This window comes from Neoarius graeffei, chromosome 22 (genome assembly GCF_027579695.1).
Source record: "Neoarius graeffei isolate fNeoGra1 chromosome 22, fNeoGra1.pri, whole genome shotgun sequence".
Taxonomy (NCBI): domain Eukaryota; kingdom Metazoa; phylum Chordata; class Actinopteri; order Siluriformes; family Ariidae; genus Neoarius; species Neoarius graeffei.
In genome coordinates this window covers 36,205,526-36,493,883 of record NC_083590.1, presented here as the reverse complement: position 1 = coordinate 36,493,883, position 288,358 = coordinate 36,205,526, and the positions used below count along the sequence as shown (strand labels likewise).

At 42.8% G+C, this 288,358-nt stretch overlaps 3 protein-coding genes across 6 annotated transcripts; all 3 read right to left on the bottom strand.

The window, feature by feature from the left end:
- Positions 1-43,304: 43,304 nt before the first annotated feature.
- ppp1r8a (protein phosphatase 1, regulatory subunit 8a) lies at positions 43,305-95,920 on the bottom strand. Of its 2 annotated transcripts, XM_060904061.1 has the most exons (7): positions 95,862-95,920; positions 76,245-76,305; positions 62,824-62,977; positions 52,254-52,468; positions 51,977-52,121; positions 46,187-46,251; positions 43,305-44,006 (listed from the first exon to the last, which is right to left on the bottom strand). In XM_060904061.1, the coding sequence occupies exons 1-7, from the start codon at positions 95,909-95,911 to the stop codon at positions 43,647-43,649; spliced, it is 1,050 nt and encodes a 349-aa protein (XP_060760044.1). In that variant the 5' UTR covers positions 95,912-95,920; the 3' UTR covers positions 43,305-43,646. The 2 variants fall into 2 exon arrangements, with proteins under 2 accessions (XP_060760044.1, XP_060760045.1); XM_060904062.1 differs by lacking the exon at positions 76,245-76,305 and having other exon boundaries at positions 95,862-95,919.
- A 9,216-nt stretch (positions 95,921-105,136) lies between these two features.
- LOC132870863 (replication protein A 32 kDa subunit-like) lies at positions 105,137-150,388 on the bottom strand. The gene is made up of 9 exons (XM_060904777.1): positions 150,308-150,388; positions 150,061-150,122; positions 145,400-145,504; positions 123,272-123,385; positions 110,795-110,872; positions 110,528-110,647; positions 107,577-107,666; positions 107,277-107,371; positions 105,137-105,292 (listed from the first exon to the last, which is right to left on the bottom strand). Exons 1-9 carry the CDS (start codon positions 150,318-150,320, stop codon positions 105,211-105,213), a joined length of 759 nt encoding a protein of 252 aa, XP_060760760.1. The 5' UTR covers positions 150,321-150,388; the 3' UTR covers positions 105,137-105,210.
- Positions 150,389-162,087: 11,699 nt separating this feature from the next.
- pdik1l (PDLIM1 interacting kinase 1 like) lies at positions 162,088-255,824 on the bottom strand. Of its 3 annotated transcripts, none has more exons than XM_060904774.1 (5): positions 255,681-255,824; positions 207,829-208,125; positions 178,614-178,898; positions 176,723-177,181; positions 162,088-166,406 (listed from the first exon to the last, which is right to left on the bottom strand). In XM_060904774.1, the coding sequence occupies exons 2-4, from the start codon at positions 208,111-208,113 to the stop codon at positions 176,741-176,743; spliced, it is 1,011 nt and encodes a 336-aa protein (XP_060760757.1). In that variant the 5' UTR covers positions 208,114-208,125; positions 255,681-255,824; the 3' UTR covers positions 162,088-166,406; positions 176,723-176,740. The 3 variants fall into 3 exon arrangements, with proteins under 3 accessions (XP_060760757.1, XP_060760758.1, XP_060760759.1); XM_060904775.1 differs by having other exon boundaries at positions 162,088-162,665; XM_060904776.1 differs by lacking the exon at positions 162,088-166,406 and adding an exon at positions 168,085-170,781.
- Positions 255,825-288,358: the final 32,534 nt, after the last annotated feature.

Genomic DNA, 288,358 nt, shown 5'->3' with positions numbered 1-288,358 from the left:
TAAGCTAGCTAGTCAGTGAAACTCCACCTGACATGCTAGCAAACTCTTTTCAAACTCGAAATCATATTGGGTAGCTAAAGCTACTAGAAAAGAAATATTTCTACATTCTGTTTATTTGGCAAGATTATGCTAAAACATACTTCTGAAAGGACTTCAGATAAGTTAACGTTATTCATGTTAGCGTAACTCCGTTTTTACATGCTAACTAACAGTGTCCAAGTTAACTAGCTTTGTGTTAACGTTAGCCGTGGACAAGGCTACGGCAACTTGGCGGTCAAATCCATAGAAAGTCACTTGACAAACCAGACTGCATAGCTATTGCAACATTATCGCTAGCTCTAAAAGCACAGACAACTTCATTGCAAGCTTTCTCTTGGAATAAAACATTTATATCCCTCAATATGTTTCCGCAGGTTGGACGGCAAGTTTTTGTAGGCCGTGATGTGGTTTGTTTTCGGCAAACAAAGCAAACATTTAAAATGAAATTAATCTTTAATCCTTTCAGAAAACTGAAACATGGGTTCATGGGCTATGAGTGCGTGCATTCTCCAGAAGAACCGCCTCCTTCCATTCTGCCATCAACTGATCGTGTTAAATAACGCTGCTGAGAAATCACTGAACTTGATTTTATACAGTCTATGGACGTGACGTGACCCTAGTGATTACTGATAGACTGTCTCAGTGTCACCTGCGAAAAAACCATCACATTTTAGAAAAGAAAAGAAAACTGTGGGTGGTAGAAATGGGCAACTGGACTTGCTTGAAAATTCTTGAAAACGTTTCATCTCTCGTCCAAAAGGCTTCCTCAGTTCTGTCTGACTAATAGGGAGTATCAGATATTTATCTTCTCCTGGATCAGAATCAGAATCAGAATTCTGATGACCAGCTCATCTAATGTGTCATTGAGGCATCATGTAGGTGTGGGTCACTGGAGGCTGGGTGTGAACGGCGAGTCATTAGGGTGATACAGGCGCTTGGCCCAACACAGGAGAGCCAGCTCCTCAGGCCAGGACTCGGCTGTCTACGATTCATCTTAACAACAAAGGACACTCATTTCAGGATTGTAACGTATGCATTTTAGCCAGAGAGGATCGTTGGTATGAGCGAGGAGTTAAAGAAGCCATTTTTGTCAATCTGGAATGGCCATCACTGAACAGAGGTGGGGGTCTAAGACATCATTTGTCAAACATCTACAAGGTGGTCTTGGACACTCTTCCCAGACGGCTGGGTGTACGCCAGGACCCAGCTGTTTTCGGTGACTCACAGGAGTCAGATTGCCATTGATCACCCTAACGGGCAATCCTTTGATCACCCTGTGGCAGCGGGGGTGTGGTCAAGCACCAGTCTGTGACAGGAGGGCGGAGTCAGGGAAGGTAAGTGGCAGAATCACTACACCTGATGGCAATTAACCTGTGTTTGTGTGTCTTCCCAGTAACCGCGCCCTATTTAAGGAGCCAGAGGGAGAGCAGAGGGAGAGCTTCTCGAGACAAGACGACAGTGTGTGTGTGTCTTGAAAATACATTTTGAAATTGTCAAACTGAAAAAGTACGGCAATAAAGCCCTCCGATTACCTTGATCTCTGTCCTGCCGTCCTCTGTGCTCCACCCACACATAGGGAACATACCACAGTGGTTCCGAAACCCGGGAAAAAGTGGAGCACCAACCAAGCAGCCCCATGGAATCCTCCCCGTTCGCCGACCTGGTCCACGCCCTCGCCACGGCTCAGCAAAGCCAGCACCAGGCGCTCGTCACACTCCGAAAGGAACAATAGCAGCGCTTCGAAGCCCTGGTGCTGGCCCAACAGGAAGATCGCGAGGCGTTCCGGCATCTCTTCGGGTCGGTGGGGTCCACCAGCGCTCCGGCCGTGGGCCCGTCCCCCCTCACTGTCACCAAGATAGGCCCGCAGGACGACCCCAAGGCGTTCCTCATGTTGTTTGAACAGGTCACCGAAGCCTCGGGGTGGCCGATGGAGCAGCGCGCGGCGCACCTCCTTCCCCTGCTAACGGGAGAGGCACAGCTGGCCGCGCTACAGCTCCCCGCCGACCGCCGGCTGGCCTACGTGGACCTCCGCCGGGCCGTCCTCCAGCGCGTGGGGTGCACACCGGAACAACAGTGCCAGCGCTTCCGCGCGCTGCAATTGGAGGAAGTCGGCCGGCCGTTCGCGTTCGGCCAGCAGCTCCGGGACACCTGCTGGCGGTGGTTGAGGGCCAACGATCGCAACGCCAAGGGAATCGTCGACCAGGTGGTACTGGATCAGTTCATCACCCACTTACCAGCTGGAACCGCGGAGTGGGTCCAGTGCCACCACCCAGCGTTGCTGGATCAGGCAGTCGGGCTGGCGGAGGATCATTTGGCGGCTGTTCTGGCGGCAGGACAACCGACGACGTCAACCCTTCTCTCCTCTTCTCTCTCTCTATCTCTCCCCTTCCTTCTGTGTCCCGTCCTCGCCCCATTCCCCCACCGCGGAGATGGGGGCCGGCTCCACCCCAGCCGACCCGCCGCACCCGTGGTGCCCTCCTGTCTCTCCTCCCCCTCAGGTGAGTGAGCCCCAGAGCACCGGTGCAGAGGGAAAGCCCGGGCCGGTTTGCTGGCACTGCGGGGAGCCGGGCCACCTGCAACAACAATGCACAGCAATGGAAGTGGGCGGCGATGGTACGGATCCCCGACGTGCCAGAGGCCGCCCTCGATCGGGCCGGAGCGTATCGCATACCGGTGAGTGTCCAAGGGGCTACATATCAGGCGTTGTTGGATTCTGGTTGCAATCAGACCTCGATCTGCCAAAACCTGGTTCAAGACGAGGCATTGGGGGGAGCACAGGGGGTGAAGTAGAGCCGTGCACTCCCGCGGGAGTCCCGCGGGACCCGCCGCAAAGCAGTGCGGCGCGGGACAAATTTTGAAAGCTCATTGCGGGCGCGGGCGGGACCGGAAGTGCACATATGCGCGCGCTGGCGGGAGCGCACATATGCGGTGCGGGTGGGAGCGGTGATAAGCTGCAGTCCCGCTAACTGAAAATGTGTTTGAAATAAAATTTATAAATTATTAATTTATGTCTATCATATGTAATTTGTGCTGGATATTTTATTTGGCATAAATAAAAACATTTCAAGATGCCTAAACTTGCAGAGAAAGTCAGATTACGCGAGTGAGTGAAAAATAGCATCTTAAACTTGCCATTGATCACCCTAAGGGGAAATTCTTTGATAATTCTAATGACTCACAGTTCACACCCAGTTAGCAAGAGAACTATGAGTGAATTGATTTACTTGTTGCGTTAGTCTACAACTTTAATCATAGAGACAGGTTACACAGTGACGGTAGGCTTGACTCAATGCTATCCCAGAAATCCTTCTGTAATATGCAAATTTGGCTGTCCAATCAGAGGCGGCCAAATTTGCATATTACAGGAAGGATTTCTGGGATAGCATTGAGTCAAGCCTACCGGCACTGTGTAACCTGTCTCTCTGATTAAAGTTGTAGACTAACACAACAAGTAAATCACTTCACTCATGGTTCTCTTGCTAACTGGGTGTGAACTGTGAGAAACTGTGGGTTTTTGTGAACACAAAAAACTATTGGTTCAAAGCAAGCTCATTCACTTTTTTATGCTGATCAGAGAATTACAATGGTTTCTCATATGATAAGAATTTGCAATTAAATATTTTAATCATTACACAGCACTTATTATTATTAGAGATACTACATGCTGAATTCAGAAACAAGGTAAACAGTAACAAACGTGAGCTGTAGATATTTATGCTCAAATCCACTCAAAGTAGCGGGCAGGGCACTATCACGCTGTGTCAAGACAAGAACTTTCCTTTCCTGAGAAATAACGCGAACGTCTGCATCATGCGGGATTTGCGGGCGGGGGCAGGAGCGGGACTGAAAATCATAATTTTTTTGTGGGCGCGGGAGAGAGCGGGACTGAAAAATCTGACCCGCGCAGACCTCTAGGGTGAAGGTGTTGTGTGTGCACGGGGATGTTCACAGCTACCCTTTGGTGTTGGTCCACATATTTTTCAGAGGGAAAAAATCTATAGTGAAGGCGGCGGTTAATCCTCGCCTTACCCACTCTTTAATTTTGGGGACTGATTGGCCGGGATTTCGGGGTTTAATGACACGCCTAGTCAAGAGTGGGTCCTGCCATTTGACAGGGGGAGGTCCCGGTGTCGCTTTGGCGGGAGCAGCTGTCGCAGAGCCATCTACGTCATCTCCGCGTCAGAGTGAGGAGCCATCTCCGCGTCAGAGTGAGGAGCCACCGGCTCCTCCTCTCTCTATTGGGGAATCCCTCGCGGATTTCCCATTAGAACAATCACGAGACGAGACTCTACGGCATGCGTTTGACCAAGTGAGAGTAATCGATGGTCAAACGCTCCAGCCGAACGCCACCCCGTCCTTCCCCTACTTAGCAGTTATGAAGGATAGATTATACCGAGTGACGCAGGACACTCAAACTAAAGAGCGAGTCACACAGTTGTTAATTCCGAAGAGCCGCCGGGAATTGGTATTCCAGGCGGCTCACTTTAATCCCATGGCTGGACACTTAGGGCAGGATAAAACACTAGCCCGAATAATGGCCCGATTCTATTGGCCGGGGATTCGCGGCGATGTTCGTAGGTGGTGTATGGCATGCCGCGAATGCCAGTTAGTAAATCCAGCGGCCATTCCAAAAGCGCCTTTGCGCCCTCTTCCGTTAATCGAGACCCCGTTCGAGAGAATTGGGATGGATCTCGTCGGGCCATTAGATCAGTCAGCACGAGGGTACCGCTTTATATTAGTTCTGGTGGACTATGCAACGCGATACCCGGAAGCAGTGCCTCTGCGCAATATCTCAGCACGCAGTATTGCGGAGGCACTCTTCCGCGTCATCTCCTGAGTTGGAATCCCGAAAGAGATTCTGACTGATCAAGGCACCTCGTTTATGTCACGGACACTGAACGAACTGTATGGGTTGTTGGGGATTAAGCCGATCCGCACCAGTGTGTATCACCCACAAACGGACGGTTTAGTAGAACGGTTCAACCACACCCTCAAAAATATTATTAAAAAATTTGTGAGTGAGGACGCACGTAATTGGGATAAGTGGCTCGAGCCCTTGCTGTTCTCAGTGCGAGAGGTCCCCCAAGCCTCCACGGGGTTCTCCCCGTTCTAATTATTATATGGGCGCAAGCCGCGCGGCATCCTAGATGTGCTGCGGGAAAATTGGGAGGAGGGACCTTCACAAAGCAAAAACGAAATTCAGTACGTTATGGACCTGCGCACAAAACTCCACACGCTCACCCACCTAACTCAGGAGAATTTGCGGCAGGCCCAGGAACGGCAAGCCCGCCTGTACAACAAGGGTACGCGCCTTAGAGAGTTCACTCCGGGAGATAAGGTACTCTCGTACTGTTGCCCACGTCGAGCTCCAAATTGATTGCCAAGTGGCAAGGACCCTTTGAGGTCACACGGCGAGTCGGGGACGTCGACTATGAGGTGAGGCGAACGGACAGGGGTGGGGCGCTACAGATTTACCACCTCAATCTGCTTAAACTCTGGAACGAGGAGGTCCCCGTGGCGTTGGTGTCGGTAGTTCCGGAGAAGGCGGAGCTGGGGCCGGAGGTTCAAAAAGGGACATTGGCATCACGTACCTCTCCGGTCCCCTGTGGAGACCACCTCTCCCCAACCCAACTCACGGAGGTCGCCCAGTTGCAGACTGAGTTTTCGGATGTGTTCTCGCCCCTGCCCGGTCGCACTAACCTCATAGAGCACCACATAGAGACGCCCCAGGGGGTGGTAGTGCGTAGCCGCCCTTACAGGCTACCCGAACACAAAAAAAGGTGGTTCGGGAAGAACTTCAGACCATGCTCGAAATGAGCATCGTCGAGGAGTCCCACAGTGACTGGAGCAGCCCGGTGGTCTTGGTACCCAAGGCCGACGGGTCGGTCCGGTTCTGTGTGGACTATAGAAAAGTCAACGCGGTGTCTAAATTCGACGCATACCCAATGCCTCGTATTGACGAGCTACTCGATCGACTAGGCACGGCTCGCTTTTATTCGACACTGGATTTGACAAAGGGATATTGGCAGATCCCCTTGACTCCATTATCCCGGGAAAAAACGGCCTTTTCCACACTGTTCGGCTTGCACCAATTCGTCACACTTCCTTTTGGGCTGTTTGGGGTGCCTGCTACGTTTCAGCGGCTGATGGACAGGGTCCTCCGCCCCCACGCCACCTATGCGGCCGCATACCTTGATGATATAATCATTTATAGTAATGACTGGCAGCGGCACTTACAACACCTGAGGGCCATCCTTAGGTCGCTGAGGCAAGTGGGTCTCACTGCCAACCCGAAGAAGTGTGCGATTGGGCGGGTGGAAGTACGGTATCTGGGCTTCCACTTGGGCAACGGGCAGGTGCGTCCCCAAATTAACAAGACAGCAGCAATTGCGGCCTGCCCGAGGCCCAAAACCAAAAAGGGGGTGAGACAGTTCCTGGGGCTGGCTGGCTACTATCGTAGGTTTATACCTAATTATTCGGACATCACCAGCCCGCTGACTGATCTCACCAAAAAGGGGGCACCAGATCCGGTCCAGTGGACGGAGCAGTGCCAGCGGGCTTTCTCTGAGGTAAAGGCTGCACTGTGTGGGGGGCCACTATTACACTCCCCTGACTTTTCTCTCCCTTTTGTGTTGCAGACCGACGCGTCGGACAGAGGGCTGGGGGCAGTGTTGTCCCAGGAGGTGGAGGGGGAGGACCGCCCCATCCTGTAAATTAGCAGGAAGCTGTCGGTGCGTGAGGGGCGCTACAGCACAATCGAAAAAGAATGTCTAGCGATCAAGTGGGCGGTCCTCGCCCTCCGTTACTACCTGCTGGGGCGCCCTTTCACCCTCTGTTCGGACCACGCGCCCCTCCAGTGGCTCCACCGCATGAAAGATGCCAATGCGCGGATCACCCGTTGGTATCTGGCACTCCAACCCTTCAATTTCAAGGTGGTCCACAGGCCGGGGGCGCAGATGGTCGTGGCGGACTTCCTCTCCCGTCAAGGGGGGGGGGGGGGGGGGAGTCAGCTGCAGGCCGGACGGCCACCCGGCCTGAGTCGGGCGGTGGGGGTATGTGGCAGCGGGGGCATGGTCAAGCGCCGGTCTGTGACAGGAGGGCGGAGTCAGGGAAGGTAAGTGGCAGAATCACTACACCTGATGGCAATTAACCTGTGTTTGTGTGTCTTCCCAGTAACCGCGCCCTATTTAAGGAGCCAGAGGGAGAGCAGAGGGAGAGCTTCCCGAGACAAGACGACAGTGTGTGTGTGTGTGTGTGTGTGTGTCTCGAAAATACGTTTTGAAATTGTCAAACTGAAAAGTACGGCAATAAAGCCCTCTGATTACCTTGATCTCTGTCCTGCCATCCTCTGTGCTCCACCCACACATAGGGAACATACCACACACCCTAATGACTCGCCATTCACACCCAGCCTCCAGTGACCCACACCAACATGATGCCTCAATGACACATTAGATGAGCTGGTCATCAGAATTCTGATTCTGATCCAGGAGAAGATAAATATCTGATACTCCCTATTAGTCAGACAGAACTGAGGAAGCCTTTTGGACGAGAGGTGAAATGTTTTCAAGAATTTTCAAGCAAGTCCAGTTGCCCATTTCTACCATCCACAGTTTACTATGACCTGGATGATTGAGAATCTTCACAGACAAAAGAAAAGAAAAAACATCCACTTTCAAAGCTGTTTCATAGTAATGAGTAACGAGGAGGTTGATAGAAATGTAGTGGAGTGAAAAGTACAATATTTTGTCTTTCAAACGTAGTGAAGTTAAAGTCATAAGTTTCCAAAAAAAATACTCAAGTAAAGTACAGATACTCAAAAAGTGTACTTAAGTACAGTACTCAAGTAAATGTACTTCGTTACTGTTCACCTCTGCAACCAACAGAAGAAGAACATTCAGGACTGAAGACGACTTCAAAAAAACAGCCCACTATTGTTGGACTTTTCAAGATAAAAGCAGACAGTAACTCCTCAGCCGTGGGTGTGTACACTCGTAGACTGTATCAACAGTGTAGCCCAGGGCTTTTCAAAGTGTGGGGCGCGCCCCCCCTGGGGGGCGCCAGAGTTCTTCAGGGGGGGCGCAACGTGAGGATCCTTTACCAGAGACAAAATGGATCGATTTTTAGTACCTAAAGCTACAATGAGTGAGGAGACAGAGTTTGGGCCAAGCAAAAAAAACCAAAGCCTCCAGGATGTTGCGATTTGCAACTTCAGCGCAAATTCAACCAATCCCCGCGAATTCAGGGCGGTGTTACAATTATATCCAATCACCGCAACTTTCCCGCAAATTTGACCAATCGTTGGTGTCGTCTTGAAGTGACGTCGACAAACTACCTTCCACCTTACTTCTGTGTATACGTTCAAGAGAAGCAGCATGCGCGCAGTGTTGCCAGATTGGTTTTAAGTGCATTTTGGCGGGTTTTGAACATATTTTGGGCAAGGCAAGTTTATTTATATAGCACATTTCATACACAATGGCAGTTCAATGTGCTTTACAGAAGTAAAAACAAAAACAGTAAACAATAGAGAAATAAAATTACATAAAATAATTTTATTTTTATTCTAAAACAATTAATTTAAAAGAATTAAAAGAAAATAATAAGAATTAAACAATAGTAGAAATAAAACAATAAAATAAAGTAGAAATAGGATGAGTAAAAAAGAAACCAGCAGAATAGAATAAAGAATAAAATAGAATAAAGTTAAAATTAAAGTAAATTTAAAACATGCAGAGAAAGTAAAAATTATTAAAAAAAAAAAAGAAGACAATATTAATTATTTAACAGAAAGCATCTGAAAACAGCTTGGTCTTTAACCTAGATTTAAAACTGCCAACAGCAGGAGCATTTTTGATGTCCTCTGGCAGTTGGTTCCATAGCTGTACTGCATAAGGTTTGGGCTGGAAAACGTCAGCAGTATCTGGCAACATTGCATGATGTGCGAGTCAGTGTTTATGTCGGCTTAAATTCTGTTACTGAAAGTGTGTGATGTTTACAGTGAAGAACTGTGTGCACTTTATTTTTTTTTTTACTTAATACAAGAAAGTAATGGATGCCAACATTTTTGCCAAAATGGTATTTTATTTTCCATTGTTTAGGCAGCTTCAGCATCATACTGTGAGATTCTGTTCAAATTGTTTTTTTCTTCTATGAAGCCTGAGCCATTTATTTTATTAGTTTATAATTATTGTTTAATTTAGTCTTCAGGAGAGACTGCCTGCACACAGTACTAGTATTAATAGTTTTTTTTTTCTTACATGAAAGCTGAGGCATTTATATTATATTTGAAGGTAACTTCATGTTGTGCTGTGAGGTTCTCTGCACTTTAACTTTTGAACCAACAGGTGCATTTGGATAAGTAAAGCCTATTTTTCTGCATTTTTGTAGTCCTGGGAATCTTTTATATTGGTAAAGTTGTTTATAGGACCATTTCTCAGTGTCTTTGTTTTTTAATCAATAGTTTTTCAGTAATAACTTAATATTTAACATATCACTCAATTTTAATCACAAAAAGAGAAAATCGCAACAATTTCTCGCAGCTTTCACTTCCTCCCACAATGTAATCGCAACAAAAACCTAAAAAACACCGCAACTTTCATCACAATTTTTTTTGGAAAACCCCCGCAACATCAGACATTTTAGCCCGCAACAATCACAAAAAAGGCCTGCAGAATCCTGGGGGACTGGAAAAAGAAGGAAGTATGACCACGATTATTTAAAGTTTGGATTTTCATGGACTGGATCTGAAGATGCTCCACTGCCACAGTGTGTTGTCTGCCAAGAGGTGCTCGCTAACGATGCTATGAGATGTTTAAAATGTGTAAAACAAGATGTTTTAAAAAGCACAGATGTTTAAAATGTGAAAAAGAAAAGAAAAATGTGTACAACAACCATTTTTTAAAAATACGAATGGAACATTAAGTATAGCAACAACAAAAATTGGGGGGAGGCGCTGTTGTTTATTTGCTCTCCGAGGGGGGGCTCACTCTCCCACACTTTGAAAACCCCTGGTGTAGCCTATCGAATTATGTTGATGCACAGAAACCTCTCCGTGTAGCTGGTGATGTTGAATTTACAGCGTAGGGTCTGTATGATTAGTGAGCCAGGCGAGATCAAAAGTTCGAGTGGTTTAATGACTATCTACAGTGGGGGTCTATTTGCCCCGACTAAGTTTATTTAACAGGTCAACAACAAGTTGTGTTCATGTAGACACTGATAGTTGCCCTGACATCATTTAATCATTTGTTTGAATGCTGCATGTAGCCTACGCAGAACCAGCCAGCTGACCGACCCACAGCCAGAGTTTGGCATATTAGTCATGTACAGGGATAAAATAGTTTTTTGTTGTTGTTGTTCGGCCATATAATATTAACGTCGACATAAATTTGTGTTGTCCAGACACCACAAATGAGCTGCTGCAGTCAGCTGAGCCTGGATGCACTGGAGAAAATGGTATTTGTTTGTGTGTGTGTGAGAGAGAGAAACCTGGAAGACATCTTTATACGATCATAGTCTGGTGAGATGGGATGTCATCTGGGATGTAGCTTAGAATCTTTATGGTCCTAAAGGAGAGATATGTGAGTGAGAAATTATACAGTTGTGGTCAGAAGTTTACATACAGTGACATGAATGTCATCTTGGATATGAATGTCATGGCAATATTTGGGCTTTCAGTAATTTCTCTGAACTGTTCTTTTTCTGTGGAAGAATGATCGTACAGCATACATCTTTAATTAAAAAAACTAGAATTTGTGCACAAGTTTTAATTTTCTTTGGGTTTTCTGAAATCAGCACAGGGTAAAAATTATACATACAGGTTCAAAAATATAAATACAGCACACCTAATATTTGGGTAAAATGTCTCTTTGTAAGATTCACCTTGACCAAACATTTTTGTTTACCATGAACAAGCTTCTAGCAGAATTCTGGTTGGATATTTCACAACTCTTCAATTAAAAATTTTTTTAATTTAATTTTTTTTTCTTGGCACGGTCCATATATTTTCAATAGGGTTGAAGTCAGGACTTGTTTTAAGCTTAATGTTAGCCTGCTTTATCCTCCACAACCAGCTCTGATGCGTGTTTGGGTTCATTGTCCTGTTATAACTCTCAAGTCATGTTCAAGTTTCTGATGGTTTATGCTGAAGAATTCTGAGGTAGTCCTCCTTCTTCATTATTCCATCTACTTTGTGCAATGAACCAGTTCCACTGGCAGCAAAACAGCCCCAGAGCATGATGATCCTACCACCACCAGCAGCTGGTACAGTGTCCTTCTGTACATGGTGGTCATTGTGGCCAAACAGCTCAATCTTTGTCTCATCTGACCATACAGCTTTCCTCCAGAAGGCTTTTTTTGTCCGTGTGGTCAGCTTCAAACTTTAGTTAAGCTTGAAGGTGTCAGTTTTGGAGCAGGGGGTTATTTCTTGGATAGCAGCCTCTGAGTCCATGGTGATCTGAACTGTAGACAGTGATCCATCAGCTTCCAGTTCATGGCAGGGCTGTGTCATGGTGGTTCCCAGGTTGTTCCTGACGATCCAAACCAATTTCCTTTCAGCTGAGGGTGACAGTTTGGGTTTCTTGAAGCAAAATGGCTTGGCAAAATGACTACACCTCACAATAACTTGGATACAGTTGTTTGAACTGATCTTGGAATTTGCAGTTGTTTAGAAATGGCTCCAAGAGACATTCCGGAGTTGTGTATATCTGCGATCCTCTTTCTCAGATCTGCACTGAGCTCCTTGGACTTTCCCATTTTACTGTGTGTTGGTCAATCCAATGAGTGCTGTAAACAAATCATTTTTATGAAGGCACAGAGAAGCTACCAGCTGTACTCAATCATGATCACTAACAGGAAGTTAAGAGACCTCGGCCTTGGCAAGATAAGAGACATTTTGGAAGTTTCAGCACCTCTGAATTAATAATCTAAGTGAGCGTATGTAAATTTTGACCCTGCATGTATAATTTTGACCTTGTGTTGATTTCAGAAAACCCAAAGAAAATTAAAATTTGTGCAGCAAATTCTTCGTGTTTTTTTTTTTAAATTAAAGATGTACACTGTACAATCATTCTGTCATGGAAAAAGAACAGTTGAAAGAAATTACTGAAAGCCCAAATATTGCCATGACATTCATATCCAAGATGATATTCATGTCACTGTATGTAAACTTCTGACCACAACTGTATCTTTTTATTAAACTGATGATAAATTTTACTAGTGATATTTAATAGTCAATTGACCTATGTGTCAGTTTCCTGAGACATTATGGGTGTTGATAATAACTTAATAATGAGACAGAAACTGAAGTGAACGACATAAAAAGACTAATAAAGATTTCATAACCTTTGAAAGTGTGTGGGGGATCATATTATCTTGTAAAGTTAGATATAACCTCCCCAACCTACCTATGCATTATGCTACATTACATTAATGGCATTTAGCAGATGCTCTTACCCAGAGCGATGTATAATGTACCCAGAGCAGCCTGGGGAGTAGTTGGGGTTAGGTGCCTTGCTCAAGGGCACTTCAGCCATTCCTGCTGGTCCAGGGAATCAAACCAGCAAACTTTTGGTCCCAAAGCTGCTTCTCTAACCATTAGGCCATGGCTTCCCCATATGCCAAGCTCCCTTAAAATATACAAGATCCAGGAAAACTTAACTTCACCCCTGGTCTTTTCAATAGCTAGAAATGCCCTTGATCATCACGATGATCTATTTGAGGAAATCTTTCATCACAGCACCATAAATGATTTACTTACAAAATACTATAATTTCTTTCAAGAATACAGCCAAAATGCAGCAGTAGTAGTATGTCGTCTCAAATCAGAAGAAAAATCCAGAAGAAAATGAGCTGCAAGAGCGACCAATCAAAAGTGTGAAGACATTCGTCTTATCACCACATCAAAATCTCAAAAAACTCAACTTGGGAGCAAAGTGTAGACCCTGCCGAGCAAGAGGAAAATGAAGCTCACATGTCTCAGTGCACCTTGCACCTCTTTGTTAATTACAACACTCGCTGATAATGTTCTGTGCACTTAGGTCAGCCTTCCTCGTGCTCTCTATTAAAGATATTATCTACATCACATTGAAAATTCACTGCTGTAGAAAGTGTCAGTCGCTCATTTACGGTAATTACCTCCATTAATCATGTCTAGCTGTGTTTAGAAAATGGTAAAAATGGCAAATGTCCAATAAATATCCAACATTGCGTCACATTTGCATATTTATTTTAAACTTATTCATTAATTACTGCATAATTTGTATAAAATGGAACAAAATGGAACCTCTTCATAAATTCACCTCGTTCCTTTGGAATAGCTGTATGACCTCAATATAGAATTTTCTTTCATTGAATGATAGGAAAGCATAAGAAACATTACTCATTCATTTTCTATATCTGTTATCCAAACTCTCGTGGTTACCAGAGGACTAGCCCCCCACTGTAACCCTAGCTATGTAATAGGCGAGAGGCCGAGGGCTACGGAAACTGAGATCGGCACTGCCCTATGCGCCACATGGTGTGGGAAGGACTTTATCCATAGGGGTTGCGGGTGAGTTGGAGCCAATCCCAGCTGACACTGGGTGAGAGGTGGGGTACAATCTGGACGAGTCACCAATCTATCACAGACAGCTATTGTAAAATATGTGTAGGTAAAATGAATGCTGGCTACTAATCCGTTAGCAAGCTCTACAGGTTGTCCGATCAGAACAATGATGAGGAAGAAGTATTTCCAAGCAAAGGTCTTCTTTATTAATCCTTACACCCACAACACACATGAATAAATTCTTCTTTATATCAAAATAAACATTGTCTCTGTGCATGTATGTGTGGTTCAGTAGATGCACGCACACAAAACTATGAAACATCTGTGAAAGACTACAGATATGATCCAACTGCTGTTACCACCTTGACCTTGCCTTCTGCTACTAACAAATACAAAAGGGGGCCTAAAGGGGTCCTAAAGTCTAAAGGGTGGCCAATTAACTGCCTGACTAAAATAGGAAACTGAATAATTGGCATAACATAAAAGGATATCAGATGGGCTTTTGTACAGCCGCCCCCAAATCTGCTATGCAGATTTGCTTCTGGAAGGCCATCTATCCTGGGTCTTCTGGGAGTGCAGGAAGTCGGATGAGTCTTGCCACTGGTCGCAAGTAGGTCCGGTCCTTCACCAATACTTCAGCTGTCCTTACTCTCCCATCTGAACCAGGATGAACTGTCTTAACTGTACCGACAAGCCAGAGGGCCCTTGGGGCTTGAGGATCCACAATCATCACCACTGTGCCAACAGTCAGATCTTCCTTTTCCTTTTGCCACTTCTGACGAATCTGTTGACTTGGTAGGTAATGACGGATATACCTGGCCCAAAACTGATCAGCCAGTACTTGACTGTGTCTCCATCTCCTGCGGCTTAGCAACTCTGATTCTGGGTAGATCACCTGGGGTAGAGAAGCATCAGTCCTCCCCATCAGAAGAGAATTTGGAGTCACAGGGTCAGGATCTGAGATATCCAAGGACACATAACCCAAAGGTTTGGAATTGAGTATTCCTTCAATCTCTACCAGGACTGTCCGTAGTACCTCTTCTGGGACAGTTTGTGCTCCAAGAACTGTAGCCAGTGCTGCCTTGATAGACCGTATCTGTCTCTCCCAGGAGCCACCAAAGTGCGGTGCACTAGGTGGGTTATAACAGAAGTAAATCTGCTGGGCAGCAAGCTTCTCTTTCAAGGCAGGTTGGAGGGCCTGAAATGCCTCCTTCAGTTCAGCATCACCACCTCTGAAATTTGTCCCTCTGTCACATAAAATCTCGTGTGGCTTACCTCTTCTGGACACAAAACGACGTAGTGACATAAGGAATGAATCAGAGTCTATGCTTGACAGGAGATCTATATAGACGGCCTTGGTGGTAAGACACTTGTACAAGATACCCCAGCGCTTGTCATTACGCCTTCCCATTCGGATCTGGAAAGGGCCAAAGCAATCTATTCCAGTTGAATGAAAGGCGGGCTTGTAAAGCCTTAGGCTGGAGGGAGGCAAATCGGCCATCCGTGGAATGTCTGGTGTGCCACGCCACTTACGGCATTCAGGGCATTTGTACTGGAACTTACGGATTGCTTGTCTACCTCTCAGGATCCAAAAGCGTCGCCTAACTTCAGCGAAGACTCGCTCTGGCCCAGGATGATGCAGCTCCTCGTCATACCGTTGGATGATCAGCCTTGTGATATTATGAGTGGGGTCAAGGACAACTGGATGTTGAGTGTCTTGACTTATATCATCACATCTACGTAGGCGGCCTCCAACGCGTATTAACCGGGTGCTGGAATCGAACTCGGGGGCCAGTGTAGCTAATCTACTGGTTGACGCTACTGGTTTTCCAGATTGAAGCTGAATCAGATCGTCTTCAAAGCACTCTGCCTGGGCTTGGCGAAGAATATCCAGCTCAGCATTCCTGAAGTCGTCGGCTGACAAGCTGCTGGAATCTGAAGCCGCCCCGTGTGCTAAACGGGCTACAGCCTCCAGAAATTCCTGAAATGTACTGTATTGACTCGCATCAATCCGCAGTGAACCACTATGGACTGTTGTAACTCCACAAAAGGCTTGCTTCCGCAGCTCCTCTGGAATGTTCGATATGCACTCAGGTGGTCGCTCAGGCCAGGAAGTCTCCGGTTGCCAAAGGAAAGCTGGGCCTTGAAGCCATCGACTGTCATCAATCAGCTGAGACAGGGTCTTTCCCCTTGTGATGTAATCCGCAGGATTTCTTTGTGAGTCTACGTAGCGCCATGTCCCTGAGTCGGTTAGCTCCTGAATTTCGGCGATCCGAGTTCCCACAAAAACTTTGAACTTGCAGGATTCTGATTGCAGCCAGGTCAGTACTGTCATAGAATCTGTCCAGTAGATGTAATGGTGGGCATTCAGAGTTAACTCTCTCTTCAGAACTGATGCCAGTTGGGCACCTGTTAAGGCAGCAGACAGCTCCAGTCTTGGGATTGACAATTGCCGTTTGGGGGCCACTCTTGAGCGGGCAGCAACAAAGGCAACTTGAGCACATCCACTGGTGTCTTCTGTGCGAAGATATGCTACCGAGCCATATGCCCTTTCAGAAGCATCGCAAAATATGTGGACACTATATCTGCAGGTGTTGATGTCCAGCTCAGGGGTGGTGTAGCACCTTGGCACAGTAAGACGCAATAACTGGGGAAGTTCCTCCACCCAGGAATGCCATTCTTGTAAAAGATCAGAAGGTAGGTTGGGATCATCCCATTCGTGCTTCCGATCCCAGAGCTTCTGCACTATGACCTTGGCTCTGGTGGTAAAAGGCACAATGAATCCGAGTGGATCGTACTGCCTGGCAAGGATGCTATAGATACTACGCATTGTAGGCTGTGCATCAAGCTCAAGCTGCCCATGCTTAAAGCCTAAGGTGTCTGATTGGCAGTGCCAAATCAAGCCGAGGGTGCTTTCTTCTGGGTCGCTTGCATTCTGGGTGAGCCAGAGTTCAGCACTTTCAGACCTACTCTCTGATGGCAAATGGCTGATGATACTTGGGCAGTTACTGCTCCATTGTCTCAGGTCAAATCCACCTTCGGCCAGGAGATGGCGCAGTTTATCGACAAGATCTCTACCCTCATGAGCTGACTGCAGACTCTGTAGACAATTGTCTACGTAAAAACACTGTTCCACTGATGTGCGCAGTTTGTCTCCATCTTCAGTGTGGTCCACCACATGCTTTTGAAGAGCAAAAGTGGCACAGCAAGGGCTTGAAGTTGTTCCAAATGGCAGAACTTGCCACTGGTAAACATCTGGGGGGTCATTCCTTCGCATTTCTCTCCACAGGAACCTCAACAGTGGCTGGTCCTCTGGGAGGAGGCGGACTTGGTGAAACATGCCCTTTATATCAGAACTGATTGCAAAGGCATGTTCTCGGAAGCGGAGGAGAACCCCAAGCAGAGTGGCACCCAGCACAGGTCCAGGGAGAAGATAATCGTTCAAACTAATGCCTCTATGAACAAAGGAGCAATTAAAGACGATTCTGTTCTTCCCATTATGGTGGACCATATGATGGGGGATATACCACCCAAGACTGTTGGTTGCTTCCTCTAGTGGGATCTTGCTCACATAGCCTGCCTCGACTAGCTTGCTGATCTCTTGATTGTAGGTGGCAGCCTTGTCCGGATCAGCAGCAAGCCTCTTCTCTGTACCACACAGGTGGGCCATCACAGCTTCCTTTGGAGCAACCAACGGAGGTAGATCAGTTTTCCACAACAGCGGTGTGGCATATCGCAAAACTCCGTCCACCTCCACTCTGATGGTCTTCTCCTCGAGGATTTGGATGGCCTTTACATCCTGTCTTGAGCGCGTCACGAATTTCTCACTACGATAGGGCAAAGTATCCAATTGCCACAGCTTCTCGACATGTTGTAGTAACTCAGAGTTGCTCAAGGTGATAGATGTTAAAAGGCATTGCTGAGTGGTGAGGCTATGCTTCACGAACTTAGAAGGCCCCTGGAGTGACCATCCCAGCTGGGTCTTAATGGCAGCAGGCCCTCCCGGCGGACCAAGACGCACAGGTTCCGTTGGTATGATGAGATGCGGATAGTCTGATCCTATAAGGAGTAAGGGCTGCGCACAGTCAATAGGCTGTAGAGGTACATTCTTCAAGTGCCGATATGACTTCTTGAGTGCAGCAATTGGGTAAGTATGGGATGTCAAACCAAGCTCTTTAGCTGTAAATGCCCTTTGAATGAGGAACATCTTCCCAGGTTGGTGAGCAGATGACACTGAAAACGACACTGTGGCTCCCTTGATGACGTGCATCTCTTGGCGTACTGTGCGTAAAGACAGTTCTTCAGACGTACCTTGAAGACCAAGTTGCTGTGCTGCCTCATCCAGCAAAATAGTATGCTCAGAGCCGTCATCTAGCAGTGCATATGTGTCTAGTGAGTTGTCACCATTCCTCAAGATGACTCGGCTAATCTTCAGTAGCACCTTACTACTACCAGCAGGTCTGTCCACATAGAGGGTTTGAGCAGTAGAGCTAGTTGGTTTGGAATTCTCCATTAACCCAATCATGTTCTTCACAGAAGTAGTCGTCTTACTATTACTCCCCGCGTTCACTTCATGAAGGATCTCTAGATGCCGCTTGTCACATTTCTTACACTTAGCCTTAAGAGTACACTCTGCACTTAAGTGTTCACGCCCACACTTCCAGCACCTCTGATTGCACCGGATCCACTTCTCAATTTGTTCCTTAGTAAGGATTTGGAAGTTTGCACACTGGTTCAGATAGTGCTTTGTGGTGTTACAAAAGGGACAGAATTTCTTTGGCTTTTCCCTAAGCTGGTCTGAACTACCCAACTGTGGTTCAGACAGGGAACTGTCCTGCTCTGTGCTGTGAAGAACGGTCGTGGACTTAAGCTGTGACTTGCGGTCCTTGCGTTGCTCCTTGGGGCCCTGACGTTCCTTACTAGGCTCAACAATTGGCTGTGAATTATCCACTTGAATCATCACTTCATATTCCAGCCATTTCGCCAGGTCAAGTAGAGTGGGAATGGGAGTCCTCTTGGGATCCACAAACCTCCTGAAGTTCGCTCTTAAATCATAAGGCAACTTTCCTATGATACGGGAAACATGAGATCCACATCGTAGCTCTGTATCCCCAGCATAGCCAAGCTGGTCTAACATGCCTACTAATGCTCGCACTTTGAGCGCAAATCGCTTGAATGCCTTGGTGTCGCCCATCTTAACATTTGGCTCCTCCATTAACTTTGAGATACGCTGAAGTGCAAGTTGATGTGGTTGCCCATATAACTCAATCAGAGCATCCATCGTATCAGAGTAGGGATAACGGCTATTACTGTAAGAATCAGCAACTAGCAACGCGTCCTCCAACTTCAGATGATCCGTTAAAATGTGAAATTTAAATTGCTCCGTTGCATTTGGGGGAAGGAGGTTGTCTAGAGCAACTTTGAGCCTGTTGAACTCACGTGGATCTTCACGCTGGAAGTCAGGGATCTTTGCCTTTGGACCTCGATAGAAAAACTCTGTCTCTACAGGACGCGGTGGTGAGGAGCATCGAGATAAGCGAGAGCTCGAATGCTGAGGTGAGTAGGATGGTTCAATACATCGAGAACCATAATGCCAACCTGGGTCATAGCCCCTCTCAGAGTTATATCTATACTGCCTGGTATAGCCCTCAGCAGGTGGGCTACGATGATAATGCACATAGAATGATCTACGGAAACGTTGTGACATACCCCAGGTTGAATCATGACGGGAGCCTGTAGGTGAGTAATGGCTACGGTGAGGAGGTGACTGAGGATAGCAGCTTGGGTTTCGGCTTGAGTGGTCTCTAGTTGATGGCCCATGATGGCATAGTAACCCATCAAACCACTAGTGAGCTCATCAATATCCTCTCCTTTTAGTGCATGCGGTTGCTTGCTCTCAGTGGCTGCCAATTCAGCTACAGGTTGTGGAGGACGTGGATCCTGATGATATCTTTGAAGCGTCTCCCCTTCCTGTGACAGCGATGAGCTTGATCTAGAGCGTGAAGCTCGATGCCTTGGGAGTGAGTGATATTCATGTCTCATACACCGAGACCTCTGTTGCTCCTCCATCTCCTCTATATAGCGTCTCAGCCTAGCATTCTCTTCAGCAAGTTGATATGCATGCATCCTCAGCTCTGGAGTATGTGCGCTCTCAGCTTGAGGTGCTTCTTGTGTTGTGGGTGACTGATGGGTGTCACCTTCTGCTTGCTTCAACATTGGTTAGCTATAGAACTTGCTGTATCCGGCTCGAAGGACCATGTAAAATATGTGTAGGTAAAATGAATGCTGGCTACTAATCCGTTAGCAAGCTCTACAGGTTGTCCGATCAGAACAATGATGAGGAAGAAGTATTTCCAAGCAAAGGTCTTCTTTATTAATCCTTACACCCACAACACACATGAATAAATTCTTCTTTATATCAAAATAAACATTGTCTCTGTGCATGTATGTGTGGTTCAGTAGATGCACGCACACAAAACTATGAAACATCTGTGAAAGACTACAGATATGATCCAACTGCTGTTACCACCTTGACCTTGCCTTCTGCTACTAACAAATACAAAAGGGGGCCTAAAGGGGTCCTAAAGTCTAAAGGGTGGCCAATTAACTGCCTGACTAAAATAGGAAACTGAATAATTGGCATAACATAAAAGGATATCAGATGGGCTTTTGTACAGCTATTCACACTCACGTTCACACCTCTGGGTGATAGTCCCCAAGCATAACTATGTCATCACTTGTTTACCGCAATGCACTGTGGGGGATAGCCGGGATCGGTAGTTGAGTGATATGACGGATGTCAAATTAATTTTACGTGAGTGCGATGTGAGAGGAGCGATTTTGCCGTGCTCTGTCATGGAAGACAATGAAATTGGTGATTTAAAGAGGTGGATAACATGTTGAGGGTTTACAGCAAGAAAATCTGAATCCAAATCAAGCTTGGTGAGAAGGGTTTGTATGTTTATTTTACGCACCCCCGCCTGGACTACTTGCCCCAGAATCATGAAGCGATCTTAGACTTAAGTCTAAATTTGTTTCTTTTAATCTTCAGTTATTCCTTACCATTTTCTAAGAAGCTTTGTTCTAATGAAATCTTCGCCTTGTACTTAATCTTGATCCAGCACAATGAAAGTTACAGACGCAATCAGGGAAACTATTATGAAAAATCAACTTTTGACTTAAGTCGAAGATTGCTTCGTGATCCCAAGCCCAGATGAACAGCATCAAAACATTTATAAATAAATGAGTTAAATAAAACTTGATATCAGGAAACATTAAAAAATAAAAATCTTTGGAAACCCGCTGATCTGCTGTGTCATGTTCAGTATAAATGCATTTACTTCAATAAACGCCACTAGTGAGGTACACTGAACGTTATACATACCTGAAAGAGAACCCTTGGTGGTTTGGGAGTTTTATTGGTCTGACAGGCTCGTTCGGCTGCCAAGTGCTTTGGTACGTCGAGAGGCAAAGGCCGAAGAACGCTTCTGTGTTTTACAGGCTTTAGAATATCGCTAGTTTCAGACGATGAACAGTGTCGATTATTGTTATCTTCTATAACCAAAGGTCATTCCTCAGACCATGGAAATATTGCTGGGTGATAGTTTAAGTACGTCTTTTTCCCACCAGAGAAATGTTAACTACAAACACTTGTCCATTTCAATTCAGTTCAAAGGTTTTCATTGTGGATTAAACTTATCCATTTCTTTCTTCTCTTCTTTTCGACTGGCAGCTGATAAAAGCTCAAATTAGGTGTTCTCTTGTTGTGGAGACACAGTAAGGCACACAGCAATTCACTTTAGGCATGGTTAAAACCGGTTACACAGAATAATGCAGTGTTTAACAAAGGCGATACGGCGGAGCTGGCCCCGGGTATCGCCCATAATGCATTGCGGTAAACAAGCAATGACATAGTTATGGGTTTGGTCTATTTAGAGTAGCCAGTTGGCCTAATCTGCACATCTTTGGACTGTGCGAGGAAACCAGAGCACCCGGAGGAAACTCAGGTACAGGGAGAACATGCAAATTCCATATAGAAAGATAATCAATCAACAGATTCAAACCCAGAACCTGCTTGCTTTGTGACAATGGTGTGAACCACTGCACCACTGTGATGCCCCATGTTACCACTGTACATGTCACTTAATAGTTAATTTTGTCTGCATTTCTGGATGTGAAGGGGTTGTTCCACAGCAGGCACATGTCCATTTTTTTTCTGCAACAATGGTATTTTTAACTTAAGCTTGAGGTTCAATTCTGAGTCCAGGTGACTATTTTGCACCAGGAGTTCCTCAGATGGGCTCGATGACCCTGACAGGGATAAAGTGGTTACTGAAGAAGATGAATGAATAAATGAATATGGCAGTTGTTATTTTCTAGAATGTCAACCTGCAAAACCCATTACTATAAATTGTATGTTTGAGTTCGCTGCTGTGCAGTATGCAGTCCAGGGCTAGAGTTCAATAAGGACAGAGATTTCATGCATTCTTGCTGAGGAACAAGCAGGAAAATTCATAAATCGCACAACATTTATTAGGCTTCCTGCACTTTATTTCTTTGTACTGCAAAATCCATGATGTACAGTTATACCTTGAAAAAGAAAATCTCCACACAGTGAAATCCCAAGTGTAGAATTAAGTCACTGTGTTTAATTTACACATACAATGTTTATGCAATACAAGCTTTATTCAAATGAACACTGTAACAGTTAATTCAACACCTGGGACTTTGCTTTGTAAGAAGATATTTTAAGACATTGGGTTGCAACTTATTGGAGCGGTTATGTTGATTCTAAGTCTCAAAAACTGTGATGAACATGAAGTTTTAAAATTAATTACTGATTAAAGCTATCCTGCCTTTCAGATTTTTCAAGTGTAGGTCATAAAAAAATTTTTCCCCAACACCCAGTTATTTTTGTTCAGTGGACCAAAAGCAACTAAATTCAAATCACAGACTTCCAATTTTATTCGTTTTTTTTAAACAGAAAAATTAATGAATTTATCTCCACGTGGCCCGAAATTCTCCGCTATTTTTTCCTGCTTCACCATGGCGCAATACAAGATACTATGTCATGCATCACGTGGTGGGCTTTCCCTGTTCACACAAGGCGTTGTGGGATACAAATTTGAAACAGGAGAGAAAAATGGAGGACATGAGTGTGTAAATGAAATGTGAAAGACCGACTACAGTAACGGAAAGTGAGAAGAAAAGACGTTATGCTATATACGAAGGAAAGGAAATGCAGGACCAAACTAATAAATATCGGTGGTCAGCGAGCACCTCGGTGTGATCAGCTGTTCGTTTAGCGACAGAGTGGTGGAACTGTCAGTGCACAGTCAAAGGTAAACCTGTAGATGGCAGTAATGCAACACTGTGGATGTCAACTGATGTAAAACCCAAAAGAAGAAGAAAAAAAGAGGAAGACGGTAAACCTGCACATGCGCACACAGACTTCCTCTGTCTGCTTGACTGCGCGAAGAAACGAGCGATTTCATGCACATTATTTGCTTTAATCCCCTCAAATTAAATAACTTCCCAGCCACAGAATGGCCTGATATTTTTAGATATTACAGAAATAAACATATATCACAATGACCACATTTCAGAGGGAACTAAATTTCACTGATTTTATGAAATCGAAAGGCCATCTAGCTTTAAATAATATCTTACTGCCTATGACTTTAAATACTTGTGTATTGCAGGAACACTGAGAATGGAGACCTCTTACTGCACAGTAAAAAGTCACTGGAATTTAAAGAATGCACAGTATGGAAGAGAGCAAGATGAAACATTAGAAAGTCAGAAAACACATTAGTCCATATCAGATTGGAAGCTGATTCTTTTTTCATGGTGAAACATAGATTAGATTAGATTCACTTTATTCATCTCACATCGGGGAAATTTACGTGTTACACTAGCAAGAAAATGTCAAACAGATAACAAATAAAACTGAAATAAAAAATTAGACAAACGAAGGATTAAATACAGAGGACTATTTGCATTATCTACCGTGAAAAAGTATAGAAAAATTGCCTTATGGAGAGGCTCGGAAAAATTGCACATTACAGGTAGACTCTGTATATATACATACATATGACACACATATATATATATGCATAAAAATACAACCCCGATTCCAAAAAAGTTGGGACAAAGTACAAATTGTAAATAAAAACGGAATGCAATAATTTACAAATCTCAAAAACTGATATTGTATTCACAATAGAACGTAGACAACATATCAAATGTTGAAAGTGAGACATTTTGAAATTTCATGCCAAATATTGGCTCATTTGAAATTTCATGACAGCAACACATCTCAAAAAAGTTGGGACAGGGGCAATAAGAGGCTGGAAAAGTTAAAGGTACAAAAAAGGAACAGCTGGAGGACCAAATTGCAACTCATTAGGTCAATTGGCAATAGGTCATTAACATGACTGGGTCATACCTGTCAACTTTGAGGTTTGAAAAAAAGGGATATTTCCCAGATTTTTAACTCAAAATAAGGGAAAATTTCGGAAAGTCATACCCTTCACCAAAAGTGGGTGTGTAGTTGAATGGGGGGCAATTTTCTATCTAGTATTTGTGATTTCCTGTACTCTGGTGCATGTTGGTGATAGCCAAGACCCAAACTCAATATGCTTATGGTTTATAGAGTGCATTTGTGAATAAACTATACATTTATTTTTATTTGCTTTCAGTGGTACCAGTTATTTCCCAAATTAAGGGCTAAAATACGTATCTTATGTTAAAATAAGAAAGGTCATTATATAACCAGTCAATAGATTAAATTCCATTGCAATTTATTATGGTTTTACCATTGTCATGGCCTCGGAACACTAGATAGATAGATAGATAGATAGATAGATAGATAGATAGATAGATAGATAGATAGATAGATAGATAGATAGAGTGCTCAGCGTAAATGAGTACACCCCCTTTGAAAAGTAACATTTTAAACAATATCTCAATGAACACAAACAATTTCCAAAATGTTGATAAGACAAAGTTTAATATAACATCTGTTTAACTTATAACGTGAACGTGAGGTTAATAATATAACTTAGATTACACATTTTTAAGTTTTACTCAAATTAGGGTGGTGCAAAAATGAGTACACCCCACAACAAAAACTACTACATCTAGTACTTTGTATGGCCTCCATGATTTTTAATGACAGCACCAAGTCTTCTAGGCATGGAATGAACAAGTTGGTGACATTTTGCAACAACAATCTTTTTCCGTTCTTCAACAATGACCTCTTTTAGTGACTGGATGCTGAATGGAGAGTGATGCTCAACTTGTCTCTTCAGAATTCCCCATAGGTGTTCGATTGGGTTCAGATCAACTTGGCCACTGAATCACTTTCACCCTGTTCTTCTTCAGAAATCCAACAGTGGCCTTAGATGTGTGTTTAGGATCATTGTCATGTTGGAAAAGTGCACAACCAAGGGCACAGAGTGATGGTAGCATCTTTTCTTTCAGTATAGAGCAATACATTTGTGAATTCATGATGCCATCAATGAAATGCAGCTCCCCGACACCAGCAGCACTCATGCAGCCCCACATAAGGACACTGCCACCACCATGTTTCGCTGTAGGCACCATGCATTTTTCTTTGTATTCCTCACCTTTGAGGCACCCTACAGTTTTGAAGCCATCAGTTCCAAAAACATTTATCTTGGTCTCATCACTCCAGAATATAGAGTCCCAGTAGTTTTCATCTTTGTCAGCATGGGCCCTGGCAAACTCTAGGCGAGCTTTTTTGTGCCTGAGCTTTAGGAGAAGCTTCTTTCGTGGAAGGCATCCATGCATGCCATTCCTCTGCAGTGTATGCTGTATTGTGTCACGGGAAATAGTCACCCCAGTTTGGCTTTCTACTTCTTTAGATAACTGCAGTGAACTTGCATACCGATTTTCTTCAACCCTTCTCATCAGAAGACGCTCCTGTCAAGATGTTAACTTCCGTGGATGACCTGGACGTCTCTGTGAGATGGTTGCAGTTCCATCTTTCTTAAATTTTTGTACCACTTTTGCTACATTATTCTGACTGATAAGTAAAGCTTTGCTGATCTTCTTGTAGCCTTCACCTTTGTGGTGGAAAGAAATTATTTTCTTTGGGGAATTCTGAAGAGACAAGTTGAGCATCACTCTCCATCCAGCATCCAGTCACTAAAAGAGGTCATTGTTGAAGAATGGACAAAGATTGATGTAGCAAAATGTCGCCAACTTGTTCATTCCATGCCTAGAAGCCTTGGTGCTGTCATTAAAAATCATGGAGGCCATACAAAGTACTAGATGTAGTAGTTTTTGTTGTGGGGTGTACTCATTTTTGCACCACCCTAATTTGAGTAAAACTGAAAAATGTGTAATCTAAGTTATATTATTAACCTTACTTTCATGTTATAAGTTAAACAGATGTTATATTAAACTTTGTCTTGTCAACATTTTGGAAATTGTTTGTGTTCATTGAGATATTGTTTAAAACGTTACTTTTCAAAGGGGGTGTACTCATTTATGCTGAGCACTGTAGATAGAGTAATAAAGAGATAAAGAGTAATATAAGATATTAAACCAAGAGTGATTTAAAATGGGTAAGTTTCAGATAGAAAATAAAATAGACAATGAGTGGATAAAACAGTTAATACACCAATTAGTTTACACTAGGCTATTTATGAGGTCTTAGCCAGGACATACTTAATGTAAACATGTGTAGCTTACCTTTGATTATTTGGGAGGCTTTCATTTTCCCCATGGAAAATTTCTTTGCGATGGAAGAGTCTGGGAACATTCCAGCCACGCACTTGTTGAAATCATCAAAGAAAGAGAGGCTAATGTTTTTCTTAGCTATTAGCATCGCCATCTTCACCTCAGACCTAATCAGTGTTGCCAGATACTGCTGACGTTTTCCAGCCCAAAATATGTTCAAAACCCGCCAAAATGCACTTGAAACCACCTAACTTGGGCGGGAAACCGCTCAATCTGGCAACACTGGACCTAATCACTTGTTCAGCCTCGCCTCCGGACGTAGTTATGTAATTACTGATGCCTGAGAGGGCGGGGACGTGAATTCATGGCCCGACTTCCTGCTGTAAACTCCTGTCAGAGGCACGTCATGAATTCTGGACCTACCGACTTTTTTATATTGTGAAAATACGGGACTTTTATATAATGTGAAAATACGGGATATTTTCGGGAAAATAAACAAAACGGGAAGACAGCAGGAAATAAGTCAAAATAAGGGATTTCCCGGGAAAAACCGGAGGGTTGACAGGTATGGACTGGGTATAAAAAGAGCATCTTGGAGTGGCAGCGGCTCTTCAGAAGTAAAGATGGGAAGAGGATCACCAGTCCCCCTAATTCTGCGCCGACACATAGTGGTGCAATATCAGAAAGGAGTTTGACAATGTAAAATTGCAAAGAGTTTGAACATATCATCATCTACAGTGCATAATATCATCAAAAGATTCAGAGAATCTGGAAGAATCTCTGTGCGTAAGGGTCAAGGCCGGAAAACCATACTGGGTGCCCGTGATCTTCGGGCCCTTAGACGGCACTGCATCATATACAAGCATGTTTCTGTATTGGAAATCACAAAATGGGCTCAGGAATATTTCCAGAGAACATTATCTGTGAACACAATTCACCGTGCCATCCGCCGTTGCCAGCTAAAACTCTATAGTTCAAAGAAGAAGCCGTATCTAAACATGATCCAGAAGTGCAGACGTCTTCTAAAATGGACTGTGGCAAAGTGGAAAACTGTTCTGTGGTCAGACGAATCAAAATTTGAAGTTCTTTATGGAAATCAGGGACGCCGTGTCATTTAGACTAAAAAGGAGAAGGACGACCCAAGTTGTTATCAGCGCTCAGTTCAGAAGCCTGCATCTCTGATGGTATGGGGTTGCATTAGTGCGTGTGGCATGGGCAGCTTACACATCTGGAAAGACACCATCAATGCTGAAAGGTATATCCAGGTTCTAGAGCAACATATGCTCCCATCCAGACGACGTCTCTTTCAGGGAAGACCTTGCATTTTCCAACATGACACTGCCAAACCACATACTTCATCAATTACAGCATCATGGCTGCATAGAAGAAGTGTCCGGGTACTGAACTGGCCAGCCTGCAGTCCAGATCTTTCACCCATAGAAAACATTTGGCGCATCATAAAACGGAAGATATGACAAAAAAGACCTAAGACAGTTGAGCAACTAGAATCCTACATTAGACAAGAATGGGTTAACATTCCTATCCCTAAACTTGAGCAACTTGTCTCCTCAGTCCCCAGACGTTTACAGACTGTTGTAAAGAGAAAAGGGGATGTCTCACAGTGGTAAACATGGCCTTGTCCCAACTTTTTTGAGATGTGTTGTTGTCATGAAATTTAAAATCACCTCATTTTTCTCTTTAAATGATACATTTTCTCAGTTTAAACATTTGATGTCATCTATATTCTATTCTGAATAAAATATGGAATTTTGAAACTTCCACATCATTGCATTGCGTTTTTATTTACAATTTGTACTTTGTCCCAACTTTTTGGGAATCGGGGTTGTATTTTGTTGATTTGTTGAAGTGAAAAGAAATAACACAATCTCTGCAGCAAACTATCTTTAAAAATGCACTGATACTTTATATTTGGTGAATTAATTTTTTTTAAAGTTATTGTGCATCTGCAAAAGTTTGGACACCGTAATAACTCAGTCCAGCACTGTTGCCAGGTCGGGGTCCATATGGACCCAACTGATCCACATGTCAGATTAATTGGAGCATAGTTTTATGCCGGATGTCCTTCCTGCCACAACTCTCCCATTTCTGGGCTTGGGAAACAACCATTCGCACCTACGGACAATTTGGAGTAGCCAATTCGCCGAACTGCATATCTGTGGGGGAAACTGGAGCACCCAGAGGAAACCCACGCAGACACGGGGAGAACATGCAAACTCCACAAAGAAAGGCCCCTGTCGGTCACTGGGCTCAAACCGAGAACCTTCTTGCTGTGAGTCGACTCAACAGTGTGAACCACGACACCACCGTGCCACCCGACTTAACAACACCTCCATTGGCAAATGTTAAAGCTTGTGAATTTTTGTAACCAGCTAGCATATTTTTGTTTTAAGAATTTTCAACCAGTATTCCTTGTACAATTTTTAAGTTCTGAGATATTCTTGGGTAATCTTGCATGCACACTATGCTCACAGTAAACTCTACCCACAGATTTTCAATGATGTTCAAGTCAGGACTGCGAGACACATTCCAAAAGTTTCAGCTTGATTCTTTTTTAAGTAGTTCCTGGTGGATTTTGAGGTTTATTTTAGATCATTGCCCTGTTGTAGACACCAGCCTCGTTTCAGTTTCAGCTTTCTGATGGCTGTCACAGTTACTTCCAGAATTTGCTGAATTTATTCGTCCATTTTCCCCTTGCAGCCCAAAAGTATAATAACTGATCTACAAAAACCTACCTTTGATGATTGAGGGATGATGATCAGTTCCAATTTTATTCATCACTCAAAATGCTTCTGGCTATCTAGGTTTTTTATTATTATTTTTTGCATCCTTCATATGCTGACGTTTGTGATGAGGTCACAGGTAAGGTTTCCTTTTGATGACTCTTCCATGCAGATCATGTTTGTGCTGCACAGTAGAGCACTGCACCACCGCTCACTTCATCCATCCATCCATTATCTGTAACCACTTATCCTGTGCAGGGTCGCGGGCAAGCTGGAGCCTACCCCAGCTGACTATGGGTGAGAGGCGAGGTACACTCTGGACAAGTCGCCAGGTCATCGCAGAGCTGACATATAGAGACAAACAACCATTTACACTCACATCTACAGTCAATTTAGAGCCACCAATTAGCCTAACCTGCATGTCTTTGGACTGTGGGGGAAACCGGAGCACCCGGAGGAAATCCACACAGACATGGGGAGTACATGCAAACTCCACACAGAAAAGCCCCCATTGGCCACCAGGCTTGAACTCAGATTCTTCTTGATGTGAGGCGACAGTGCTAACCACTACGCCACCATGCAGCCCCTGCTCACTTCAGCTAAACCTAAATCCTGCAGGTCTTTGCAGTAATTTGAGAATTTTGCTTTGCATTTCAGCCCAGCATATGGTCACTTTTGTCTGAGAGTTTACTTGATCTTCCAGATCTTGACTTCCACAGTTCCAATCATTTACATGGATGTATGGTAAAACCTTCACAGACCTTCCATTCCATTCCCATTCCACATCATCCAAGACCTGTTAGTGACACTATGAAGTCTTTCCAGATAGTTCGGTCAAGCATGGCAGACAGGAGATCTTCATTTTGCAGGCCAACATTTTCCTCGCTCAGTTTCTTAAGGGTCAGCGATGGTCATCCACTTCTTCGTTTGTTATCTGGTTGCCATAGAAGGACCTTGGCAGCCATCTCATCATGGCACATCACATGGCCAACAAGGGCCAGGCGGCGGTTACGAATGACCAATGAGATCTGTAGTAGGCCACCACAGATCTTCATTATCTCATATCTTTAAAACCATTGGTCATCAGTGGATTTTGGTAAGGGTTTTGCCAGACTTGTGGCCATGCATTACTGATACAGCTATTCCAAACAGCTGAGTTTTACATTTGTTACATTTGTCAGAGATATTAATGTACTTATGCAGTACTAGTGTAGATATCTTAGGGGTTTTTAATATACCAAATAACCTCTCCATGTTCTTAATTTGGGTGGCATAGTGGTGCAGCAAGTAGCATTGCCACCTGACAACCCCAGGGTCCTGGCTCGGGTTACTCTCTGTGTGTTGTTTAGCATGTTCACCCTATAGGTTTCCCATGGGTTCTCAGGTTCTCACCACCTCCCAAAACCATGCCAGGATATTGCTGATATTAAAATTTCCCCTAGGTGTGAATGAATGTTTGGGTGAACAGTGGTCTGGGATGAACTGGCATCCCATTCAGGATGTATTCCCGCCTAACAACACAACCAGGTCCCCGGGTTAGGCTCCAGATCCACCGCACACCCTTAGTCAGATCAAGTGGTTGCTTAAAGATGAATGATGAATGAATGTTCTTAATTCACTGTGCTGTTCTATCTCTGTCTACATTTAACTCTCATTTCCATTTAATTGATGAGCTTGTTGACCCTTCCCCCCCCCCGCATCATATTTTTCACATTGTTGAATCTTGACTGCCTGAATCTGACTTTTGATCTCGATAATATTTCTATGTAGTGTCCTAGCTTCCCCTCTTTTGACAAACCTACCCTAGCTCCCTCTTTCTGCATGTTCCGTAGCACTGCGTAAGTCATGCATCTGGGTGTTTCTGCGTCAATGGCCATCCCAGGAATGAGCCTCCTCCACAAGCCTGGGCCTCTGCCAACCATGTGGTCTTCCAATGTCACAGAGAAAGAGTTAGAGCAGGAGAAAAGGAGAGACGTGTTTGGCAAGTAACTATAGCAGTCCGGCCAAAGCCACAGTGCTGGGACTCTGTCCCTCTACACTGACTGTGCATAACACTGACTAATACATCCTGCCTGGCTGTGTGCATTGTGTTATGTTGCATTTGCCCTTTTCTTCCTCTCTGAGGTTAAGTGATGCTGACCATGTCTCAGCAGGGCACCCTTACATCCTCTTGCCATGAAAACTACTTTTTGAAATCTCGCTCAATTTAGGAGAAAACTTACTCATAGAAACACAAGATATTTGTAACGGATTGCAAGGGATCTCTCTCTCTCTCTCTCTCTCTCTCTCTTTCAGGGAACAGAATGCTGAAGGTTTATCCAACACAAATCAACACTTAATCTCATCTGAGATCTCCCACTCCACTAAAGCAGCAACTCAAACAGTGGGAAGAGAATGCAGGTGCATGTCTCCAATCTTTCCAAGATGTATTATTATAATGATTATGTTCTTCATCTTGCTTGAATTCATATAATCTAAACAGCTAAAACAAAATGCATCAAGACTGTCAGACACTAATTTTTAAAAGATTCAGGGGCCTGTAGTTAATATAAAAGGCCAAATTCTCTTATAAAAGCCAGGATGTTGTGTGTCACGGAAAGACAAAGAAGGAAGAAGAAAGAGAGATGGTATAGTAGACGAAGAGACAGGTAGAGTGACTGTGAAAAGTGTTGGATTCATGATAATTATGTGTGAACACACGCACATGCACTGCAAGTGTTGAGAGAGCGAAAAGATAATTCTTTTGTGTGGGTGGGTGGGCAACAGGGGGTTAATAGATTTCCAACTCTCACTAACAAGCACAGGGTTAGCAAGTAAAATGTGCTGTGCACACACAGATCTGTGGAGACTGTGTGAGTGGAGTGAAGCCTGTACGTGAGGAGTGAGTTATACGACTGTACAGAGTGTCATGTGGAGGCAGACGGGCAGGCAAAGTGTCAGTAGGTGTTCTGGCAAGTTCCGCCTGGCTGGCTGGCTCACAACACAGGCAATGACAGTACTTTCACTCAGCCTGTCAGACAAGGTCACCTAACATTAGCCCTGTCACTTTCCACACACAGCATCTTCTTTACCAACCTAAGCACACTTTTTATACTTTCTTTCCCCCAACTTCTCACTCCTAACACTTGGTCTTCTCACCATATGATACCTGCACTTACTCTGTATTTACTACTCCCCATAAAACAAATTCATCTAATTCAACACTATCTTGATCCATCAGACCCTTAGATAGCTTCTCCTCTTCTACCAACCCAACTACTTTTCCTTCACCTGTCCGTTCATATCCCTCCAGGAATATTCCACAGATCTGACCATGCTTTCTCCAGAACAACGTACAACATACCCAGAGTAGCCTGAGGAGCAGTTGAGGGTTAGGGGCCTTGCTCAAGGGCACTTCACCCATTCCTGCTGGTTCAGGGAATCGAATCAGCAACGTTTTGGTCCCAAAGGTCCAATCATATATCATACAAGGTCAAAGGTCCATCATACAAATGATGTTCGTTTTATACCCAGTCATGTTATTGACCTGTTGCCAATTAACCAATTTTTTTTGTTGTTGTTTTTTAGCATTACACAATTTTTTCAGTCTTTTGTTGGCTCTTCCCAACTTTTCTGAAATGTGTTGCTGACATCAAATTCAAAACGAGCACATATTTAAAAAAAATAATAATAATAACATCTCACTTTCAACATTTGATATGTTGTCTTTGTACTATTTTCAATGAAATATTGGGTTTCCATGATTTGCAAATTATCACATTCTGTTTTTATTTAGTCTACACAGCGTCCCAACTTTTTTGGAATCGGGGTTGTAGAACGCCGCTTCCTTCCAACAATTAGACAATCTCACACATTTTTTTATTTTACATTTCTCTAAAACTAACTTGTTTCCCCATTCATTCAAACCAACCCCACCCATAATCCCAGTCTTTCCATCCAAAACTGCAGAGCCACTTGTGTTTATATATTTACTCTCCTTGAATGTTTCCACATTTTGTCATGTTACAACTGCAAGTCACAATCTGTGAAATCCCTAAATTAGTTCTGGTGCCAACCAGTTACCATCAGAGGTCACATAACTTGCTGAATGGAGTTCAACTGCATCGTATCATTTGTGTGGCAGTTTTATTTGATTTCGGCCATCAATGGAAGGGTAACAACTTCCTGCCTATGCTACATGTTTTTGAAGTGAGAGTCAGCGCATGTAAGCCAACCCCAGTCTTTCGGCCCAGGGGCCTGTCCAAAGTGGGTCAGCGAGCTGAGTCGACTGAGGTGACCACCCAGGCTGAACCATTCATGCACACATTCACACCTATGAGCAATTTAGAGTCACCAATTAGCCTAACCTGCATGTCTTTGGACTGTGAGGGAAACCGGAGCACTCGGAGGAAACCCATGCAGACATGGGGAGAACATGCAAACTCCACACAGAAAGGCCCCCATTGGCAATGAGGTTTGAACCTGGAAACTTCTTGCTGTGAGGTGACAGTGCTAACCACTACACCACTGTGCCGCCCATCGTGTCATTTAAATAGTGTATAAATACACCTGTTCCTGGAAGGCCCCAGAGTATGTTAGAGAACAGAAATAAACAAACACCTACCATGAAGACCAAGTAAAAAAAAAATCAAAGTCCCTCTCATGCCAGAATCTGGTCTTCCCAGGCAGTCTTCTGTCCCAGTACTAACCAACTCTTTAAGGCATATGGGTGCAGCGCCGATCTTCGTTTTGACAGCCCTTGGCCTCTCGCCTATACAGCTAGGGTTACAGTGGGGGGCTGGTCCTCTGGTAATTGCGAGAGTTTGACTTCCCCACTCGCATCTGTATTGCAGTGTGCTTTGCCAGATGGCAGTAGGTACCATTTTTATGATAGTCTTTGGTATGACCTGACCACAAGTAGAACTCACGATCTCCTGGTAGAGAGGTGGACACGCTAACCACTAGGCTAATTCGCGGTACCATGAAGACCAAAGCTATCAAAACATGTTCAGGATAAGGTTCTATAAAGGTATCTAGCGAGGTTTGGTTATTTAAAAAAAAATCCAATAATTTGATTACCCTGTAATTAAATCTATTATTTTAAAATCGAAACAATATGGCACAAGTGCAACCTAGAGAGGCCTTCCCATCAAATGTCAGTGACCAGTTTAGGAGGGCATTAATCACAGAAGAAACCAAGGAACCAAGGGGAATTCAGAAGGACCTGGAGAGATCCACAGCTCAAGTCATATAGAGTTTTACAAAACGCATGTAGATATTCTCTGGTCTGAGAAGACCAAAATTTTTGCCTCAGCGCAAGACTGGTTATCACCATGATAACTCCATTGCCACAGTGAAGCATGGTGGTGGTGGTAGCCAAATACATGTCAATGATAGAAGAAAACCTGTGAGACTGGGGCAAGGACTCACCTTCCAACAGCAGATAGTCAGTGTTACACTGGAGTGGTTCAAAATCAAGAATCCAAATCTGATAGATTGGTCCAGTCAAAGATCAGACCTCAGTCCGATTGAGAATCTGTGGCAAGACTTAAACACTATTGTTCACCAATTTTCTCCATCCAATCTGACAGAGCATAAGCAATTTTGGCAAGAAGAATGGGCAAAAATATCCAGATACAGATGTGCAAAGCTGAAAAAAAAAATTCATGTTCTAGGAGACTTGCAGCTGTAATCACAATCAAAAGGTGCTTCTAAGTCCTGACCAAGAAGGACACTTATACAACCAACAAATATATTTTTGGTTTAACTTTGTGTGTATTTTATTTGTTGTAAGCATATAATATAGCTACTGCATCTTGACCCAGATTGTCTCTTTAATCAAGACACCTTCTTTCTTTCTTTTTTAATGAGGACGCTTCCATTTAAAAAGGTATAAGCCTGAAGAGATGGCAAAGACGGTTTATTTTTGAAGTCCATCTTTCCACTTTTCATTGGTAAAAAGAAAGAAAGGTTAAGACAAGAGCCAGGATGCAAATCTGCCTGCTATCTCCATGACTGACAATCTTTTCTTTAATAAAACAGTGGTCACAGGTTAATTCAGAGACTGGGGGAGGGAGGGGAAAAAAGAAGTGTGCTCGAATTAGAGAGAGAGAAGAAATGAGGGAGTTCATAGGGTCGTATATCATTAAGCAATTGAGAAAGTTAATTAGGCAGCTCTGATAATTATTGCCATGGCAACCTGAGCGCATTCATGCAGATTTGATTAATGAGGTGTCATTTATCTGAGGTGGAGAGTAGGTACAGGCAATAAGGTACATGGGAGCCCCCTGCTGGACGACTAAGGAAGTACAACTGAAAATTCACAAGAGATGACAAAAAAAATGCACTGGCTATCTACCTTTTTGGGGAGGTGGCAAGACTACTGAATGTTGCCATCTCATCTCATCTCATCTCATTATCTCCAGCCGCTTTATCCTGTTCTACAGGGTCGCAAGCAAGCTGGAGCCTATCCCAGCTGACTACGGGCGAAAGGCGGGGTACACCCTGGACAAGTCGCCAGGTCATCACAGGGCTGACACATAGACACAGACAACCATTCACACTCACATTCACACCTACGGTCAATTTAGAGTCACCAGTTAACCTAACCTGCATGTCTTTGGACTGTGGGGGAAACCGGAGCACCCGGAGGAAACCCATGGGGAGAACATGCAAACTCCACACAGAAAGGCCCTCGCCGGCCCATGGGGCTCGAACCCAGAACCTTCTTGCTGTGAGGCGACAGCGCTAACCACTACACCACCGTGCCACCCTGAATGTTGCCATTATCAGAAAAATAAAAATCAAATATAAAACACAACTCAACCATTTTTATACTCTTTGCAAAACACAAGAGACCCTAAACCCCTAAATTTATTGCAATTGTACGCTGAGAAACATTGCTCTTAAACCATTGGACTACTTGCCCATGCAGTTTTTTTTTTTTTTACAAAAAGTAGTGAACCTCCATACATATGGCCATGTCACATGTGCGGCCGGTCTAACAAATACTATACTACAAGGGACAGTGCCTGGGGCCCGAAGACGTGGTAGAGAACAGAAGAGATGGCAAGATAACATACAAGAATGGACACACATGAACTTCACAGTAATGCTAAGAAGAGCGGAGGACAGAGAGGGTTGGAGGAGGGTTGTAGCCCAAGCATTCATGATGCCCCAACAACCCCATAGGTGAGGTGTGGTGAGGTGAACCTCGCCCCATCCTTGCTTGTGAACGGCTGAGTATTTCCAATTACCAATTAACCTGTTTACCTGTAGAAAGTTTTTTGTGCATTCCCGGGCTTTTGTTGCCCCGTCCCAACGTTTTTGGAACGTATTGCAGGCATCATATTCAGAATGTGTGTATATTTAAAAAAAAAAAAAAAACACAATAAAGTTGATTATTTTGAACATTAAATATCTTATCTTTAGATTGTATTGAACTGAATATTGGCCGAAAGGGATTCACAAATCATTGCATTCTGTTTTAATTTACATTTTACTCAGCATACCAACTTTTCTGGAATCAGGGTTGTAGTTGCTATGATTTCGGCAGGGTGGCACGGTGGTGCAGTGGTTAGCACTGTCGCCTTACAGCAAGATTTACAGGGTGTCTGTGGGGTCTTAAAAATGTTTAAAAGGTCTTAAATGCCATTTTACAAGGTATTACATTTTGTAGTTACTTTTTCCCGTTTGAAACATTTATTTGTCCAAAGAGGTTGTATGCTCAAGGTTTACACAAATTTATTTATATTGCGTACCTGCGTAGTGCTTGTAGGATTCTTCCATGTAGGCTAGTTAGGGTACGCTGAAAACATATGAAGCAAAGCGAAGTTCGGTGTTCCATTCATTTTCTTTTGGAGGCAGGTGACGGTAACATAGACAAGTGAATTGGGTTGTCAAAGATAAGCAAGCAAAAAAAGTTGGGAAACGTTTAATTCGATGGATTTGAGGAGCAACTTTCGCTAGCAGCAGCCAATCAGATTGTTTATCATATTTGATGGTTTGAAAATTGTGGGACGATGACATTGTTTGGTCATTTAATTTGCTAATAAGCAGCATAACAGCTTGGAGAGCCTTGTAAAGGGTTGTTGTTGTTGTTCCTGATATATTAGATATTTAATCCTGGGCCTACACTAATGGAATGTCTTTAATGGGTATTGATTTACAGACAAATGACTGGATAGCCTATTAACTGGCTAGCTAGCTAATTAGCTTGCGAGTTCAGTTTGTTACACCATCGCCACACGCTATGGCACGCCCACACAGAGCGAAGTGAGCGTTTTGCTTCACTTGCATCTATTTTCCACATTAGAATCCTGCTAAATTTTACATCATAGGAAAATGTCAAACATTTCACACGCTCAGGGAACCACTGACTGCTTTCATTTAGACAATGCTATGTGAAGGTCCCTTTACGGGTTATAAACAAACAACCTTAATGGGAGAAATGCCATTTCGCAGACAAGTGGCTGGAAGACACTGAATTTCCATCCATCCGTTATCTGCAGCCGCTTATCCTGTTCTACAGGGTCGCAAGCAAGCTGGAGCCTATCCCAGCTGACTACGGGCGAAAGGTGGGGTACACCCTGGACAAGTCGCCAGGTCATCACAGGGCTGACACACAGACACAGACAACCATTCACACTCACATTCACACCTACGGTCAATTTAGAGTCACCAGTTAACCTAACCTGCATGTCTTTGGACTGTGGGGGAAACCGGAGCACCCGGAGGAAACCCACGCGGACACGGGGAGAACATGCAAACTCCACACAGAAAGGTCCTCGTTGGCCACTGGGCTCGAACCTGGACCTTCTTGCTGTGAGGCGACAGCGCTAACCACTACACCACCGTGCCGCCTGACACTGAATTTTAGTTAATCAATTGAGATTCGTTCCCTCCTGGCTGATCTGAATTCTGTTGCGTTGATACAGTAGTCCATAGACATTAACTAAGATTGTTTAGTTTTGCAATCTCAGAATCAATGTACTGTATAGTAAAGGTAAGTTAAAGGTGTGTCGCTGATGTAACCGTTTACAGCTCAAAGTGGCGATGAAGACTTAAAATATATTGAAAAGGTCTTGAAAGGTATTGAATTTAACTTCAGGATTCCTGTATATACACTAAAGAAAGTTCCAGGTTTGAATCTTGCAGCCAACCGGGCTTTCTGTTACCCCCTTTCTCAACCAACAGGAAATGGGTTCTTAAAGCACTTCTGTTCAGGATTGTTTGAACCTTGGTGCCTAGCAAACCAGTCCATGTTTTCACCAGTTTTGAGCAGAACCGCTGTAATCAAGCATGTGTAATGAACATTGCACAATTCACAACTGGAGTAAACAGTGGTAGCAAGATGGCAGTGTGCATTGATGATAGAACAAAAGCTTGCAGGTAATCATCTCGCCTGGGACGGAGTCCACTTCATGAAACTTTCAGGATAGATGGTCATTGGTCTCAAATAGAACCTCCAACATTTTGAGGGTCATCCGGTCAAGGTCACCAAAAAGGTCAAAATCGTTTTTGTTGTGTCTACTGCCTCATATAGAGGCGCTAGCCACTACGTCATCATGCTGTAAGAGTGTAATGATCACGCACTGTGCATGCACATACAGTTAGGTCCATATATATTTGGACACTGACACAAATTTTGTTTTTTTACCTGTTTACTGAAACATATTCAGATTATAGTTATATAATGGACATGGACAAAGTCCAGACTTTCAGCTTTCATTTGAGGGTATCCACATTAAAATTGGATGAAGGGTTTAGGAGTTTCAGCTCCTTAACATGTGCCACCCTGTTTTTAAAGGGACCAAAAGTAATTGGACAATTGACTCAAAGGCTATTTCATGGGCAGGTGCGGGAAATTCCTTCGTTATGTCATTCTCAATTAAGCAGATAAAAGGCCTAGAGTTGATTTGAGGTGTGGTGCTTGCATTTGGAAGATTTTGCTGTGAAGAAAACATGCGGTCAAAGGAGCTCTCCATGCAGGTGAAACAAGCCATCCTTAAAGGAACAGTCCACCGTACTTCCATAATGAAATATGCTCTTATCTGAATTGAGACGAGCTGCTCCGTACCTCTCCGAGCTTTGCGCGACCTCCCAGTCAGTCAGACGCAGCCAGACACGCTGTCACTCCTGTTAGCAATGTAGCTAGGCTCAGCATGGCCAATGGTATTTTTTGGGGCTGTAGTTAGATGCGACCAAACTCTTCCGCATTTTTCCTGTTTACATAGGTTTATATGACCAGTGACATGAAACAAGTTCAGTTACACAAATTGAAACGTGGCGATTTTCTATGCTATGGAAAGTCCGCACTATAATGACAGGCGTACTAACACCTTCTGCGCGCTTCGGCAGTGCATTGATATCTGAGCTCCGTATCAATGCGCTGCCGAAGCGCACAGAAGGTGTTAGTACGCCTGTCATTATAGTGCGGACTTTCCATAGCATAGAAAATCGCCACGTTTCAATTTGTGTAACTGAACTTGTTTCATATCACTGGTCATATAAACCTATGTAAACAGGAAAAATGCGGAAGAGTTTGGTCGCATCTAACTACAGCCCCAAAAAATACCATTGGCCATGCTGAGCCTAGCTACATTGCTAACAGGAGTGACAGAGCGTCTGACTGCGTCTGACTGACTGGGAGGTCGCGCAAAGCTCGGAGAGGTACGGAGCAGCTCGTCTCAATTCAGATAAGAGCATATTTCATTATGGAAGTACGGTGGACTGTTCCTTAAGCTGCGAAAACAGAAAAAGCCCATCCGAGAAATTGCTACAATATTAGGAGTGGCAAAATCTACAGTTTGGTACATCCTGAGAAAGAAAGAAAGTACTGGTGAACTCATCAATGCAAAAAGACCTGGACGCCCACAGAAGACAACAGTGGTGGATGATCGCAGAATAATTTCCATGGTGAAGAGAAACCCCTTCACAACAGCCAACCAAGTGAACAACACTCTCCAGGAGGTAGGCGTATCAATATCCAAATCTACCATAAAGAGAAGACTGCATGAAAGTAAATACAGAGGGTTCACTGCACGGTGCAAGCCACTCATAAGCCTCAAGAATAAAAAGGCTAGATTGGACTTTGCTAAAAAACATCTAAAAAAAGCCAGCACAGTTCTGGAAGAACATTCTTTGGACAGATGAAACCAAGATCAACCTCTACCAGAATGATGGCAAGAAAAAAGTATGGCGAAGGTGTGGTACAGCTCATGATCCAAAGCGTACCACATCATCTGTAAAACACGGCAGAGGCAGTGTGACAGCTTGGGCATGCATGGCTGCCAGTGGCACTGGGTCACTAGTGTTTATTGATGATGTGACACAGGACAGAAGCAGCCGGATGAATTCTGAGGTATTCAGAGACATACTGTGTGCTCAAATCCAGCCAAACTGATTGGTCGGCGTTTCATAATACAGATGGACAATGACCCAAAACATAAAGCCAAAGCAACCCAGGAGTTTATTAAAGCAAAGAAGTGGAATATTCTTGAATGGCCAAGTCAGTCACCTGATCTCAACCCAATTGAGCATGCATTTCACTTGTTAAAGACTAAACTTCAGACAGAAAGGCCCACAAACAAACAGCAACTGAAAACCGCTGCAGTAAAGGCCTGGCAGAGCATTAAAAAGGAGGAAACACAGCGTCTGGTGATGTCCATGAGTTCAAGACTTCAGGCAGTCATTGCCAACAAAGGGTTTTCAACCAAGTATTAGAAATGAACATTTTATTTACAATTATTTAATTTGTCCAATTACTTTTGAGTCCCTGAAATGAAGGGATTGTGTTTAAAAATGCTTTAGTTCCTCACATTTTTATGCAATCATTTTGTTCAACCCACTGAATTAAAGCTGAAAGTCTGAACTTCAACTGCATCTGAATTGTTTTGTTCAAAATTCATTGTGGTAATGTACAGAACCAAAATTAGAAAAATGTTGTCTCTGTCCAAATATTTATGGACCTAACTGTACACGTGTTCCGATTAAAATGGATGGTGAGTGTATACAATTTGGTTCACCATTCGAAATAAATGGACTAAAGAAATCGCTTTCAGACGTTTATGCCTATTACAGAAGGAAAGCACCTTCCACTAAGCTCTAGCGCCAGGCCTTTTCCGAGAAATAAGAGTTTGGGTCATGGCGTGTGTACGTCAGCCTCAGTTCGGAGGTTTCAGTTTTGAAAACTGTAAGAGGTAAGAGTAGAATAATATAAAGTACAGACACTTGGTATATTTTAGTTCTGTGATTTTTAAATTGTTCATTTTTGTGGCTACTGCCTCAGAGTAAATATATATGCTATATTTACTGTATGGACATGGGATCAGAAAACTATTTTATTTATAAGCAGTAGCCACATGGACCCATAGGGTACTTATTTTTTTCACGATACCTTTCTTCATATTTATCATAAGTGCTACTGGGCGAGGTTTGTTTTGCCTGGCAACACTTGCTGCAAATATTCGTTTTCGGTCCTTTTTTTTTTTTTTTGAAGATGTATCCATTTCCGTTGTGCTTTCCATTGCTATGCTCCACTTCCTCTCCAAACTAATGACACGCCCACTGATTTCAGTTCCAGCTGGGAAACAACTTTTCAGGTTTTCAAAACACTCTGAAAATTGGTTCAAAATTTGATGCATGAACAAGAACAGAACCTGTTCCCGGTTGGTCGAAAAGGGGTACGGGTGGAGTTTGAATATGTCCTCCTTGTGCCTGCATGAGTTTCCTCTGGGTGCTCCGGTTTCTTCCAACAATCCAAAAACATGTGGATGAGGTAAACTTTGCCCATAGGTGTGAGTGTGAATGGTTGTTTGTCTCAGTGTTCGCCCTGCAATACTTTGACCCAGGGTGTATCCTGCCTCTTGCCTGAAGCTCCAGCTAATCCAGAGTCCCCACAACCCTGACGTTGCCCTCATAATGGATTGAAAACAGTGCTTATCAGTTGACAAGAGGTACAGTAACTCTCCAATACTGATAAGAAGTAAATTTCCAAAAGGTAAAACAAATGGGAGTTATGCAAATACAGCATAGTGACAACGCTCTACTGGAGGTATCTACTGAGGGGGGAAAAAACACGCCAATAGGTGGACTGGCAACTCTAATTTTGTCCTAGGTATGAATGTGCATTGTGTGCTGCCCTGTGATTAACTGAAGTCCCAATCAAGGTGACAGGGTCTAGATTCACGACAACCCTGAACAAAATAATGCAGTTTCCCCCAAGATAAACGAATGAACTAGAAGAGCACCTTCACCAAGCCGCATAATTCAGATTTGCATCAAGATCTAATCACTTGTTCCGTGGCCCATGGTCCACCTTTCCTCCAAATTTCACCAAAACATGTTCACTACATTTTAAGTTACATTGGGAACAGGCAAACAAACGGAGGAGTAAACATGACCTCCTTCAACCAAGCTGGTAGAGGTAGTGAATGTTATGTGAATAATCTGAAGTGGATTCCGAAGTAATCTCCCAACCTCCCCACCTCAGCCAAGCATATATTTAAGCATTTCCTTTTCCTTCTGCTTCACATATTCAATTCACATTAAAACAGGAGGACTGGTAACTACTACACCCCTTCCTCCCTCTAGTGAATTGACAGCTTTCACAATAGCATGGCACAAAGCGCAATTTCAACACTAGCCCAGAATGCTGTATTTTTGAACCTCCTCAATGATATAAACCAGAAGGAAAAACTCCTACTCATCGACAATATGATGTCCACGGGGAATTCTTAAAGCCTGGGACACTTTCATTTGCCTCATTACCTCAGGATAAATTATAACTAGTCCATTTTCAAAATGGCACACAGAGAAACCCATTAGAGAAGCGAGATGCCTCAAGGGAATGAACGTCCAGCTCGACTTCCAGGAACCATCTCCATTACAACCCACACATCCGGCATTATAGAAAGGAATCCTTTTATTAGATAAATAAACAAAGTTAGGGATTCCTACAATCATTTTCTCTGCTCTTTTCACGCACCATTTTATAACATATACTTGGATATAAAAATATAAAAACGCACTAAACAAACTCAGGTCTATACACTCTGATACTGGAACCGTTTAATAAACGGCGAAAGAAGGATTTGTCCTGTTCTTGCATTACAGAAACTGTCATGTTGACATTTAGATTCACGAAGGTAAAATGTTACAACTCAGGTAAGTAGTTAGTGTACCATACTTGATGACTGAGCGTTAAAATTTAATCTACTGATTGTAGCCTTACACAGTCCCCTCCAAAAGTATTGGAACGGCAAGGTCAAGGCCGTTCCAATACTTTTGGAGGGGACTGTAGTCATCTGCTATTTCAATGGTATGCTGTGATCTGCATTGGGTAACAAACAGAAAACGTGTTGTAACACATCCATAACAGTATTAAAACACCTCAGTAAAGAACCTACAATACCAAAGGAGTTGTTTATGTAAGTCTCTAGGAAACATTGTTACTCTGCTATGACATTAACTATAATTTATAATGAATTACGCTCTCTTTTAGAAGATTCTGATACTGAGACATGACTGAGGTGTTTTCTTTGTTTGTTTTTTTTAAGAAAAATACAATTTTGGAACTTTTACAAGCGTTTAGTTTGTAAAAGTCAAGTACAGGTCATCACACCATCCAACAACACGGATTAGATGAGTAGTGAAGGTGTGGGTTTCTTTCCAGGCCATGCCTCCTTGGCATACTTCTTCTTGCGTGGCTCGTTCATAGATTCGGCTGTGTACGGTCCAGGGGCGGGGCTTGGTTTCAACATGGCTGCCGGCTGTGCTGTAGGGGTGAAGACGTCCACCTCTGGAGCTGGGTTGGGGTAGGGTAGAGGGACGCCGCTCAAGATGGCCGACCCTGTTTGGTGCTCGTTGTTCTGGGTGCTTGCCTCATGACTAGCAGGGGGTAGGTCACCGTAAAGGCCTGAGCTGAGGGGGAAGTTCTGGAAACGACGTACCGTATTGTCCTCCACACCAAGGGTGCCATGTCCCTCGGATTTCTTCTTCTATAATGACAATGGGGACAACAAAATGACAGAAGAGTGACTGTTGGGAAATAGCTTACACAGAACCAACCATCCATCCATCTATTATCCGTATCTACTTATCCTGTGCAGGGTCGCGGGCAAGCTGGAGCCTATCCCAGCTAACTATGGGTGAGAGGTGGGGTTCAACCTGGACAAGTCGCCAGGTCATCGCAGGGCTGACACAGAGACAAACAACCATTCACACTCACATTCACACCTACGGTCAATTTAGAGCCACCAGTTAACCTAACCTGCATGTTTTTGGACTGTGGGGGAAACCGGAGCACCCGGAGGAAACCCACACAGACACGGGGAGAACATGTAAACTCCACACAGAAAGGCCCCCGTCGGCCACTGGGCTCGAACCCAGAACCTTCTTGCTGTGAGGCAAGACCAAGCAAAGGAGAGTAAATAAGTTTAATATTGTGACTACAGCATGAGTAATGGGATCTAATAACTTCACAGGTCTCCAAAATAATTATAATTACACGTTTAAAAGGTGCATTCATTTTTGTATTTACTGTCTTACCATTACTACACAGTAACACTACACAATGTAAAATACTGTTCATGTTTTGTGGTCAAACCAAGCCACAGTAAATAATAAGATTCTGTGACAGACTGTGCTTGCATTTATATTCCTTCGGTCTCATAACAGACTCAGCCCCAAGGGTCCTTCACTTCACCAGCAGCATGCAATCTGATCCTAGACCTGAACTCAAATCCAAATCTGAAGAGCTCGTTTCCAAAAACATAATAAAGGACAAATTCTTACCTTCGATTTTTTTTTTTAAATCAGTGGAACTGAATACTTAGAGGTCACGGTTACTGAGCTCTATATAAAATCTGGAGAGCTCAGAGCCTATTCGCCGCTGTAGAGATGAGTGAAGCCATCTGGCCACCATCTTACCACTCACATCGCGTGTATCTGGCTTGTGTGTTAAACTGTCATAGTTGATCAAATCTGCCCCAACAAAAATATCTCCTGACTTTTTTCCTCCCTTTCATTACCTCCTCTTATTTTTTTCCACCTTTACCCTCATTCCTTACATATCTTTATAGCACTCCGCTTCACTGTTATTTTTTTTCCTTTTCCAGTCCAGTCTCTAATCGTTTTTTTTTAACGTCTCTTTTACTACTAGAATTATTTCAACGGAGATTATTCCAGTTTTTCTCTTAAACAGTGCATCTTTCATACATTTCTTCTTCCTTTCTATCTATTTATTTATTTTACTAACACAAAGGGGCGGCACGGTGGTGTACTGGTTAGCGCTGTCGCCTCACAGCAAGAAGGTCCAGGTTCGAGCCCCGTGGCCGGCGAGGGCCTTTCTGTACGGAGTTTGCATGTTCTCCCCGTGTCCGCGTGGGTTTCCTCCGGGTGCTCCGGTTTCCCCCACAGTCCAAAGACATGCATGTTAGGTTAACTGGTGACTCTAAATTGACCGTAGGTGTGAATCTGAGTGTGAATGGTTGTCTGTGTCTACAGTATGTGTCAGCCCTGTGATGACCTGGCAACTTGTCCAGGGTGTACCCCGCCTTTCGTCCGTAGTCAGCTGGGATAGGCTCCAGCTTGCCTGCGACCCTGTAGAACAGGATAAAGCGGCTACAGATAATGAGATGAGATGAGACTAACACAAAGGCTGTACAGTACTTCCTTTCTGTTGAGGACAATTGTTGAAACAGGATTATTTTCTCATGTTATTTGCCATTTTCACTTCATTCTCACAGTCATGTCTTAACAGTATTTATTGGTCACATAATTCACTGTCACAATATTCATGCAGTTTGTGATAATAGTGATTACAGTGCATAATAGTGAGTGTATTTTCTTGGTAAGAGCATACACTTTAAGAATAAATTTAAACAATATGAGATGAAATACTTGTCTGGGCTGCCGAATCTAAAATCCTTCATTGCACAGATTTCTAAAAAATGGATATAATGTGTTTGGAATGTATACAAGGAAAGGGTATGAAATGAGTCATTAATTTGCTGACGAAGTTGATTAGCTAATCATTACAGAATGCATTGTTCTACTTTGTTTAAACTTTTGAAGTGCTGTGGCCTTCGAAGAAACATCTCTGATCCAGGAACTATAACCAGGCTGTGAACATTTCTTTTAGTTTCAGATAATACACTGAACACAGGACTTTATTTACCTTTAAGGGTACAACTGCGGTCTGCACCATGTTTCTGAAACGACCAACCGATGGGTCAATATCCTCTGTGAACACAAAAACAGACAGGACAGTCAACAAACTATTACATATTTCTCATTTTATCAGACTAATAATAAAAATGGATGAAAAATTATGAATAAAATACTTCATGCTCATGTGTGTGCGCGCGCGAGTGTGTGTTAGTGTGTATTATGATGCAATATATCTAAAACACAGCTAGAGCATATTTGCCAGGTTGTCTAAATGCCAATTAGGATCAAATTAAACACTTTATTAACTGCCTAAGGATCAATAGTGTGTACTGTTATACTTAATTATCCCACGAAATCGAGTCGTACATGAGCTGATAGCCGACGAGGCGCGTAGCACCAAGTTGGCTATAAGCCATGTACGACGAGATTGAGTGGAATAACTCTTATTCTATCCACATTCACTGGATTTTGAGAAACAGAGCATTTTTATTTTTTGCAAATTAAATAAATAAAAACTTTATACAAAACGTCCGACAAAATCATTTCCGCTTAGAATGTAAACAAACCAGTGAAATGACAGGAGCAATTTGTGAAAAATGCTATAATAATTCTTGAAAAAAAAAATTGTAATGTTCTTTCGATCAAATACTTTTATTCCATATTTTGTTGCTTTTTTTGTATTTTGGGGGGTTTTGTTTTCGAGCAGCGTTTTTTAAAGCTAGACTACTACTTCTTTTGGCTGCTCCCGATTAGGGGTCGCCACAGCGGATCTTTAGTCTCCATTGCTCCCTGTCTTCCGCATCCTTCTCTACCACACCTGTCACTTTTATGTCCTCTCTCACCACATCCATGTATCTCCTCATTTTCGTGTGCCTGGCAGCTCCATCCTCAACATTCTCCTTCCAACATGCTCTGCATCTCTTCTCAGGATGTGCCCATACCATCTCAGTCTCATCTCTCTTAGCTTAATTCCCACGCTCTCCACATGTGCTGTTCCTCTGATGTGCTCGTTCCTTATCCTGTCCAACCTCGTCACTCCCATCGCAAACCTTAACATCCTCAACTCCGCCACCTCCAACTTTGCCTCCTGTCTCTTCGTTAAGGGTACAGTCTCCAATCCGCACATCACAGCTGGTCTCACTACCGTCTTATACATCTTACCTTTCACTTGTGCTGGGACTTTCCTATCACAAATGACTCCCGAAATCCTTCTCCAACTGCTCCACCCTGCCTGCACTCTCTTTCTCACCTCACTATCGCAGCCCCCATTTTCCTGCACAGTTGACCCCAGGTACATGAATTCACCAACTTTCTTTACGTCTACTCCTTGCATCTTCACTACACTCTCATCCCCATTCTCATTGATGCACATGTATTCTGTTTTGCTCCTGCTCACCTTCATTCCTCTTTGTTCCAATGCCTCCCTCCATCTCTCCAAACCCAACTCAACCTCCTTTCTACTTTCACCACATATCACAATATCATCCACAAACATCATGTTCCATGGTGACTCTTGCCTCACTTCGTCTGTCAAGCTATCCATCACTATGGCAAACAAGAAAGGACTCAAAGCAGATACTTGATGAAGTCGCACCTTCACCTTGAACCATTCAGTCGTTCCAACTGCACACCTCGCTGCTGTTTCACTGTTCTCATACATGTCTTGCACCACTCTGATATACTTCTCATTCACCCCACACTTTCTCATACAATACCATAACTCATCTCTCGGCACTCTATCGTATGCCTTCTCCAGGTCTACAAACACACAATGTAGCTTTCTCTGGCCTTCTCTATACTTCTCCATTAACATTCTTAAAGCAAAAATTGCATCCGACGTGCTCTTCCTTGGCATAAACCCGTACTGCTGTTCACAGATTGCTACTTCTCTTCTCAATCTCGCCTCCAATACCCTTTCCCATAGCTTCATGGTGTGGCTCATCAATTTTATCCCTCTGTAATTACTGCAGCTCTGTACAGCTCCCTTATTCTTGTATATTGGGACTAGCACACTCTTTCTCCATTCATTTGGCATTTTCTCATTCTCTAGGATCTTTTTAAAGCTAGACTGCTTGTCAGATTTTTCAAGTTTAAGTCATAAAAACAATTTTCCCCGACACCCAATTATTTTTGTTTAGTGAACAAAAGCTACTGAATTCGAATCACAGACTTCCAATTTGATTAGTTTTTTTTAAATAGAACAATTAATGAATTTAAGGCCACATGGCTCTAAATTCTCTGCTATTTTTTCCTGCTTCACCATGACGCAATACAAGATACTGCGTCATACATCACGTAGTGGGTTTTCCCAGTTCATGCAAGGCATTGTGGGATACAAATTTGAAACAGGACAGAAAAATGGAGGACGTGAGTGTGCGAATGAAACGTGAAAGACCGACTACAGTAACAGAAAGCGAGAAGAAAAGACGTTATGTTATATACGAAGGAAAGGAAATGCAGGACCGAACTAAAAAATAATCGGCGCTCAGCGAGCACCTCGGTGTGATCAGCTGTTCGTTTAGTGACAGAATGTGTGCACTGTGTGCACTGTCAGTGCACAGTCAAAGGTAAACCTGCGCATACACGCACACACTTCCTCTGTCTGCTTGACTGCGCGAAGAAGCGAGTGATTTCATGCACATTATTTGCTTTAATCCCCTCAAATTAAATAACTTCCCAGCCACAGAATGGCCTGATATTTTGTGAGATATTACAGAAATAAACATATATCACAATGACCACATTTCAGAGGGAACTAAATTTCACTGATTTTATGAAATCGAAAAGCCAATTCACTTTAATTAGTCCTCGGTTAGTTCAGCAACACACGCCGCCATTTTGTTTTTACCTACTCATGGTATAGGAGCTGATATCCTAGTAGTAGCGTAGCCAATCAGAGCGTGCCATTGCTCATATCCAGTGAATGTGGATCGAATAATATCTAACATACCGTGCCATGCAGAAACTACATGTACTGTTCAAGAATACAGTGGTGCTTGAAAGTTTGTGAACCCTTTAGAATTTTCTATATTTCTGCATAAATATGACCTAAAACATCATCAGACTTTCACACAAGTCCTAAAAGTAGATAAAGAGAATCCAGTTAAACAAATGAGACAAAAATATTATAATTGGTCATTTATTTATTGAGGAAAATGATCCAATATTACATATCTGTGAGTGGCAAAAGTATGTGAACCTTTGCTTTCAGTATCTGGCGTGACCCCCTTGTGCAGCAATAACTGCAACTAAACGTTTCCGGTAACTGTTGATCAGTCCTGCACACCGGCTTGGAGGAATTTTAGCCCATTCCTCCGTACAGAACAGCTTCAACTCTGGGATGTTGGTGGGTTTCCTCACATGAACTGCTTGCTTCAGGTCCTTCCACAACATTTCGATTGGATTAAGGTCAGGACTTTGACTTGGCCATTCCAAAACATTAACTGTATTCTTCTTTAACCATTCTTTGGTAGAGTGACTTGTGTGCTTAGGGTCGTTGTATTGCTGCATGACCCACCTTCTCTTGAGATTCAGTTCATGGACAGATGTTCTGACATTTTCCTTTAGAATTCGCTGGTATAATTCAGAATTCATTGTTCCGTCAATGATGGCAAGCTGTCCTGGCCCAGATGCAGCAAAACAGGCCCAAATCATGATACTACCACCACCATGTTTTACAGATGGGATAAGGTTCTTATGCTGGAATGCACTGTTTTCCTTTCTTTAAACATAAAGCTTCTCATTTAAACCAAAAAGTTCGATTTTGGTCTCATCCATCCACAAAACATTTTTCCAATAGCCTTCTGGCTTGTCCACGTGATCTTTAGCAAACTGCAGACGAGCAGCAATGTTCTTTTTGGAGAGCAGTGGCTTTCTCCTTGCAATCCTGCCATGCACACCATTGTTGTTCAGTGTTCTCCTGATGGTGGACTCATGAACATTAGCCAATGTGAGAGAGGCCTTCAGTTGCTTAGAAGTCACCCTGGGGTCCTTTGTGACCTCTCCGACTATTGCACGCCTTGCTCTTGGAGTGATCTTTGTTGGTCGACCACTCCTGGGGAGGGTAACGATGGTCTTGAATTTCCTCCATTTGTACACAATCTGTCTGACTGTGGATTGGTGGAGTCCAAACTCTTTAGAGATGGTTTTGTAACCTTTTCCAGCCTGATGAGCATCAACAACGCTTTTTCTGAGGTCCTCAGAAATCTCCTTTGTTCGTGCCATGATACACTTCCACAAACATGTGTTGTGAAGATCAGACTTTGATAGATCCCTGTTCTTTAAATAAAACAGGGTGCCCACTCACACCTGATTGTCATCCCATTAATTGAAAACACCTGACTCTAATTTCACCTTCAAATTAACCGCTAATCCTAGAGGTTCACATACTTTTGCCACTCACAGATATGTAATATTGGATCGTTTTCCTCAATAAATAAATGACCAAGTATAATATTTTTGTCTCATTTGTTTAACTGGGTTCTCTTTATCTACTTCTAGGACTTGTGTGAAAGTCTGATGATGTTTTTGGTCATATTTATGCAGAAATATAGAAAATTCTAAAGGGTTCACAAACTTTCAAGCACCACTGTAGCTTTGAAACAAGAAATAACGAGTGAAAGTCCAGAAATTCCAGGGGGAGGGGTGGAAAGAATGGCACATTAATCACGGTTAGCACCTTAAAGTTGAATATTTTCCTATGACATCACATGTCCAAGTCTTTTATTCTTCTTATACCACAACAATTTGCCAAGACTAGAAAATGTCTATTTTCTAAAAGATTAAACATACATTTGATCTATTTCTAGTTGCATTTAATGTTATGGACCATCACTTGAGCCTATTAATACGAATGTACGTTTCTGATTAAAGTACTGTGAAAAAGTCTTAACCCCCCTTATTTTTTTCATACAAACTTTGCTATAGATTTAGACTTTTTCATTGAGTCAAAACATTACAACAACATTTTAGAGTCCAAACGTTTGCTTTTTTCCAGCACATAATTAAATGTTACAGAAATAGAAAAGTTTGTATCCGAGCAGCATATTACATAAGAGAGCACTTTTCAGATTAAAAAAGAAAAACCATAATGAAGGCTGCTGGGTTTTGGTGCAAAATGAAGACGCGAGTGTGACAGTCAAAGTGTCCAGAAGAACTGGGGCTGGTTCTGTAGGACGCTCAGTAAAACCTACAGCTCATTTCCGCAGAAAACTGCACTCACTGTACCTCAGACTACGATTTCTTATTTTTTAAACCAAAGGATCGACTCATCTCGCACCAAATATTGACTTTGTTTCATTTATTATGGCTTGCTAATTATTGTTTATCGTATTTTTTTAAACGTTTAAAAATGTCATTATTTTTGAAGCCATTTTTTCTTGACAGCATTTCTGTACATGTGCCTCAGACTTTTGCACAGTACTGTATATTACAATCATTTATTCCTTAGATAAATCATGAGTCCCCAGATGATGCAGCTGATTAAATCAATAACTGAGAAGAAAGACCCAGTCAATTAATTAAAAAGAAAAAAATATAGCAGCTCATATTCAATCTGACATTAACCAGATAATTCTACCAAGCTCACCAATATCATATTCAATTATGTTTAATTAATTAAGAAAGGCCGAAATCATGAACATGACTAAAAATAATTATACAGCTTTAGTATTATTAAGCAAGCAGGCCTGAGTTTTGTGGTTTAGAAAAACTTTTTCTGCATCTGCGGATTATAATATAACTAAAAATACTGGAGCAACGTCACCATTAAGTTTGTGTTTATGTACTCCATATATACCAGGGTTAATGATCTCTTCTTCCTCGCTGAAGGACACTCGCGAGCTTCTCCTCTTCCTCTTGGGCCTCTGGATGTCCAGGTTGCCCTCCTCGATGGTGAGAGTAGATATGCGCTTGTTGTGTGCCGTGTTGAACTCTGTCAGGTTCTGCATGAGAATATCAGCATTAAAAGGAGAACGAGCACTTCCATTCGTTTATCTCCGAGAAGAAACCTCTCTTTTCTCTGTGGGACGTTAAATATATCTCTGTCTGCCTACACACCAAGATAAATAACATACATCTAGCTCGGTCTCTTCTTCCGGCAAGCCGAGCAGTCCTTTCAGCTCTTCGTCCTCTATACCGCTGTCACCTGCTGTAGTGCTGGGCTGCGCCTGAGGCTTCTCTCTCAGTGTGTACACTCGCGTGGACGCCCCAAACGACATAGTCGAGTCGATGGGAACCTGCTGAGGTTTCTGGGGCTCCAGACGAATTCTGCCCAAAAAAGTGCCATGGGCTGGAAAAGGAAAAAACATGACGGCAGTTACAGCAGTGGCTTGTGAGCGTAGATGTTGGTAGAGCATTACAGCATCAATAATCACATCAAAAAAAAAAATTATTAACTCAACAGGCTATATCATAGCTTACCATTACGCAACTATCTAGTGACTATTTTGAGAAGGGTGGTTCTCCACTATAGTTGCAAATTGGTGTCACCTCACTTAACCTGGCCTTCTGAGACCAGGCCTTTAAATAAAATCAGGGTGTCTGTGTTCATATGCTTTCCTATTGATTATAAAAATTAATTGATATTAAATTTTATCCACTCAAATATAATAGTGTTGGTAGAATTTTTCATTGGAAGTACCCAAGGGGGTCCAAAATGCGTGTCTCATACATCCCAGAAGGAAAATAAACCCTTGCTGAAAAATATTTATTGGTATTATTATTTTGTGTCACCCATTTAAATATGATCAATATTGTCCATGCAGCATGAAGAAAAGCACATTTTGAAAATATTTCCAATACTAGTCAGAAATTTTCCCGCCAAGAAATTGATTTTTGGTGTCCCAAGTAATTAAGTCAGTACGCTAACAGTACTAACTACTAGAGACACCTGGGGAAAATGGACAGAACTATTCTAATGAGATGACTGCAGTGCATTGTGGGAGTCCCACAAGTTCAAGGGAGGAAAACATTGAATTTCATATTGTGGTAGTTTTCCAGCATTGTTCAGGTTTGTATGGCAATTTTTAACAGAATTTATAATAGCAGTCAATACACTAACACTTCTAGAATGATGTAGGCCCAGCTTTGTCATGAAAACATGTTTGTGTCATGAATGTGAGTTAGAAGACCTTTCAACTAGACTACAATGCACAGGCATCATATACACATCTGCACCCTGGTGACCAGATGATGAACTATTTGTCCATACACTAACAGTCCATACACTAAGGCCAAGTTTATATTAGACCGTATCTGTCTCGTTTTCTTCGCGGATGCACTGTCCGTTTACATTAAAACGCCTGGAAACGGGAATCTGCCAGGGTCCACGTATTCAATCTAGATCGTGTCTGGTCTGGTGCTGTGTAAACATTGAGAATACGTGGATACGCGGATACGCTGTGCTGAGCTCTAGCTGGCGTCGTCATTGGACAACGTCACTGTGACATCCACCTTCCTGATTCGCTGGCGTTGGTCATGTGACGCGACTGCTGAAAAACGGCGCGGACTTCCGCCTTGTATCACCTTTCATTAAAGAGTATAAAAGTATGAAAATACTGCAAATACTGATGCAAATACTGCCCATTGTGTAGTTATGATTGTCTTTAGGCTTGCCATCCTTCCACTTGCAAGTGGTAAGTGATATGCGCTGGGATCACACACACAGCGGCTCAGTCCTGAATCACTGCTTGTGCGCTATACTCGCGCGCTGTGTGAGCTGCGCAGGGCCGGAGTGCGCACCCTCCAGAGGGCACTCACTGTTCAGGGCGGAGTGATTTGGAGCACAGGATGCCTGCGGAGCCGAGCGTATCCGTGTATTGGTGTTGCTGTGTGCACGCTAATCGTGTATTGGTGTTGCTGTGTGCACGCTAATCGTTTTAAAAACGTTAATCTGATGATCTGCTGATACGGTCTAATGTAAACCCCACCTAACACCGGGGTCTGTTTGTGTACTGACTATTGTGTTAGTGTATTGACCAATTTGATAGGATGACAGTTTGATGTCTCTCGATCCCTTTTGTCAACCTACTAGTATATAGGCCTATACCTAGTACATGTATCCTACCAGGATATCTTTAAAGGTTTTCTGATCAGGCCTAGTCAATTTCTGAGAGTGTCTGTGTACTGACTTAAAAATTTGAATTTGCCCCTCTCCCCCCCGTACTCACCTTTTACAAACTGCTAATTTTACTTCCAGCTTCCCCTACTTACTACCTGGTTGAATGATTGATCTTTGGTTGAAAATGGCTAGGTGAATCCCAAGGAAGGTATGTACTAGTACACCAGGAAGAGTTGATCATGTCTAAAAACTCAATTGTCAATAATAAAGGGGGCCAATATTAAGAAAATCTATTGAGTTGGTGGTCACTGTTCTAATATTTTTTCACACCACCTGTACTTGTTGAGGGTTTTCTAATTTGATGGTGATCCATAGAGTAAATATAAATAGATAATAAAATATAAATATAAATATATATGAGTGATTCCACGCTTATGGGTACTGAAATGGGGACATGAACTTATTTTTAAAAATTCACCTAAAACCATTTCTTTTTTTTACCATCAGGTCACAAAACATGCAATCTTTAATGAATGATATGTTAAAAGATAACTTTAATTTTCTGAGATGTAATAAAAACATATTTATATGCCAAAGTCAGAACGTAACAGAAGTGTTGTGGACATATATATTCTCAATTTTAACAATGTAGAATTACTTTTTGAAACATAGGAAGGTGATGTTTTAGCAAATATAATTAATAAACATGTGTAGTAGAATAAACATACACATTCTTTCAATAAGATTAACATGGTATATAGCTAGATTGTAATTAATTTGTAACAGACGCGAGATGGACAATCGTAACAGAAGTAATGTAACAGACATCATTTTGGAACTCATAGGCTTGACTTTGGCATATAAATATGTTTTTATTACATCTCAGAAAATTAAAGTTATCTTTTAACATATCATTCATTAAAGGTTACATGTTTTGTGACCTGATGGTAAAAAAAGAAATGGTTTTAGGTGAATTTTTAAAAATAAGTTCATGCCCCCATTTCAGTACCCATAAGCGTGGAATCACTCATATATATAAATAATAAAATATATATGAATAAGAAATATACATAATATACTGTATATAAATATCATTATGCAAATATAAATACATTTTAAGTTTTATTTTATTTATTGTTCTATTGTGATAAATATACATTTTCAAATAGAATTATTTATAGTAAGGCCCAGATTTGTAATTGGGGTCAATTACATTTTGATTTTGGTCAGAGATTATGGATTTATTAGGCATTTCAGAGACCTGTTTGTGTACTGACAGAGACAAGGGCAACCTTGACCTTGAAATGACCTTGACCTTTGACCTTGAATTTTGCCATATCGAGCAATAAGAAGATACTTTGATAAAACTCCAAAATTGGCTACCAGAATTCTGCCTTATGAACTTATCAGTTTGCTCAAGGTCCATATCCCAATTTGCAACTATAGTGGAGAACCACCCAGAAACCCCTTGAAGAGAACTGAAACTAGCCAAAAAAAAAGCATTGGAAATAGGAGATCCACTTGAGCCGGTGTCCATGACAGCCTCAGATTCCTGTTTTTGGCTGTGAGGATTGAAACCTAAATGTAGCCTTGTGCTGTTATAGCTTCTCCACCTAGAGGTCTGGCGTGCTGTGTGATCCGAGATGCTTTTCTTTTCACCACGGTTGTAACAAGTGGCTATTTCAGTTGCCATAACCTTCCTGAACCAGTTCCCTGATTTTCCCCAATTTGAATGATCGCACAAATAAGCAGGTGTTCCTAATAAAGTGGCCAGCGAGTGGATAATGGAGGTCCATGGACAGGGCTTTGTGTCAATAAACTGCATATGTAACAGTGGCGGCTGGTAGTCTTTCAAACAGGGGAGGCTGGTCGGTTACGATATTTCCAGATTTTAAAAGAAAAACACATCAATTTTGCCCATACTCTTGCCTCTGATCTGGCTGATTGTTGGCAGGGTCACAAACTGTGAAATAACAGGTTCTTTTGGCCCATTAGCCTACTGTCCAATATACATGATGGTGGTGTTGGGGGGTATATTTTAACATTTTATATTTTAAAATTGTGGCATGTTGTTTAAAAATTGACCTCGGCTGTGTTTTTGTTTAAAAATGTTTTCCAAATTGTAGCTGTGTTTAATTCATATCCAGAAAAACAGATATTCCAATATAATATACTCAGCATAAACATTTTAAATAGATTCTATATTTTTGGTCCATCCATGACATATTACTAAAGTAGCCTATTTACTGTTGTTGATGTGGGTCACTTGCTGTTAGCCAATTCACTTTCTCGTACCAGGAGAGCTGAAAGGAACGAGTATTATTCCCTACCTTTTTCACCAAGTCAATTTGAGGCGTTGGTCTACCCTGCTCTTTAATTTTAATTTTTTCCTCGAAAGGAAGACTGGCAAATGGCTTCGCCAAAATTAAATCAGCAATGCTTGGCATCCGTGTGCAGCTTTCTTGCTAGCTGACTAGCCCCCTCAAGTTCAAGTTCAGTCGCTCAAATAAACGAAATTTCTGGAACTAAGATAGCAAACTTGACAACACCATATTTACACTTTATTTACAATGAAAATATATACAAACTAAAAAAGCTGGTAGAAACCGTATGTAATGAATGAAATTGAAATGTAAGCCGATCTCTTACAATACACCACAGCACTTGCGAATCCGCATGGGACTGAACTGATGTCGCCAGATACTGCTGACGTTATCCAGCTCAAAATATGTTCAAAACCCGCCAAAATGCAGTTAAAACCGCCCAATCTGGCAACACTGTACCTGTCTATAGTTGAAACGAGCTGTCAATCAAAGAAAATATCCGGCCGCTTTCACCAATCACCAGTCTCCTCGCGGAACTGCCATGTCCCTCCCATGTGAGGCTGGGAGTCCGTGGGGTGGGCATTTTCGCAGTATTTGTCCAATAACCGTCTTGCATTTTGAGATTGAAAAGCGCATAGCTCCCAAATGCCGTTGAAGTCCATTGAGGCTGGGAGTCCGTGAGACTCCGTGGGCGGGCATTTTCGCAGTATTTGTCCAATAATCGTCTTGCATTTTGAGATTGACAAGCACATAGCTCCCAATCCACTGAGGCTGGGCTGCATCGCGCTGTCACGAGGGGGAAAAACTCACGCGCACATTAGGCGAACTGGGGAAAGTTATAACGGAATGATTTCGCACTGTAGTTGGGTTGAGCACATATATTTCTATGATTCTGGATCTGAAATAGCAATGTTATAAGGTCGGCTATAACATAAGCCTAGCGCAATTCATCCTACACGATGTTCGTCATTTTTAGAGGAGGCTGAGCCTCCCTCGTTGTCTTAGAGCAATCGCCCGTGATATGTAAATGTTTCCATTAGGCTTGTAGTACTTAAGTCTGACTCATGCCCCAATTTTAAGGACTCGTGACTTGACTTGGACTCGTAAATTGGAGATGAGGACTTGGATTTTTTCTTAATTTTTTGTAACATGCCATCATAATTTGGCCTAAGATATTTATATTTATATCTACATTAACTTTTAGACTAATTTTGTCCAAGAGAATCCACATTCACCTGTTCAGGAACAAACTAACGTTAATGGTGCATGGAGAGAACGCCGCTAGGATTGTCCGCTTTGCTTCTCGTGCAGTGGGAAAAAACGCCCTGCTGTGTGTTCCATATGTAGAAGAACTATCGAGGAGACGACGGGGACAACCTCGAACTTCAATCGCCATTTGGCAAGACTCCACCCAGAGAAGGAAGTGGCATGCTATGTTCATTGCTCTGTTGATAGTGGGCGGGGCTTGCTGAGCAATGAACTAGCTAGTGTTAACCCTCTCTCATGTTATTTGGCCTGCTGATTGTGGGCGGGGCTTGCTGAGCGATGAACAAGCTTTTTATCTGTAGCCTGTTAACTAAAATGGGGCGGTCGAGCAGGAACGTTAGTCCAACACAGTAGCAGAGACGCTTTCATATAAACGCAGGAACAGCCACCGTCAAGTGGTGCGGGTGGAGTCTTGTTCTCGGACTCGACTCAACTCAAAATTTTCTTTTATGACTTGGACTTGAACACTGGGGACTCGAGACTGGACTTGGACTCGAGCTTTAGTGACTCGACTACAATACTGGACAGAAAAATGCACTGAAATTGTGTTTAAGGGAAAAAAAAAAACACTGATTATTTCCTGTAACTAATTTCTGCTGTATTTGTAATTCTAATTGGACTGTAATGAGTAGTGATAAACGAGAAATTTCAAAGTTGGTAATGGACCTGAAGGAACAGAAAGGTGAGAACGAGGAAAATTTTTTTTATTTAATGCTTTCTAACTGTTTACACACATTTTCTTATCGTCTCACAGGTAAATAAACCTTAATATATTACTCGAAGGGCACTCGGTAGAGTGTATACCTCCGCCAAGCCACATATCCGGATTTGCATCAAAATCTAATCTATTGTTCCTTGGCCCATGACTCACCTTTCCTCAAAATTTCATCAAAATCCGTTCACTAGTTTGACAAGTCCGTCATTTCTGTTTCCGGTTGAGAGTACGCTGTGCACGTTTTGGCTGCCGCTTCTCACCGGAGCTTTTTACTTTTCTTCCCTTTGTTTTTCTTTTTTGTGTTTGTATAGTTTAAATGTTTTGTCCGCCAGTTGTGGCATAGCTCCGGATCCAGTTTTGGGCATCGGTTCCCTTCAGGCCTTGGTGCGCCGTGGGTGATGCCTGTGCTCCTCACTATGGACTGCAGTGAGCTCGTTGCTCTTTTTAACATCAGGGTTGTCCAGCGCTCTGTGTGGGGGTGCTTCTGTGCTTGGCACAGTGTTCTGAATGATGTTGCCCAGTAGTGTTACAGAATTTACAGTCGTGGTCAGAAGTTTACATACAGTGACATGAATGTCATCTTGGATATGAATGTCATGGCAATATTTGGGCTTTCAGTAATTTCTTTGAACTGTTCTTTTTCTGTGGCAGAATGTACAGCATACAGCTTTAATTAAAAAAACACTAGAATTTGGTACACAAGTTTTAATTTTCTTTGGGTTTTCTGAAATCAACACAGGGTCAAAAATATACATACAGCACACCTAATATTTGGGTAAAATGTCTCTTTGCAAGATTCACCTTGACCAAACATTTTTGTTTACCATGAACAAGCTTCTAGCAGAATTCTGGTTGGATATTTCACAACTCTTCATGGTAGAATTCAATTAATTTTTTTTTCTTGGCATGGACTCGACTTATAAGCATGTTCCATATATTTTCAATAGGGTTGAAGTCAGGACTTGTTTTAAGCTTAATGTTAGCCTGCTTTATCCTCCACAACCAGCTCTGATGCGTGTTTGGGTTCATTGTCCTGTTGGAACTCCCAAGTCGTGTTCAAGTTTCTGATGGTTTATGCTGAAGAATTCTGAGGTAGTCCTCCTCCTTCATTATTCCATCCAGTTTGTGCAATGAACCAGTTCCACTGGCAGCAAAACAGCCCCAGAGCATGATGATCCTACCACACCACCAGCTGGTACAGTGTCCCTCTGTACATGGTGGTCATTGTGGCCAAACAACTCAATCTTTGTCTCATCTGACCATACAGCTTTCCTCCAGAAGGCTTTTTCTTTGTCCGTGTGGTCAACTTCAAACTGTAGTTAAGCTTGAAGGTGCCAATTTTGGAGCAGGGGGTTATTTCTTGGATAGCAGCCTCTTAGTCCATGGTGATCTGAACTGTAGATAGTGATCCATCAGCTTCCAGTTCATGGCAGGGCTGTGCCATGGTGGTTCCCAGGTTGCTCCTGACCATCCAAACCAACTTCCTTTCAGCTGAGGGTGACCGTTTGGGTTTTCTTGAAGCAAAGTGGCTTGGCAAAATGACTACACCTCACAATAACTTGGATACAGTTGTTTGAACTGATCTTGGAATTTGCAGTTGTTTAGAAATGGCTCCAAGAGACATTCCAGAGTTGTGTATATCTGCGATCCTCTTTCTCAGATCTGCACTGAGCTCCTTGGACTTTCCCATTTTACTGTGTGTTGGTCAATCCAATGAGTGCTGTAAACAAACCTTTTTTATGAAGGCACAGAGAAGCTACCAGCTGTACTCAATCATGATCACTAAGAGGAAGTTAAGAGACCTCGGCCTTGGCAAGATAAGAGACATTTTGGAAGTTTCAGCACCTCTGAATTAATAATCTAAGTGAGCGTATGTACATTTTTGACCGTGTTGATTTCAGAAAAGCCAAAGAAAATTAAAACTTGTGCACCAAATTCTATTTTTTTTGATTAAAGATGTACGCTGTACATTCTGCCACAGAAAAAGAAAAGTTGAAAGAAATTACTGAAAGCCCAAATATTGCCATGACATTCATATCCAAGATGACATTCATGTTACTGTACGTGAACTTTTGACCACAACTGTATCTTCTTGCACATTTTGGTGGGACTGTGGGTAGCTACGCCATTGGAATTACATCCTGACCCTCTTTTGGTGGACTCCTCCCCCCCAATTGCGACCTTGGGTGTGAGAAAGGCGCAATATAAATTTAACTAATTATTTACTTTTTGAGTTACATTGGGAAAAGTCAAACAAAACAAACAAGCAAACAGAGGCAAAAACATAAACATAACCTCCTCCAACAATGTTGGCATAGGTAACAAAGTGATCATTATGATTGAAAATGTTGGAAATAACTTTGCTTTTATATGAATTATTCTCAAGGACATTCACACACAGTTAGGTCCATAAATATTTGGACAGAGACAACATGTTTCTAATTTTGGTTCTGTACATTACCACAATGAATTTTGAACAAAACAATTCAGATGCAGTTGAAGTTCAGACTTTCAGCTTTAATTCAGTGGGTTGAACAAAATGATTGCATAAAAATGTGAGGAACTAAAGCATTTTTTAAACACAATCCCTTCATTTCAGGGGCTCAAAAGTAACTGGACAAATTAAATAATTGTAAATAAAATGTTCATTTCTAATACTTGGTTGAAAACCCTTTGTTGGCAATGACTGCCTGAAGTCTTGAACTCATGGACATCACCAGACGCTGTGTTTCCTCCTTTTTAATGCTCTGCCAGGCCTTTACTGCAGCGGTTTTCAGTTGCTGTTTGTTTGTGGGCCTTTCTGTCTGAAGTTTAGTCTTTAACAAGTGAAATGCATGCTCAATTGGGTTGAGATCAGGTGACTGACTTGGCCATTCAAGAATATTCCACTTCTTTGCTTTAATAAACTCCTGGGTTGCTTTGGCTTTATGTTTTTTTGGGTCATTGTCCATCTGTATTATGAAACGCCGACCAATCAGTTTGGCTGGATTTGAGCACACAGTATGTCTCTGAATACCTCAGAATTCATCCGGCTGCTTCTGTCCTGTGTCACATCATCAATAAACACTAGTGACCCAGTGCCACTGGCAGCCATGCATGCCCAAGCCGTCACACTGCCTCTGCCGTGTTTTACAGATGATGTGGTACACTTTGGATCATGAGCTGTACCACACCTTCACCATACTTTTTTCTTGCCATCATTCTGGTAGAGGTTGATCTTGGTTTCATCTGTCCAAAGAATGTTCTTCCAGAACTGTGCTGGCTTTTTTTAGATGTTTTTTAGCAAAGTCCAATCTAGCCTTTTTATTCTTGAGGCTTATGAGTGGCTTGCACCGTGCAGTGAACCCTCTGTATTTACTTTCATGCAGTCTTCTCTTTATGGTAGATTTGGATATTGATACACCTACCTCCTGGAGAGTGTTGTTCACTTGGTTGGCTGTTGTGAAGGGGTTTCTCTTCACCATGGAAATTATTCTGCGATCATCCACCACTGTTGTCTTCTGTGGGTGTCCAGGTCTTTTTGCACTGATGAGTTCACCAGTGCTTTCTTTTTTTCTCAGGATGTACCAAACTGTAGATTTTGCCACTCCTAATAGTGTAGCAATTTCTCGGATGTTTTTTCTCTGTTTTCGCAGCTTAAGGATGGCTTGTTTCACCTGCATGGAGAGCTCCTTTGAACGCATGTTTTATTCACAGCAAAATCTTCCAAATGCAAGCACCGCACCTTAAATCAACTCCAGGCCTTTTATCTGCTTAATTGAGAATGACATAACGAAGGAATTGCCCACACCTGCCCATGAAATAGCCTTCGAGTCAATTGTCCAATTACTTTTGGTCCCTTTAAAAACAGCGTGGCACATGTTAAGGAGCTGAAACTCCTAAACCCTTCATCCAATTTTAATGTGGATACCCTCAAATGAAAGCTGAAAGTCTGGACTTTATGTCCATGTCCATTATATAACTATAACTTGAATATGTTTCAGTAAACAGGTAAAAAAACAAAATTTGTGTCAGTTTCCAAATATATATGGACCTAACTGTACCTGCTCATCTCTTATCTTCAAAAGCTGAGCAGCAGCACAGTAAACTTCCCATCCATCCATGATTCAAAGAATATTTCTAAAACTAGAACTTGTGAAACTACACATGTTGCCTGTCAGGGGGGAAAAAAATGTGGCTGCACTGCAAACAAATGAGTTTTCAAAACCTAATTTTAGCCTTCAGTGAAGAAACTGAGACCTGTTGTGTTTCTCGTTGCTCGTGTCAGTATGAACACTTACTGCTGTTGAGGTCGATGAGGAAGACCCTCTTGAGGTGCCGGTGATAGACGAGTGCTGCATGGACACGTGAGCATGACTGATGGTCTATCGTGAAGTCACAGTGGTCTGGGTTCCTCCCAAACAAGTAGAACTTTTTCTCATCGATGATTAGTTTCTAAAAACAGAAACCTGTGTCTTAGATACAAGTAGCAAAAGTAGACTAGCAACTGGCACGACGATCTTTAAAACACATCATCTTACTTCACTACATCCTGAGCGAATGATACTAACAATGCAACAATCGCTTAATAAGTATTAGTACTGGACTGTTATTGACCTTAAAGGAGATACACAGAACCATGGCCTCACTTTTGTTTATAAATGCCTTGAGACCTCAAGAATGGCACAGGAATAGTTTTAAGCGTTAACAATAAATCTAATAGTAATTTTTACAATTAAAGTGATTTATATAGGTAGCGGTCTGAGTGAATGACCTTGACGTCCGTAACAGCAGGAAGTCTATCGGTCTCATTGCCATTTCCGCTATACTAAAACACAGAGCTGACTGCAACTCCGATCCTCCATTTTGAGCTAATTTATCGCCATGCCACGTAGATGTGTTGCTGGTGGGTGCAGCAACATGACAGAAGGTGGATTTACGTTGCATTCATGGCCCAAGAATGTTCAAACTGCAAAGATTTGGACGCGTTTTGCGAGAAGTTCACGGGCACATTGGGCGCCTACGAAGTGGTTTCTCCTCTGCTCTGCACATTTTACTGAGAACTCGTACGAGACCTCTGATCTGTTGAGGAGCGTTGGCTATAAGCCCGTATTGGAAGAGGGTGCAGTACCAACAATTAAAGAAAAAGAAAACAAGAAAAGGAAAGTATTTTTTTTTTTTAAAAAAAAGGAAAGCAAGTTCAGTTGCACCAGTTCTCCCGGAGTGAGCCGAGGGTTGTTGCTAAAACCCGGGATGGAACGGGACGTAACGTATCGCTCGGGCAGTGACCTCCCTGCAGTTGTTGCTAAAACCGGTGACGTCCCGTTCCGTCCCGGGTTTTGACCAATCCGAAACGCGATTTTCTTAGGGGATACCCATCGGCGCTCCTCAGAACGCGGTCACACTGGGAATGGAACAAAATGGCGGCCGCTAGATCGGAGATGTGCGCGTACCTAGAGGAAGGTGACAAACGGAGAACATACAAGAAAAAGGAGCGAGATGCAGAAAATACCTTCACTATCCAGCGACGTAGGGCATTTACAGGGCGAGCAGAGGGAGGGGTATTTGCAAAAATTGAGGTTAGCAGGCTTAGAGAACGACGTTTACCTGCTTCCACCAGGATTGTTCACTGACGTACGGAAGTACACGAAACCCTCGTCTTTACCTGACTTCGGCCCACATGATCTGTATACCTATGTCGTTAAAAACCCATCGCCATACACATACACGCCAACGTCCGAGGTTCCGGAGCGCGCTCCGGCTTGCTCCCGGAGTGCTCTGGCCGAGGTTCCCCTCAAATTAAGCAGCGCGCGCCGACTTGCTCCCGGAGTGCTCCGGCCGAGGTTCCCCTCAAATTAAGCAGCGCGCGCCGGCTTGCTCCAGGAGTGCTCCGGCCGAGGTCACGGAGCGCGCTCCGGCTTGCTCTGGAGCAAGCCAGAGCGCGCTGCTTAATTTGAGGGGAACTTCGGCCGGAGTGTGCTCCGGAACCTCGGCCGGAGCACTCCGGGAGCAAGCCGGCGCGCGCTGCTTAATTTGAGGGGAACCTCGGCCGGAGCACTCCGGGAGCAAGCCGGCGCGCGCTGCTTAATTTGAGGGGAACCTCGGCCGGAGCACTCCGGGAGCAAGCCGGCGCGCGCTGCTTAATTTGAGGGGAACCTCGGCCGGAGCACTCCGGGAGCAAGCCGGATCGCGCTCCGGAACCTCGGACGTTGGCTCCGGCAGCTATTTATACTGGATCCGGTGTAAATAGCTGCCGGATCATAATTACAGTAAACTAGTAAATACAGTAAAGGAAAAACTTGAGACTGAAAGGTTTTAACAGTCATCCAAATGACTGAACGCAAACATTGCTACAGTAACATACCAGCTACTTGTTGACATTAGCTAGTCAACAATAGCTACTACAGAAGAACAAAGAGGTTACAATGGGTTATTTTAACCTATTTGGTTACACACTCGCCGCCACAGAATGTTAACAGCAATGTAATGCCTTTTCTGGCTAATTTTATTCATCTTACCTCCAACAAAGTGGTCACTACACAAGCGTTTGTATGCCACTATCCATCTTCTCCGTCGGTCAGCATCTACCGGGATCCGATAAAATGATAACCCTTGCCTTGTTTGTTGATGGTTACTACATCCAGGTGCACAACAATATAGTGGCATGATGGAAGTCTTGCTGAAAGTAAAAACTTTCTTTGCTGCCGTTCCTCAATGTTGGCTGTGGTAAACTACTGGTAGTACACGTCCAAAATGGCGGCCGCGTTTGTCGTGACGTCACGTGAAAAGGGTCTATAGCTGTAAAAGGCCTCGGCCTTAAAACCGGTTACTGCTGTGACGTCACGCACTCAGGACTGGCTGGCTCAGCGGGGCAGCTCCAATGCCAACTTTGCGGTCGATTTTAACTCTAAAAATATATATATATATATATATATATATATATATATATATATATTCCCATTTATGCAGCATACAAGAGTCAAGGATGGAGATACTATCCACTCAGAAATTTATTTAAAAATAAAGGTTCTGCGTATCTCCTTTAAGTGTTGGATCGTCATCAGAGCAGATTTCATCTACTATTCAAACCTATTCTAATAACACGTTTATACATAATATACGGTCCCAGTCCAAAAGTTTGTACACCCCTACTCATTCAAAGATTTTTCTGTATTTTCTACATTGTAGAACAATACTGAAGACATCAACACTATGAAATAACATCTGGAACGATGTGGTAAACAAAAAAGTTTCATATTTTAGCTTCTTCAAAGTATCCAGCGTTTACCTTGATGACACTTTGTACACTATCCTTGACTTGCAAGTGACATCAAAGCAAAATAGAAACCCAGATGTCGGCCATGTTGGTGGATATACAAGTGTGGGGCCAAGTGATATTCCATAAAAAAAACAAACACGCGTGCGCAACTCTGTTTTTCCACTGCTTTAAGCGTTCTTTTAGCTCTGCCATATCTTTGTGCTGTATATGGTTGTGGTCGCAACAGTACTCGTGACTGTGGCACGTTCCGATTTTTTAGAATTCCGTCCGTGATTCGGAAAGAGGGCGAGGAAACTCTGAGGCTTAGTACGGAGAGGAGACGAGCACGGCTGATCTAACAGAGGCTAAACCCAAAACAGCTCGTGTTTGCAGTAATCACTTTATCTTAGATGAGAGTCAAAAGCTTTCTCGATAGTATCATGGAAGAATTTTATTTCGCGTTGATAGAATTTTGCGATAAAATGAGCATTCTCTCTCGTCGTGGTTCAATCGGTTGTTGTTATAATTTTAACACGTGTATTATCATTTCGCTTCTAGGAGCGCCAGCAAAATTATACGATAGAAACAATCCAGACTGGGCACCCACTCAGAAAACGGGCTACATTTCGTCCAAGGTCGGACTTGATTCTTCGACAGCCAAACCAGATAGAACGTGATATCTGGGTACTCGATGGTCAGTAGAAGCGTCTTATCTTCAGAAAAGTCTGACTTTTTTAAATAATATGGGTCAAAACCACACATATCTATCATCTTTGTATCAAATCTTCACTCGAGCGTTCAAATCGTGATAATAGTGAGAAAATTCAGCACTGTTTACAGACACATTTTCAGAGGCTGCCATCCTAGTTGCTTTGTAAATCCACCATCATGGCGGACGCTCATGATGTATCACATTTGGATCATGTGGTTACAAGTCATCTATTGGCATCATCTTAACCAGCTTCATGACGTAGTCACCTGGAATGCTTTTCAGTTAACAGGTGCCTCGTCAAAAGTTAATTAGTGCAATTTCTTGCTTTCTTAATGTGTTTGAGCTCAAACAGTAAATAGTGAACAATAAACATACAGTAAATAGCCGCATGTCTGCGAATATTCTCATTCATCCAGATCAAGAAAACTGAATCGAACGCAACTGGACTTGGTTTTAAGTCTTTGAAGATGCTTCATCCCTCATCCAAGAAACTTCATCAGTCCACTTCATCAGCTTGTCTGACGCAACTGGGCTAGTCTGAGCAGCTGGTGTGAGTACCCAGGTATTTCACATCTGTGGAGTCGTTCTCAAAGCCACTGATGTCACTGTTTCTTTAGTGCTCCAGGGTGTGATAAAGGCCCTGTCCACACGGCAACGGATTCAGGTGAATCTGATAAAATTTATCGTTTCGGCCTGGCGTCCACACGGCACCGGCGTTTTGGGGCACCCAAAACGATATTTTTTGAGAACGGGTTCCAGAGTGGAAAAATCTGGCAACTGCGCCGTTGCGAAATCGTCTGGATGAGTAGAACGGATTTGTTTACGATGACATCACAACCACATGACTAGAACAAGCAGCACTCTCGCGCGCATCATTCGTAACAACAAGAGCAACAATGGATAAGAATCTTTATTATTGGATAAGAATCTTTTGAAATTGTTTACACATTAACCTGACTGGGCGGCACGGTGGTGTAGTGGTTAGCGCTGTCGCCTCACAGCAAGAAGGTCCGGGTTCGAGCCCCGTGGCCGGCGAGGGCCTTTCTGTGCGGAGTTTGCATGTTCTCCCCGTGTCCGCGTGGGTTTCCTCCGGGTGCTCCGGTTTCCCCCACAGTCCAAAGACATGCAGGTTAGGTTAACTGGTGACTCTAAATTGGCCGTAGGTGTGAATGTGAGTGTGAATGGTTGTCTGTGTCTATGTGTCAGCCCTGTGATGACCTGGCGACTTGTCCAGGGTGTACCCTGCCTTTCGCCCGTAGTCAGCTGGGATAGGCTCCAGCTTGCCTGCGACCCTGTAGAACAGGATAAAGCGGCTAGAGATAATGAGATGAGATTAACCTGACTGACCTGCCAGACAGACAATTTACACCTGCTTTGATGAACAGAAAGTACAGCCTTCCACACAAAGCAACAGTTACCTGACTGTAATGGAGGCAGAGGGGAAAAGGTTCAGAAGACCCTTCAACAGACTGTTTTGTATGAACCACTGCATTGCATTCACTTTTGTATACAGCATTTATTTTAAATAAACAAGTAACTGAACCATTTCTTGAATTTCTTTTTTTTACTGGATAAGACTGCTTTTCAAAATGTTCACACACAATATAAAAAGTTATATAAATTATATAAAAGTGCTTTCCAAAATGTTCACACACAATAAGAAAATTAAGTTATATAAAACTATGCACACTAATAAAACTAATTTGTACACACAGAAGGCACGATTTCCTCGCGTAGTCGCAGCCATCTTCTTCTTGTTGTTGTGTGTTTGTTCCTGTGAGTGCTTCACGCCAGGTAGAAGAAGGGGTTTATGCGCATGTGTCCCACTTCTTCTATTGTTCTGGTGTCTCCAATGGGACCGTCTTACAGCGCACATAGAGGTGTGGCATGTGTATTGCATCGTTTTCAGCAAGCGTTGCGTTGCCATATGCACCTGATGTTTTACTGATCCATTGCCCATGCGGACGCGATATTTTTTTTACCCGCTAAAAAAAAAAAAAAATCTCGTTGCCGTTGTCGTGTGGATGTAGCCAAAGTCTTTGGGGTCAACTTCATTAGTGCTCCGTTCTGTTGTAACGACAGTCCTTTGGGGTCGTTAGAGTTGCTGGAGTCACATGAGGCCATTTGTGAATGACCGTTGTCCTTGGAGGCTAAGGTAACAACATTATAACAACTGTCCTTGTATGCAATTTGTATTTTGACTGGACGATGTGTGCTTCAGTCTATCTGCTCCTAGGTTCCCCGCCAAAGGGGGGAAAAAAAGCATCGAGTAAATAATTCAGCATATTCACATTCACTACATCTTCGAATGTATTTCCATTACTGCCGATGACGTGTCAGAGATGTGTCAGCGATGTGGATTGAAAAATACCAGCCCCAGTGCACACAAATGAGTGGAAACAACTGATCGTCACCGATACAGTGTCTTGCAAAAATATTCATCCCCCTTGGCGTTTGTCCTGTTTTGTTGCATTATAAGCTGGAATTAAAATGGATTTTTGGAGGGTTAGCACCATTTGATTTACACAACATGCCAACCACTTTAAAGGTGCACATTGTTGTTTTATTGTGACACAAACAATAATTAAGATGAGAAAACAGAACTCTGGAGTGTGCATAGGTATTCACCCCCTTTCATATGAAACCCCTAAATAAGAGCTGGTCCAACCGATTCACTTCATAAGTCACATAATTAGTTGATTAAGATCCACCTGAGTGCAATCAAAGTGTCACATGATCTGTCACATGATGTCTGTATAAATCAACCTGTTCTGGAAGGACCCTGACTCTGCAACACTACTAAGCAAGCAACATGAAAACCAAGGAGCCTCCAAACAGGTCAGAGACAAAGTTGTGGAGAAGTATAGATCAGGGTTGGGTTATAAACAAATATCCCAAACTTTGAATATCCCACAGAGCTCCATTAAATCCATTATAGCAAAATGGAAAGAATATGGCACCACTACAAACCTGACAAGAGAAGGCCCCGCCCACCAAAACTCACAGACCGGGCAAGGAGAGCATTAATCAGAGATGCAACAAAGACACCAAAGATAACACTGAAGGAGCTGCAAAGATCCACAGCAGAGATGGGAGGATCTGTCCATAGGACCACTTTAAGCCGTACACTCCACAGAGTGGGTGGGGCTTTATGGAAGAGTGGCCAGAAAAAAAACATTGTTTAAGAAAACACGTTTGGAATTTGCCCAACAGCATGTGGCAGACTCCCCAAACACATGGAAGAAGATTCTCTGGTCAAATGAGACTAAAATTGATCTTTTTGTCCATCATGGGAAACGCCATGTGTGGCACAAACCCAACACCCTGAGAACACCATTCCTACAGTGAAGCATGGTGGTGGCAGCATCATGCTGTGGGGATGTTTGTCATCTGCAGGGACAGGAAAGCTGGTTAGGACTGAAGGAAAGATAGATGGCACTAAATACAGGAGGAAAACCTGTTTGAGTCAGCCAGAGGTTTGAGACTGGGATGAAGGTTCACGCTCCAGCAGGACAATGACCCTAAACTTACTGCTAAAGCTACACTGGAGTGGTTTAAAGGGAAACATTTAAATGTCTTGGAATGGCCTAATCAAAGCCCAGACCTCAATCCAGTTGAGAATCTGTGGCATAACTTGAAGATTGCTGTATACCAACGCAACCCATCTAACTTGAAGGAGTTGGAGCAGTTTTGCCTTGAGGAATGGGCAAAAATCCCAGTGGCTAGATGTGCTAAGCTAATAGAGACATACTCCAAGAGACTTGCAGTTGTAATTGCAGCAACAAGTGGCTCTACAAAATATTGACTTTGGGAGGGGGTGAATACCTATGCACGGTCCAGACTTCTGTTTTCTCATCTTATTATTTGTGTCACAATAAAACAACAATTTGCACCTTTAAAGTTGTCGGCATGTTGTGTAAATCAAATGGTGCTAACTCTCCAAAAATCCATTTTAATTCCAGCTTGTAATGCAACAAAACACCAAGGCGGATAAATACTTTTGCAAGACAATGTAGGCTGCATGGATCTACAGTCTGGGATAGAAAGAAATCAGCCCCCGTCTTGCTTCTTCATAATACTCTGTATTTTTCTGTATACTGATGTTGCACCTGGTTTCAAATAATCTGCTTTAAGACATTTGTTACCAGCAAATTATCTGATGTGGATGTCAAAAATCTCTCTTAAAAAAAAAAAACAGACAGGCGCAGCTAGGCCATTTATACCAGCTTATCAACTCGTTATCAGCCATCTGTCATTGTGTCAGTACTCGGAGCTCTAGATCAGTGATATGCAGACTTCACGAGCACAGTCTCAGGAGACAATAACAACAGGTGCATCTCAGAAGCAGCGTTTGTTACTTAACCAACGGCTGTCCAAATTCTACACCTGTCTCACCTCATCTCATCTCATCATCTCTAGCCGCTTTATCCTGTTCTACAGGGTCGCAGGCAAGCTGGAGCCTATCCCAGCTGACTACAGGCGAAAGGCGGGGTACACCCTGGACAAGTCGCCAGGTCATCACAGGGCTGACACATAGACACAGACAACCATTCACACTCACATTCACACCTACGGCCAATTTAGAGTCACCAGTTAACCTAACCTGCATGTCTTTGGACTGTGGGGGAAACCGGAGCACCCGGAGGAAACCCACGCGGACACGGGGAGAACATGCAAACTCCGCACAGAAAGGCCCTCGCCGGCCACGGGGCTCGAACCCGGACCTTCTTGCTGTGAGGCGACAGCGCTAACCACTACACCACCGTGCCGCCCCCCTGTCTCACCTTTTATATGGAATTCATATGAAATGTCAAGACGCAAAAACACACAATATTCTTGTAAACAGTAGCGAAAACACCGACACACAGTCCTGTGCAAAAGTCTTCGGCACCCTATTTTATTTTTCATCCAAAAGTTGTTATAGGTTCCTATTTTATAACTTCTACATTGAGTCAAAACATTACAAAAACATTTTAGAGTCCAAACGTTTGTTTTTTTTCCAGCACAAAATTAAATGTTACAGAAATCGAAAAGTTTGTATCTGAGCAGCATATTCCATAAGAGAGCACTTTTCAGATTACAAAAAAAAGAAAGCATAATGAAGGCTGCTGGGTTTCGGTGCAAAATGAAGAAGCGAGTGTGACAGTCAAAGTGTCCAGAAGAACCTGGTTCTGTAGGATGCTCAGTAAAACCTACAGCTCATTTCCGCAGAAAACTGCACTCACTGTACCTCAGACTACGATTTTTTTTTTTAAACCAAAGTGTCGGCTCGTCTCGCACCAAATATTGACTTTGTTTCATTTATTATGGCTTGCTAATTACTGTTTATAGTGCTGTTGCGGGTTGAGAGTACGCTGTGCACATTTTGGCTGCCGCTTCTCACCGGAGCTTTTTATTTTTCTTTTTTTTCCTCTCCCTTTATTACCTCACCCGTGAGTCAGCAGGGTGAGGTATTGTAATCGGTTTGTTTGTTTGTCTGTCTTTTAACAATCTATGGAATCAATTTGGAATCAATGCCAAAATGTTCATACAATACTTTTGAAATATCAAACAAAAACGACAAATCAAAATACAAAAAAACAACAAAAAAAATTTTTTTAGACTGGCAAACAAACTATTCGTGTAATCGTGCAAAATATCAGTCTATTACTCTTCAGAAACCTTTTATTTTTGTTCCGCGTCTTTCTTGGTTTTGTTTGGCGTAATTTATTTTGGTTGCGATTCCAGCTTTCTCGTTTGCGCTCCCTGACTTTTTGCTTGCAGTTTTGGCACAAACTTCACATGTGGGTGGGCTGTCCAGGAATGCATTCCCATTGGCTAACAGCTACGTTCAGCCATTCCCTACTCGGATTCTGGCGGACTGTTTGCCGAGTGACCGATCCACTGACGGTAAACAAGGATCGAGTGGACTTCAGTGGCGACTATGATATTGAATTTACACTTTGTTGAATTAATTCAGTATCATAGTCGCCACTGAAGTCCACTCGATCCTTGTTTACCGTCAATGGATCGGTCACTCGTCAAACAGTCCGCCAGAATCCGAGTAGGGAATGGCTGAGCGTAGCTGTCAGTCAAACACAAGTTAGCCAATGGGAATGCATTCCTGGACAGCCCACCCACATGTGAAGTTTGTGCCAAAACTGCAAGCAAAAAGTCAGGGAGCGCAAACGAGAAAGCTGGAATCGCAACCAAAATAAATTACGTCAAACAAAACCGAGAAAGACGCGGAACAAAAATAAAAGGTTTCTGAAGAGTAATAGACTGATATTTTGCACGATTACATGAATAATTTGTTTGCCAGTCTAAAAAAATTGACCTTTTTTTTGTATTTTGATTTGTCGTTTTTGTTTGATATTTCAAAAGTATTGTATGAACATTTTGGCACAAAATTGATTCCATAACAATCGAGCATCTAGATTGACTTCAAATTTCCAGGGTAGGTGAGCAATGGTCTGTAGATTACCTGATTAAATTTTGGGGGTAATCGGGTCAAGACAAAGGTCAAGGTCACCGGAAAGGTCAACCTTTCGGTCAAAATAACATTTTCCATTATAACTCAAAAACGGTTGCTGATAGACAGATGTTTACTATTATGAGCATATAGGAACTCCCATATGGCCTTTCATTTGGCACCATCATCTTTGACCTTAAGTGACCCTGAAAGGTCAAACTCAAGCTCACAGATTTTCAGAGGGCTGTAACTTGAAAACAGTTGATGGTAGACAGATATTTACCCTTATCAACTTATAGGAAGTGCCATAAGGGCTTTCATTTGGCACTATGATCTTTGACCTCGAGTGACCTTGAAAGGTCAAGCTGAACATCATGGGTTTTCAAAGGGCTATAACTTTAAAATGGTTCATGATAGCCAGATGTTTACCATTATCAACATATAAGAACTCCTATATGGGCTTTCAGTTGCCGCCATGATCTTTGACCTTGAATGACTTTGAAAATGTCAAATTCAAGGTCATGGATTTTCATAGGTCTGTAACCTGACAGCTGATGATTGAGAAATATTACCATTATCAACATATAGGTATAAAATAAGTGCTGGCAGGCAAGGTTTGTTTTGCCTGGCAACACTTGTTTTTCTTTTTGTGTTTGTATAGTTTGAACATTTTGTCCGCCGGTTGTGGTGTAGCTCCAGACCCAGTTTTGGGCGTCGGTTCCCTTCAGGCCTTGGTGCGCCGTGGGTGGTGACTGCAGTGAGCTCGTTGCTCTTTTAACATCAGGGTCGTCCAGTGCGGCAGTGCTTCTGTGCCCACTTTGTGGATCCATGGCACAGTGTTCCAAGCAATGTTGCCCGGCGGCGGCACAGCGGCTGTGCAGGATTTATATATCTTTGTGCACCTTTTGGTGGGACTGTTGGTAGCTACGCCATTGGAATTACATCCTGAACCTCTTTTGGTGGACTTCCCCCCCCCCTTCCCTAATTGTAACGCGACCTTGGGTGTGAGAAAGGCGCTATATAAATTTAAATTATTATTATTATTTATAGTATTTTTTAATGTTGAATTATTTAATTTCATTATTTTAAAGCCATTTTTGCTCTACAGCATTCCTTTACATTAGAGGCTTAGCTAGTGAGCTGTGCAGCTGTGTTTTACACAGCCAATTCTCAAAAAACACGGCCATAAATCCCCAAACATGGCCTATTAATTTTATACTGACCCGTGCTAACCAAAATTTTGTGAAATTGTCGTTGTGTGAAGTAATTTTGTGCATTTCTGTGGACGTTTTTGTCGACGGTCGGCGGTTTCCCAGGCCTTGCCCGGCGCACGTGCTTTCCATATATGGACGTTAAATCGAGAAAATCAAATTTACCGCCAATAATGTAGCGTTCTTATTGGTCAGACTTCGAAACGAGGTTTGAATGGAAGCAAAATACTACGAGTACTGACAGCTTCACTGGCGAAGCTCGGCAGGTTTAGAATGAGTAGGTCATGCATTTAGATAAATATCTTTGTGAGTTTATCATCATACAAGCCTGATAAACATCCTGACAGAAACTTTATACTTTACACTTTTCTCTGTGCCCACTGACAAATAATATTATAGTTTTTAGATTACCTAAATTAGATGAAACATAAAACTCATCCCCTTCCTCAGTCCCACCGGACTCGGCGCTGAGAGCTCAGTTCCGCGTTCATAAAAGACTGTTCCCATGGTAACGCCATGATCATCACTTTCACTCTTTTGATTTGTTTCTCTTTCGCCAAGATTTACATCATCTTAAATAGTACTTTCATAAACTACCGTTATTACTGAATTTTTTGCTTTGTTTACAGTATTTACATTTCAAGTAGCTACAGGAAAATTTCCTTTCATTTCTAACTTAATTCCACTTATTTTAACTCCACTTTTTAACCGAATCAAAATGATTCCTAACATTTTGTGATGTAACGTTTGCATTATGTAGATTTCGTAAAATCAAAACTTCTCAAAGGTATTTATTATCTCATTTGTTATCTTTGTTGTATTTAGTAAAGGTGTATTCTGTGTAATACGACTCGACTGCAGCAATTTACATTTTGTTTTTTGTCTTAAGTGCACTAGAAATTATCATTTAAGGTTTCTGCTTTTATTGCAGGAATTTGTAGAAGATTTTATTGATAATTACAGTGATTTGTGAAGTTCTGGTTAATGAATAAGAAACTAAATTTAAATTTTGCTGTAAGTTAGTAAATTACATTTGTGTTAAATGCCTAATAAAATATCATATCATTCACACTTAAAGTTAATGCTTTCTTTCATTTCTTTTTAAGGCTCAGTTGCAGCTCCAGATTGCACCAAAAAAAGATGAAATTTTCAAAATTTGCCTCCCTGGTCGCGACCAAGTTACCCTCCCTCCTACTTTCAGAAACACATTCCCAACCTTCCCAATCCTGGCTAAGCCCCTGCTTTACAGGTGCCTAAGACTTTTGCACAGTACTGTCGTATACAGACTGCTGATGAGAAGAAAACGTAGGATAAATGTTCAACAGCTCTTTTTCTCAGGCTACATCCACACGACAACGGCAACGAGATTTTTTTTTTAGCGGGTAAAAAAAAATCACGTCCACATGGGCAACAGATCAGTAAAATATCAGGTACATATGGCAACGCAACGCTTGCTGAAAACGATGCAATACACATGCCACACCTCTACGTGCGCTGTAAGACGGTCCCAACGGAGACACCAGAACAATAGAAGAAGTAGGACACATGCGCATAAACCCCTTCTTCTACCCGGCGTGAAGCACTCACAGGAACAAACAACAACAAGAAGAAGATGGCTGCGACTACGCGAGGAAAAACCGACTCTTTTGTCTGGACCGATGACGAGGTGGAGTTACTCCTGCAAGTGACTCTGAACTATAAAACCTCTACTCTGGGGTCTGCCATTGTTGCTGTTGTTGTTACGAATGATGCACGCGAGAGTGCTGCTTGTTCTAGTCATGTGGTTGTGACGTCATCGTAAACAAATCCGTTCTACTCATCCAGACGACTTCGCAACGGCGCCGTTGCCAGATTTTTCCACTCGTTCTCAAAAAATATCGTTTTGGGGCACCCAAAACGCCGGTGCCATGTGGACGCCAGGCTGAAACGATAAAAAAATTTATCGGATTCACCTGAATCTGTTGCCGTGTGGACAGGGCCTCAGTTTCAGTACTTGCATGTTCAAAGTGCTTTCGGCCAACTCTCAGCAAGTGACCCAACGCAGTGTAGCGAATGAACAATCAATTATCTTTTTGGTAAAGCGGACTTACCTCGATCAACTTGTCTCCTTTAACCACATCCAAATGGAGTCCAGGTGGTGGTTTTCCTGCCCTGAGGTCAAGCAGGAAATTATTAATGAGGAAAGAAGTAAAAAGGTGACATAATAAATCAATGACAAATACATTGGCAGTGTTTGGGTTTTCACTCCTGTTGTTCAGATAGTCATTTATTTCGCATCTCCCATAACCTGGTACAGAACGGAACAGTACCGTCACGTATTTTAACATGGTGTCACGTATTTTCTTATATTTGCCTTCCGGGTTTTTATATGCTGTTCCGTCCCATGTATAACAAGTGTTCCATCCCACAATACCATTTTTTGTGACATTTATTTACATCATGTATAATCTTACCTTTTTTGTTCCGGTTTCACAGAGACATTCGTCACGTCCACCATTTTATTAATCGGTACTTACATTAGTCATCCCGCCTTTATAGATGAACCTGTCCCGTCATGTATGATAAATAAAATTAGAAGAAAAACAAAATATATTGTTTGTTTTATTGTCAAAATATATAACTTAGGGGCAGCACGGTGGTGTAGTGGTTAGCGCTGTCGCCTCACAGCAAGAAGGTCCGGGTTCGAACCCCGTGGCCGGCGAGGGCCTTTCTGTGAGGAGCTTGCATGTTCTCCCCGTGTCCGTGTGGGTTTCCTCCAGGTGCTCCGGTTTCCCCCACAGTCCAAAGACATGCAGGTTAGGTTAACTGGTGACTCTAAATTGACTGTAGGTGTGAATGTGAGTGTGAATGGTTGTCTGTGTCTATGTGTCAGCCCTGTGATGACCTGGCGACTTGTCCAGGGTGTACCCCGCCTTTCGCCCGTAGTCAGCTGGGATAGGCTCCAGCTTGCCTGCGACCCTGTAGAACAGGATAAAGCGGCTACAGATAATGAGCTGAGATGAGACATATAACTTGGCGACTATTTATTCATCTATTTTACAATTTCTTGCCTCTTCCCCGACCTCTACCTTTTCATTTCTTCAGCTGATATTGTATACATTTCAAGTTCTTATCTTTATTTTTATCTGTGCTTCTGTTTTATGACCCACATTTTCACAATCAGTGTGAAACCATATTTTACTCAAGATGGCGCTTGTTCCGCCACACGGGATTTCTTTGTGATGTTACGCCGGGGTATATTCCGTAATTAGAGTTCCGGGCTTTTAGATTAATTTCGATTGAGGATATTGTGAATATAACGTTAATACAATGTGACGGGATATAATAATACTGGACAGTCAGAGAATACATGACTGTGATACGTGTGAGTACAAGATGTTAAGCATGAAACCCCTGAATGTTCAGAAAACATAACGCTATTTTATTTTTTTCACGGTGCGGTTTCCATCAAATCCTGCACTCTGACTGGCTGATGAGCAGGTCCGTATCCTACGATATGCACCCCAGTTACGGACCTCTGGCGACTCTCTGGTTCACAACAACTACAAACTTAATAGAATTTTTTGTCAACATTTATCTTTTTTTTTTTTAAAGATTTATTTCTAAGATTATCAAATATCTTATAAATTTTTGCCAGCATTTCTCAGGAGAATAGCATTAATTTTACAGCATGGATAGCGATAACGACAGTGTTCACAGCGAAAGCGAGTTTTACTACCCTGAGGAAGAAGAAATAAAAGAAAACATTTCAGGAGAAAGCTAAAAACCTCTAACTTGCTAACGCCGAGCAAAAACATGGCTGAATCCTGAAGACTCCTATTTGTATAAATAGGGGACTACATAGGCGGCAAAATGTAGTTTTTTTCCTGCCATGGAAGTGCACTTGTATACCGAGGAGGAAGCCATTTGCATTACAGCCATGAACGGCTTGGTTTTCCCTTTCGGGCACTCTCGTTTTCTGTTAGAATTTGGTAAAGAAAAAATAAAGGTCGGTCCGTATGGTGAAATACCGTGACCTCGGCCTTGAATACTGACCTCGGCCCAGAGGGCCTCGCTCAGTACTTTCAAGACCTCGTGCACGGTATTTCACCATACGGACCTCCCAGCTGGTAAATAACATAATATGTAACGTACCGTCCCGTTCCAGTTCATACTTTCCATACCGGGTTATGGGAGACACCTTTTATTTTGCTCAGTTACTTAGCAAGCAGAACATTTAAGGTGCAGAAGCATGTATGTACACTAAACCAGACTATTATTATTATTATTATTTTAATATTCAAGATCTGGCACTGTTTCTAGGTCCCTATTTAAATGTAAGCAAATCTGTGATAGTAATATCTGATATTGTCTTCACTGCTTTGTCCAAAAGGTCAGATTTTCCTCATGTCTAATCTCTTCTACTGAAGAGCGTTCAGACAACGATCTGGTAGATTCAATCGAAAATGGATCATAAGGTTTTGACAAACTTGTGGAGTCCGTGTAGTTCATCATTAAAGCAAAAAGAGGACGAACTCATCTCATCTCATTATCTCTAGCCGCTTTATCCTGTTCTACAGGGTCGCAGGCGAGCTGGAGCCTATCCCAGCTGACTATGGGCGAAAGGTGGGGTACACCCTGGACAAGTCGCCAGGTCATCACAGGGCTGACACATAGACACAGACAACCATTCACACTCACATTCACACCTACGCTCAATTTAGAGTCACCAGTTAACCTAACCTGCATGTCTTTGGACTGTGGGGGAAACCGGAGCACCCGGAGGAAACCCACGCGGACACGGGGAGAACATGCAAACTCCACACAGAAAAGCCCTTGTTGGCCACGGGGCTCAAACCTGGACCTTCTTGCTGTGAGGCGACAGCGCTAACCACTACACCACCATGCTGCCCCTAAGAGGATGAACTGAATGCTTATAAAAAAAAAACCTCTGAAATTCATGTAAATATTTCAAAGATTCTACTTTTCACTCAAGTTGTTGTCAAGAATATAATTTGTAATGAAAACTGTCATATTAAATTAGAAAGAACAGGGGCTTCCGGGTGACGCTATGGACAGACAGACCCGTTAATAAATAGCCAATAAAGTAACAAAAAACAATAAATGAGTACCAGACTGCAGAAAAAGGTTGCTAAAGGAATGAGTTCCAGTCAGAAAACAGGCAAGAAAGGCTTGAAAGTTGGTAAAAATGACGACGTTATAACAGCTTCCAAGCAGCTAACGTTAGCCAAAGCTACACCACTGAAATCAGCCAGCGATGCTGGCAGGGAATCAGCAATGCTAGCAGAGCTGAGGAAACTTCGACAGGAGAACAGTGACTCCTTTTGGGATTTGAAAACTTCTCTCTACCGAGTAAAGTCATCCATGGAGGAATTAAAACAACGAACTGAGAGGCTAGACAGTAGATTGACCGACGCCGAGAGCAGAGTGAGTACAACGGAAGACAGAAGTATACGGCAGGAGAGGGCACTGGGCTACCTGTTGCAAAGAGAGGCTAATCTCACTGCCAAATGTGATGACATGGAAAACAGACTCCACCGCAACATCCATCAGGCTGTATGGAGTTCCAGAGGGCGCAGAGAAGGATGACAGACTTTCTGAGAACTTCGTTAGAGTTTCAAGGAGAAGTCGACATTAAACTACAGAGAGCGCACAGAGCGCTCGGTCCGAAGCCCAAAGCCGCAGCTGCACCACTGAGATCCATTATAGCTCGGTTTCTGGACTTTAATGTGAAACAAAAGGTGCTGCTGCAGGCTTGGAAGCAGAGAAATGTTCAGTTCCAAGAGCATATGACTTATTTTGACCATGACTACTCGCCCGACCTGCAGAGGAAAAGGAAGAAAGTCAGAGAGGTTATTAAAAAGTTAAAAGAAAAGAACAATCAGAGCTCAGTCTCCATACCCAGCCCAGCTAAGACTCTTCTTGGATGGTGGCACAAAACTGTTCCCCTCACTCCTGGAGGCACAGTCAACATTGAAAGAACTTGGCATCGAAACAGCAATGGAGGACCGAGAAATATTGGAAAGGGAGCTGACACGAGAGGGATGGACAATATAGCAGAACCGGAGGAAGAACCAACAGCTGAATCCAGCAGAGATCAGAGCCATCATTCAGGGTGACATCAGAGAGGCGAGAGTCGCTGGTCGTGAGTAAAGATGAAAACACCATAAGATTAGACCGGTGACGAATGATGACAGAAAACACTTGGAGACTCGACTGGTGATGATCAAAAATAATAATAATAAATAATAGCAACAGAAAGAAAGTGTCACTATGAGACTGGACTTGTGAGGAAGAAGAAAAGGAAAGACACTCTAAGAGATTGGTCCTGCTGGGAATAAGGTTAAAACAGGGGCACGCTGAGATGAAACAGGACCATCATTTATCGTAAATTACTGATTGGAAATAATTGATTCAGGCTATATGTGGACGTGCAAAGACTGCGTCTGGAAAGACCAAACAATTCACATCTTATCGACATTCGGCGCCCTGAGACAGCACCGGCCTTGGTTCAGGCCGTTGCTGAGGCAACATTTCCCCCTGAAGGTCACTGCTGGGAGACACTCTCGCATTCCTTCTCTAACTCTCCGCGGTCGCCATTTTTACCCCCAGTGTGACAAGCGGGTGCGTGACCAGCGCCTTCATGGCTGCAGGAGCGGACGGCTGCTTGCTTGCGCTGGATTACCTCCTCCCCTCCCCCCCTTACCCCTTATTCCCCCCCTCAAGTCCCGTGTTTAAAGTGTACTTGTGTTGTTGTGTGCTTATGTGCAAAGGTTTTTAAATGTTCCCACACTGTACTCCTGACAGGAGCATAGTGGGGGGGTGTTCTTTTTTCCTTATCTCTCCTCATGTTGTGTTTCCTTTTTATCTTTATCCCTGTCTTCCTGTCCTGTCTACCCTATGTCAATTGTATGTTGTATATGTACAGACAGGTTGACGGCTAATTTCACTGGTACATGTGACTAGTGACAATAAAGGGCATCATCATCATCTATAGTATTATTACAAGAAAATAAGCTGAATATTAGGGTTGGGAGGGGGATATGATCATCTAATATGAGGCAAACTTTGCTATCGAGGCGACGTGAGGGCATCTCTGGGACAACCTGGTGGACCGTCGCTATCACACTTTGTGCACTCTACCCAGAGAGACCTTTCTCTCTGCCCAGTGAAGATCGGGAGTGGAGATCCCCGGAGTCTGTTTGTAAGCTTAAGACTCTGTTTATTTCATTTCAGGGGCAATCCACGGGAGTACTGGAAGTTCACAGTTGTTTTTCATGTTCAAAAAAATCATTCTCTCTCTTTGTTATGAATGTTCTGTGTCTCTTGGCAAACAATATCATCAAGGTAGCTACGGCTTATGATTTTATCTTGATCTCAGTTATTATGGTACGGTTGAATGAAAAAATACTATCAGAGTATTAAAACAACAGGTTTCTATAAAAATACTTTAAGTTACAAAAATGGACAAGTTGATGGTAGTGAGTTACAATATAAATGGAGTTAATCATCCCATAAAGAGAAAGAAAATTATGAACCAGTTGAAAAGATTGAACTGTTCAATCGCGTTACTTCAGAAGACCCACCTTCATGATATAGAACACAACTAGATAGAACTCGATGGGGATGCCTCCGCCCGGTAGACTACACGCCTTATTAAGTTGTGATTTGGGGATGGACATTTGACCTCACAGTAATCGTGACCTGGTGAAATTACTTGTATTAGCCTTGGAGATATTGTGTTCAGAAGGTTCTCGGACAGACATTTGACCTCACAGTGACCTTGACCTTCGACCTTTTGATCTCAAAATCTAATCAGTTTATCTTTGTCCCCAAATGCACAAATGGTGAAAGTTTGGTGAAATTCCTTTCATCTGCCTTGGAGATATTGTGTTCACAAGGTTTCGGGACAGACATTAGACCTCACAGTGACCTTGACCTTAGACCTTTTGATCTCAAAATCTAATGAGTTCATGTTTGTCCCAAACCGCACAAATGGTGAAAGTTTGGTGAAATTCCTTTCATTCGCCTTCGAGATATTGCGTTCACAAGGTTTCGGGACGAACGGACGCACGCACGGACGCACGAACGGAGGTTTCGGGACGGACGCACGCACGGACGCATGGACAACCCGAAAGCATAATGCCTCCTGCACCTTACAGTGGCGGAGGCATAAAAAGCTTAGGAGGGAATGTGTAGGGCAGATTTTCAGTGCTTCATGTGAAAAGGGTTAAAAAAAAAAAAAAGAGTTGCAATTCCGTGTCATAGATCACTAGGTTTTACTTCAGAGAACACGTACGAAGACAAGAAGGGGCGCTACATTTTGGTTACGGGTGCAATCAGAGGGGTTAAGATGTCCTTTATAAACATCTCATCTCATTATCTGTAGCCGCTTTATCCTGTTCTACAGGGTCGCAGGCAAGCTGGAGCCTATCCCAGCTGACTACGGGCGAAAGGCGGGGTACACCCTGGACAAGTCACCAGGTCATCACAGGGCTGACACATAGACACAGACAACCATTCACACTCACATTCACACCTACAGTCAACTTAGAGTCACCAGTTAACCTAACCTGCATGTCTTTGGACTGTGGGGGAAACCGGAGCACCCAGAGGAAACCCACGCAGACACGGGGAGAACATGCAAACTCCGCACAGAAAGGCCCTCACCGGCCACGGGGCTCGAACCCGGACCTTCTTGCTGTGAGGCAACAGCACTAACCACTAGACCACTGTGCTGCCCTGCTTTTAACCTGTTTAGGGGAATTTGGGGAAATATCAGGTTACAAAATTAATGAAACAAAATCAGAGGCCATGATGTTAGTAGGCAAGTGGCCTACAGAGTTAGATAAAAAATTTACATTTAATTTTTCTGAAAAGGGATTCAGATATTTAGGCATAATGATTACAACACAAACCTCACAGCTATTTAATGAAAATTATGGCAGATTAATCACACAAATAAAATCAGACTTGACTCGATGGGAGATTCTCCCTCTGTCTCTCTTAGGTAGAATTGAAACAGTCAGGATGAATATACTTCCTCGATTGACATATCTCTTCCAGTCGCTGCCTATTTGGATACCAGCTTCTAATCTCAAAACATGGGATAAAATGATTTCTGCTTTTATTTGGCAAAAGCGAAAGCCTAGAATTAGACAGAAGTTGCTATTTAGCCCAAAGGGAAAAGGCGGTCTTAGCTTGCCTAATTTGAAGTTATACTATTGGGCAGCGCAACTATATAGTACGGTTGAATGGGTTGTTCATGACGAGGAAATGAACTGGATTGGTTTAGAGAGCCATGCGTGCCCGCTAGTACCTCTTGAGACGATGCCATTTATGGAACAAAAAAAATGGAGAGATTTAAAGATTGATAATGAATGGATTATTTGTACCCACAGGGTTTGGTCTCTGGTGAGGAAAAAAAAAATAGGTGCACCTTTAACAATATCACGTGCAGTAAGAATAGCTAAGATTGTTGATTTTTTGCCAAATAAGTTGGATGCTGGGTTCCAGATCTGGGCAGGGAAAGGACTAATAACCATAAACCAGATGTTTGAGGGAGAAACACTTAAATCATTTAAGCAACTACAAGATAAATATGGATTGTGTTTGAAGAATTTCTATAGGTATTTACAATTAAGGGATTATTTTTTGTCGCACACTGAATGGAACGCTTTGAAACAACAACCATCACCTTTAGAACATCTCATCTCATTATCTCTAGCCGCTTTATCCTGTTCTACAGGGTCGCAGGCAAGCTGGAGCCTATCCCAGTTGACTACGGGTGAAAGGCGGGGTACACCCTGGACAAGTCGCCAGGTCATCACAGGGCTGACACATAGACACAGACAACCATTCACACTCACATTCACACCTACGGTCAATTTAGAGTCACCAGTTAACCTAACCTGCATGTCTTTGGACTGTGGGGGAAACCGGAGCACCCGGAGGAAACCCACGCGGACACGGGGAGAACATGCAAACTCCGCACAGAAAAGCCCTTGTTGGCCACGAGGCTCAAACCTGGACCTTCTTGCTGTGAGGCGACAGCGCTAACCACTACACCACCATGCTGCCCCTAAGAGGATGAACTGAATGCTTAAAAAAAAAAAAACCTCTGAAATTCATGTAAATATTTCAAAGATTCTACTTTTCACTCAAGTTGTTGTCAAGAATATCATTTGTAATGAAAACTGTCATATTAAATTAGAAAGAACGGGGGCTTCCGGGTGACGCTATGGACAGACAGATGCGTAGACTCACAGCTCCACCACGCGGACACGGGGAGAACATGCAAACTCCGCACAGAAAGGCCCTCGCCGGCCCCAGGGCTCGAACCCAGGACCTTTTTGCTGTGAGGCGACAGCACTAACCACTACACCACCGTGCCGCCCACCTTTAGAAAATTTTCTGGTAAAATGTATAGAGGAGAATAGTAAGAGGAAGATAGTATCAAACATTTACAAACACATTTTGAAGCGTAGAGGGCATCGTGGCTCAGGTGGATAAGGCGCCATACCATAAATCCGGGGACCCAGGTTCGATTCTGACCCGAGGTCGTTTCCCGATCCCTTCCTGTCTCTCTCCCGCTCGTTTCCTGTCTCTACACTGTCCTATCCAATGGAGGTGGAAAAAGCCCAAAAAAATCTTAAAAAGATGATGAAGAGTAGGTGGTGGTGTGTGGACAGGGTCATAGTCCAGTGTGGAAGGAATTCAATTGGAAATTAAGAATGAGATACTTCAAGACACCTTCCACTACATCAAAATATGACAAAAATAATTCAAATTTATGTTGGAGGAAATGTAAACAGATCGGGGACCGCGCTCACATTTTCTGGGCTTGCCCGATATTGATTCCATTTTGGCAAGGGATCCAAGCAGAAATTCAAAACATTCTGAAAATAAATTTACCACTGAATCCATTACAGTATATACTGGGTTTGACTCCAGGGAAAGATATACCATAGGGAAGAGGAAAGTCCAACTATTACAGATTCTCTTACTTGTGGCTAGGAAAATGATAACCCCGTCCTGGCTCAAGCCTCTGCCTCCCACCCTTCAATAATGGCGAGAGAGACTAAAGAATGTTTATTTAATGGAGAAGATAACCGCAAAACTTCATGTAAAAATGGATTTGTTTTTGGTTTTGTGGGCTTGTCATTTCTCATTTTGGATGGACAGATAGATGAATTGGTAACAGCCGGTTGTGAGAAATAAGGTGTTTTTTGTTGTTGTTCTGTGGAGGTCTCCTGTCGGGTGTACTTTCTCCCTCCTATCCGGGGCAGTGAACCCTCTGTATTTACTTTCACACAGTCTTCTCTTTATGGTAGATTTGGATATTGATATGCCTACCTCCTGGAGAGTGTTGTTCACTTGGTTGGCTGTTGTGAAGGGGTTTCTCTTCACCATGGAAATTATTCTGCGATCATCCACTACTGTTGTCTTCTGTGGGCGTCCAGGTCTTTTTGCATTGATGAGTTCACCAGTGCTTTCTTTCTTTCTCAGGATGTACCAAACTGTAGATTTTGCCACTCCTAATATTGTAGCAATTTCTCGGATGGGTTTTTTCTGTTTTCGCAGCTTAAGGATGGCTTGTTTCACCTGCATGGAGAGCTCCTTTGACCGCATGTTTTCTTCACAGCAAAATCTTCCAAATGCAAGCACCACACCTCAAATCAACTCCAGGCCTTTTATCTGCTTAATTGAGAATGACATAACGAAGGAATTTCCCGCACCTGCCCATGAAATAGCCTTTGAGTCAATTGTCCAATTACTTTTGGTCCCTTTAAAAACAGGGTGGCACATGTTAAGGAGCTGAAACTCCTAAACCCTTCATCCAATTTTAATGTGGATACCCTCAAATGAAAGCTGAAAGTCTGGACTTTATGTCCATGTCCATTAGATAACTATAACCTGAATATGTTTCAGTAAACAGGTAAAAAAAACAAAATTTGTGTCAGTGTCCAAATATATATGGACCTAACTGTATATATTTACTCTATGAGGCAGTAGAAACAAAAATGAAGCGTAATCCAAAAATGAACCATTTAAAATAAATAAATAAATAAGTCACAGAAGTAAAATATACCAAGTGTCTGTACTTTATATTATTCTACTCTTACCTCTTACAGTTTTCGAAACTGAAACCTCCGAACCGAGGCTGACATACACACGCTGTCGCCATGACCCAAACTCTTATTTCCCTGAAATGGCCCGGCGATAGAGCTCAGTGGAACGCACTTTCCCTCTGTAATAAGCATAAACATGTCTGAAAGCGATTTCTTTAGTCTAGTCCAGGGCTTTTCAAAGTGTGGGGCGCGCCCCCCCTGGGGGGCGCCAGAGTTCTTCAGGGGGCCGCAATGTGAGGAGCCTTTACCAGAGACAAAATGGATCGATTTTTAGTACCTAAAGCTACAGTAAGTGAGGAGACAGAGTTTGGGCCAAGCAAAAAAACCCAGAGCCTCCAGGATGTTGCGATTTGCAACTTCAGCGCAAATTCAACCAATCCCCGCGAATTCAGGGCGGTGTTACAATTATATCCAATCACCGCAACTTTCCCGCAAATTTGACCAATCTTTGGCGTCGTCTTGAGGTGACGTCGACAAACTACCTTCCGCCTTACTTCCGTGTTTACGTTCAAGAGAAGCAGCATGCGCACAGTGTTGCCAGATTGGTTTTAAGTGCATTTTGGCGGGTTTTGAACATATTTTGGGCTGGAAAACGTCAGCAGTATCTGGCAACATTGCATGTGCGAGTCAGTGTTTATGTAGGCTTAAATACTGTTACTGAAAGTGTGTTATGTTTACAGTGAAGGACTGTGTGCACTTTATTTTTTTTTTACTTAATACAAGAAATTAATGGATGCCAACATTTTTGCCAAAATGGTATTTTATTTTCCATTGTTTAGGCAGCTTCAGCATCATACTGTGAGATTCTGTTCAAATTGTTTTTTTTCTTCTATGAAGCCTGAGCCATTTATTTTATTAGTTTATAATTATTGTTTAATTTAGTCTTCAGGAGAGACTGCCTGCACACAGTACTAGTATTAATAGTTTTTTTCTTACATGAAAGCTGAGGCATTTATATTATATTTTAAGGTAACTTCATGTTGTGCTGTGAGGTTCTCTGCACTTTAACTTTTGAACCAACAGGTGCATTTGGATAAGTAAAGCCTATTTTTCTGCATTTTTGTAGTCCTGCTAATCTTTTATATTGGTAAAGTTGTTTATAGGACCATTTCTCAGTGTCTGTTTTTTAATCAATAGTTTTTCAGTAATAACTTAATATTTAACATATCACTCAATTTTAATCACAAAAAGAGAAAATCGCAACAATTTCTTGCAACTTTCACTTCCTCCCGCAATGTAATCACAACAAAAACCTAAAAAACACCGCAACTTTCATCGCAATTTTTTTGGAAAACCCCCCGCAACATCAGACATTTTAGCCCGCAACAATCACAAAAAAGGCCCGCGGAATCCTGGGGGACTGGAAAAAGAAGGAAGTATGACCACGATTATTGAAAGTTTGGATTTTCATGGACTGGATCTGAAGATGCTCCACTGCCACCGTGTGTGTCTGCCAAGAGGTGCTAGCTAACGATGCTATGAGATGTTTAAAACGTGTAAAACAAGATGTTTTAAAAAGCACAGATGTTTAAAATGTGAAAAAGAAAAAAATAAAAATGTGTACAACAAACATTTTTTAAAAATACGAATGGAACATTAAGTATAGCAACAACAAAAATTGTAGGAGGGGGGCGCTGTTGTTTATTTGCTCTCCGAGGGGGGGCTCACTCTCCCACACTTTGAAAACCCCTGGTCTAGTCCATTTATTTTGAACGGTGAACCGAATTGTATACACTCACCGGCCATTTTAATCGGAACACGTGTATGTGCATGTGCAGTGCATGATTGTTACACTCTTACAGCACGATGACATAGGGGCTAGCGCCTCTATATGAGGCAGTAGATACAACAAAAACAATTTTAACCTTTTTGGTGATCTTGACCGGATGACCGTCAAAATGTTGGAGGTTCTATTTGAGACCAATGCCCATCTATCCTGAAAGTTTCATGAAGACTGATCAAGCCATTTTCCCGTAATATCGTTAACAAAGAAACCCGACCGAAAACAATACCTCGCCCCCTGGGGGATTCTATCCCGGGCGAGGTAATGAAAAGTCCAAAAACTTAAGTTGACCTAATTAGCAGTTTGTTAGCAAAAAATTGACAATACAATGACCATGTTTTGCGCGGAGTGATTAATTCTTTCAAATGAAATTATCAGAACGCAAATCTGTGGAGAACTGATGGAGGAGATACGATTTAACTGAAAATAAAAAGTTGGAAACAAATTGTTTACAACAGGAAAAATCAAGAAACAAATGACCAGGTTTTGTTCCTCAAGAGAAGATCTACCCAAAACATCGATTAGAACTGGAATCTGATGAGAAATCAGAGAGGAGATACAAGTCTAGTGAGAGGCCTGGAAAATTTGTTAATTTGGCGCAATTACAAACTTGCTAGCAAAAAACAAGTTGACAAAAAACAATGAGCAAGTTTTGTGCGGAGTGAGGAGTTCTTTCAAATAAAACAAACAATCGGAATGGAAATCCGTAGAGGTCTGATGGCGATACGATTTAACTGAATTGTGGACGACGGACAGACGGACGACGGATGCCACGGCGATAGATTATCAGCCTTATGGCCAGAAGAGCTAATTATTTGCACTTGTGCTCTCAGTGTCTTGAGGCCCAAGCAAGAGAATTCCTGTTTGCTGATGATTGTGCTTTCGGTGCACACTTTCAACAAGACCATCCGCTGATTATTGACCACTCCTCTGAGCCCTGCAGATGTTTTGTTCTCAAGAGTAGTTTCAAAAAGACCAAGATGATGTTCCAGCCAAAGCCTGGTGGATCCCTATCTACCCCCAGTTACCAGCATCAAAGGACATGCATTCAAACTGGTTGAGTAGTTCATACATCTTGGGAGTACTTTATCCCGTGACACCCAGCTCAATCGAGGTGGCCCTGAGCTGATCGTTTAGCAGGCTTCACAAGAGCCCATGGAAGAAGGAAGGTATTAAAAAGAAGGGGTACCACGGTGGTGTAGTGGTTAGCACTGTCGCCTCACAGCAAGAAGGTTCTGGGTTCGAACCCAGTGATTGACGGGGGCCTTTCTGTGTGGAGTTTGCATGCTCTCCCTGTGTCAGTGTGGGTTTCCTCTGGGTGCTCCGGTTTCCCCAACAGTCCAAAGACATGCAGGTTAAGCTAATAGGTGGCTCTAAATTGAGCGTAGGTGCAAATGTGAGTGTGAATGGTTGTTTGTCTCTATGTGTCAGCCCTGCGATGACCTGGCGACTTGTCCAGGGTGTACCCCACCTCTCACCCATAGTCAGCTGGGATAGGCTCCAGCTTGCCTGCGACCCTGTAGGACAGGATAAGCGGCTTCAGATAATGGATGGATGGATGGGTGGATGGAGTGGCCTTGGGCTGAAGTGCCCTTGAGCAAGGTACTTAACCCCTGACTGCTCCCCGGGTGCTGTAGTATGGCTGCCCACTGCTCTGGGTGTGTGCGCGCGTGTCACTGCTTCAGAAGAGTTAAATGCAGAGGATGAATCTCACTGTGCTTGAAGTGTGCATGTGACAAATAAAGGCTTCTTCTTCTTTATTTGTCACATGTACACTCAAGCACAGTGAAATTCGTTCTCTGCATTTAACCCATCTGAAGCACACACAAGTGAGCAATGAGCACACACACACCCAGAGCAGTGGGCAGCTATGCTACAGCGCCCAAGGAACAGTCAGGGGTTAAGTACCTTGCTCAAGGGCACTTCAGCCCAAGGCCACCCCATGTTAACCTAACTGCATGTCTTTGGACTGTGGGGGAAACCAAAGCACCCAGAGGAGAACATGCAAACTCCACACAGAAAGGCCCCCGTCGGCCACTGGGCTTGAACCCAGAACCTTCTTGCTGTGAGGCAACAGTGCTAACCATTACACCACCATGCTGCCATGACAACAGAGATGAAGCTGTGTGTGTTTGTGTGTAGGGCTGTTATTTCAGCCCTATTGTATATGCCTGTGAAACCTGGACGCCCTACAGCCAACATCTGAAAATGCTGAAGCACTTTCACCTGACCTGTCTGAGGAAGATTCTGCATATAAGATGGGAAGATAAAGTCCCTGACACCGAAGTTCTGGTATCGAAGCACGGCTCCTCCATGTGTAGCTTAGATAGGCTGGTCACCTTGTCCGGATGCCTGACAACAGGCTCCCAAACAGGATGTTGTTTGGCGAACTGGTGCAAGGCAAGAGATCGCCCAGCAGGCAGTATGAGGTTTAAGGACGTGTTAAAACAGTCCCTTAAGAAGTGCAACATCCCTCTAAATTCATGAAAAGAGAAAACCAAAAGACAGAGTTGCTGCTGAAAAACTAACAGCAGATGGAACACAGTTCTCTGAAGAGCAACGGATCAAGATGGAGATAAAATGTGCTGAGCACAAGGCACGTCCAGCAGAACCATCATCCTCAAATGCTCAGTTTGCGGCTGCTTTTTTCAAGCTAAAATTGGGCTTATTAGCCATCAGAGAATCCACGCCGCCATCAGGAACTAAATGTGATGACGCTGACTGTCATCATCAACTACGATGGATGATATATGGTATAAATACACAGGCGATGACAAAGTCTTGTGTGCCAATTGGTCGAGAAATTCGGATTATTTTTCGATAATCACCTCAAGCGACTCAGCAAAATGGCGGCCGATCGCTTCGTCACCGTAAGCGAGGAAGAATTAGAAATGATGAAAGAAAATGCTGTTCCTAAATGCACTAAAGATGCTACGAACTTTGTTCTAAAACTATTCAAAGGTAGGAGGTGGGATTGTGATTTATTTTACTGGTTTCAAAACAAAGTATTTTATGCGATTCGGAATAGATCAGGGACAAGTCCGCACCACGCCATAATTACATTTGCATGCCTCTTTTGAAGTTTGAAAATTTTAATGTTTTTTTTTTAATAATCACCTGTGTATTTCTACAAAAACAATTATCCGCCTCAGGCTCAGTGAATATCGTTGAATAATAACCTCGACTTCACCTCAGTTATTTTTCACAGATATTCAGTTCACCTTCCACGAATAATTTTAATATATATATTACACACACAGAGTACTGTGAAAAAGTCTTAGGCCCCGTATTTATTTTTCATACAAACGTTGTTATAGATTTCTATTTTATAACTTCTACATTGAGTCAAAGCATTACAAAAACATTGTAAAGTCCAAACGTTCATTTTTTTTCCAGCACAAACTTAAATATATGTCACAGAAATAGAAAAGTTTGTATCTGGGGGCGTCGTGGCTAAGGTGGATAAGGCGCCATGCCATAAATCCGGGGACCCGGGTTTGATTCCGACCCGAGGTCATTTCCCGATCCCTCCCCGTCTCTCTCTCCCACTCATTTCCTGTCTCTACACTGTCCTATCCAATAAAGGTGGAAAAAGCCCCAAAAGAAAAGAAAAGTTTGTATCTGAGCAGCATATTCCATAAGAGAGCACTTTTCAGATTAAAAAAGAAAACATAATGAAGGCTGCTGGGTTTTGGTGCAAAATGAAGAAGCGATTGCGTCAGTCAAAGTGTCCAGAAGAACTGTGGCTGGTTCTGGAAGACGCTCAGTAAAACCTACAGCTCATTTCCTCATCAAAGGTGTCTCCCATAACCCGGTACAGAAAGCATGAACCGGAACGGTACGTTACATTTTCTAAATATTCAGAGGTTTCATACTTAACATCTTGTACTCACACGTATCACTGTCACGTATTCTTTGATTGTCCAGTATTATTATATCCCATCACACTGTATTAGCATTATATTCACGTTATTCTCAAAATTGATCTAAAAGCCCGGAATCTAAAAGCCAATTACGGAATATACCTCGGCGGAATATCATAAAGAAATCCCGAGAGACAGAACAAGCGCCATCTTGAGTAAAATGTGGTTTCACGCTGATTGTGAAAACGTGGGTCATAAAACAGAATCACAGATGAAAAAAAAAGATAAGAACTTGAAATGTTCTTATTGTTCAAGTTCAGTGTTTATTCTCCCTGTGTCCGCGTGGGTTTCCTCCGGGTGCTCCGGTTTCCCCCACAGTCCAAAGACATGCAGGTTAGGTTAACTGGTGACTCTAAATTGACCGTAGGTGTGAATGTGAGTGTGAATGGTTGTCTGTGTCTATGTGTCAGCCCTGTGATGACCTGGCGACTTGTCCAGGGTGGACCCCGCCTTTCGCCCGTAGTCAGCTGGGATAGGCTCCAGCTTGCCTGCGACCCTGTAGAACAGGATAAAGCAGCTACAGATGATGAGATGAGATGAGCATTTCTTGACATGTGCCCAAGACTTCTACACAGGACTGAGTGAGATTATTTTTATATATTATATATCCAGCGCCCTCCACAATTATTGGCACCCCTGGTTAAGATGTGTTAAAAACCTTAAAATAAATTCAATTTTTATTGCAGAAGCATAATCTCACACTGAAAATTGTAGAAAAATGTAACCCTTAACTCAAGTGAATTAAAAAAAAATCCCTGATGAAGAAATAATTATTTTTCATAAAATCACCTGTTCCACAATTATTGGCACCCATAATTCCTAGAAAATAAATGTAATTGAAGCATTTCTGTCATTTCTACTGTAGTTTATAAAGTTGATCAGAGTATCTAGAAACCTTTAATTAGTAATTCATCACATCCTGTTTCCCTGGGGTATAAATATGATGTGACACAGAGGCCTGTTTCTCTTATCCACGCTTCAACATGGGAAAGACAAGAGAACACACCATTCAAGTAAGGCAGATGTGTGTCGACCTTCATAAGTCAGGCAATGGCTACAAGAAAATAGCCACTCGCCTACACCGGCCCATATCTACAGTCAGAGGAATCATCAAGAAGTTTAAAACAACTGGAACAGTGGCAAACAAGCCTGGACGAGGATGCAAGTTTATCTTGCCGCCACGCACAGTGAGGAGGATGGTAAGAGAACTAAAAAGTTCTCCAAATCTCACTGTTAGAGAATTGCATCAAAGAGTAGCATCTTGGGGTCACAGAGTCTCCATAACGACCATCAGGCGCTATCTACATGCCAACAAGCTGTTTGGGAGGCATGCACGGAAAAAGCCTTTTCTCACTTACAAGCATAAACGTAAACGTCTGGAGTTCGCTAAGCAGTACTGGGACTTCAACTGGGACCGTGTGCTTTGGTCAGATGAGACCAAGATAGAGCTTTTTGGCAACAAACACTCTAATACATCACAAAAGATGAGTATGCGGAAAAGCACCTCATGCCCACTGTGAAGTATGGGGGAGGATCGGTGATGCTGTGGGCCTGTTTCTCTTCCAAAGGCCCCGGGAACCTTGTTAGGGTGCATGGCATCATGAACTCTTTGAAATACCAGGACATTTTAAATCAAAATCTGGTGGCCTCTGCCCGAAAGCTGAAGATGGATCGTCACTGGGTCTTTCAGCAAGATAATGACCCTAAACATGTGGCCAAATCTACACAAAAATGGTTCACCAGACACAAAATCAAGCTCCTCCCATGGCCATCTCAGTCCCCAGACCTCAACCCAATTGAAAACCTGTGGGGTGTGCTGAAGAGGAGAGTGCATAGGAGAGGACCCAGGACTCTGGATGATTTAGAGAGATTGTGCAAAGAGGAATGGTCGAAGATCCCTCTCTCTGTATTCTCCCATCTTGTGAAATGTTATAGGAGAAGATTAAGTGCTGTCTTGTTGGCAAAAGGGGGCTGTACAAAGTATTAACATCAGGGGTGCCAATAATTGTGCCACACATGATTTCATGTAAAAGAATTATTCCTTAATGTGGGAGTTTTTTTTCCCACTGAATAAATGCACTTGAATTAAAGGTTGGATTTTTCTTAGCCTGGCAAGCAGAGGCGTTGCCAGGATGTCATGCTTGGGTGGGCATTTGGTTTATTTGGGGGGGCAACAAATTACATTTCTTATTGTAGTGTGTATGTGTATGTATGTGTGTATAAGTCCCCCATTTTCGTGATCAGACGTGTTTCCCATGATTAATAGCGCATTCAGACGGGTATGAGCAAATTAATAGGACAAAGATTTCCTAAATGATAGTTGCTGGTGATTGGTTGAAGCAAAGTGGATAAAATAACATTCTCATTCTCATTATCTCTAGCCGCTTTATCCTTCTACAGGGTCGCAGGCAAGCTGGAGCCTATCCCAGCTGACTACGGGCGAAAGGCGGGGTACACCCTGGACAAGTCGCCAGGTCATCACAGGGCTGACACATAGACACAGACAACCATTCACACTCACATTCACACCTACGGTCAATTTAGAGTCACCAGTTAACCTAACCTGCATGTCTTTGGACTGTGGGGGAAACCGGAGCACCCGGAGGAAACCCATGCGGACACGGGGAGAACATGCAAACTCCGCACAGAAAGACCCTCGCCGGCCACGGGGCTCGAACCCGGACCTTCTTGCTGTGAGGCGACAGCGCTAACCACTACAATCACCGTGCCGCCAAATGTTTCAATATTTAAAAAAAAAATACAGTAACGAGTAGTAAACAGTATTAAGTCATACAAAGACAATATGTGATGTGACGACCATTTACTTAAAATATATATATATATATATATATATATATTTTTTTTTTTTCCTTTGTAGTGTCAGGTACAATGTCCATCCATCCATCCATCATCCATAACCGCTTATCCTGTGCAGGGTCGCAGGCAAACTGGAGCCAATCCCAGCTGACTATGGGTGAGAGGCGGGGTACACCCTGGATAAGCTCAAGTTCAGTGTTTATTGCACAATGAAATTCTTCGTTTGCTGTCCACCGTGAATGCCAATTACAAGCAAACAGGCGGAAGAAACAATGCAAACTAAAGGCAATATAGTGCAAAATAAAAGCAGAAAAAAGCAAAACGTGCCTCTTTTTTTGCTGTGAAACTGGAACAAAAAAGGAAAGATTATACTGTGCATGATGTAAGTAAATGTCACAAAAATGGTATTGCGGGATGGAACAGCATATAAAAACCCGGAAGGCAAATATAAAATCATTCATTCATCGCAGGGCTGACACACAACCATTCACACACACCTTCACTCAATTTAGAGCCACCAGTTAGCCTAACCTGCATGTCTCTGGACTGTAAGGGAAACCGGCTGTGGGGCTCGAACCCAGAACCTTCTCATCTCACCACTCCACTCCACTACAGTGCCACCCAGGTACAATGTGTGCAGATTTTTAGGAAATGAGCTGCAAGTTTTACATACAGTCTGTGTGTGTATGATATTATACAGTATATTCTATTGTTGTGCTGTTTGCAGTTTGTCTGTATTTATTTCTCAGCCCAGTGCAATGCTTCCAGATGAAGAAAGCCCTAAGAGCTGTAGATCCCCTTCCCCCAGCTCTCTATCCGTGTGTGTGTGTGTGTGTGTGTGTGTGTTGAAGCTCCTCTCCAGTATGAAGAGCAGCTCACTGCACTGACACTCCACAACATGCACAGCATTACAGATCAGTGATAAAGTTCCCCAGCTCTCATCTGCGCCATAAACTGCCCTCATGCTGTTTCTGCACAAACAACATATAAACCATTAAACACAGCGTCTTTGCCATCTGCGTTTTGTTTTCTTTTGGGAATCGCAAGCCTTACCATGACGGACAGTCAAAACTGGGGGCGTTTGTGCTCGAGTTCGCCGCCATCTTGCTGAGGCAGTGGTGCATTCTGGGTAATGGTGTTTACTCCTGCAGCTCTACTGATGGGAATCGTAGTTTGTACGGTACATCATTCTGTTTAAAGTGCAGATCCTGGACCAATTTAGTGTTTTTTTTTTTTATATGAAAGTATGTCCCTTTACACACTCATCCAGAAGGGTAATTTTGCACAAGGCCATCTGTCTACAGCAGAAAAAAATAAAATAAAATAAAATAACGCGTCTGGAGCCAGATTCGTGACGTCATGTGCGGATCCGCCAGCAGGCTGAGGGCCCTGCATGGATTCAGTGAAGATCAGACTTCGATAGATCCCTGTTCTTTAAATAAAACAGGGTGCCCACTCAGGTGGCACGGTGGTGTAGTGGTTAGCGCTGTCGCCTCACAGCAAGAAGGTCCGGGTTCGAGCCCCGGGGCCAGCGAGGGCCTTTCTGTGTGGAGTTTGCATGTTCTCCCCGTGCCCGCGTGGGTTTCCTCCGGGTGCTCCGGTTTCCCCCACAGTCCAAAGACATGCAGGTTAGGTTAACTGGTGGCTCTAAATTGACCGTAGGTGTGAATGTGAGTGTGAATGGTTGTCTGTGTCTATGTGTCAGCCCTGTGATGACCTGGCGACTTGTCCAGGGTGTACCCCGCCTTTCGCCCGTAGTCAGCTGGGATAGGCTCCAGCTTCCCCACTCACACCTGACTGTCATCACATTGATTGACTAATCCTAGAGGTTCACATACTTTTGCCACTCACAGATATGTAATATTGGATCATTTTCCTCAATAAATAAATGACCAAAGTACAACCCCGATTCCAAAAAAGTTGGGACAAAGTACAAATTGTAAATAAAAACGGAATGCAATGATGTGGAAGTTTCAAAATTCCATATTTTATTCAGAATAGAACATAGATGACATATCAAATGTTTAAACTGAGAAAATGTAACATTTAAAGAGAAAAATTAGGTGATTTTAAATTTCATGACAACAACACATCTCAAAAAAGTTGGGACAAGGCCATGTTTACCGCTGTGAGACATCCCCTTTTCTCTTTACAACAGTCTGTAAACGTCTGGGGACTGAGGAGACAAGTTGCTCAAGTTTAGGGATAGGAACGTTAACCCATTCTTGTCTAATGTAGGATTCTAGTTGCTCAACTGTCTTAGGTCTTTTTTGTCGTATCTTCCGTTTTATGATGCGCCAAATGTTTTCTATGAGTGAAAGATCTGGACTGCAGGCTGGCCAGTTCAGTACCCGGACCCTTCTTCTACGCAGCCATGATGCTGTAATTGATGCAGTATGTGGTTTGGCATTGTCATGTTGGAAAACGCAAGGTCTTCCCTGAAAGAGACGTCGTCTGGATGGGAGCATATGTTGCTCTAGAACCTGGATATACCTTTCAGCATTGATGGTGTCTTTCCAGATGTGTAAGCTGCCCATGCCACACGCACTAATGCAACCCCATACCATCAGAGATGCAGGCTTCTGAACTGAGCGCTGATAACAACTCGGGTCGTCCTTCTCCTCTCTTCTTTAGTCCGAATGACACGGCGTCCCTGATTTCCATAAAGAACTTCAAATTTTGATTCGTCTGACCACAGAACAGTTTTCCACTTTGCCACAGTCCATTTTAAATGAGCCTTGGCCCAGAGAAGACTTCTGCGCTTCTGGATCGTGTTTAGATACGGCTGCTTCTTTGAACTATAGAGTTTTAGCTGGCAACGGCGGATGGCACGGTGAATTGTGTTCACAGATAATGTTCTCTGGAAATATTCCTGAGCCCATTTTATGATTTCCAATACAGAAGCATGCCTGTATGTGATGCAGTGCCGTCTAAGGGCCCGAAGATCACGGGCACCCAGTATGGTTTTCCGGCCTTGACCCTTACGCACAGAGATTCTTCCAGATTCTCTGAATCTTTTGATGATATTATGCACTGTAGATGATGATATGTTCAAACTCTTTGCAATTTTACGCCGTCGAACTCCTTTCTGATATTGCTCCACTATTTGTCGGTGCAGAATTAGGGGGATTGGTGATCCTCTTCCCATCTTTACTTCTGAGAGCCGCTGCCACTCCAAGATGCTCTTTTTATACCCAGTCATGTTAATGACCTATTGCCAATTGACCTAATGAGTTGCAATTTGGTCCTCCAGCTGTTCCTTTTTTGTACCTTTAACTTTTCCAGCCTCTTATTGCCCCGTCCCAACTTTTTTGAGATGTGTTGCTGTCATGAAATTTCAAATGAGCCAATATTTGGCATGAAATTTCAAAATGTCTCACTTTCAACATTTGATATGTTGTCTATGTTCTATTGTGAATACAATATCAGTTTTTGAGATTTGTAAATTATTGCATTCCATTTTTATTTACAATTTGTACTTTGTCCCAACTTTTTTGGAATCGGGGTTGTAGAATATTTTTGTCTCATTTGTTTAACTGGGTTCTCTTTATCTACTTTAGAACTTGTGTGAAAATCTGATGTTTTGGGTCATATTTATGCAGAAATACAGAAAATTCTAAAGGGTTCACAAACTTTCAAGCACCACTGTATACTCATATTTGGTCTTTCAATAAACTGAGAAACATCCCTGCACAGCTACGTCCAATTCGGTGACTGTCGCTCCTCGATCCATGACGCAGAATCTCCTCGGCAGCAGAGGACTTATATTTCTAGATCACTCATACTTTGTTAATTCAACTTTATTCAGTACAGACCACTTGAAAGCTGTCAACCGGAATGAAATTGAGAATTTAATTAGATTGAAACAGGTAATAATAGAGATGAAGCTGAGGTTATTTCACTGAGCCTGAGATGAATAATGGTTTTGGGGTTGTTTTACAATCAGGGTACAAAGTTTGTGTCACAGGGGCCCAAAATTCAAATGGATTCAAACTGGTTCTTGTACCAGTTTTTAAGTGAAGGACGAGTTAAAAACAGATTTCAGGTAATTTTTTGACGTGTGTGTATGGTAGTTTTGTGTAATCTGCTATAAGATAAAGAGGATTAAGTGTAGCTTTAAGCAGGGCTGGGAGAAACAAATGAAGTGATTCTCGGAGAGGACATTTTTTTTTTTTGACAATTCAGAATCCACTACTTCCATAGTGCTTTTAAATATAAGGCTGTAAGCTTTGTGTTAGTTGTCTCTAATATTTATGTCCCAATATCTTGACCACATTTTAGGATGAAAATAATCATTTTAGATATGTTATTTTATATTGAAAAATTAGCTGTCTCGGAGAGGACATTTTTTTTGACACTAATTTGATCAAAAATAGTCTGAAAACTTACTGGCATTCAACATTAAAACTTAACTACATTTCCAATGATATGGAACCAAATATGTGTTTTATGGTATAAAGAATGATTTAAGTGCATCCCTTTTGGAGCTACCTGTGGTCAAAAAAGCACTTTTTCTATGTGACACGAGTAATTTTGCTAAATATGACATATTGCCATACATTCACCAAAAATAACGTCATCACCAAATTTTTTTTTTGCATGGTAAATAGAGCGATCACAGGGCTACAATAAACAACCAAGTTTATTTAGTCAAGCCTTTTGATATTGAAGATAATAAGTGTTAAATGTGATTTTAGCTTGCAGACCCTGATTGTAAAACAACCCTTTAGTATAAACAGGTGATTATTTAAAAGAAAAAAATCGTATTAAAAAAAATAAATTTTGAACTTCAGAAGTGGCATGCAAATGTAATAACGGCGCAGCACAGACTTGTCACTTATCTACACCCAGTTACATAAAATACTTTGTTTTGAAATCGCTAAAATAAAATCACAAGTCCACCTTACCTTTGAATAGTTCTAGACCAAACTTAGTAGCATCCTTAGTGCTTTTAGGAACAGCAATTCCTTTCATCATTTGTAATTCCTCACGTATGGTGACGAAGCGATCAGCCACCGTTTTGCCGAGTCGCTCGAGGCGATTATCGAGAAATATTCTGAATTTCTCGACCAATCAGCACGCAAGATTTTCTGTCGTCACCTGCATACTTATACTAATCTCTGACAAGCCATTTAATTAAAAAGAAATTAGCCATGTACAGTAAACACACAATCAGATTTCCCTCTGCATGTTCAGCATACCTTTGTGCAGCGATAACGTCAAATTTTTTTTTTAATAGTACGGACGAGAAACGTAGCATGTGATGATAATTAGTCGACAGCAGAGACAAATTTTCCTTTAAAATCTATTTAAACACTTAATAGCTTAACGGTTTGATAAGTGCAAATTGTGCAACACGATCCTGTTTAACCAAGTGTGGGAAAAGGTTAACGAAGCAGGACTGTTGAACAAATGATGCTCGCCTTCTCATATTCATATTCAGCACTTCTACAAGGAACAGGTTTATTTCCAATTGTTGCTTAAATGATCATTTAAAGAGAGTAAGCCAGATATGCTGCCCTGTACGCATGTCAGAAATCCTATTTCAGTTGTGCGCTTGGGAATCACTTCTATCTGATCACTTTCATGTCAGCTGTACACTACCGTTCAAAAGTTTGGGGTCACTTTGAAATGTCCTTATTTTTGAAAGAAAAGCACTGTTCTTTTCAATGAAGATCACTTTAAACTAATCAGAAATCCACTCTATACATTGCTAATGTGCTAAATGACTATTCTAGCTGCAAATGTCTGGTTTTTGGTGCAATATCTCCATAGGTGTATAGAGGCCCATTTCCAGCAACTCTCACTCCAGTGTTCTAATGGTACAATGTGTTTGCTCATTGCCTCAGAAGGCTAATGGATGATTAGAAAACCCTTGTACAATCATGTTAGCACAGCTGAAAACAGTTGAGCTCTTTAGAGAAGCTATAAAACTGACCTTCCTTTGAGCAGATTGAGTTTCTGGAGCATCACATTTGTGGGGTCGATTAAATGCTCAAAATGGCCAGAAAAATGTCTCGACTATATTTTCTATTCATTTTACAACTTATGATGGGAAATAAAAGTGTGACTTTTCATGGAAAACACAAAATTGTCTGGGTGACCCCAAACTTTTGAACGGTTGTGTACATTCGGGATTCACTGATCGGAAAGGATTCATTCTGAATGTTAAAAGAAGAAAAAAAAAGTGCCTGGAAACATTCAGTAACTAGAAAAGCACTCGATGAGCGCAGACCTCTGCCAAGAATCCTTTAAAAAATTCCGGGATCCAGACGGTGATCAGGATCACTGCCAAAATTTAATGGATTGTTACTTGTGCCCAGTCACACCTCTGGAAAAAATTTCAGAGCAATCCGTTCATAACTTTTTCCATAATGTTGCTAACAGACAAACCAACGCTACTGAAAACCTCCTTGGCGAAGGTAACACGAAGATATGGTCATCACCATCCCCCATATGAGTATTTTAATGAAGACCTCTTAACACTTACGACCTTATAAACCCATCGCTTTAATATTGACTTCTGTCCTAAGTGCTATGATACCTTCGTAAAACGCTACCCAGCTTTTCTCAGTAGTATGAGCAGGCAAAGTTTCACTGATGTAGCTTATACTGTATAGTTTGAGAAAACTCGTCCAGATTAAGTCCACTTGTACAAAATCCAATAACGAAAATCAAAAGGCCACAAGGTCCGTGTACTTTTTCGTTCATTCATTATTCCATTTTGGAAGTCACATGAGAAATGAAAAAGGACTCGTTTATGAATTTTTACACTTGTCTATGACTTGCAGGGCTTTGAACCGGTTCAAGGAACGAAAATGAAAACCGGGAACTTTTTCTATTTCACACGGAACAGAAATGAAACCAGAAACTTTATTATTTTTTATGTTCCGAAACAGAAACGCTTATTAAAAATAATGGTAACCGGTTAATACCGGTTTTTATTTCGTTCCTCAAAGTTTCCGTAGCCTACAAATAAAAAAGTCATTCTTCTCCTGCCCAAGTTTCTATGACCCGCTGGGGTTCACTTCCTGTGTGACACTCACTGACTGAATGGAGAGAGCGGGAGGGTGGACTACTATCACGTCTCCACATCTTAAATAAGAGGTAAATATTGCAGTCTATCGTTATTCAAAAACGTCAATTTCAAACACGATATCAATATATTTGTCCACGTTAATGAGAGGCTCGCGAACATTAAATGACGTTAACCTCTGTTAGCCTATCAATGCATAGGGCCTGACTAGCCTTTGGTAACACACTAAACGAATTATCTTTCATTTTTGGCACTTTTTCTGTTTGTGTGGATGGGAAGACATACTGAGAATCCAAAGTGCCAACAGTTGAAATAATAATTGTTTTGAATTATTTCTTGTCTTATGTAATGAAGGTTGTAATAGAATTAGCCTACATTTGGCTTAAGCTGGATGAGACAGAGACATAATTTTATAGCCATTTGTTAAACAGCTGACAGGGAACGTAATTAACCGTTCCGGGAACGAAATGTTTTTGTTCTAACCGGTTCGGGAACGTCTATTTAATGGTGGAACCCAAAACCGGAAACGTTAAAATTCCGTTTCTGTTCAGAACGAACCAATAGGAAAAAAATTCTGGTTCAAAGCCCTGATGACTTGTGAAATGGAATCCAGAGCCATGTTTTGATGTATTTTTAGTTCTTGAAAAGGAGTCATTGAACAGCAGAAAAAGGGAAAAAGCAATTTTGAAAAATGCCGTTCTGAATTGCGTTTTAGTTTATTTAGAACTTAGGTTTTGGGTGACCTGGAAGCCTAAGCTTGTGGGCGGGTTGGGAGCGTTATGGTTTGTTTATGCAATTTTGTGTGTTGACATGTCTTCTTCACGTAGATTCACCCGTTTACGGCCTTTGAAGAGCATGTACTGCATAGCATCCATGATCCATGAACTCGCTGGAGGTCGATCTATCGTCGTCGTCGTGTGTTGTAAGTGAGACATAAGTGAGCGCGAGCCAGGCAGTGTAATTTACTTCCAGGTGAAATATAGGATCAGTCAGATGAAATTCAATAAAGGAATAAATGAATATTACAAAATAAGAAAACAAATCAGAAATGTTGTCCACTTTTCTAATACTACTATTTGATGATGGCAATACATTTCGAAAACAAAATAGAGCCATTTCTGCTTGTATTGTTTTAAATAAAACACCAAGCTGCACCCTTTTTTAAATTTCATCTTTCATTCCAAAATAGAATAATGAATGAACGAAAAAGTACACAGACCCCGCAACTCTGACAATAATAATTAATCATAAAAGACTTTCCAACTCAACTTGGATCATGAATAGTAGCAAGAGCACGCAAAGTTTCATTGATGCGGCTTCTGAGAAAACTTGTCCGGATTGAAAACGGACAGATGGATGGACTCCATTCCTACATCCCCCTGCGCACTTCATGGCAGGAAAGAATTAGTAACTTGGTCCATGCGATGATTGTTGGTGCCAGATGGGCTGGTCGGAGTATTTAAGAATATGCTGATCGGCAAGAAATATATGTTTCCCCTCACACACACACACACAGGTCTAGAGTTTACACAGAACGGTGTGTGTATGTGTGTGTGTGTGGGGGGGGGGGGGGGGGGGGGAATTCTGGGTGAAAAAGGCTAGAGCAACTGAAATAGCCAATATTTTACAACTACAGTTAGGTCCATTAATACTTGGACAGAGGCAACATTTTTCTAATTTTGGTTCTGTACATTACCACAATGAATTGTGAACAAAACAATTCAGATGCAGTTGAAGTTGAAGTTTAGTCTTTAACAAGTGAAATGCATGCTCAATTGGGTTGAGATCAGGTGACTGACTTGGCCATTCAAGAATATTCCACTTCTTTGCTTTAATAAACTCCTGGGTTGCTTTGGCTTTATGTTTTGGGTCATTGTCCATCTGTATTATGAAACGCCGACCAATCAGTTTGGCTGGATTTGAGCACACAGTATGTCTCTGAATACCTCAGAATTCATCCGGCTGCTTCTGTCCTATGTTACATCATCAATAAACACTAGTGACCCAGTGCCACTGGCAGCCATGCATGCCCAAGCCATCACACTGCCTCCGCCGTGTTTTACAGATGATGTGGTATGCTTTGGATCATGAGCTGTACCACGCCTTCGCCATATTTTTTTCTTGCCATCATTCTGGTAGAGGTTGATCTTGGTTTCATCTGTCCAAAGAATGTTCTTCCAGAACTGTGCTGGCTTTTTTAGATGTTTTTTAGCAAAGTCCAATCTAGCCTTTTTATTCTTGAGGTTTATGAGTGGCTTGCACCGTGCAGTGAACCCTCTGTATTTACTTGCATGCAGTCTTCTCTTTATGGTAGATTTGGATATCGATACGCCTACCTCCTGGAGAGGTGTTGTTCACTTGGTTGGCTGTTGTGAAGGGGTTTCTCTTCACCATGGAAATTATTCTGCGATCATCCACCACTGTTGTCTTCTGTGGGCGTCCAGGTCTTTTTGCATTGATGAGTTCACCAGTGCTTTCTTTCTTTCTCAGGATGTACCAAACTGTAGATTTTGCCACTCCTAATATTGTAGCAATTTCTCGGATGGGTTTTTTCTGTTTTCGCAGCTTAAGGATGGCTTGTTTCACCTGCATGGAGAGCTCCTTTGACCGCATGTTTCCTTCACAGCAAAATCTTCCAAATGCAAGCACCACACCTCAAATCAACTCCAGGCCTTTTATCTGCTTAATTGAGAATGACATAACTAAGGAATTGCCCACACCTGCCCATGAAATAGCCTTTGAGTCAATTGTCCAATTACTTTTGGTCCCTTTAAAAACAGGGTGGCACATGTTAAGGAGCTGAAACTCCTAAACCCTTCATCCAATTTTAATGTGGATACCCTCAAATGAAAGCTGAAAGTCTGGACTTTATGTCCATTATATAACTATAACCTGAATGTTTCAGTAAACAGGTAAAAAAACAATTTGTGTCAGTGTCCAAATATATACGGACCTAACCGTATGGTGAGCAGAAAAGCACAATATTTGAAGATTGGAAAAAGCGTCACCTGGCCTGGTTTTGTCAATCAACGGTCACTTTAAAAATAAAAGTTGCAAAACCAATTTACACACACGCCAAAAACAACTGCAAGTTTATTACCTCAACTATTCATCCAGGCAACACAAATTGTGAGCAAGAACAACAAAAGTTTATTATGAAAAGGTTTGTACCGGTACATTTAAGCACAATTCCCAACATCTACAACAACAAAAGGCAAAACACCACAAAACAACTGCATTATAATTTACAAGTCACTTGTAAATAATTGAAATATACAAGGGCAGATTTTTTTTTTTTTACATTTACATCGCCATTAAAGTCGCTCACTTAAAAAAAAAAAAAACTTGGATTGTGCTTAAATCATTTTAGTCGTAAGTACACTTGAAATGGCAGTCATCAACTGTGGAGAAAATGTGTCCTTCATTTATAAGAAACTGCAGGCAAGCCCTACAACACAGACATTTATTTGATTCATATAAAATGTATTAAACAAGTTTAATCAAACTGGGTGCACTAATTTTATGTACCGTATTTTTCGGGCGATAAGGCGCACTGGATTATATGGCGCACTGTGAATTAACGTGTCTATGTTCACACATAAGGCGCACCGGATTGTAAGGCGCATTAAGCAAAACAACACAGTCCGGTAAATCAAACTTTATTCCACTCAGTTGTAGCAACAAATACCGGTAGATGGTAGACTGTAGAGACGCTTCTTCCTGCTGTTCTCTGTTCAATAACCCACTGTTCAATAACCCACTGTTCAATTTTGTCCTCTAACTGTGGCCATCTCGCTCTGTTTGGTCTTCTTTACTTGGCGCAATTCATCTTCTTGCTTCCTCCACTTCCGTACCATTGATTCATTGATGTTGAATTCTTTCGCGGCTGCTCTATTTCCATGTTCTGCTGCGTGGCTGATAGCTTGGAGTTTGAAACCCGCTTCGTAAGCATGCCTCTTAACAGGTGCCATTTTGGGGGTCCTTTTACGTACACACAAATGTACTGTAATATAATGTTGAAGCACAGTACGCATTACGTATAAAAAGTGGCGGGGGTAAGCGTACTAAATACTGTTCTCTGATTGGTTTATTGTTGCTAGCGTGTACTCCGGGCCCGGGCTGCCTTACATGAAATGCACTTCTAGTTTAGACATTACAGTCAGGCAGTCTTGTAGACTGCTCAGGGGTCCTGTTACGGGGCCGATCAGGTAGTGACACAGCATACCGTAATGCTCCGAATATCCATCGAGCGGAGCGGCTTCGTTGCTTACCAAAGTCGTACTTGCGCATTTCGACAAATTTTTGAGCGCATTGTACCACATAAATTCGGTCAGTAAGTACAACAAGTAATCATACATAAGGCGCACTGGATTATAAGGCACACTGTTAATTTTTGAGAAAATTTAAGTGCGCCTTATAGACTACGTTCAGACTGCACCCTGAAACGACCCATATCTGATTTTTTTGCCCAGATGCGACCTGTATCCGATTTGTTATTGACAATCTGAACGACACAGATCCGATTTTTTTCACATGCGACCCAGGCCGCTTGGATATGTGGTCCTAATTCTGATGCATATCCGTTATTTTCACATGCGACTGCAGTCTGACCGGACAGGTCGCATTCATGCGACCTACACGTCATCAACAAGAGACAAACGTCACTATTCTGCGTTGGCTAATCCCGCCTCTTTGGTGGAAAACAACAACAACAACAACAACATTTGTACAGTTTTCAGAATTTAAATAGACTTTTATAGAATTGATCAAGCTAATGGTGGATTTGGTAGAGACCTGGATGTTGATCTGTTAGCCTGATTAAATAAAACAGTTTCTATAACTGATTTATAACTTAAACCATCCTGGATTACAAGATTATAAGATTGTTCTGGAAATTTCCAGTAATTTCACACCTTCGGTCTCATTAGTCTGCTGCCCACATTAATCAGATTACTGTGCGAGTTCCGCCGCCGCCACAAAAACCACATCGCCAGGTCTCGCCTCATCTCCATGCTTTACTTGCAAACTTGAAGAGTGCGCTTTTTTTTGTTTACGTATTACGTAGATGTGCTTATTACGTGTCAATTTGCGCATGCGGGACACTTTTGGGTCGTTTTCTGTTCATATTGGAGATCGCATACAAGTCTCATATAATTGGTAATGTGAACGGCCTAACAAAAAAAAAAAAATCGGATTTCACAACAAATCGGATATGGGTCGTTTCAGGTTGCAGTCTGAATGTAGTGATAGTCCCAAAAATACGGTATACACCTTTATAACCAGTAACCAGGTTAAATCTGTTCCTAAAGCAGGGAGTTTTAGTAAGCAAGTACAAAATCTATTTACAGGTAACATTAAAAGAAATTCCAATACAAATAACTTCATAACCAAAAAAAATAAAAAAATTTACATGGGATAAATTAAGCCTCTACCTGACGTCATGGAAGGAGAGGTATTTGAGTGAACTCATCAGGCGCTGCACACTGATGCCCTCGGCCAAAGCGCAGCTCTTAATCAAAGTAAATACCTACACAACATTCCACAGTAATACAATACGGAGCACTTTTAATACCACGCACACTGCTAGACTAAATATGTCAAATAAACCTCAAAAACAAAATCAGCTGCCTGCATTAGCCATCTTAAATTCTGAAACTTAAAATGCACCAGACTGCTTAAGTGGTGACAAAGACGACGTGGAATTAAATCAGAAAGGACGTCCGTCCACCCACCTGCCTCTGATTGGCTGTAAACCCAATGGTGGCTGGGTCACTTGCATTTGATGTGTTTATTATAGCTGAGGTCATTGTCTCGTTCTTCATCTGGAACAAGAAATTGGACATGCGAGTCAAATCAAAGTCAGTTTTAAAATTGCTACCGTTACCGTGAAACCCACTTTAAATAAAAAACACACAGTTGTGGTCAGAAGTTTACATACCCTCATCACGGGCGTGAACGTCATGGTGATTTTGGGCTGTTAATGATTTTCCTTGAACTGCTCTTTTTCTAGGGTGGAATGATTGTACCGCGTACATCTTTAATCACTTCAAAAAACAAGAATTGAGTGCACAAGTTTGAATTTATCTTGGATTTTCTCTAATCTACACAAGATCAAAATTATACATACACATGTACTGTATACCCCCACTAATATTTGGTTAAACGTCCCTGAGCAAGTTGCACCCCGACCAGATGCTTTTGGTCACCAACAAGCTTCTGGCATAATTCTGGCTGGATATTTGACCACTCTTCTTGGCAGAATTGGTAGAGTTCATTTAGGCTACGTTCACACTGCAGGCTGAAGTGACTCAAATCCGATCTTTTCGCCCATATGTGACCTGTATCTGATCTTTTATTGACAATATGAACGACACAGATCCGATTTTTTCAAATCCGACCCAGGCCGTTTGGATATGTGGTCCTAATTCCGATTCCTATCCGCTCTTTTCATATGCGACTTCAGTCTGAACCGCCAGGTCGCATTCATCCGACTTACACGTCATCAACAAGCCACAAACGTCACTATTCTGCGCTGAAGTAGGCGGCGGGTCTCTCAAAAAAAGTTACAACAACATGGCGCATAATCACGGGTGCAGATAGAGGGGGGGACGGGTGGGATTCGTCCCACCCAGATTTAAATTCACTTCGTTCGGTCCCCCCCACTTATAGGGAGGAAAAAACGTCTATGCTGTCTTTCTTTGCATAAGGCAAACCTCACGGAAAAATCAAAAGACTAATTACCATTCAGTTTATTGAGGTGCACAGCAGTGTATACATAGTTGCAACAACTCACATAAAACAAAACAAAGACTGATATTCGGTTGGCTGAGCTGCGCAGACTGCACAGGTTGCGAGCTCGAGCTTGGTTGCTATGGTAACCCACAGCAAGTTTGACAGGCATATCGGGGTTGGGGTTGGTTTGCTGGCAGCTTTGTCCCCCCCAGTTCAAAAAATGTATCTGCGCCCCTGCGCATGACATCAATGTGAGGGACGCTTCGGGCTGTGAAGGTTCTGAATCTTCTCAATGGAAGGACGCAGAGGTTAGGGAGCTGATTTCCATTTGGGGAGATGCAGCTATTCAAGCTAAATTGGATGGGTCATACCGCAACCGGGCGGTTTTACTTCCGTAAACACTGGCCATGCTCACTGCGTGTGACGTCGTCGTATCCTGCAATGCGCATGCGGAACACTTTTAGGTCGCTTTTCGTTCATACTGAGGATCACATACAAGTCGCATATATTTGTTAATGTGAACGACCTCACAAAAAAATCGGAATTGAGCATTAAGCCTTGCAGTGTGAACGTAGCGTTAAATTGGTTGGTTTCCTGGCATGGACCCAGCTTTTAAGAGTAGTCCACAAATTTTCAATAGGGTTGAGGTCAGGCTGTTCCAGAAGCTTAAATGTTCGCCTGCTTTATCCATTCCAAAACCAGTTTTGATGCGTGTTTGGGATTGTTGTCCTGTTGGAACACCCAATTGTGTCCAAGTTTCAATCATCTAGCTGTTGATTTGAGGTGAAGTTGAAGAATTTAGAGGTAGTGCTCCTTCTTCATTATTCCATCCACTTTGTGCAATGCACCAGTACCACTGGCAGCAAAACAGCCCCAGAGCATGATGCTACTACCACCATGCTTGACAGTTGGTACAGTGTTCTTGGGTTTGAAAGCCTCACCTTTACTCCTCCAAACATACCTCTTGTCATTGTGGCCAAATAGCTCAATCTTTGTCTTGTCTGACCATAAAACTTTTCTCCAGAAGGCATTTGGCTTGTCCATGTGGGCAGCTGCAAATTTCAGTCGAGCGTGAGGTTGTCGATTTTGGAGCAGGGGCTTCTTTCTTGGTCAGCACCCTCTCAGTTCACGGCGATGTAAAACTCACTTCACTGTGGACAGTGACGCTGGTGTTCCAGCAGTTTCCAGTTCATGGCAGGCTTGAGCCTTGGTGGTTCCTGGGTTGTTCCTGAACATTCTAACCAACTTCCTCTCATCGGAGGGTGACAGTTTGGGTCTTCTTCCAGACCTTGCCAAAGTGAGGACACATCCAAATAACTTGTACTTGCGTACAATTGTTTGAACTGATGAGCTTAGAAATGGCTCAAAGAGACCTTCCCAACTTGTGTAAATCTACCGTACAATTCTCCTTCTTAGATCTTCACAGAGTTCCTTGGACTTTCCCATGGTTCTGAGTATTGGTCAATCCAAGCAAATCCTTTTCATGCTGGCAAAGAGAAACTACCAGTTGTAGTCAATCATGATCACGAACGAGAAGTTTTATGTATGTATAATTTTGACCCTGTGTGGATTAGAGAAAATCTAAAATAAATTCAAACTTGTGCACTCAATTCTTGTTTTTTGAAGTGATTAAAGACGTACGCTGTACAATCATTCCACCCTGGAAAAAGAACAGTTCAAGGAAAATCATTAACAGCCCAAAATTACCATGACGTTCACACCCGTGATGAGGGTATGTAAACTTCTGACCACAACTGTAGATACAGTGAACATGAAAAGCAGTGCAATTTGGTTTGATTTTTTTTTTTATTCTTATTATTTGCCATGTTGAACACAAGGAATTCTATTTGAACTCACAACCTTCCAACCCAATGCCGCTACCACCCATTAGTTAGCACAATTTAAAAAAAAACTGCCATACAGTAACAGTGCATCATGAAGCCAGTCTCACCCTACTGCATGAGCTTCGATCATTATGCAGATGGGCCTGAATCACCTCCAACATGTGTGACGTTATCTCATTATAGTTGTCCAGTTGGTGGATCTTGAACGCTACCACGAACCTGTGGCGCTGACGAGAAAAACTCTAGAAGTCAAATAAGGTGCATGACTGGATAGAACACAGCTTTATAGAGGATAACCTGCAACTGTCTTACAACATCTATGTACTATATTAGGTGAAGTATAGCACTAAAAACATCATGAGCAACAAAGACACCTGAAAAGACCGGAGACTTCCCACTACTTTGACATATGTCCCAGGAGGAATAACAAAATGGTTCATATTGACATCCTGCTGAAAAAAAAAAAATAATAATAATGTTAAAACAATTAACAGCAAAGTGATTATTTCACAATTGTCACTTGATTGGTAGAATCATCTGATATTCATTAACACAGTACATCCTATACATTTAATGAACATGTTTTTGAGGCTTAAAGGAGATACGCAGAACCTTTATTTTTAAATACATTTCTGAGTGGATAGCATCTCCATCCTTGACTCTTGTATGCTGGATAAATGAAAATTTAAAAAAATATTTTATTTAATTTATTTATATATAAAATAAAAGTGCTGTCAAAAAATGTCGCGTTATTAACGCGTTAACTTGACTCAATTTTAACGGCGATAATTTTTTTATCGCGAGATTAACGCTCTGTGACATGATGCCACGCCCCGCACAGCCAGAGTCCTCTGCCCTCCCCCGAAGAGCCACGGTGCTCGGCTTAGGTTTCGTTTTCCCATCGGCGGCTCCAGCCCCACTTTGCAGTGGCTGTGACAAGACGCGTTATGCTCTGCAATAATAATAATAATAAAAAAAAAAAACCCTCATTGGTACAACCAGTGTTCGAACTATGCCGATCTTTTCGGGGGGTCCCTTTTTTTCCCCTGGGGGGGGGGGGTGGTGGTGGTGTGTGCTTGCACTTGTCTCAGAGCGCGGGTCTCCATCGCGCGCTCACTTCGGATATGCAAATGCTTCCCGTTACACACGATTGCTATGTCAATAAACATCATTTTGCCAATATTTTAGAGACCCCCCAACATTTCCCAAATCATGTTTTCAAGGGATCTCATGTCCGTTTCAGGGGATCTCGGATCCCCCAAGTACCCCCGTAGTTCGAATGGTGAGCAAGCCCATTCACTTTATGCTGATAAGAGAATTACAATGGTTTTTCATGTGACAAAAATGTGCGATTAAATTGCGATTAATCGCGAGTTAACTATGACAGTCGCGACATTAATCGCGATTAAATATTTTAATCGCTTGACAGCACTAATATACATTTCTGAGAGTTAAAATCAACCGCCAAGTTGGCATTGGAGCTGCCCCGCTGAGCCAGCCAGCCCCGAGTGCGTGACGTCACAGCGGGAACCGGTTTTAAGGCCGAGGGCTTTGACAGCTATAGACCAAAGTCGTATAAATAAAAATTTACGGTAAAAGTAAGAAATACCGTTACTGACTTGCTCAACTAAGACTGATTTGACTTCACTGATTGCGGGTTGACTCTCATTAAAACAGGATAGGTGTTATAACTTATGCAGCATACATGTACCCGTACATGCATGCATTTTCACTGATAAAATGTAAAAGGCTTATTAAATAATCAGATGAACTGAGACAATCACATTCTGAAGCAAATTAAATCTCATACTGCTAACTTAAACACACAATACAAGTTACATGTATTAATCTAAATGCAGGTAAACAATGTGTTCTTTCTTATCCAAATGAGAGTCGGAGCTTACCCGTCTGTGTTCTTGCTCCTTGAAGGCCGAGCTTGTGGCCAGTTGTTTTGAAACAATCAGACTTTCAGTTGTTCGCTCAGTTCTAAGTTCATTCGCTTCTTCCACGTAAGGGCGAGATATTGCTGCTGAGGCGAGCATATCCAGCAGAGAAATCAGACGGCTGCTCCACTCATTCTCCATACTGAGTACTCCGCCATTACTGCTCGGCTCAGGCGATTACTAAAACCCGGGATGGGACGTCACTGGTTTTAGCAACAACTGTGGGGAGGTCACTGCCCGAGCGATAATGTGTCGCATCCTATTCCGTCCCGGGTTTTACCAACAACCCTCGGCTCACACCCCAGGAGAACTGGTGCAACTGAGCTTACGTTCCTTTCTTAAAAAAATAAATACTTTCCTTTTCTTGTAGGTTTATTTAATTCATACTGCACCCTCTTTCAATACAGGCTTATAGCCAACGCTCCTCAACAGATCAGAGGTATCATACGAGTCTTCAGAGCAGAGGAGAGACCACTTCGTAGGCGCCCAATGTGCCCGTGAACTTCTCGCAAAATGCGTCCAAATCTTTGCAGTTTGAACATTCTTGAAGCATGAATGCAACGTAAATCCACCTTCTGTCGTGTTGCTGCACCCGCCAGCAACACATCTACGTGGCATGGCGATAAATTAGCTCAAAATGGAGGATCGGAGTTGCAGTCAGCTCTGTGTTTTAGTATAGCGGAAATGGTGATGAGACCGATAGACTTCCTGCTGTGACGTTACGGACATCAAGGTCATTCACTCAGACCGCTACCTATATGAAATCACTTTAATCGTAAAAATGACTATTAGATTTATTGTTAACGCTTAAAACTATTCCGGTGCCATTCTTGAGGTCTCAAGGCATTTATAAACAAAAAAGTGAGGCCGTGGTTCTGCGTATTTCCTTTAAAAACGTAGTAAATATTACATTGCACGAGACGGATTAACTCAAGCTACATATGCAAAAATGGTTTTAAGAACTCCAGGTTAATGCATACATGCCAGGTCTTTCCTGCATAGTTATGTACGACAGTAACTGCAATTAATACTGCTGTCATGCAAGTCATCTATTCCTGGAACCAGCTCAGAGTTCTTGTTGGAATGGCGCCAGTTCCAAACAAAATTCTGGCATTCAACTTCCTCCTAACCACAGAGAGTCACCTGTATGCCAATGGGGTCATGAAGACACAATTTAGGAAGAACCTGAAAGGTGCTCACCAAATACGTACCAGAAATGGACCAGATCTGATTAATATGGTGCACGCCGTTCCTAGAACAGCTTCCACACAACAGCATATAAAACTCGTGCTAGAACCTCTTTCATTCATCAGTCTTTTCTGTACTACTACGTCACAGTCCTTAGCTGCCAATTCATTCTGAAACCTGCCTGTGTTACCCAAATCGTTGCTGAGGAGAACGCCAACACTATAAAAAAAAAATCCGACAACCAAGTCTTGCCAGCCAAGTCAGGACCATAAGCAGGACTATCGCCTTATTGCTGAATTCTGGGTAATGTCGAAAGAATCAGCAGTAAAAGCAGGAAAGGTGTATTACAACCCCGATTCCAAAAAAGTTGGGACAAAGTACAAATTGTAAATAAAAATGGAATGCAATGATGTGGAAGTTTCAAAATTCCATATTTTATTCAGAATAGAACATAGATGACATATCAAATGTTTAAACTGAGAAAATGCATCATTTAAAGAGAAAAATTAGGTGATTTTAAATTTCATGACAACAACAAATCTAAAAAAAGTTGGGACAAGGCCATGTTTCCCACTGTGAGACATCCCCTTTTCTCTTTACAACAGTCTGTAAACGTCTGGGGACTGAGGAGACAAGTTGCTCAAGTTTAGGGATAGGAATGTTAACCCATTCTTGTCTAATGTAGGATTCTAGTTGCTCAACTGTCTTAGGTCTTTTTTGTCGTATCTTCCGTTTTATGATGCGCCAAATGTTTTCTATGGGTGAAAGATCTGGACTGCAGGCTGGCCAGTTCAGTACCCGGACCCTTCTTCTACGCAGCCATGATGCTGTAATTGATGCAGTATGTGGTTTGGCATTGTCATGTTGGAAAATGCAAGGTCTTCCCTGAAAGAGACGTCGGCTGGATGGGAGCATATGTTGCTCTAGAACCTGGATATACCTTTCAGCATTGATGGTGTCTTTCCAGATGTGTAAGCTGCCCATGCCACACGCACTAATGCAACCCCATACCATCAGAGATGCAGGCTTCTGAACTGAGCGCTGATAACAACTCGGGTCGTCCTTCTCCTCTTTAGTCCGAATGACACGGCGTCCCTGATTTCCATAAAGAACTTCAAATTTTGATTCGTCTGACCACAGAACAGTTTTCCACTTTGCCACAGTCCATTTTAAATGAGCCTTGGCCCAGAGAAGACTTCTGCGCTTCTGGATCATGTTTAGATACGGCTTCTTCTTTGAACTATAGCGTTTTAGCTGGCAACGGCGGACGGCACGGTGAATTGTGTTCACAGATAATGTTCTCTGGAAATATTCCTGAGCCCATTTTGTGATTTCCAATACAGAAGCATGCCTGTATGTGATGCAGTGCCGTCTAAGGGCCCGAAGATCACAGGCACCCAGTATGGTTTTCTGGCCTTGACCCTTACGCACAGAGATTCTTCCAGATTCTCTGAATCTTTTGATGATATTATGCACTGTAGAAGATGTGTTCAAACTCTTTGCAATTTTACACTGTCGAACTCCTTTCTGATATTGCTCCACTATTTGTCGGCGCAGAATTAGGGGGATTGGTGATTCTCTTCCCATCTTTACTTCTGAGAGCTGCTGCCACTCCAAGATGCTCTTTTTATACCCAGTCATGTTAATGACCTATTGCCAATTGACCTAATGAGTTGCAATTTGGTCCTCCAGCTGTTCCTTTTTTGTACCTTTAACTTTTCCAGCCTCTTATTGCCCCTGTCCCAACTTTTTTGAGATGTGTTGCTGTCATGAAATTTCAAATGAGCCAATATTTGGCATGAAATTTCAAAATGTCTCACTTTCGACATTTGATATGTTGTCTATGTTCTATTGTGAATACAATAATCAGTTTTTGAGATTTGTAAATTATTTCATTCCGTTTTTATTTACAATTTGTACTTTGTCCCAACTTTTTTGGAATCGGGGTTGTAGATGGTGAAGTCAGTCATGCACCAGCGCACCCTGTCCCACGTGGTTGTTTGAGGCATGAAATCCATAACCAATAACATGTTGACTTTGGCAAAGTGGTCTACCTTTGCTTCAACAAACCTTTCTCCAGATATGGTGTACCACTTCTGAATGCAGAAGTCACTCCCCTGGATATACAAAGCTTCTTGACTGTGTGTCTACAGCACCATTGGACAGTTCGAAAAGATCAAGCAAACCTAGAAGTCTTACTGCTGAGGCTGCTGCCATTAGTCCTGCCATTATGATGTAAATACTGTAACTGTTTGCCTGCTAATGAATTATGTTGCTGCTCATTATAAGGCCAAGTACTATATTGGGTGTGAAGAGGGTGGATGTAGCCTGAATGATCTGCTTCTTGGTTGGGTCATATACCGGTAAGAGCTAGTAATCCAAATGTGCCCCTTTTCCACCAAAGCAGTTCCAGGGCTGGTTCGGGGCCAGTGTTTAGTTTGGAACCGGGTTTTCTGTTTCCACTGACAAAGAACTGGCTCTGGGACCAGAAAAACCGGTTCCAGGCTAGCACCAACTCTCTGCTGGGCCAGAGGAAAGAACCGCTTACGTCAGTGGGGGGGTGGGGGGGGGGCGGAGTTGTTAAGACCAACAACAATAACAAGACCGCGAAAGGTCGCCATTTTTAAGTGACAAGACGCAGCAGCTGTACAAACGCGAAGTCATCCATTATTATTATTATTATTGTTGTTGTTGCTGCTGCTTCTTCCGTGTTGTTTTTGCTTCGATATTCACGCCAAGGTTTATGCAAACGTAGCGACGTAACTGACGTATACAGCGACGTAATGACGTGTCTTCTCTTAGCACTATGGAAAAGCAAACTGATTCTCAGCTGGCTCGCAAGTTGAACGAGTTGTGAACCAGCACCAGCCCTGAACCAGCCCTGGAACTGATTTGGTGGAAAAGGGGTAATAGAGTAGGATCCTGAGGCGACCAGCCATATAGACAAATATAGATCCACAGAAAGCACCCATGGCACTAGGAAAGACTGGGAATTTGAATTGGAACATCCATCCTTTGAGGGCAAAGCTTAAAAAGCATCATTATTGTGGGGCAATGGGAACAAGGAAATAAGGCTCTTACAAATCCTTGTGACATGAACCAGCCCTATGGCTGCACAGCTTGACAGTACAGACAATCTTGGCATAAGAAAATGGAAACTCTTTTAAAAACCATTTCTACCACTGGATGAAAACTGCTGTCCTTATTGTGAACAATTGAGCAACTTGAATAGAATCCCTCGTTTGAACTGTAAGGTCACCTTTTGGATGGCCCGTCTGTTCAAGATAGTTCAAACCAGTGCTGTAGTCGAGTCACTAAACCTCCAGTCCGAGTCCAGTCTCGAGTCCCCAGCTTTCAAGTCATTAAAAAAAAAAAATTTAAGTCGAGTCCACTATTGATTCGAGTTGAGTCCAAGACTCCAACCACACCATTTGACGGTGGCTGTTTTAGCGCCATTAACATTAGTTTGTTCCTGAACACGACGCATGAACAGGTGAATGTGCTTCTCTTTGTCAGGGAGTGCAAAGTATTCCATCAGAGGTGGTTGGGAGACGGATGCAAGTGCAGAAGGTGTGTTTATTATATAAATAGATTGTTCTCCCCTCTGGCCTCTGGAAAGAGGTTCCACAGCATTAGGTGCAGGACCACCAGGTTCTGTAACAGATTTTTCCCACAGGCCACCAGACTGCTGAACTCCAAACCCAAACTCTAAACTTCTATTTATAACTTGAACATTCCAAATTCCACAGATCACTTTATAATAATATTTCTTTTTTTTTTAAAGATTTTTTTGGGGCTTTTTTCACCTTTATTTGGATAAGACGGTGTAAAGACAGGAAATGAGCGGGAGAGAGAGAGAGAGAGAGACGGGGAGGGATCGGGAAATAACCTCGGGTCGGAATCGAACCCGGGTCCCCGGATTTTATGGTATGGTGCCTTAGTCGACTGAGCCATGACGCCCCCACACTTTATAATATTTCTGCTGCTGCATAATTTAATTTAATACTCTTCATATTTATTTCTGTGCTGAGCCAATTTGCAACAAAATTTCGTTTGGTGTACACTTGTTGCATACTGAATGATGATAAAGGTTGTCCAAGTCTATTAATACAAGTGAAGACGGTAAACAATCCAGAACGGCAGGCAAAATCGTAAAACAGGCGATAGGTCGAGCAAGGCACAAACAGGCTATCATACAGTGCGTTTACATGCACATAGAGAAAATCGAATTTCTGCCGTTGCTCGACTGAAATCGAAGTTCTAAATGCCATGGAAACACCTTAGCTCGGCTGAAATCGAACCGAACTTGATTTCTCGTAATCGAGCTACGCGACCTAGATTATACGATTGTAGCCGAGCTACTTAGTGCATGTAAACCCTATCGAGCTACGTAGTCGAGCTACTTACTTCAGCACTGCCCCTTCCGGAAGTGACGAGTGACGAGACCACAAGCGGGAAACACGACAGCCTTGGTCGGCATGACAACGGCATGAATCTTTTCTTTTTGTGGCATTATTTGCACTGTTAAAATTTAGCTCACTTACTGTATCACCAAATACATCTGTACAGCTGTTGCATAGCTGTGAATTGTGTACATAAACAAGTCATTGTATTTGTGTATGTGTATATATATCTCCAACATCTGAAGAATGTCAATAAAAAAACAAAACAACTGAACTTTTTGTGTTTATTAAGACATAAGTTAAATTGTAAGCAAAAAATGGACTTTAGAAAAATATACAATTGTGCAAAATAAGTTGTCTTACAAAACAGTGGTCTGCACAGGACAGTTTGTAGCCATACAGTCTGTTGGAGCAAGCCTAACAGCTTGAGCACGGAACTTGTGAACACGGAACTGCCAGTGTTGCCAGATTGGGCGGTTTTAAGTGCATTTTGGCGGATTTGAACATGTTTTGGGCTGGAAAACATCAGCAGTATCTGGCAACACTGCTGATAACTTTGTTTATACTCTTGAATAGCTCTTCTTCATGATGACAACCGGAAGTGTACCAACACGATGGGGCGTGTAGCGCCACCTGTGGCTCGGGTGCACAATGTACCTCACACAATAGCTCGATTTCCTTGTGTGCATGTAGGATTGGATTTCTCTGGCACCCCTGCTGGGACCCTTAGCTCGATTACCGACAGTAGCTTGATTTGGATGTGCATGTAAACGCACTGATAGACTCGGCAGAATCAAAGACGAGAAACAGGAAATCAGGAACCCAAACAAGGAAATAAGGCTCGGTAATGCATCAGCAACGCAACTCAATACTTCGCAAAGCAAGTGTGCTTTCACATTTTTTTTTCCAGGTGCGTTGATTGCGCCTTAATCCTGTGCAGGTGCGAGTCGTTTATCTGATGCACGCGCCAAGGCACGCAGGTGTGACACTCTTGCATGAAATTAGTACAAAAATTAATGTAGATATAAATATTTTATGCCAAATTACGGCATGTTACAAAAATAGAGTCCTTGTCTCCAACTTACGAGTCCGAATGCAGTTAATGCAGGAGTCCAAGTCAAGTCACAAGTCCTTAAAATTAGGCCACGAGTCAAATTCGAGTCCGAGTCCTGGACTCAAGTACTACAAACCTGGTTCAAACAATGTTAAGGTCTGATATTGAGGAGTCCCTGAGCTAGCAGCAGAACGGTCATTCGATCCTAATGGAGTTACTACCCAGTGAGTAATGTTTTCAGTTGAGCAGTGCCTTGTTGCCAACCCATGCCTGTCAGGGGCTTGCTCAGCAGGACACTAATGACCGGAGGCCCTGTCTAGGCCCCGACATTAGAATGGGGGAATTGGTTGCAATGAATTCAAGGTGCCACATGATGGGTCCATTTGGACAAACTGGCTTTTTAGGGGTGTTCACACGGCAACTTTTACTCCGGTGTAGCACCGGGGCTGCCCCGGTAGAGCGTTCACACGGTACAAAGTTATACCGGTGTAGCCCCTGAAAGCTGCTTAAACCGGTGCAAATCTAACCCTGCTCGGGAGGTGGTTTAAGAAACTTACTCCGGAGTAAATGCTAGTTTGCGGGGCAGCACCGATATAAAATGGGACGTCTGAACGCTACAGGGGTAGACTCGCTACGCGTGAGGAGAGTTGATTACATACGGGCATTGCATAATTTGCATCCTGGTATTTCGTGCTTCCAAAATGGCAAATATCAACAACAGTCTTCCAGTGTTGCCAGATTGGGCGGTTTTAAGTGCATCTTGGCGGATTTGAACATATTTTGGGCTGGAAAACGTCAGCAGAATCTGGCAACACTGGTGTCTTCATCCACGTTGTTTTCCTGGCGCTTGGTGATGCCATGACAACCGGGAAAAGGAAGTACATTTTCACCATCGTATAGCACGGTCGCAAAAACTGCCGTGTGAACGCAAGTGGGGCTGCACCGGTGCTAACATGCTTCTCTCTAGTAAGCAGGTTTGTGACGTGTGAACGCTCCACAAAATTTACACCGGTGTAAGATATATCGCAACAAAATACATCGATGCAAATATGTGCCGTGTGAACACCCCTTTTGATTCCAAAAAAAAAACTGCAATGTTCTATCTAGGGCAACCCTGGCAAATTCCATGTTCCTTTAACGAGCAAGGCTCTGTTGAAAGGTACAAGCCTGCAAGTTGTCGAACCTCAGCTCCTGAATCATCGATTTCAGCTGAGCAATGACTGGAGCCAGGTTGTTCAACCGCCTAGAAAGCAACCAGACTGGTTTCTTGTTATGCTTATCAGTCATCACTGAATATGGGAGTTTACCACTTGCAAGCTGTTTAGGCCTCAGGGGTTTGGTCAGATTCGACTTCAAACCAGGATCTTAATCCGCCAACAGTGACCACATATCTTCAGATCCCAAGCTGCATGAACACAAATCTTGCAGTGTGGCTTTTCTGGCTAACCACTTGTGGTGTAGTGTGATAAATTTAGGGAAATCCAACCCATGTGAGCAAAAACAAGGGATCTGTCTTTGGAGGAAAATGGATTTCAGCCTCAGTGCTGTGTATTAATGGAAATCCAGCTAACTCAGCAATAAACAGCATGTGGTATGAGGAGGAATAAAACCAACCAACCAACCAAACACTCACTCATGCTAGCGGCACACAGCCAAGGCCCTGCTAGTTGGTTTGATGGCAGATGTGAAGACTCGTAGGAGACAATGCAGAGGGATTGTAATGAAAAACAAAGTGCTACCTACCATGCAGAGAGGAAAAAAACTACACAGTGCAAATTCCGTGAGCCTAATACCAGTTAACAATGCTAAAGAAAGAAACAATTCAAAGCTAAGACACACCATGTCAGAAGCAGCAGTTTATGTGGGTAAACAGATCAGTGCTCCCAAATACCTGGACTCAAGGCGAAAACAGATGTAGCAATATGATGCTCAATTTGTGGTTTTGTTTTGAAGTGAGAAGGCCTTTCGATTTCATAAAATCGGTGAAATTTAGTTCCCTCTGAAATGTGGTCATGATGATATGTTTATTTCTGTAATATCTCACAAAAAACCAGGCCATTCTGTTCTGTAGCTGGGAAGTTATTTAATTTGAAGGGATTAAAGCAAATAACATGCATGAAATCACTCGCTTCTTCGCGCAGTCAAGCAGACAGAGGAAGTCCGTGTGTGTGGTTTACCTTTGAGCGTGCACTGACCATTCCATCATTCTGTCGCTAAACGAACAGCTGATCACACAGAGGTGCTTGCTGAGCGCCGATATTTTCTGCGTTTCCTTTCCTTCATATACAACATAACGTCTTTTCTTCTCGCTTTCTTTCCGTTACTGTAGTCGGTCTTTCACGTTTTATTCGCACGCTCACGTCTTCCATTTTTCTCTCCGGTTTCAAATTTGCATCCCACAATGCCTTGCGCAAACGGGGAAAGCCCACCACGTGATACATAGCATAGTATCTTGTATTGGGTCATGGTGAAGCCTGAAAAAATAGCAGAGAATTTAAGGCTATGTGGAGATAAATTCATTAATTGTTCGGTTTAAAAAAAAAAAACCTAATAAAATTGGAAGTCTGTGATTCAAATTTAGTAGCTTTCGGTCCACTGAACAAAATTAATTAGATGTCGGGGAAAATTCTTTTCATGACCTACACTTGAAAAGTCTGAAAGGCGGTCTAGCTTTAAATGGACGCTTCATCATCAAGAAATTATTAACCTGAACATTACCTGAATTTATTTTTGTACATCCATAAAACATTTTATTTTTTCACGGTGCGGTTTCCATCAAATCCTGCGCTCTGATTGGCTGGCGAGCGGGTACATATCCTACGATACGGACCCCAGTTACGGACCTCTGGCGACTCGCTTGTTCACAACAACATTTATCTTTTTTTTTTTAAAAGATTTATTTATAAGATTATTAAAAATTGTATAAATTTTTGCCAGCATTTCTCAGGAGAAGAGCATTAATTTTACAGCATGGATAGCGATAACGACAGTGTTCACAGCGAAAGCGAGTTTTACTACCCTGAGGAAGAAGAAATAAAAGAAAACATTTCAGGAGAAAGCTAAAAACCTCTAACTGTTGCTAACGCTGAGCAAAAACATGGCTGAATCCTGAATGACTCAATTTTGTATAAATAGGGGACTACATAGGCGGCAAAATGTAGTTTTTTTCCTGCCATGGAAGTGCACTTGTATACCGAGGAGGAATCCATTTGCATTACAGCTGTGAATAAGGATTAAAAATGGCGGCTCGGTTTTCCCTTTCGGGCGCTCTCATTTTCTGTTAGAATTTGGTAAAGAAAAAATAAATATATTATTTACCAGCTTAAGGTCGGGCCGTATGGTGAAATACCGTGACCTCGGCCTTGAATACTGACCTCGGCCCAGAGGGCCTCGCTCAGTACTTTCAAGACCTCGGGCACGGTATTTCACCATACGGACCTCCCAACTGGTAAATAACATAATATGTAACGTACCGTCCCGTTCCAGTTCATACTTTCCATACCGGGTTATGGGAGACACCTTTTATTTCGATCAGTTACTTAGCAAGCAGAACATTTAAGGTGCAGAAGCATGTATGTGCCCTAAACCAGACTATTATTATTATTATTATTATTATTCCCTTTCGGGCGCTCTCATTTTCTGTTAGAATTTGGTAAAGAAAAAATAAATATATTATTTACCAGCTTAAGGTCGGTCCGTATGGTGAAATACTGTGACCTCAGCCTTGAATACTGACCTCGGCCCAGAGAGCCTCGGTTAGTACTTTCAAGACCTCGGTCACGGTATTTCACCATACGGACCTCCCAGCTGGTAAATAACATACATGTATTTTATTTTGATACAACTTTGCAGTCCGATTTGAACGACTGGCATTTCAAGTACATAATTTCCACCCGTTTCCAAAAAAAAAAAAAACACAATTGTTTGATGTTTTTGTGCAACACGCATCTAGTAGTTTTCAGCACTATAAACCCCTAAAGGGGAATTGCTTGATGATCATGATTAAGCTTAAATGCATGCTACAAAAAATATCCACCGAGTCGTTTTATAACTGGTGCTGTATTAAAAGCTGCAAAATGAGAAAAAGCAATTTCTTGGATATAGACTCCAGCTAAACCATACACATTCTGTAAACTAGATTCGCCACTCGACACCATCAAGTATGCAAACTGCACATAACACCACATGATGTAACAAAACTACAGGCAATACAAAAATAAAACGTGCATCAAATGTCAGTTAAGGTTGTGCGTGTGGTCGTACCTCAGGAGTCAGCCACTGTTTGACATCGAGAAAGGGGCCAGTCATATCATCCAGAGAATACATAAGATGTGTTAGCATCGGTTTGGTTTTTCTGATCAAACCCACCACAGTCACCTATGCGAAGAGATTGTTACGGTATGTACCGGTTTTTAATCTGCATGAAAAGAGGCAACACTTCATTTCTTTCAGAGTTTTGGATAGAAATGTTAGAAATTTTGGATGTGAAAATTCATCCATAACCCACAATCAACTCATTTATCAATAAGTGGACCAATAAGAAATGGAGTAATGCAGTGATACAGTTTTATCTAGCAATTTAATGCTCATAAGTTTTCGTTGCTGGACTTCAATTTGAACATACAGTTAACAAAAAAAAAAAGTATATTCTTGTTGTGTCATCTGACTGGAGTAAAATTCATAACATACAGTAGCTATTTACACTTACCTGGCATTTTATCAGGAACACTGTACTAATACCGCGATCCTTTGCACTCAAACCAGCCTCAATTCTTCATGGCATGGATTCCCTCAGATGTTGGAAACATCCCTTTGAGATTCTGGTCCATGTTGATAAAACTGCATCATGTAACTCCCAGGTGTATTTTCAAGCTGCCCAAATTCTACTGGATTCAGATCAGGTGACTGGGAAAGCCACTGGACTCATTGGTATGTTTTTGAAACCAGTTTGAGATATATATGTGCTGTCAAGCGATTAAAATATTTAATCGCGATTAATGTCGCGACTGTCATAGTTAACTCGCGATTAATCGCAATTTAATCGCACATTTTTGTCACATGAAAAACCATTGTAATTCTCTTATCAGCATAAAAAAAGTGAATGGGCTTGCTCACCATTCGAACTACGGAGGTACTCGGGGGATCCGAGATCCCCTGAAACAGACATGAGATCCCTTGAAAACATGATTTGGGAAATGTTGGGGGGTCTCTAAAATATTGGCAAAATGATGTTTATTGACATAGCAATCGTGTGTAACGGGAAGCATTTGCATATCCGAAGTGAGCGCGCGATGGAGAGGCGTGCTCTGAGACAAGTGCAAGCACCCCCCCCCAAGGGAAAAAAAGGGACCCCCCGAAAATATCGGCATAGTTCGAACACTGGTTGTACCAATGTTTTTTTTTTATTGCAGAGCATAACACGTCTTGTCACAGCCACTGCAAAGTGGGGCTGGAGCCGCCGATGGGAAAACGAAACCTAAGCCGAGCACCGTGGCTCTTCGGGGGAGGGCAGAGGACTCTGGCTGTGCGGGGCGTGGCATTACAGTCTAGCTGCTATCGTTTTTTGAAGCAAAGTCTCTGTTCCAAGTTCCTGGCAGTTTCAAAAGCTTATGAAAAACCTACATCATGTCACAGAGCGTTAATCTCACGATAAAAAAAAATTATCGCCGTTAAAATTGAGTCAAGTTAACGCGTTAATAACGCGACATTTTTGACAGCACTTATATTATATATATATATATATATATATATATATATATATATATATATATATATATATATACACCTCCTGTGGGTTCACCACCCACAGAGGTAGCAGTAGGGGACTGGTGCAATGTGGATTGGGTGGCAGTCGAAGGCAGGGGCCTCGACGACCTGATCCCCGGACACAGCGGCTGGCTGTTGGGACATGGAATGTCACTTCGCTGGGGGGGAAAGAGCCTGAGCTTGTGCGGGAGGTTGAGAGGTACCGGCTAGAGATAGTCGGGCTCACCTCCACGCACAGCTTGGGCTCTGGAACCCAGCTCCTCGAGAGGGGCTGGACTCTCCACTTCTCTGGAGTCGCCCGTGGTGAGCGGCGGCGGGCTGGTGTGGGCTTGCTTATAGCTCCCCAGCTCAGCCGCCATGTGTTGGAGTTTACCCCAGTGAACGAGAGGGTCGCCTCGCTGCGCCTTCGGATTGGGGAGAGGGCTCTTGCTGTTGTTTGTGCCTATGGCCCAAATAGCAGTATAGAGTATCCGGCCTTCTTGGAGTCCCTGGGAGAGGTACTGAGGAGTGCTCAGACTGGGGACTCCATTGTGTTACTGGGGGACTTCAATGCTCACGTGGGAGATGACAGTGACACCTGGAGGGGCGTGGTTGGGAGGAACGGCCTCCCCGATCTGAACCCGAGTGGTGTTTTGTTATTGGACTTCTGTGCTAGTCACGGTTTGTCCATAACGAACACCATGTTCGAGCATAGGGGTGTCCATAAGTGCACGTGGCACCAGGACACCTTAGGTCGGAGGTCAATGATAGACTTTGTAGTCGTTTCATCTGATCTCCGGCCCTATGTCTTGGACACTCGGGTGAAGAGAGGGGCTGAGCTGTCAACTGATCACCACCTGGTGGTGAGTTGGATCCGCTGGCGGAGGAGGAAGCTGGACAGACCTGGCAGGCCCAAACGTATGGTGAGGGTCTGCTGGGAACGTCTGGCCGAGCACTCTGTCGGGGAGGTCTTTAACTCCCACCTCCGGGAGAGCTTTTCCCAGCTTCCGAGGGAGGCGGGGGACATTGAGTCTGAGTGGACCATGTTCTCTACCTCCATTGTGGACGCAGCTGTTCGGAGCTGTGGCCGCAAGGTCTCCGGTGCCTGTCGTGGCGGCAATCCCCGAACCCGGTGGTGGACACCAGAAGTAAGGGATGCCGTCAAGCTGAAGAAGGAGTCCTATCGGGCCATGTTAACCTCCAGGACTCCCGAGGCAGCTGACGGGTATCGGCAGGCCAGGCGTGCTGCAGCTCGGGCAGTTGCGGAAGCAAAAACTCGGAACTGGGAGGAGTTCGGGGAGGCCATGGAGAAGGACTATCGGTCGGCCTCGAAGAAATTCTGGCAAACCGTCCGGCGCCTCAGGAGGGGGAAGCAGTACTCTGCCAACACTGTTTACAGTGCGGGTGGGGAGCTGTTGGCCTCGACTGGGGACATTGTCGGGCGGTGGAAGGAATACTTTGAGGATCTCCTCAATCCCACCGTCATGTCTTCCACTGAGGAGACTGAGGCTGATGACTCAGAGGTGGACTCGTCCATTACCCAAGCCGAAGTCACTGAGGTGGTTTGCAAGCTCCTCGGTGGCAAGGCACCGGGGGTGGATGAGATCCGCCCTGAGTATCTCAAGTCTCTGGATGTTGTGGGGCTGTCTTGGTTGACACGCCTCTGCAACATCGCGTGGCGGTCAGGGACAGTGCCTCTGGAGTGGCAGACTGGGGTGGTGGTCCCTCTTTTTAAGAAAGGGGACCGGAGAGTGTGCCCCAATTATAGGGGAATCACACTTCTCAGCCTCCCAGGGAAGGTTTACTCCAGGGTACTGGAGAGGAGAATTCGACCAATAGTCGAACCTCGGATCCAGGAGGAACAATGCGGTTTTCGTCCTGGTCGCGGAACACTGGACCAGCTCTATACCCTTCATAGGGTGCTCGAGGGTTCATGGGAGTTTGCCCAACCAGTCCACATGTGCTTTGTGGATCTGGAGAAGGCATTCGACCGTGTCCCCCGTAGTATTCTGTGGGGGGTGCTTCGGGAGTATGGGGTTCGGGGCTCTTTGCTAAGGGCTGTCCGGTCCCTGTACGAACGGAGCAGGAGTCTGGTTCGCATTGCCGGCAGTAAGTCAGACCTGTTCCCAGTGCATGTTGGACTCCGTCAGGGCTGCCCTTTGTCACCGGTTCTGTTCATAATTTTTATGGACAGAATTTCTAGGCGCAGCCAGGGGCCAGAAGGAATCCTGTTTGGGAACCACAGGATTTCATCTCTGCTTTTTGCGGATGATGTTGTCCTGTTGGCTTCTTCAAGCCAGGACCTTCAGCATGCACTGGGGCGGTTTGCAGTCGAGTGTGAAGCGGCTGGGACGAGAATCAGCACCTCCAAGTCCGAGGCCATGGTTCTCGACCGGAAAAGGGTGGCTTGCCCTCTCCAGGTTGGTGGAGAAGTTCTGCCTCAAGTGGAGGAGTTTAAGTATCTCGGGATCTTGTTCACGAGTGAGGGAAGGATGGAGCGTGAGATCGACAGGCGGATCGGTGCAGCCTCCGCAGTGATGCGGTCGCTTTACCGGTCCGTTGTGGTGAAGAAGGAGCTGAGCCAAAAGGCGAAGCTCTCAATTTACCGGTCGATCTACGTTCCGACTCTCACCTATGGTCATGAGCTTTGGGTAATGACCGAAAGGACAAGATCGCGGATACAAGCGGCCGAAATGAGTTTCCTTCGCAGGGTGGCTGGGCGCTCCCTTAGAGATAGGGTGAGAAGCACAGTCACTCGGGAGGAGCTCGGAGTAGAGCCGCTGCTGCTCCACATCGAGAGGAATCAGCTGAGGTGGCTCGGGCATCTTTTTCGGATGCCTCCTGGACGCCTCCCTGGGGAGGTGTTCCAGGCATGTCCCCCCAGGAGGAGGCCCCGGGGAAGACCCAGGACACGCTGGAGGGACTATGTCTCTCGGCTGGCCTGGGAACGCCTCGGTGTTCTTCCCGAGGAGCTGGCCGAGGTGTCTGGGGAAAGGGAAGTTTGGGCTTCCCTGCTTAGACTGCTGCCTCCGCGACCCGGTCCCGGATAAAGCGGAAGAAGACGAGACGATATATATATATATATATATATATATATATATATATATATATATATCTCTTTGTGACATGTTGGAAGTAGCCATTAGAACAGGGGTGGGCAATTATTTTTTCCATAGGGCCACATGAGAAACAGAAAATTTTGTGGAGGGCCGGACCATAAGGCTGAACTAAATTCTGCATAATATTAATTGTATTTCTTTATATAAAGCAATAAATATCGTTGTTTTTACAAGCTGCTAAGACTGGTAAGAGTATGGAAAAAACGAGTTTGCCTTACAAAAAATGTCATTTATTCAATCAAATTTCCCAAAACAATGGTTAACAAAATGTGAACGCTTGTACCATTTTTTTTTCAGTCACATTCACCCCAAAACACAATAAAGACATCACAATATTGTCTTTCTACTCCAAATATCAAGCAAGATACATCATATTATAATAATAATAATGATGCCCACATTTGTAGTCTAATCACCTCATTTGGTGTTTTTTATTTGTTCAGTGAGAGAAATCTAGTCTCTGTTGGTCTTTAACGAGTGCATCAGAGTCAGGTTGAATGTCTGAGGTGGAGATGCGAAGCACAGCTGACAGATGATCATCAGTCGATTCGGTGTAGGTATCAGAGCTACAGATCGGCTCGGGCTCCGGCGCCTGCTGGTGACGTCACACTATGTGATTGGCTGGACTGTTTGAAGGATGACGTACAAGTTTGTGGTTGGTCTGGACAAATTACGGAAGTAGTTATCGCGGGATTTCATGTCATGTTCATGTCGCGCGCATTGCGTTTTTGTTGAACACAACTTCAAAATAAAAGCAATGCACATTCAGTCCATGCATGAGGTAAAATTAGAAAATACGTTTATTTTGTAATTTCTAATTAACCTTACGCGGGCCGGTCAGAATGAACCAAAGGGCCGGATGCGGCCCGCAGGCCGGAAAATGCCCAGGTCTGCATTAGAAGATGGTAAACCGTGGCCAGAAGGGATGCACATGATCAACAATAATACTCAAATCAGCATTGGTACACTATGAGCAGGGCCCAAGTGTGCCAAGAAAACATTCCCCACACCATTACACCACCTCCACCAGCCTTGGCTATTGACACAGGGCAGGTTGGGTCCATGGACTCATGCAATTCTGATCCTACCATCTGCCTCAGCTGAAATCAAGATTCATCAGACCAGGCTACGTTTTTCCAAGTCTTCAAACTGTTCAGTTTCGGTGATCAGCTTTCCGTACTTGGCTGACAGAAACGGACCCCGACATGGTCTTCCACTCTTGTAGCTCATCCACCTCAAGGTTCAATATGTCGTGCATTCGGAGAGGTTTTCTGCTCAATACAATTGTACAGAGCGGTTATCAGAGTTACTGGAACCTTCCTGCCTTCTCAAACCAGTCTGGCCATTCTCTGTTGGCCTCCCTCATCAACAAGGCATTTCCGTCCACATAAGTCCTGCTTACTGGAGGATTTTTTTCTTTACTTCACCATTCTCAGTAAACTCTAGAGACTGTTGTGCTTGAAAATCAGAGATGATCAGCTGTTCCTGAAATACTCAAACCCAGAGGTGGACAGTAACGAAGTACATTTACTTGAGTACTGTACTTCAGAACACTTTGATTATCTGTACTTTATTTTTTTTTTGGAAACTTATGACTTTAACTTCACTACATTTGAAAGGCAAATATCGTACTTTTCACTCCACTACATTTCTATCAAGCTCCTCGTTACTATGAAGCAGCTTTGAAAGTGGATGTTTTTTCTTTTCTTTTCTAAAACGTGATGGTTTTTTCGCAGGTGACACTGAGACAGTCTATCAGTAATCACTAGGGTCACGTCACATCCATAGACTGTATAAAATCAAGTTCAGTGATTTCTCAGCAGCGTTATTTAACACGATCAGTTGATGACAGAATGGAAGGAGGCGGTTCTTCTGGAGAATGCACGCACTCATGGACCATGAACCCATGTTTCAGTTTTCTGAAAGGATTAAAGATTTGTTTCGTTTTAAATGTTGGCTGAAACCGAGCCACATCACGGCCTACAAAAACTCGCCGTCCAACCTGCGGAAGCATATTGAGGGATATAAACGTTTTATTCCAAAGAGAAAGCTTGCAGTGAAGTTGTCTGTGCTTTTAGAGCTAGCGATAACGTTGCAATAGCTATGCAGTCTGGTTAGTCAAATGACTTTCTATGGATTTGCCCGCCAAGTTGCCGTAGCCTTGTCCACGGCTCACGTTAACACATAGCTAGTTAACTTGGACACTGTTAGTTAGCATGTAAAAACGGAGTTACGCTAACATGAACAGCGTTAACTTATCTGAAGTGCTTTCAGAAATATGTTTTAGCATAATCTTGCCAAATAAACAGAATGTAGAAATCTTTCTTTTCTAGTAGCGTTAGCTACCCAATATGATTGAGTTTGAAAAGTGTTTGCTAGCATGTCAGGTGGAGTTTCACTGACTAGCTAGCTTAACGTTAAACCACCATGATGCACAGCATGCGTTCATTTTGTGAATTCACATTTGTCTTTAGTAACGGCGTTAGGTTTTGTAAGCGTTGTGGCAAGAATACAATGATGCGTTGACAGAAAATGTACTTTTAATACTTAATTAAAAATTTGACTGGACAACTTTCACTTGTATCGGAATAACATGTGACCAGCGGGATCTGTACTTTGACTTAAGTAATGAAGTTGGGTACTTTGCCCACCTCTGGTCAAACCAGCCCATTCGGCCCCAACAATCATGCCACGGTCAAAATCGCAGAGATCACACTTTTTCTTTGATGTGAAACATTACCTGAAGCTACTGGCCCGTATCTGAGGGATTTTGTGCACTGCACTGTTGTCACACAATTGACTGATTAAATAATTACATGAATGAGGTGGTGTACAAGTGTTCCTCATAAAGTGCTTAGTGAGTATTTCTTCTGTTCAGATGCATCTTTTTGGATTATTAAAGTGAATTCAGGTATATTGGGACAGTAGTTAAGTCAAAACTTTTGTTTTACGAAGCCTAGCAGTGGAACTGCTTGATAAAATTATTTAATTCGTGTGACTGAATACAATATCAGGGTATCTGCACATTTTTCAAGTACAAATTTAAAAGACTTTTAAGACCTTTTCAAGACCTCTAAATGGAAAAATTAAGACTGTACCTTGACAAAGAAAAATGATAAATACGACAACTTAAAACTTTTCTGCAATAGGTTTTTTACGAACTTTAAGAAGAATGCACACAATTGGTGAACAACAGGGTGCATCAATGGCAACTGTTAGACATGCAAACAGCTGAAGCAAAGTCGTGTGTTCTGGGCCTGCAGAACTACTGTAGCAGCGAGGAGAAGACTGGTGTTTACTGGAGAAAACACCATGAATCATTTCAAAAATAAAAACAATAAACGGCAAGTAGAACCAGCTGAACGACCTTAGCCGGCATTATTTCAATCCCCAAAGATTATCTTTGATGTGTGATTTTGTGTCTGACAGCAAAATCAGTCTGAGTGTCGTACAGTATACAGCTGGCTGAGGAAGTTCTCGAGTATCTTCTGCATTATAGCAGGTAACAGCATAAACCTGTTTATGCAGTTATACAATCATCAGAGCGTTACATTCAACACAGAAAAACAACTGTCACCTTTCATAACCATTATCATCAATATCAATCAATGTGTTGTAATAACTGCAAACTAATTATCATCAGTGCAATTGTTATATCAATGTTCATTATTCAAAAATAGTCATTAATTATTATCTATAATCCATGAATAATTGTTTGTATTACTACTACTAATACTACTACTACCAATAATTACTTTTTTAATAATAAAAAAATTAACTCAATTTTATAACATTTTAATAATCACTACTTATTAGCTATATTAATTAATAGAGTAGCAATTATTATAATTCAGTATTATTAATTACCACTTAATTAATAAGCAGTGATTATCAAAATGTAATAATTAATAAGTAGGAATTATTATCAACTACTAAATTATACTAATAATTAATAAGCTGTGATTATTAAAATGTTATAAAATTGAATTATAAGATTAGTTAAAATTATTATTAAAAAGTAGTAATTATTATTATTATTATTATTATTAAAGTAGTAGTAGTAGTAGTAGTAGTAGTAGTAGTGATGATACAAACATTCATGGATTATAGATAATTTGTTTTTAATAGTGAACATTGATATAACAATTGTACTGATAATAATAATAATAATAATAATAATAATAATAACAACAACAAGTATTACTAGTAGTGTTGTTTATTATTATGATTATTATTATTAGTAGTAGTAGTAGTAGTAGTACAGTTATATCAATGTTCACTAATTTGTTTGTATTCTACCAATTACTACTTTTTAATAATTATTTGTAATAATTTTAATAACTTAATTTTATAACATTTCATAATCCCTAGTATTTATTAATCACTAATTCATAAGTAGTAATGATTAATAATCAATAAGAATTACTACTACTACTACTACTACTAATTATTATTATTAGTGGTTGTTAATATTATTCTTATTATATTAAAAACACTGTTGTAGACGATAGGTAATAAAACAAACTTTTTGTACAAATTATTTATATTGTACTATATTTAGAATTATTGTATTTTCTGGAGTTCTTTTTAATTGAGTTTTGAAATAAAGGTTGCTTATATATTTATATTAAACTTAGTACAATAAACAATGTTAATTATGTAAAAAATGATGCTAATCATTATTATTAGTAGTATTTCCTTTTAGCCCCATTTTCCACCTGACTCTTGTGCGCATGCGCGAACCCCCCTGCGTTTCACTCCGGAGTGCTTGACCTCTAACACGCGCGCCTCGTGTCCGTGAAAAGCCAGTTTCCCAGTGGGCGTGTCCCCAGCGCTGCGCTACCGGCTTTAAACACATTTGTGCGATCCAGCGCTTTTTATCGCAAACGATTCTCCTCCTTATTTAGGGGGCGCTTTCTAGCGCCCGCGTAAGCTACCCGCGCATCTCTCACTCTTCACAACCACCGCACCACACCACACCGCCTCCAGCAGCCTCCTAACGTTAGCTCTTGATCTACGGAACACACAGAACCAATGCTGCCGCCAAAAGGTGCGCGGGTCACTTTTAAAATTACGGTTAAAAAAAATACCCCAAACCGGATGGAGACATTTCACTCGTTCGGTCCAATATTAAATTTAATACCTCCCTTTCGAAAATTCCAGTCATTCCAAACAATTTAAGACAGGGGTTTTCAAAGTGTGGGAGAGTCGGCCCCCCCTCGGAGAGCAAATAAACAACAGCGCCCCACCTTTACAGTTTTTGTTGTTGCTATACTTAATGTTCCATTCGTATTTTTAAAAAAAAATGGTTGTTGTACACATTATTTTTTTCTTTTTCACATTTTAAACATCTGTGCTTTTTAAAACATCTTGTTTTACACACTTTAAACATCCCATAGCATCGTTAGCTAGCACCTCTTGGCAGACAACACACTGTGGCAGTGGAGCATCTTCAGATCCAGTCCATGAAAATCCAAACTTTAAATAATCGTGGTCATACTTCCTTCTTTTTTCAGTCCCCCCAGGATTCCGCGGGCCTTTTTTGTGATTGTTGCGGCTAAAATGTCTGATGTTGCGGGGGTTTTCCAAAAAATTGCGATGAAAGTTGCGGTGTTTTTTAGGTTTTTGTTGCGATTACATTGCGGGAGGAAGTGAAAGTTGCGAGAAATTGTTGCGATTTTCTCTTTTTGTGATTAAAACTGAGTGATATGTTAAATATTAAGTTATTACTGAAAAACTATTGATTAAAAAAACAAAGAGAAATGGTCCTATAAACAACTTTACCAATATAAAAGATTACCAGGACTACAAAAATGCAGAAAAATAGGCTTTACTTATCCAAATGCACCTGTTGGTTCAAAAGTTAAAGTGCAGAGAACCTCACAGCACAACATGAAGTTACCTTCAAATATAATATAAATGCCTCAACTGTGTACAGTCAGTCTCTCCTGAAGACTAAATTAAACAATTATAAACTAATAAAATAAATGGCTCAGGCTTCATAGAAGAAAAAAACAATTTGAACAGAATCTCACAGTATGATGCTGAAACTACCTAAACAATGGAAAATAAAATACCATTCTGGCAAAAATGTTGGCATCCATTAACTTCTTGTATTAAGTAAAAAAAAAATAAAGTGCACACAGTCCTTCACTGTAAACATAACACACTCAGTGTTGCCAGATACTGCTGACGTTTTCCAGTCCAAAATATGTTCAAAACCCGCCAAAATGCACTTGAAATCGTCCAATCTGGCAACACGACGCGCATGCTGCTTCTCTTGAACACACGGAAGTAAGGCGGAAGGTAGTTTGTCGACGTCACCCCAAGACGACGCCAACGATCGGTCAAATTTGCGGGAAAGTTGCGGTGATTGGATATAATTGCAACACCGCCCTGAATTCGCGGGGATTGGTTGAATTTGCGCTGAAGTTGCAAATTGCAACATCCTGGAGGCTCTGTTTTTTTGCTTGGCCCAGACTTTGTCTCCTCACTCACTGTAGCTTTAGGTACTAAAAACCGATCCATTTAGTCTCTCACGTTGCGCCCCCCCTGAAGAACTCTGGCGCCCCCCAGGGGGGGCGCGCCCCACACTTTGAAAAGCCCTGATTTAAGACATTTTAAGGCCTTAAAAACCAAAAGTTGTATTTAAGACTTTTTAAGGACCCGCGGGAACCCTGAATATAAGACCAAAGTTTTGTGAACACCTGGTCATCACACCCACATGTGGCTCTTTCCTGAAAACTGGTGCCATAAAATTAAAAGCACAATTGCCCAAACCGGATTCAGCATGGCAATGCCTCTGCACAAAGCAAGCTCCATGAAAACATGGTTTGCAAAGGCTGGAGCATAAGAACTCAAGTGTCCTGCACAGAAACCCGACCTTAACCCCACTGGATACCTTTAGTATGAAGAGTGGAGGTTATTATAACAGCAAAGAGGGACTAAGGTGGATAAAAAGTGTACACGCCCTGTTAGGGTTTTCTAATGTAAAGAAATGAGACCAAGAGAAATCATTTCAAAACTTTTCCCACCTTTAATACAACCTATAACTTGTACAATTCAATTGAAAAACAAAAATCTGTTAGGCGGAAAAAAAAAAAAAAAAAAAAGTACAATAAGCTGGTTGCGCAAGTGTGCGCACCCTTAAACTAATACTTTGTTGAAGCACCTTTTGATTTAATTACAGCAATCAGTCTTTTTGGGTCGGAGTCTATCAGCCTGCCACATCTAGACTTGGCGGTATTTGCCCACTCTTCCTTGTAAAAGTGCTCCAAATCTGTCAGATTGAGAGGGTGTGTCTTGTGCACAGCCCTCTTCAGGTCACCCCACAGATTTTCAATTGGATTTAGGTCTGGGCTCTGGCTGGGCCGTTCCAAAACTGCTTTGGAAAATTTCATTGTCGTGCTGAAAGATGAAATTCCTCTTCATCTTCCTAGCAGACACCTGAAGGTTTTGGGCCAAAATTGACTGGTATTTACGGTAGAACTGTTCATAATTCCCTCCACCTTGACTAAAGCCCCTGTTCCAGCTGAAGAAAAACAACCCCACAGCATGATGCTGCCACCACCATGCTTCACCGTGGGGATGGTGTTCTTTTGGTGATGCGCAGTGGTGTTTTTGCACCAAACGTACCTTCTGGAATTGTGGCCAAAAAGTTCAACCTTGGTTTCATCAGACCATAACACATTTTCCCACATGCTTTTGGGAGAGTTGATTTTTTTTTTTGCAAAATTTAGCCAGGCCTGGATGGTTTTCTTTGACATACGGAGAATACAGGAGGTCACATGTAGTACACAACCAGTACTTGGCAGAAATTCCTGCAGCTCCTTCAGTGTTGCTGTCGGCCTCTCGGCAGCCTCCCTGACCAGTTTTCGTCTTGTCTTTTCATTAATTTTGGAGGGACGTCCAGTTCTCGGTAATGTCCCTGTCGTCCCATATTTTCGCCACTTCTTGATGACGGTCTTCACTGTGCTCCATGGTGTCTCTAATGCCGTGGAAATGTTTTTGCACCCTTCTCCTGACTTTCAACAATGAGATCCTTTTGATGCTTTGTAAGCTCACGTGGCTTTTGCTGGAGGAGGCAACTGAGTAAATGTCTGAACTTTATTTGGGGTTAATCAGTCATTTTAATTGATGGCAGGTGTGAACCCAAAAAGACCAAATGCTGTAATTAAATCAAAAGGTGCTTCAACAAAGAATTAGTTTAAGGGTGTGCACCAGTGCTTAATTTGTGAAGTGGGAGGTCCTGGAACGCAGGAGGTGGGTGGGTCCGGCAACTCAAAAAAAAAAAAAAGGCGGGGGGCGGTTTACTATAACTTTACGCACACACGCCTATTGCATGACATGTATTGCAACAGCACCAGTTATCAAATCCTGGACAACAATGGACAACGCTCAGAATGTTCTCCAAACAGGCACTCAAGTTCACTCTCGCTCTCCACACGTACGTTAAGGCAGGGGTCGGGAACCTTTTTGGCTGAGAGAGCCATGAAAGCCACATTTTCAAATACATTTTCATGAGAGCCATATATATTAAATTATATATTAAATTTATCTTCTAAAATAACAGACTGTACTCATATCACAACCGGTTTATTTTACCATTGGAGATCAAATCACACAAGACATGAGTTAAATGACTCATTTTAAGGATTTAAGTAGGGTATTTAAAAGCATAGCCTAGGATTTCAAGCATATTTCAAGTTTAAAAGCAGTGCCAGCAAACATAAGTGCAATCAATTCAAGTAATAGTTAAGAAATAAAGGGTTTACAAAACAAGTTGGAGACTGGTACACTTGCAGCTGGTGCTGGTGCAGCGTCACTGTGTCCAACGTCGTCCATTTTAGGTCGTTTAGGATCCGGCTGTCCTGGGACTTTGAAAAATTTTAGTAAGCTTTCTTGTTTTTTTGCCATTTTTTCCACAGCACAAGCTAACGGCAACAAAAAACCCGGTGTTCTATTGAGCGGAAGTATACCCCCCCCTTCCGCATAGATTTTGTGGATATCATAGGAGAGAAATCAACAACAGATATCAAAATCAAAACTGAACACTAAACAAATTTTATCTCATCTCATCTCATTATCTGTAGCCGCTTTATCCTTCTACAGGGTCGCAGGCAAGCTGGAGCCTATCCCAGCTGACTACGGGTGAAAGGCGGGGTACACCCTGGACAAGTCGCCAGGTCATCACAGGGCTGACACATAGACACAGACAACCATTCACACTCACATTCACACCTACGCTCAATTTAGAGTCACCAGTTAACCTAACCTGCATGTCTTTGGACTGTGGGGGAAACCGGAGCACCCGGAGGAAACCCACGCGGACACGGGGAGAACATGCAAACTCCACACAGAAAGGCCCTCGCCGGCCCTGGGGCTCGAACCCAGGACCTTCTTGCTGTGAGGCGACAGCGCTAACCACTACACCACCGTGCCGCCGCAAATTTTATTTACTTATTTATTTAATTTATTGTTTGATTTTTTTCCCTTTGTGATGGTCACGGAGGTGATCTGATCCATTTAAATAGCTGCCGGAACACTGAATGAAATGAAAATAGCTGCCGGATCCAACGACAGAAGTTCCGGATCTTGTTCCGGCTCAAATTAAGCCCTGGTATGCACACTTATGCAACCTATCATTTTAACAGGGTGTGTACATGTGGCAGCGGGGGCGTGGTCAAGCGCCGGTCTGTGACAGGAGGGCGGAGTCAGGGAAGGTAAGTGGCAGAATCACTACACCTGACGGCAATTAACCTGTGTTTGTGTGGGTCTTCCCAGTGACCGCGCCCTATTTAAAGAGGGAGAGCAGAGATGCTTTCCCCCCGAACCAGACGCCGGTTGTGTGTGTGGCTGTCTATGCTGTTGAACTAAGTTAGACTGAAAAGTGTGACAATAAAACGGTTTATCAACCTGAGCTCTGTCCTGCCGTCTTCTGTGCTCCGCCCATACACAAGAACTGCCACAGTACACTTTACAGTATATCCATTGTAAATCTGGAGTTTAAAAAAAAAAAAAGCAAATAATGGGTGTGACGGTCAGGTGTTCGCAAACTTTTGGCCATATCGTGTATAATGTGGTGTGGTCAACAAGAAAGAGGAAGTTAATCCTAAAATCCTTATTGAAACTTTATTTGAAGCATACTTATCTATGGCTGTTTCAAACTTACCCAATTGTGTTTGAAATGCATCAGTGACGATGAAAAAGTATAGTCCAAAACTAATCCGTCCCCAATGAAATGGTAAGCCACGCTTTCTCAGAATACGCTAAACGTTTTTCTCGCTCATATACAGTACAGTGCAAAAGTCTTAAAGAGGCAACTTGTAGCAATGAAAGGTGAAATAACCGTCAGCAACAGGAAATTAGTCTCATCTCATCTCATTATCTGTAGCCGCTTTATCCTGTTCTACAGGGTCGCAGGCAAGCTGGAGCCTATCCCAGCTGACTACGGGCGAAAGGCGGGGTACACCCTGGACAAGTCGCCAGGTCATCACAGGGCTGACACATAGACACAGACAACCATTCACACTCACATTCACACCTACGGTCAATTTAGAGTCACCAGTTAACCTAACCTGCATGTCTTTGGACTGTGGGGGAAACCGGAGCACCCGGAGGAAACCCACGCGGACACAGGGAGAACATGCAAACTCCGCACAGAAAGGCCCTCGCCGGCCACAGGGTTCGAACCCAGACCTTGCTGTGAGGCGACAGCGCTAACCACTACACCACCGTGCCACCCCAGGAAATTAGTATCGAGTTAAACTAATTTCAACTTTGAAGCAAATAATCAACAGGAGCGAAGGATACCTTTGACTGACAGACATCGCCAACACGGAGTTCCTCAAAAACATATACCACAAGGAGACATGGGCAACGAGCCAATCATTTTATACACGGACAGCCGCTACTGACCAACTGTCAGAGCCAAACGATGGGCGACAAGCGAATCCTTGACATGCAAGTGATGTCGAAGCAAAATAGAAACCCGGACGTCAGCCATGTTGGTGGATATACAGTACAAATGCGGGGTCAAGCGACATTCTGTACAAAACAAACAGTCACGCGGGCGCAACTCTTTGTTTTTCCGCTGCTTTAAGCATTCTTTTAGCTCTGCCATATCTTTGTGCTGTACACTACCGTTCAAAAGTTTGGGGTCACTTTGAAATGTCCTTATTTTTGAAAGAAAAGCACTGTTCTTTTTAATGAAGATCACTTTAAACTAATCAGAAATCCACTCTATACATTGCTAATGTGCTAAATGACTATTCTAGCTGCAAATGTCTGGTTTTTGGTGCAATATCTCCATAGGTGTATAGAGGCCCATTTCCAGCAACTCTCACTCCAGTGTTCTAATGGTACAATGTGTTTGCTCATTGCCTCAGAAGGCTAATGGATGATTAGAAAACCCTTGTACAATCATGTTAGCACAGCTGAAAACAGTTGAGCTCTTTAGAGAAGCTATAAAACTGACCTTCCTTTGAGCAGATTGAGTTTCTGGAGCATCACATTTGTGGGGTCGATTAAATGCTCAAAATGGCCAGAAAAATGTCTTGACTATATTTTCTATTCATTTTACAACTTATGGTGGGAAATAAAAGTGTGACTTTTCATGGAAAACACAAAATTGTCCGGGTGACCCCAAACTTTTGAACAGTAGTGTACATGCTTGTGGTCACGACAGTACTTGTGACCATGGCATGTTCAGATTTTTTCGAATTCCGTCCGTGATTTGGAAAAAGGGCGAGGAAACTCTGAGGCTTAGTACGGAGAGGAGACGAGGGGATTAGGACACTTCGTCCAAAGCCTTTTTTAAACGTGCTATCAATTATTTGATATTTCAGGTGTTCCTGTGTTCACGAACGAAGCCCCCGTGAGAGCACTGCTCCGTGCCTAAAGATTTAACAATTAATAACTCTGCCAACGGAGCTCACAGCAAAGCCAAATTTTACAGGCGTCTCTCTCCAAGCCTCCCCCTTGGAAAGAGCACGGTCTCGGGTCGGTAGGACCACATCTCGGCCCGGGATTCACAAACGAAGCCCGCACGAGAGCACTGCTCGGCGCCTAAAGATGGAATATGATCCGTACTACGGCACTCATTTGCTTCAATAAAATTCCACTGAGAATTCCTCCTTTTTTCAAACAAACACACCTGAAACATAAAATAACTGATCGTGCGTATAAAAAAAGGCTCTGGACGAAATGACCGGTATTCGTACTCGGGTCAGTAAAAGCGTCTTATCTTCAGAAAAGTCTGATTTTTTAAAAAATAATACGGGTCAAAACCACACACATCAATCTTTTCTCTGGATCGAATCTTCGCTTGAGCGTTCAAATCATGGTAACGGTGAGAAAATTCAGCACTGTTTACAGACACGCTTTCAGCGGCTGCCGTCCGAGTCGCTTTGTAAATCCGCCATCATGGCGGACGCTCATGCATTTTGATCACGTGGTTGCACGTCATCTATAGCTTTGCTGACGCCACCCTATTTTAAGTATAAAAACTTTGCTATATTTTTATCTTAGGACTTCTACATGGGAGTCAGAACATTCTTGAGTTCCAAACAGATTTCCAGCACAAAATTAAATGCTACTGAACAAGGTTTATACGTCAGTAAAGAAAAGTAGTACATTATCTAAAGGCCTCTGCATGCTCTTGCGACAAGGCTTTCGCAGATAGCTTTTCGCAGACAGTTGTAATTTATCGTTGAGCGGGGAGTAATAGGCGTGCGCGATGTTATTCACCGCCACAACGCAAGGGGGCGCGAAGTCGCTAGGAGTAGTTGGTGGGTGTGGTTAGTGGAGTGTTTATCCTCCGGTTACTTATAATGACTAGAACTTTTTTTTTTTTATAATGACTAGAACTGGAGTCGTATAGATGTACGTACTTCCTCGATCAACCGCTCTTCATGCTGCTCCATCTTCGCTCGTGTTTTTAAAAATGCCGGTCGTGAAAACAAACCAAACCGGGAAAGTAGGGAAGCGGAAGTGCGTGTACAGCGGATGTAGAGTGGACCAATCAGAGCCCTCTTGTCTGCGACGCTGTCTGCGAGGCTTCTGCGGTGGTCACAATTTTTGGGAGGTGCACGCAGAGCGTCTGCGAAGGTGGGGGGGCTACGCAGACGCTATCTGCGAGGACTGGGTTGCCAGCATAAATTGGCCTTAAGAGGCCACTTTTCAGACAGACAGAAAAAAGAAAAGAAAACCACACCCCATAATGAAGGCTACTGGGTTTTGCTGCAAAAATAAGAAGCGAGTGTGACAAAGTGTCCAGAAGAACTGTGGCTGGTTCTGTAAGATGCTCAATAAAACCTGCAGCCCATCTCCTTATAAAACCACACTCATTACCTCTGCCAACTTTGTTGGAGGAGGTTATAGTTTCGCTTGTTTTTTTGAGTAGTGAATGGATTTTAATGAAACTTGGAGGAAAACTGATTAGATTTTGATGCAAATCCAAACACGTGGCTTGGTGGAGGTAAACACTCTACAGACTGCCCTTCTAGTTGTATCTGTGACTACTAGAGCGGCGGCTACAATTATCAACACCTTTTCAGATTTACCAATAAAAGAAATTTTACAAAAGGTGAGTTTCAACCGGAAGACGCGCCCCGTCACACTTTGATCTTGTCGTCTGATGACGCAGCTCGTTACCAGAGATGGAATGTTTTTAGCACGATCAGCAATTTTTCAGAAAACCTGGACGCAGGTAAGCATGGCGGAAAGATCATGGACATGTTTTTACTGATCAAGTTCACCGATATTTCATGATCTCCTCGTCGAAACCTACTTTGTTTCTCACTCTTTCATTTGACAGTCACGTTTAGATTTTGTATCGAAACGCACGTTTGAGAGTCACGTGAGGTGTCGATAATCACTTTCACCGGTGTCCACCATTATCGACACCCTGTGGAATTAAGGGACATTTACAACTGTTATGGATCGATCTTGGTGTAACGTTGTTGAAGTAGATGAAGTACTTTAAAAAATTAAAAGTGCTGTGATTTATAATAATTTTTTTTTCTGATCCATAACAATGGAATGTTTATAGAGTATTTGGAATCCGATTGCAGGAAATAGAATTAGACTAGAGTTAAATTCCTCACATATAAAAAAATTACATGCTTGAAATATTCAGATGTTTCTATTCCATTCAGAAATTTTTTGTTGCAGTTTGTTGTAAATCTCTACCACATATTACAATATCAGTAACATTTTATATTTTGGTTCGAGGAATGACATGCGACCTTTGACCTGGATTTCCATGTGGTTACAGTGTCAATTCCCTGTTGACATTTATTGGTAAACGACAAAACTAGAAATTAATACAAACAACAAATGAACAAAATGTGATCTACGAAAATAGTTAGAAAGCAGGTAGAAAGTGGAACAAAAAGATTTTCTGACAGGTTAAACATTATCAGCTCATTTGTTTACAAACAGAATTACTTCCTCATTTACATAAGCAGTGGCTGATATCTCATCTCATCTCATTATCTCTAGCCGCTTTATCCTGTTCTACAGGGTCGCAGGCAAGCTGGAGCCTATCCCAGCTGACTACGGGCGAAAGGCGGGGTACACCCTGGACAAGTCGCCAGGTCATCACAGGGCTGACACACAGACTCAGACAACCATTCACACTCACATTCACACCTACGGTCAATTTAGAGTCACCAGTTAACCTAACCTGCATGTCTTTGGACTGTGGGGGAAACCGGAGCACCCGGAGGAAACCCACGCGGACACGGGGAGAACATGCAAACTCCACACAGAAAAGCCCTCGCCGGCCCCGGGGCTCGAACCCAGGACCTTCTTGCTGTGAGGCGACAGCGCTAACCACTACACCACCGTGCCGCCCAGTGGCTGATATATTTATATAAAAAATTTTGTACTAAATATCAGTCTATGGAAAACAAATTTTATATAAAAACTGTTTTGTTAACTTAATACCACATGCTGATTATTTTTTATAAATAATCATCTGGATGTCGATAACTGCGGACAAACTGTGTCGAAAATTGTGGAACAGTACCAATAACTGCGGACAAACGGCGTCAAATTGTAGAACGTTGCCAATAACTGCGAACAAACTGTGTTGAAAATTGTGGAATGGTGCAGATAACTGCGAACAAACGGTGTCAAAAATTGTGGAACGGTGCCGATAACTGCGGACAAACGGTGTCGAAAATTGTGGAACGGTGCCGATAACTGCGGACAAACGGTGCCGATAACTGCAGACAAACGGTGTCGAAAATTGTGAAACGGTGCCGATAACTGCGGACAAACGGTGCCGATAACTGCAGCCAACGGTGTCGAAAATTGTGGAACGGTGCAGATAACTGTGAACGGTGTCAAAAATTGTGGAACAGTGCCGATAACTGCAGACAAACGGTGTCGAAAATTGTGGAATGGTGCCGATAACTGCAGGCAAATGGGTCGAAAATTGTGGAACAGTGCCAATAACTGTGGACAAACGGGTCGAAAATTGTGGAACAGTGCCGATAACTGCGGACAAACGGTGTTGAAAATTGTGGAACAGTGCCGATAACTGCGGACAAACGGTGTTGAAAATTGTGGAACAGTGCCGATAACTGCGGACAAACGGGTCTGAAAATTGTGGAACAGTGCCGATAACTGCGGACAAACGGGTCGAAAATTGTGGAACAGTGCCAATAACTGCGGACAAACGGGTCGAAAATTGTGGAACAGTGCCAATAACTGCGGACAAACGGGTCGAAAATTGTGGAACAGTGCCGATAACTGCGGACAAACGGTGTCGAAAATTGTGGAACAGTGCCGATAACTGCGGACAAACGGTGTCGAAAATTGTGGAACAGTGCCGATAACTGCGGACAAACGGTGTTGAAAATTGTGGAACAGTGCCGATAACTGCGGACAAACGGTGTTGAAAATTGTGGAACAGTGCCGATAACTGCGGACAAACGGTGTTGAAAATTGTGGAACAGTGCCGATAACTGCGGACAAACGGTGTTGAAAATTGTGGAACAGTGCCGATAACTGCGGACAAACGGTGTTGAAAACTGTGGAACAGTGCCGATAACTGCGGACAAACGGTGTTGAAAATTGTGGAACAGTGCCGATAACTGCGGACAAACGGTGTTGAAAATTGTGGAACAGTGCCGATAACTGCGGACAAACGGTGTTGAAAATTGTGGAACAGTGCCGATAACTGCGGACAAACGGTGTTGAAAATTGTGGAATGGTGCCGATAACTGCAGACAAACAGTGCCGATAACTGCGGACAAACGGTGTTGAAAATTGTGGAACAGTGCCGATAACTGCGGACAAACGGTGTTGAAAATTGTGGAACAGTGCCGATAACTGCGGACAAACGGTGTTGAAAATTGTGGAACAGTGCCGATAACTGCGGACAAACGGTGTTGAAAATTGTGGAATGGTGCCGATAACTGCAGACAAACAGTGCCGATAACTGCGGACAAACGGTGTTGAAAATTGTGGAACAGTGCCGATAACTGCGGACAAACGGTGTTGAAAATTGTAGAACAGTGCCGATAACTGCGGACAAACGGTGTCGAAAATTGTGGAACAGTGCCGATAACTGCGGACAAACGGTGTTGAAAATTGTGGAACAGTGCCGATAACTGCGGACAAACGGTGTTGAAAATTGTGGAACAGTGCCGATAACTGCGGACAAACGGTGTTGAAAATTGTGGAATGGTGCCGATAACTGCAGACAAACAGTGCCGATAACTGCGGACAAACGGTGTTGAAAATTGTGGAACAGTGCCGATAACTGCGGACAAACGGTGTCGAAAATTGTAGAACAGTGCCAATAACTGCGGATAAACGGTGTCGAAAATTGTGGAACAGTGCCGATAACTGCGGATAAACGGTGTCGAAAATTGTGGAACAATGCCAATAACTGCGGACAAACGGGTCGAAAATTGTGGAACGGTGCCAATAACTGCGGACAAACGGTGTCGAAAATTGTGGAACAGTGCCAATAACTGTGGACAAACGGGTCGAAAATTGTGGAACAGTGCCGATAACTGTGGACAAAGGTGTCAAATTGTGGACTGGTATCAATAACTGTGGACAAATGTGCTGATAACTGTGGACAAAGGTGTCTATAATTGTGGAACGGCATTACGTGATCTGATACGCCAAGTAATCAGGAACTCATTTTTCCCCCCAGTGTTTGAGCAATTATTCATGCACAATTTACGTATTGAAAAAAAAAAAAAAAAAAAGTCTCTTCTACTTTTGCAACAGCCAAAAGATGGTTAAGGTGTCGATAACTGTAGTCGCCGCTCGAGCCGGTTAATTTTAAAGCAAAGTCTCATGTGTTACTCTTTACCACTTATGGTATTTTGTAACTACAGAAACATTTAAATTTCATTATTAGTCCTAAGACTTTTGCACAGTGCAGTGGAGAGACGCTACTCAACAGCTTGAGGGTTTCAATAATGTGTTTAATCCCAGCAGGTGGAAATTCAAACACTGTCCAAATATTTTTGCCCCCCACCCTGAGGAGGCTGAGACTGACCTGGTTCAGTTCTGTGTTCCGGATAAAGAAGGAGTCGGTGGCGTGTTCTGTGGCTGACAGGAGTTGAGACACAGTGCATGGCATTACATGGAGTATTCCTGCGGCCTGTAAACAAACAAACTTCACACTGCTGATACAGACACATATGATTTATAGATACTGTATAACTGAGGATGGTTTTAGTCGATTAATTCGATATCATGATGATGATGATGGTTTATTTCAAACATGTATACAAACAATGAATAAATAAGCAGAAAACAAGAAAAGCAAAACAGCATTTGCACAAGAATACGTAAAAAGCCACTAAATTAGAAAATAAACCATAAATTATATAGGTAATATCAAAACAAAAGAAAACAAAAATACAAACAAGGACGCATTAAGCAGTTTTGAGTTTACATGTCTGAAAAGGAGTGGGCTGAAGTAAAAACTTATTTAATCCCACCCCTCTTCTTTAGTCAATATAAAATGTATAATCACTTACACACACACACACACACACACACACACAGAGAGAGTATATTACTTCAACTATTCAGATATCAATTCTCTATGACTATATCATATAATTAATTATATATGCATATCCATTATGTCCACACAAAGTTTACTACTAATACCACACTCACAATGGAGACGAACAAGATAAAAACAAAAACAGACCATGACTCAAAAAAGAACAAAATAAAAAACACACAGTAAACAGACAGTTATGATTAATCCCCTTCATCCTTATACCTTGTGAAAATCAAATTTTTGTACATCTTTTTAAACCGTTTCATGTCTGGACATCCCTTGAGCTCCTCATTTAAACTGTTCCACCGCTTCACCCCACAAACAGAAATACACAAACTTTTCTTGGTTGTGCGCACTCTATAATTTTTAAATTTAAATAAACCCCTTAAATTATAACTCCCTTCTCTTTCAGCAAACAGTTTTTGAATATTATGTGGTAGTTGATTGTTTGCTTTGAATAATATTTGTGCCGTTTGATAATCCACCAAATCTGCAAATTTCAGTATTTCTGACTGTAAGAATAATGTATTTGTACAATCCCGATAACCAGCCTTGTGTATAATCCTTATTGCGCTTTTTTGGAGAATGAATAGTGAACGTATTGTATTTTTGTAATTATTGCCCCATACCTCCGCACAGTAACTTAAATAAGGTGAAACCAGGGAACAGTAAAGAATCCGGAGTGAATTGTGATCTAGAAACTGTCTGACTTTGTTTAATATTGCAATAATTCTTGATACTTTGGATTGTATGTTGATGTGGTTTCCAGCCAAGTTTTTTTATCAATAGTTGCTCCAAGAAATTTCTCATCTCATTATCTCTAGCCGCTTTATCCTGTTCTACAGGGTCGCAGGCAAGCTGGAGCCTATCCCAGCTGACTACGGGTGAAAGGCGGGGTACACCCTGGACAAGTCGCCAGGTCATCACAGGGCTGACACATAGACACAGACAACCATTCACACTCACATTCACACCTACGGCCAATTTAGAGTCACCAGTTAACCTAACCTGCATGTCTTTGGACTGTGGGGGAAACCAGAGCACCCGGAGGAAACCCACGCGGACACGGGGAGAACATGCAAACTCCGCACAGAAAGGCCCTCGCCGGCCACGGGGCTCGAACCCAGACCTTCTTGCTGTGAGGCGACAGCGCTAACCACTACACCACCGTGCCACCTCCAAGAAATTTGATTTCCTTAACTCTTTCTATAATAACCCCGTCTATTTGAATATTTGTGTTTGTTTTGTTGTTCCCAAATAATATTACTTTGGATTTGTTCAAGTTTAATGATAATTTGTTCCTGTTGAACCAGATTATTAATTGACTTATTTCTGTTGTGATCTCCTGCAAATAGTTCCATTAAATTATCACCAGAAAAGAGGATATTTGTATCGTCAGCAAAAAAGACAAGCTTCATTACTGTAGATACACTACATACAGTACCAGTCAAAAGTCTGGAAACACCTTCAAATTCGATGTTTTTTTTTTCCTACATTGTAGAATAATACTGAACTTATCAAAACTATGAAATAATACATGGAACATATGGAATTATACGGTAAACAAACAAACAAACAAAAAAAGTGTTAAAAAACAACATTTCATCTTTTAGATTCTTCAAAGTTGTCACCATTTACCTTAGTAACAGCTTTGCACACTGTTAGCGTTATCTGAACCAGCTTCATGAGGTCGTCACCTAGAATGCTTCTCAATGAACAGGCGTGTCTTGTCAAAAATGGAATTTCTTGCCTTCTTAATGCATTTGACACCATCAACCAGTAAAGAGTAAATAATAAAAATACAGTAAATAGCTCTGTTCGACAACTGTAGTAATCCATATTATGTCAAGAACCGCTCAACTAAGTAAAGAGAAATAACATCCATCATTACTTTAAGCCACGAAGTGTCTTTTAGTTAATTAAAATAAAGAAAAAACATCAAATTTGAAGGGGTTTCAAACTTTTGACTGGTACTGTATGTCGCTGATATATAGTATAAAAAAAACCTTGGTCCTAACACTGACCCCTGGGGAACAACACAAGCTACATCCAAACACGAGGAAGAACAGTCTCGTTGCTTTTAACCCAGTTTAAAACGATACCCCTGATGCAATATCGTTCAAGTTTTTTTATTAATATATCGTGATTTATTGTATCAAATGATTTCTTTAAAATCAATGAATATTCCAACTGCATGTTTTTTCTGCTCTATAGAATTGGTGATTTCTTCAACTAATTCTATTAAAGCCAGTGATGTTGATCTATATGCTCTAAGGCCCAATCCCAATTCTAATTTCTACCCCTACCCCTCCCCCTTCCCCTACCCCTTCCCCTACCCCTTCCCCTACCCCTTCCCCTTGGCCCTTCCCCTTGAAACTGAGCTACAAGGGATAGGGCTTGAAATTCAACCCTTACGTATTGGGATAGCCCTTCAATCCATATTGACCGTCACTAAGCAGTTTGTCAATGAATTTATCCAAACGGTTATTGAAAAGTTTTTCGAGAATTTTGGAAGTAGTGAGACAGGCCTGTAGTTTGTGAAGTGGTGTTTGCTCCCAGATTTGTACAGAGGAATGACTTTTGCATGTTGAATTTAGTGCTGTCAAGCGATTAAAATATTTAGTCGCGATTAATGTCGCGACTGTCATAGTTAACTCGCGATTAATCGCAATTTAATCGCACATTTTTGACACATGAAAAACCATTGTAATTCTCTTATCAGCATAAAAACGTGAATGGGCTTGCTCACCGTTGGAACTACGGGGGTACTCGGGGGATCCGAGATCCCCTGAAACAGACATGAGATCCCTTGAAAACATGATTTGGGAAATGTTGGGGGGTCTCTAAAATATTGGCAAAATGATGTTTATTGACATAGCAATCGTGTGTAACGGGAAGCATTTGCATATCCGAAGTGAGCGCGCGATGGAGAGCCGCGCTCTGAGACAAGCGCAAGCACCCCCCCCCCGGGAAAAAAAAAGGGACCCCCCCGAAAATATCGGCATAGTTCGAACACTGGTTGCACCAATGTTTTTTTTTATTGCAGAGCATAACACGTCTTGTCACAGCCACTGCAAAGTCGGGCTGGAGCAGCCGATGGGAAAACGAAACCTAAGCCGAGCACCGTGGCTCTTCGGGGGAAGGCAGAGGACTCTGGCTGTGCGGGGCGTGGCATTACAGTCTAGCTGCTATCGTTTTTCTAAGCAAAGTCTCTGTTCCAAGTTCCTGGCAGTTTCAAAAGCTTATGAAAAACCTACATCATGTCACAGAGCGTTAATCTCGCGATAAAAAAATTATCGCCGTTAAAATTGAGTCAAGTTAACGCATTAATAACGCGACATTTTTGAGAGCACTAGTTGAATTACTTCCCAGAAACTCGATAACTGGGTTGACAAAGTGGAGCTAATAAGCAAGCAAGCTAGCTAGCGAGCTGCTAATTAAGCTAGCTAGCTAGTTGCTAATTAAGCTAGCTAGCGAGCTGCTAATTACGCAAGCTAGCTAGCGAGCTGCTAATTACGCAAGCTAGCTAGCGAGCTGCTAATTACGCAAGCTAGCTAGCGAGCTGCTAATTACGCAAGCTAGCTAGTTGCTAATTACGCAAGCTAGCTAGCGAGCTGCTAATTACGCAAGCTAGCTAGCGAGCTGCTAATTACGCAAGCTAGCTAGCGAGCTGCTAATTACGCAAGCTAGCTAGCGAGCTGCTAATTACGCAAGCTAGCTAGCGAGCTGCTAATTACGCAAGCTAGCTAGCGAGCTGCTAATTACGCAAGCTGCAAATTAAGCAAGCTAGCTAGTGAGTTGCTAATTAAGCAAGCTAGCTAGCGAGTTGCTAATTAAGCAAGCTAGCTAGCGAGTTGCTAATTAAGCAAGCTAGCTAGCAAGCCGCTAATTAAGCTAGCGAGCTGCTAATTAAGCTAGCTAGCTAGCGAGCTGCTAATTAAGCTAGCTAGCGAGCTGCTAATTAAGCTAGCTAGCGAGCTGCTAATTAAGCTAGCGAGGTGCTAATTAAGCTAGCTAGCGAGCTGCTAATTAAGCTAGCTAGCGAGCTGCTAATTAAGCTAGCTGCTAAATGAATCACTGACCAAAAGAAGCATCTAGAACTCCAGGAATCAGACTAGCAGTAGAGTGATTAATACCCTTACCTTAGGCTTTCTTTCATTATTTGAAGATGAAAATCCTCTTGAAGAAGAGCTATACCCGTAACCTGAATGAAATTAAATTAAAATTAAGAGGTTTTTTAATTATTATTTTTTTAAGTCCTCCCAAACAACAGGATGAAGTCAGTAAACAGTATATACATCTATATAACACAGGCCTAATAACAAAAACCCTTTGAAAACTACAATATTAACTACATTTAAACAAATATAGAGACAAAATCTAACCAACTTTGGTTCTCCATGATGTATAAATCACCGAAGAACAAAAATAACCCAAACTGTTTAGTCTGGAGTCGGTGCTAATTCCCAGTAAAGGTCGAGTCGATTCACCTTAAATGACTCTTTTAAGCGAACCGATTCACAAGTTCGAATCCAAATCATTTTCTCCTCCTGTCCTCTCAGGTCTGTCCAAAACTCTGGTGGTGGATCTGTGGATCTGGAGCTACATCTGATTAGATTCACATTTATTCAGTTATAAAAGCATGGCCAAAAAGTGCCTTTTTTTAAATTATTTGTAGTCTATGATATCTTTTATAAAGCAGCAATCAGTCCAATCACACAAACTACCTGAAATAATTACCACAATACTCATGATGCATGGAGGTCTACAGTAGACCTCCATGCATCATGAGTATTGTGGTAATTATCAAAATGATCAAGTATAATATTTTTGTCTCATTTGTTTAACTGGGTTCTCTTTATCTACTTTTAGGACTTGGGTGAAAATCTGATGATGTTTTTGGTCATATTATGCAGAAATATAGAAAATTCTAAAGGGTTCACAAACTTTCAAGCACCACTGGAGACGACAGTGGTGCTTGAAAGTTTGTGAACCCTTTAGAATTTTCTATATTTCTGCATAAATATGACCAAAAACATCATCAGATTTTCATCCAAGTCCTAAAAGTAGATAAAGAGAACCCAGTTAAACAAATGAGACAAAAATATTAAACTTGATCATTTATTTATTGAGGAAAATGATCCAATATTACAACCCCGATTCCAAAAAAGTTGGGACAAAGTACAAATCTCATTTCATTATCTCTAGCCGCTTTATCCTTCTACAGGGTTGCAGGCAAGCTGGAACCTATCCCAGCTGACTACGGGCGAACGGCGGGGTACACCCTGGACAAGTCGCCAGGTCATCACAGGGCTGACACATAGACACAGACAACCATTCACACTCACATTCACACCTACGGTCAATTTAGAGTCACCAGTTAACCTAACCTGCATGTCTTTGGACTGTGGGGGAAACCGGAGCACCCGGAGGAAACCCACGCGGACACGGGGAGAACATGCAAACTCCGCACAGAAAGGCCCTCGCCGGCCACGGGGCTCGAACCCGGACCTTCTTGCTGTGGGGCGACAGCGCTAACCACTACACCACCGTGCCGCCCCACAAAGTACAAATTGTAAATAAAAACGAAATGCAATGAAGTGGAAGTTTCAAAATTCCATATTTTATTCAGAATAGAACATAGATGACATATCAAATGTTTAAACTGAAAAAATGCATCATTTAAAGAGAAAAATTAGGTGATTTTAAATTTCATGACAACAACACATCTCAAAAAAGTTGGGACAAGGCCATGTTTCCCACTGTGAGACATCCCCTTTTCTCTTTACAACAGTCTGTAAACGTCTGGGGACTGAGGAGACAAGTTGCTCAAGTTTAGGGATAGGAATGTTAACCCATTCTTGTCTAATGTAGGATTCTAGTTGCTCAACTGTCTTAGGTCTTTTTTGTCGTATCTTCCGTTTTATGATGCACCAAATGTTTTCTATGGGTGAAAGATCTGGACTGCAGGCTGACCAGTTCAGTATCCGGACCCTTCTTCTACGCAGCCATGATGCTGTAATTGATGCAGTATGTGGTTTGGCATTGTCATGTTGGAAAATGCAAGGTCTTCCCTGAAAGAGACGTCGTCTGGATGGGAGCATATGTTGCTCTAGAACCTGGATATACCTTTCAGCATTGATGGTGTCTTTCCAGATGTGTAAGCTGCCCATGCCACACGCACTAATGCAACCCCATACCATCAGAGATGCAGGTTTCTGAACTGAGCGCTGATAACAACTTGGGTCGTCCTTCTCCTCTTTAGTCCGAATGACACGGCATCCCTGATTTCCATAAAGGACTTCACATTTTGATTCGTCTGACCACAGAACAGTTTTCCACTTTGCCACAGTCCATTTTAAATGAGCCTTGGCCCAGAGAAGACGTCTGCGCTTCTGGATCATGTTTAGATACGGCTTCTTCTTTGAACTATAGAGTTTTAGCTGGCAACGGCGGATGGCACGGTGAATTGTGTTCACAGATAATGTTCTCTGGAAATATTCCTGAGCCCATTTTGTGATTTCCAATACAGAAGCATGCCTGTATGCGATGCAGTGCCGTCTAAGGGCCCGAAGATCACGGGCACCCAGTATGGTTTTCCGGCCTTGACCCTTACGCACAGAGATTCTTCCAGATTCTCTGAATCTTTTGATGATATTATGCACTGTAGATGATGATATGTTCAAACTCTTTGCAATTTTACAATGTCGAACTCCTTTCTGAGTGCTCCACTATTTGTCGGCGCAGAATTAGGGGGATTGGTGATCCTCTTCCCATCTTTACTTCTGAGAGCCACTGCCACTCCAAGATGCTCTTTTTATACCCAGTCATGTTAATGACCTATTGCCAATTGACCTAATGAGTTGCAATTTGGTCCTCCAGCTGTTCCTTTTTTGTACCTTTAACTTTTCCAGCCTCTTATTGCCCTGTCCCAACTTTTTTGAGATGTGTTGCTGTCATGAAATTTCAAAATGTCTCACTTTCGACATTTGATATGTTGTCTATGTTCTATTGTGAATACAATATCAGTTTTGAGATTTGTAAATTATTGCATTCCGTTTTTATTTACAATTTGTACTTTGTCCCAACTTTTTTGCAATCGGGGTTGTACATATCTGTGAGTGGCAAAAGTATGTGACCCCTTTGTGCAGCAATAACTGCAACTAAACATTTGCGGTAACTGTTGATCAGTCCTGCACACTGGCTTGGAGGAATTTTAGCCCATTCCTCCGTACAGAACAGCTTCAGCTCTGGGATGTTGGTGGGTTTCCTCGCATGAACTGCTCACTTCAGGTCCTTCCACAGCATTTCGATTGGATTAAGGTCAGGACTTTGACTTGGCCATTCCAAAACATTAACTTTATTCTTCTTTAACCATTCTTTGGTAGAGTGACTTATGTGCTTAGGGTCGTTGTCTTGCTGCATGACCCACCTTCTCTTGAGATTCAGTTCATGGACAGATGTCCTGACATTTTCCTTTAGAATTCGCTGGTATAATTCAGAATTCATTGTTCCATCAATGATGGCAAGCCGTCCTGGCCCAGATGCAGCAAAAAAGGCCCAAACCATGATACTACCACCACCATGTTTCACAGATGGGATAAGCTTCTTATGCTGGAATGCACTGTTTTCCTTTCTCCAAACATAACGCTTCTCATTTAAACCAAAAAGTTCGATTTTGGTCTCATCTGTCCACAAAACATTTTCCCAATAGTCTTCTGGCTTGTCCATGTGATCTTCAGCAAACTGCAGATGAGCAGCAATGTTCTTTTTGGAGAGCAGTGGCTTTCTCCTTGCAATCCTGCCATGCACACCATTGCTGTTCATTGTTCTCCTGATGGTGGACTCATGAACATTAACATTAGCCAATGTAAGAGAGACCTTCAGTTGCTTAGATGTTACCCTGGAGTCCTTTGTGACCTCGCCGACTATTACACGGCTTGCTCTTGGAGTGATCTTTGTTGGTCGACCACTCCTGGGGAGGGGAACAATGGTCTTGAATTTCCTCCATTTGTACACAATCTGTCTGACTGTGGATTGGTGGAGTCCAAACTCTTTAGAGATGGTTTTGTGACCTTTTCCAGCCTAATGAGCATCAACAATGCTTTTTCTGAGGTCCTCAGAAATCTCCTTTGTTCGTGCCATGATACACTTCCACAAACATGTGTTGTGAAGATCAGACTTTGATAGATCCCTGTTCTTTAAATAAAACAGGGTGCCCACTCACACCTGATTGTCATCCCATTGATTGAAAACACCTGACTCTAATTTCACCTTCAAATTAACTGCTAATCCTAGAGGTTCACATACTTTTGCCACTCACAGATATGTAATACTGGATCATTTTCCTCAATAAATAAATCTCATCTCATTAACTCTAGCCGCTTTATCCTGTTCTACAGGGTCGCAGGCAAGCTGGAGCCTATCCCAGCTGACTACGGGCGAAAGGCGGGGTACACCCTGGACAAGCCGCCAGGTCATCACAGGGCTGACACATAGACACAGACAACCATTCACACCTACAGTCAATTTAGAGTCACCAGTTAACCTAACCTGCATGTCTTTGGACTGTGGGGGAAACCGGAGCACCCGGAGGAAACCCACGCGGACAAGGGGAGAACATGCAAACTCCACACAGAAAGGCCCTCACCGGCCACGGGGCTCGAACCCAGGACCTTCTTGCTGTGAGGCGACAGCGCTAACCACTACACCACCATGCCGCCTCAATAAATAAATGACCAAGTATAATATTTTTGTCTCATTTGTTTAACTGGGTTCTCTTTATCTACTTTTAGGACTTGTGTGAAAATCTGATGATGTTTTAGGTCATATTTATGCAGAAATATAGAAAATTCTAAAGGGTTCACAAACTTTCAAGCATCACTGTAGTGGTTAGCACTGTCGCCTTACAGCAAGAAGGTTCTGGGTTCGAGCCCAGGGGCCTTCCAGTTTATTTATTTTACCAGTGAGTACATATCGCCTATAGGCATTTTTCAATGAGCCCTGGGGGGGCGACCAGTAAGAAATCAGAAAATATACAACAGTAAATAAAAATATGAAGTCATAACATGAAACATACTGCGTACATAAAATAAATGGCAGCTGATAATAACATAATATAACGTTACAATAAGTAAATCATCAATAACTAAACAGGTAAACAACACAAAGTGAAGCAATCCCAAAGAATATGAGCAAAGCTTGGAGTTTGCATATTGTTATTTACAATATTTACATCAGAACTCTTGTTTATATATGCGTTTAAAGGCTGAAACGGAGCTGGCGGATGTTAACTGGGACGGCAGTGTGTTCCAGAGAAAGAGGAAGCTCTCTGTGTCTGCTGCAGGCGAGCTTTGGGCAATTGAAGACCTCCTTGTGTTCTGAGGCGAGTGTTGTGTTAGCTAGCTGGGTGAACAGATCTGAAATGTGTGGAGGGGACAAACCGTTAAGGGCCTTGTATACTCGTGTTACCTTATTCCTTTTTTGTATATCAGCTACAGATGCCCAGCCTAAAATGCAGAGAACAGTGGCAGAGGGGGTGTACGTAGTAATCACTCTGCTAGCTCTGTTTTGCCACCCCTTACATTGTGACAGTTTCTTGGTAACATGGAGATAGCGATAGGTCCACCGCAGACCACTGTCCAGAACAACTCCTAAGTACTTAAAAGTGTCCACTTGCTCAAGTTCAGTGTCTGCTAGCGTGAGGTATAAGTGGCTTTTTACGGCCTTGGCCCTGGGTGACCCTACTAGCATGGCTTTACACTTAGACGGATTCAATGAAAGCTTGTTTGCAAGACGACGTCTCTTTCAGGGAAGACCTTGCATTTTCCAACATGACAATGCCAAACCACATACTGCATCAATTACAGCATCATGGCTGCGTAGAAGAAGGGTCCGGGTACTGAACTGGCCAGCCTGCAGTCCAGATCTTTCACCCATAGAAAACATTTGGCGCATCATAAAACGGAAGCTACGACAAAAAAGACCTAAGACAGTTGAGCAACTAGAATCCTACATTAGACAAGAATGGGTTAACATTCCTATCCCTAAACTTGAGCAACTTGTCTCCTCAGTCCCCAGACGTTTACAGACTGTTGTAAAGAGAAAAGGGGATGTCTCACAGTGGTAAACATGGCCTTGTCCCAACTTTTTTGAGATGTGTTGTTGTCATGAAATTTAAAATCACCTCATTTTTCTCTTTAAATGATACATTTTCTCAGTTTAAACATTTGATATGTCATCTATGTTCTATTCTGAATAAAATATGGAATTTTGAAACTTCCACATCATTGCATTCCGTTTTTATTTACAATTTATACTTTGTCCCAACTTTTTTGGAATCGGGGTTGTATTTGGTAAGATTATGCTAAAACATATTTCTGAAAGCACTTCAGATAAGTTAACGTTATTCATGTTAGCGTAACTCCGGTTTTACATGCTAACTAACAGTGTCCAAGTTAACTAGCTATGTGTTAACGTTAGCCATGGACAAGGCTACGGCAACTTGGCGGGAAAATCCGTAGAAAGTCATTTGACGAACCAGACTGCATAGCTATTGTAGCGTTATCGCTAGCTCTAAAAGCACAGACAACTTCACTGCAAGCTTTCTCTTGGAATAAAACATTTATATCCCTCAATATGCTTCCGCAGGTCAGACGGTGAGTTTTTGTAGGCCGTGATGTGGTTCATTTTCGGCAAACAAAGCAAACATTTCAAATGAAACAAATCTTTAATCCTTTCAGAAAACTGAAACATGGGTTCATGGGCCATGAGTGCATGCATTCTCCAGAAGAACCGCCTCCTTCCATTCTGCCATCAACTGATCGTGTTAAATAACGCTGCTGAGAAATCACTGAACTTGATTTTATACAGTCTATGGACGTGACGTGACCCTAGTGATTACTGATAGACTGTCTCAGTGTCACCTACGAAAAAAACATCACGTTTTAGAAAAGAAAAGAAAAAACATCCACTTTCAAATCTGCTTCATAGTTACGAGTAACGAGGAGCTTGATAGAAATGTAGTGGAGTGAAAAGTACGATATTTGCCTTTCAAATGTAGTGAAGTTAAAGTCATAAGTTTCCAAAAAAAAAATACTCAAGTAAAGTACAGATACTCAAAAAGTGTACTTAAGTACAGTACTCAAGTAAACGTACTTTGTTACTGTCCACCTCGGCCTGTGACCCGGCTCAGGATAAGCGGTTACGGATAATGTATGGACTCATAATGAAATAATGCAAACTGGTTGTGCAGTGGTAGCCCTGTCGTCTCACAGCAAGCAGATTCAGGGTTCAAACCTGCCGTTCGACGGTGTGGATTTCCTCCCACAGTCCAAAGAAATGCCGATAAGGTCAACCGGCTACTCAAAATTGTCCATACGTGTGAATCAGGGCTTCACATTAACTTTTTTGCTCACCAGCCACTGTGGCTAGTGGTTTTCCTGAGTCACTAGCCACAATTTTGTTGCCAGGAAATCGCAGTTTTTTCTTCACCATGATACGTTAAAGTTTGGAAGATCTAGATTTAATTATGAATGGCAGCGTATAATGTATCTCTACAGTAGCACTCAAGTATTCAGTGCTGTTAAGGTAGCTCCCTATATGAAAACATGCAACCAATTCAGACAAAAAATATAAAGAGTATTCTGTTTATTGAACTCAAATTCAAGCCCCTTACAATATGAAATATCGTATAATATGAAAAATAACATTCAGTACAACTGAACTGATTCTAATATTAAAAGTCCAATTCAAAACATTTATTATTGAAAAACATTTGATGTTTTTATATGCAAGTATTATGTGTATTATCAAGTATTATGATGTATAATCTATTAATAGTGTGCGTGTGTGAACATGTGTAGAGAGAGACATTAAATGTCCTCATGACATTCATCATCAGATGAGTCTGAATGGTCCATGAAAAATGGTCTTCGTGACCTGAGGCTTCCAGCAGGCCATAAGTTGATAGCTGGGGTGGGATCAACTTCTTTCCAATCGCGTGAACGTTTCTAAACAGCAGCTCTATCCTCTCCAGCTCAGCCGACTTCATCACAACCAGGGACTGAAAGCAATGCTGTCCTGTAGTGAACCAGCCGTCTTCGCCGGTTTTGATGTTATAGTACCGATGTGTGCATTTGACTTTTCGTGGTCCTTTATAGTTTCGAGTTTAAAATTACTGGTGCCTGTCTTTGCTGGACTTTCTACAGTCTTCGCAGTACAGGGTATTTTCGGTTTTGCTATGAACTAGCCAATCTCACCCGAACTTCCATTTCTCATTGAACTGTCTTATCTTCCTATTAGCATCTTGTTCATCTCCATGGCTGTAGCCAGCTATGAGGCCCCCGTGGTCCGGACCTCAGTCATTTTTAAGAGCTGAAAATACATTTGTAGGCTAAATATTCAACTGGATAAAAAAAATAAAGAACATTAAAATGTCTCCGTAAAAAGTGCATTGTTAATTATGTTAAACGTTGATTCTGTCTTCTGTGTCTGTTTGGTGTGTGCAGCTCTGAGACCAAGAACACAAAAGCGAATGAGCGCGCGACTCGGGGGAGGAATGCAGGGCAGGAGACACGGGGTTTCCATGGTAATCATCAGTGCACTTTCATCTCATCTCATCTCATCATCTGTAGCCGCTTTATCCTGTTCTACAGGGTTGCAGGCAAGCTGGAGCCTATCCCAGCTGACTATGGGCGAAAGGCGGGGTACACCCTGGACAAGTCGCCAGGTCATCACAGGGCCCGCACTTTCATGAAGCTGTTAAATTTACATTTTCGAAGCAGCGCAGTTGTAGCCTGCCTTGTTTGTGATTTTAAAAATAAATCATTCGATAAGCCAAAGCAATAGAGTGGAAAGTTTCAACTTATGTTTGGCTTGGATAACTTTGCCTAAAACATGGCGGTGTATACTGATTTTTTTCCCAGAATGTTTTGTGTGTAGGTGTAACGGATGCTACATTGTTCATGTATCTTAGTTACATAGGCTACATGGTGAGGGTATTTTTTGTCCTCATTGCTTGGGCCAGATCAAACCATTAAATAAGCTTAAATTATTCTTACTCTTGCCACATAGATCTCTTGTGTGGCGTGTAATTCACCCCTCTCATTTAAATATGGCGAACATTTTTCGGCGCGTGCTTTGCTCATCACGGACCTCGGTGATTTTAAAATGCTGCTCCGGCCCTGCTCATCTCTGCCCCTTTTTCCCTGAGCAGCAGGGTTTGAAATTCCAGCTATGTGTCGCCACATAGTGCGCTTGTCAGTCGTCAGCAACTTTGTTGCTTCGTTCATTAACCGCAGGTTACCGTATCATTGATTTTATCTGAGACGTTAACGAACGTTCTAAACAATTGTAACGTTGCCAGAATGTTTATGCAGGTGCTCATGGGAGTTGTAGGCGCGTAATATTACATTGCAATGCGTTCATTATATCAGATGCCTTCAGAGAAAACTACAATTAAAATATATTGTCATACCACAGAATAAACCACCCACCAAAGTGGTTAGTGGGACTAAAGTTATTACCCGCCAAAGCCGAATTTTACCCGCATTTGGCGGGTGTTAATGTAAAGCCCTGGTGTGAATGTGAGTGTAAATGTCCGTCTTCTATGTTCACCCTTGTGACAGATGGACAACCTTTCCAGGATGAACCCCCTCTCTTGGCCAACGTCATCTGGGATTGACTCCAGCTCACATGCAACCCATAATGGATAAGCGGTATAGAATAAATGAAAGGTGATACAGTGGTTTGGGAATCCTGGATCAATTCTGAGCTTGGGATAACTAACATCTGTGAGGAGTTCCATGGTTTTCTACAGTACATCCAGTGTTCCCTGGATAGTCTTCACCTCCAACTGAGACCCTGAGAATTAAATAATGAATTATGCAAATACAATAAATAAATAAATAAATAAATAAATAAAAATGAACGACAGCAGCATAGTTGCCATCTTACAAGGTTGTGGTTAGATCCTGAGCTCATTTCATCTATGCTGGAGTTCTCCGGTTTCCTCCCAAAACATGCCAGTAAGTAGGGTTTGGTGGAGATAAAGTTCCCCTAGATGTGAATGTGTGTGAACGGTGCCCTATCGAGAATGTAATCCTGCCTCACACTCAGTGCTCCATGTCTACTGTGACCTTGAGCTGAATAAAGCAGTTACTGAAAGTGAATGAAAAATGCATTAAGAAGCTCTTCATCTTTTTAATAGTCAGTGGTAGTTAATTTTTTATTTAATAAATAACACAAATAGGCCTATCGACCATTTTAAAGGTGTCTTTCAGTTTCCATTATTAATTAAGGGGTTTTGTACATATAGCTAACCTTTCATGAAGCTGTAATTGTGAAGAAAAAAAATTAAGTGAAATAAAACGAATAGGCCTATTCAGTTGATTTTATTATCGCCAAAAATATGAGCATTTAGACATGGAGTTCTCAATAAAGATCTTTGAAGTGCATATCACGGGTAAATTCAGGAGCAAGATCAATGTAATTCTCCTATTTTATATTAAACTTTGGTCAAATATCCGTCGCATTTTGTGCAATTTTTTTACCTTGCGCAATACCAGAAAAATTCAGTTGAAATCAAGCCATTTGAGGCGAATTGGTCCGCCTCTGAAAAAACTTGCCATTTGGATTTCCTGGAAAACATTGATTTTCGTGACGTCGCGTGCGGGACGCCTCCTTCTGAATCCTACGTCAGCGCTGGTTTGTTTATGAGAAAACGACCTGGTGGTTTTCTGCAAATTTCTTCAACGTTATCACGTAATTATGAAAATGGTTAACAGATGTATCGTAGGAGGGTGTAGCAACACCAATCTTGATGGGATTAGTACTCATCGTTTTCCAAAAGACCGGACAATGAGAGAGAAATGGGAGCGCTTGGTCTACACAGGCTGTGCACTGAAACTACGCAAAGCTCGCGCAGCCTGCTGGCGCTTCCGCAGGTGACGTCACGAATCTGGCTCCAGACTCCCTTGGGATTTTTCCAGATGCGTTTTATTTTTTTCTGCTGTAGACAGATGGCCTTGTGCAAAACTACCCTTCTGGATGAGTGTGTAAAGGGACATACTTTCATATAAAAAAAAACACGAAATTGGTCCACAATATGCACTTTAAGTTCCAATAAAACCATCTGAATGCGCTACTGCAACACGGTTACTTTGGTATACACATTTTGGTTGAAGAAAATCCAGCAAAACATGCGCACACAGTTTGTTGTCAGGTGACATTGGGCATACCTAACAACCGAGTCACATGTCAATCCTGAGACCGAGATCCTGACCTCTTCTGCTCCTCGGACCTGCCTGATCCATCCTGATGCCCTACGTCTGGTTGGAATCTCATCCCATAGCTCCTGCGAAGGCCGGTCCCGTATGGACAGTCGAAAGTCACACTTGGAGGACGCTCTGGACTCTTACAGTAATGCTTTTGTGGCTGAGGACTACAGTTGTCTTGCTAACTTTAGGACTGCAGTCGTCATGAACAGTTTTGCACTCAAGTTTCCATCAATGAAGAGTTTATAACATCAAAACTGACTTCATGTTAAAACTGATAATGTTATAATCAGGGGTGGCACGGTGGTGTAGTGGTTAGCGCTGTTGCCTCATAGCAAGAAGGTCCTGGGTTTGAGCCCCGGGGCCGGCGAGGGCCTTTCTGTGCGGAGTTTGCATGTTCTCCCCGTGTCCGCGTGGGTTTCCTCCGGGTGCTCCGGTTTCCCCCACAGTCCAAAGACATGCAGGTTAGGTTAACTGGTGACTCTAAATTGAGCGTAGGTGTGAATGTGAGTGTGAATGGTTGTCTGTGTCTATGTGTCAGCCCTGTGATGACCTGGCGACTTGTCCAGGGTGTACCCCACCTTTCGCCCGTAGTCAGCTGGGATAGGCTCCAGCTTGCCTGCGACCCTGTAGAACAGGATAAAGCGGCTACAGACAATGAGATGAGATGTTATAATCATATCGCCCAAATGAGGATGGGTTCCCTTTTGAGTCCGGCTCCTCTCGCCGTTTCTTTCTCCTTGCCAACGTCGCCACAGGCTTGCTCATTAGGGATAAAATGAGGTCATGTTTAAAAAGTCATTAAAATTCTGTAAAGCTGCTTTGCGACAGTTTACTGTTAAAAGCGCTATAGAAATAAACTCGACTTGTACAGCCAAAGAAAATACTGCACACTTGTCTCCATTTTTTTTATTTATAAAGCCAGTCCCAACAATAAATTACACATTTACAGCCTCTTGTAAATCTCAAAAATCGCATAAAAATACTGTACAACAACAAAAGGTTAGTTAAAAACAAGCCACAAAGTACATCAGTTTATTGATGTTAAGCAAACAAAACAATTAGACGAGACGTGTCGGGTGTGATTGTGTGAGCAGGACACAGTGAAGGAAGGGACTCGCTCCTGTACATCAGCCAGTTGAGCCGTTCTCTTCGGAATAACAATTTACAAGCCTTCGGCATCATTCTTTATATACGAGTTACTTCAAATCATACAAATCCTGAAGGTTATATGTTTATGCCCGAACAGGAAAACTACCAAAGTGTGTTGCATTGTGGTCTGCTTTCACTTTACACTCATTTCCTGTCCATTTCACTCATTTCTACACGGTAGAGGACGATGCAAATATGAAGACGGATGGCGAGAGCTTGAGCCGCTTCTTGCACAGCATTGATGGTGCTTTTCCTGATATTGCAGTTGTTTTGGCATAATATGGAGGGCGACCTGGGCCAGTGTCTCAGACCATTAGCACCTAAAGTTGGTCAAAAAAGGCAGCTTGAATGAATGAATGAATGAATGAATGAATGAATGATGTTTACCCACCAAATGGTTGTAATCTAGTATTAGGCTTAACCTTGTTAGTGATGAGCCTTTAGATCAGGGGTGTCGAACATACCGCCTGCAAGCTGACAAGCCCGATACCAGTACAAACTTTCATTTTAGTCTACCAGAAAATCAGTTGGAAAGTTTATTTTTATGAAGAAAGAGATAAACTCAGCCATAAACCTGGCTCCTGAGAAAACGTATCATTTTCCAAATCAAGCTAAAATTGACACTGCAGCTAATTATTTTTTTAACTTGTTAATTTTCATATCAAATTTCCCTCATACTACTGTATGTATAGATGTGACATAACATCTAAACAAGGCCATTATTAAAAAATGTTCTGTTTCCGGTCCACCGGCTGGGTGAGTGCCATTTGTGCGGTTGAAATTTGTTTTTTTTAAACGCCGGTTTTTCGACGTTTTTTTCGGGTTTGTAAATCTAAAATCGAACTTGACATTTACGCATTCCGCACAGAATATAGAACTGAATCGGCTCTGCGCATGCGCCGTGCGGCACAAAAAAAAATGGCAGCCACCATGAAGGAAGGAGATCCGGAGTTTTCAAACATTTGCTGAAGTGTGAAATCGCAAAATGGTATTCTAGCGAACAACAAAATAGTAAAGATTCAGAAAAACAAATCATTCAGTGATCATTTTAATAGTGTAATTTCATCCGAACTAGGCCTAACGCTCGATTTAGAACTACAAAAAGTCCGTGTGTCGGACATTTTAAGCACCTTTGTAAAAGTTTTGCAAATGTTGCAGTCAGCATTTAAAATGCTAACTTAGTTTTTGTACAAGTTTCAGTTGATTAAACTGTCATATATTTTATTAAATGTGTCTGCTTTTGTAATAAAAAAGTACTGAAAGAAAAAGCAAACACAGCATTGCGATTTCTTATCCATCCATATAAAAATTATATATATATAAAAAATCCCTCCCTCCCTACTGAAAATTTTTTTGCTCACCCGGTGAACAGAAAACGGATTTTTTTTTTTTTAAGGATGGCCCGAGCCACAATTTGTATAAAATTAATTTGCAGGTGATGCCTCCAATCTTTGAATCCTTTCAGAGAAAAACCCATTTAAGATGAATCTGGTCCGCTTGACCAAATATAACATGGTGCGCTACTTCAAACAAAAGTTCGACACCCCTGCTTTAAATGCTATCGAGGTAGCTGATTAGAAAAAAAAATAAAATAAATAAATCGGTGATCCCTGTATAAGAGGGTTTTTTTTTTTTTTAAATAAATGGTAGGACCAAAGAAAAGTGGAATTTAAAACTGCTCACAGTTGAAAGCACATACAGTAACCAAATCATACATATATTTCACAACCACCAAAATAAAAGACCCTACAGCCTAAACTCGACAGACGGGCGCATTCAGTACTGTCCGTCATTGTTCATTTAAAGAAAAAAAATAAAATAAGAAAAGAAAAATAAAACCCCAAGCCACCACAGTTGAGCGAGCAGACTCGGATCATCTTTCTAGCGGTGCGTGTGCTGTCCGTTTACATTATCTACAAGTGCAAAGAAATAAAACTGAAAAGTCAAATGAACGGGAAACAAAGAAACCACTTCCCATTATAAAAACAGTCCAGGCTGAGGGGAAGGAAGGGAGCTCATTCTAGCTGGTGGCTGGGAAAAAACAAAACTGATTTCGCCAAGGAACCATTTTTCCTCAGAGGTTGCCTCACTCGTATCTGATTTGACGAACACCTTGTCGAGCTGTGATGTATGCATCCTTGGACCTTGTGCACCAAAGATCTGCCCAATGCATAAAAATTAAATCCCTTTTTTCAAAAATTAGAAGAAAAAAATCAATCAGGCTGTAGGGTGACCACCATGAATACAGGTCGTAAAACATTTTAAAAACAAACCCCATTACCTGCTAGTTAACGCTCAAATGGTTGATGGTGGCTTATTTTATTAATAGTTGGGTTGTTTTACAATCAGGGTACAAAGTTTGTGTCACAGGGGTCCAAAATTCAAATGGATTCAAACTGGTTCTTGTACCAGTTAAGTGAAGGACGAGTTAAAGAACAGATTTCAGGTAATTTTTTGACGTGTGTATGGTAGTTTTGTGTAATCTGCTATAAGATGGGAGAAACAAATGAAGTGATTCTCGGAGAGGACATTTTTTTTTTTGGACAATTCAGAATCCACTACTTCCATAGTGCTTTTAAATATAAGGCTGTAAGCTTTGTGTTAGTTGTCTCTAATATTTATGTCCCAATATCTTAGGATGAAAATCATTTTAGATATGTTATTTTATATCGAAAAATTAGCTGTCTCGGAGAGGACTTTTTTTGGACACAATTCCATACTAATTTGATCAAAAACTTACTGGCATTCCAATGATATGGAACCAAATATGTGTTTTATGGTATAAAGAATGATTTAAGTGCATCCCTTTTGGAGCTACCTGTGGTCAAAAAAGCACTTTTTCTAAATGACACGAGTAATTTTGCTAAATATGACACACATTGCCATACATTCACCAAAAATAACGTCATCACCACATTTTTTTTTTGCATAAATTGAGCGATCACAGGGCTACAATAAACAACCAAGTTTATTTAGTCAAGCCTTTTGATATTGAAGATAAGTGTTAAATGTGATTTTTAGCTTGCGGACCCTGATTGTAAAACAACCCAGTTCCATTCATAACTGCTGGAAGCATTTATGGGGATAGCTGACCAATTTGGAATCACCAAGGTAATTAAATACTGAAATTACCGTACAACAAAAAACAAACACAAAAGCCATCACTTTCAAACATGGGCCATAAAAGCAAAAAGCAGTCTGCCTGTTTAAAAATAGTTCAAATGAACAATTTTTCAAAAACGGAGGAGTCAAGGCCATTGTTCTCTTAAAAGAATACATAACGTGCTTACAGAGGCAACAGGGTTTTAAAATAAGGCATAAGTCTGGTCGATGAAAAAGGCAAAAATCAAGCTACGTTCACGTTCCCGTTACAAGTTTCACTGCACAAATCCTGCCCAGATCAGATCTGTGGCTCTCGATGGTGACCTATTTTTGTCTTCAATGTTTGAACCAATTCCACAACAGGAATTGGTCATTTATTAACCTGTTCACACGGTCAATTGCTGGGTTTCACGTGACGTCACATCCGCCTCGTTAGTTATTCAAAACTTTAGCTGGCGGTCGACCAACGCTCAGTTGACAAAGTGTTTGTACGGAGAAGGTGCGTTGCTCACTCGCATGAAACGCACCTGCGTTGTTTTAGGTTGCTCGAATCGATCAAACCGTGAAGTTTCTTCAGGGTTCCTCGTGAACTAATAAAGGGTGAATGAACACAAAAAGATGTAGAGAAAGGTGGCTTTTCAGTGAAATCGAAGGGCGCCGAGTCGAAGCATGCTCGAGTTCGCAGTGATCACTTGGTGAAAGGTTTGTATTTCCCGCTCAGCTCTGGCCTTAGTGTTATGTGTCGTTATTTTACGCTACTTTTTTTAGTCACGAAGCGCTAAAGCTGATTCTCCAGCTGTTTCTTTGTTTCCTCCTCACAAAGTCCATATGCATGAAGGTCGCGACAAAATTCTTCCCCAGCCGTACAGTTACAATGCGCCGCGATCACTTCTTCTCCGTCTTGTTTAACTAAGATCCAGGTCTTTAAAGGGGTTTCTGATGATCTTTGAATGATTTACCTGAGAGATAAGAGCCAACACAAGTCAGAATCAAACCAAGTGTTTGTTTGTGCTTCGTTGTAAAAGATGTGAACGAAAAGCTTAAAACACTTGTACGGGCAAAAACAATCCAGGATTCATTTGGCAGTGATTTGATAGCGAGGTCCTTTACCCAGCCACATGCAAAAAAAAGTGATAAGCCTCCATACTCTTCCACGCTTTCATCTGTTTTGTGGTGTAGAAGGACGTCTGCAACATCAGATAGTTGGAGACATGGGCGCCGCCAGGGGGGGAAAGGTTAGAACAATTCTAGGGGCCCAGCACTGCCATGGGGCCCTTTAAGGGGCTGATAATATGCTTTTAATGATTTTAATAAGACTTTTGAAATAACAATGCAATATTCCATTTAACCCTCCCCCTTTTGCGAAATGGTACGGTCCAGTTCTGGTAGAAGCGTGATGCGTTAAATCTGTGTGCTGATCAGTGCAACGCTACTTGCTGCTGTGTTGCGGTGCAGCAGCCAGCCAGCCAGCAGTGGAGTGCGTACAGTCTATGATCGCTAAATATGAAGAGTGGCTGTCAAAAACGTAAAGAAAGGCAGCTGAAAGCTGAGAGGGACCGGAGAGGCAGGCAACTGGTCACTCAGTTTTTCCCAAAGAAAGGTAGCTAATTGCTCACATGTGTGTTCAAAATATTAGCGAACGGTAAATGAACAGTATGAACGTGGTTGGATTAGCCTATCAAGAGAACACTTTTACAGTTTGTACAGTGACATTTTTTCCATTTTAATAACTGAACTGACTTGTGTGATAAACAAGATGAAATATTACGTTATGCTGGTGCCAATAACTAGTGCTAATAACCAGTTTCATAACTAATGGGGTGCCCTAAATATGCACAGATTCAGCCTCAGGGGGACCTCCGCCCTACCAAACCACTGAACCCCCCTTTTGGAGAAGGAGGTAAGCAGCACACAGTACACACAGCTTTCTACCTAACACATAACAATCCATGGGATTTCCATAGGTATTTTGATGCTGGGTAGAAAACTTTTTCTATGATTTATTAGCAGGCACATCACACATTTCACTACCAATTGTCCTAGCACAAGAAGGCATGTGGCAAAATCTTGAATTTTCATTTGTGATTGTAAACGCACAAGAATTAGTCACTGACCAGTTTTCATCTAGTCCCTGGTAGGTTAATACATAAAATGCAATAAAAGTCACAAACTCAAGGTCCATGGGCTATCAAAAGTCAAATAATGACAATAGTGCAATTGTGACAAGGGTGCGCAAAGTTGGGGGGCCCAAAATTCTAATCTTTCATGGGGCCCAAAATTTCTGGCGGCGCCCCTGGTTGGAGATGTCGGGGAACTCGGCTGAAGGGTATATCTGTGAAGATACTCAGTCATCCAGGTACATAGTAATCTGTGGTTGGTTGAAGAGAGCAACCGGACTTGCTTGAAAAGTCTTGAAGACGTTTCGCCTCTCGTCCGAAAGGCTTCCTCAGTTCTGTCTGACTAATAGGGAGTATCAGGTATTTATCCTCTCATGGATCATCATAGAATCCGAATCAGAATGCTGATGGCTGCATTGTAGGTGGCTGATAGAGGTCTTAGACACCCACCTCTGTTCAATGATGGTCGTTCCAGGTTGACAAAAATGAACGATCCTCTCTGGCTAAGATGTCTGCCAGTTTTCAAGCAAGTCCAGTTGCTCTCTTCTACCAACCACAGATTACTATGTACCTGGATGACTGAGTATCTTCACAGATATGTTTCTATGCACTTTGGGATGAGTTCCCTTCGACTGGTGCGGGAGTATGAGAGGACTTCCAGAAAACTGGCAGACATCTTAGCCAGAGAGGATCGTTCTTTTTTGCCAACCTGGAACGACCATCACTGAACAGAGGTGGGTGTCTAAGGGTGTATTCAGACCAGGATAGTTCGATAGTTCACTTGCTTTGGTCCGAACCAAATGTTTTTTTTTATTTTTTCATTTTGGTGCGGTTCGCTTTCACACTCTACATTTTAGTAAGCGGACCAAAATCTGTCAACAAAGCCACGCGCCCTGAGGTCGTTCAGCTATTGGTCAGAGACGACACGCGCACAAAGCGTTAAGTTCAAAAGTAGTCATGGAGGCTTTCCGTGCTGTTATTCTTTTTAATCTCATCAAAGCTATATGTTTTTTCCAGTTTTTACTGTTTTCACAATTGTGCGATTACTATGCTGTTGTACAAGTAATTTATCAACGACGATGACAAAGGGCAAGGCGGCTACGGAGGATAGCGCTGATGAGCGCACATCGTGTTGTGACAGTTCTGGCTCTTCACGCAATAGATGAATTTCTTTTTTGCGTCGCTAGTACCGCCACTTTTTTGAAAGAATGTCCCTGATTTTAATGTAGGTCTGACAGAGTTTCTTCACTTTTAGACGACATTGTTCTGGGGAGCGCGTGAACCCCTTCTCCTTCGTTTTCTCACTGAATACAGCAAGCACGTCGGCATTTTTGTGTGTTCTCTCCAAAAGCTCAGATATGTGGATATCTGCCCATATATCCACAAGGGTACGCGTTTCTTCCTCGGCCCACGTTTGCCCCCTACTCATTTTTTGTACTTGCCTACCACTGGTGACTGAACGACCCTTGACAACCGAAACAGTGTTTGCACTTTGCGGTGGAGTGTCAAGACTCTGTTTCCCATAATGCTCGACAAACGATGGAAGCTCCCGAGGTACAAAAAAGCAAAACTGTCGGATTAGGTCCGGTCTGCTTTCACACCTCCAAAAGATCCGCACCAGAGTTCCTTTGGTCCGGACCGAGTCCGACCTTGCAGCTCGGTCTCGGTCCGCTTGTTTGGTCCGGACCAGAGTTCGGTGGTTTGTATTCAGACCAACCCAAAAGGTCCGGACCAAGGGAAATTTGGTTCGTCTGGTCCGGACCAAACAACGTAGGTGTGAATACGCCCTAAGACATCTATCAGCCACCTACAATGCAGCCATCAGCATTCTGATTCGGATTCTATGATGATCCATGAGAGGATAAATACTGGATACTCCCTATTAGACAGACAGAACTGAGGATGCCTTTCGGATGAGAGGCGAAATGTCGACTGAAGGGTCGTTTTTGAGATCGTATGACAAATCCTTCTTTCCCAGACTGTCGGGGTCGATTCCATTGCTCATAGCAATCTTCTGAATATATCTAAAGCCAGCAGTGGCTTCTAGATTACGAGCGTACTCTGATAAGTGATCGCTAGTTGTTTGTGCTACGGCAGCCGTTTAGACCACCAGCTATTTCACTTCCGGTAAAACTTTCTGCTAAGAAAAGTCACGTGACTGAAACCCAGCAACTGTGTCCGAACTTGGACCACATATGAAAGTGACTGGGGTGGGATTTGAAATGATCCTTTTTTTTTTTTGGTCTATACTATCCCGACAAAAAAAAAAAAAAAAAAAAAAAAAATAGATGTGTCACTTCGACCTTGTAACGTGAACATAGCCTTAAACAGTATCCTGGTGACCCGAAACCATTGGTACCACTTGGCTGGGGTGGGAATTTTGCATTACGGGGCAATTAAAGGGGAAGTTTAAGTCATGATCTCAGGACTAAAATGTTTGCTGGTTTGAAATCAGTACACCACTCAAAAGACGACCCTGAATATCTGCTTCACACAGTATTAAAGATTAATACTTAAGTTTCTACACTGCAGCAGGGAGACAGTGATTGCTGCAGTGATGTCTGTCGACTCTTTTCTCAGTACAGAACGCCGACTTGAATGGCATCATCAATCCATTTTCAAAGCCTCCCCCCTTTGCCATGACAATTTAACAGGCTTAGCGCTCGCCTGACAAGAGAGGATTACGGCGAAGGGAAAACGACAGCGAGAGGCGCGTTGAAAGGTTCTGCTCTCGATGGCATTCAGGGCTTTAGAAATAAAATAAATAAATAAATAAATAAATATAATATTCCCACACCGTGTAAAAAAAAAAAAAAAAAGTGTGGGTGCTGGTGTTAACTGACTGTCACCCTGAAGGCAAGACGGACGTTGACAAACACACGCGCTCGAATTCAGACAGGACACGTGAAGAGGCTGCACTGTTCAAGGTGCTGGAAAGATATGCCAAGTCGCAGGGGATAAGTGCTGTTGCGTACGAGTGTCAGTTCAATCCGGCGAAACAGCAGCATTTCTGTCTTACACCGATATTCAAGTAATGGCGACGGGAAAATGCAAAGCAGCCAACATTCTCGATGAATGTATTCAATTCTTTGTTACTTTTTTTTTTTGGAATAAACAGGTTGACACATTACACACATCTTTTAAAAAAAAAAATAAAATACTCCGTTTTCATACAACGTTGATCTTGGAGTCAATTCTCGGTCACTAGCGAGCCCAGCTGGAATAAAACAAAAAGTAAATGGAAGAGTTAGGAACGTCGCTCACCCTGAAACGCGCTACTCGCACTGCAAACGTTAATCATAGCGCTTGGTGCAGAGATTAAAACATCCCTAAACGTTACTCTTAAAATCACTAAACCCACCCCTCTGGATTTCCGTTTATTTACGGCCCACTTTCTTTCTATGGATCAAAACTGGATGAGAAAAATCAGCTCATCTGCTGGGTTCCTCTCCCCCCCCCACACACACACACACACACAACGACCTGGACACGTGTACCTCCTCCTCTACCTGCGAAACTCCATCCACGGTGCGCTTACAATTCACACCAAGTCACGTTTAATGCCTCGGTCACAACCGGTCGTACGTGCTCCTACGGCTGGTCTAGGTGCAAAAAACGCAAGGAGGGCGCGCGTGTGACGTGCTGATTTTCGAGCCGTAGAGGTTCTTTGTCATCTCAAACAAACTCTACGGGTGCTTACGTTTTTTTCAGGTTGCAAGACAAACTTACAGCCAACGTGCGTCTTTCTCCACGAACAAAAAAAAAAAAAAAAAAAAAAGCAGCAATTTGGGAAACGGCAAAAATCGCACGGCCAAAAAAATCGTACGTCCGGTTGTGACCTAGGCTTAAGATAATGTACATATTGTAGAATCCTGAGAAAGTAATACAGTGACGATACTGATCCATCAGCAAATACCAGTTTAAGGGTGGAACAGAAACGAGTTGGGTGCGTTCCCTGTGTCGGAGTTTGCACTGCACCAGAGCTTACATTAGCACCAAGAGCGAGGCAGGTTTTCGAAAAAATTTATTCTGGCGAGCTCACTTCAGACTGTCAGTCAGTGCACGAAACCAATTTTCTCTACAAAAAGCTGGAAGCACCAGGGGAAAACCTGTCATCGGTTTGTTTTGCAAAGCAATGAACGACACGCCCAATTAAACTGCTGTGCTCTGCGAGGGTGCCAGTATGATTAGCTCGAGGTCAGAAAGACCGATCTGTGTGTAGGATTAAAAAGAAAAAAGGTCTGGATCTGCAGCTGTATTCCACAGACACACCATTCCTATGAGCTCGCCACACCCATATACAGACTTAAAAGGAGAACTGAAGGCATTTTTCATTTCCGTTTCCGGTTGAGAGCACGCGGTGCGCATTTTGGCTGCCGCTTCTCATTTTTATTTTACAACCCCGATTCCAAAAAAGTTGGGACAAAGTGCAAATTGCAAATAAAAACGGAATGCAATAATTTACAAATCTCAAAAACTGATATTGTATTCACAATAGAACATAGACAACATATCAAATGTTGAAAGTGAGACATTTTGAAATTTCATGCCAAATATTGGCTCATTTGAAATTTCATGACAGCAACACATCTCAAAAAAGTTGGGACAGGGGCAATAAGAGGCTGGAAAAGTTAAAGGTACAAAAAAGGAACAGCTGGAGAACCAAACTGCAACTCATTAGGTCAATTGGCAATAGGTCATTAACATGACTGGGTATAAAAAGAGCATCTTGGAGTGGCAGCAGCTCTCAGAAGTAAAGATGGGAAGAGGATCACCAATCCCCCTAATTCTGCGCCGACAAATAGTGGAGCAATATCAGAAAGGAGTTCGACAGTGTAAAATTGCAGAGAGTTTGAACATATCATCATCTACAGTGCATAATATCATCAAAAGATTCAGAGAATCTGGAAGAATCTCTGTGCGTAAGGGTCAAGGCCGGAAAACCATACTGGGTGCCCGTGATCTTCGGGCCCTTAGACGGCACTGCATCACATACAGGCATGCTTCTGTATTGGAAATCACAAAATGGGCTCAGGAATATTTCCAGAGAACATTATCTGTGAACACAATTCACCGTGCCATCCGCCGTTGCCAGCTAAAACTCTATAGTTCAAAGAAGAAGCCGTATCTAAACATGATCCAGAAGCGCAGACGTCTTCTCTGGGCCAAGGCTCATTTAAAATGGACTGTGGCAAAGTGGAAAACTGTTCTGTGGTCAGACGAATCAAAATTTGACGCTCTCAGTTACATTTTCTCAGTTTAAACATTTGATATGTCATCTATGTTCTATTCTGAATAAAATATGGAATTCTGAAACTTCCACATCATTGCATTCCGTTTTTATTTACAGTTTGTACTTTGTCCCAACTTTTTTGGAATCGGGGTTGTATTTTATTTTCTCTTTCGTGTTTTGTCCGCCGGTTGTGGTGTAGCTCCAGATCCAGTGGTTGTCCAGCGCTCTGTGCGGCAGTGTCTTAGTACTTGGCGTGACGTTCCGAGCGATGTTGCTCGGTGGCGTCGTGGCAGCTGGAGACATTCCAGCGCTCTGCGTGGCGTCTGTGCTCGCTTTGTGGATCCCCCCCTCCGATAATTGTAAAGCGACCTTGGGTTTTGAAAAAGGTGCAATATAAATTGAAATTTTTAAACTTGCTTAATTAATGTGTTATTCAATGACGTTTTCAGTTTTAGTAGCCTTATATCGTGACTCATATTGGCAACTAATAGCAATTAAATATTATATATTTATCAGCCTATTCGGTTTTTAGCCGTGTTGAATTTAGTTCGTTTGGTCCACGGCAGGCGTCGCTTATCCGCGCGATTTTCACGAGACTTGTGCGAGACTTTGAAACGTCAAGTATCAGCCAGGTGTCCATGCCGCCATTTTGAAAACTGCTTTCCAAACGAAGTATTGCATAAAAACGAGTTTAAATGACGATTACTGCCTACTTTTTTCAAACTTTCCTGATTGCTATCAAAACAAACAAAACTTCTTCTGGCTTGATGACATCAGCATTCGAAAAACAACGCGCGCTTCTTTTGACAACGTTGGCAGATGTTGGTTACTAGGATGTATCAGATGCCCCCTAAAAATGAAAAGTTCCTCCGGTCATGATGCATTTTTGTTTTTATGTTCCTTTTGGTAAGAAAACACACTGGGTGAAATATTTTGACAAAATTCAAAAGTTTAATGGTGGCACCAGGAGCTCAAAGTTATGGAAAAAGCTTCTATTTTATGACTTTTATGACAAAATTTCGATCACTTTTCATGAAACGTTATGGCACCTTATAGAGTATACCAAATATCTTAGATCCACATTTTTAGTACATATTCCAAATATATTATCAAGCACAGTTTGAGTTTTAGCTGTTCATTGAATCATTGTTCAACTACTTTTAAACAATACAAATGTATTATGAATCACATTAATGCTTCTCAATCCCTTGCAAAGGTTCTTAACATGATCTCTGGCTCACAAGAAATCAATAAATGGAGTCCGACATTGTGATTCAAACCTTACGCGAAAACATAAAATAAGCGTTTTTTTGGCAAAAAATGAACCTCATGGTGCCACCATTAGACTTTTGAATATGGTCAAAACATTTTACAGGATGTCTTTATTGGTGAAAAGGAACACCCGAACAAAAACGCATCAGATTTTATGAAAGTGAGGGCAACTGATGCACCCTATTGGTCGCTTTGATTTGCGCTGTACATTTTACTTCCGTCCTACGATGTCTCGCACAGGTCTCAACGAATCTCGTTTACGCCCATCGCTTTGACATATGGACTGATATATTACAGAGCACATTTCAAACACTCGTAACTTGCTATAGCAGCGACAAAATAGCGATCAAAAATGCATTCTGATATTTAATAAAATAATTAGTGCTGGCAAGCGATTAAAATATTTAATCGCAATTAATGTCACGACTGTCATAGTTAACTCGCGATTAATCGCACATTTTTGTCACATGAAAAACCATTGTAATTCTCTTATCAGCATAAAAAAGTGAATGGGCTTGCTTTGTACCAATGTTTTTTTTTTCATTGCAGAGCGTAACACGTCTTGTCACAGCCACTGCAAAGTGGGGCTGGAGCCGCCAATGGGAAAACGAAACCTAAGCCGAGCACCGTGGCTCTTCGGGGGAGGGCAGAGGACTCTGGCTGTGCGGGGCGTGGCATTACAGTCTAACTGCTATCGTTTTTCTAAGCAAAGTCTCTGTTCCAAGTTCCTGGCAGTTTCAAAAGCTTATGAAAAACCTACATCATGTCACAGAGCGTTAATCTCACGATAAAAAAAAAAAAAAAAAAATTATCGCCGTTAAAATTGAGTCAAGTTAACGCGATAATAATGCGACATTTTTGACAGCACTAAAAATAATCAAAATTCTATTTCTCTTAAAAATAGGGCTGTCGAAGTTAACGCGTTAACGCAATCTCAATTTATCGCGATTAAAAAAAAAAAAATTGTGCCGTTGACGCAAATTCTAATTTGGCCCTGCGAGTCACCCGTAGTTCATGTTGAGGCTTGTCGTGCGCTGCTTCAATAACAGCAAGTGTGAGTGATGGAGAAAGGTCTGTTAAATGGGAAGTTTCATTTCAAAACAAGAGAGTGTGATTGAGTTGGTTTTGGTCTGCACTTTGCAGTTCTAAAATACTTTTGCAAAGTGAGAGATTTCAGTATGCTGTAGCACTGTGATACGACACTAAATGTCTTTCTTGAAGTCCAACTGCAATTTGTTTTTGTTTGCACGGCATTGTGAAGTCCTATAGGCTGTGACTGAATACAACTCCGGCACAACTGAAGTTTTATTTCATTTTTATTTTCTTGTCACACATGTCTGAACTGAGACACGGTAGTATGTGACTACATGTTTTATATTTGAGACTACAGCTCCCTAATCCATCACAAAATCCAATTTTGTGTTCAGTACTGCCTAGTATGCGAGTGAATAAACTCCCTGACCATTTTCTCTTGTCCCAGCAGTTTTTAACAAGTACCGTATTTTCCGGACTTTAAGTCGCATCAGCCAAAAAATGCATTATGAAGACGAAAAAAACAAAAACAAAAACAATATATACGTCGCACCGGACTACAAGTCGCACTTTTTTGAAGGGTTATTCTATCCATAGAGTCTGTGATCGTATCTGATAAGCGGCGCGTGGTTACTGCGCGACTGCATTGCTTATTTAATAAACGAACAGCTGAGCAGTGATAACGCGCCCTTTGCCCTGTAAGTAGCCTAGTCTGATTATTTTAAATATCTACTAATGTCTTTAATACTATCACTATCGTTATTACTAATAGCCTATATTATTATTATAACTAATATTAGTAGCCTATTACTGATGCATTAATCAATCAGTTTGCTTTTAGAATATTTTTACCGGTAGGGCTTATTATCGCCCCATGGCTCTTTCATCTTTGTTATTAAAGCTGTAGTCATCATCGAGGAGTGTCATTCTTCATTTTTGTCGCATTTTATTTCATCAAATCAGAAAAAAAAAGTGCAACTTATAGTCCGAAAAATACGGTACTTTTAGCACAAAATGTGTTCATTTTAATTGTAACATTTCACTTTAAAAGCCTTATTCATTTACACAGATTTTAAAAAATGCGATTAATCGCGATTAACTATATGAAATTCTGAGATTAATCGCGATTAAATTTTTTAATCGGTCGACAGCCCTGCTTAAAAACCATTTGCCTTCGGTTCTCCTTTAACACAGAAATAATCTATATTCAAGTACAGTACCATTTAGTAACTCTAGTAAGACGGTCAACTTTATAGTATTGCCCACTTGTGTATGTGGGTCAAAAGTAAAGGAAAAAGACAAGAATTAGGTTTTCATTTGGTTTGATGGCATCATGATTAAAAAAAAAAAAAAAAAAGAGAGAAGGTTTATGGTCAACGTGCCTCCTTACACGTCCCAGTGCCGCCTCTCTGGAGCCGATGCACACCGCATACATTAAAAAATGCTCATTCATCGAAAAGCCCAGTATACCTCAGAACACACTGCTCACTTGTGCTTGTGAACAAAGGAGGACAAGTATTAACACCCGCAATTATCTGCATGTTCATTTTGCTTGGTTAAATGGAAAAAAAAAAAAAAAAAAAGGAGTTAAACACACAAAAAAAGGAAGAATTCTATTCACATTTTCTTCAGACACTCCTCACGTGTCCCAGTCCAGCTCTCTGGATGCGATACGGACCAGCCTGAGCTCGAGCTCGAAGGCGTCCGGCCGCTGCCGCGGGTCGGCCGCTAACATCTCCCTGATGAGCCGCTTCATTCCGGCGCTCATGCTTTTCATCCGCGCTGGGATCAGCAGCTCCATGTTGGGGTTCTCGAGCAGCGCCTCGCCGAGCGGCACGATGACCTCGCCGTGGCGCACGTAGCTGCCCAACAGCTCGCGCTGTGTGCCTGCCTCGACAAACGTAAGGCGCTCCACCATGGCCCAGATGATCACGCCCAGTGCAAAGATGTCCGCCTTGGCTGTGTAGCAGCCCTCGCGTGCTTCAGGTGCCATGTAGAAGTCAGTGCCACATGCTGTGGATAGGAAGCAGCGTTCAACGCTCGCCGGCTCATCCGGGTCCAAGCCTGATGCTGAGCAAACCTTAAAATTATAACAATACGAGTTCAGCTTTTCACATAGCTTCCACTTACAAGCCACAGCATAACAAGGTCATCTGAAAAAGAGACCATATTATTAAATATGAAGTACTCACGTGTTCATTTTGGCAAAAAGTCCCATCCTATAAGCTTCGACTGTACATACTGCTGCAATTTATCCATTCAGGCGTACATTACAACAGAGGTGGACAGTAACAAAGTACACTGAGTATTTTTTTTGGGAACTTATGACTAACTTCACTACGTTTGAAAGGCAAATATCGTACTTTTCACTCCACTACATTTCTATCAAGCTCCTCGTTACTCGTTACTATAAAGCAGCTTTGAAAGTGGATGTTTTTTCTTTTCTAAAACGTGATGGTTTTTTCGCAGGTGACACTGAGACAGTCTATCAGTAATCACTAGGGTCACGTCACGTCCATAGACTGTATAAAATCAAGTTCAGTGATTTCTCAGCAGCGTTATTTAACACGATCAGTTGATGGCAGAATGGAAGGAGGCGGTTCTTCTGGAGAATGCACGCACTCATGGCCCATGAACCCATGTTTCAGTTTTCTGAAAGGGTTAAAGATTCGTTTCATTTTAAATGTTGGCTGAAAACGAACCACATCACGGCCTACAAAAACTCGCCGTCCAACCTGCGGAAGCATATTGAGGGATATAAACATTTTATTCCAAGAGAAAGCTTGCAGTGAAGTTGTCTGTGCTTTTAGAGCTAGCGATAACGTTGCAATAGCTATGCAGTCTGGTTAGTCACATGACTTTCTATGGATTTGCCCACCAAGTTGCCATCACCTTGTCCACGGCTAACGTTTACACATAGCTAGTTAACTTGGACGCTGTTAGTTAGCATGTAAAAACGGAGTTACGCTAACATGAATAACGTTAACTTATCTGAAGTCCTTTCAGAAATATGTTTTAGCATAATCTTGCCAAATAAACAGAATGTAGAAATCTTTCTTTTCTAGTAGCATTAGCTACCCAATATGATTTCGAGTTTGAAAAGAGTTTGCTAGCATGTCAGGTGGAGTTTCACTGACTAGCTAGCTTAACGTTAAACCACCATGATGCACAGCATGCATTCATTTTGTGAATTCACATTTCTGTCTTTGGTAACGGTGTTAGGTTTTGTAAGCGTTGTGGCGATAATACAACGATGCGTTGACAGAAAATGTACTTTTAATACTTAAGTATTTTTAAAAGCAAGTACTTCAGTAAAAATTTGCCTGGACAACTTTCACTTGTATCGGAGTAACATTTGACCAGCGGGATCTGTACTTTGACTTCATTACTTAAGTTGGGTACTTGGTCCACCTCTGCATTACAATAATCAGACCTCAAATATCTGATCGTATCTTCCTAGCATCTTTATATATATATTTAAAAAAAAAAAAAAAAAGGCACGACACTCCTACCTTGCTCAGGCCAAAGTCAGCCACCTTAAGCGTGGGCTCAGCTGGACCCTGTGAGATCAAGATGTTGTCCGGTTTCAAGTCCCGGTGGATGATGCGATTTCGATGCAGGAAGGCCAGCGCACTGCCCAGCTGCAGCATGAAGCTGGCGTTGGTGCGGCGGCTCGGTTTGCGTGACAGCAGGTAAGCGTTCAGGTCACCGCCATCGCAGAAATCCGTCACGAACCACAGGTAGCGGGAACAGCGCCCATCAAACACCAGCTCGCCCTTCAGGGATGTTTCCACCAACTGAGAAGACAAAAATGGGCAACGTTACATCCAGCGACAATCAACTGAATGGTTTCAGTGAATAGTTCCATTCCTTTTCTCATTATTTTTTTAAATATATAACACACAATTAACAGCTTTAATTTATAGTTGATCAAAGTAATCAAGATCTAGGAGAACTGGACACTCCTGAACTACATTAAACACACTTACAAAAAGACTTACGTGACTGGCGAGTGTACAACCGACACATTTCATTACTTACGAAACAACTTGTGTAAATGGACCATAAAGTGTATCCATCAACACCGATTCCAGAATCGGATCCACAAACGCATTACACGCAAGACCGTCTCATGAACATTTGCTAGTTACAGAAGAGACACTCGCTGGCTATGCTGTGAAAACTGTGCATGCAGATGCTCCAAGTTTCCACATTCACACATTTTATAATTAAAACACGGATTTCTCCTTCTTTGTGGTGTATAAATTAGTTAAGATCAGCTTTATATCACACAAAGGCATTTGATGAAAGTGTGTACAGATTTAACTTTTTTAAACCTAATTAGCATAATTTTATTCTAATTAAATACAAGTTTGCATAACTGGGTTTTACTAATTTTTCAAACTTGGCATTCAATAAACAGCCATCTATGTGCCTGCCAATTTCCATGTAAATATCATAATTATATTTACAACCCCGATTCCAAAAAAGTGGGGACAAAAGTACAAATTGTAAATAAAAACGGAATGCAATAATTTACAAATCTCAAAAACTGATTATTGTATTCACAATAGAACATAGACAACATATCAAATGTCGAAAGTGAGACATTTTGAAATTTCATGCCAAATATTGGCTCATTTGAAATTTCATGACAGCAACACATCTCAAAAAAGTTGGGACAGGGGCAATAAGAGGCTGGAAAAGTTAAAGGTACAAAAAAGGAACAGCTGGAGGACCAAACTGCAACTCATTAGGTCAATTGGCAATAGGTCATTAACATGACTGGGTATAAAAAGAGCATCTTGGAGTGGCAGCGGCTCTCAGAAGTAAAGATGGGAAGAGGATCACCAATCCCCCTAATTCTGTGCTGACAGATACTGGGTGCCCGTGATCTTCGGGCCCTTAGACGGCACTGCATCACATACAGGGATGCTTCTGTATTGGAAATCACAAAATGGGCTCAGGAATATTTCCAGAGAACATTATCTGTGAACACAATTCACCGTGCCATCCACCGTTGCCAGCTAAAACTCTATAGTTCAAAGAAGCAGCCGTATCTAAACATGATCCAGAAGCGCAGACATCTCTGGGCCAAGGCTCATTTAAAATGGACTGTGGCAAAGTGGAAAACTGTTCTGTGGTCAGACGAATCAAAATTTGAAGTTCTTTATGGAAATCAGGGACGCCGTGTCATTTGGACTAAAGAGGAGAAGGACGACCCAAGTTATCAGCGCTCAGTTCAGAAGCCTGCATCTCTGATGGTATGGGGTTGCATTAGTGCGTGTGGCATGGGCAGCTTACACATCTGGAAAGACACCATCAATGCTGAAAGGTATATCCAGGTTCTAGAGCAACATATGCTCCCATCCAGACGACGTCTCTTTCAGGGAAGACCTTGCATTTTCCAACATGACAATGCCAAACCACATACTGCATCAATTACAGCATCATGGCTGCGTAGAAGAAGGGTCCGGGTACTGAACTGGCCAGCCTGCAGTCCAGATCTTTCACCCATAGAAAACATTTGGCGCATCATAAAACGGAAGATACGACAAAAAAGACCGAAGACAGTTGAGCAACTAGAATCCTACATTAGACAAGAATGGGTTAACATTCCTATCCCTAAACTTGAGCAACTTGTCTCCTCAGTCCCCAGACGTTTACAGACTGTTGTAAAGAGAAAAGGGGATGTCTCACAGTGGTAAACATGGCCTTGTCCCAACTTTTTTGAGATGTGTTGTTGTCATGAAATTTAAAATTACCTAATTTTTCTCTTTAAATGATGCATTTTCTCAGTTTAAACATTTGATATGTCATCTATGTTCTATTCTGAATAAAATATGGAATTTTGAAACTTCCACATCATTGCATTCCATTTTTATTTACAATTTGTACTTTGTCCTAACTTTTTTGGAATCGGGGTTGTATATATATATTAAAAAACAAAATTTTTTTTAGTTAAAATTGACTGCAAAGTTGAGTGTGTGACGTCACGGCGGGAACCGGTTTTAAGGCCGAGGCCTTTGACAGCTAGAGACCAAAGGTCATATAAATAAAAATTTATGGTGAAAGTGAGAAATCCCGTTACTGACTCGCTCAACTAAGACTGATTTGACTTCACTGATTGTGGGTTGACTCTCATTAAAACAGGATGGGATGTTATAACTTATGCAACATACATGTACATGCATGCATTTTCACTGATAAAACGTAAAAGGCTAATTAAATAATCAGATGAACTGAGACGATCATATTCTGAAGCAAATTAAATAATCTTATACCGGTAACTTAAACACACAATACAAGTTACATGGATTAATCTAAATGCAGGTAAACAATGAATGTTGTTTTGTATCCAAATGAGAGTCGGCGCTTACCCGTCTGTGTTGTCACTTCTTGAAGGCCGATCGTTTTGAAACAATTTGACTTTCAGTTGTTCGTTCAGTTCCAAGTTCATTTTCTTCTTCCACATAAGGGTGAGATATTGCTGCTGAGGCGAGCGTATCCAGCGGAGAAATCAGACGGCTGGTCCACTCATTCTCCATTTTCTCCATACTGAGTACTCCGCCATTACTGCTCGGCTCAGGCAATTACTAAAACCCAGGACGGGACGTTGCTGGCTTTAGCAACAACTGCGGGGAGGTCACTGCCCGAGCGATAGGTCACATCCCGTCCTGAGTTTTAGCAACAACCCTCGGCTCACACTCCAGGAGAACTGGTGCAACTGAACTTACTTTCCTTTTCTTGTAGTTTTCTTTTTCCTTTAATTGTTGGTATTGCACCCTCTTCCAATATGGGCTTATAGCCAACGCTTCTCAACAGATCAGAGGTCTCGTACGAGTCTTCAGTAAAATGTGCAGAGCGGAGGAGAGACCACTTCGTAGGAGCCCAATGTGCCCGTGAACTTCTTGCAAAACGCGTCCAAATCTTTGCAGTTTGAACATTCTTGGGCCATGAATGCAACGCAAATCCACCTTCTGCCGTGCTGCTGCACCTGCCAGCAACACATCTACATGGCATGGCGATAAATTAGCTCAAAATGGAGGATCGGAGTTGCAGTCAGCTCTGTGTTTTAGTAATTGCGAGGAGACCAATAGCCTTCCTGCTGTGACATTACGGACGTCAAGGTCATTCACTCCGACCGTTTCCTATATGAATCATTTTAATCGTAAAAATTACTACATTTGAGGGTGTGGTTTACTATGAGACACAAAACATGTCTTTCCATTCACTGAATGTACTTACCACTAGATTTTATTATGGGGTGATGTATACAGTTACTATATGACTAGAGCTTCAACTGGAATGGTGTTGATTGTTAGCGTTTGTAATTATTGTTCCCTCCACTATCGGATAAAATTAAAAAAAATCTTACAAACACTGAAAGTTGAGAGCAAGAGATCACAAATAACATTTCAGATCTTGTTTCAACAATTATAATACATGGGGCCAAATTACTCAATTCTGATTGGTCAATCAAGGAGGGCTTTTTTCCCCCCTTAACGCGGGACCACATTTCTGAAATGCTATTGGCTAGTTCGTTGCTTGGTTACGGCTACAAAAATTTGCAAATTCTCCTTTTAGATCAAGCACAGAGTTTTCTTGCATTTAGCAATCAACTTTTGGAAAGAAGTTCCAATAAAATTCTGTAAACCACTTTCAAAATCCTCGTGTCGTGTCGCCGTGTCATGATGAAAGACGCTTTAGAAAAACTGATTCAAACATGCAAGATAGTCTTGCGCCTGATTGGTTCAGAAAACGTGAATGACAAAAATGTTGTGAACTTGAATGGCTTCCGAAGTATGAATTTGGCCCTATATATTATTATAAACAAACAAGTAATCGTATGGGGCCGAGTAAAATTAAGGATCAAGTTCACTTGTGATTTCGAAGTTTTGAAATTTTCAAAACTTCGAAATCAATCACTTGTGAAATTAACCCTTAATTTTACTCGGCCCCATATGATTACTTATACTAATAAGCATCACTGTATAAATGATAGTGTAGTGTAAATAGCTGCGTCACTAGATGTCTGTGGTGGTGTTGAGACATGGAGGGTTGGGAATACCATCCAGCCCACGGTTCAGGTTGGAGCCCTTGGAAAGTAAACGTTTTGGCTTTCGCAACATTCCGTTTCCAAAAGCTGATGTTGGGGGGGGGGGGGGGGGGGGGGGGGTGTCTTTACACAAAAGAAGGTTTTCTTACTTTTGTAGGGTAAACCTGTTGTTCCGTGTTGGGACTCAGGGGGGAGGCGGCATATTCCAATATGTAGCTAATGCTAACGCTAGGCCACAAGTCTGCACCATCGCTCCAGTCGTTTTGAGGAATTTTGTACGGCTCAAAACCGCTAATATACACGGAAATTGGTTTATCTATCCTTTGCTTCTTTCTGGACTAAGCTTATCCAAGTAATCTGGTAGTCGAGCTTTTTGTTTTTTAGCTGTTTTCTTCTTCAGGCAACAGCAACAGACGCCAGACATCTTCACTCGTCTTGTTGCCCTGTGATGGAAAACACAAATGTGTCCACGCGCCTGAAGCGAGCCAGCCGATTTGGATCGCCGTTACAAATTGGGAACAAAATAAATAAATAAAAAGCAATCACGCATGCTGGTTAACACAGCCTGTTTTTCGGTAATGTGCTTGCTCAAAATTAATTTGTGCTTAAAGAAGCAGACCACAGGTGTGCCCGAACAGCCTAACTCGCAAAAACATTTCTGCCCGAGCATCTTGGTCAGGCAAATCGGGCAATGTCTGGTGTTGAGGCTTGAAATATGAGGAGGTTTTGAGAAAGGAATCCAAAGGGGTGTTCACACGGCAACTTTTACTCCGGTGTAGCACCGGGGCTGCCCTGCTAGAGCGTTACAAAGTTACATGGTACAAAGTTATACCGGTGTCGCCCCTGAAAGCTGCTTAAACTGGTGCAAATCTAACCCTGCTCGGGAGGTGGTTTAAGAAATTTACTCCGGAGTAAATGCTAGTTTGCGGGGCAGCACCGATATAAAATGGGACGTCTGAACGCTACAGGGGTAGACTCGCTACGTGTGAGGAGAGTTGATTACATACGGGCATTGCATAATTTGCATCCTGGTATTTTGCGCTTCCAAAATGGCGAATATCAACAACAACAGAACTGCGTGTCTTCCAGTGTTGCCAGATTGGGCGGTTTTAAGTGCATTTTGGCGGATTTGAACATATTTTGGGCTGGAAACCGTCAGCAGTATCTGGCAACACTGGTGTCTTCATCCACGTTGTTTTCCCGGTGCTTGGTGATGCCATGACAACCGGGAAAAGGAAGTACATTTTCACGCATGTGCATATTTAATTTCCGCATTATTACTATCATATAGTACGGTCGCAAAAACTGCCGTGTGAACGCAAGTGGGGCTGCACCGGTGCTAACACGCTTCTCTCTAGTAAGCCGGTTTGTGACGTGTGAACGCTCCACAAAATTTACACCGGTGTAAGATATATCGCAACAAAATACATCGGTGCAGCATCGATGCAAATATGTGCCGTGTGAACACCCCTCAAGTGTACAGCTTAACAAGGAGTTGCAATACTTTAACAGTCACGGAGAGACTAGAACCGTGCACCAGCAGAACAAACAGCTTTCAGAAAGGAACAGAGAAAGGAAGGCAAGCAAACAGCTCAAAGCTGCCAGACTTGTTTGTTACTTGTATAAAGAATGGAGAGAATGTTCAGAATCTACAGTAACAGAAGTGATAGTAAAACATGCATTCGAGCTTGTTTCAGTGTGCACACGCCGAACTGCATGCACACTCGAACATGCCGTGATCCACGCTTCTTGTGAGGATCCGTTACTAAGTTACACTGTGAAACGAGTCTCCGTGTGTGTGTGTGTGTGTGTGTGTGTGTGTGTGTGGCACTGTTTGCAGCAAAAGGGTGTGTTTTTCCTCCAGTTGTGCCAATCATGGTGCATATCAGTGCTGTTAATGAATCAGAACCAAAACGAGTGCAGAACCATGAGTGCCTGCTGCGTGCTGGTACATCACCACATCCTGCCGCATGGAAAGTGATCAAAGAAACGACTCCCGTCACGAGTGCTTCATTTCTACCACGGTCACGCAGGCTGAGAGAAGTATTCCAGCATTCTGAGATCAAGTCTCATTTTTAGCGAATCAGCATGTGGCTTTACACTTTAGATTACATTCCTGGCATTTAGTAGACGCTCTTCAGCCATCCTTAAAAAAAAAAAAATCCGTTTCCTGTCCACCGGGTGAGCAAAAAAATTTCAGTAGGGAGGGAGGGATTTATTTTATTTATATATATATATATATATATATATATATATATATATATATATATGGATGGATGGATGGATGGATGGATGGATAAGAATATTACAAAAGCAGACACATTTAATAAAATATGACGGTTTAATCAACTGAAACTTGTACAAAAACTAAGTTAGCGTTTTAAATGCTGACTGCAACATTTGCAAAACAGGTACTTAAAATGTCCGACACACGGACTTTTTGTAGTTCTAAATCGAGCGTTAGGCCTAGTTCGGATGAAATTACACTATTAAAATGATCACTGAATGATTTGTTTTTCTGAATCTTTACTATTTTGTTGTTCGCTAGAATATCATTTTGCGATTTCACACTTAAGCAAATGTTTGAAAACTCCGGATCTCCTTCCTTCATGGTGGCTGCCATTTTTTTGTGCCGCACGGCGCATGCGCAGAGCTGATTCAGTTCTATATTCTGCGCGGAATGCAGGGCTTTCCACAAGCGCCGGCTGCCGGCCGTACAGCCGACTACACAATTAAGTCCAGCCGGCTACTTTAATGACTATTATTTTTGTAGCCCACAGGCTCTAAATATTAATTTTCGATTTTAATAAAAGGGCGGCATGGTGGTGTAGTGGTTAGCACTGTCGCCTCACAGCAAGAAGGTCCAGGTTCGAGCCCCGTGGCCGGCGACGGCCTTTCTGTGTGGAGTTTGCATGTTCTCCCCGTGTCCGCGTGGGTTTCCTCCGGGTGCTCCGGTTTCCCCCACAGTCCAAAGACATGCAGGTTAGGTTAACTGGTGACTCTAAATTGACCGTAGGTGTGAATGGTTGTCTGTGTCTATGTGTCAGCCCTGTGATGACCTGGCGACTTGTCCAGGGTGTACCCCGCCTTTCGCCCGTAGTCAGCTGGGATAGGCTCCAGCTTGCCTGCGACCCTGTAGAACAGGATAAAGCGGCTAGAGATGATATGAGATTTTAATAAAATTAAATGTTTATCTAACAGACTGACAATAAATGTCAAACTGAACCGCACTCCAAGTTGTGATTTGTGCTGTTTGTACCAATAATAACCACAAATTCCCCGCCGACTTCGTTGATCAAGGGAGAGTAACTCATCCACGGCCCCAACATGCGGTGTGCGCGCGCACTCGGCGGAGGCGGTAGTGTGTCGGGGCCGTCGGAGGGAACAGAAGCAGAGATGACGCTTATTTTGTCTCCGGTAAACCAGTCTTCTCTCGTTCAATTACGTGCTGGCATCAAAAGACACCGTTGGTTGTAAATGAACCCAAACTGAGTGGTTGGAGTGTATTTTCATACACAAATGGAGAAATGTTGGCTGAGTGTGTAATTGTGTCGCCCCACTGCAGACCGTTGTCGTTGTTAATTCATAGCATGCTCAGCTGCGTGAATGTGTCATGCACCGAAAATAAGAGATTTACAAGCCAGGAACGCCTCATGATGCAATACGCAAGAAAAGAAAGAAGATTTACTGCCATTTTACTTTGTATTTGAGTAAAGTGAATAAATACATTTAATCCTGGGAGCTGCTGGCACAGGAGTTTATTTTGTGTTTACTCCCCCCCCGGCTGGCTACTTATTTATCATGGCTGGCTAGTATGAGCCTTAGTGGAAAGCCCTGGGAATGCGCAAATGTCAAGTTCGAGTTTAGATTTATGAACCAGAAAAAAAATGTCGAAAAACTGGCATTAAAAAAAAAAAATTTCAACCGCACAAACGGCACTCACCCGGCCGGTGGACCGGAAACAGAACATTTTTTTAATAATGGCCTTATCCAGAGCAGCCTGGGGAGCAGCTGGAGGTTAAGGTGCCTCCTTACTCAAGGGCACTTCAGCCATTCGTGTTGGTCTAGGGAATCAAACCAGCAACCTTTTGATCCCAAAGGGGTTTCTCTAACCATTAGGTCATGGCTTACTCCTTTACACAAGGAGAGCTGAAGTCATTTTTAAAACTTGCTTTATTTCTTAACGTGTTATTCAATTACATTTTCGGTTTTAGTAACCTTATATCGTGACTCGTATCAGCAACTAATTGCAATTAAATATTATACTAAACTGACCTATTCGGTTTTTAGCCGTGTTGAACGTAGTTCGTTTGGTCCACGGCAGGCGTCGCTTATCCGCGCGATCTTCACGAGACTTCAAACGTGAAGTGTCAGCACCGCCATTTTGAAAACTGTTTACACAGCAGCCAGATCACCATATCATTCCAATTTAGATTAATTTCAAGATTTGCCAGCTTCATCAGTGATGAGATTATTCCATACGACTTCGAACCAACGTGGAGTAGAGAAGAGTTGGAAAGGCGACAGGATAAGGACGAGTCCGTCACACTGGTATTTACGTCAGTACTGTCGCACAATTAAAAGGTGCCGGATCAGGCGGCTAGTCGGTTTTTAAAATAATAAATACATGCGTGTATTTTTGTGATAAATACATAAGTGACACCTCACCGAACCCGGGGACGCATGTCGGCCGAAACGAATCCGAGATAATCGCAAAAGAAGCATTTTTTTTTCGAAATTTGTGATTTTTGTTTTTTTCCATCATGTGCAAGTTGAGATCTTGAAGAATGCAATCAGTATTTCAGATAATAGATTGTTTTGTTGGAAAAGCATACATTTTTGGTTGCAAATTGTCTCGTTTTTGTCAGGACTGTAGCCTGCTGGGGGGTGTGGGTAAATTACCATATGGGCCATTCACATGATGATTTAAGTCTTTTGTTTTTTTCGCGAATCAGCTGTATGATACGAGCTGAGCTCGTGGCTACTTAAGCTGCATACAGGCGTGTGATTTCACTATGGAATGAGCAAGCTAAACAGAGCGCAGAGGAGCTGAAACACCACGAAGCAAACAGACACACGGTAGTTACATCGGAGATAACCATTTCTAGCAAAGAAAAAAAAACGCAACCAAAAGGAAGTGTTCTAGGACTACATTCCATCGGAGGCATTGCTGTGTGCAAGGCGGCGTTTCTCTTTCTGATGGGGTAAGTTTATTAATCTAAGGCTGTGTGGTTATTTTTGCATGTAACGGAGAGTGTTGTGATTTGGTTACATGAAACTAGCGTTGTGTTAGTTGTGTCATCATTGTGCTATCTTTCTTTCTAAAGGCCAATTTATACTGACAACCCAGTCCTCGCAGATGGTGTCTGCGTAGCCCCCCCCCCCTTTGCAGACGCTCTGCGCGCACCTCCCAAAAATTGTGACCACTGCAGAAGCCTCGCAGACAAGAGGGCTCTGATTGGTCCACTCTACATCCGCTGTACACGCACTTCCGCTTCCCTACTTTCCCAGCTTGGTTTGTTTTCACGACCGCCATTTTTAAAAACACGAGCAAAGATGGAGCAGCGCGAAGAGCGGTTGATCGAGGAAGTGAGGAAGTACGTACATCTATACGACTCCAGTTCTAGTCATTATAAGTAACCGGAGGATAAACACTCCACTAACCACACCCACCAACTACTCCTAGCGATTTCGCGACTTTGCGCCCCCTTGTGTTGTGGCGGTGAATAACATCGAGCACGCCTATTACTCCCTGCTCAACGATAAATTACAACTGTCTGCGAAAAGCTATCTGCGAAAGCCTTGTCGCAAGAGCATGCAGAGGCCCGAACGGTGTGAGTAATTTTCAACCACAAAACGTTAAAGTATACTTTAGGACTTATTTTTGTACTTCATAATTGTGTTGGGCATACTTTGCATGGAAGGAAAATTGACGTGGTGATCTTTGTTTACATGAAAGTAGCATCGTGCTAGCTCGTTGGGGGTAGGGCTTTCCTTAATGTCATGCAGATGAGCACCATTATGTGCCCGCCCTGCACCCAGAGTAGCTGAGATGGAAAACTTTGAGGGTGATTTTCTCCCTTTCCTGTTTTAAGAAGTATACACTTTCAAAAGGCCACACATTCTTCAAATATTGTCAGATCTCCACATGGAAGGCATCATTGGAAAGCTTAGAAACTGTACTTTCTGAATCGGTCGATAACTCAAGAGCGCATTTCCCACATAATCCTCACTAAGGTTTCGGACAGCGCTACAAAATGGCGTCCACACTATATAGAGAGTACTGAGTGATTTCGGACACAGGGAAAACAACTTCCGGCTTGATTACATCAGCATTCGAAAGAGGGCGCGCACGTTTTTTGACAACGTCAGCAGATGTTGGTGGCTTTGATTTCCGCTGTACGTTTTACTTCCGTCCTACGATGTCTTTTTATTAAAGGGGTACCAAATATAATATATACAGTTGCTGATGTGACAAAGTAACGTATTCTTAAGTATTCTATCAAATTTATATACGAGAAAACAACGAAATATCTTGGTAATTGTAAATATAATACTTTATACGCTAAACCGCACAAGAGTCGCCATTTTTAAAAGACCGTGACGTCAGCGCTACCCACTGCACTAGTGGAACTTTCCGAAATAGAGGAGAGAAGCATGTAATCATGGCGTCGGGCGCATCAAGTGAAAGCGACAGCTCTGTCGAATCGTACGAAGAGATCCCGCAAGACACACTGCAAGCAGGCTATGGCTTAGAAGGGTACCAGTTTGAACCTAGGAGAGGTACTATGTAGTGGAAGTTCATTATGTCTAACTATTAAAGCTATTTTAAGTTCGTTTCTTAAGACAAGGATTTTTTAAGATGTTACCTTGTTGACAGTTTCGGCGAGAATCTTCCGCCTTCTTCAAAACAGTCACCAGATGTCGAGTGGTGACGTGCCTTATCAGCTGATGTTACGCTACGGAGGCGTGAACGTCCCGCCCAATTTGACAGGTAGTTCACGCCTCCTGCTGTCAGGTCGCTCCCCCAGGACACATCTGGTGACTGTTTTGAAGAAGGCGGAAGATTCTCGCTGAAACTGTCAACAAGGTAACATCTTAAAAAATCCTTGTCTTAAGAAACGAACTTAAAATAGCTAGGAGAGGTACTCTCGACTCCGGTGATGAAAGAAGAGAAGAAAGCTCTGACGACGGCGAGGATGAGACTGATGCTGACCATGGGCGTGGCGAGCGTGGGGCAGAGCGTCTGCGTGCAGGTGACACGGCGTGGTGCTCGTGCGGAAAATGTAACGTGGAGTTGCTCACGAGTCCAGCAGAATTTATTTGCTGCAATGAGATAGGCGCCACCCGTGGACTTGCGAAATCGTCGCAAGAGGCAGAAACAGGTATTTCACACGTGCTATTCCCAACCTCAATGAGCCAACACAACTGGGCACGTACATACGTCATGAGTGTTACGCAGAGAAAATGAACGTGCATTCTGATTGGATAAAATTAATATCATGGCGGGCTGTTCAAACTGCGGAAATAGTTTGCTCGAGCTACTTTCAAAACACTATCACTTTCCAACCTTAGAACAAAAAACTTTTGTAAGTCTTGAATAAGGTTCGTTGATGTGTGTTTAAGGCTACGTTCACACTGCAGGCTGAAGTGACTCAAATCCGATCTTTTCGCCCATATGTGACCTGTATCCGATCTTTTATTGACAATATGAACGACACGGATCCGATTTTTTCAAATCCGACCCAGGCCGTTTGGATATGTGGTCCTAATTCCGATTCCTATCTGCTCTTTTCATATGCGACTTCAGTCTGAACCGCCAGGTCGCATTCATCCGACTTACAAGTCATCAACAAGCCACAAACGTCACTATTCTGCGCTGAAGTAGGCGGCGGGTCTCTCAAAAAAAGTTACAACAACATGGCGCATAATATCGGGCGCAGATAGAGGGTGGGACTAGTCCCACCCAGATTTAAATTCACCTCGTTTGGTCCCCCCCACTTATAGGGAGGAAAAAACGTCTTTCTTTGCATAAGGCAAACCTCACGGAAAGATCAAAAGACTAATTACCATTCGGTTTATTGAGGTGCACAGCAGTGTATACATAGTTGCAACAACTCACATAAAACAAAGACTGATATTCGGTTGGTTGAGCTGCGCAGACTGCACAGGTTGCGAGCTCGAGCTTGGTTGCTATGGTAACCCACAACAAGTTTGACAGGCATATCGGGGTTGGGGTTGGTTTGCTGGCAGCTTTGCCCCCCCCCAGTTTTTTGTCCCCCCCAGTTCAAAAAACGTATCTGCGCCCCTGCGCATGACATCAATGCGAGGGACGCTTCGGGCTGTGAAGGTTCAGAATCTTCTCAATGGAAGGACGCAGAGGTTAGGGAGCTGATTTCCATTTGGGGAGATGCAGCTATTCAAGCTAGATTGGATGGGTCATACCGCAACCGAGCGGTTTTACTTCCGTAAACACTGGCCATGCTCACTGCGTGTGACGTCGTCATATCCTGCAATGCGCATGCGGAACACTTTTAGGTCGCTTTTCGTTCATACTGAGGATCACATACAAGTCGCATATATTTGTTAATGTGAACGACCTCACAAAAAAATCGGATTTCACAAAAAAATCGGATTTCACAAAAAAATCGGAATTGAGCATTAAGCCTTGCAGTGTGAACGTAGCGTTATTGTTATATTTACTCTATATATTGCCCTCTGTTCCCCTTTAAATATCGCACTCCGATATTTAATAAAAGAGAAATAGAATTTTGATTTTTTTAAAAATTTGCCTTCAGTTCCCCTTTAAAAGACAGAGCAAAGTCTAACACTTGGTTCATGTGACCCTTACGTGCAGACCTGAGCAAATGGCTAAATCATGTAGGTTTCACTGCGATATGCACTGAACAGTACACGTGTGTGTGTCAGCTGAACACATTCTGAAGCCAACAAGTCTGGGATGTTTTTTCGTGAGTACCATGAGAGCTCTGGGGCAAAAATAAAGGACTCGTATTTCAATACACAAAAAACCCATCTATAGTGTGTATTATTTATGTAAAGCAGTCGCCAATAACTTTGTAGTTAAGCAAACCAGGACAAACATTTTCCTCGACACACAAAATGCCACTTTTCCCCCCTCCCTCACTCTTCACATCATGTGATTAAAACGCTAATATAGAAAATGTGCGGAAGTGTTAGCCAATGTTTTTCTCTCTGAACTGCCTCCAGTTTCCTGTGTTTGGTAGCATGCAACAGCACAAAACGTCCTTCTGCTCTTCTCAGCCAACAGCAGCTGCATTCAAGATGTAATATTAACACACACTTTCTTTTGCAGGAACTCAGAGCACCGACGTACACGCTGTTGTTCTGGTGTAGTGTGTCAGCCCCCGGTGCACTACTCCTGTATCTCACAGTCAGTGCGTTTACATGCACATAGAGAAAATCGAATTTCTGCCGTTGCTCGACTGAAATCGAAGTTCTAAATGCCATGGAAACACCTTAGCTCGGCTGAAATCGAACCGAACTGGATTTCTCGTAATCGAGCTACGCGACCTAGATTATGCGATTGTAGCCGAGCTACTTAGTGCATGTAAACCCTATCGAGCTACGTAGTCGAGCTACTTACTTCAGCACTGCCCCTTCCGGAAGTGACGAGTGACGAGACCACAAGCGGGAAACACGACAGCCTCGGTCAGCATGACAACGAATCATGACAACGGCATGAATCTTTTCTTTTTGTGGCATTGTTTGCCCTGTTAAAATTTAGCTCACTTACTGTATCACCAAAAACATCTGTACAGCTGTTGCATAGCTGTGAATTGTGTACATAAAGTCATTTTGTGTGTGTATGTGTGTGTGTATATATATATATATATATATATATATATATATATATATATATATATATATGTGCTGTCAAAAATGTCGTGTTATTAACGCGTTAACTTGACTCAATTTTAACGGCGATAATTTTTTTATCGCGAGATTAACGCTCTGTGACATGATGCCACGCCCCGCACAGCCAGAGTCCTCTGCCCTCCCCCGAAGAGCCACGGTGCTCGGCTTAGGTTTCGTTTTCCCATCGGCGGCTCCAGCCCGACTTTGCAGTGGCTGTGACAAGACGTGTTATGCTCTGCAATATTAAAAAAAAAAAACCCTTGGTACAACCAGTGTTCGAACTATGCTGGGGGGGGGGGGGCGCGCTTGTGCTTGTCTCAGAGCACGGCTCTCCATCGCGCGCTCACTTCGGATATGCAAATGCTTCCCGTTACACACGATTGCTATGTCAATAAACATCATTTTGCCAATATTTTAGAGACCCCCCAACATTTCCCAAATCATGTTTTCAAGGGATCTCATGTCTGTTTCAGGGGATCTCGGATCCCCCGAGTACCTCCGTAGTTCGAATGGTGAGCAAGCCCATTCACTTTTTTATGCTGATAAGAGAATTACAATGGTTTTTCATGTGACAAAAATGTGCAATTAAATTGCGATTAATCGCGAGTTAACTATGACAGTCGCGACATTAATCGCGATTAAATATTTTAAATCGCTTGACAGCACTAATATATATATGTGTCCAACATCTGAAGAATGTCAATAAAAACAAAACAATTGAACTTTTTGTGTTTATTAAGACATAAGTTAAATTGTAAGCAAAAAATGGACTTTAGAAAAATATACAATTGTGCAAAATAAGTTGTCTTACAAAACAGTGGTCTGCGCAGGACAGTTTGTAGCCATACAGTCTGTTGGAGCAAGCCTAACAGCTTGAGCACAGAACTTGTGAACACGGAACTGTCAGTGTTGCCAGATTGGGCGGTTTTAAGTGCATTTGGGCGGATTTGAACATGTTTTGGGCTGGAAAACGTCAGCAGTATCTGGCAACACTGCTGATAACTTTGTTTATACTCTTGAATAGCTCTTCTTCATGACGACAACCGGAAGTGTACCAACACGATGGGGCGTGTAGCGCCACCTGTGGCTCGGGTGCACAATGTACCTTACACAATAGCTCGATTTCCTTGTGTGCATGTAGGATTGGATTTCTCTGGCACCCCTGCTGGGACCCTCAGCTCGATTACCGACAGTAGCTCGATTTGGATGTGCATGTAAACGCACTGAGTGATGGCTGACTGACTAGGGTCATCTAGAACAGGGGTTCAGCCTTTTCTGCTTCAAGTGCTTGGCCACCTATTCATACCTGTACCGAGTTGGGGCCCATTAAAAAAAAAAAAAAAAAAAAAAAAAAAAAGGTTCCCCGATTATTTTGGCTCATCTATTCTATTAGAATCTAATAATCTATTGTAAAGTGTATTAATGGGATGAAACATCACTCCCTGTTACAGACGGGAGCCCAGGAATTAAATAAACGCAATAAAAACACTGTTTTTAATTGTAGGTATTGTATTTAAAACTGTACGGATGTCCCAGAAGCTAAACCATGCATGCGGGTCATTCTCAGTCAAAAGGGATTAATGATCCAAAAGTGGAGTGTTAATGGACCAGACAAGAACTTACTACCATGTTTGTGTTCAGAAAACAAGCAAGTTATTCAAACCCACTCAATGGGATTAGATCCTTACATGCTAACAAAGGAGGAGGAGTTGGAAAATGATCCATCCGTTGAGTTCCCAGACAACTCAAACTACCTGGTGCTGCAGAGATCGTTCTACATGGACACAGGTTAAAAGCCTGGAAGAGCATGGAGGAGAACAACTTTTTATATGTGGCTGGTTAAAGATCTGGGGATCAGGACACTACAAGATACTGTAGATGGTGGTAGACGAATCCAAGTGCAGGAAGAGTGTTTGTTAGCAGCAGGGCTTGACATTAACTGTTAAACCCACTTGCCTAAAACTACTTTTTTTTTTTTTTTTAGGAAAACCATAGAATTAGCAGCCCTCTCAATATATTTCTGAGAAAGGGGCAAGTAAGAAAGAGCAGTAGGCAGGAGGTTAAGCCAGGGATCCCAGCAGTAATTGAAAAAAAATAGAGGAATGTAAGAAACTATCAGCATGGGTCGAGGGGGCTGCAAGCCCTTTGCGGGGTGCAGGGGGCGAAGCCCCCTGAAGCTGTTGAGATTTTAACATTTAAAGATGCTATAGAACACATTTTTTACATAGATTTAACATAGAAAAGCAACAGAATTTAACAATGTGTATCTATTTGATACCATATTTTGTAATCTATGACATACACTACCATTCAAAAGTTTGGGGTCACCCAGACAATTTTGTGTTTTCCATGAAAAGTCACACTTTTATTTCCCACCATAAGTTGTAAAATGAATAGAAAATATAGTCGAGACATTTTTCTGGCCATTTTGAGCATTTAATCGACCCCACAAATGTGATGCTCCAGAAACTCAATCTGCTCAAAGGAAGGTCAGTTTTATAGCTTCTCTAAAGAGCTCAACTGTTTTCAGCTGTGCTAACATGATTGTACAAGGGTTTTCTAATCATCCATTAGCCTTCTGAGGCAATGAGCAAACACATTGTACCATTAGAACACTGGAGTGAGAGTTGCTGGAAATGGGCCTCTATACACCTATGGAGATATTGCACCAAAAACCACACATTTGCAGCTAGAATAGTCATTTACCACATTAGCAATGTATAGAGTGGATTTCTGATTAGTTTAAAGTGATCTTCATTGAAAAGAACAGTGCTTTTCTTTCAAAAATAAGGACATTTCAAAGTGACCCCAAACTTTTGAACGGTAGTGTAAGTGGCAAAAAATAATTTATAAAAATTAGACGAAAATGTAGCTTTGAAGAATATACTTGCCTAAATATCCCACTGATTTTGTTATAACAATAGCATCCATAGTTCATCTCATTTGCTTATTTTTTTGTTTCGAGTTAATGTCAATACTAGTCTAATATAAGCCACATTCAAAAATCATGAATATGAGCAGAAGTCAATGATTCAGTAATATTAGATACATACATATGTACAGCAAATATTGGAGATATTTGATTTAAAGTGCTGATGACACGTTTTTGACATCTTTGGCGATGTTTTATAACATAAAAAGTAATTCCCGATGATCCATATATTAATTCACGAAGGCGCCTATTTTACAAGTTATGATAAAAAACGCGGCTATTTGGGCAAATTTGACGGGGCTGCAGCACCCAGGAGACGAAAGAGGAGGAGGAGCTATATGACGTCAGCGAAAGAACCTTCCTCCTAACTTACCAGTTTGTTGTTGATGTGACAGGTGTTCAGTTTGTCATTATTAGTATTATTATTATACATCATTATATATATTAGTTATTATGCCTTCGCGTTGTGTTGCCGGCTTTTGCTCCAAAACCCACAAGGATGGGGTAAGTTTATTCAAGTTTCCCAGAGATCCCGAGCTGCATGCGAAGTGGGTGAAGCAAGTCAGGCGCGCTCGTGACAAGTGGGAGCCCTCACCAACATCCGTCCTGTGCTCTGAACACTTCGATTTGGATTGTTTGGACACCCTTCCCAGCTTAAAAGAATCTCTTGGGTGTTCAGTTCAGCACAAACGTGTGTTACTACCATCAGCAGTGCCTACACAGTGTTGCCAGATTGGGAGGTTTCCCGCCCAGTTGAGCGGTTTCAAGTGCATTTTGGTGGGTTTTGAACACATTTTGGGCTGGAAAACGTCAGCAGTATCTGTTGCCAGGTACTGCTGAAGTTTTCCAGCCCAAAATATGTTCAAAACCCACCAAAATGCACTTGAAACCGCTCAACTGGGTGGGATTCCTCCCAATCTGGAACACTGCCAGTATTCCGGAGGGGGTCTACTAGTAGCTATGCCGGATCCAAAGACAGTCCTCCTGTCAGAGCATGTGTTGTGAAACGACATAAGATAAAAGGTACGTAGAGCTATAGATTCTACATGATAATCATAAATGTAATCATAAAGTCGGCGTGATATCAGTCATGTATTTGCTTGTGAAAGCTTGTGGCTTTCATGTAACTGCCGCCTAGCAACGAGAGGCAAAGGGTAAAGAGGGTAGGCTATCATAGATTCTATTCGGAAGAGATCAACACAATTCTAGACTCCCAGAAGAGGAAGAGCTAGCACTAGAGAGTTCACCGGCGTTTTCATGCGCCATTTCCATTGAGTAGAACCAGAGTAGAACAGCCAGTGAACCGCAGCGTGTTCTCCCGCTGACGTCACAACATGGCCGCGAGCCACGGACCCAGTTTTCTTGCGCTGTGCAATTAAAAGTTGGATATTTGCGTAACAACAGCTTCTTTTCACGCAATTATAACAGAAATCTAACATGTTTGCCATGTTGTATAGTTTATTTAAGAAATTGCATAGAGTCATGTTTGTGTCATCAGCCCTTTAAACCTCTCTCTTTTTGAAAGGTTTCACTGCAGAGGAGTTTAATGCTCTTTTCTGGGGTGCATTCTGTGATCTTTCCTCCAGTTTTCTCTGCTTTTGTTTCTCTGATCTTTCCTTCTGCTTTTTCTGATGTTCCTGCAGTGCTCTTTTGGATCGTTTCTTGGCTACTCTGTTCGCATGAGCTTTTGTTTCAAGTTCTGTATTCACCACGTTCATTAATCTCTTCTTGGATTCAACTTTCTCTCTGGCTAAGCACAACTACGCTTTCCACGACATATTGAATTAAAGTTCAACGCATGAGAAACAAAAGCACGAACGGAGTTAAAACACGTTTTCTAGCAAATGGGTGCAGCCATATTGTTTTCTCGTTCTATCGCGTACAGTCTCGTGGTATTTACATCAATTTAACTTCCGAGTGTTCCCGAATGTCAACGAGAACAAACGAAGCCGACGAAAACGTCGCTAAACAAGCAAACCAAATCATAACGTATTCTGCTGGTCATTTTACTTAAACATATTTTTAACGGATACACAGTTGTGCTCATAAGTTTACATACCCTGGCAGAATCTATGATTCTTTGACCATTTTTCAGAGAATATTAATGATAACACAAAAACATCTTTTCCACTCCTGCTTAGTGGTTGGGTGAAACCATTTATTGTCAAACGACTGTGTTTTCTCTTTTTAAAATCATACTGACAACAGAAACTACCCAAATGACCCTGATCAAAAGTTCACATACCCTGGTGATTTTGGCCTGATAACATGCACAGAAGTTGACACAAATGGGTTTGAATGGCTACTAAAGGTAATGTAGGTATCATGCCGCCATTCTGTGTCTAAGAACTACAACGCCCAGTCCTCTTCCGCGTGACCTATGTCACGCGTGGGCGGGATCATCTACGTCAGTCCACCATGCGCACAAGTCCAGGCGGAAGCTCTGCTCTTTGTCTCTCGTGTCCGGTTTCCAAGGAATCTAGACGCACAAAAGAGATGCTCTCAAACCCGAAAACACTTCCTTCTTGCAAGATTCACCATCCAGCACATTCTGTGCTTAACCACTGGCCAAGGTAAAAGTCCAGAATAGCGCGATCTTTAAACTCAACCTGAGTTACAACCGGTTTATTCGTATTAGAAGTGACATCACGACTGCAGCCCAGGCAGTTAAAAGTTAAGAAGCGACTGAATCCTTTTTAACTCAAAAGCGCTGTGCATCTTATTCTGATCAGAGACTTTTCCTCACGAACGCTGAGGTTCGGACCAAGAATCCTCTGCTTTCCACGGGAACCACCCAAGTGCTCCGCTGGACCAGAAAGTTCTCTACGCCTCCATCACGAGCGGCTCACGTGCTCCAACGGCGAGGCCCGAAACTACAACGGCGAATATTTCTTCATATCTTGCTAAAGGCAGGATTAAATAAGATTTTGGCATTTGGGCATAATTAAGATAGTCTTAGGAATTTGCTTTTATTGAAATAGTATGAATTTAAACCCAGGTTTATTCATTACACTATTAGACACGCAGCGTGTCGAATTTAATTGTTCTGTTTGTTAATCTCTCAATTGTTTTTAATAGATAGGCTGTGCATGCTTTTCTTATTCTTACTAACATTTTAATTTCATTATTATACATCTTGATCTCATCAAGATTTCAGTGGATTCAGTATGGTTATGAGCTAGTGGGTTAGCTACAGCTTCCCTTTGTCTTTAGCAACACGTGCTCAGTAGGCCTCACCAGGCCTAACAAACACACCTTGGCTAGGCCATAGGGCCTTTCACAAACACACACTAGCAACACAAGGCTAATCTAGGCCTCCACCACGTGTAGTTAGCTACACGAGGCTAAACACATGGTCAAGTCCTTCCCACACACACACACACACACACACACAAGCACACATTAGCAACAAAGCTAATCCTTTGTTCTATTTAGATAACATTCCTTGGTTTTAGCTAGCAACAAGCTAGGCCATACACACACACACACACACACACACACACACACACACACCATATCATATTTGTATATATTGATTATCCATTTTTATCTTTGTTATAATAAATCCATTTATCATCAAAGCTGTGTGTATTCATCTTGTTGGTGTAAACAATATCTGAAGTCCCCAATCTCTCAAAGAATTCAAAAAGGTGCAGATTTATGTAATATAGTAAGTGATCAATAATAATTTGGAAATATACCATAATCTAGCTGTTTGGTAATTTATCCAGGATTAATGGTATGATTCACTAAATGATTCACTAAATGATTCATTGGTATGATTCACTAAATGATTCACTGAATGACTCACTTCAAATGAGACTGATTCTATGGTATGATTCAATTCAAATGAGTCAAAGTAAACGATTCAATGGGATTGATTCATTTTAATTATTAACCTTCAAATTTAATGAGACTGATTTACTGAGATTGATCACTTAATTTCAATAATTAACTGATTGCACCAACAGTAACATCCTCACCTGTGATCTGTTTGCTTGTAATCAGTGTGTGTGCATAAAAGCTGAGTGAGTTTCTGGGATCCAGACAGACTCTTGCATCTTTCATCCAGCCACTGACGTTTCTGGATTCTGAGTCATGGGGAAAGCAAAAGAATTGTCAACAGATCTACGGGAAAAGGTAGCTGAACTGTATAAAACAGGGAAGGGATACAAAAAGATATCCAAGGAATTGATAATGCCAGTCAGCAGTGTTCAAACTGTGATTAACAAATGGAAAATCAGGGGCTCTGTTAAAACCAAACCACGGTCAGGTAGACCAACAAAAATTTACGCCAAACAGCACAGAGACGAGCCTCAAAACATCTGGAACAAGGTAACTTGGAGTGATGAGACCAAAATTGAACTTTTTGGCCACAAACATACGTTACATTTGGAGAGGTGTCAACAAGGCCTATGATGAAAGGAACACCATTCCTACTGCAAAGCACGGAGGTGGATCGCTGATGTTTTGGGGATGTGTGAGCTACAAAGGCACAGGAAACTTGGTCACAGTTGAAGGAAAGATGAATGCAGCATGTTATCAGCAAATACTGGAGGCAAATTTGCACTCATCAGCCCGGAAGCTGCGCATGGGACGTACTTGGACATTCCAACATGACAACGATCCAAAACACAAGGCCAAGTCGACCTGTCATTGGCTACAGCAGAACAAAGTGAAGGTTCTGGAGTGGCCATCTCAGTCTCCTGACCTCAATATCATTGAGCCACTCTGGGGAGATCTCAAGCGTGCAGTTCATGCAAGACAGCCCAGAAATTTACAGGAACTGGAGGCTTTTTGCCAAGAAGAATGGGCAGCTTTACCATCTGAGAAAATAAAGAGCCTCATCCACAACTACCACAAAAGACTTCAGGCTGTCATTTATGTTAGAGGGGGCAATACACGGTATTAAGAACTGGGGTATGTAAACTTTTGATCAGGGTCATTTGGATGTTTTTTGTTGTCATTATGATTTAAAAATAGAGAAAACAGTTGTTTATCAATAAATGGCTTCACCCAACCACTAACCATGAGTGGGGAAAAAAGTTTCTGTGTTATCATTCATATTCTCTGAAAAAAGGCCAAGAAAGCAAAAACTCTGCCAGGGTATGTAAACTTATGAGCACAACTGTACAAGAGATTTATAAAAAAACAAAAAACAAAAAAAAAAACACTGGCTAGAAAAATATCAGAATTCCGCTAAATAGCAGATGTCTGGGATCCATGTTAAGTGTAAGCTGTGTTAGCTGCCACCGCGATGTATAAAAAAAAGAGGGGGGTCTGGGGGCCCTTACCCGGAAAATTTTGAAAATGTAGATGTTAAATGGTGAATTCTGAGTGATCCTGAATGCAAAATTTTGTTTTTATGAAGTATAAATTATGAAGTAAAAACTTATGAATTTCAAGTCTTTGAAAAACCACTGTGAGTAGCCGACAATGGAGCGTTTGCAGGCGGCAAAATCACCGGTTGCCGGCAGTTATTGAGAGGACTGAATTAGTTGTGAATTGCAACATAAAATGAAGCTCACACATTGAGCTGAAGTTCGGTTATTGGTTACTTTTTACTTGTAACGAGCAATAATTTTATCCAAAATAGTTTTCCCTGCCTTAGTCGATTTATTTCCATTTCACACGCATGCAGCTGTTGTAAAGTTCGGTGTGTTTGTGTAGAACTCTCTCAGACTGTAGGTTCAGTACTCGATAATGCAGAAATCGTAAAATAGAAATTTAACAAAAGTTTGTATGAAGAAAATAGGGTGCCAATATTTTTGAACAGTACCATGAGGGAACATTTATATACCTTTTTTGTTACATCATCCACCTCTAGGTTTAAAGGTCTCCTTGCATCGTTTTTTTAATTAATTGTGCGGTGGTCTCTAGTATGAATGAATGCCCTGTGAGCCGGTTTTGGTGAAAAAAATGCTGCGGTTCTCCTGTTTCAGGCTGTTCTAGTTTGCTGGAGGAGTGGGTGGCGGGAGAACGACAGGATTTCATCTCTTACTCATTAATATTCATGACATGTAAACGTGTTACGTCTGATTGGCTAACAGCACTGTGACGCTACCTCCACTGGGTCAGAACAAGCGGATGTGGGTGTCTTACTACGGCGAGAGAGGAGGAACAAACCGCGAAGGGAAAAATACCACGCGCTGACATCATTGAGGTGCGACGCGAGGAAATAAGAAAAATTCAACAAATGTTTGGGTTTTTACTGAACAAACAAACGAATAAAATGAACGAGTGACTTAAAAAATGTGGGCGTCTTTGTAAAAACTGTTTTGATTGGCTATTATGGTCTCGACGTCGATGTTTTGACCAATAACAATGTAGATAACACGAATTTTACATCACATTCAACGAGATTTAAACAAGACTAAAGATGGCGACAATAGGGGTGTTCACACGGCACATATTTGCATCGATGCTGCACCGATGTATTTTGTTGCGATATATCTTACACCGGTGTAAGTTTTGTGGAGCGTTCACACGTCACAAACCTGCTTACTAGAGAGAAGCGTGTTAGCACCGGTGCAGCCCCACTTGCGTTCACACGGCAGTTTTTGCGACCGTGCTATACGATAGTAATAATGCGGAAATGAAATACGCGCATGTGTGAAAATGTACTTCCTTTTCCCGGTTGTCATGGCATCACCAAGCGCCGGGAAAACAATGTGGATGAAGACACCAGTGTTGCCAGATACTGCTGACGTTTTCCAGCCCAAAATATGTTCAAATCCGCCAAAATGCACTTAAAACCGCCCAATCTGGCAACACTGGAAGACACGCAGTTCTGTTGTTGTTGATATTCGCCATTTTGGAAGCGCAAAATACCAGGATGCAAATTATGCAATGCCCGTATGTAATCAACTCTCCTCACGCGTAGCGAGTCTACCCCTGTAGCGTTCAGACGTCCCATTTTATAAATCGGTGCTGCCCCGCAAACTAGCATTTACTCCCGAGTAAATTTCTTAAACCACCTCCCGAGCAGGGTTAGATTTGCACCGGTTTAAGCAGCTTTCAGGGGCTACACCAGTATAACTTTGTACCGTGTGAACGCTCTACCGGGGCAGCCCCGGTGCTACACCGGAGTAAAAGTTGCCGTGTGAACACCCCTAAAGAAACAGCTGGAGAATCAGCTTTAGCGCTTCGTGAGTAAAAAAAGTAGCGTAAAATGACACATAGCAAGAAAAGTCCTTGGAGAACACTAAGGCCGTAGCTGAGAGGGAAATACAAACCTTTCACCAAGTGATCACTGCAAACTTGAGCATACTTCAACTCGCCTCCCTTTGATTTCACGGAGAGGTTCGAAAGCCACCTTGCTCGACATCTTTGTGTTCATTCACCCTTTATCAGTTCACGACGAACCCTGAAGAAACTTCACGGTTTGATTGATTCGAACAAACTAAAAGGCATTTTTCATATGACCAACGCACCTTCTCCGCACAAACGCTTTGTCGACTGAGCTTTGGTAGACCACCAGCTAAAGTTTTGAATAACTAATGAGGCGGATGTATCAGTCAGTAAACAAACACTACCAATGTCAGGATGGATTTTAATGTTGCACAGTTGCTGACTCTCGTGAGTTACAGAGCGTATTACAATTCACTGCGACTGCATACATTACTGTTGCATTTCTACACCACCGTGTTCAGACCCGCTACTAACGTTTATCTCCAGTAGTCTGATGATAAGCAGATATCTGAGACAGCCACAGACACCTGGCCTTTTTATAAACCCTGAAAGTGTCTCTCCAGTTATATAAAATCACTGGATGTATTTGTTCAGGCAGAACTTCACTGTTGTCTGAGACACACCAAAATGCCTTAACACCAGGGCTAGACATTAACGGTAGTCCGACTGTCCGGGACAACCAAATGTTTGGTCCAGACAAGTCTACCTGTATCCGCCTGTCTGAAGGGACGAGTTGAATATTTATTGAAGATCACAATTTTTATAGTAATTATTCAAGAGTTACATCAATAAAGTTCCAAGAAAACAAGTTCAATCCCCTCAGTGATCCAACCCTGCTACTGTTTACGAAATTCTGGAGAGGCTGAGTACAGCAGGTGTGTGTGTAAAAATAACCACATCATAATAGCTAATTATAGATTATTAGACTTTGAATTCATCGAAATCAGAAAAGTGGTGATCAAATACCTCAATAAAATAAATACCTGTGGTGAATCTTCAGTTCATTCAGACATTCACATTAACCATCGCAAACGTAAAAATATTTTGCAGAAACTTTACAGCAGTGTCGAACTTACTCATGGTTCGTTTTCATTCACAGCGTGATTCTGTCCTCCTCATCTCTATTCTTTTCTTTAAATTCATTTATACTTAAAGTTTACCTGGATAAATAAAGACTTCAAGGTCGACTGCCTTTCAGGTTTTTCCAAGTATAGGTTACAAAAAGAAGGATCCTCTCCCAACATCCAATTATTTTTGTTTAATGGACTGAAAGGTACTGAATTCGAATCACAGACTTCCAATTTTATTAGTTTTTTTTTACTAGAACAATTCATGAATTTATCTCCACGTGGCCCTAAATTCTCTGCCATTTTTCCCTGCTTCACCATGACGCAATACAAGATACTACATCATGTGTCACATGGTGGGTTTTCCCTGTTCGCATAAGGCATTGCGGGATACAAATTTGAAACAGGAGAGAAAAATGGAGGACGCGAGTGTGCGAATGAAACGTGAAAGACCGACTGCCAGCTGGGAGGGTCCGTATGGTGAAATACCGTGACTGAGGTCCTGAAAGTACTGAGCGAGGCCCTCTGGGCCGAGGTCACGATATTTCACCATACGGACCGACCTTAAGCTGGTAAATAATATATTTATTTTTTTCTTTACCAAATTCTAACAGAAAACGAGATCGCCCGAAAGGGAAAACCGAGCCAAGGCGAGCCGCCATTTTGAATCCTCATTCACGGCTGTAATGCAAACGGCTTCCTCCTCGGTATACAAGTGCACTTCCATGGCAGGGGAAAAAAAAAAAAAAACCAAAAAACTACATTTTATCGCCTATGTAGTCCCCTATTTATACAAAATTGAGTCATTCAGGATTCAGCCATGTTTTTGCTCAGCGTTAGTAACGCAGGGGCGATAGCGTTCCGGCGCTGCGCCGGATTTCCGGCGTACCGTGGCTGGGGAAAAAAAAAAAAAAAAAATCTAGTTCGCCCATTGTCCTGTGTCATTCTGAGATGCGCAGATAGACAGTAAAGGGAATTCGCATGATATGGAACTAGTGGGAAAAAAGTGCTGTCACGGCACGAATTAGACCCTATCACCCCTGGTAACAGTTTCAGGAGAAAGCTAAAAACCTGTAATGTTTTATTTCTTCTTCCTCAGGGGAGTAAAACTCGCTTTCGCTGTGAACACTGTCGTTATCGCTATCCATGCTGTAAAATTAATGCTATTCTCCTGAGAAATGCTGGCAAAAAGTTATACGATTTTTGATAATCTTATATATAAATCTTATTTAAAAAAAAAAAAATTAATAAATAAAAAATGTTGACCAAAAAAAAAAAAAAAAAATGCTACTATGTTTGTTGTTGTGAACGAGCGAGTTGCCAGAGGTCCATAACCGGGGTCCGTACCGTAGGATATGGATCCACTCGCCAGCCAATCAGAGCGCAGGATTTGATGGAAACGAGACCGCGGGGGGGGGGGGGGGGGGGGGATTTTATATACGAAGGAAAGGAAACGCAGGAAATATCAAACTAAAATATCGACGGTCAGCGAGCACCTCGGTGTGATCAGCTGTTTGTTTAGCGACAGAATGATGGAACGGTCAGTGCACGCTCAAAGGGAAACCTGCGCATGCGCAGCACATGGACTTCCTCTGTCTGTTTGACCTTGCAAAGCGAGCGATTTCATGTGCATTATTTGCTTTAATCCCTTCAAATTAAATAACTTCCCAGCCACAGAATAATGGCCTGGGGTTTTTGTTAAGATGTTACAGAAATAAACATACATATCACAACGACCACATTTCAGAGGAAACTAAATTTCACAGATTTTATGAAATTGAAAGGCCGTCTAGCTTTAATTTTATTTCCTCCAGAAGCTTTGACTCTTAAAACTGCAGATCAGGTCATGGGTTCTAATAAAAACACGTGCACTAATGGTGCACTGGATAGTTTTTGTTTATTGTTACAGTTTGGGGGAAAAAAAACAAAACAATGATTATCACCACTGTACCTGCTTTTTGATAAACTTTGTTAACCCTTTCCTTTCACGGAACTCGTAAACACATTGCGTGGATTAAAGCAAAAAAAAATTATTTGACTGAAAATTTATGGGGGGGGGGGGTTATGGGTGGATTTCGATGAAATTCTGAGAATGGTTAACTTAGAACTGATAACTTTATTCTCAATTAATTAATGGATTCATATATTCAATTTATTGCACTCTCTTTCCATTGCTTCCGTATATTATTTTTTTGTGGCAAACCACACAAATGCAAGCGCCTGGAATGTTTAGTTTTTTGCACCATGAACTAAATGGCTTTCCGTTTTCACCTATTTCGTACAGCCAAGCCCACCTCCACTTGTTTTTTTACACCTTTATCGATGGCAGACACATCAGTGCCTTCTTTCATGTAAAGCGCATCCATGCTGCCGAAACCGAAAGCAGAACGACATGCTCCTCTATGCTCGACGTCAATATAGAAAAAAGTTTGGATCTTCGCTTAAATTAAAATTATAATTTGACCTTACTTTGTGTTGAATACAACTTCAAAAACAATTAGAGATTTTATTAAGAGAAATATTGTGGCCAACATGAGTGTTAAGTTACCTAAAAGATCGCGTGAAGTTGGCTGCTATCTACTTTGTGTTCGTTCTCATTTTCCTCCATCATTTCATAGGCCAGAAACAGATGTTTTGACGTAATTTAACTTAGTAGGCTATGATTATTATTTAACCGTAGTCTTCTAGACATTTTGACTGTTTGGGGCATTGAACGCTGGTGTATGATTTTCAGGGAATAAAGTTTAGCGCATGTCGCTAAACATCATTGCGCTCGCAGCCTCCAACTCCTCAAACGTCCTTTAAATTGTGATATAACATAGGCTATAAGGCACGGTTCTAACATGCCTTACACATTGGCCTAATGAAAATAATAATTGTTGGGGCGTCTGCTGATTTGTTAGCTATAAATTTAGGTCTAATTACTTCTGACAGTCTGCAAGCATTGCACCGTCAGGTCTTCAAGTCTGGCTGAAGCAGAGGAGCGGGCTTTCCGGGGTTTATTTTTTCGTTGTTTTTTTTTTAACATGCTCTATTTCTATTATGTCCAAGTTTGAACCAAGTCATTTTGGCAAGATTTAATTTAATACAAAACAGAAATGGTCAGACACAAGCACACCAAGCACATGGGAATGTATTTTGCCAATTTTGACAGCGCATGTTTTTTTAATGGCGCACCGTAGACAGCGAACGTTTAAACATGATCAAACATAGGAAATGAACGACACAAAGCATGGCTCAAAAACAAAAAAGTTAAATAAACCCTGCTGATAGTTGATGGTGTTGCAACACATCAGTGTTATAACCCAATCTCTACCCAACCATCCGGCATTTTAATTCTCCTCAGATCAGCACCGACCTCACATTTGGCCTTGGGACAGTTCAGTTGACGGAAATCCGTCACACGACGGAAAACTTTAATCCATGACATTGTAATGAAAAAGGTTACGGTCAGGATGCGTGAAACTACAAAGTTCATGTTGAGCGTTTCTTCACACTACAAATGTTGCCCTATGAGCCTTCAGTATCAAGCAGCCTCGATGTAAATGTAAGGAATTAATCACCACCACCCATGCACGTACCTCCTGGTATGAAGACGAGCCGGAGCCGTGGTTCATCTTCTGAGCCAGCCTGCCTCTCTGGAGCACACATTCCTTCAAGTGGATGACGTTGGGGTGCTGGCTTTGGATGCTGCTGAGGGCCCAGAACTCGCGCAGAGCCAGCTCCACATTCTCAGGTGTGTGGCAGCGGATTTTCTTGACGGCGACGCGCGCTCCTGTCCGCTGCACCACAGCCTCGTACACCACACCATAACTGCCTCGGCCTACCTCTTGAATCAGCTCGTACTTGGCTTGTCTGCTCACCATCCTCTTCCTCAGCTGGGGGGGGTCGAAAGAGTGCAATAAGTACATAAACTACCTGAAAACATGTTATTTACAGGATGTGGATATGCAGCAGCACCACGCACACAGTTTGAGAAGTGTTTAATCATCAGCTATTACAACAACATTAGACTGGTACCAAAATCCAGAACTCTGACACCCAAAGGCATTTTTGAGACAAAGTCGGCAAACAGTCTTATTTTGTCAATTTGGGTGTGCCGAATTCAAATCTGCAATATGCCGAGCTCTATCTGACCTCTGTTGACCTCTAGAGGTCATTGAACTTTGGGCCTGTAAACGTCTCAGCTGAACCCAGTTTCTCAGCTTTCTAAGGAATGAAATGTACTAAAATGATTAATGAAGTTAGCAAATGGCCTTGTTTGTTAAATGTTTGGGTGCTGAATTCATTTTTCATTTGTAAAACGACATATGACCTCTGATAACCTCAAGGTCATTAAACTTGGCCTATAGGCCTATGCATTTAACGGCATTTTTAAACTGACTTTACTCCCCCAAAAAGAATAGGAACAGACAAAAAACAAATAGAAAGGAACAAATACAACATTAAATGCCAGTCCATGTACACGTGACTTACTTTTCACAATGAGAATGCCGAGGCGATCACCTTACATAACATTGCATTACATTTAGCGGTTATTGTTTATACAAAGCTACTGAAAAAGGACAGATTCAGCAGCATACAAAATGTGGGGGCGTACAGGGTATACAGGTTCATCAGGGTTAGTATATATGAGAGTTTTTTTCTTTGTTTTTTGTAAAGGCTTTACCCCGTTTAAAACAAAACAAAAAACAAAGAAAAAAACTCTCGTATATGGGTCAGTCCATGAAATGATGTTACTTTTCATTGGTCCGGGTTTACATAATCATTTCATCTCTAATTTCCATGATTTAAAGAAATATTTAGCAGATTATCCATAAATATTGTTTGAAGAAATAAAATAAATAAAAAAAAATGAAGTTTTCTTTTGAAATAAATAAATGTGAAACATTTTCTTCCCCTGTGACTGGACACGGATGACACGTTTTTTGTGACGTGGAATATTTGCTGACTTTGAACTTAAATAAACCTTCATTACTTTCGGAGAATTTCAGTAAAATTAGTTTCATGGTACTTGCAATTTAGTTTTACACTCACATAATAAAAGTTAAGAAGGTTCTATAAAAACTATTTAGCTTCGAATTCATCCACGAAAAATAGGTTGTGAACGTAACATTGTGATGTCCTACCGTGTTACGTTAGAAACCAGGCTTATAAAAAATGATAAAACGAGTTGAAATCATGATTGATGTTTTTAATATAAAGAAGAATATACTATAAAACGATGTAGGTAGAAAGAAATTTAAACAAACGGCAATAAAATAAATTATCGATGTTTTTTCTCACATCCTAACTTAGTGTCCACTCACTTCCTGGTTCGTTCACAACCTGCGAGACCTATTTACTCAATCTAGGTTAGCTGAACTGACGCGAGATAACTTCTCGCGGCATCTCACACACCACAACACGTGCTCTCGTCGCTATTAATGGCATCAAAATGGCGGCCAGCAAGAGCAGGTAGGTGATATTATCAGCGTGTCCAGCAAAGTTACGCTTAAAACCATGTTGCGTTCGACCGACAGTTGGTGATATTATGTGATAAGGAAGTCTACTATGTTATTGTGACTTGTATAACACGATATCATCTTACAGCTAAACATTTGTCACAACGCCGACAATCTGATTGCCTGTTTTGATGGGAAGATTTTGACTTATGTTTTCAGACACTATTAGCTGTCGTGTCCTTGTTACATTAGCAACCGGGTAAATATTTATGGATTTTATCATACATTGTAGAGCAGGAGTTATCTTAACAACTGTGTTATATTTTCTTATATGGTCAATGCTTCATGGAAATAAAAGTTGTTTTCAGTTGTAAATTGTTTTAAGTGACTCCCTCTATGTCACATTTTGGTAACCCCATTTCATGGACTGACCCAAATACTAACCCTGATGAACCTGTATACCCTGTACGCCCCCACATTTTGTATGCTGCTGAATCTGTCCTTTTTTCAGTAGCTTTGTATAAACAATAACCGCTAAATGTAATGCAATGTTATGTAAGGTGATCGCCTCGGCATTCTCATTGTGAAAAGTAAGTCACATGTACATGGACTGGCATTTAATGTTGTATTTGTTCCTTTCTATTTGTTTTTTGTCTGTTCCTATTCTTTTTGGGGGAGTAAAGTCAGTTTAAAAATGCCGTTAAATGCATAGGCCTATAGGCCAAGTTTAATGACCTTGAGGTTATCAGAGGTCATATGTCGTTTTACAAATGAAAAATGAATTCAGCACCCAAACATTTAACAAACAAGGCCATTTGCTAACTTCATTAATCATTTTAGTACATTTCATTCCTTAGAAAGCTGAGAAACTGGGTTCAGCTGAGACGTTTACAGGCCCAAAGTTCAATGACCTCTAGAGGTCAACAGAGGTCAGATAGAGCTCGGCATATTGCAGATTTGAATTCGGCACACCCAAATTGACAAAATAAGACTGTTTGCCGACTTTGTCTCAAAAATGCCTTTAACTCCTTAAATAAGCACTTTTTTGAATTTTGGTACCAGTCTACATGACTTAACCTTTAAGGCGACGAGTTGTCATTTTTCAACTACAATACCATACACCACGTCAGAAAAGTGGAGGCAAGCAGCACAACACTGTTCTCTGATCCAGCTGCCTTTCCTCCCCCCCCCCCCCCCCCCCTCTTAATTTGTGCGTGTTCAAAAACCACCTGCATCGCTGAAAAACAAAACCTCCAGCAAATGGCAGTTCTGTGGACGGAAACAGGTTGCTGATGAGACAGGGCAGAGTTGAACAGCCAGACGAGACGTCTACGGCAACTCAAAAACACGTTTCAAATGGTTTTGGAGAGTTTACCGCAGCCTCCGATTCCTGTTCTTGGTTTTCTGTTGGTGCAAGTCATCTGCCTTGAGGTTTGACTTGCGAGCCCTGACGTGGGTGGCACGGTGGTGTAGTGGTTAGCACTGTCGCCTCATAGCAAGAAGGTTCTGGGTTCGAGCCCAGTGGCCGGCGAGGGCCTTTCTGTGTGGAGTTTGCATGTTCTCCCCGTGTCCGCGTGGGTTTCCTCCGGGTGCTCCGGTTTCCCCCACAGTCCAAAGACATGCAGGTTAGGTTAACTGGTGACTCTAAATTGACCGTAGGTGTGAATGGTTGTGTGTCAGCCCTGTGATGATCTGACGACTCATCCAGGTTGTACCCCGCCTCTCGCCCATAGTCAGCTGGGATGGGCTCCAGCTTGCCCTGAACAGGATAAGTGGCTTCAGATAATGGATGGATGGATGGATGGATGGAGTTCTGACATGCTTTTCTAATCAGCACAGGTGTAAAGAGTGACTGACTTACTGTAGCCTTCCTGTCAGCTGAAACCGGTCAGATCCTCCATCATCAGCAAGGTGTTTCCAGCCACAGAACCACCACACACTGGATGTGTTCAAAACCTCAAACCAGACAGTTTAACACCAACAAGCATGCTATGCACCAAGTCACCGAGATGAGATCACATCCCATCCCCCAGCTCTTGACCTCTAATACCCCTTTTCCACCAAATCAGTTCCAGGGCTGGTTCGGGGCCAGTGAGAACCAGTTTGCTTTTCCATAGCTCGCGGTGCTAAGGGAAGCCACGTCATTACGTCGCTGTATATGTCAGTTACGTCGCTACGTTTGCATAAACCTTGGCGTGAATATCGAAGCAAAAACAACATGGAAGAAGCAGCAGCAACAACAACAACAACAACAATAATAACAATAATAATAATAATAATAATAATAAATGACTTCGCGTTTGTACAGCTGCTGCTTCTCGCCGCTTAAAAATGGCGATCTTTCGCGGTCTTGTTATTGCTGTTGGTCTTAACAACTCCGCCCCCCCCCCGCTGACGTAAGCGGTTCTTTCCTCTGGCCCAGCAGAGAGTTGGTGCTAGCCTGGAACCGGTTTTTCTGGCCCCAGAGCCAGTTCTTTGTCAGTGGAAACAGAAAACCCGGTTCCAAACTAAGCACTGGCCCCGAACCAGCCCTGGAACTGCTTTGGTGGAAAAGGGGCATGTCTGTGCAATTTTATGCACTGCACTGCTGCCACATGACTGGCTGAACGGATAACTGCATAAATGCTTTAAGTGAGATGATTCAGGGTTCCCCCCACGATTCAATTTGAATCAAGATTCACTTTTTTTTTTTTTGCCCTCCATTTTATAATGGATGCAAATCATGGTCAATATTCGGTTAACTGCCAGGCTAGAAATGTAGAGCAATAAAAATTAAAACAAGTGTTGCCAGGCAAAACAAACCTCGCCCCGGCAGCACTTACTTTATACCTACATGTTGATAATGGCAATATTTCTCAATCATCAGCTGTCAGTCCTATGAAAATCCATGACCTTGAGTTTAACCTTTCAAGGTCAGTCAAGGTCAAAGATCATGGCACCAAATGAAAGCCCATATAGCACTTCCTAGTAGCTGATAATGGTAAATATCTGTCTACCATCAACCGTTTTCAAGTTACAGCCCTCTGAAAATCCATGACCTTGAGTTTAACCTTTCAAGGTCACTGATCATGGTGCCAAATGAAAGGCCATATGAGAGTCCCTGTATGCTCATCATAGCAAACATCTGTCTATTGGCAACTGTTTGAGTTATAATGGAAAATGTTTTGACAGAAAGGTTGACCTTTCCAGTGACCTTGAACCGATTACTGCCAAAATTTAAAAATCAGGTAATCTACGGACCATTGCCTACCTAGCCTGATAATTTGAAGTTAATCGGTGCAACTGTCTAGATGCTAGATTGTTAACAGGCACACAAACCGCACTGATTACAATACCTCGCCCCACTTACTCCGTCGCGGGTGAGGTAACAAGTCGTGCTGCCTTTGTAGTCTTCATTCAGACTCCAGTCACTCCATTGACTTTGAATGATTCGCAGTTCAGTCATTTCTGGCACATTTTAATTTTCAAACCACACAACACTTTAAAAATACAGTCACTTGTGTTAAAGTGAATCTCACCTCTTGAGACGCAGCATTCATTGTCCAGAGAGGACATAAGGCACCGAGATCGTAAGAAATGCCGCCAAACTAGGCTTTTAAAAGCCGGTGGCGTCAGGAACGCCGAGCCTTCCGCCATGTTGTTCATAAAGCAACGCGAGATTGCTATAGCAACCACAAACATGACCGCGCCCACATACAGCTCCGGATACCGAATCCAATTTTTAGCATCAAAATTATGCAGTTTATCAAAATTTGTTCTGCATCTCAGGTTATCGGGATGAAATCGGGTATCGTTAGTGAATCACGATTTGTTAAATTTTAATCGACTTTTGACTCGTCGACTGAAATGGATCAATTAATCGCCACAGCTAATAAATGCACATGCTCATTTAATGCAAAAAAGAATCCTGCATTACATTCAAATTCTCCTCAAAATATATTACTGAAAATAAATCTTGCATGCACAAAAAAAGTGCACGTAGCCACGCGGTTCCTCTTACTCCTTGTAGAGAAATTTAAGAACCCAGATACCTTCAAGGAGAACTGAAGGCAAATTTATCACCAAAATTCTCATTTTATTAAATATCGGAATGCATTTTTGATTGCTATTTTGTCGCTGCTATAGCAAGGCCATCCTTAAAAAAAAAAATTTGTTTCCTGTCCATCGGGTGGGCAAAAAAAATTTCAGTTGGGAGGGAGGGATTTTTTTTTTTATTTTTTATTATATATGGATGGATAAGAAATCGCAATGCTGTGTTTGTTTTTTCTTTCAGTACTTTTTTTATTACAAAAGCAGACACATTTAATAAAATGACAGTTAAATCAACTGAAACTTGTACAAAAACTAAGTTAGCATTTTAAATGCTGACTGCAACATTTGCAAAACTTTTACAAAGGTACTTAAAATGTCCGACACACGGACTTTTTGTAGTTCTAAATCGAGCGTTAGGCCTAGTTCGGATGAAATTACACTATTAAAATGATCACTGAATGATTTGTTTTTCTGAATCTTTACTATTTTGTTGTTCGCTAGAATACCATTTTGCGATTTCACACTGAAGCAAATGTTTGAAAACTCCGGATCTCATTCCTTCATGGTGGCTGCCATTTTTTTGTGCCGCACGGCGCATGCGCAGAGCTGATTCGACAGGGCTTTCCACAAGCGCCGGCCACACAATTAAGTCCAGCCGGCTACTTTAATGACTATTTTTGTAGCCCACAGGCTCTAAATATTAATTTTCAATTTTAATAAAATTAAATGTTTATCTAACGGACTGACAATAATGTCAAACTGAACCGCTGATCAAGGGAGAGTAACTCATCCGCGCTCCGACATGCGGTGTGCGCGCGCACTCGGCGCATGCTCAGCTGCGTGAATATGTCATGCACCGAAAATAAGAGATTTACAAGCCAGGAACGCCTCATGATGCAATACGCAAGAAAAGAAAGAAGATTTACTGCCATTTTACTTTGTATTTGAGTAAAGTGAATAAATAAATGGTCTGTGGAAAATACACTTAATCCTGGGAACTGCGTGCACAGGAGTTTATTTTGTGTTTACTCCCCCCCAGCTGGCTACTTATTTGTCATGGCTGGCTAGTATGAGCCTTAGTGGAAAGCCCTGGGAATGTGGAAATGTCAAGTTCGATTTTAGATTTACGAACCCGAAAAAAAATGTCGAAAAACCGGCGTTTAAAAAAAAATTTCACCTGCACAAACGGCACTCACCCGGCCGGTGGACCGGAAACAGAACATTTTTTAATCATGGCCCAAGTTATGAGTGTTTGAAATATGCTCTGGAATATATCAGTCCGTATGTCAAAGCGATGGGCGTAAACGAGATTCGTTGAGACCTGTGCGAGACATCGTAGGACGGAAATAAAACATATAGCGGAAATCAAAGCGACCAACATCTACCAATGCTGTCAAAAGACGCACTCGCCCTCTCTCGAATGCTGATGTAATCAAGCCGGAAGTTTTCCGTGTCCGAAATCGCTCCCTACTCACTATATAGTGTGGACGCCATTTTGTAGCGCTGTCCGAAACCTTAGTGAGGATTATGTAAGAAATGCGCTCAGTATAATATGTATTTATCACAAAAATACATGCATGTGTTAATTATTTTGAAACCCCACCAGCCGCCTGATCTGGCACGTTTTATTTGTGCGACAGTACTGACGTAAATACCAGCGTGACGGACTCGTCCTTATCCTGTCGTCTTTCCAACTCTTCTCTACTCCACGTTGGTTTGAAGTCGTATGGAATAATCTCATCACCGATGAAGCTGGCAAATCTTGAAATTAATCTAAATTGGAATGATATGGCGATCTGGCCGCTGTGTAAACAGTTTTCAAAATGTCGGCGCTGACACTTCACGTTTGAAGTCTCGTGAAGATCACGCGGATAAGCGACGCCTGCCATGGACCAAATTAACTACGTTCAACGTGGCTAAAAACCGAAAAGGCTGATAAGTGTAATATAATATGCAGATATGGTTAATCAAACCGAAAACGTAATTAAATTAAGAAATAAAGCAAGTTTAAAAATGACTTCAGTTCCCCTTTAAAGCATTGTCGTCACCTCCTCCTCCGACCAGAACAACTCTCATCCTACCATCATGAAACAGGAAGTAACGTAGCAAGTTAAACAATAAGAGTCCTCGGCGTGCAGGTCTCCGAGCTAACCGCTTCCATACAAGATACGGACTACCGTACGCCATAATACAGTGGAAGGAAGGCTGAAACCACGGCTTTCAAGAGGACCAGGGATCGGATCGGATCTCCGGATATCTCCCAGGCTCAGAAACCGCTTTCGCTAAACATACCGAACCCTCAGGGCAAATAATCCAGAGTCTGAAGAGAAAAAAAAAAAAGTGTGAAAACAGCCCTAAAAGGTTTACTTCTGGGAGTTCATGCAGCGTCGCTGAACTAAAACGATTAATTTTATTTATTAATCTTGAAATTGTCACACAATTTGTTTAGACTGACGCATCTTAAAAATAGTGTTTTGAAATGTGTCCGGGACAAAAGTGAGCCTCGGGCAGCAAAGGGAAAAAAAAAAAAAAGGAAACAAGGGATGAATGAGAAACAGGTTGCCATGACAACCATGCTGTAAACATTCCTCAGCACAGCGGGAAGGGTGGGGCCTGTGGAGGTTCGGCACGATGCATTTGGTTATTAGGCGTACGGTGTTCGAGAGGACTGAGACAACCGATCGTTCATCGTTTCTATAGCGACAACTCATTCACCGGCGCTCGTATTGCAGAACTTTATAGCAATAAACGGAATAGAAACTTGCTATAAAGAAAAACGCACTCGCATCGTGCAGCTTTCTGCAAGTGCGTTTATAGACCCCTTCGCAGTAAACGTCATTCATACGTAAGCGGAAATTGCGCGCGCAGCCTGGACCCAAAAAAAGACTCAGAAATGCCTAGTTGTTGTGTTGTCGGGTGTCAGAATCGTAGCAGTGATGGGGTTAAAATGTTCAGAATTCCAGCAGGATCTCACCCGTTCCAAAAAAATCGCCGACGTCTATGACTACAAGCCATCAAACGTGTAGACTGGGATGAAAGCACTATCAAAAATGCGCGGGTTTGCAGCGCCCACTTCATCACAGGTAAGATCAGGCTACCGTATTTTCTGGACTATAAGCCGCTACTTTTTTCCTAGGTTTTGAACCATGCGGCTTATACAAAGGTGCGGCTATTCTGTGGATTTTTCTTCCACCGCTAGGGGCGCTCTAACCGGAAGTAGAATCAAAAATAAGATAGACGAAAAATCAATGCAAAGAAGAATTAAAGCCGCAAGCGGCCTCGACGGGCCCTCGCGCCAGCGGCCAAGGGGGGCGGGGGCATGCGTCCCCGCGAAATACCTTCCACAGCTTCTTCGGCAAGAGACATTACTCCCGCAATGGCGACAAAGAACAGAATTGGACACATGGCAACGATAGGGTCTCGCACTGTACGGTGCTCGGGCCCTAATAATAATAGCGCCCTAATAAGGGTCTTGTAAAGAGTTTGCTTGCCAAGTTTGACAAATCAGAAGCTGCAATATCATTTCTGCCATAACCAGCACCCCCAGGGGCGAAAGTGCACAAAATTAGGCGTACATGTCAGGTGAGGTATGAAGAGTTTGCGTATGAAGTTTGATGACAATTGAGTAAATAGAAGAAGAGATATAGATTTTTGAAGAATAAAATTTTTGGTTTTTCCCATGTCAGTAGGTGGCGCTATGCTGTACATGAGCGATTATGAGTTGGAAAAATAAGTGTCTACAACATCAATGCACTATCACAAGGTAGTGGTGTGAAGGAAAAGCATTATGGAATTATTTACCAAAAACCCGTTCTGGAGCAATTGCGTCGGCCAAAAACAGCGCCCCCCATGGACGAAAATTCCCAAAATGTGGTATACATGACATGGGAGGTAGGAAGAGGGTGGCCGTGAAGGTTGACCAAATTTGAGGAAAGACTGGAATTTTTGCCCAAAAATAGCGCCCCCAGTGGCGAAATATCACAGAAAGTGGGTAACATGTCAGAAGCCCAATGAGTGATCTGCGTGTGAAGTATGAGCAGTTTTGAGCAAGTAGAAGATTTGTTATGAATTTTTAAGCATGTAAAATGTTGCATTGAAAATTGATTGACGTATAACTTCTGAACGGTTTATGCTACGTGAAACCTATTTAGTAACTTTTGTCAGCCATATCAGTAGATGATGTGTATCAATTTTGGTGACAGTCCTATGAACGGTCTAGGAGGAGTTGCGCCGTCTTCGTGGCCATGCATTTCGCACAAAAGTGAAATTACCTCACTTCCTGTTGGGCGTGGCTAATGCATTGGCATTACATTTTTGTCCGGCTTAGTGAGATAAATATGCGTACCAAATGGCATGCCACTACTACAAACTACATGGCAACCAGGCCCCTTAATGCGGGAGGCCAAAATCACAACGACTTAGGGGGCGCTATAGAGGCCCTGAGGCCCGCCTGGATCTGGGCTTCTGGTTCTCAGTAGCGGTGGCAGTCTAAGAAAAAGGAGCCAAATTTCGTGCGTTGTCGACCATAGCAAGCGCCCCAATAAGGGTCTTGTAAAGAGTTTGCTTGGCAAGTTTGACAAATCAGAAGCTGCAATATCATTTTTGCCATAACCAGCACCCCCAGGGGCGAAAGTGCACAAAATTTGGCGTAGACGTCAGGTGAGGTATGAAGAGTTTGCGTATGAAGTTTGATGACAATTGAGTAAATAGAAGATGAGATATAGATTTTTGAAGAATAAATTTTTTGGTTTTTCCCATGTCAGTAGGTGGCGCTATGCTGTACATGAGCGATTATGAGTTGGAAAAATAAGTGTCTACAACAGCAACGTACTGTCACAAGGTAGTGGTGTGAAGGAAAAGCATTATGGAATTATTAACCAAAAACCCGTTTTGGAGCAATTGCGTCGGCCAAAAACAGCGCCCCCCATGGACGAAAATTTCCAAAACGTGGTATACATGACATGGGAGGTAGTAAGAGGGTGGCCGTGAAGTTTGACCAAATTTGAGGAAAGATTGGAATTTTTGCCCAAAAATAGCGCCCCCATTGGCGAAATATCACAGAAATTGGGTAACATGTCAGATGCCCAATGAGTGATTAGCGTGTGAAGTATGAGCAGTTTTGAGCAATCAGAAGATTTGTTATGAATTTTTAAGCATGTAAAATTTTGCAGCGAAAATTGATTGACGTATAACTTCGGAACGGTTTATCCTATGTGAAACGTATTTAGTAACTTTTGTCAGCCATGTCTGTAGATGATGTGTATCAATTTTGGTGACATTCCTATGAACGGTCTAGGAGGAGTTGCGCCGTCTTCGAGGCCATGCATTTCGCACAAAAGTGAAAGTACCTCACTTCCTGTTGGGCGTGGCTAATGCATTGGCATTAGATTTCTGTCCGGCTTAGTGAGATACATATGCGTACCAAATGGCATGCCACTACTACAAACTACATGGCACCCAGGCACCTTAATGCGGGAGGCCAAAATCACAACGACTTAGGGGGCGCTATAGAGGCCCTGAGCCCCAGCCAAGTTTGGGCTTCTGGTTCTGAGTAGCGGTGGCAATTCTCGGAACTGGTGCCAAATTTCGTGCGTTTTCGCCCATGGCAAGCTCCCCGAAAATGGCCCAACAGCGGAGAAAAATAAAGAAGAAGAAGAAGAAGAAGACGGAAGAATAATTAAAGCCGCAAGCGGCCTCGACGGGCCCTCGCGCCAGCGGCCAAGGGGGGCGGGGGCATGCGTCCCCGCGAAATAACTTCCACAGCTTCTTCGGCAAGAGACATTACTCCCACAATGGCAACAAAGCACAGAATTGGACACATGGCAACAATAGGGTGTCGCACTGTACGGTGCTCGGGGGGCGCTATAGAGGCCCTGAGGCCCGCCTGGATCTGGGCTTCTGGTTCTCAGTAGCGGTGGCAGTCTAAGAAGAAGGAGCCAAATTTCGTGCGTTGTCGACCATGGCAAGCGCCCCAATAAGGGTCTTGTAAAGAGTTTGCTTGCCAAGTTTGACAAATCAGAAGCTGCAATATCATTTTTGCCATAACCAGCACCCCCAAGGGCGAAAGTGCACAAAATTTGGCGTATATGTCAGGTGAGCTATGAAGAGTTTGCGTATGAAGTTTGATGACAATTGAGTAAATAGAAGATGAGATATAGATTTTTGAAGAATAAATTTTAGGGTTTTCCCATGTCAGTAGGCGGCGCTATGCTGTACATGAGCGATTATGAGTTGGAAAAATAAGTGTCTACAACAACAATGCACTATCACAAGGTAGTGGTGTGAAGGAAAAGCATTATGGAATAATTTACCAAAAACCCGTTTTGGAGCAATTGCGTCGGCCAAAAACAGCGCCCCCCATGGACGAAAATTCCCAAAATGTGGTATACATGACATGGGAGGAAGTGAGAGGGTGGCCGTGAAGTTTGACCAAATTTGAGGAAAGATTGGATTTTTTGCCCAAAAATAGCGCCCCCAGTGGCGAAAGTGCACAAAATTTGGCGTATATGTCAGGTGAGGTATGAAGAGTTTGCGTATCAAGTTTGATGACAATTGAGTAAATAGAAGATGAGATATAGATTTTTGAGGAATAAATTTTTTGGTTTTTCCCATGTCAGTAGGTGGCGCAATGCTGCACATGAGCGAATAAGAGTTGGAAAAATAAGTGTCTACAACAGCAACGTACTATCACAAGGAAGTGGTGTGAAGGAAAAGCATTATGGAATTATTTACCAAAAACCCGTTTTGGAGCAATTGCGTCGGCCAAAAACAGCGTCCCCCATGGACGAAAATTCCCAAAATGTGGTATACATGACATGGGAGGCAGTAAGAGGGTGGCCGCGAAGGTTGACCAAATTTGAGGAAAGATTGGATTTTTTGCCCAAAAATAGCGCCCCCAGTGGCGAAAAATCACAGAAATTGGGTAACATGTCAGAAGCCCAATGAGTGATTTGCGTGTGAAGAATGAGCAGTTTTGAGCAATCAGAAGATTTGTTATGAATTTTTAAGCATGTAAAATTTTGAAGTGAAAATTGATTGACGTATAACTTATGAACGGTTTAACCTACGTGAAACGTATTTAGCAACATTTGTCAGCCATGTCTGTAGATGATGTCTATCAATTTTGGTGATGTTCCCATGAACGGTCTAGGAGGAGTTGCGCCGTCTTCGTGGCCATGCATTTCGCACAAAAGTGAAATTACCTCACTTCCTGTTGGGCGTGGCTAATGCATTGGCATTACATTTTTGTCCGGCTTAGTGAGCTACATATGCGGACCAAAGGGCATGCCACTACTACAAACTATATGGCAACCAGGCACCTTAATGCGGGAGGCCAAAATCACAACGACTTAGGGGGCGCTATAGAGGCCCTGAGCCCCGGCCAAGTTTGGGCTTGTGGTTCTGAGTAGCGGTGGCAATTCTCGGAACTGGCGCCAAATTTCGTGCGTTTTCGCCCATGGCAAGCGCCCCGAAAATGGCCCAACAGCGGAGAAAAATAAAGAAGAAGAAGAAGAAGAAGAAGTCGGAAGAATAATTAAAGCCGCAAGCGGCCTCGACGGGCCCTCGCGCCAGCGGCCAAGGGGGGCGGGGGCATGCGTCCCCGCGAAAAACCTTCCACAGCTTCTTCGGCAAGAGACATTACCACAAGGTAGTGGTGTGAAGGAAAAGCATTATGGAATTATTTACCAAAAACCCGTGCTGGAGCAATTGCGTCGGCCAAAAACAGCGCCCCCCATGGACGAAAATTCCCAAAATGTGAAGGAAAAGCATAATGGAAATATTTACCAAAAACCCGTTTTGGAGCAATTGCGTCGGCCAAAAACAGTGCCCCCCATGGACGAAAATTTCCAAAACGTGGTATACATGACATGGGAGGTAGTAAGAGGGTGGCCGTGAAGTTTGACCAAATTTGAGGAAAGATTGGAATTTTTGCCCAAAAATAGCGCCCCCAGTGGCGAAATATCACAGAAATTGGGTAACATGTCAGAAGCCCAATGAGTGATTTGCGTGTGAAGTATGAGCAGTTTTGAGCCATCAGAAGATTTGTTATGAATTTTTAAGCATGTAAAATTTTGCATCGAAAATTGAGTGACGTATAACTTCTGAACGGTTTATCCAACGTGAAACGTATTTAGCAACTTTTGTCAGCCATGTCTGTAGATGATGTGTATCAATTTTGGTGACATTCCCATGAACGGTCTAGGAGGAGTTGCGCCGTCTTCGTGGCCAAGCATTTCGCACAAAAGTGAAATTACCTCACTTCCTGTTGGGCGTGGCTAATGCATTGGCATTACATTTTTGTCCGGCTTAGTGAGATACATATGCGTACCAAATGGCATGCCACTACTACAAACTCCATGGCAACCAGGCACCTTAATGCGGGAGGCCAAAATCACAACGAGTTAGGGGGCGCTAAAGAGGCCCTGAGGCCCGCCTGGATCTGAGCTTCTGGTTCTCAGTAGTGGTGGCAGTCTAAGAAAAAGGAGCCAAATTTTGTGCGTTGTCGACCATGGCAAGCGCCCCAATAAGGGTCTTGTAAAGAGTTTGCTTGGCAAGTTTGACAGATCAGAAGCTGCAATATCATTTTTGCCATAACCAGCACCCCCAGGGGCGAAAGTGCACAAAATTTGGTGTAGATGTCAGGTGAGCTATGAAGAGTTTGCCTATGTAGTTTGATGACAATTGAGTAAATAGAAGATGAGATATAGATTTTTGAAGAATAAATTTTTTGGTTTTTCCCATGTCAGTAGGTGGCGCTATGCTGTACATGAGCGATTATGAGTTGGAAAAATAAGTGTCTACAACAGCAACGTACTATCACAAGGTAGTGGTGTGAAGGAAAAGCATTATGGAATTATTTACCAAAAACCCGTTTTGGAGCAATTGCGTCGGCCAAAAACAGCGCCCCCCATGGACGAAAATTCCCAAAATGTGGTATACATGACATGGGAGGTAGTAAGAGGGTGGCCGTGAAGTTTGACCAAATTTGAGGAAAGATTGGATTTTTTGCCCAAAAATAGCGCCCCCAGTGGCGAAATATCACAGAAATTGGGTAACATGTCAGAAGCCCAATGAGTGATTTGCGTGTGAAGTATGAGCAGTTTTGAGCAATCAGAAGATTTGTTATGAATTTTTAAGCATGTAAAATTTTGCATCGAAAATTGATTGACGTATAACTTCTGAACGGTTTATCCTACGTGAAACGTATTTAGTAACTTTTGTCAGCCATGTCTGTAGATGTTGTGTATCAATTTTGGTGACATTCCTATGAACGGTCTAGGAGGAGTTGCGCTGTCTTCGTGGCCATGCATTTCGCACAAAAGTGAAAGTACCTCACTTCCTGTTGGGCGTGGCTAATGCATTGGCATTACATTTTTGTCCGGTTTAGTGAGATACATATGCGTACCAAGTGGCATGCCACTACTACTAACTACATGGCAACCAGGCACCTTAATGCGGGAGACCAAAATCACAACGACTTAGGGGGCGCTATAGAGGCCCTGAGCCCCGGCCAAGTTTGGGCTTTTGGCTCTGAGTAGCGGTGGCAATTCTCGGAACTGGTGCCAAATTTCGTGCGTTTTCGCCCATGGCAAGCGCCCCGAAAATGGCCCAACAGCGGAGAAAAATAAAGAAGAAGAAGAAGACGGAAGAATAATTAAAGCCGCAAGCGGCCTCGACGGGCCCTCGCGCCAGCGGCCAAGGGGGGCGGGGGCATGCGTCCCCGCGAAATACCTTCCACAGCTTCTTTGGCAAGAGACATTACTCCCACAATGGTGACAAAGCACAGAATTGGACACAGAGTACACGGTGCGCTGAGATGTTGTCATGGACAGAACATTTTATGCCATGGCCTCCCAACCAAATTAATGTATTTACCTCATTAGTCACCAAGCTATAGCTACATAGGATTGTCTTCTGTTAGACATCTATTAGTCTGTATGTAACGCTACAACACTTGCTCCCGACTGCCCACCCATTCCCCACAAGTCATGTGTGTTTAAGGCAACCAAAACAACATACTCCTGGTGCCTCATGATTGTAAACACCTCTCCTGCAACTGCTACAGCGCAATGAGCGCCCCCAGTGGTCCACAAGTCATGTGTGTTTAAGGCAACCAAAACAACATACTCCTGGTGCCTCATGATTGTAAACACCTCTCCTGCAACTGCTACAGCGCAATGAGCGCCCCCAGTGGTGAAAGTTCACCAAATTTGGTATACATGTCAAGGGACCTATGAAGAGTTGTTTTGTAAAGTTTGATCAAGTTTGACCAATCAGAAGCCGAGATATAAATTGTTGCCTGAAAACAGCGCCCCCAGTGGCAAAAGTTCACAAAATTTGGCACATATGTCAGGTGACCTGTTAAGAGTGTGCGTATCAAGTTTGATCAAGATTGAGAAAATAGAAGATGAGATATTGATTTTTGAAGAATAAATTTTTTGGTTTCTCCCATGTCAGTAGGTGGCGCTATGCTGCACATGAGCGATTATGAGTTGGAAAAATAAGTGTCTACAACAGCAACGTACTATCACAAGGTAGTGGTGTGAAGGAGAAGCATTATGGAATTATTTACCAAAAACCTGTTTTGGAGCAATTGCGTTGGCCAAAAACAGCGCCCCCCATGGACGAAAATTCCCAAAATGAGGTGTACATGACATGGGAGGTAGTAAGAGGGTGGCCGTGAAGTTTGACCAAATTTGAGGAAAGACTGGATTTTTTGCCCAAAAATAGCGCCCCCAGTGGCGAAATATCACAGAAATTGGGTAACATGTCAGATGCCCAATGAGTGATTTGCGTGTGAAGTATGAGCAGTTTTGAGCAATTTGAAGATATGTTATGAATTTTTAAGCATGTAAAATTTTGCATTGAAAATTGATTGACGTATAACTTCTGAACGGTTTATCCTCGCCCATGTGGTTCCGCAACCCAGGACATTCTGCCACCCAACAAAACAGTCACATGTCAAATATTCATCAAATGTTCAAAGGTGATGTGCATGTTGCAAATGCCATGACTGCTTGACGGATGAGAGACAGACAGACAAACACTAAAGTGTGTGTGTGTGTGTGTGTGTGTGTGTGTGTGTGTTTCTGTGGTGTGAAAATGTACATTTATATATGTACAAAACTATACATGTGTCTCCTCCTTATCTCCATCTCACGCTGTAATCTTAAGTCATCTTAGCTTCCCTGTGTCTGCAGTGTGTGTGTGTTGCTAGGACAACTATCATGATTCATGTCATTTTTGTACTGATCTAAGGGTTCTGAGTAAGGTTCTGGCCATAGGTTCTGAAGAGATTTGTTTCAATAAGGGGGCGCTATGAAGTCCCGGGGCCACGCCTGGGGCCAAACGTCTGTGGCTGAGAAGCGGTTACAATGACTGATGTGTGTATCAAATTTCATGAGTTTCGTGCATGGGGAAATGCCTCAAATAAGGTCAAATGCGACAGAAAAATAATAATAATAACCCCCAGGGGCGAAAGAGCACAAAATTTGGCGTACATGTCAGGTGAGCTATGAAGAGTTTGCGTATGAAGTTTGATGACAATTGAGTAAATAGAAGATGAGATATAGATTTTTGAAGAATAAATTTTTTGGTATTTCCCCATGTCAGTAGGTGGCGCAATGCTGTACATGAGCGATTATGAGTTGGAGAAATAAGTGTCTACAACAGCAACGCACTATCACAAGGAAGTGGTGTGAAGGAAAAGCATTATGGAATTATTTACCAAAAACCCGTTTTGGAGCAATTGCGTCGGCCAAAAACAGCGCCCCCCATGGACGAAAATTCCCAAAATGTGTTATACATGACATGGGAGGTAGTAAGAGGGTGGCTGTGAAGTTTGACAAAATTTGAGGAAAGATTGGATTTTTTGCCCAAAAATAGCGCCCCCAGTGGCAAAATATCACAGAAATGGGGTAACATGTCAGAAGCCCAATGAGTGATTTGCGTGTGAAGTATGAGCAGTTTTGAGCAATTAGAAGATTTATGAATTTTTAAGCATGTAAAATTTTGCATTGAAAATTGATTGACGTATAACTTCTGAACGGTTTATCGAACGTGAAACGTATTTAGTAACTTTTGTCAGCCATGTCTGTAGATGATGTGTATCAATTTTGGTGACATTCCCATGAACGGTCTAGGAGGAGTTGCGCTGTCTTCGTGGCCATGCATTTCGCACAAAAGTGAAATTACCTCACTTCCTGTTGGGCGTGGCTAATGCATTGGCATTACATTTTTGTCCGGCTTAGTGAGATACATATGCGTACCAAATGGCATGCCACTACTACAAACTATATGGCAACCAGGCACCTTAATGCGGGAGGCCAAAATCACAACGACTTAGGGGGCGCTATAGAGGCCCTGAGCCCCGGCCAAGTTTGGGCTTTTGGTTCTGAGTAGCGGTGGCAATTCTCGGAACTGGCGCCAAATTTCGTGCGTTTTCGCCCATGGCAAGCGCCCCGAAAATGGCCCAACAGCGGAGAAAAATAAAGAAGACGGAAGAATAATTAAAGCCGCAAGCGGCCTCGACGGGCCCTCGCGCCAGCAGCCAAGGGGGGCGGGGGCATGCGTCCCCGCGAAAAACCTTCCACAGCTTCTTCGGCAAGAGACATTACTCCCGCAATGGCGACAAAGAACAGAATTGGACACATGGCAACGATAGGGTCTCGCACTGTACGGTGCTCGGGCCCTAATGATAATAGCGCCCTAATAAGGGTCTTGTAAAGAGTTTGCTTGCCAAGTTTGACAAATCAGAAGCTGCAATATCATTTTTGCCATAACCAGCACCCCCAGGGGCGAAAGTGCACAAAATTAGGCGAACATGTAAGGTGAGCTATGAAGAGTTTGCGTATGAAGTTTGATGACAATTGAGTAAAGAGAAGATGAGATATAGATTTTTGAAGAATAAAATTTTTGGTTTTTCCCATGTCAGTAGGTGGTGCTATGCTGTACATGAGCGATTATGAGTTGGAAAAATAAGTGTCTACAACAGCAACGCACTATCACAAGGTAGTGGTGTGAAGGAAAAGCATTATGGAATTATTTACCAAAAACCCGTTTTGGAGCAATTGCGTCGGCCAAAAACAGCGCCCCCCATGGACGAAAATTCCCAAAATGTGGTATACATGACATGGGAGGTAGGAAGAGGGTGGCCGTGAAGTTTGACCAAATTTGAGGAAAGACTGGAATTTTTGCCGAAAAATAGCGCCCCCAGTGGCGAAATATCACAGAAATTGGGTAACATGTCAGAAGCCCAATGAGTGATTTGCGTGTGAAGTATGAGCAGTTTTGAGCAATCAGAAGATTTGTTATGAATTTTTAAGCATGTAAAATTTTGCATCGAAAATTGATTGACGTATAACTTCTGAACGGTTTATCCAACGTGAAACGTATTTAGTAACTTTTGTCAGCCATGTCTGTAGATGATGTGTATCAATTTTGGTGACATTCCTATGAATGGTCTAGGAGGAGTTGCGCCGTCTTCGTGGCCATGCATTTTGAACAAAAGTGAAATTACCTCACTTCCTGTTGGGCGTGGCTAATGCATTGGCATTACATTTTTGTCCGGCTTAGTGAGATACATATGCGTACCAAATGGCATGCCACTACTACAAACTACACGGCACCCAGGCACCTTAAAGCGGGAGGCCAAAATCACAACGACTTAGGGGGCGCTATAGAGGCCCTGAGCCCCGGCCAAGTTTGGGCTTTTGGTTCTGAGTAGCGGTGGCAATTCTCGGAACTGGTGCCAAATTTGGTGCGTTTTCGCCCATGGCAAGCGCCCCGAAAATGGCCCAACAGCGGAGAAAAATAAAGAAGAAGAAGAAGACGGAAGAATAATAATAGTGAACTCTTACAAGAACAATAGGGCCTTCGCCCTATAGGGCTCGGGCCCTAATAATAGTGAACTCTTACAAGAACAATAGGGCCTTCGCCCATAGGGCTCGGGCCCTAATAATAGTGAACTCTTACAAGAACAATAGGGCCTTCGCCCTATAGGGCTCGGGCCCTAATAATAGTGAACTCTTACAAGAACAATAGGGCCTTCGCCCATAGGGCTCGGGCCCTAATTAGCAGATCTTTAGCAGATAGAACACGCACGACAAATTACTAACTGGTAATTATTTTCAAATCCAACGAAGATGATTAAAGTGACTTGTGGTTTCAAACACAGGAGAAATGAAGGTAAATAAATACCGGTTATTAGGGCCCGAGCCCTATGGGCGAAGGCCCTATTGTTCTTGTAAGAGTTCACTATTATTAGGGCCCGAGCCCTATGGGCGAAGGCCCTATTGTTCTTGTAAGAGTTCACTATTATTAGGGCCCGAGCCCTATAGGGCGAAGGCCCTATTGTTCTTGTAAGAGTTCACTATTATTAGGGCCCGAGCCCTATGGGCGAAGGCCCTATTGTTCTTGTAAGAGTTCACTATTATTAGGGCCCGAGCCCTATGGGCGAAGGCCCTATTGTTCTTGTAAGAGTTCACTATTATTAGGGCCCGAGCCCTATGGGCGAAGGCCCTATTGTTCTTGTAAGAGTTCACTATTATTAGGGCCCGAGCCCTATAGGGCGAAGGCCCTATTGTTCTTGTAAGAGTTCACTATTATTATTCTTCTTCCGTCTTCTTCTTCTTCTTCTTCTTCCGTCTTCTTCTTCTTCTTTATTTTTCTCCGCTGTTGGGCCATTTTCGGGGCGCTTGCCATGGGCGAAAACGCACGAAATTTGGCACCGCTTCCGAGAATTGCCACCGCTACTCAGAACCAAAAGCCCAAACTTGGCCGGGGCTCAGGGCCTCTATAGCGCCCCCTAAGTCGTTGTGATTTTGGCCTCCCGCATTAAGGTGCCTGGTTGCCATATAGTTTGTAGTACTGGCATGCCATTTGGTACGCATATGTATCTCACTAAGCCAGACAAAAATGTAATGCCAATGCATTAGCCACGCCCAACAGGAAGTGAGGTAATTTCACTTTTGTGCGAAATGCATGGCCACGAAGATGGCGCAACTCCTCCTAGACCGTTCATAGGAATGTCACCAAAATTGATACACATCATCTACAGAAATGGCTGACAAAAGTTACTAAATACCTTTCACGTAGGATAAACCGTTCAGAAGTTATACGTCAATCAATTTTCACTTCAAAATTTTACATGCTAAAAAATTCATAAATCTTCTAATTGCTCAAAACTGCTCATACTTCACATGCTAATCACTCATTGGGCTTCTGACATGTTACCCAATTTCTGTGATATTTCGCCACTGGGGGCGCTATTTTTGGGCAAAAAATCCAATCTTTCCTCAAATTTGGTCAAACTTCACGGCCACCCTCTTACTACCTCCCATGTCATGTTTACCACATTTTGGGAATTTTCGTCCATGGGGGGCGCTGTTTTTGGCCGACGCAATTTCTCCAAAATGGGTTTTTGGTAAATAATTCCATAATGCTTTTCCTTCACACCACTACCTTGTGATGGTACGTTGCTGTTGTAGACACTTATTTTTCCAACTCATAATCGCTCATGTACAGCATAGCGCCACCTACTGACATGGGAAAAACCAAAAAATTTATTCTTCAAAAATCTATATCTCATCTTCTATTTACTCAATTTTCATCAAACTTCATACGCAAACTCTTCATAGCTCACCTGACATATACGCCAAATTTTGTGCACTTTCGCCCCTGGGGGTGCTGGTTATGGCAGAAATGATATTGCAGCTTCTGATTTGTCAACCTTGGCAAGCAAACTCTTTACAAGACCCTTATTGGGGCGCTTGCCATGGTCGACAACACTCGAAATTTGGCTCCTTTTTCTTAGACTGCCACCGCTACTGAGAACCAGAAGCCCAGATCCAGGCGGGCCTCAGGGCCTCTATAGCGCCCCCTAACGTGTTGTGATTTTTGCCTCTCGCATTAAGGTGCCTGGTTGCCATGTAGTTTGTAGTAGTGGCATGCCCTTTGGTACGCATATGTATCTCACCAAGCCGGACAAAAATGTAATGCCAATGCATTAGCCACGCCCTACAGGAAGTGAGGTAATCTCACTTTTGTGCGAAATGCATGGCCACGAAGACGGCGCAACTCCTCCTAGACCGTTCATAGGAACGTCACCAACATTGATACACATCATCTACAGACATGGCTGACAAAAGGTACTAAATACGTTTCGCGTAGGGTAAACCTTTCAGAAGTTATACGTCAATCATTTTTCAATGCAGAATTTTACATGCTTAAAAATTCATAACAAATCTTCTAATTGCTCAACACTGCTCATACTTCACACGCAAATCACTCATTGGGCTTCTGACATGTGACCCAATTTCTGTTATGTTTCGCCACTGGGGGCGCTATTTTTGGGCAAAAAATCCACTCTTTCCTCAAATTTGGTCAAACTTCACGGCCACCCTCTTACTACCTCCCATGTCATGTATACCACATTTTGGGAATTTTCGTCCATGGGGGGCGCTGTTTTTGGCCCACGCAATTGCTCCACAACGGGTTTTTGGTAAATAATTCCATAATGCTTTTCCTTCACACCACTACCTTGTGATTGTACGTTGCTGTTGTAGACACTTATTTTTCCAACTCTTAATCGCTCATGTACAGCATAGCGCCACCTACTGACATGGGAAAAACCAAAAAATTTATTCTTCAAAAATCTATATCTCATCTTCTATTTACTCAATTGTCATCAAACTTCATACGCAAACTCTTCATAGCTCACCTGACATATACGCCAAATTTTGTGCACTTTCGCCCCTGGGGGTGCTGATTATGGCAAAAACGATATTGCAGCTTCTGATTTGTCAAACTTGGCAAGCAAACTCTTTTCAAGACCCTTATTGAGGCGCTTGCCATGGTCGACAACGCACGAAGTGCGAGACCCTATTGTTGCCATGTGTCCTATTCTGTGCTTTGTCGCCATTGTGGGAGTAATGTCTCTTGCCGCAGAAGCTGTGGAAGGTTTTTCGCAGGGACGCATGCCCCCGCCCCCCTTGGCCGCTGGCGCGAGGGCCCGTCGAGGCCGCTTGCGGCTTTAATTATTCTTCCGTCTTCTTCTTCTTCTTCTTCTTCCGTCTTCTTCTTCTTCTTTATTTTTCTCCGCTGTTGGGCCATTTTCGGGGCGCTTGCCATGGGCGAAAACGCACGAAATTTGGCACCAGTTCCGAGAATTGCCACCGCTACTCAGAAACAGAAGCCCAAACTTGGCCGGGGCTCAGGGCCTCCATAGCGCCCCCTAAGTCGTTGTGATTTTGGCCTCCCGCATTAAGGTGCCTGGTTGCCATATAGTTTGTAGTAGTGGCATGCCATTTGGTACACATATGTATCTCACTAAGCCGGTCAAAAATGTAATGCCAATGCATTAGCCACGCCCAACAGGAAGTGAGGTAATTTCAATTTTGTGCGAAATGCATGGCCACGAAGACGGCGCAACTCCTCCTAGACCGTTCATAGGAATGTCACCAAAATTGATACACATCGTCTACAGACATGGCTGACAAAAGTTACTAAATACGTTTCACGTAGGATTAACCGTTCAGAAGTTATACGTCAATCAATTTTCGATGCAAAATTTTACATGCTTAAAAATTCATAACAAATCTTCTGATTGCTCAAAACTGCTCATACTTCACACCCAAATCAGTCATTGGGCTTCTGACATGTTACCCAATTTCTGTGATATTTCGCCACTGGGGGCGTTATTTTTGGGCAAAAATTCCAATCTTTCCTCAAATTTGGTCAAACTTCACGGCCACCCTCTTACTACCTCCCATGTCATGTATACCACGTTTTGGAAATTTTCGTCCATGGGGGGCGCTGTTTTCGGCCGATGCTATTGCTCCAAAACGGGTTTTTGGTAAATAATTCCATAATGCTTTTCCTTCACACCACTTCCTTGTGACAGTACGTTGCTGTTGTAGACACCTATTTTTCCAACTCATAATCGCTCATGTACAGCATAGCGCCACCTACTGACATGGGAAAAACCAAAAAATTTATTCTTCAAAAATCTATATCTCATCTTCTGTTTACTCAATTGTCATCAAACTTCATACGCAAACTCTTCATAGCTCACCTGACATCTACACCAAATTTTGTGCACTTTCGCCCCTGGGGGTGCTGGTTATGGCAAAAATGATATTGCAGCTTCTGATTTGTCAAACTTGGCAAGCAAACTCTTTACAAGACCCTTTTTGGGGCGCTTGCCATGGTCGACAACGCACGCAATTTGGCTCCTTTTTCTTAGACTGCCACCACTACTGAGAACCAGAAGCCCAGATCCAGGCGGGCCTCAGGGCCTCTACAGCGCCCCCTAACTCGTTGTGATTTTGGCCTCCCGCATTAAGGTGCCTGGTTGCCATGTAGTTTGTAGTAGTGGCATGCCATTTGGTACGCATATGTATCTCACTAAGCCGGACAAAAATGTAATGCCAATGCATTTGCCACGCCCAACAGGAAGTGAGGTAATTTCACTTTTGTGCGAAGTGCATGGCCACGAAGACGGCGCAACTCCTCCTAGACCGTTCATAGGCATGTCACCAAAATTGATACACATCATCTACAGACATGGCTGACAAAAGTTCCTAAATAGGTTTCACGTAGCATAAACCGTTCAGAAGTTATACGTCAATCAATTTTCAATGCTACATTTTACATGCTTAAAAATTCATAACAAATCTTCTACTTGCTCAAAACTGCTCATACTTCACACGCAGATCACTCATTGGGCTTCTGACATGTTACCCACTTTCTGTGATATTTCGCCACTGGGGGCGCTATTTTTGGGCTAAAATTCCAATCTTTCCTCAAATTTGGTCACACTTCCCGGCCACCCTCTTACTACCTCCCATGTCATGTATACCACCTTTTGGGAATTTTCGTCCATGGGGGACGCTGTTTTTGGCCGACGCAATTGCTCCAAAACGGGCTTTTGGTAAATAATTCCATAATGCTTTTCCTTCACACCACTACCTTGTGCTAGTGCGTTGCTGTTGTAGACACTTATTTCTCCATCTCATACTCACTCATGTACGGCATAGCGCCACCTACTGACATGGGAAAAACCAAAAATTTTATTCTTCAAAAATCTATATCTCATCTTCTATTTACTCAATTGTCATCAAACTTCATACGCAAACTCTTCATAGCTCACCTGATATGTGTGCCAAATTTTGTGCACATTCGCCCCTGGGGGTGCTGGTTATGGCAGAAATGATATTGCAGCTTCTGATTTGTCAAACTTGGCAAGCAAACTCTTTACAAGACCCTTATTGGGGCGCTATTATTATTAGGGCCCGAGCACCGTTCAGTGCGAGACCCTATCGTTGCCATGTGTCCAATTCTGTGCTTTGTCGCCATTGCGGGAGTAATGTCTCTTGCCGAAGAAGCTGTGGAAGGTATTTCGCGGGGACGCATGCCCCCGCCCCCCAGGACCGCTGGCGCGAGGGCCCGTCGAGGCCGCTTGCGGCTTTAATTAGGGCCCGAGCCCTATAGGGCGAAGGCCCTATTGTTCTTGTAAGAGTTCACTATTATTATTCTTCCGTCTTCTTCTTCTTCTTCCGTCTTCTTCTTCTTCTTTATTTTTCTCCGCTGTTGGGCCATTTTCGGGGCGCTTGCCATGGGCGAAAACGCACGAAATTTGGCACCAGTTCCGAGAATTGCCACCGCTACTCAGAACCAGAAGCCCAAACTTGGCCGGGGCTCCGGGCCTCTATAGCGCCCCCTAAGTCGTTGTGATTTTGGCCTCCCGCATTAAGGTGCCTGGGTGCCATGTAGTTTGTAGTAGTGGCATGCCATTTGGTACGCATATGTATCTCACTAAGCCGGACAAAAATGTAATGCCAATGCATTAGCCACGCCCAACAGGAAGTGAGGTAATTTCACTTTTGTGCGAAATGCATGCCCACGAAGACGGCGCAACTCCTCCTAGACCGTTCATAGGAATGTCACCAAAATTGATACACATCATCTACAGACATGGCTGACAAAAGTTACTAAATACGTTTCACGTAGGATAAACCGTTCAGAAGTTATACGTCAATCAATTTTCGATGCAAAATTTTACATGCTTAAAAATCCATAACAAATCTTCTGATTGCTCCAAACTGCTCATACTTCACACGCAAATCACTCATTGGGCTTCTGACATGTTACCTAATTTCTGTGATATTTCGCCACTGGGGGCGCTATTTTTGGGCAAAAATTGCAATCTTTCCTCAAATTTGGTCAAACTTCACGGCCACCCTCTTACTACCTCCCATGTCATGTATACCACATTTTGGAAATTTTCGTCCATGGGGGGCGCTGTTCTTGGCCGACGCAATTGCTCCAAAACGGGTTTTTGGTAAATAAATCCATAATGCTTTTCCTTCACACCACTACCTTGTGATAGTACGTTGCTGTTGTAGACACTTATTTTTCCAACTCATTATCGCTCATGTACAGCATAGCGCCACCTACTGACATGGGAAAAACCAAAAAATTTATTCTTCAAAAATCTATATCTCATCTTCTATTTTCTCAATTGTCATCAAACTTCATAGGCAAACTCTTCATAGCTCACCTGACATCTACACCAAATTTTGTGCACTTTCGCCCCTGGGGGTGCTGGTTATGGCAAAAATGATATTGCAGCTTCTGCTCTGTCAAACTTGCCTAGCAAACTCTTTACAAGACCCTTATTGGGGCGCTTGCCATGGTCGACAACGCACGAAATTTGGCTCCTTTTTCTTAGACTGCCACCGCTACTGAGAACCAGAAGCCCAGCTCCAGGCGGGCCTCAGGGCCTCTATAGCGCCCCCTAAGTCGTTCTGATTTTGGCCTCCCGCATTAAGGTGCCTGGTTGCCTTGTAGTTTGTGTGGCATGCCATTTGTTACGCATATGTATCGCACTGAGCCGGACAAAAATGTAATGCCAATGCATTAGCCATGCCCAACAGGAAGTGAGGTAATTTCACTTTTGTGCGAAATGCATGGCCACGAACACGGCGCATCTCCTCGTAGACCGTTCATAGGAATGTCACCAAAATTGATTCACATGATCTACATACATGGCTGACAAAAGGTACTAAATACGTTTCACGTAGGATAAACCGTTCAGAAGTTATACGTCAATCAATTTTCGATGCAGAATTTTACATGCTTAAAAATTCATAACCAATCTTTTGATTGCTCAAAACTGCTCATACTTCACACGCAAATCACTCATTGGGCTTCTGACATGTTACCCAATTTCTGTGATATTTCGCCACTGGGGGCGCTATGTTTGGGCAAAAAATCCAATCTTTCCTCAAATTTGGTCAAACTTCACGGCCACCCTCTTAGTACCTCCCATGTCATGTATACCACATTTTGGGAATTTTCGTCCATGGGGGGCGCTGTTTTTGGCCGACGCAATTGCTCCAACACGGGTTTTTGGTAAATAATTCCATAATGCTTTTCCTTACCACAAGGTAGTGGTGTGAATGTCTCTTGCCGAAGAAGCTGTGGAAGGTATTTCGCGGGGACGCATGCCCCCGCCCCCCTTGGCCGCTGGCGCGAGGGCCCGTCGAGGCCGCTTGCGGCTTTATTAGGGCCCGAGCCCTATGGGCGAAGGCCCTATTGTTCTTGTAAGAGTTCACTATTATTATTCTTCCGTCTTCTTTATTTTTCTCCGCTGTTGGGCCATTTTCGGGGCACTTGCCATGGGCGAAAACGCACGAAATTTGGCACCAGTTCCGAGAATTGCCACCGCTACTCAGACCCAAATGCCCAAACTTGGCCGGGGCTCAGGGCCTCTATAGCGCCCCCTAAGTCGTTGTGATTTTGGTCTCCCGCATTAAGGTGCCTGGTTGCCATGTAGTTAGTAGTAGTGGCATGCCTTTTGGTACGCATATGTAACTCACTAAGCCGGACAAAAATGTAATGCCAATGCATTAGCCACGCCCAACAGGAAGTGAGGTAATTTCACTTTTGTGCGAAATGCATGGCCACGAAGACGGCGCAACTCCTCCTAGACCGTTCATAGGAATGTCACCAAAATTGATACACATCATCTACAGACATGGCTGACAAAAGTTACTAAATACGTTTCACGTAGGATAAACCGTTCAGAAGTTATACGTCAATCAATTTTCACTTCAAAATTTTACATGCTAAAAAATTCATTACAAATCTTCTAATTGCTCAACACTGCTCATACTTCACACGCTAATCACTCATTGGGCTTCTGACATGTTACCCAATTTCTGTGATATTTCGCCACTGGGGGCGCTATTTTTGGGCAAAAAATCCAATCTTTCCTCAAATTTGGTCAAACTTCACGGCCACCCTCTTACTACCTCCCATGTCATGTATACCACATTTTGGGAATTTTCGTCCATGGGGGGCGCTGTTTTTGGCCGACGCAATTTCTCCAAAACGGGTTTTTGCTAAATAATTCCATAATGCTTTTCCTTCACACCACTACCTTGTGATAGTGCGTTGCTGTTGTGGACACTTATTTTTCCATCTCATAATCACTCATGTACAGCATAGCGCCACCTACTGACATAGGAAAAACCAAAAAATTTATTCTTCAAAAATCTATATCTCATCTTCTGTTTACTCAATTGTCATCAAACTTCATACGCAAACTCTTCATAGCTCACCTGACATGTACGCCAAATTTTGTGCACTTTCGCCCCTGGGGGTGCTGGTTATGGCAGAAATGATATTGCAGCTTCTGATTTGTCAAACTTGGCAAGCAAACTCTTTACAAGACCCTTTTTGGGGCGCTTGCCATGGTCGACATCGCACGAAATTTGGCTCCTTTTTCTTAGACTCCCACCGCTACTGAGAACCAGAAGCCCAGATCCAGGCGGGCCTCAGGGCCTCTATAGCGCCCCCTAACTCGTTGTGATTTTTGCCTCCCGCATTAAGGTGCCTGGTTGCCATGTAGTTTGTAGTAGTGGCATGCCATTTGGTACGCATATGTATCTCACTAAGCCGGACAAAAATGTAATGCCAATGCATAAGCCACGCCCAACAGGAAGTGAGGTAATTTCACTTTTGTGCGAAATGCATGGCCACGAAGACGGCGCAACTCCTCCTAGACCGTTCATAGGAATGTCACCAAAATTGATGCACATCATCTACAGACATGGCTGACAAAAGTTCCTAAATACGTTTCACGTAGAATAAACCGTTCAGAAGTTATACGTCAATCAATTTTCAATGCAAAATTTTACATGCTTAAAAATTCATAACATTTCTTCAAATTGCTCAAAACTGCTCATACTTCACACGCAAATCACTCATTGGGCATCTGACATGTTACCCAATTTCTGTGATATTTCGCCACTGGGGGCGCTATTTTTGGGCAAAAAATCCAATCTTTCCTCAAATTTGGTCAAACTTCATGGCCACCCTCTTACTACCTCCCATCTCATGTACACCACATTTTGGGAATTTTCGTCCATGGGGGGCGCTGTTTTTGGCCAACGCAATTGCTCCGAAACAGGTTTTTGGTAAATAATTCCATAATGCTTCTCCTTCACACCACTACCTTGTGATAGTACGTTGCTGTTGTAGACACTTATTTTTCCAACTCATAATCGCTCATGTGCAGCATAGCGCCACCTACTGACATGGGAGAAACCAAAAAATTTATTCTTCAAAAATCAATGTCTCATCTTCTATTTTCTCAATCTTGATCAAACTTGATACGCACACTCTTAACAGGTCACCTGACATATGAGCCAAATTTTGTGAACTTTTGCCACTGGGGGCGCTGTTTTCAGGCAACAATTTATATCTCGGCTTCTGATTGGTCAAACTTGATCAAACTTTACAAAACATCTCTTCATAGGTCCCTTGACATGTATACCAAATTTGGTGAACTTTCACCACTGGGGGCGCTCATTGCGCTGTAGCAGTTGCAGGAGAGGTGTTTACAATCATGAGGCACCAGGAGTATTTTGTTTTGGTTGCCTTAAACACACATGACTTGTGGACCACTGGGGGCGCTCATTGCGCTGTAGCAGTTGCAGGAGAGGTGTTTACAATCATGAGGCACCAGGAGTATGTTGTTTTGGTTGCCTTACACACACATGACTTGTGGGGAATGGGTAGGCAGTCGGGAGCAAGTGTTGTAGCGTTACATACAGACTAATAGATGTCTAACAGAAGACAATCCTATGTAGCTATAGCTTGGTGACTGATGAGGTAAATACATTAATTTGGTTGGGAAGCCATGGCATAAAATGTTCTTTCCATGACAACATCTCAGCGCACCGTGTACTCTGTGTCCAATTCTGTGCTTTGTCACCATTGTGGGAGTAATGTCTCTTGCCAAAGAAGCTGTGGAAGGTATTTCGCGGGGACGCATGCCCCCGCCCCCCTTGGCCGCTGGCGCGAGGGCCCGTCGAGGCCGCTTGCGGCTTTAATTAGGGCCCGAGCCCTATAGGGCGAAGGCCCTATTGTTCTTGTAAGAGTTCACTATTATTATTCTTCCGTCTTCTTCTTCTTCTTCTTCTTTATTTTTCTCCGCTGTTGGGCCATTTTCGGGGCGCTTGCCATGGGCGAAAACGCACCAAATTTGGCACCAGTTCCGAGAATTGCCACCGCTACTCAGAACCACAAGCCCAAACTTGGCCGGGGCTCAGGGCCTCTATAGCGCCCCCTAAGTCGTTGTGATTTTTGCCTCTCGCTTTAAGGTGCCTGGGTGCCGTGTAGTTTGTAGTAGTGGCATGCCATTTGGTACGCATATGTATCTCACTAAGCCGGACAAAAATGTAATGCCAATGCATTAGCCACGCCCAACAGGAAGTGAGGTAATTTCACTTTTGTGCGAAATGCATGGCCACGAAGACGGCGGAACTCCTCCTAGACCGTTCACAGGAATGTCACCAAAATTGATACACATCATCTACAGACATGGCTGACAAAAGTTACTAAATACGTTTCACGTAGGACAAACCGTTCAGAAGTTATACGTCAATCAATTTTCGATGCAAATTTTTACATGCTTAAAAATTCATAACATATCTTCAAATTGCTCAAAACTGCTCATACTTCACACGCAAATCACTCATTGGGCTTCTGACATGTTACCCAATTTTTGTGATATTTCGCCACTGGGGGCGCTATTTTTGGGCAAAAAATCCAATCTTTCCTCAAATTTGGTCAAACTTCACGGCCACCCTCTTACTACCTCCCATGTCATGTACACCACATTTTGGGCATTTTCGTCCATGGGGGGCGCTGTTTTTGGCCAACGCAATTGCTCCGAAACAGGTTTTTGGTAAATAATTCCATAATGCTTCTCCTTCACACCACTACCTTCTGATAGTACGTTGCTGTTGTAGACAGTTATTTTTCCAACTCATAATCGCTCATGTGCAGCATAGCGCCACCTACTGACATGGGAGAAACCAAAAAATTTATTCTTCAAAAATCAATATCTCATCTTCTATTTTCTCAATCTTGATCAAACTTGCTACGCACACTCTTAACAGGTCACCTGACATATATGCCAAATTTTGTGAACTTTTGCCACTGGGGGCGCTGTTTTCAGGCAACAATTTATATCTCGGCTTCTGATTGGTCAAACTTGATCAAACTTTACAAAACAACTCTTCATAGGTCCCTTGACATGTATACCAAATTTGGTGAACTTTCACCACTGGGGGCGCTCATTGCGCTGTAGCAGTTGCAGGAGAGGTGTTTACAATCATGAGGCACCAGGACTATGTTGTTTTGGTTGCCTTAAACACACATGACTTGTGGGGAATGGGTGGGCAGTCGGGAGCAAGTGTTGTAGCGTTACATACAGACTAATAGATGTCTAACAGAAGACAATCCTATGTAGCTTTAGCTTGGTGACCAGTGTTGGGCACGTTACTTTCAAAAAGTAATTAGTTATAGTTACTAGTTACTTTTCCCAAAAAGTAACTGAGTTAGTAACGGAGTTACTTTGTCATAAAAGTAACTAATTACCAGGGAAAGTAATTATTCCGTTACATTTTGTTCCCCCCCCCCCAAAAAAAAAATCAAATTCAATTAGTGTAATCATAATAAAAGTGAATGTTAAATGTGTTTAATGACTGAAATGGACACTTAACAGAACCAGTTAGTAACATTATCTACACTATATTAATATTTTTGTGGGACAATGTGAGATAAGACATCTATCAAATGTAATATATTTTTGCAGTTATTAAAATTATGTTACTAATTACTGGCCACTGACGAGGACAAACGCTTTGTTCCTCGACATAATGTGCATTGCACGTAAACACTCTTGCCTTTTATTTCAAGTAATGAAAAGTAATGGCTGTATTTCCAGTGTGAAAGCGCAGTGCTGGGCTGACCGCTCGCCATCGCTGGGTCTTCCGATTGAAAGCGTGCGCAGTAGTGCAGTAGGCGTGGCCTACCTACATATGTTGTCCAAATCTACTCTGATTGGCTTACTGTGCCGTTGTCTCGCGTCTCCCCGCCCCACACTAAAGCAGAGTAAAGAAAGGCTGAACGAGCAGCGTGCCAGATGAGAACAGCTTTAATAAAGTAACGCATAGTATTTTATTGTAAGTAACGGGAACGGCGTTATAACGATGTAAAAAGTAATTAGTTAGATTACTCGTTACTAAAAAAAGTAACGCCGTTAGTAACGCCGTTATTTCTAACGCCGTTATTCCCATCACTGTTGGTGACTGATGAGGTAAATACATTAATTTGGTTGGGAAGCCATGGCATAAAATTTTCTGTCCATGACAACATCTCAGCGCACCGTGTACTCTGTGTCCGATTCTGTGCTTTGTCGCCATTGTGGGAGTAATGTCTCTTGCCAAAGAAGCTGTGGAAGGTATTTCGCGGGGACGCATGCCCCCGCCCCCCTTGGCCGCTGGCGCGAGGGCCCGTCGAGGCCGCTTGCGGCTTTAATTATTCTTCCGTCTTCTTCTTCTTCTTCTTCTTTATTTTTCTCCGCTGTTGGGCCATTTTCGGGGCGCTTGCCATGGGCGATACCGCACGAAATTTGGCACCACTTCCGAGAATTGCCACCGCTACTCAGAACCAAAAGCCCAAACTTGGCCGGGGCTCAGGGCCTCTATAGCGCCCCCTAAGTCGTTGTGATTTTGGCCTCCCGCATTAAGGTGCCTGGTTGCCATGTAGTTTGTAGTAGTGGCGTGCCCTTTGGTACGCATATGTATCTCACCAAGCCGGACAAAAATGTAATGCCAATGCATTAGCCACGCCCTACAGGAAGTGAGGTAATTTCACTTTTGTGCGAAATGCATGGCCACGAAGACGGCGCAACTCCTCCTAGACCGTTCATAGGAACGTCACCAAAATTGATACACATCATCTACAGACATGGCTGACAAAAGTTACTAAATACGTTTCACGTAGCGTTAACCGTTCAGAAGTTATACGTCAATCATTTTTCAATGCAGAATTTTACATGCTTAAAAATTCATAACAAATCTTCTAATTGCTCAACACTGCTCATACTTCACACGCAGATCACTCATTGGGCTTCTGACATGTGACCCAATTTCTGTGATGTTTTGCCACTGGGGGCGCTATTTTTGGGCAAAAAATCCAATCTTTCCTCAAATTTGGTCAAACTTCACGGCCACCCTCTTACTACCTCCCATGTCATGTATACCACATTTTGGGAATTTTCGTCCATGGGGGGCGCTGTTTTTGGCCCACGCAATTGCTCCAAAACGGGTTTTTGGTAAATAATTCCATAATGCTTTTCCTTCACACCACTACCTTGTGATTGTACGTTGCTGTTGTAGACACTTATTTTTCCAACTCATAATCGCTCATGTACAGCATAGCGCCACCTACTGACATGGGAAAAAACAAAAAATTTATTCTTCAAAAATCTATATCTCATCTTCTATTTACTCAATTGTCATCAAACTTCATACGCAAACTCTTCATAGCTCACCTGACATATAGGCCAAATTTTGTGCACTTTCGCCCCTGGGGGTGCTGATTATGGCAAAAATGATATTGCAGCTTCTGATTTGTCAAACTTGGCAAGCAAACTCTTTTCAAGACCCTTATTGAGGCGCTTGCCATGGTCGACAATGCACGAAGTGCGAGACCCTATTGTTGCCATGTGTCCAATTCTGTGCTTTGTCGCCATTGTGGGAGTAATGTCTCTTGCCGCAGAAGCTGTGGAAGGTTTTTCGCAGGGACGCATGCCCCCGCCCCCCTTGGCCGCTGGCGCGAGGGCCCGTCGAGGCCGCTTGCGGCTTTAATTTTCTCTTGGTTCTGTTCCGTTTTAATCAGCAAAGTTGCTGCCGTGTTAAAAGGCACTGTTCGGAAAGAATCTGTTCAGGTACATACATGTACATTTACAGTACAAAATCGTTCTGTACATGCAGTAAATATCTAATTTTTCAACATAGATATCTGCGGCTTATAGCCCGGTGCGGCTTGTATATCTTTTTTTAAATTTTTTTTTTAAATAGAGCGGATGCGGCTTATATACAGGTGCGCTCTATAGTCCAGAAAATACGGTATTTATTAAATCTTTCTTTTTTATTCTTTCTAGTCTTCGTTTATTGATGTAGAAAAATACTTTGGTAACGTTTGTCTGATTAGCTGGGTCATAGTTACACAATGTAATGAATATTGTTCGCATGTTAACTTAGCTTTGCATGCAATTTTGTTTGTAGGAGAGGTCTCGCTTGACTCAAGCAGTCCAGATTTTGTGCCATCATTATTTGTGTATGCCGAAAATCACAATTTTAAAGCAAGGATGGAAAGGTAAAATTGTGCGCCCTCACTCTAAATGCCAACTTACGCTGACTGCTCTAACCGAGCTCCCGCCCCGTTCAGTTTCATTTCTGCTCTCTGCCTCTCGCTTTTTACGCAGCTCTGATTTCTCTTAGCTGCACTCTTTACACTATCATTCCTTTCATGCCATTACCTCCTGCAAATTGCTGTTTAGTGTTGGGATTTGCTGTTGTAGCTAAAGCCACATTGCCATCACATCACTGGCATAATTTGATTAAAACAAAATGAATATGAATGTCCCATTGTTAATCAAGTTGTACATGCCCGCACATAATCATATGTGTCTAAAGACTTGTAGGCACGAAGTTTTTCGTGGGTGTACACTAGGGTTGGGCGGTATCCAAATTTTGATACCTTTAAACCGTCTCTGTGTTTTCCCGGGGTATACGGTATTACCGAGAAAAAAATAATATTTTGTTTCGGCCTACTGTGTAACGTGCGCCTATGCCTCAAATGTACTATTTAAAAGCAGCATAGCGAATTGTGTGCATTGTGGTATGGATTAAGCAGCAAAGCGAATTTTGTGCATTGATGAATGGATTAAGAGATATTTCAAAGCATCACGCAACTCTTCCTTCATCTTGAAAATAGCATTCAACTGTCGTTTACACATGTCTGCGTTGAAACGCCATTTGCAGCACTATTTCACCTGCTCCATCAAAAAAAAGTACACGATGAGCAGGATCATACCCTTTCAAGCATGGGAAATAAAAAAAAGAAAAAGAATCAACCAACACCCAAGTCCATTTAGACTGCGCGATAAACCATATTCTTCAGCGCAAATGAGGCGAACCTAATTCAAATGCGTGATAGCTGCACAAGGCAAAATCATATGGGCCCACGTCATGCCATGGCGGGGAAATTAATAATCAAATGGCCTTACCTTGCTTAAAACGTTGTCTTGATCACATAACTCCTTACAATTATTCCACTTAAATCCATACGGTTTAACACACCCAACAAAGATAGCAAGCGCATTGCTCATTCCCACCAGAAACCTAACCGTTTACGCTACGATGTTTTCTTCCGTTTCTTCAGTAGATGACATTTCAAACGTTTATTACCCACATCCCAAATGTCATACGTTATATTATTTTACCTTGTTGTTACTCATGTAACCTACTCAAAACACAACTCATTGGAGAGATCTCGTGGAAGTGGAGTACCCCAGGCTATGGTGTGCCTTAGGGGACATATTAGATTTTTCGTTTGGTTTGAAAATAAAATACTGCCACACTGCCGATGTTGTATTTTTTTTTTTGCCACTAACTCGTTATCTTGACTTGCCATCTTTCAACCGCGGTCTCAGTCTCTTTTTTTTTTTTTTTTTAGATAGGACAGTATAGAGAGACAGGAAATGAGCGGGGGAGAGAGAGACGGGATCGGGAAATGACCTCGGGTCGGAATCGAACCCGGGTCCCCGGATTTATGGTACGGTGCCTTAGCCATCTGAGCCATGACACCCCCGGGCTCAGTCTCTTGCGAAGCTTTCTGTCAGACTCCAAAATGTCACGCAGGGTTGCCATGGTAACGACATAAACAACCCTGCACGCGATGAAAACTTCTTTAGGAAATTGATAGAATTAGTGAAAATACGATCACACAGTTATTCGGGATGATCTTCAATTTATTATTTTATATTATGACCTCATGTACTCCATATTTATTTAGATATTATATATTTTTTTAAAATGACGGTAATGAGACCGATACCGTTGGTACTTTTGGATACCTCGGGATACCTTCTTACCGTAATACCGCCCAACCCTAGTGTACACTGAAGTCTTGTCAATAAGGTACGAGTATATATCTGGCCATTGTATACCAGGGAACTTACTAATGCCGCTTTTCCACTACAAACGCGGCTGAGCCGTGCCGTGCTGAGTCGAGCTGAGTTGAGCTGAGCGGGGCTGTTGGAGTTGCATTTCGACTACAACCGCGCTGAACCGTGCTGGCTGGAAGTGGGTGGACACATTGGGTGGAGTTAGCGAAAGTGGGTGGACGTCACGTGATGTCGCTAAGCAGCGCAAACAGTGACATCAGTGACAGTGGCGGAACAAGTCAGAGCCGGGCCGGGGGCGGGGCAAATGACCGGGCCCTTTATTAAAGCTTATCATAACATCATTTTAGGCTACAAAAACGAAGTCCTTCAAACGAACATGTAACTCAGAAACAAAAAACATTAGGATACTGTACATGGCTCATAATAAAACATCAATAGCCTATACTGCGCGCATTATTTGAAGGGCATACGAATGAGCGCTCAGAGGTTGCAACGGTGACAGGAAGAGTCAGAAATAAAAGGAGGGCGGTGCAAACCTCACTGAATGCACTGTGTTTACCAATTTCAACACTCCGGGGTGCAACTATGTTATTTTGTACATTAAGTCCTTCAAACGAACATGTAACTCAGAAACAAAAAAACATTAGGCGACATACTGTACATGGCTCATAATAAAACATCAATAGCCTACTGCGCGCATTATTTGAAGGGCATACGACGAGCCTTGCGCTCCGCGAACTCGTCCACGATGCTCTGTATGTCACTGATTCGGTGATCTTTTCAGCGGTAGTCTCACGACCCGAATAGTAAACAATAAACATGGAGGACATGGAGTCGTTAGTGTTGCTGGTCTTGGTGCTGTGGCTTGTTGTCACCGACAACGCCAACAGATACTGGCAAGAGCATATAGATGAGGCGAGGCGCATAAGGCTTCAGAAATTCTCGTAATTCTTCTTCTTCCGGGTTTGCGGTGTTTACAGATCCCAGCGTGCTCGCGGGGCGTGTGGGCATGTGAGGACACGCCTCCTCACCAATCAGTGCACAGGGGAGTGTCTGCTCACGCCCCCAACCTCAGTCGGCACGGTTTGGCTCGCTTCAGCCCCACTCCAAAACGGTGCGAGTTTTAGGGGCTAAGCAGGGCTGAAACGAGCTGAGTCGTGCTGGTTTTTGGTAGTCGAAACGCGAGCCGTGTCGGGCTGAAGTGAGCTGAAGCGAGCTGAAGTGAGCTGAAAAAGGGTAGTGGAAAAGGGCCATAACATCGTCCGTCCACTCTTTAATTAAATGCGGATCCGGTAGGCGATGTCCACTTGTTAGAGTTAACTTATTTATGTAGCATTCTAGATCTTGTGACGACAATTGTTTGGCATAATCTGACAGCTCATAATGCCGGGCTATGGGCAGCGCCATTGTTTCTGGGTCCAGGCTGCGCGCGCATCCTGGCAACGGTCGGTTTGTTTACAAACATGCGAAGGGGTCTATAGAACGCTCAGGGAAGGAGTCTCCAGTGTTAGTGTTAGAGAATCTCCAGGACAGAAGACTTGACACTCTCCAGCTTTTCAATAATGAGACAAGCTACATTTGTTATACGAATATCACGACAGTACTCCACATTTTTTTTAACGTTAATTATTAAGCATTTAATATAAATACACAGGTGATCATTGAAAATCACGTACGCTGATTGGTTGAGAAATTCAGACTATATTTCTCAATAATCGCCTCCAGCGACTCAGAAAGATGGCGTCCGATCGCTTCGTCACCGTAAGTGAGGATGAATTACAAACGATAAAAGAAAAACACTGGTCCTAAAAGCACTAAAGATGCCACGAAGTTTGGTCTAAAACTATTTAAAACTAAGATGGAACTGTGATTTATTTTTATCCATTTCAAAACAAAAAGTATGTTATACAAATCGGGGTAGATAAGGGACAAGCCAGCGCGCCGTTATTACATTTGCATGCCACTTTTGAAGCTTGAAATAAATGATTTTTAATACAATTTTTTTAAATGATCATGAGTTTATTTCTACTAAAACAATTCTCTGCCTCCGGCTCAATGAATAATAACCTCGACTTCATCTTGGTTATTATTCACGTCGCCTGTGACGAATAATTTTTAAATAGAGCGGCGGCTACAATTATTGACACCTTTTCAGATTTATCAATAAAAAACAAATTTTACAAAAGGTGAGTTTCAGTTCCAACAGTTATTATTGCTTAATCAATCAACCAGAAGACCCGCCCCCTCGCCCTTTGATCTTGTCGTCTGATGATACAGCTCGTTACCGGAGATGGAATTTTTTTTAGCGCGATCGGGAATTTTTCGGAAAACCCAGACGTCATCAACGCAGGTAAGCATGGTGGAAAGATCGTGGACACGTTTTTACTGATCAAATTCACCGATATTTAATGATCTCCTCGTCAAGACCTACTTTGTTTCTTACGCTCATTTGACAGCCGCCATTTTGTATCTAAACACGCGTTTGAGAGTCACGTGAGGTGTCGATAATAGTGATCACTTTCACCGGCGTCCACCGTTATCGACACCCTGTGGAATTAAGGGACATTTACAACTGTTATGGATCGATCTTTGTGTAACATTGCTGAAGTCAATGAAGTACTTTAAAAATAATAATAATAATAATAATAATAATAATAAAAGTGCTGCGATTTCTATTTTTTTTTTATTCATAACAGAATGGAATGTTTAGAGAGTATTTGGAATCAAAATGCAATAAATAGAATTAGACCAGAATTAAATTCCGAGCATATAAAAAAAAAAAAAATTACATGCTTGAAATTCAGATTTCTCTATTCCATACAGGTTTTTTTTGCGCAGTTTGTTGTAAATATCTAACACGTATTACAATATCAGCAAACATTTTATATTTTGGTTCGAGGTAGGCCTGTCAAAAATTTTGTTGGACGATATATTGTCTCAGAAATTACTGCGATAAACGAGATTACTGTTGTCTTTTCAAGACAATTTTATGCCACTAGTAAAATAATAATGATCATGCAAATACACCCTTTCAAAGAACAGTAAACTTTTTAAATTAAGTCAACTTATTCAATTCTACAGTGGAACATAAATATGAATCAAACAAAACCACTCACACCTGGCGACTTGTCCAGGGTGTACCCCGCCTCTCGCCCGTAGTCAGCTGGGATAGGCTCCAGCTTGCCTGCGACCCTGTAGGACAGGATAAAGCGGCTACAGATAATGAGATGAGAAAACCACTCACAACAAAAACAAATAAAATACAATCTATGGCTCTTAAAAATTGCACTAAAGTAAACATTAACTTGGCACAGGGTTAAAAAAAAAAAAAAAAAGACGTTCTTTTCTTCACAGGCAACATTCTACCAATCCAGTTTCTCAAAGATTCGTGCCCAGATAAACAAAAAGTGCAAAGTAACAACGTATTGCTAGCTGCCATTTATGCCTCGGTCACAACCGGCCGTACGTGCTCCTACGACCGGTCTACGTGCAAGAAACGCATGGAGGGTGCGCGTGTGACGTGCTGATTTTCAAGCCGTAGACCGGCCGCAGAGGTTCTTTGTCATGTCAAACTCACTCTATGGGCGCTTACGTTTTTTTCAGGTTGCAAGACAAACTTACAGCCAACGCGTGCCTTTCTCCACGAACAAAAAAAAAAACTAACAACAATTAGAACGAAAGAACATGGAGGCAAGGGCAGAGGTTTGGTTTTAACATTGGTGGGGACCAAAAAAAAAAAAAACCCAATGCCAATTTCAGGTCAAAATTAGAGGGTCAAAATATTCTGCTCCATTGTGTTCCACCAAAAGAGTCTCCATCAGCTCTCCAAAGTCCAGACTTTTAGACTACGTTCAGACTGCACCCTGAAACGACCCATATCCGATTTTTTTGCCCATATGCGACCTGTATCCGATTTGTTATTGACAATCTGAACGAAACAGATCCGATTTTTCCACATGCGACCCAGGCCGCTTGGATATGTGGTCCTAATTCTGATGCATATCCGTTATTTTCACATGCGACTGCAGTCTGACCGGACAGGTCGCATTCATGCGACCTACACGTCATCAACAAGAGACAAACGTCACTATTCTGCGTTGGCTAATCCCGCCTCTTTGGTGGAAAACAACAACATTTGTACAGTTTTCAGAATTTAAATAGACTTTTATAGAATTGATCAAGCTAATGGTGGATTTGGTAGGGACCTGGATGTTGATCTGTTAGCCTGATTAAATAAAACAGTTTCTATAACTGATTTATAACTTAAACCATCCTGTATTACAAGATAAGATTGTTCTGGAAATTTCCAGTAATTTGACACCTTCAGTCTCATTAGTCTGCTGCCCACATTAATCAGATTATTGTGTGAGTTCCGCCACAAAAACCACATCGCCAGGTCTCGCCTCATCTCCATAGCAAACTGCACTGGTGTTTCTGCACCTTGAGCCAGCGCTGAGAGAAGTTGCAGAACTCAGCTGGCTATAAACAATCTAAATAAATATTTATAAAAATGTAGAAAAAGTTTATTAATATGACGAAATAAATATGTGCAAATTATTAAGCCTGAATTAAGAGTTTGGTAATACAGCGGCCGTATCCCAAATGACTGCCTACTGAAGCTCGAGTGCACTATATAGAGTTTAAAAATCCATTACTTCCTAGTAACATGTAGTGCACTTATATAGAAATTAGAGAGACATTTAGGAGTCAACCCTCGTTACCAGGCTACACGTTTTCATTTCAGTTCAGAAACAAAAACACACACGAGACCTCACACTTTAACACTAACCAGATAATTAAACAAACAAAAAAGAAATCATTAAACTTGAAGAGTGCGCTTTTTTTTTTGTTTACGTATTACGTAGATGTGTTTATTACGTGTCAATTTGCGCATGCGGGACACTTTTGGGTCGTTTTCCGTTCATATTGGAGATCGCATGCAAGTCTCATATAATTGGTAATGTGAACGGCCTAACAAAAAAATCGGATTTCACAACAAATCGGATATGGGTCGTTTCAGGTTGCAGTCTTAAAATCTGAAGCTCAGAATTGTAGTAATTCATGAATAATCAATTCATTTGATTAACTGCAAATCTTGCATGTGATGATTAACTCATTCTACCAATTTGCAAACGTGTTTTACAAGCGAATAACGCACTGACTGTCAGGAGGGCGCATGTTCCTTTCCAGGGTTTTTTCTAGAAAAATTTAGTATGAGGGCTATTACCATGGCGAGGGAGCGAAGCGACTGGGGGGGGGGGTGCGCCGGTTGTGTCCCCCCCCGCCGTGCGAAGCCTTTGAAAAACTGAGGCTACAATGGGACATTCTGAGGCTATCGGAGAGGGAAATTGTAACAAATTGTCTGTCAACATTGAAAAAGAAAGAAGTGATCATCTTCTGCCCCGGACAGTCTTTGGCTTTCTTCCGCTTCGTGCCGCGGGATGACATCTTTAAATGCCCAAGTGTCAACAAAAACAACTCGCGAACTACTTCTGTCAAAAGCTCCCGCGCCGGTGGGTGAAAGGTCATTCAGTCTCGAGAAATCTCGCTCTACAAGTCAGCTGACCTTGTATGGAACCCATGTCAAATCTCGCGAGAGCAGCCGCGACAACTAAACAACATGGCGCCTCAGTCTGGAAAACGCCAATTCGGATTGTTTTTGCACCGTCTGGCGGTGCATCTACTATGATTGGAATATTTTTGGAGCAATTATAACGTATTTGATGATCAGACACATTGTCACGTGGTGTTGCTGGGATGTTTTCACGGAGAAAAGATCGTTTTGAGAAAGACTGCATGTTGTGCAGTAGCATATAAGTGCATGGCCCAAGTGTGACTTGGGGTTCAATCGGCATTTCGGTAAGGGGGCGCAGCACCCCTGTTCCCCGGTTTAGACGAAAGCCTGCTTTCCCTCATAAATGGAAGTAAAACCCATCCGGAGCCTTAAACACTGCGTCCCATGAGGCTGCAGAGGGAGTCGGCTCTCTTCTGTGGGATCTGCAACTAGTTTAAGCTGATATGCGATTGATCGAACGGTAAAACAGCACGAGGGCTCGAGAACTTTGACACGCTGAAAGGTTACAATTTTACTTGGCAACAGAATGCATCTGGGCTCAAGAAGACAACAAAAGGACAAATCATATAACAACCACCAATCAGAATTCAGAGCGGAGAGAGAGAGCGAGCGACAGGGTTCTGCATAGAAAAGCTTTTAGCCACCGCTTTCAAATGAACCGCCTCGAAAACAAATCAGTTCAGCGGATGCATGTACTCGCTATGTGACGTTTTCAAAAGAGAAGTGGAGTAACCAAACATTTCTGATCAAGAAGGCGGAGGCTGTTCTGCTTATTACGTGAAAATGTTTGATTTGATTAAAAGGTGTCTGGGCCACGAACAATGTCCACATCACCATCGGGTTGTTGTTGTTTACACGACCTCGGTCAAGGCTCTGCAGGTCTTAACTGAAGCGCTTCAGATTAACGGTTAGCGGGCTGCTAAAGTTTGCAGGCACTTCACAAGCAAGACTCGGTGCAATATTAACACGATATGATATGATTTAACAATGTCGTTGTGACCTTAATGAACACCAGTTGTTGTCAGTATCAAGTCGGATTGTTATTTACATGCCACACAAACTTAAACAGTCATATTTGTATGTTGTCGTTTTTACACACTGAATACAAACCGTTGGTAACATTCATTTTACGAGCTAATCTAACAACACATTCCTCAAGGACAGTTTGCTAGCTTACTAGCTAGCAGCCGGTCACTGCACTGCAACCGCACTTACTAATTGACACGGTAGCCGAAAAGCTTGCTGTTTTTGTGACCACGCCCACAGAGCGAATTTTGCATGGTTTCACCCAGTGGGAACCCATTTGTGTACCATGCACAGAGCTGGATTTTTTTTTCCTTCAATCAGAAATATTGGTAGGGACATATCAGCCGTCGTTTGATATCGGTAGGGACCCGTCCATACCCGATTCTACGCCTATGGTCTGTACAACGGAGCAACGCGTCGTTTTTTCCTCATTCAGTGGATCCCCTGGCTGGATAACTGCTGCATGCTGGGAGGCCCCGCCTCTGACAAAGAGCCGCGTGAGACAACAGAAAACAGCGCGGTGTTTTATTCAGTCAATGGGTCAAGCGAATACTCTGGCGACTTCCCCATGTAGATGTACTGCACGTAAATGCCAAAATCGCGGTAAAAAATTACCGAGTTCATTTTCATTTACCGTACGATAAGTCGGTATATTGAATATCGCAACAGGCCTAGATCGAGGAATGACATGTGACCTTTGACCTGGATTTCCATGTGGTTACAATCTCAATTGCCTGTTGGCATTTATTGGTAAACTACAAAACTAGAAATTAATACAAACAACAACGAATGATTAACAAAATGTGATCTACGAAAATACTTAGAAAGTGGAACAAAAAGACTTTCTGAAGCAGGTTAAACATCAGTTCATTTGTTTACAAACATTAGAATTACTTCATTTACATAAACACCCACATCCATATATTTATATAAAATATATTTTGTACTAAATATAAGTCCATGTAAAACAAATTTTAAATAAAAACTATTTTGTTAACTTAGACCACAACAATTCGATTAGTTGGTTCTCGGAATCGCCGCTTGAAGAAAATGCAAAAAAAAAAAAATCGAAATCAAACTCCCACCAACAGAAAAGGTCACATGACGTGAAATCGTGTGACGTCGAAAACCAATCAAATCGCCCCTTTCACTTTCGTTACAGACTTGTGAAGTAGCCTACTCCTGGTCAAATCTTTTTTTCTGTGCATTGTAGATGTTCAATTGACTGTAATTCAATCGTTTATTTAGCCTCTGTTTACTGGTTTGCCTGTACTGTTTGGTCTATTTCCACCGCTAATTTTACCATCAGAGCATTTTTTTTTCATTTTTATTTCGCCCGCTCGCTTCATATTTTTCCTGAAAAAATCCGAGAACCAACTAATTAAATTGGTGTGGCCTTAATACCACATACGCATTTTTTTAAAATATAAATAATCATCTGGGTGTCGATAACTGTGTGGAACGGTGTCGATAACTGTGGACAAAGATGTCAATAATTGTAGAACTGTGTCGATAACTGTGGACAAAGATGTCGATAATTGTGGAACATGTCAATAACTGTGGACAAAAATGTCGATAATTGTAGAACGGTGTTGGTAACTGTGGACAAAAATGTCGATAATTGTACAACTGGACAAAAATGTCGATAATTGTAGAACGGTGTTGATAACTGTGGACAAAAATGTCGATAATTGTAGAACGGTGTCGATAAGTGGACAAAGATGTCAATAATTGTACAACGGTGTTGATAACTGGACAAAGATATCAATAATTGTAGAACGGTGTCGATAACTGGACAAATGGCCCTTTTCCACTACCCTTTTTCGGCTCACTTCAGCCCGACACGGCTCGCGTTTCGACTACCTCAGAGCAGCACGACTCAGCTCGCTTCAGCCCTGCTTAGCACCCAAAACTCGCACGGTTTTGGAGTAGGGCTGAAGCGAGCCAAACCGAGCCGAGTGGGGCTAGGGGCGTGAGGAGACACTCCCCTGTGCACTGATTGGTGAGGAGGAGTGTCCTCACACGCCCCGCGAGCACGCTGGGATCTGTAAACACCGTAAACCCGGAAGAAGAAGAATTACGAGAATTTCTGAAGCCTTATGCGCCTCGCCTCATCTACACGCTCTAGCCAGTATCTGTTGGTGTTGTCGGTGACAACAAGCCACAGCACCAAGACCAGCAACACTAACGACTCCATGTCCTCCATGTTTATTGTTTATTATCCGGGTCGTGAGACTACCGCTTAAAAGATCACTGATGTCACTGTTTGCGCTGCCTAACGACATCACGTGACGTCCACCCACTTTCGCTAACTCCACCCAATGTGTCCACCCACTTCCAGCCAGCATGGTTCAGCGCGGTTGTAGTCGAAATGCAACGCCAACAGCCCCACTCAGCTCGACTCAGCACGGCACGGCTCAGCCCAACTCAGCCGCGTTGGTAGTGGAAAAGCGGCAAAAGATGCCAATAATTGTACAACGGTGTCGATAACTGGACAAAGATGTCGATAATTGTAGAACGTGTCGATAACTGTGGACAAAAATGTCGATAATTGTACAACGGTGTCGATAACTGGACAAAAATGTTGATAATTGTAGAACGGTGTCGATAACTGGATAAAGATGTCGATAATTGTAGAACGTGTCAATAACTGTGGACAAAAATGTCGATAATTGTACAACGGTGTCGATAACTGGACAAAAATGCCGATAATTGTAGAACGGTGTCGATAACTGGACAAAGATGTCGATAATTGTAGAACATGTCGATAACTGTGGACAAAAATGCCGATAATTGTACAACAGTGTCGATAACTGGACAAAGATGTCAATAATTGTACAACGGTGTCGATAACTGTGGACAAAAATGTCGATAATTGTAGAATGGTGTCAATAACTGGACAAAAATGTAGATAATTGTAGAACGGTGTCAATAACTGGACAAAAATGTCGATAACTGGACAAAAATGTAGATAATTGTAGAACGGTGTTGATGACTGTGGACAAAAATGTCAATAATTGTACAACGGTGTCGATAACTGGACAAAGATGTCGATAATTGTACAACGGTGTCGATAACTGGACAAAGATGCCAATAATTCTACAATGGTGTCGATAAGTGGACAAAGATGTCAATAATTGTAGAAAGGTGTCGATAACTGGACAAAGATGTCAATAATTGTACAACGGTGTCGATAACTGTGGACAAAAACGTTGATAATTGTAGAATGGTGTCAATAACTGGACAAAAATGTCGATAACTGGACAAAAATGTAGATAATTGTAGAACGGTGTCAATAACTGTGGACAAAAATGTAGATAACTGGACAAAAATGTAGATAATTGTAGAACGGTGTTGATAACTGTGGACAAAAATGTCGATAATTGTAGAACGGTGTCAATAACTGGACAAAGATGTCAATAATTGTACAACGGTGTCAATAACTGGACAACGGTGTCAATAACTGGACAAAGATGTCAATAATTGTACAACGGTGTCGATAATTGTAGAACAGTGCCGATAACTGGACAAAAATGTCGATAATTGTAGAACGGTGTCAATAACTGTGGACAAAAATGTCGATAACTGGACAAAAATGTTGATCATTGTAGAACGGTGTCAATAACTGTGGACAAAAATGTCGATAATTGTAGAACGGTGTCGATAACCGGACAAAAATGTCGATAATTGTAGAACGGTGTCGATAACCGGACAAAAATGTCGATAATTGTAGAACGGTGTCGATAACCTGACAAAAATGTTGATAACCGTGGACAAAGCTGTCAATAACCGTGGAATGGCATCACATGACCTGACACGCTAAGTAATCAGGAACTCGTGTTCTCCCAGTGTTAGTTTGAGTAATTATTCATGCACAATTTACATACTGAAAAAGAACCTTTATCTACTTTTCCAACGGCAAAAAGATCATTAAAAAGTGTCGATAATCGTAGCCGCCGCTCTATTAAAACTCTATTTGCAGTGACTTTACAAATTCTTCCCTTATGTCACCTTTAAATATGTAAAAGACAACGGCGACTCATTTAATATGCTAATGAGTGATGGTGACGTCACCGGGTGCCTTCTATTGACGTCTGAGCGTCGGTTACTTTCCCCTGAAGACAGACAGAGAGAGAGAGAGAGAGAGAGAGAACACACTGGGGTTTTGTTTTCCTGTTTAGCTCCATACCGGTCATGCTGAAGTGCAAATGAGCGCAGACAGCTTAAACAAACAAACAAACACACAAGGCTGAATCTTAAATACACTCCTGCTCTAAATATTATTTATATTACAGAGCACTGGCCATTGTGCAACAGTGTTAAAGCCAAACCAAACCATGCATTTAAAACAACCGAAACTGCTCATATCAGAACCAAATGTGATGAAACCCCACACTGTATCCCGGAAACAGCGCTAACCTGCTGCTCATTAGCGAACACCTTCCTAGCTAGCTTGCTAATTAGCTAATGATGATAATAATAATAATAATAATAATAATAATTAGCCTTTAGCCGTTGTATAAACACTGCCGGCCGGTACAGCGAGGTTCTCCTCATCTTCCAGACTGTTTAATCGTTTCTTTTTACACTTTGCCTCCTCAGGAACAAAGTCATGCGGCCCGGTCCGCTCCATCAGGACAACAACAGGCTAAAGCTCATGCTAACTAATGTTGACAACTGTCTCAGTGTCCTGCCCACAGGAGAGGAGAGGAGCGGAGAGACACGGCAGACACCTGCACAGCGAGACAAAGAGTCCTGCGGCCTGCCCAAACCCAACACACAAAGGACGGGAAGAAGAATTACCTTCTCTCGAGTTTATCCCGAATTCTCCTGTTTTCTTTCTTGGCTGTTTCTGGCAGCCATTATACACACAAACACAACGCTTCCCGTGCGCGCGAGCGAGCGCGTTGCCCAGGGTGATCTTCCCCCCTTTCCGCCAGCACGCGCTCTCAGCGGCTCCCAGAAAGGACTGACTGACCCCGCCCCTGTGACTGACTGACCCCGCCCCTGTGACTGACTGACTCCGCCCCTTCTCTGAAGAACACACTGGGGAAACCACCACCATAGTAATGTCGAAATATCTCAGTCTCATGACATCCTATCTTATAATTATGCTTTTCAATCTCATTATAATGTCTTACTATCTCACAATTACACTGCAAAAAATGATCTCTTGTTGAGAGAAAATATCTTTAATATGGGTGAATTTATCTATTATTTCTTATTAGAAGTTTACTAGAACTAAAATCTAAGATTATTCACCTTATTTTGAGACGCTTTTACTAATTTCAGGCCTTAAATTTTCTTATTCTATTGGCAGATAATTTTGCTCATTTTAAGCATTCAATTCTAGAAAGAAGCAAAATTATCTGCCAATAGAATAAGAAAATTTAAGGCTTGAAATTAGTAAAAACGTCTCAAAGTAAGGTGAATAATCTTAGATTTGAGTTCTAGTAAACTTCTAATAAGAAATAATAGATATATCCATATTAAAGATATTTTCTCTCAACAAGAGATCATTTTTTGCAGTGTATAAGATCTTATCATCTCATAAATGTCTACTTCTTCTTCTTTTGGCTGCTCCCGATTAATGGTCGCTACAGCGGATCTTTCGTCTCAGCATCCTTCTCTACCACACTTTCCACTTTCATGTCCTCTCTCACCACATCCAACTATCTCCTCGTTTTCGTCTGCCTGGCAAAACATGCTCCTTCCAACATCTCATTATCTCTAGCCGCTTTATCCTGTTCTACAGGGTCGCAGGCAAGCTGGAGCCTATCCCAGCTGACTACGGGCGAAAGGCGGGGTACACCCTGGACAAGTCGCCAGGTCATCACAGGGCTGACACATAGACACAGACAACCATTCACACTCACATTCACACCTACGGTCAATTTAGAGTCACCAGTTAACCTAACCTGCATGTCTTTGGACTGTGGGGGAAACCGGAGCACCCGGAGGAAACCCACGCGGACACGGGGAGAACATGCAAACTCTGCACAGAAAGGCCCTCGCCGGCCCCGGGGCTCGAACCCGGACCTTCTTGCTGTGAGGCGACAGCGCTAACCACTACACCACCGTGTCGCCCCAGTCCCGTCTCTCTTAGCTTAATTCCCAAGCTCTCCACATGTGCTGTCCCTCTGATGTGCTCGTTCCTTATCCTGTCCAACCTCCCATCGCAAACCTTAACATCCTCAACTCCGCCACCTCTAACTTTGCCTCCTGTCTCTTCGTTAAGGGTACAGTCTCCAATCCATACATCACAGCTGGTCTCACTACCGTCTTATACATCTTATCTTTCTCATAAATGTAATCATCTCATAATTATGATTTTTGATCTCATGATGATGACTTAATATCTCATAATTATGACACCTTTACATCCATCCATTATCCATAACCACTTATCCTGTGCAGGGTCACGGGCAAGCTGGAGCCTATCCCAACTGACCAGATGTGGACAGTAATGAAGTACATTTACTTGAGTACTTTACTTTTTTTTTTTGGAAACTTATAATGTTAACCTCACTAAATTTGAAAGGCAAATATTATACTTTTCACTCCACTACATTTCTATCAAGCTCCTCGTTACTCCAGCGCCCTCCACAATTATTGGCACCCCTTGTTAAGATATGTTCTGAGGCTTCTAATAAATTCTCATCTCATTATCTGTAGCCGCTTTATCCTGTTCTACAGGGTCGCAGGCAAGCTGGAGCCTATCCCAGCTGACTACGGGCGAAAGGCGGGGTACACCCTGGACAAGTCGCCAGGTCATCACAGGGCTGACACATAGACACAGACAACCATTCACACTCACATTCACACCTACGGTCAATTTAGAGTCACCAGTTAACCTAACCTGCATGTCTTTGGACTGTGGGGGAAACCGGCGCACCCGGAGGAAACCCACGCGGACAACATGCAAACTCCGCACAGAAAGGCCCTCGCCGGCCACGGGGCTCGAACCCGGACCTTCTTGCTGTGAGGTGACAACACTAACCACTACACCACCATGCCACCCCCCTTTTCATTATCTCATAATTATAATAATCTCAAAATTCTATCTCGTGATTATATTTTTCAATCTTTTCGTGACTTAATATCTTCTAATCATGAGATAATGGTATCATAATTATGACCTTCTACAGCATAATAATGATAACATATCTCACAATTATGTTTTTCAATCTCAAAATGACAATGTGATAATTTTCTCAAAATAATGTCTTAATATCTCGTAATTACGAGACCTTATCATTATCTCATAATTATAATTATCTCAGAATTATGACTTTCTGTCTAATAATCATGAGATCTTATCTCATAATAATAATTGTTTTACAATCTTACAATGACTTAATTTTTTTTCAAGTCAAAACTTAAGATTTGTTTATTTAGAACTTCATATTTGTGTCTCTTCTTGCCCATTCATATGCATTTATATATTGCATATTTAGCGCTCAGAACTCTTTCGCTATGAGTGCTTTATAAGTATTTTTGCTGTTTGTTTGTTTAATATCTCATAGTAATGAGATACTTTTCACATAATTATGACTTTCTATGGCAAAATAATGATACTCTATCTCATAAGTATAATTTTCAATCTCAAAATGACTTAATAATGAGGTAATTTTCTCAGAATTCTAACTTTGTTACATAATTATGACATCCTAGCTTATAATTATGCTTTTTAATTTCATAATAATGTCTTACTATCTCAGAATTATAATTATCTCAAAATTATGACTTCTATCTCATAATTATGATTTTTATGCCTCCACCACCATAAGGTGCAGGAGGCATTATGTTTTCGGGTTGTCCATCTGTCCATGCGTCCATCCGTGCGTCCATCCCAAAACCTTGTGAACGTGATATCTCAAAGGCTAATAAAAGGAATTTCACCAAACTTTCACCATTTGTGCGCTTTGGGACAAACATGAACTGATTAGATTTTGAGATCAAAAGGTCTAAGGTCAAGGTCACTGTGAGGTCAAATGTCTGTCCGAAAACCTTGCGAACACAATATCTTCAAGGCGAATACAAGTAATTTCACCAGGTCACGATTACTGTGAGGTCAAATGTCCATCTCCAAATCACAACTTAATAAGGCGTGTAGTCTACCAGGCGGAGGCATCCCCATCGACGCTGTTGGTGTCGAGTTCTATCTAGTTGATCTTATTATAATGACTTAATATATCATAATTATGGGATAATTTTCTCACAATTATGACTCTCATAATAATGAAATCCTATCTCATAATTATGAGTTTCAATCTCATAATAATGATGTAATATCTTGTAATAATGAGATAATTCTCATAGAAAGTTAAAATTATCTCGTAATTATAAGCTCTTATCCTTCTATCTCATAATAATGACTTAATATCTTATAATTATTATTATCTCATACATAATAATAAAATATGAGAAAGCTTCTCATAATTATGAGATATTCTCATTCTTATGACATACTATGTGACTTCATGTTTTTTTGTTTTTTTTCTTGAACTGGCAGAAACGGACTTCAATAGCGGCACACTGTTCTTTCTCCAAGAAGAGAAAATGGTGCCCCATGTTGCTCTGTGTGTGGGTCAAACTTCTGATAGATTACTGAACCTCATAAAAGGGTACAGGCCCAGGGCCCCAAGGCCTTGGGGGCCCCAAAGCCAGAGCCTCCACATATAGTTGCTCTGATTTGTTATATAGATTCAAAGGTCCAATGTCTCTATGAAAACTGAAAAACTCTGTGAGAAATATCCTACACATGATCTTTGAAGTACTTTGGGGGCCGAATCCTATGTTATTGATGCGTCTATGCTAAATGGGCCCCTTGTCTTATAATCCGTCCCTGGTTTCAAGGTCTAATGATATACCACCGAGTGTCTGTCTGCCTTCTGTGAAAACTCAGTGCATGGTTCAAGAGCACCAACATTTTTTTACACAGATAGCATACATCAGGGGTTCGTAAACCTCTCCCAAATGGACAGTATGCATTTTCTGTGACTGCTTGTGACTCCTTGCACTGATTTACCAGTTGTCTATTGTGTTGTTACAGGAAAATAATCCATGTCTGGATTTATCCATGCCAGTCTGGTTTATACTTGCATGGGTGTGCAAGAGCAGCAGTAACGCAAGGAACATCGTTCACTCTCACTGCGTATCTCATGTACATCTGGAGGATTTAAAAGTGACATTCACTAGATGGCATCTCAGAGCCCAAACATCCCTGTCCATCAGGTTTCAAAGACAAATTGTAAAATGTTGAGCAGTTTTATGCACAGCGACGTTAAGTACACTGATGAGCCATTTCTCTTAAAAGTTCTTCTAGTCAGCGTGATTATTGTCATGAGTTGGGTCTCAAATCCAAAACTCTGACCTTACTATCAAAAGTATTTACTAATCTAGAAAGTCCAGAAGACTGGCAAACAAAGCAGATCCTTTGGTAAGTTTGAAGGATTTTTAAAATTCAAACACTAACTGTTATTGTAAATCAAGCCACCCCATGTTGGGTCGTGACCTTTAATTTGGACACACCTTGCACACAGATTTGGGCCACACTGGCAGTGTTGGTAACTTTTTTTCAGGAGAAAGTAGGTAACGCATGCTTAAAAAGTGCATCTTAAAAGTTGAAGATTTCCTGGTGTTTCTGTGTGAAGTTTCTGGACATGTTCTCCCTTTATACATGTGGACTTCCCCAGGGTTTTCTGGTTTCCTCCCACTATCCAAAAACATGCCAGGAGGTGGATTGGTTATGATAAATTGTGTGTGTGTGTGTGTGTGTGTGTGTGTGTGTGTGTGTGTGTGTGTGTGTGTGTGTGCAACAGACTGGCATTCCATCCAAGGTGTTAAATGATGTGGTGATATTGCGACGGAATTCCCGACACCGACGACATCCGAATACTCATAGTTCCTCGGTGTAAAGTGAACAGTGGCAAATTCAAAACAACAAGGAAAGACACATCGGCTGATATGGCTGGAAATTCAAATGAATGTTCTGTCATAGGGTAGCTGGGCTCACCCTTAGAGATAGGGTGAGGAGTTCTTGAGGGATCTTGGAGTCGAGTCGCTGCTCCTTCATGTCAAAAGGAGTCAGCTGAGGTGGTTTGGACATCTGATTAGGATGCCTCCTGGGTGCCTTCCTTTGGAGGTTTTCCAGGCACGTTCAACTGGGAGGACAGCTCGGCTCGGGGTAGACCCAAAACACGCTGGACAGATTATATATCTCATTTGGCCTGGGAGTGCCTTGGGATCCTTCAGGAGGAACTGGAAACCATTGCTGGGGAGAGGGATGCCTGGGATACCCTGCTTAGCCTGCTGCCACTGCGACCCGACTTTGGATAAAAAGTCAAAGTCCCTCTCACACCAGAATCTGGTCTTCCCAGGCAGTCTCCTGTCCCAGAACTAATCAACTCTTTAAGGTGTATGGGTGCAGCACTAATCTCCATTTCGATAGCCCTTGGCTTCTTGCCAATATAGCCAGGGTTACAGTGGAGGGTGGGTCCTCTGGTAAAGACAAGAGTTTGACTTCCCCAATTGCATCTGTATTGCAGTGTGCCTCACCAGATGGTAGCAGGTACCATTTTTATGATGGTCTTTGGTATGACCCGACCGCGAGTAGAACTCACGATCTCCCAATCAAGAGGCAGACATGCTAACCACTAGGCCAACTCGCAGTCCGGCTTTGGATAAGCGGAAGAAAATGGATGGATGGTAGGTATGTCATATCTGGTCTTGCATGTTTTACACATTTCACAGAGGTTCACGCTCCACGGCATCCTGTTAAATACAGTCAGGTGGGAACACACGAGGGTGGCAAGGTGGTGTAGTGGTTAGCACTGTTGCCTCACAGCAAGAAGGTTCTGGGTTCGTGCCCAGTGGCCGACAGGGGTCTTTCTGTGTGGGGTTTGCATGTTCTCTCCGTGTTTGCGTGGGTTTCCTCCAGGTGCTCTGCTTTCCCCCGCAGTCCAAAGACATGCAGGTTAGGCTAATTGGTGGCTCTAAATTGACTGTGAGTGTGTGTGTCTCTATACAATATGTCAGTGTAGAATGTCCCTTATGTGTAGGTGGAGCACAGAGGACGGCAGGACAAAGCTTACGGTACGTAACAGGCTTTATTGCCAGACTTTTCAGTTTAACAATTTCAGTGACACACACACGCTGTGTTCTCGTCCCGGGAAGAGCTCGCCTCTGCTCTCCCTACGTCTCCTTAAATAGGGCGCAGTTACTGGGAAGACACACAAACACAGGTTAATTACCGTCAGGTGTAGTGATTCTGCCACTCACCTTCCCTGGCTCCGCCCTCCTGTCACAGACTGGCGCTTGACCATGCCCCCGCTGCCACATACCCCCACCGCCCGACTCAGGCCGGGCGGCCGTCCGGCCCGCAGCCGACCCCCCCCCCCCCTTGGCGGGAGAGGAAGTCCGCCACGACCATCTGCGCCCCCGGCCTGTGGACCACCTTGAAATTGAAGGGTTGGAGTGCCAGATACCAACGGGTGATCCGCGCGTTGGCATCTTTCATGCAGTGGAGCCACTGGAGGGGCGCGTGGTCCAAACAGAGGGTGAAAGGGCGCCCCAGCAGGTAGTAACGGAGGGCAAGGACCGCCCACTTGATCGCTAGACATTCCTTTTCAATAGTGCTGTAGCGCCCCTCACGCACCGACAGCTTCTTGCTAATGTACAGGATGGGGCGGTCCTCCCCCTCCACCTCCTGGGACAAAACCGCCCCCAGCCCTCTGTCCGACGCATCGGTCTGCAACACAAAAGGGAGAGAAAAGTCAGGGGAGTGTAATAGTGGCCCCCCACACAGTGCAGCCTTTACCTCAGAGAAAGCCCGCTGGCACTGCTCCGTCCACTGGACCGGGTCTGGTGCCCCCTTTTTAGTGAGGTCAGTCAGCGGGCTGGTGACGTCCGAATAATTAGGTATAAACCAACGATAGTAGCCAGCCAGCCCCAGGAACTGTCTCACCCCCTTTTTGGTCTTGGGCCTCGGGCAGGCCGCAATCGCTGCTGTCTTATTAATTTGGGGACGCACCTGCCCGTTGCCCAAGTGGAAGCCCAGATACCGTACTTCCACCCGCCCAATCGCACACTTCTTCGGGTTGGCAGTGAGACCCGCCTGCCTCAGCGACCTAAGGATGGCCCTCAGGTGTTGCAAGTGCCGCTGCCAGTCGTTACTATAAACGATTATATCGTCCAGATATGTGGCCGCGTAGGTGGCGTGGGGCCGGAGGACCCTGTTCATCAGCTGCTGAAACGTAGCAGGCGCCCCAAACAGCCCAAAAGGAAGTGTGACGAATTGGTGTAAGCCGAACGGAGTGGAAAAGGCCGTTTTTTCCCGGGATAGTGGAGTCAAGGGGATCTGCCAATATCCCTTTGTCAAATCCAGTGTCGAATAAAAGCGAGCCGTGCCTAGTCGATCGAGCAGCTCGTCAATACGAGACATTGGGTACGCGTCGAATTTAGACACCGCGTTGACTTTTCTATAGTCCACACAGAACCGGACCGACCCGTCGGCCTTGGGGACCAAGACCACCGGGCTGCTCCAGTCACTGTGGGACTCCTCGACGATGCCCATTTCGAGCATGGTCTGAAGTTCTTCCCGAACCACCTTTTTTTTGTGTTTGGGCAGCCTGTAAGAGCAGCTACGCACTACCACCCCCGGGGGCGTCTCTATGTGGTGCTCTATGAGGTTAGTGCGACCGGGCAGGGGCGAGAACACATCCGAAAACTTGGCCTGCAACTGGGCGACCTCCATGAGTTGGGTCGGGGAGAGGTGGTCTCCACAGGGGACCGGAGAGGTATGTGATGCCAATGTCCCTTTTTGAACCTCCAGCCCCAGCTCCGCCTTCTCCGGAACTACCGACACCAATGCCACGGGGACCTCCTCGTTCCAGAGTTTAAGCAGATTGAGGTGGTAAATCTGTAGCGCCCCACCCCTGTCCGTTCGCCTCACCTCATAGTCGACGTCCCCGACTCGCCGTGTGACCTCAAAGGGTCCTTGCCACTTGGCGATCAATTTGGAGCTTGACGTGGGCAACAGTACGAGTACCTTATCTCCCGGAGTGAACTCTCTAAGGTGCATACCCTTGTTGTACAAGCGGGCTTGCCGTTCCTGGGTCTGCCGCAAATTCTCCTGAGTTAGGTGGGTGAGAGTGTGGAGTTTTGCGCACAGGTCCATAACGTATTGGATTTCGTTTTTGCTTTGTGAAGGTCCCTCCTCCCAATTTTCCCACAGCACATCTAGGATGCCGCGCGGCTTACGCCCATATAACAATTCGAATGGGGAGAACCCTGTGGAGGCTTGGGGGACCTCTCGCACTGAGAACAGCAAGGGTTCGAGCCACTTATCCCAATTACGTGTGTCCTCACTTACGAATTTTTTAATAATATTCTTGAGGGTGCGGTTGAACCGTTCTACTAAACCGTCCGTTTGTGGGTGATACACACTGGTGCGGATCGGCTTAATCCCCAATAACCCATACAGTTCGCGCAGTGTCCGTGACATAAACGTAGTGCCTTGATCAGTCAGAATCTCTTTCGGGATTCCAACTCGGGAGATGACGTGGAAGAGTGCCTCCGCAATACTGCGTGCGGAGATATTGCGCAGAGGCACTGCTTCTGGGTATCGCGTTGCATAGTCCACCAGGACTAATATAAAGCGGTACCCTTGAGCTGACCGATCTAATGGCCCGACGAGATCCATCCCAATTCTTTCAAACGGGGTCTCGATTAGAGGTAGAGGGCGCAAAGGCACTTTTGGAATGGCCGCTGGATTTACTAATTGGCATTCGCGGCACGCCGTACACCACCTACGGACATCGCCGCGAATCCCCGGCCAATAGAATCGGGCCATTATTCGGGCTAGTGTCTTATCCTGCCCTAGGTGTCCAGCCATGGGATTAAAGTGAGCCGCCTGGAATACCAATTCCCGGCGGCTCTTTGGAATTAAAAGCTGCGTGACTCGCTCTTTCGTCTGAGTGTCCTGCGTCACTCGGTATAATCTATCCTTCATAATAGAGAAATAGGGGAAGGACGGGGTGGCGTTCGGCTGGAGCGTTTGACCATCGATTACTCTCACTTGGTCAAACGCATGCCGCAGAGTCTCATCTCACGATTGTTCTAATGGGAAATCCGCGAGGGATTCCCCAACAGAAAGAGGAGGAGCCGGCGGCTCCTCACTCTGTCGCGGAGATGACGTAGACGGCTCTGCGACAGCAGCTCCAGCCAAAGCGACACCGGGACCTCCCCCTGTCAAATGGCAGGACCCACTCTTTACTAGGCACGTCATTAAACCCCGAAATCCCGGCCAATCAGTCCCCAAAATTAAAGAGTGGGTAAGGCGAGGATTAACCGCCGCCTTCACTATAGATTTTTCCCCTCTGAAAAATATGTGGACCGACACCAAAGGGTAGCTGTGAACATCCCCGTGCACACACAACACCTTCACCCCCTGTGCTCCCCCCAATGCCTCGTCAATGCCAGGCTTTGGTGGATCGAGGTCTGATTGCAACCAGAATCCACCAACGCCTGATATGTAGCCCCTTGACACTCACCGGTATGCGATACGCTCCGGCCCGATCGAGGGCGGCCTCTGGCGTGTCAGGGATCCATACCACCGCGCCCACCTCCATTGCTGCGCACTGTTGTTGCAGGTGGCCCGGCTCCCTGCAGCGCCAGCAAACCGGCCCGGGCTTTCCCTCTGCACCGGTACTCTGGGGCTCACTCACCTGAGGGGGGGAGAAACAGACACAGAAGGGAGAAACGGGAGGGCACCACGGGTGCGGCGGGCCGGCTGGGGTGGAGCCGGCCCCCGTCTCCGTGGTGGGGGAATGGGGCGAGGACGGGACACAGAAGGGAGGGGAGAAAGAGAGAGAGAAGAGGAGAGAAGAGAAGACGTCGTCGGCTGTCCTGCCGCCGGAACAGCCGCCAAATGATCCTCCGCCAGTCCTACTGCCTGATCCAGCGACGCCGGGCGGTGGCACTGGACCCACTCCGCGGTTCCTGCTGGTAAGCGGGCGATGAACTGCTCCAGCACCACCTGATCGATGATTCCCTCGGCGTCGCGATCGTCGGCCCTCAGCCACTGCCAGCAGGCGTCCCGGAGCTGCTGGCCAAACGTGAACGGCCAGCCAGCCGACTTCCTCCAATCGCAGCGCGCGGAAGCGTTGGCACTGTTGTTCTGGTGTGCGCCCCACGCGCTGGAGGATGGCCCGGCGGAGGTCCGCGTAGGCCAGCCGGCGGTCGGCGAATGGGGAGGATTCCCTGGGGCTGCTGGGTTGGTGCTCCACCTTTCCCGGGTTTCAGCACCACTGTAGAATGTCCCTTATGTGTAGGTGGAGCACAGAGGACGGCAGGACAAAGCTTACGGTACGTAACAGGCTTTATTGCCAGACTTTTCAGTTTAACAATTTCAGCGACACACACACACGCTGTGTTCTCGTCCCGGGAAGAGCTCTCCTCTGCTCTCCCTACGTCTCCTTAAATAGGGCACAGTTACTGGGAAGACACACAAACACAGGTTAATTACCGTCAGGTGTAGTGATTCTGCCACTCACCTTCCCTGGCTCCGCCCTCCTGTCACAGACCGGCGCTTGACCACGCCCCCGCTGCCACAGTCACCCTGCGATAATCTGGCGACTTTACCAGGGTGTACCCCACCTCTCACCCATAGTCAGCTGGGATAGGCTCCAGCTTGCCCGCAACCCTGTACATGATAAGCAACTACATATAATGGATGGATGGGAATAAATGACACCCATTACATTACCATTATGGAAGACTGTGTGTTACATTACCATTATGGAAGACCCTCTAGTGCTGTGGGTTCTGTTTGTGATGTATGGCACCAGACCTTGTATGTTCAGAACGTTCAGAATGTTTCCTCTAGTGCTGTGTTCAAGTTGTGTTCAGTCATCCAGTGTAGCCGACAGGTAAAGCAGGTAGAACAGTCACTTTTCTTTGTCTGGTCCAACAAATCATTTTACACAAAGTATACCACATATAAACCAAATTTCAGGGTTATCTAGCCTGTATTTTTAACTGATAGATGAACAGATTTTGTATGTCAAAGGGGCTTGTCAGTTCACCTGCCTGCCTTTTTAAATAAGATTTAATTCATAACAGGAGAGAAGCTAGAAAAAGTTCAACAGCCTTGAATCATGCTTTCAGTGACTCTGTCTGTGTTGTAGGTGTTCACACACTGCCTGGCTCTACTGGTGCCAGACAAGCTGAGGAAGAGGAGGAAGGGTGACGAGGCTGACAGCCTGGAGGAGTCCCTGAAGGGGCTGGAGAACCCTGAGGTTCCCCGTGAGGAACAGCTGGGCCACAGGGCTGACATCAGTGGTGAGGAGGAGATGAAAACCTCATCTCATCTCATCTCATCTCATTATCTCTAGCCGCTTTATCCTGTCCTACAGGGTCGCAGGCGAGCTGGAGCCTATCCCAGCTGACTACGGGCGAAAGGCGGGGTACACCCTGGACAAGTCGCCAGGTCATCACAGGGCTGACACATAGACACAGACAACCATTCACACTCACATTCACACCTACGGTCAATTTAGAGTCACCAGTTAACCTAACCTGCATGTCTTTGGACTGTGGGGGAAACCGGAGCACCCGGAGGAAACCCACGCGGACACGGGGAGAACATGCAAACTCCACACAGAAAGGCCCTCACCAGCCACGGGGCTCGAACCCAGGACCTTCTTGCTGTGAGGCGACAGCGCTAACCACTACACCACCGTGCCGCCCAAGATGAAAACCTGAAGTTTTTAAAATATTTTTCACATACTGGGTTCTGTTTGTGATGTATGGCACCAGACCTTGTATGTTCAGAATGTTCAGAATGTTTCCTCTAGTGCTGTGTTCAAGTTGTGTTCAGTCATCCAGTGTAGCCGACAGGTAAAGCAGGTAGAGCAGTCATTTTTCTTGGTCTGGTCCAACAAATCATTTTACACAAAGTATACCACATATAAACCAAATTTCAGAGTTTTGTTGTGCATTTGTTTTGAAACACCATGAAGATTTTTCCCCTCATACTTTAATCTCTGTGCATGTGTACACGCTGCTGTGTTTTAATTAAATGTGCAAAAAATCTTGTGATGATTTTCAGATCGTTTTCTATTCGACGATACAATTCAGTAACGTTTTGCCATGACGCCACATCAAGAACAGCAGCATCAGGGGTGTTTCTAGTGACTGAAAAGACCAGAGGTAAGACAAATTTTCCTGGGGCTTGTATTTTTAAAGAGAGATTGAGATGAGATGAGATTATCCCACACACACACATTCAAAGGTTATGACATCTTTATTAGTGATTTTTGCACGTCTCTTTTTAAATTTATGTACTTCACTTCAGTTTCTGTCTCCTTACTATTAAAGCTATCCTGCCTTTCAGATTTTTCAAGTGTAGGTCATAAAAGAATTTTCCCTAACGCAATTATTTTTGTTTAATGGACCGAAAGCTACTGAATTCAAATCACAGACTTCCAATTTTATTAGTTTCCTTTAAATAGAACAATTAATGAATTTAAGGCCACATGGCCCTAAATTCTCAGCTATTTTTTTCCTGCTTCACCATGACGCAAAACAAGATACTACGTCATGCATGACGTGGTGGGCTTTCCCAGTTCACGCAAGGCATTGTGGGATACAAATTTGAAACAGGAGAGAAAAATGGAGGGCATGAGTGTACGAATGAAACGTGAAAGACCGACTACAGTAACGGAAAGAAAGCGAGAAGAAAGGATGTTATGTTATATATGAAGGAAAGGAATCGCAGGACCAAACTAATAAATATCGGCGCTCAGCGAGCACCTCGGTGTGATCAGCTGTTCGTTTAGCGACAGAATGATGGATCTGTCAGTGCACGCTCAAAGGTAAACCTGCGCATGCACACACACACACACACACACACACGGACTTCCTCTGTCTGCTTGACTGCACAAAACGAGCGATTTCATGCACATTATTTGCTTTAATCCACTCAAATTAAATAACTTCCCAGCCACAGAATGGCCTGATATTTTGTGAGATATTACAGAAATAAACATATATCACAATGACCACATTTCAGAGGGAACTAAATTTCATGGATTTTATGAAATCGAAAGGCCGTCTAGCTTTAAAGGAGAACAGAAGGCAAATTTTATCATCAAAATTCTATTTATCTAATTTTATTAAATATCGGAATGCATTTTTGATCGCTATTTTGTCGCTGCTATAGCAAGTTATGAGTGTTTGAAATATGCTCTGTAATATATCAGTCCGTATGTCAAAGCGATGTCCATAAACGAGATTCGTTGAGACCTGTGCGAGACATCGTAGGACGGAAGTAAAACGTACAGCGGAAATCAAAGCGACCAACATCTGCCGACGTTCCCTGTGTCCGAAATCGCTCACTCGTTCACTACTCCCTACGCCCTATATAGGGAATTACTATATAGAGGACTCTATAGTGAGCTCACTGGTAAAATGAAAAAACGCTTTCAGACACTACTGGTCGCGCTGGTATTTACGTCATTACTGTCGCACAATTAAAACGTGCCAGATCAGTCGGCTGGTGGGTTTCAAAATAATAAATACATGCATGTGTTTTTGTGATAAATCCATATTATACTGAGCGCATTTCTCACATTAATCAATACAGAGTTCCTGCATCTTTCAGTTCTTTTTAAATCAAGGCTGAATCCTTTCTTTCTTCTTTGTCGCTGCCTTTTATTAAATCAAATTTGAGACTTTTAATTTGATTTCTTTCAGCTTGACTGCAATGCATGATGGGATATATTGCTTTGGTTAGTGACCATCGTTGTATACTACTTTTCATGATGCACTGTGGGATACTTTGAGTGCACTATATAGGGTGGAAATAATCCTCACTAAGGTTTCGGACAGCACTACAAAATGGTGTCCTCACTATATAATGAGTAGGGAGGGTCATTCCATTCCAAATCAACAAGAGGTTATGCTTGACCATCTCAGATTTCAATGAAATTTGGAGGGCTCAGAGATACTATTAAAAGAAGTTAATCCCCAAAACTTGAGCTTCCTATCACCAATAGTTTCAGAGATACAGGCATTTGAATTTTTCAATTTTTTTGTTTTTTGCTCAAAGCATACATATTTCAAAGTGCAATATAATCTTTATTATGCAAGATAGAAACCTAAAATTTTGCACAGAGAGACTCAATGTCTTGTACTACAAGCTTCAACTTAGAATTTCAATGGTCATTGTATATTAGATGGTGATTTTAACAAGGAAATTAAAAAGACAAATTTGCATTTTTTGCATTTTTAACTCATTCTGGAAGCTTGCCTGTGGCAGTAATGCTTAAACTAAGAATGTTATTCAAATCTACACAGAAATATCTACCAATTTCAGTTTTACCAAGTCTCCACTATTCCTAGTTTGTCTGTAATACGGTTTTGAAATTCGCCAATTTCTAAAACATGCCATTTTCAGTAGCAAGAAATCCAATGTGGGATAGCAGTTAAGAACTTGTAAATTTTTTTCAGTAATCCCCAAGACCCATATTTTATATTTCCAAATTTTTGTTCTGTGTCTCTCAAGTATTTTTAAACTACAGGGGTTTAAAAAATCCATTTTCACCAAATTCGAATTTTTGATATATTTTCATATAACTGATATTTGAGGGTTAATAAATGCTTCAATAAGGCTCAAGTAGGTTAGGAGACATGTTTCTTCCTCAATTTTAAATAAAATTTCAATTAATGCTCAGTCTTAATTATTTGTAAATTGATTTTAATCTAAGACTGTGTAACATTAGCAATCAATGACCAGCTATTGTGTACCAGTCAACAGCCAGCCTTATCAATATCAACACAGCACAATAGGTGACTTTTGATACCAGAACAGGTGGCTCATATCTTTTAGTTTTAGAGTCTGTAAACTGCATACTTGTTCAGATAACATTATATTGCTTGGATTATATTAAATACATTGTAATACAGAGCACTGAGAAAATTTACCAATGTTATTAACTGAATGTGTTTCTTTGCAAGGATTGGATATTTTGAATAGTTGACTAGGGAATTTAATTGTAGTTGCTTTCAATTTGAGATCAGTATAAATGAGTTTGTTCTTAGACATCTAGAAATGGCTGAACTTCCTCCCTGTTCTATAGGAATTGGACTAAAGAAAGATTCTGACTGCCATAAACTAACATACAACAGAAATTGTAAGTTAAGTGATTTATATGAAAAATGACTGACTTCTTTAGTTTTTATATATATTTACTGAAAAATGTGAAATGTTCATATACTATTTAGCTTATTTCAAAATGATAATATTTTTAAAACCATATTTCTGTGACATGAACACAAGTAAAATGTTTCCCTATCTATACAAATCATTTAGTTGGATGAGACCCTGACGTCTACTCCTTCATAGCAGCATGTACTCTCAGTACATTTTTACTGTAATTGGATGTAAAAATTTCCTGCTTCAAATGCAGCTAACAACATGACTGTGGCAGTTCGTGTAAATGGGTGGAGCACAGAAGGACGGCAGGACAGAACTGAGAATACAAAAACTCTTTATTCAGCTTTTCAGCTGTAAATACACACACAGACACACGTGCACACACATCAGCTGTCTGCTGTGGAGAGCTTCCCTCTGCTCTCACTCTCTCTCCTTAAGAAGGGCGCGGTCACTGGGAAGACACACAAACACATCAATTAACAGGTGTAATGATTCTGCCACTTAACTTCCCCGACTCCGCCCTCCTGTCACAGACCGATGGTAGACCACGCCCCCGCTGCCACATACCCCCACCGCCCGACTCAGGCCGGGCAGCCGTCCGGCCCGCAGCCGACTCCCCCCCCCTTGACGGGAGAGGAAGTCCGCCACAACCATCTGTGCCCCCGGCCTGTGGATCACCTTGAAGTTAAAGGGTTGGAGTGCCAGATACCAATGGGTGATCCGCGCATTGGCATCCTTCATGCGGTGGAGCCACTGGAGGGGCGCGTGGTCCGAACAGAGGGTGAAAGGGCGTCCCAGCAGGTAGTACCGGAGGGCGAGGACCGCCCACTTGATTGCCAGGCACTCCTTTTCGATGGTACTGTAGCGCCCCTCACGCACCGACAGCTTGCGGCTAATGTACAAGACAGGGCGATCCTCCCCCTCCACCTGCTGGGACAAAACGGCCCCCAGCCCTCTGTCCGACGCATCCGTCTGCAACATAAAAGGGAGAGAAAAGTCAGGGGAGTGTAAAAGTGGCCCCCCACACAGTGCAGCCTTAATCTTAGAAAAAGCCCGCTGGCATTGCTTCGTCCACTGGACCGGATCTGGTGCCCCCTTTTTAGTCAGATCAGTCAGCGGGCTGGTGACGTCCGAATAATTAGGTATAAACCTACGATAATAGCCAGCAAGCCCCAGGAACTGTCTCACCCCCTTTTTGGTCTTGGGCCTCGGGCAGGCCGCAATCGCTGCAGTCTTGTTAATTTGGGGACGCACCTGCCCGTTGCCCAAGTGGAAGCCCAGATACCGTACTTCCACCTGCCCAATCGCACACTTCTTCGGGTTGGCCATGAGACCCGCCCGCCTCAGCGACCTAAGGACGGCCCTCAGGTGTTGTAGGTGCCGCGGCCAGTCATTACTATAAATAATGATATCATCCAAGTACGCGGCCGCATAGGTGGCGTGGGGGCGGAGGACCCTGTCCATCAGCCGCTGAAATGTAGCAGGCGCCCCAAACAGCCCAAAAGGAAGTGTGACGAATTGGTGTAAGCCGAACGGTGTGGAAAAGGCCGTTTTTTCACAGGATAATGGAGTCAAGGGGATCTGCCAATAACCCTTTGTTAAATCCAGTGTCGAGTAAAAACGAGCCGTGCCTAGCTGATCGAGCAACTCATCAATACGAGGCATTGGGTACGCATCGAATTTAGACACCGCGTTGACTTTTCTATAGTCCACACAGAACCGGACCGACCCGTCGGCCTTGGGTACCAAGACCACCGGGCTGCTCCAGTCACTGTGGGACTCCTCGACGATGCCCATTTCGAGCATGGCCTCAAGTTCTTCCCAAACCACCTTTTTCTTGTGTTTGGGTAACCTGTAAGGGCGGCTATGCACTACTACCCCCGGGGGCGTCTCAATGTGATGCTCTATGAGGTTAGTGCGGCCGGGCAGGGGTGAGAACACGTCCAAAAACTCGGTCTGCAACTGGGCAACCTCCGCGAGTTGGGTCGGGGAGAGGTGGTCTCCACAGGGGACCGGAGAGGGACGTGATGCTAATGTTCCTTTTTGAACCTCCGGCCCCAGCTCCGCCTTCTCTGGAACCACCGACACCAATGCCACGGGGACCTCCTCGTTCCAGAGTGAGTAGGTTGAGGTGGTAAATCTGTAGCGCCCCACCCCTGTCCGTTCATTTCACCTCATAGTCGACGTCCCCGACTCGCCGTGTGACCTCAAAGGGTCCTTGCCACTTGGCGACTAATTTAGAGCTCGATGTGGGCAACAGTATGAGTACTTTCTCTCCCGGTGCAAACTCTCTAAGGTGCATACCCTTGTCGTACAGGCGGGTTTGCCGTTCTTGGGCCTGCCGCAAATTCTCCTGGGTTAGTTGTGTGAGTGTGTGGAGTTTTGCGCGCAGGTCAATAACATATTGAATTTCATTTTTGCTTGGTGAAAGTCCCTCCTCCCAATTTTCTCGCAGCACATCTAAAATGCCGCGCGGCTTACGCCCATATAATAATTCAAACGGGGAGAACCCCGTGGAGGCTTGGGGGACTTCTCGCACTGCAAAGAGCAAGGGTTCGAGCCATTTATCCCAGTTACGCGCGTCCTCACTTACAGATTTCTTAATTATGTTTTTAAGGGTGCGATTAAACCGTTCCACTAAACCGTCTGTTTGTGGGTGATAAACGCTGGTGCGGATCGGCTTAATACCTAATAACCCATACAGTTCCTTCAGTGTTCGTGACATAAACGAGGTGCCTTGATCAGTCAGAATCTCTTTCGGGATTCCAACTCGGGAGATGACGCGGAAGAGTGCCTCCGCAATACTGCGTGCTGAGATATTGCGAAGAGGCACTGCTTCCGGGTATCGCGTTGCATAGTCCACCAGAACTAATATAAAGTGGTACCCTCGTGTTGACCGATCTAATGGCCCGACGAGATCCATGCCAATTCTTTCGAACGGGGTCTCGATTAACGGTAGAGGGCGCAAAGGCGCTTTTGGAATGGCCGCTGGATTTACTAACTGGCATTCGCGGCATGCCGTACACCACCTACGAACATCGCCACGAATCCCCGGCCAATAGAATCGGGCCATTATTCGGGCTAGTGTTTTATCCTGCCCTAAGTGTCCAGACATGGGATTAAAGTGAGCCGCCTGGAATACCAATTCCTGGTGGCTCTTCGGAATTAAAAGCTGTGTGACTCGCTCTTTAGTTTGAGTGTCCTGCGTCACTTGGTATAATCTATCCTTCATAATCGCGAAGTAGGGGAAGGACGGGGTGGCGTTCGGCTGGAGCGTTTGACCATCGATTACTCTCACTTGGTCAAAAGCATGCCGCAGAGTCTCGTCTCGCGACTGCTCTAATGGGAAATCCGCGAGGGATTCCCCAATAGAGAGAGGAGGAGCCGGCGGCTCCTCACTCTGGCGCGGAGATGACGTAGACGGCTCTGTGACAGCTGCTCCCGCCAAAGTGACACCGGGACCTCCCCCTGTCAAATGGCAGGACCCACTCTTGACTAAGTGTGTCATTAAACCCCGAAATCCCGGCCAATCAGTCCCCAAAATTAAAGAGTGGGTAAGGCGAGGATTAACCGCCGCCTTCACTATAAATTTTTCCCCTCTGAAAATAATGTAGACCGACACTAAAGGGTAGTTGTGAACATCCCCGTGCACACAACACCTTCACCAATTGTGCTCCCCCCAATGCCTCGTCTTGCACCAGGTTTTGGTGGATTGAGGTCTGATTACATCCCGAATCCACCAACGCCTGATATGTATCCCCTTGGATACTCACTGGTATGCGATACGCTCCGGCCCGATCGAGGGCGGCTCCTGGCGCGTTGGGGATCCGAACCACCGCGCCCACCTCCATTATCGAGCACTGCTGTTGGAGGTGGCCCGGTTCCCCGCAGCGCCAGCAAACCGGCCCGGGCTTCCTCTCTGCACTAGTGCTCAGGGGCTCACTCACCTGAGGGGGGGGAGAGACAGACACAGAAGGGAGACACGGAAGGGCACCGCGGGTGCGGCGGGCCGGCTGAGGTGGCGCCGGCCCCCGTCTCCGCGGTGGGGGAATGGGGCGAGGAGAAGACACAGGAGGAGGGGAGAGAGAGAGAGAGAGAGGAGAGAAGAGAAGAGGTCGTCTGCTGTCCTGCCGTTGGGACAGCCGCCAGATGATCCTCCGCCAGCTCGATTGCCTGATCCAGCGATGCTGGGCGGTGGCACTGGACCCACTCTGCGGTTCCCGCTGGTAGACGCGCGACGAACTGTTCCAGTACCACCTGGTCGATGAGTCCCTTGGCGTCGCAGCTGTCGGCCCTCAACCACTGCCAGTAGGCGTCCCGGAGTTGCTGGCCAAACGCGAACGGCCGGCCGACTTCCTCCAAGTGCAGAGCGCGGAAACGCTGATGATGTTGCTCCGGGGTGCGTCCCACCCACTGGAGGACGGCCCGGCGAAGGTCCGCGTAGGCCAGCCGGCGGTCGGCGGGGAGCTGTAGCGCGGCCAGCTGCGCCTCTCCCGTTAGCAGGGGGAGGAGGCGCGCCGCGCGCTGTTCCACCGGCCACCCCGAGGTCTCTGCTACCTGCTCAAAGAGCGTGAAGAATGCCTCGGGGTAGTCCTGCGGGCCCATCTTCGTGAGGGTGAGGGGGGAAGGGCCCGCAGCGGTGGAGTTGGTGGACCCCGCCGAGGCGAGGAGGTGCCGGAACGCCCGACGATCTTCCTGTTGCGCCAGCACCAGGGCCTCGAACCGTTGTTCTTGCTCCTTTCAGAGGGCGAGCAGCCCCTGGTGCTGGCTCTGTTGGGCCGTGGCGAGGGCGTGGATCAGGTCGGCGAAGGTGGAGGACTCTATGGGGCTGTTGTCTTCTGTGCTCATTTTCCCGGGTTTCGGCACCACTGTGGCAGTTCGTGTAAATGGGTGGAGCACAGAAGGACGGCAGGACAGAACTGAGAATACAAAAACTCTTTATTCAGCTTTTCAGCTGTAAATACACACACAGACACACGCGCACACACATCAGCTGTCTGCTGTGGAGAGCTTCCCTCTGCTCTCACTCTCTCTCCTTAAGAAGGGCGCGGTCACTGGGAAGACACACAAACACATCAATTAACAACAGGTGTAATGATTCTGCCACTTAACTTCCCCGACTCCGCCCTCCTGTCACAGACCGATGCTAGACCACGCCCCCGCTGCCACAATGACTCACTGCTAATTTGAAATTTTTCTTCCGGTTAATGGCTATCATCCCTCCCCACCCCCCTTTGTGGTGATTTTATATCCTAAATGTAACCACACACACATGCCTTGACGTCGTCATATAAACAATAATTTGGTTTATGATGATTGCATTTTGGCAGCACGGTGGTGTAATGGTTAGCGCTGTCGCCTCACAGCAAGAAGGTCCGGGTTCGAGCCCCGTGGCCGGCGAGGGCCTTTCTGTGCGGAGTTTGCATGTTGTCCGCGTGGGTTTCCTCTGGGTGCTCCGGTTTCCCCCACAGTCCAAAGACATGCAGGTTAGGTTAACTGGTGACTCTAAATTGACCGTAGGTGTGAATGGTTGTCTGTGTCTATGTGTCAGCCCTGTGATGACCTGGCGACTTGTCCAGGGTGTACCCCGCCTTTCGCCCGTAGTCAGCTGGGATAGGCTCCAGCTTGCCTGCGACCCTGTAGAACAGGATAAAGCGGCTAGAGATAATGAGATGAGACATTTTTCAAGTTCTGCTGCAGGAACCCAACCCTACCTCTTTACACTGACCTCAGCAGCCCATGGCATAAACCCACCGGACCTTTGGTCTACGTGAGCTAAAAATGAAAATTTCTCACATTTCTTAGTATCAAAAGGCACATATACATTACTTAATCAACACATATACCAACTTTCAAGACCGTACCACTCATAGTTTTCAAGTTCTGCTCTGGAAACAAAACCTACCCCCAAGACTAACCTGAGAGACTAAGTCTGAAATTGTTTCCATGGAAACATGAAAAATTAAAATTTCTCAAATTTCTTAGTATGAAAAGGCACATCTGCATCACCTTGTTAACATGTATACCAAGTTTCAAACCCGTATCATGAATAGTTTTGGATATATGCTCCGGAACTCTTAGAAATTAAGTCAAAATCTATTTTTTATGTAAAAAATTGAAAAATACTTTTTTTCAAAAATCCAAAAGGTAACAGATCACATGTTGCTTGCTATGTATACAAAGCCACAGGGCTCGAACCCGGACCTTCTTGCTGTGAGGCGACAGCGCTAACCACTACACCACCGTGCCACCCAAATTAGTTTGTTTGATACAAAATATGAGAAGCGTGAGATGCATTGCCCAATAGAAAATGTTGAAGTGGTATGACGTGGCATATTAACCAATGAGATTATTTGTATACACTGTGTTTTTTTTTGAAACTGGATAAAATGAAAACTTTGTGATTTTGAGTCGGTTCACTCTGTGGACCGAACACAGTTTTTATTAATTGATTTAATAAAAGTCTAATCTTTTCTGCAACCTCTTTGACTTTGAATCATTTTTACTTGGGAGAGTTTAAGTTTTAAGAGTTTCCACGACACCTTCACACACACTGGTCTGGTTCTGCTCTTGACTCAGTCTCACCCTGTCTTGGTCTTGGTCTTGACTTGATCACAACCCCTCAAAGTCTTGATACACTTTGGTGTCAGTTTAGGTGGCTTTGACTACAACGCTAATATCAGGCGTCAATATTTCACTATCAAAACTACAGCACTTGGTCTTCTCAGTTCCCAAATGTTTAAAGAGTGTTGTTTAAAGTAGAGGTGATGCAACACAGTGGTAAACATGCCCCGTCCCAACTTTTTTGAAACGTGTTGCTGACATCAAATTCAAAATGAGCATATTAAGAACATTTCTCAGTTTCAGCATCTGATATTTTGTCTTTGTACTATTTTCAATGAAATATAGGGTTTCCATGATTTGCAACTTGTCATATTCTGTTTTTATTTACAGTTTACATTGCGTTCCAACTTTTTTGAAAATGGGGACTCGATTGCACTAACCTGAAGATGCCAATGCGAACGGTCCATTTGGCCATGCTGGATTTGTGATTCTGAAATCTGCTTGTTCCTTACCAGGGTCTATTTGGCAGCAGGTTAAAAGATCAACCCCGACACACAAGGCAGATTCTACAGGGTCAGTTCACACACACTAAGCAGTGTGATTTGTTCTAACGACACTTGACAGAGTGTATAAACCATGTTAGTGGAGAGTTTCCTCATATCCTGGCCTTGGGGTTCCACCACTAGGAGCAAGGTGTCAATCAGCTCCTTTACAGATGAATCAGCACTCAGGTATATGCTTGAGACACCACTTTCCTGAGATGTTCAGTACTGAGGCAATGAGTTGACTACGCCAGTGGTCATCAGCCTGCATGAGTGAGTATGTTAAGAATGGGGTATCTGGGTGCTTCTGAGGGCGGCATGGTGGTGTAGTGGTTAGCACTGTCACCTCACAGCAAGAAGGTTCTGGGTTCAAGCCCAATGGTCAACGGAGGCCTTTCTGTGTGGAGTTTGCATGTTCTCCCCATGTCTGCATGGGTTTCCTTGGGGTGTTCTGGTTTCCCCCACAGTCCAAAGACATGCAGGTTAGGCTAATTGGTGACTCTAAATTGACCGTAGGTGTGAATGTGAGTGTGAATGGTTGTCTGTCTCTATGTGTCAGCCCTGAGATGACCTGGTGACTTGTCCAGGGTGTACCCCGCCTCTCGCACATAGTCAGCTGGGATAGGCTCCAGCTTGCCTGCAACCCTGCACAGGATAAGCGGTTATGGATAATGGATGGATATCTGGGTGTTTCTTACCAGCAGTGAGGAGCGTTGAAATAAAATAATTTCTCTGCCTGTACACACAGAATGTCGAAATTCAAATGAAATCCACATATAGAATTGAACAGACATTGAATATTGTGTCTATTTTGTATTATTCTATCCACATTCACTGGATATGAGCAATCGAGTGCTCTGATTGGCTACTCCACTACTAGGATATCAACTCATATATCATGAGGAGAGAAAAACGAAATGGCAGAGCTTGTTACTGAACCAACCGGGGACGAAATAAAACCTCTACTCAAAAACAAAACCCCAATAATTGTTATCAACTATTTTAAAGAAACAAATAACTAGAGTTTTTTGTTTGTTCCCTCCATTATCTCCTGTTCCACACCCCAGCCCAGGCGGTGGCAGTAATGCACCTTTAAGTTGGTTTGCTAGTTGACAAAAAAAACCTCAAGCAGAAGAAGAAGAAAACTCCAAAAAGTACAAAAGAAAACAAAAAAATATGGAATAAAATATTTGATAGTAAGAACACAGCTTCTTTTTATTTTTCAAGCATGATTATGATAGCATTTTTTCACAAATTGCTATTGTCATTTTGCCGGATTGTTTACATTCTAAGCGGAAATTATTTTGTCGGATGTTTTGTATTAAGTTTTTATTCATCAAATTTGCAAAAAATAAAAATAAAAATGCTCTGTTTTTCAAAATCCAGTGAATGTAGATAGAATAAAACAGTTATTCCACTCAATCTCGTCATACATGGCTGATAGACAACTCGGTGCTACGCGCCTCGCAGGCTATCAGCTCATGTACGACTCGATTCCGTGGAATAACTGTTAAATAGTCAACTACACAGAGATTAAAAAGAAACATGCTATTCATTTTTAAAAGATGAAAGGAAAACACGCACCAGTTATATAATATTTAAAGATATTTATTCACCAGAAAGCAAGTAGTGAATAGTCACACTAAAACATTCTTGGTCACAACATTCTTTGCATGCTTTGTCACAATATGTTGAAGATAAAGCTGACAGCTGAACCCATGTACCTGGGTGACTGTTGAGGCCATTCAGATGGGGCTCCATCATGAACCCACGAGATTGCCACAACATGGCTACATTCTTTGGTCATTTGAATACAAAATAGGTTTTTCAATCTTCACTGAACACTGAATGTAATGCACAGGTTACAGGACGGCAACATAAAATGTACAAAACAACACAAACTCAAGCCACAATGAATATTATAGGAATGAGGTCTGATTCTTGATTGTGCTTCGAAGAAAAACCATAAGCATCAATTATTAGATACAGTGTCTTGCATAAGTATTCACTGATCCCACGGAGCACCATTAAATCCATTATAGCAAAATGGAAAGAATATGGCACCACTACAAACCTGACAAGAGAAGGCCCCGCCCACCAAAACACTCAGACCGGGCAAGGAGGGCATTAATCAGAGATGCAACAAAGACACCAAAGATAACACGGAAGGAGCTGCAAAGATCCACAGCGGAGATGGGAGGATCTGTCCATAGGACCACTTTAAGCCGTACACTCCACAGAGTGGGCGGGGCTTTATGGAAGAGTGGCCAGAAAAAAAGTCATTGCTTAAGAAAACACGTTTGGAGTTTTCCCAACAGCATGTGGCAGACTCCCCAAACACATGGAAGAAGATTCTCTGGTCATATGAGACTAAAATTGATCTTTTTTGGCCATCATGGGAAATGCCGTGTGTGGCGCAAACCCAACACCCTGAGAACACCATTCCTGCAGTGAAGCATGGTGGTGGCAGCATCATGCTGTGGGGATATTTTTCATCTGCAGGGACAGGAAAGCTGCTCAGGGCTGAAGGAAAGATGGATGGCACTAAATACAGGAGGAAAACCTGGTTGAGTCGGCCAGAGGTTTGAGACTGGGACGAAGGTTCACATTCCAGCAGGACAATGACCCTAAACATACTGCTAAAGCTACACTGGAGTGGTTTAAATGGAAACGTTTAAATGTCTTGGAATGGCCTAGTCAAAGCCCAGACCTGAGAATCTGTGGCATAACTTGAAGATTGCTGTACACCAACGCAACCCATCTAACTTGAAGGAGTTGGAGCAGTTTTGCCTTGAGGAATGGGCAAAAATCCCAGTGGCTAGATGTGCTAAGCTAATAGAGACATACGCCAAGAGACTAGTATTGACTTTGGGGCGTGAATACCTATGCACACTCCAGATTTCTGTTTTTTTTTTCCATCTTTGTGTCATGATAAAACAGCAATTTTCACCTTTAAAGTTGTAGGCATGTTGTGTAAATCAAATGGTCCCAACCCTCCAAAAATCCATTTTAATTCTAGCTTGTAATGTGACAAAACAGGACAAACACCAAGGGGGATGAATACTTTTGCAAGACACTGTAAATGAGGTCAGACAGAAGCCATTAAATATATTAATAAACTTAGATGTTTCAGTTCAAGTGTCTATTTCAGATGGCTTGAAAAAGTGCCCACTGTGCACAATGCAGGTTTTATAGGCACGTTGAAATTGCTCCTCATGATTTGTTTCGAAATAATGCTGGTCTAATTTCTCATCGTTAATGTTCCCATCCACTAATATTTTTGAGAACGTTTCAACACCGACATCAATGTTGTCTGGTCCAGAGAAAATAATAAGACGATGTTGAAGTGGTTTATACAAACTACTGCATGTATTTTAACCTCAAAGTGAATTTCTAACAGCGTTTCAGCTCTTGTTCTAAAGCTACCGATCGATACCTTGCAAAAGAACTTGCATTCCAAGTCGTAACACCCGACTTTGCTATTACACCTGAAATAATCTTAGCACTAAAAACTAGATAACATGCACACATACACCTTTCACATTACACATTAAATTGGACGCTGCACTGGTGAGAGCGGCAGATTCAGTCCAGGTCCAGTTACATTTCAACATCCTGAGGTAGGTTTGTATAGATTCTGAACAAGGTATATGCCTTGTTTTCTCTTTTAAAAAAAAAGAAAGGAAGGAAGGAAGGAAGGAAGGAAGAAATAACCCAGTCCCAAATACAATAAAAAAAATAATAATTGTAGACAAAGTAAATACTCGGTTCAAATACTTCTTATCACTACGACTCAGCAGCCTTGTTTTCAGCTTTCTCAAACTGAAAAGCTATACCTACTGTACATGGCACTATTCTACTCTAACGTCAACTACCATGCAAACAGAGACTCAAACATTATATTATTATGTGGGGAAATACACAAAAAGAATATATACAAGACTGGAGCAGGTCTCATGCATTTCAAAAGTGATTGATTTGGCAGTACAAATGTGCACGTGTCTGTTTACGGTACAGATACTTCGTCGAAAGTTTAAATCCAGATGCAAAAAATAATTCTCATCAACCATTTGACGAGGCGTAAAAGTAAGTCGAGGCTCTTCAATTAAATGGCGAATCCCATTGTACTGTATATGATTCGCATCTACTGTACGATGTTTCTTTCAATCATCATATATATTGTTTAAAGGGATCCTCCAGCGGATTTACTCTTAAACTTAGATTAAAGGAGAACTGAAGTCATTTTTAAACTTGCTTTATTTCTTAATTAACGTGTTATTCAATTACGTTTTCGGTTTTAGTAACCTTATATCGTGACTCGTACTGGCAACTAAATATTATACTTGTCGGCCTATTCGGTTTTTAGCCGTGTTGAATTTAGTTCGTGTGGTCCACGGCAGGCGTCGCTTATCCGCGCGATCTTCACGAGACTTGTGCGAGACTTCGAAACGTCAAGTGTCAGCCAGGTGCCAGTGCCGCCATTTTGAAAACTGTTTTCCAAATGAAATATTGCACAAAAACGAGTTTAAATGACGATTACTGCCAACTTTTTTCAAACTTTCCTGATTGCTATCAAAACAAACAAAACTTCTGGCTTGATTACGTCAGCATTCGAAAGAGGGCGCGCGCGTCTTTTGACAACGTCGGCAGATGTCGGTCGCTTTGATTTCCGCTGTACGTTTTACTTCCGTCCTACGATGTCTCGCACAGGTCTCAACGAATCTCGTTTATGGCCATCGCTTTGACATATGGACTGATATATTCCATAGCATATTTCAAACACTCATAACTTGCTATAGCAGCGACAAAATAGCGATCAAAAATGCATTCCGATATTTAATAAAATGAGATAAATAGAATTTTGATAATAAAAAAAATTGCCTTCAGTTCTCCTTGAATTAATTGTTCTATTAAAACAAAACTAATAAAATTGGAAGTCTGCGATTCGAATTCAGTAGCTTTCGGTCCACTAAACAAAAATAATTGGGTGTCGGGGAAAATTCTTGTTATGACCTAAAGCTTAAAAATCTGACAGGCTGTCTAGCTTTAAGATTTAATCTCGGTATCAACTCACTGGTCTGTTTACATCGCGGTGTCAGTGCCGCCATTTTGAAAACTGTTTTCCAAACGAAGTACTGCACAAAAACGAGTTTAAATGATGATTACAGCCGACTTTTTTCAAACTTTCCTGATTGCTCTCAAAACAAACAAAACTTCCGGCTTGATTACATCAGCGTTCGAAAGATGGTACACGCGTCTTTTGACAACCCCTGTGTCTGAAATTGCTCCCTACTCACTATATAGTGTGGATGCCATTTTGTAGTGCTGTCCAAAACCTTAGTGAGGATTATGTAGGAAATGCGCTCAGTATAATATGTATTTATCACAAAAATCCCTGCAAGCATTTATTATTTTTAAAACCGACCAGCCGCCTGATCCGGCACGTTTTAATTGTGTGACAGTAACGATGTAAATACCAGCACGACGGACTCGTCCTTATCCTGTCGTCTTTCCAACTCTTCTCTACTCCACGTTGGTTGGAAGTCGTATGGAATAATCTCATCACTGATGAAGCTGGCAAATCTCGAAATTAATCTAAATTGGAATGATATGGCGATCTGGCCGCTGTGTAAACAGTTTTCAAAATGGCGGCGCTGACACTTCACGTTTCGAAGTCTCGCACAAGTCTTGTAAAGATCGCGCGGATACGTGACGCCTACCGTGGACCAAACAAACTGCATTCAACACGGCTAAAAACCGAAAAGGCCAATAAATGTAATATAATATGCCGATACGAGTCACGATATAAGGTTACTAAAACCGAAAACGTAATTGAATAACATGTTAATTAAGAAATAAAGCAAGTTTAAAAATGACTTCAGTTCCCCTTTAAAAGCAAGGTTAATTGGTGCTTCCAGAATAAAAAGAAAGATAAAATAGTTGCCCATCGTTCAGCTCCAAAAGTCCGTCGATGCAGTGTTGAGCGAAAACGGAGACGACAACACCAGGAGGTTAGTTTCGACTTTGTTCCACCGTAATTCTTTGTAGTATATTATCGGTGTCTTACCTAGTGAATTGTAATCAGGATTTCCGATGCGTTCTGGGCTCTTCAGCGTATACTGGAAGAAAGTACGGGTCACAAAGAAAACACCAATGTTAAAGAACAATCGCCGACGGAGCAAGAGACGGAGCATTCGATTGAGCTTCAGGTACGGGTGACTACACTCCAGATAAGAGAATTACTCAGAACGTTTTGCAATTGCATTTTGAAACTCACTCATTTGAAATTTCCCAAGTTTTATTTCATGGTAGTCTCAATTTCATTTTCATTTATATGCCCGGAAAGTGAATTGGCCAGAAAGAGGGATATTGCTGTGCAAACAGATGCACCAGTCAGTGTTGAAATCCAGACCAAGACAAGATTATCCAGTGTTCTTTGTTGGGAGATGAAAGTGTCTCATTAGATGATTCGTTCGAACTCTACTAGCAAAACCACGATGTAAGCGGAGGATATAAACAGTCGAGTTGCTCCAAGCTTCCACTACGCCACGTCATCACATACATCACTTCCGCAGGAAGCCCGTTTGGTATTTTATCCATCTCATTATCTCTAGCTGCTTTATCCTGTTCTACAGGGTCGCGGGCAAACTGGAGCCTATCCCAGCTGACTACGTGCGAGAGGCGGGGTACACCCTGGACAAGTCGTCAGATCATCACAGTTAGCCTAACCTGCGTGTCTTTGGACTGTCGGGGAAACCGCAGCACCCGGAGGAAACCCACACAGACACGTGGAGAACATGCAAACTCCGCACAGAAAGGCCATCACTGGCCTCGAACCCAGAACCTTCTTGCTGTGAGGTGACAACGCTAACCACTACACCACTGTACCGCCTCTGGTATTTTAATAAAGGTTAATTTTTCTCAAACGCTATTTGGTCTCTGAAAATTAGTTTGACTGTTGAAATCTACGAATACTTTTTTACTTGACATAAGTTTAAGAGGGAGGCACGGTGGTGTAGTGGTTAGCGCTGTCGCCTCACAACAAGAAGGTCCGGGTTCGAGCCCCGTGGCCGGCGAGGGCCTTTCTGTGCGGAGTTTGCATGTTCTCCCCGTGTCCGCGTGGGTTTCCTCCGGGTGCTCTGGTTTCCCCCACAGTCCAAAGACATGCAGGTTAGGTTAACTGGTGACTCTAAATTGACCGTAGGTGTGAATGTGAGTGTGAATGGTTGTCTGTGTCTATGTGTCAGCCCTGTGATGACCTGGCGACTTGTCCAGGGTGTACCCCGCCTTTCGCCCGTAGTCAGCTGGGATAGGCTCCAGCTTGCCTGCGACCCTGTAGAACAGGATAAAGCGGCTAGAGATAATGAGATGAGATGAGATGAGAAGTTTAAGAGTAAATCCGCTGGAGGATCCCTTTAATAAAGCTGCATAAGACAGGGTTTAAATGCCATTTGGAATTTCCTAACACTCTGTACAACTTAGTGGGAAAATACAATATCTTCAAGTTTATACCGCAAATCAGTCACTTCGATTTGCTGCTCTGAGACAATCGATACGGCCTGAACACTTTCTCAAACATCGTTTTAAAGTAACAGGGATTTCCAGTACAATATACCGGCGCACCATTGTAATTTTGGCATGGCTTTGGGAACGATTTCTATCTTTTTTCCTCTGCTTTTTAACCAAACTGGCATTTTTATTATTATTATTTTTATTATTATTATTATTTTCATCCTTTCCAGAAAGTCCACATTTGTGATTTTCCCTGAGACAGAAACAAGCTCTCAATTACCCGAATCTTTATCCGACATTTAGGTTCACTCTGAATGCCCTTTAAATATAGTTCATGGAGCGTTTAAATTGCTTCAATTTGGCAGAGATGAAACATATCGAACACACTGATCAAAAGGTTATACCTGCAAGAAATATTGCAAGAATATTTTAATCGCCTGAATTGAGAACTGGCACAATATCTCCACCATGTGAACATAAATCCTGAGGTAAACTTGAACGACAAATAAATAATAATGTTATACAAAGATTACAATTAGTATTTATATTAGAACATGTTCGAGGCCATCAGAGTCACATATAAAAGAGGTATCAACTCTGACGAAGATTACTATTCACTCTAAAACTGGAATAATAACCATAATCCAGAAAAAATAATAATAATCGCCTTTACTAGCCAGATCGAAACAGTGAATCCTTAATTGGGAAGTTTCTCTAAAATGCTCTGATTTGTTGAGATTGGAAAGTCTCATGGAACCATCTAACAGGAATTATTCTACCCACATTCACTGGATATGAGCAATTGCGCGCTCTGATTGGCTGCTCTACTACTAGGATATCAGCTCATGTACCGTGAGGAGAGGGGGAAAAATGGTGGAGTGTGTTGCTGAAACAACCGAGGACGAAATAAAAACTACTCGGAAACAAAACCCTAAAAATTGAAACAGAAATAGCTAAAAGAATAGAGTTTTTTTGTTTGTTCCCTCCATTAGCTCCTGTTCCACACTCCAGCCCAGTCGGTGACAGTAATGCACCTTTAAATTGGTTTGCCAGCTGATAAAAAAAACCTCAAGAAGAAGAAGAAGAAGAAAACTCCAAAAAGTATACAAAAAAGCAACAAAATATAGAATAAAAGTATTTGATGGTAAGAACGTATCTTTTTTTAATTTTTCAAGCATGATTTTGGTAGCATTTTTTGCTATAATTTGTCATTTCGCCGGTTTGTTGACATTCAAAGCGGAAATGATTTTGTCGGATGTTTTGCGTAAAGTTTTTATTGATTGAATTTGCAACAAATAAAAATATTCTGTTTCTCAAAATCCAGTGAATGTGGATAGAATAAAACAGTTATTCCATGAAATCGGGTCGTACATGAGCTGATAGCCGACGAGGCACGTAGCTACGCGCCTCGTCAGCTATCAGCTCATGTACGACCCGATTTCGTGGAATAACTGTTCAATGGTCACCAATTCTAACTTTATTTCTCTGAAATGAAATGACAAATGGCAGTGCAATAAGCTAACTTGGCCACGGATTCCCAAATGTATGATCAAAAATAAAGCGATTCTCCAATACTGCTCTTAAAACTAACATAACTTCTGACTTTATTCTTTTCTCTCATTCGCAAGCCAGCTATGTAGCAAGTTATCACGCCAATCTGTCTAGATATATAGTTAAAAAGAAATAGACACCAAAGTTAATCACCGCTAATGTGTTATGCTTGCTGCCAAACATTGTTATGAAGGGATAAGTGCGTGTTAAGAACAGTATTGAGACACAGGGTCAGTGTTGTATTACAGTAATCAAATATACCATGCACTGAGAGGCTCTGATTGAAATTATGGACTCTCTGAGGTGACTGGCATTGTACTATTTTGTCAGGAGCGCAGCCCTGAAGAAAAAACTACTCCGCCAGTACTATCCCTCATCAAAAAAATTCCAAACTAAAAGTATTAAAGCTAGACGGCCTTTCGATTTCATAAAATCGGTGAAATTTAGTTCCCTCTGAAATTTGGTCATTGTGAGATATGTTTATTTCTGTAATATCTAAAAAAAAAAAAAAACAGGTCATATAATGCGCATGAAATCGCTCGCTTTTTCGCGCAGTCAAGCAGACAGAGGAAGTCCGTGTGTGTGCGCATGCGCAGGTTTCCCTTTGAGCGTGCACTGACAGTTCCATCATTCTGTCGCGAAACGAACAGCTGATCACACCGAGGTGCTCGCCGAGCGCCAATATTTATTAGTTCGGTCCTGCATTCCTTTCCTTCGTATATAACATAACATCTTTTCTTCTCGCTTTCTTTCCGTCGCTGTAGTCGGTCTTTCACGTTTCATTCGCACGCTCACGTCCTCCATTTTTCTCTCCTGTTTCAAATTTGTATCCCACAATGCCTTGTGCAAACGGGGAAAGCCCACCACGTTATGCATGATGTAGTATCTTGTATTGCGTCATGGTGAAGCAGGAAAAAATAGCAGAGAATTTAAGGCCACGTGACTCTACATTAAAGGAGAACTGAAGTCATTTTTAAAGTGCATATTCTGGGCCAATTTCATGGTTTCTTTATATGAAAGTATGTCCCTTTACACACTCATCTAGAAGGGTAATTTTGCACAAGGCCATCTGTCTACAGCAGAAAAAAATA

What these genes read in the sequence shown, in the direction of transcription:
- LOC132870863 (XM_060904777.1), bottom strand. An exon ending in GAAGTCTCCGGTCTTTTCAG is followed by an intron (nt 110,648 to 110,794) that starts GTGTCTTTGTTG and finishes TTTTCTCGTCAG; the next exon opens with CGCCACAGGTTCGTGGTAGC. An exon ending in TTACAGCCAATCAGAGGCAG is followed by an intron (nt 107,372 to 107,576) that starts GTGGGTGGACGG and finishes AATGTTGTGTAG; the next exon opens with GTATTTACTTTGATTAAGAG.
- ppp1r8a (XM_060904061.1), bottom strand. Translation starts at nt 95,911, where the DNA reads ATGGCGGCGAACTCGAGCACAAACGCCCCCAGTTTTGACTGTCCGTCA. An exon ending in CCTCATCGACCTCAACAGCA is followed by an intron (nt 52,469 to 62,823) that starts GTAAGTGTTCAT and finishes TTCCTTTTCCAG; the next exon opens with CCCATGGCACTTTTTTGGGC. An exon ending in AGAAGAGATCATTAACCCTG is followed by an intron (nt 46,252 to 51,976) that starts GTATATATGGAG and finishes TTGTGTTCACAG; the next exon opens with AGGATATTGACCCATCGGTT.
- pdik1l (XM_060904774.1), bottom strand. Translation starts at nt 208,113, where the DNA reads ATGGTGAGCAGACAAGCCAAGTACGAGCTGATTCAAGAGGTAGGCCGA. An exon ending in GCTCGTCTTCATACCAGGAG is followed by an intron (nt 178,899 to 207,828) that starts GTACGTGCATGG and finishes TTGTCTTCTCAG; the next exon opens with TTGGTGGAAACATCCCTGAA. An exon ending in CTGACTTTGGCCTGAGCAAG is followed by an intron (nt 177,182 to 178,613) that starts GTAGGAGTGTCG and finishes TATAATTTTAAG; the next exon opens with GTTTGCTCAGCATCAGGCTT.